Below are 275,751 nucleotides of genomic sequence, written 5' to 3'. Positions count from 1 at the left end.
GGGAATGAGTGTATGTTGGTGGTGGTGGTGTGTGTGTGTGTGTGTGTGTGTTGTGTGTGTGTGTGAGTGTGTGTGGCTTACAGAAGCAGAGAAAAAGGGTGTCCACACACATGCTGTACACACTGAAGAAGCCCTGAGCGATCAAGTAAGCTCCTGCCATCACCGTCTAAAAAAACAGCAGTAGTAGATATATACGCTGGGCCGTCAGTACTATAACAGGCACTGCTCTACAGAATAAATGTGTAAATCCTGGTTATTTATAAAGTGACTTTACAGTTGCTGTCATTAAACCCATTTATACAGTGTACTGAATATGCTGATGTTTTGATCTCACACAGAAGCAAGTGTCAGCACTTGAGTTTGTTCTGAGGTTATCCGACAGTGGAGGCAATACATACGATAACGGGCAACCAGTAGTAATGCAGCAGCTGAATCTGGAAATTGTCATCTGGCAGCCTGATTCTCCCAGAGAAGAAGAAGAAAGCCAGCAGACCTTACAGGGAATGTAGAAAACCCCCAGAGTTACCTTTTAAAGTGTGTTGTACCTTTTAAATGTGATGAAGTGTAGTATGGGTAACATACACATGACTTCACACTGTATTTCTCACCCACTAATCCGACCACCAGCACCTTGCCGGAAAACAGCAGTGTGTCTGTAACACAGTCCAACACCACCACCCTGTGGACAGAGGGACATGGTCAAGGACAGCGTGCTAAACTTGAGCTAGAACAATTGGTACTCATATTAAAAATATGTATACAAATTATTTTCACATGAGTATGTACTGATAAATTCCTCCAGTTAATATTTTTGCCTTCAAAACAAGGAAATGGAAGTAATTTGTTCCACAACAGCAACATTAAATCATTCATATTCACACACAACCCCATACGTTCAATAATATGTACGAAACATCTCCTCTGTCTGAGGACTTACCGGTTAATATTTCTCCTCAAGAGCATATAAGCATTCTTGCCAGACACATGGAAATTGTTTCCATGTATAGCAATCTGTATATTATCAACCACAAACAGCATGTTGAGTCAGATTGTACACTCAGTAAATTTCACTAGTCATATGGACACAATTACATACTTTGATGCTATTACCACAAAGTGAAAAAAAAAACCATATCATACTAATATACACCATACAGTTTTTCATTTAGTTTTTATCTAATACTCATACTAACGCTAGACAACCGATCACTGAAGACACATAAAAACAGTTATTTCAGCATCGATCATTTTTTTGTGTGCAGCTAGATATGAGACACACCATGATATAGGTGTTTCTGTGGAAGAATTTGAGGAATTTATCCAGGAACCAAAAGCAGCATTTGAGGGACATCATCACAAACTGACAACAGAAATTCCGGCAGTCTGTGGAGTAGACAATTGTGTCACATTACAGTTACAGACAGGAGAAAGCAGGACTAAGGTCATGAAGGTTTTATATATATTGTTACCTCTGAACCTATGGTCAAGATACTTTATATGAGTAATAATGTAGGAATGCCGAGACTGCACTGATTTGAAGAAAAATGTTAATGGGTTTCTTGTATCCAAGGTGATTTTCTGTTTATAAACAACAGCAACAACAACAAAAACAAGCAGGACATAGCAGATGGCTGACATTTGTTTAAAGAAATGCTGGCAATGGATATATTTACTACCGCCTATGTGTCTGAAGGCCTAAAAAGCTCTACCTGTTGGACTCTTTGATCAGTGCCAATGCAACAGATATTCTCCTCCCCCGATGTGTCAGGAAGAGTAAAATTACGAATTCCAAAAGACACAGGCTCACCACTGCCACATAAACACAAACACACAAAAATCATTCACATACAGCAACAGTATAAACCAAAGCCATGCATCCATTCTTAGAAAAATTCCTTTCTTTACAACATGTTTGTTTCTACTTTATATACTGTCAATACATGTCTTGTGAGAAAATCTGATAGCCCTTACAGAAGAACAGCCACGTCTCTTTCACTTGAAGGTAGACAGAGAATTCTGAATTATAAGTAATGTCACCGAGGGTGAGTTTGGAGTGTCTGTAGTGGTTATATTCCCGGTAACAGTAGTAGATACCTGAGAAAGACAGAGTAGACAGCTTACATCCTCATTCACTAATCTAACCCCCTGCAATTTGTCTTTAAAATTAAGGGTCCCATGCAGAGTTCATACACTATAGGGCAGCAAATCAGTGCCAGTCATAGAACCATCCACAGTAATTTGGTATTTTCCTTGTTTCAGTGCAGCAGGAGACCATTCATGAAGGGCTTAATTATTACCCAGTGAGCTGGTCGCTAATGGCAGGTATGTTAAAACATGTATCGTAGAGGCTTACCATACGCTCCAGCTACGAGCACTCCCACGATGAGAGCCAACAGTAGCACGAACATCAGATATCTCATAAGCAGGAGGAACATGAGGCTAACAACCATAGCAACCACCAGACCTCTGAGAGAGAGAGAGAGAGAGAGAGAGAGAGAGAGAGAGAGAGAGAGAAATATTTACTTAAAATGCATACAGAAAGTTTCAAATTTGTTGTGTATTACTCATCTTAAAATTGATTTAACTATTTTTCCTCATCAATCTAGATAAAATACTCCTCAACAAGAAAACAAACATTGGTTTTTATAATGTTTTGTACATTTATTTAAAATAAAAGTCTGAAATACTGCATTAACATACATATTGAGGTCTGTTGTTAAGACACTTTTTATTGAGCTCTGTTGAATCCTACTTCTATCAATGGTCCCTGTAATTTTTTTTAAACTTCATTAGGGTTCACCTGTGCTTCACTGAATTGACTGAACATAATCAGGGAAGGCAGAAATCTGTCTGTTTATGGACTCACAGTTCATAGTGTCTGAGTGAAAGCCAAGTCATGAAGTTCAGAGAATTGTGTCAAGAATTGTGTCAAGACACAGATCAGGGGAAGGTTACAAGAAATATTCTGCAGCTTGGAAACTGCCCAAGATCACAGTAGCTTCCATCATTCTCCAATAGAAGAAGTTTGAAACCACAAACAGTCTCCCTAGATCTCGCTGGCCAGTATTATATGTAGTATTGTATTGCATATAGTATTGTATTCTATGCAGATTGATGAAGGAAAATCAACTGAAATCTTTCTGTATATATATATATATACACACACACACACACACACACACACACACACACACACACACACACACACACACACACACAGAGACACACACACACACACACACACACTATACAATGTCTGGGTGTAATACAATCTTGTATAAAACTAACTTACATTAATATCCAATACCATGATGTAGCAAAATCCTCAAAAATCCGTAACCCCACTGACTTAAAGTTGAATCCTGAAACAAGAGAGCTGCAAGCAAAAAATACTGGTCAGCAAAAGCAGCTTATAGATCAACACCAACCATCCATGCATATGTGTGTGTGAGTGTGTGTGAAGGATTACTCCATAGCACTCTTTATGTGCTTGACTGTTTCATCTACGGAAGCGAATCCAGGGAGAGAGAAGTCTGGAGGAACGTCCTGTAGTTCAAAGCTAGGCAGGCATTTCCCTAGTGCTGAGGGGAGAGAGACACAGAGAAACAGAAAAATAATATGACTGTAAAAATGAAACCTACTGACTTATGATGGCGGTAAATGCACAGTCCTGGTGGTTTGGTTATGTTTTAGTGCATAGCATAGTCAAACTGTTACAAAACAGGATGGACAAATAGACAGGTAGTTGTAAAGGTAATCCTGCTGTCTGTACCTGGTTTACTTGGGGTGTAGAAATACGGACAAAGCTCTTGATTGAGGATGTCTTGAACACTCTGTAGTAGAAATGCATGTGAAAATCTCATTAACATACTGAATCCTATGTATGTGTGATTGGCTTAACCAATGAATTAATTCCATCTACTTGGAACAAAGGGTTGCATATTGCAAAGACTTCTGATATGACAGATTCTGTTCTGTCAAGAGGGTGGTGAGGATTTATTTGCCAGCGATAAAGTTGGTTACATTGCTCATTTGCAGTGTGAGGTTTTACCAATTGTGGTTTGGGCAAGGTCAAGTCTAGGATCACAATACTGCTGCTGAAAGAAGTCTTTAGGTAGGGCATCTGGGGCATACGCCTCTGGGGGCAACTTCCAGAACTCCGAAGGGCATTTTTTAACACAGACCTGCAAGCCAATGCACAAACACACAGAGTGAAGGAGATCTTATTTGAGCAGCTAAACACAGTGTTGCTTTTCATATTTATATCTACACTTCATTGTTCATTGCATGATACAGCAAAAGGCTCCTAAGCCAAGCAACAAAAAGATACCCAAGCCCCCAGACTTACAAACTTGCATTCACATACTACATAATAAACTGTTTTGTAATAAATGAGTCTCATGTGCAGATTTCTAATAGGCTACATTCAAACGTGTTCAGCCTCTGTACAATTTCAACAGGAAATCTTTGTGGAAATCTCACTTGAGTGGTTGGACACTGGAGACCCTCTAGAGTGGCATCCATTTCTGTGGTTGCTCTGGCACACTTCAGAACGTCAAAGTAGAGGACATTTGGTTTGTCACTGAAACACAAGAGGATGCTGGAAACAAATGCAGCTTGACACATGAATATTAGCCAATTAAAGAAACTATTTTTATTCAGTTTTTTGAGGCATGTGCATCAGGCTTCAGTGGTGTAGTCACACCATTACTCCCCTAAGTGTTCTTTCTTCTAGGGTGAGTTTGATTGGGGTAAACAATAAACTCCGTAGTGTTGTGACACTCCTAGACCTGAGTTTGGACCCTTTGTTTTAGAGGCAATCATTAAACATGTGTGATTTGATTGGGTCCACTTGTTGCTGTGAATTGCCAATCATGAAAATATTTAACCTAAAATCTAACCCATCTTGCACTGTTGCTCTTTAATGTATCCACATGATTTGAACCTGCACAGCTCCACTGTAATGCTAGTTCTACTCATTTGAGAGAATATTGACAGTGTTCCTTACATACTGAGTGTGCTGTTTTGGTATTCCTGTGAAGACATAAATACTAATCCAGTATGTGAGGGACTTACAAATTGACTCCAGATCCACAGAACATCCCAGTGGAATTCCGGGGCAACAGGACATGACGAGGGTCTCCATACAACAAAGCTGTGTTAGAACCTCTGTTAGAAGGATATCTCACAAGCCATACATGTGTAAAAGACCTTTCTTATAAGCCCAGAATAATCATTTTTCCATGAAAGTGTAGTTGGAAATGTTTCTTACCCAGGATGCCAATAAGCATATAGCTGACAATGGCAGCCACAAAAGTCATACAGCAGATAATGTCTGTACAACTCCTGAAGAAAAACAAGAAGTATTGCTACACACTTGTATCATTTCAATTATGTAATAAAGTTATTTAGCTAAGTCAAATGACTTTCAAATAAGTTTTAGTAGATCTATGGCCTTCATATATTTCTTGTATAGAGCTAATAACAGACATTCTGTGATCCATGATGTGTGTGCTTTAAATAGTTTACTAAAGTCAACTGATATGAAGGAGTAAATGGGAGGAACATTGAGAGATTTAAGGACTCACCTCTTGCTAACTGGTCCCCTGAAAAAAGGCTCATATGGGAAAGGTTCCCCTGAGAACATAGAATATAATGAGTTTAAACCTATGAAAAACATACATTCAGTCAGGTGTGTCTGAACTTTTGACTGGTACTCTATATTTTGTCTAACACATTTTATATACAGTTACATATTTTTATGACACCTTCTGTACACATATGCTTTTGATCTGATACATAGTTACAGATCGTACACTACATGAATGTTTTTAATATGAAATAGACCTAGCAAGTATGTAAGAGCTATTATAATTTTAACATGAAATGTACATGATAGTTTTGTACAATGTTTATTTGTTAACCATTGCATATGGCGTATGGGATTCTCATAAAATCTTTGGCATATGGATGGATATATCTGAAAAAACAAACAAACAAACAAAAAAAAAACACCTCACCATTATAATGCGGTTTCCTGACCATCGTACTCTTCCTCCTTGCACTTTCGATCACACAGAGTCCGCAATGTGTAATGTTACAGTAAAAAATATTCTTACATATGATACTCTGTTCTTATGACGCACACATTCCAGGTTATGGACACATTGTGACGTGTGAAGTCACAGCACGTTCTCATTCTCAGCTCATCAACAAAGGCATCTTGGTCGCGAGCACCTGCCTTCCATGCTGTGCGATGCTCACACTCTGCTTGCTATGTCATGCGTCGGATATTTAGGCCTATACGCTTAAACTGTCCAAGGTTACTGTGCTTTTAACGTACTAAAAAAAGCTAAACAAATAATAAAATAATCTTTACATAATAATGTAACCTTAGGCTTGTCACCAAGATATAACCTGAGGCTAAATGACACGCACCCCGTCCCCTCCCAAAACTACGTCTATGCGACTGACAAATAATTTTTTGACAATTCTGAAAAAAACTTTAAAGTCTGTAATGTATGCCAGAATAAATGAATGCTCCCAACTCCAATTTTTATCAGGAAGGACATGGACCCTGATTGATTGTTTATTTGAGATAAATAAAAGTCTGCAGTCAGTCTGCGCTTAAAAGAAGACTCTCCCGCCCCCAATCGAGTAACACTTTTAGTACATTTTACCGTCATTCATCGTCGAATCACAGGACGATCGCCGTGTGATTCGTCTGTTCGTCTGTCACTCAGAGCTGATCCATTTCTACGTGTGTTATTGATGAATTTGTGTGTCAATCTGTGTGAAACTAAACAATAAACAATCATGAAATCATTACGGCGTTCCCTTCACGTCGGATACATTTCCAAAAATGTTGTAAAACAAGTTTACAGCTGCTGAAGTTGCAGCAGTTTTGGAAAATAGCGGCGAAGGTAACGGAGCTTTAGAGCCTGAGGGTTTGATTCCTTTGATGAAGAAGAATACAAAAATAAAAGATATCGATGGCTAAATTTATATGATTTTACAATGTTGCTAACGAAACAACAGTGGATTAAGATAGCTACTATATATACTGCTTCTGTGAAAAATTAATGAAATTGATTTCTGATACACTTAGCACAGTAAAAATAATACAGTAAAGTACAGTGGGAAAACAAATCACACACACACACACACACACACACACACACACACACACACACACACACACATATATATATAATTATTGTCAAAGGTTTGTTTTTAAGCATGACAACAAAGAAAGTAATGCTTTCTGAAATTAACTTAAATTTCTTCTTTCATTCCAACAGATGAGAGGTTATTTTAGCCTTTGACTGAAGATAAGGCACATGCACTACACAAATTTTACTTCCTCAGCTCTAGTATATTTGTAGAGAAAGACAAAGAGAGAGTGTGTGTTTGTGTGTATGCATGTGTGTATCTGTCTCACATCTGTGGCCCTTTCATGCTCGGCAATCGGGCCTTCTACCAGAGGTCTGGAAGTTTTAGCTTTGCTGCTCCCAGGTTTGCACTCTTGTGGACTGAGATTGACAATGTCATTCTTGAGATCTGTTGAAGCTACTCCTCGAGCTTAGGAGTCACTGCCCCAGGTTCCCCTATCACCACTGGGACAACCTTGATGCTAACCCTCCACATTCTCTCTTCTTTCAGTCCCTGGTATTTTTGCAATTTCTCATATTGCTTCCTTTAGATGTTTCTATCACCACTACTGTTTTCTCTATCTTGTCCACTGTCTCAAGCATGACTACTGCAACAGCATATACCAGTTTCTTGGTTCCAGTTACACTGGTTACTGGTAATGTGCATATTGCAGCTTCATATCTGTTAGCACACTGTCTGATGACAACCAGTGACATCACTCGTCAACTTTCTGGAATTTCCAGAGCGACATTTTTGGGGTTTTTCCTTCAATTTACTTCAGTGAACATGTTATTTTAGTTTTAATTTACATGTGCATTTATTGTAGTATCTAAGATAATGTGAACTCTTTAGGGAGGTCTATTAGGTGGTGCTTGGCCTTTAAACCTATGACAACAAAGGAGACATTCTTATTTTTGTGACATGCTTTAAGATCTCGCCTATGGTAACTTTACCCTGGTAGAAGTATTCTATCGACTTTTTCAGCCATCAGCAGTAAGTCGTAGTCAGTGTCTCATTGACAGTCTTTGTGCTGCCTGTACAGGATGAAGCCCAATGACTTGCTAGAAGAGGTGCAGCTGCCTGTCCAACATTTTTCCTTCCGGAGCCCCGTCCTAAGCTCCGCCCCCACACTTCCAGAGGTGGCTGCAGAGCACAGCCAATCCAAGGACAGTTCCAAGTCCAATGTGTGAACAGCACACGCTTACACAGTGCCACTTTCGTACCCGTCCCGTTTGCTTCCATCTGGGATGACCGCAAATATTTAGCCAAATCACTTGAACCACTCTTCATTAAAAACATCAAATATAAAAGACAAATGCTCAGTACTGTCCAGACCCAACAAGTGCCTGACATATTCATTATCTAAAAATCCAGTGGACAAGCAAAAAAATTAGAATGCCAAATCTGAAGTGCCAAAATGTGCCTCTTACCTGCTGTCACATACTGTCAGTATGTATTAGGACCAGAAATCTTGTATACTGTTTGCTTAATTGAATCTCATGTGAAGTCCCTTGTAGCCAAACTAACATTTGGACACAGCAAATTCAACACTAACTGCCCTGATTCTTTTATACGTTTAGATTTTTTAATTATTATTATTATTTTTTTGACATGTTTCAGTTAAAGACATGTTTCATTGAAAGAAAAAAAAATAATGTAGAAAGCAACTACGTTGGAACTACATCTCAAGAATTCGAAGATGTCTACACAAAGTCCTACTCAAATGCTTTACAGTGTTGCCAAATATACACTGCTTTGATTTTCACTGATATTTTGAACATCAGTGACCAAAGGCAGTTACTGTGGGACCAAAATCATACTGTGTACTGTGGCATTTTATGTATGTTGTCCATAATCAGTATTTAATTTTGTTTTGGTGTCAGTTATGGCCAGAGAAATCCAAAACCCAGTTCCTTTCACTGACCTCTGCAGAATACCTCTGTGTGTAAGTCTGGTGAAGAGATGTTGAAATGAGGTGTGGTGTGATCCAGATAGTAAATGGAGAATCTAGAAAAGCACAATAGTTGGTTAGGTAGCACATTTTAGCACATTTTTTCTTGTAAATATTGATGAAGTATCACTGGAAAGGTCTTCACACTGGAACAGAGCCCTAGCATTCCCCAATTCAGTTTCAGTGGTTCAAGGGAACAACCAAGCGGCTCTTGTTATTTAGTGCTACTCCTTGTTTACATCTGAAATTTACATCAAGGTTCTTAAACGTGGCTCTCTATTTTGGATTCTGTTCATTTTAGGTGAACTGATCAGAGGGGAAACACCTTTATGCTGGGTAAAATTTTAAAATTGTGTTACATGCTGGAAATTAAAGTTCACATCCATATCCAAGTTATAAATACAATTCACAAGCTGAAGCTAACTATATCTTAGTGCACAGTATAACTAGCCACAGTGATATTAACTATTTTAATTCTTTCAAAACAGATGAATATATGGCTTTGTTCTTATAATTCAGTTTCTACCTTATTGTCATTTAAAATAACCATTGATATTGCTGACAATTTGTTTTTTTTTTGCAGCATTGTAATTGTTTTATATATATAATGACTATCCATTACAGACCACAAGGTTCCTTTTTTTTTATAAGAAGATACAATTAACCACTGGTAGAGACTGAGGATCAAACTTGTCCAAACAGGATTGTAATATTAGCATTCACAAGGTGTTTTGTCACAATGTCCTTCACCATAGTATTTTTGCATTTTTCTCATTGCTGTTTTATGTTACATTAATAAATTAAACATATATTTACATTTCTACTATGAATCTTTTAAAGGTGGGCTGGCCATTGTAATGTCTCGTTTGTTTGGCCTAGGCCAAAAACTATTTTTCTGTTGGTTTTACTCTCATTTAACATTTTCAGCATTGGAAACAAAATGGCTCTGTTGCATTTGGTGTTGATATCATTATGGTAGGCTTTAGTGGATGTACTAGTGTATATGTTAACAAATAGATGCACACCACCAGCTGTCCTAAATCTTTGTGTTAAATATTTTACACTGATACAAATGACCTAGATCCCTTCTAAAGTTCCAGTTATTACTGGCAACTATACCTTTGTCTTTAATTGAAAACCTGTCTTAATTGATTGGTATTAATCCTTATGAGAGAAAATCCAACCAGAAATGAAATATATTGGTTTAAAGTGAAAGTAATGAATGATGTACTGTACATTTTTAGTGCTGAGAACCAGTCTGTATAAACCATTTGAACTGGACATTTTTTCAAGGCATTGTCTTCTGTAAAAATTGCATTGTGTGAAAATCAAAATTACTCTAAGCCTGTTCAGAATGGTGCATGTATTGGTCATAACGGGCCATGTGGATGAGCTTATGACTTCATACGTGTGAAAAAAGAAAGGAAAATAGATTTCTGGGATTTTATATTCTTATTGTTTTTTTATCAACTGTTGTATCACATCATAAATGTATTCTATATGTTGTAAACGTTCACATATTTCATATATAAAATAGTATTCAGTTAATAAAGTAAGAACATTTGCATTTAGCTCAGTCATTCTTACTAGTTTGTATACTCTCTATTATACTCAGAAATAAAAAAATAATATCGTAGCATACCATGGAATGTGATCTTTTATGCATAATCAGGAGTTAGCAAAGAACTAAAACTTCTCATATACCCCAAATTTAGGCACAAGCTTACTCCTACTCAGTGTTTGCCAGAACATCCAGTGTGTGTCTGCTGTTTGGTCAAAACCAAATCAGTCCTGATAGAGGCCCCGTCAGCTGTCTTCTGAACATTACAGTAGCGATCAGAATGCTGAGCAGTTTTACAGCAACAAACAAAAAAAGACTAACATAAATGCTTGTTTGGTTTATTTATGAAAAGTATGGAAAAGGATGTGGTCGAAAGCTGTCTTTTTTTTAAGGCTCTTTAGGACTTATTGAGGATTCGCCACAGAGACCCGGACATGTAGTATGGTCTCAGCATGGTGCCCTCATTACGCTCCAGATCCTCCACTAGAGGAGACAAAAACATTACAGTGGAAGTGAAAACAATGTAGTCCTGTTGATTGGAATATATAGTAGCTTAAGACTGAAATGTGAGCTAATAATGTTTTTTATAATTCTACTCTCTCTGAAGTAAAGGGACTGGACCATGCAAGCTTTCAACTGTGTGCCCAGTGTCATGAACTGGTGGAATGAGTGTATGTGTGTGTGTGTGTGTGTGTGTGTGTGTGTGTGTGTGTGTGTGAGTGTGTGTGTGGCTTACAGAAGCAGAGAAAAAGGGTGTCCACACACATGCTGTACACACTGAAGAAGCCCTGAGCGATCAAGTAAGCTCCTGCCATCACCGTCTAAAAAAACAGCAGTAGTAGATATATACGCTGGGCCGTCAGTACTATAACAGGCACTGCTCTACAGAATAAATGTGTAAATCCTGGTTATTTATAAAGTGACTTTACAGTTGCTGTCATTAAACCCTTTGGTATCTAATTATCAGTGTACTGAATATGCTGATGTTTTGATCTCACACAGAAGCAAGTGTCAGCACTTGAGTTTGTTCTGAGGTTATCCGACAGTGGAGGCAATACATACGATAACGGGCAACCAGTAGTAATGCAGCAGCTGAATCTGGAAATTGTCATCTGGCAGCCTGATTCTCCCAGAGAAGAAGAAGAAAGCCAGCAGACCTTACAGGGAATGTAGAAAACCCCCAGAGTTACCTTTTAAAGTGTGTTGTACCTTTTAAATGTGATGAAGTGTAGTATGGGTAACATACACATGACTTCACACTGTATTTCTCACCCACTAATCCGACCACCAGCACCTTGCCGGAAAACAGCAGTGTGTCTGTAACACAGTCCAACACCACCACCCTGTGGACAGAGGGACATGGTCAAGGACAGCGTGCTAAACTTGAGCTAGAACAATGAAACACATAAAAATGACTGATCAAAGTAGCCCTTTCTTGGCACTCATATTAAAAATATGTATACAAATTATTTTCACATAAGTATGTACTATTAAATTCCTCCATTTAATATTTTTTAAATCAAAATATAATTAGTCAAAATATAACTAGTCAAAATATAATTACAGATGTCTTGAATTAGCATTATGTCTACTCAAACTGTAATTAGAGATGTACTGAATTAGCATTGTGTCTACTCAAACTGTATTTAGCCATATCTGGAATTAGCATTATGTCTACTCAAACTGTATTTAGAGATATCTTGAATTAGCATTATGTCAAATCACTTGAACCACTCTTCATGAAAAACATCAAATATAAAAGAAAAATGCTCAGTTCTGTCCAGACCCAACAAGTGCCTCACATATTCATTACTTAAAAATCCAGTGGACAAGCAAAAAAATTAAAATGCCAAATCTGAAGTGCCAAAATGTGCCTCTTACCTGCTGTCACATACTGTCAGTATGTAATAGCACCAGAAATCTTGTATACTGTTTGCTTAAGATGCTTGGTAACTGAGGACATGCTATTCTCTTCTGCACATGCCAAGTAACTTATTGGTGTGGTAGTTAAGTAATTTAAAAATGTTTTAGCTTCAAACATGTAATGGAAAGTCTGCGCAGGCCTTTGACATGTTACACAGAGAAATGACAATGATTAATTTGGGAAAATATCAGGAAATATAATTAATATATTACAAAATATAGTAATTTCTATATCCTGAAGTGTGTGGTATCATCTAATTGAATCTAATGTGAAGTCCCTTGTAGCCAAACTAACATATTTGGACACAGCAAATTCAACACTAAGTGCCCTGATTCTTCAATACGTTTAGTTTTTTTTTATTATTATTATTTTTTTGACATGTTTCAGTTAAAGACATGTTTCAGTGAAAGAAAAAAAAATAATGTAGAGAGCAACTACGTCAGAACTACATCTCAAGAATTCGAAGCTGTCTACACAAAGTCCTACTCAAATGCTTTACAGTGTTGCCAAATATACACTGCTTTGATTTTCAATGATATTTTGAACATCAGTGACCAAAGGCAGTTACTGTGGGACCAAAATCATACTGTGTACTGTGGCATTTTATGTATGTTGTCCATAATCAGTATTTAATTTTGTTTTGGTGTCAGTTATGGCCAGAGAAATCCAAAACCCAGTTCCTTTCACTGACCTCTGCAGAATACCTCTGTGTGTAAGTCTGGTGAAGAGATGTTGAAATGAGGTGTGGTGTGATCCAGATAGTAAATGGAGAATCTAGAAAAGCACAATAGTTGGTTAGGTAGCACATTTTAGCACATTTTTTCTTGTAAATATTGATGAAGTATCACTGGAAAGGTCTTCACACTGGAACAGAGCCCTAGCATTCCCCAATTCAGTTTCAGTGGTTCAAGGGAACAACCAACCGGCTCTTGTTATTTAGTGCTACACCTTGTTTACATCTGAAATTTACATCAAGGTTCTTAAACGTGGCTCTCTATTTTGGATTCTGTTCATTTTAGGTGAACTGATCAGAAGGGAAACACCTTTATGCTGGGTAAAATTTTAAAATTGTGTTACATGCTGGAAATTAAAGTTCACATCCATATCCAAGTTATAAATACAATTCACAAGCTGAAGCTAACTATATCTTAGTGCACAGTATAACTAGCCACAGTGATATTAACTATTTTAATTCTTTCAAAACAGATGAATATATGGCTTTGTTCTTATAATTCAGTTTCTACCTTATTGTCATTTAAAATAACCATTGATATTGCTGACAATTTGTTTTTTTTTTGCAGCATTGTAATTGTTTTATATATATAATGACTATCAATTACAGACCACAAGGTTCCTTTTTTTTTGAATAAGAAGATACAATTAACCACTGGTAGAGACTGAGGATCAAACTTGTCCAAACAGGATTGTAATATTAGCATTCACAAGGTGTTTTGTCACAATGTCCTTCACCATAGTATTTTTGCATTTTTCTCATTGCTGTTTTATGTTACATTAATAAATTATACATATATTTACATTTCTACTGTGAATCTTTTAAAGGGGGGAATGCCCATTGTAATGTCTCGTTTGTTTGGCCTAGGCCAAAAACTATTTTTCTGTTGGTTTTACTCTCATTTAACATTTTCAGCATTGGAAACAAAATGGCTCTGTTGCATTTGGTGTTGATATCATTATGGTAGGCTTTAGTGGATGTACTAGTGTATATGTTAACAATAGATGCACACCACCAGCTGTCCTAAATCTTTGTGTTAAATATTTTACACTGATACAAATGACCTAGATCCCTTCTAAAGTTCCAGTTATTACTGGCAACTATACCTTTGTCTTTAATTGCAAACCTGTCTTAATTGATTGGTATTAATCCTTATGAGAGAAAATCCAACCAGAAATGAAATATATTGGTTTAAAGTGAAAGTAATGAATGATGTACTGTACATTTTTAGTGCTGAGAACCAGTCTGTATAAACCATTTGAACTGGACATTTTTTCAAGGCATTGTCTTCTGTAAAAATTGCATTGTGTGAAAATCAAAATTACTCTAAGCCTGTTCAGAATGGTGCATGTATTGGTCATAACGGGCCATGTGGATGAGCTTATGACTTCATACGTGTGAAAAAAGAAAGGAAAATAGATTTCTGGGATTTTATATTCTTATTGTTTTTTTATCAACTGTTGTATCACATCATAAATGTATTCTATATGTTGTAAACGTTCACATATTTCATATATAAAATAGTATTCAGTTAATAAAGTAAGAAAATTTGCATTTAGCTCAGTCATTCTTACTAGTTTGTATACTCTCTATTATACTCAGAAATAAAAAAATAATATCGTAGCATACCATGGAATGTGATCTTTTATGCATAATCAGGAGTTAGCAAAGAACTAAAACTTCTCATATACCCCACATTTAGGCACAAGCGTACTCCTACTCAGTGTTTGCCAGAACATCCAGTGTGTGTCTGCTGTTTGGTCAAAACCAAATCAGTCCTGAAAGAGGCCCCGTCAGCTGTCTTCTGAACATTACAGTAGCGATCAGAATGCTGAGCAGTTTTACAGTAACAAACAAAAAAAGACTAACATAAATGCTTGTTTGGTTTATTTATGAAAAGTGTGGAAAAGGATGTGGTCGAAAGCTGTCTTTTTTTAAGGCTCTTTAGGACTTATTGAGGATTCGCCACAGAGACCCGGACATGTAGTATGGTCTCAGCATGGTGCCCTCATTACGCTCCAGATCCTCCACTAGAGGAGACAAAAACATTACAGTGGAAGTGAAAACAATGTAGTCCTGTTGATTGGAATATATAGTAGCTTAAGACTGAAATGTGAGCTAATAATGTTTTTTTTAATTCTACTCTCTCTGAAGTAAAGGGACTGGACCATGCAAGCTTTCAACTGTGTGCCCAGTGTCATGAACTGGTGGAATGAGTGTTTGTGTGTGTGTGTGTGTGTGTGTGTGTGTGTGTGTGTGTGTGTGTGTGTGAGTTTGTGTGTGGCTTACAGAAGCAGAGAAAAAGGGTGTCCACACACATGCTGTACACACTGAAGAAGCCCTGAGCGATCAAGTAAGCTCCTGCCATCACCGTCTAAAAAAACAGCAGTAGTAGATATATACGCTGGGCCGTCAGTACTATAACAGGCACTGCTCTACAGAATAAATGTGTAAATCCTGGTTATTTATAAAGTGACTTTACAATTGCTGTCATTAAACCCTTTGGTATCTAAAGAAAGTACCATTTATACAGTGTACTGAATATGCTGATGTTTTGATCTCACACAGAAGCAAGTGTCAGCACTTGAGTTTGTTCTGAGGTTATCCGACAGTGGAGGCAATACATACGATAACGGGCAACCAGTAGTAATGCAGCAGCTGAATCTGGAAATTGTCATCTGGCAGCCTGATTCTCCCAGAGAAGAAGAAGAAAGCCAGCAGACCTTACAGGGAATGTAGAAAACCCCCAGAGTTACCTTTTAAAGTGTGTTGTACCTTTTAAATGTGATGAAGTGTAGTATGGGTAACATACACATGACTTCACACTGTATTTCTCACCCACTAATCCGACCACCAGCACCTTGCCGGAAAACAGCAGTGTGTCTGTAACACAGTCCAACACCACCACCCTGTGGACAGAGGGACATGGTCAAGGACAGCGTGCTAAACTTGAGCTAGAACAATTGGTACTCATATTAAAAATATGTATACAAATTATTTTCACATGAGTATGTACTGATAAATTCCTCCAGTTAATATTTTTGCCTTCAAAACAAGGAAATGGAAGTAATTTGTTCCACAACAGCAACATTAAATCATTCACATTCACACACAACCCCATACGTTCAATAATATGTACGAAACATCTCCTCTGTCTGAGGACTTACCGGTTAATATTTCTCCTCAAGAGCATATAAGCATTCTTGCCAGACACATGGAAATTGTTTCCATGTATAGCAATCTGTATATTATCAACCACAAACAGCATGTTGAGTCAGATTGTACACTCAGTAAATTTCACTAGTCATATGGACACAATTACATACTTTGATGCTATTACCACAAAGTGAAAAAAAAACCATATCATACTAATATACACCATACAGTTTTTCATTTAGTTTTTATCTAATACTCATACTAACGCTAGACAACCGATCACTGAAGACACATAAAAACAGTTATTTCAGCATCGATCATTTTTTTGTGTGCAGCTGGATATGAGACACACCATGATATAGGTGTTTCTGTGGAAGAACTTGAGGAATTTATCCAGGAACCAAAAGCAGCATTTGAGGGACATCATCACAAACTGACAACAGAAATTCCGGCAGTCTGTGGAGTAGACAATTGTGTCACATTACAGTTACAGACAGGAGAAAGCAGGACTAAGGTCATGAAGGTTTTATATATATTGTTACCTCTGAACCTATGGTCAAGATATTCCAGTAACATCCGAGGGACCTGGAATATGGTAAGGATGACAGCACCCAATGCTAAAGAGCCGACATGACACCTTGAAAAAAAGCAGTTTAGTAGACTTTAGAGGTGGGGAGCAGTTAGGACTCTGTACTAGGTTAGTAGTCACCAAACCAAGGGAATGTACTTTCGGGTGTGGCTGATATCAAAGCAATCGGAGCGGAGCAGGGATGAAACACGAGTGCTATGTACCCTAGTGTCCGGATGAAGGCTTGTAAGAGAGGGTACGGGGGAATGTCTGCTGGTTTACTGAAGGCCCAGTAGAAGGATGCGAAGGTACCGGCTAGTGTACACTGGCCCAGGGCGATGATGAAGTTCACGCACCAGAGGAAAGCCAGCAAATTATAGATCTGCAGGTAGGGTGCGATCCTTGAGAACAAGTCCGTGTCATCGTATTTAAAAAACACACAGCGCACAGATGGACAATCAGGATGGAGAGAAGCACTGAATTCCTGAAAAGAAACAAGAAGAAGACAACAACAACAGTATAAATAAAAGGAAAGAGATGTGAAATGAATCATTACCAGGCTATTGGAACATGTCAGTAATCTGAATGCATCTAAAATAAGTCATTGTGAAGTATGAATATCATATGAATATCATATACATTCACCATATTATGTCTGTATGAAGCTGCAAATAGCAAAATGTGAATGTTATACTATATATTTGAAAGGGAACAATATTACAGTTTGGGTTTATAGTGTGTGGGTGTATGTAGGCGACTGACCTTGGGAATGCAAATCTCTGAGCCTGTGATAGAACTACAGTTGGCTATGGAGGAGTTGAGAGCAGCGACATGGTATACAGGAGCACCTGATGTGGCCAAATACCTGAGGGCAGTAATGGTCAAGGACACAGCCTAACACACACACTCTACACACAAAATACTGACACAAGCACATTTTCAACAACAAACTACCAATACAATCCAAGCTACAGCACTAATTCAGTGGCGAGGACAGATATACAGTTACTGCCTTGCTTTGTTAGCAGGAAGTGAAGGTAGGTGAGAAGAGGAAGTGGCAGAGGATACAGGCTAGTGATTCCCCAGTAGGCCATGCTTATCACCACCAGCAGGAACGTCACCAAGGGGTAAGCCAGTGTGGTCGTCACACAACTCACCGCCCTACACACAGCACAGAGCACAAAAGGCCTCATGTAGCCTTAAGAGCACAAGAGAGCCTTTATACAGGCTGCCCCCGCGAAGTGGCTTTATATGAGTAATAATGTAGGAATGCCGAGACTGCACTGATTTGAAGAAAAATGTTAATGGGTTTCTTGTATCCAAGGTGATTTTCTGTTTATAAACAACAGCAACAACAACAAAAACAAGAAGGACATAGCAGATGGCTGACATTTGTTTAAAGAAATGCTGGCAATGGATATATTTACTACCGCCTATGTGTCTGAAGGCCTAAAAAGCTCTACCTGTTGGACTCTTTGATCAGTGCCAATGCAACAGATATTCTCCTCCCCCGATGTGTCAGGAAGAGTAAAATTACGAATTCCAAAAGACACAGGCTCACCACTGCCACATAAACACAAACACACAAAAATCATTCACATACAGCAACAGTATAAACCAAAGCCATGCATCCATTCTTAGAAAAATTCCTTTCTTTACAACATGTTTGTTTCTACTTTATATACTGTCAATACATGTCTTGTGAGAAAATCTGATAGCCCTTACAGAAGAACAGCCACGTCTCTTTCACTTGAAGGTAGACAGAGAATTCTGAATTATAAGTAATGTCACCGAGGGTGAGTTTGGAGTGTCTGTAGTGGTTATATTCCCGGTAACAGTAGTAGATACCTGAGAAAGACAGAGTAGACAGCTTACATCCTCATTCACTAATCTAACCCCCTGCAATTTGTCTTTAAAATTAAGGGTCCCATGCAGAGTTCATACACTATAGGGCAGCAAATCAGTGCCAGTCATAGAACCATCCACAGTAATTTGGTATTTTCCTTGTTTCAGTGCAGCAGGAGACCATTCATGAAGGGCTTAATTATTACCCAGTGAGCTGGTCGCTAATGGCAGGTATGTTAAAACATGTATTGTACAGGCTTACCATACGCTGCAGCTACGAGCACTCCCACGATGAGAGCCAACAGTAGCACGAACATCAGATATCTCATAAGCAGGAGGAACATGAGGCTAACAACCATAGCAACCACCAGACCTCTGAGAGAGAGAGAGAGAGAGAGAGAGAGAGAGAGAGAAAAATATTTACTTAAAATGCATACAGAAAGTTTCAAATTTGTTGTGTATTACTCATCTTAAAATTGATTTAACTATTTTTCCTCATCAATCTAGATAAAATACTCCTCAACAAGAAAACAAACATTGGTTTTTATAATGTTTTGTACATTTATTTAAAATAAAAGTCTGAAATACTGCATTAACATACATATTGAGGTCTTTTGTTAAGACAGTTTTTATTGAGCTCTGTTGAATCCTACTTCTATCAATGGTCCCTGTAATTTTTTTTTAACTTCATTAGGGTTCACCTGTGCTTCACTGAATTGACTGAACATAATCAGGGAAGGCAGAAATCTGTCTGTTTATGGACTCACAGTTCATAGTGTCTGAGTGAAAGCCAAGTCATGAAGTTCAGAGAATTGTGTCAAGAATTGTGTCAAGACACAGATCAGGGGAAGGTTACAAGAAATATTCTGCAGCTTGGAAACTGCCCAAGATCACAGTAGCTTCCATCGTTCTCCAATAGAAGAAGTTTGAAACCACAAACAGTCTCCCTAGATCTCGCTGGCCAGTATTATATGTAGTATTGTATTGCATATAGTATTGTATTCTATGCAGATTGATGAAGGAAAATCAACTGAAATCTTTCTGTATATATATATATATACACACACACACACACACACACACACACACACACACACACACACACAACACACACACACACAGACACACACACACACACACACACACTATACAATGTCTGGGTGTAATACAATCTTGTATAAAACTAACTTACATTAATATCCAATACCATGATGTAGCAAAATCCTCAAAAATCCGTAACCCCACTGACTTAAAGTTGAATCCTGAAACAAGAGAGCTGCAAGCAAAAAATACTGGTCAGCAAAAGCAGCTTATAGATCAACACCAACCATCCATGCATATGTGTGTGTGAGTGTGTGTGAAGGATTACTCCATAGCACTCTTTATGTGCTTGACTGTTTCATCTACGGAAGCGAATCCAGGGAGAGAGAAGTCTGGAGGAACGTCCTGTAGTTCAAAGCTAGGCAGGCATTTCCCTAGTGCTGAGGGGAGAGAGACACAGAGAAACAGAAAAATAATATGACTGTAAAAATGAAACCTACTGACTTATGATGGCGGTAAATGCACAGTCCTGGTGGTTTGGTTATGTTTTAGTGCATAGCATAGTCAAACTGTTACAAAACAGGATGGACAAATAGACAGGTAGTTGTAAAGGTAATCCTGCTGTCTGTACCTGGTTTACTTGGGGTGTAGAAATACGGACAAAGCTCTTGATTGAGGATGTCTTGAACACTCTGTAGTAGAAATGCATGTGAAAATCTCATTAACATACTGAATCCTATGTATGTGTGATTGGCTTAACCAATGAATTAATTCCATCTACTTGGAACAAAGGGTTGCATATTGCAAAGACTTCTGATATGACAGATTCTGTTCTGTCAAGAGGGTGGTGAGGATTTATTTGCCAGCGATAAAGTTGGTTACATTGCTCATTTGCAGTGTGAGGTTTTACCAATGTGGTTTGGGCAAGGTCAAGTCTAGGATCACAATACTGCTGCTGAAAGAAGTCTTTAGGTAGGGCATCTGGGGCATACGCCTCTGGGGGCAACTTCCAGAACTCCGAAGGGCATTTTTTAACACAGACCTGCAAGCCAATGCACAAACACACAGAGTGAAGGAGATCTTATTTGAGCAGCTAAACACAGTGTTGCTTTTCATATTTATATCTACACTTCATTGTTCATTGCATGATACAGCAAAAGGCTCCTAAACCAAGCAACAAAAAGATACCCAAGCCCCCAGACTTACAAACTTGCATTCACATACTACATAATAAACTGTTTTGTAATAAATGAGTCTCATGTGCAGATTTCTAATAGGCTACATTCAAACGTGTTCAGCCTCTGTACAATTTCAACAGGAAATCTTTGTGGAAATCTCACTTGAGTGGTTGGACACTGGAGACCCTCTAGAGTGGCATCCATTTCTGTGGTTGCTCTGGCACACTTCAGAACGTCAAAGTAGAGGACATTTGGTTTGTCACTGAAACACAAGAGGATGCTGGAAACAAATGCAGCTTGACACATGAATATTAGCCAATTAAAGAAACTATTTTTATTCAGTTTTTTGAGGATGTGCATCAGGCTTCAGTGGTGTAGTCACACCATTACTCCCCTAAGTGTTCTTTCTTCTAGGGTGAGTTTGATTGGGGTAAACAATAAACTCCGTAGTGTTGTGACACTCCTAGACCTGAGTTTGGACCCTTTGTTTTAGAGGCAATCATTAAACATGTGTGATTTGATTGGGTCCACTTGTTGCTGTGAATTGCCAATCATGAAAATATTTAACCTAAAATCTAACCCATCTTGCACTGTTGCTCTTTAATGTATCCACATGATTTGAACCTGCACAGCTCCACTGTAATGCTAGTTCTACTCATTTGAGAGAATATTGACAGTGTTCCTTACATACTGAGTGTGCTGTTTTGGTATTCCTGTGAAGACATAAATACTAATCCAGTATGTGAGGGACTTACAAATTGACTCCAGATCCACAGAACATCCCAGTGGAATTCCGGGGCAACAGGACATGACGAGGGTCTCCATACAACAAAGCTGTGTTAGAACCTCTGTTAGAAGGATATCTCACAAGCCATACATGTGTAAAAGACCTTTCTTATAAGCCCAGAATAATCATTTTTCCATGAAAGTGTAGTTGGAAATGTTTCTTACCCAGGATGCCAATAAGCATATAGCTGACAATGGCAGCCACAAAAGTCATACAGCAGATAATGTCTGTACAACTCCTGAAGAAAAACAAGAAGTATTGCTACACACTTGTATCATTTCAATTATGTAATAAAGTTATTTAGCTAAGTCAAATGAGTTTCAAATAAGTCTTAGTAGATCTATGGCCTTCATATATTTCTTGTATAGAGCTAATAACAGACATTCTGTGATCCATGATGTGTGTGCTTTAAATAGTTTACTAAAGTCAACTGATATGAAGGAGTAAATGGGAGGAACATTGAGAGATTTAAGGACTCACCTCTTGCTAACTGGTCCCCTGAAAAAAGGCTCATATGGGAAAGGTTCCCCTGAGAACATAGAATATAATGAGTTTAAACCTATGAAAAACATACATTCAGTCAGGTGTGTCTGAACTTTTGACTGGTACTCTATATTTTGTCTAACACATTTTATATACAGTTACATATTTTTATGACACCTTCTGTACACATATGCTTTTGATCTGATACATAGTTACAGATCGTACACTACATGAATGTTTTTAATATGAAGTAGACCTAGCAAGTATGTAAGAGCTATTATAATTTTAACATGAAATGTACATGATAGTTTTGTACAATGTTTTTTTTGTTAACCATTGCATATGGCGTATGGGATTCTCATAAAATCTTTGGCATATGGATGGATATATCTGAAAAAACAAACAAACAAACAAAAAAAAAACACCTCACCATTATAATCCGGTTTCCTGACCATCGTACTCTTCCTCCTTGCACTTTCGATCACACAGAGTCCTCAATGTGTAATGTTACAGTAAAAAATATTCTTACATATGATACTCTGTTCTTATGACGCACACATTCCAGGTTATGGACACATTGTGACGTGTCACAGCACGTTCTCATTCTCAGCTCATCAACAAAGGCATCTTGGTCGCGAGCACCTGCCTTCCATGCTGTGCGATGCTCACACTCTGCTTGCTATGTCATGCGTCGGATATTTAGGCCTATACGCTTAAACTGTCCAAGGTTACTGTGCTTTTAACGTACTAAAAAAAGCTAAACAAATAATAAAATAATCTTTACATAATAATGTAACCTTAGGCTTGTCACCAAGATATAACCTGAGGCTAAATGACACGTCCCCCGTCCCCTCCCAAAACTACGTCTATGCGACTGACAAATAATTTTTTGACAATTCTGAAAAAAAACTTTAAAGTCTGTAATGTATGCCAGAATAAATGAATGCTCCCAACTCCAATTTTTATCAGGAAGGACATGGACCCTGATTGATTGTTTATTTGAGATAAATAAAAGTCTGCAGTCAGTCTGCGCTTAAAAGAAGACTCTCCCGCCCCCAATCGAGTAACACTTTTAGTACATTTTACCGTCATTCATCGTCGAATCACAGGACGATCGCCGTGTGATTCGTCTGTTCGTCTGTCACTCAGAGCTGATCCATTTCTACGTGTGTTATTGATGAATTTGTGTGTCAATCTGTGTGAAACTAAACAATAAACAATCATGAAATCATTACGGCGTTCCCTTCACGTCGGATACATTTCCAAAAATGTTGTAAAACAAGTTTACAGCTGCTGAAGTTGCAGCAGTTTTGGAAAATAGCGGCGAAGGTAACGGAGCTTTAGAGCCTGAGGGTTTGATTCCTTTGATGAAGAAGAATACAAAAATAAAAGATATCGATGGCTAAATTTATATGATTTTACAATGTTGCTAACGAAACAACAGTGGATTAAGATAGCTACTATATATACTGCTTCTGTGAAAAATTAATGAAATTGATTTCTGATACACTTAGCACAGTGAAAATAATACAGTAAAGTACAGTGGGAAAACAAATCACACACACACACACACACACACACACACACACACACACACACACACACACACATATATATATATATATATATGTATATATATATATATATATATATATATATATATATATATATATAATTATTGTCAAAGGTTTGTTTTTAAGCATGACAACAAAGAAAGTAATGCTTTCTGAAATTAACTTAAATTTCTTCTTTCATTCCAACAGATGAGAGGTTATTTTAGTCTTTGACTGAAGATAAGGCACATGCACTACACAAATTTTACTTCCTCAGCTCTAGTATATTTGTAGAGAAAGACAAAGAGAGAGTGTGTGTTTGTGTGTATGCATGTGTGTATCTGTCTCACATCTGTGGCCCTTTCATGCTCGGCAATCGGGCCTTCTACCAGAGGTCTGGAAGTTTTAGCTTTGCTGCTCCCAGGTTTGCACTCTTGTGGACTGAGATTGACAATGTCATTCTTGAGATCTGTTGAAGCTACTCCTCGAGCTTAGGAGTCACTGCCCCCAGGTTCCCCTATCACCACTGGGACAACCTTGATGCTAACCCTCCACATTCTCTCTTCTTTCAGTCCCTGGTATTTTTGCAATTTCTCATATTGCTTCCTTTAGATGTTTCTATCACCACTACTGTTTTCTCTATCTTGTCCACTGTCTCAAGCATGACTACTGCAACAGCATATACCAGTTTCTTGGTTCCAGTTACACTGGTTACTGGTAATGTGCATATTGCAGCTTCATATCTGTTAGCACACTGTCTGATGACAACCAGTGACATCACTCGTCAACTTTCTGGAATTTCCAGAGCGACATTTTTTGGTTTTTTTCCTTCAATTTACTACATTTTCCTTCAATTTACTACATTCCCCTTACAGGGAATGTAGAAAACCCCCAGAGTTACCTTTTAAAGTGTGTTGTACCTTTTAAATGTGATGAAGTGTAGTATGGGTAACATACACATGACTTCACACTGTATTTCTCACCCACTAATCCGACCACCAGCACCTTGCCGGAAAACAGCAGTGTGTCTGTAACACAGTCCAACACCACCACCCTGTGGACAGAGGGACATGGTCAAGGACAGCGTGCTAAACTTGAGCTAGAACAATGAAACACATAAAAATGACTGATCAAAGTAGCCCTTTCTTGGCACTCATATTAAAAATATGTATACAAATTATTTTCACATAAGTATGTACTATTAAATTCCTCCATTTAATATTTTTTAAATCAAAATATAATTAGTCAAAATATAACTAGTCAAAGTATAATTACAGATGTCTTGAATTAGCATTATGTCTACTCAAACTGTAATTAGAGATGTACTGAATTAGCATTGTGTCTACTCAAACTGTATTTAGCCATATCTGGAATTAGCATTATGTCTACTCAAACTGTATTTAGCCATATCTGGAATTAGCATTATGTCTACTCAATCTAATTAGCGATATCTTGAATTAGCATTATGTCTACTCAATCTAATTAGCGATATCTTGAATTAGCATTATGTCTACTCAATCTAATTAGCGATATCTTGAATTAGCATTATGTCTACTCAATCTAATTAGCGATATCTTGAATTAGCATTATGTCTACTCAAACTGTAATTAGAGATGTATTGAATTTGCATTATGTCTACTCAAACTGTATTTAGCGATATTTTGAATTAGCATTATGTCTACTCAAACTGTAATTAGAGATGTCTTGAATTAGCATTATGTCTACTCAAACTGTATTTAGAGATATCTTGAATTAGCATTATGTCAAATCACTTGAACCACTCTTCATGAAAAACATCAAATATAAAAGAAAAATGCTCAGTTCTGTCCAGACGCAACAAGTGCCTGACATATTCATTACTTAAAAATCCAGTGGACAAGCAAAAAAATTAAAATGCCAAATCTGAAGTGCCAAAAATGTGCCTCTTACCTGCTGTCACATACTGTCAGTATGTATTAGCACAAGAAATCTTGTATACTGTTTGCTTAAGATGCTTGGTAACTGAGCACATGCTATTCTCTTCTGAGCATGCCAAGTAACTTATTGGTGTGGTAGTTAAGTAATTTAAAAATGTTTTAGCTTCAAACATGTAATGGAAAGTCTGCGCAGGCCTTTGACATGTTACACAGAGAAATGACAATGATTAATTTGGGAAAATGTCAGGAAATATAATTAATATATTACAAAATATAGTAATTTCTATATCCTGAAGTGTGTGGTATCATCTAATTGAATCTCATGTGAAGTCCCTTGTAGCCAAACTAACATATTTGGACACAGCAAATTCAACACTAAGTGCCCTGATTCTTCAATACGTTTAGTTTTTTTTTATTATTATTTTTTTTTACATGTTTCAGTTAAAGACATGTTTCAGTGAAAGAAAAAAAAATAATGTAGAGAGCAACTACGTCAGAACTACATCTCAAGAATTCGAAGCTGTCTACACAAAGTCCTACTCAAATGCTTTACAGTGTTGCCAAATATACACTGCTTTGATTTTCACTGATATTTTGAACATCAGTGACCAATGGCATTTACTGTGGGACCAAAATCAGACTGTGTACTGTGGCATTTTATGTATGTTGTCCATAATCAGTATTTAATTTTGTTTTGGTGTCAGTTATGGCCAGAGAAATCCAAAACCCAGTTCCTTTCACTGACATCTGCAGAATACCTCTGTGTGTAAGTCTGGTGAAGAGATGTTGAAATGAGGTGTGGTGTGATCCAGATAGTAAATGGAGAATCTAGAAAAGCACAATAGTTGGTTAGGTAGCACATTTTCGCACATTTGGATTCTGTTCATTTTAGGTGAACTGATCAGAAGGGAAACACCTTTATGCTGGGTAAAATTTTAAAATTGTGTTACATGCTGGAAATTAAAGTTCACATCCATATCCAAGTTGTAAATACAATTCACAAGCTGAAGCTAACTATATCTTAGTGCACAGTATAACTAGCCACAGTGATATTAACTATTTTAATTCTTTCAAAACAGATGAATATATGGCTTTGTTCTTATAATTCAGTTTCTACCTTATTGTCATTTAAAATAACCATTGATATTGCTGACAATTTGTTTTTTTTGCAGCATTGTAATTGTTTTATATATATAATGACTATCCATGACAGACCATAAGGTTCCTTTTTTTTTATAAGAAGATACAATTAACCACTGGTAGAGACTCAGGATCAAACTTGTCCAAACAGGATTGTAATATAAGCATTCACAAGGTGTTTTGTCACAATGTCCTTCACCATAGTATTTTTGCATTTTTCTCATTGCTATTTTATGTTACATTAATAAATTATACATATATTTACATTTCTACTATGAATCTTTTAAAGGTGGGCTGGCCATTGTAATGTCTCGTTTGTTTGGCCTAGGCCAAAAACTATTTTTCTGTTGGTTTTACTCTCATTTAACATTTTCAGCATTGGAAACAAAATGGCTCTGTTGCATTTGGTGTTGATATCATTATGGTAGGCTTTAGTGGATGTACTAGTGTATATGTTAACAATTAGATGCACACCACCAGCTGTCCTAAATCTTTGTGTTAAATATTTTACACTGATACAAATGACCTAGATCCCTTCTAAAGTTCCAGTTATTACTGGCAACTATACCTTTGTCTTTAATTGCAAACCTGTCTTAATTGATTGGTATTAATCCTTATGAGAGAAAATCCAACCAGAAATGAAATATATTGGTTTAAAGTGAAAGTAATGAATGATGTACTGTACATTTTTAGTGCTGAGAACCAGTCTGTATAAACCATTTGAACTGGACATTTTTTCAAGGCATTGTCTACTGTAAAAATTGCATTGTGTGAAAATCAAAATTACTCTAAGCCTGTTCAGAATGGTGCTTGTATTGGTCATAACGGGCCATGTGGATGAGCTTATGACTTCATACGTGTGAAAAAAGAAAGGAAAATAGATTTCTGGGATTTTATATTCTTATTGTTTTTTTATCAACTGTTGTATCACATCATAAATGTATTCTATATGTTGTAAACGTTCACATATTTCATATATAAAATAGTATTCAGTTAATAAAGTAAGAAAATTTGCATTTAGCTCAGTCATTCTTACTAGTTTGTATACTCTCTATTATACTCAGAAATAAAAAAATAATATCGTAGCATACCATGGAATGTGATCTTTTATGCATAATCAGGAGTTGGCAAAGAACTAAAACTTCTCATATACCCCACATTTAGGCACAAGCTTACTCCTACTCAATGTTTGCCAGAACATCCAGTGTGTGTCTGCTGTTTGGTCAAAACCAAATCAGTCCTGATAGAGGCCCCGTCAGCTGTCTTCTGAACATTACAGTAGCGATCAGAATGCTGAGCAGTTTTACAGCAACAAACAAAAAAAGACTAACATAAATGCTTGTTTGGTTTATTTATGAAAAGTATGGAAAAGGATGTGGTCGAAAGCTGTCTTTTTTTTAAGGCTCTTTAGGACTTATTGAGGATTCGCCACAGAGACCCGGACATGTAGTATGGTCTCAGCATGGTGCCCTCATTACGCTCCAGATCCTCCACTAGAGGAGACAAAAACATTACAGTGGAAGTGAAAACAATGTAGTCCTGTTGATTGGAATATATAGTAGCTTAAGACTGAAATGTGAGCTAATAATGTTTTTTAAAATTCTACTCTCTCTGAAGTAAAGGGACTGGACCATGCAAGCTTTCAACTGTGTGCCCAGTGTCATGAACTGGTGGAATGAGTGTATGTGTGTGTGTGTGTGTGTGTGTGTGTGTGTGTGTGTGTGTGTGTGTGTGTGAGTGTGTGTGTGGCTTACAGAAGCAGAGAAAAAGGGTGTCCACACACATGCTGTACACACTGAAGAAGCCCTGAGCGATGAAGTAAGCTCCTGCCATCACCGTCTAAAAAAACAGCAGTAGTAGATATATACTCTTTCACTTGAAGGTAGACAGAGAATTCTGAATTATAAGTAATGTCACCGAGGGTGAGTTTGGAGTGTCTGTAGTGGTTATATTCCCGGTAACAGTAGTAGATACCTGAGAAAGACAGAGTAGACAGCTTACATCCTCATTCACTAATCTAACCCCCTGCAATTTGTCTTTAAAATTAAGGGTCCCATGCAGAGTTCATACACTATAGGGCAGCAAATCAGTGCCAGTCATAGAACCATCCACAGTAATTTGGTATTTTCCTTGTTTCAGTGCAGCAGGAGACCATTCATGAAGGGCTTAATTATTACCCAGTGAGCTGGTCGCTAATGGCAGGTATGTTAAAACATGTATTGTACAGGCTTACCATACGCTGCAGCTACGAGCACTCCCACGATGAGAGCCAACAGTAGCACGAACATCAGATATCTCATAAGCAGGAGGAACATGAGGCTAACAACCATAGCAACCACCAGACCTCTGAGAGAGAGAGAGAGAGAGAGAGAGAGAGAGAGAGAGAGAGAGAGAAATATTTACTTAAAATGCATACAGAAAGTTTCAAATTTGTTGTGTATTACTCATCTTAAAATTGATTTAACTATTTTTCCTCATCAATCTAGATAAAATACTCCTCAACAAGAAAACAAACATTGGTTTTTATAATGTTTTGTACATTTATTTAAAATAAAAGTCTGAAATACTGCATTAACATACATATTGAGGTCTGTTGTTAAGACAGTTTTTATTGAGCTCTGTTGAATCCTACTTCTATCAATGGTCCCTGTAATTTTTTTTTTAACTTCATTAGGGTTCACCTGTGCTTCACTGAATTGACTGAACATAATCAGGGAAGGCAGAAATCTGTCTGTTTATGGACTCACAGTTCATAGTGTCTGAGTGAAAGCCAAGTCATGAAGTTCAGAGAATTGTGTCAAGAATTGTGTCAAGACACAGATCAGGGGAAGGTTACAAGAAATATTCTGCAGCTTGGAAACTGCCCAAGATCACAGTAGCTTCCATCATTCTCCAATAGAAGAAGTTTGAAACCACAAACAGTCTCCCTAGATCTCGCTGGCCAGTATTATATGTAGTATTGTATTGCATATAGTATTGTATTCTATGCAGATTGATGAAGGAAAATCAACTGAAATCTTTCTGTATATATATATATATATATACACACACACACACACACACACACACACACACACACACACACACACACACACACACACAGACACACACACACACACACACACTATACAATGTCTGGGTGTAATACAATCTTGTATAAAACTAACTTACATTAATATCCAATACCATGATGTAGCAAAATCCTCAAAAATCCGTAACCCCACTGACTTAAAGTTGAATCCTGAAACAAGAGAGCTGCAAGCAAAAAATACTGGTCAGCAAAAGCAGCTTATAGATCAACACCAACCATCCATGCATATGTGTGTGTGAGTGTGTGTGAAGGATTACTCCATAGCACTCTTTATGTGCTTGACTGTTTCATCTACGGAAGCGAATCCAGGGAGAGAGAAGTCTGGAGGAACGTCCTGTAGTTCAAAGCTAGGCAGGCATTTCCCTAGTGCTGAGGGGAGAGAGACACAGAGAAACAGAAAAATAATATGACTGTAAAAATGAAACCTACTGACTTATGATGGCGGTAAATGCACAGTCCTGGTGGTTTGGTTATGTTTTAGTGCATAGCATAGTCAAACTGTTACAAAACAGGATGGACAAATAGACAGGTAGTTGTAAAGGTAATCCTGCTGTCTGTACCTGGTTTACTTGGGGTGTAGAAATACGGACAAAGCTCTTGATTGAGGATGTCTTGAACACTCTGTAGTAGAAATGCATGTGAAAATCTCATTAACATACTGAATCCTATGTATGTGTGATTGGCTTAACCAATGAATTAATTCCATCTACTTGGAACAAAGGGTTGCATATTGCAAAGACTTCTGATATGACAGATTCTGTTCTGTCAAGAGGGTGGTGAGGATTTATTTGCCAGCGATAAAGTTGGTTACATTGCTCATTTGCAGTGTGAGGTTTTACCAATGTGGTTTGGGCAAGGTCAAGTCTAGGATCACAATACTGCTGCTGAAAGAAGTCTTTAGGTAGGGCATCTGGGGCATACGCCTCTGGGGGCAACTTCCAGAACTCCGAAGGGCATTTTTTAACACAGACCTGCAAGCCAATGCACAAACACACAGAGTGAAGGAGATCTTATTTGAGCAGCTAAACACAGTGTTGCTTTTCATATTTATATCTACACTTCATTGTTCATTGCATGATACAGCAAAAGGCTCCTAAACCAAGCAACAAAAAGATACCCAAGCCCCCAGACTTACAAACTTGCATTCACATACTACATAATAAACTGTTTTGTAATAAATGAGTCTCATGTGCAGATTTCTAATAGGCTACATTCAAACGTGTTCAGCCTCTGTACAATTTCAACAGGAAATCTTTGTGGAAATCTCACTTGAGTGGTTGGACACTGGAGACCCTCTAGAGTGGCATCCATTTCTGTGGTTGCTCTGGCACACTTCAGAACGTCAAAGTAGAGGACATTTGGTTTGTCACTGAAACACAAGAGGATGCTGGAAACAAATGCAGCTTGACACATGAATATTAGCCAATTAAAGAAACTATTTTTATTCAGTTTTTTGAGGATGTGCATCAGGCTTCAGTGGTGTAGTCACACCATTACTCCCCTAAGTGTTCTTTCTTCTAGGGTGAGTTTGATTGGGGTAAACAATAAACTCCGTAGTGTTGTGACACTCCTAGACCTGAGTTTGGACCCTTTGTTTTAGAGGCAATCATTAAACATGTGTGATTTGATTGGGTCCACTTGTTGCTGTGAATTGCCAATCATGAAAATATTTAACCTAAAATCTAACCCATCTTGCACTGTTGCTCTTTAATGTATCCACATGATTTGAACCTGCACAGCTCCACTGTAATGCTAGTTCTACTCATTTGAGAGAATATTGACAGTGTTCCTTACATACTGAGTGTGCTGTTTTGGTATTCCTGTGAAGACATAAATACTAATCCAGTATGTGAGGGACTTACAAATTGACTCCAGATCCACAGAACATCCCAGTGGAATTCCGGGGCAACAGGACATGACGAGGGTCTCCATACAACAAAGCTGTGTTAGAACCTCTGTTAGAAGGATATCTCACAAGCCATACATGTGTAAAAGACCTTTCTTATAAGCCCAGAATAATCATTTTTCCATGAAAGTGTAGTTGGAAATGTTTCTTACCCAGGATGCCAATAAGCATATAGCTGACAATGGCAGCCACAAAAGTCATACAGCAGATAATGTCTGTACAACTCCTGAAGAAAAACAAGAAGTATTGCTACACACTTGTATCATTTCAATTATGTAATAAAGTTATTTAGCTAAGTCAAATGAGTTTCAAATAAGTCTTAGTAGATCTATGGCCTTCATATATTTCTTGTATAGAGCTAATAACAGACATTCTGTGATCCATGATCTGTGTGCTTTAAATAGTTTACTAAAGTCAACTGATATGAAGGAGTAAATGGGAGGAACATTGAGAGATTTAAGGACTCACCTCTTGCTAACTGGTCCCCTGAAAAAAGGCTCATATGGGAAAGGTTCCCCTGAGAACATAGAATATAATGAGTTTAAACCTATGAAAAACATACATTCAGTCAGGTGTGTCTGAACTTTTGACTGGTACTCTATATTTTGTCTAACACATTTTATATACAGTTACATATTTTTATGACACCTTCTGTACACATATGCTTTTGATCTGATACATAGTTACAGATCGTACACTACATGAATGTTTTTAATATGAAGTAGACCTAGCAAGTATGTAAGAGCTATTATAATTTTAACATGAAATGTACATGATAGTTTTGTACAATGTTTTTTTGTTAACCATTGCATATGGCGTATGGGATTCTCATAAAATCTTTGGCATATGGATGGATATATCTGAAAAAACAAACAAACAAACAAAAAAAAAACACCTCACCATTATAATCCGGTTTCCTGACCATCGTACTCTTCCTCCTTGCACTTTCGATCACACAGAGTCCTCAATGTGTAATGTTACAGTAAAAAATATTCTTACATATGATACTCTGTTCTTATGACGCACACATTCCAGGTTATGGACACATTGTGACGTGTCACAGCACGTTCTCATTCTCAGCTCATCAACAAAGGCATCTTGGTCGCGAGCACCTGCCTTCCATGCTGTGCGATGCTCACACTCTGCTTGCTATGTCATGCGTCGGATATTTAGGCCTATACGCTTAAACTGTCCAAGGTTACTGTGCTTTTAACGTACTAAAAAAAGCTAAACAAATAATAAAATCATCTTTACATAATAATGTAACCTTAGGCTTGTCACCAAGATATAACCTGAGGCTAAATGACACGTCCCCCGTCCCCTCCCAAAACTACGTCTATGCGACTGACAAATAATTTTTTGACAATTCTGAAAAAAAAACTTTAAAGTCTGTAATGTATGCCAGAATAAATGAATGCTCCCAACTCCAATTTTTATCAGGAAGGACATGGACCCTGATTGATTGTTTATTTGAGATAAATAAAAGTCTGCAGTCAGTCTGCGCTTAAAAGAAGACTCTCCCGCCCCCAATCGAGTAACACTTTTAGTACATTTTACCGTCATTCATCGTCGAATCACAGGACGATCGCCGTGTGATTCGTCTGTTCGTCTGTCACTCAGAGCTGATCCATTTCTACGTGTGTTATTGATGAATTTGTGTGTCAATCTGTGTGAAACTAAACAATAAACAATCATGAAATCATTACGGCGTTCCCTTCACGTCGGATACATTTCCAAAAATGTTGTAAAACAAGTTTACAGCTGCTGAAGTTGCAGCAGTTTTGGAAAATAGCGGCGAAGGTAACGGAGCTTTAGAGCCTGAGGGTTTGATTCCTTTGATGAAGAAGAATACAAAAATAAAAGATATCGATGGCTAAATTTATATGATTTTACAATGTTGCTAACGAAACAACAGTGGATTAAGATAGCTACTATATATACTGCTTCTGTGAAAAATTAATGAAATTGATTTCTGATACACTTAGCACAGTAAAAATAATACAGTAAAGTACAGTGGGAAAACAAATCACACACGCACACACACACACACACACACACACACACACACACATATATATATATATATATATATATATATATATATATATATATATATATATATATATATATATAATTATTGTCAAAGGTTTGTTTTTAAGCATGACAACAAAGAAAGTAATGCTTTCTGAAATTAACTTAAATTTCTTCTTTCATTCCAACAGATGAGAGGTTATTTTAGCCTTTGACTGAAGATAAGGCACATGCACTACACAAATTTTACTTCCTCAGCTCTAGTATATTTGTAGAGAAAGACAAAGAGAGAGTGTGTGTTTGTGTGTATGCATGTGTGTATCTGTCTCACATCTGTGGCCCTTTCATGCTCGGCAATCGGGCCTTCTACCAGAGGTCTGGAAGTTTTAGCTTTGCTGCTCCCAGGTTTGCACTCTTGTGGACTGAGATTGACAATGTCATTCTTGAGATCTGTTGAAGCTACTCCTCGAGCTTAGGAGTCACTGCCCCAGGTTCCCCTATCACCACTGGGACAACCTTGATGCTAACCCTCCACATTCTCTCTTCTTTCAGTCCCTGGTATTTTTGCAATTTCTCATATTGCTTCCTTTAGATGTTTCTATCACCACTACTGTTTTCTCTATCTTGTCCACTGTCTCAAGCATGACTACTGCAACAGCATATACCAGTTTCTTGGTTCCAGTTACACTGGTTACTGGTAATGTGCATATTGCAGCTTCATATCTGTTAGCACACTGTCTGATGACAACCAGTGACATCACTCGTCAACTTTCTGGAATTTCCAGAGCGACATTTTTGGGGTTTTTCCTTCAATTTACTTCAGTGAACATGTTATTTTAGTTTTAATTTACATGTGCATTTATTGTAGTATCTAAGATAATGTGAACTCTTTAGGGAGGTCTATTAGGTGGTGCTTGGCCTTTAAACCTATGACAACAAAGGAGACATTCTTATTTTTGTGACATGCTTTAAGATCTCGCCTATGGTAACTTTACCCTGGTAGAAGTATTCTATCGACTTTTTCAGCCATCAGCAGTAAGTCGTAGTCAGTGTCTCATTGACAGTCTTTGTGCTGCCTGTACAGGATGAAGCCCAATGACTTGCTAGAAGAGGTGCAGCTGCCTGTCCAACATTTTTCCTTCCGGAGCCCCGTCCTAAGCTCCGCCCCCACACTTCCAGAGGTGGCTGCAGAGCACAGCCAATCCAAGGACAGTTCCAAGTCCAATGTGTGAACAGCACACGCTTACACAGTGCCACTTTCGTACCCGTCCCGTTTGCTTCCATCTGGGATGACCGCAAATATTTAGCCAAATCACTTGAACCACTCTTCATTAAAAACATCAAATATAAAAGACAAATGCTCAGTACTGTCCAGACCCAACAAGTGCCTGACATATTCATTATCTAAAAATCCAGTGGACAAGCAAAAAAATTAGAATGCCAAATCTGAAGTGCCAAAATGTGCCTCTTACCTGCTGTCACATACTGTCAGTATGTATTAGGACCAGAAATCTTGTATACTGTTTGCTTAATTGAATCTCATGTGAAGTCCCTTGTAGCCAAACTAACATTTGGACACAGCAAATTCAACACTAACTGCCCTGATTCTTTTATACGTTTAGATTTTTTAATTATTATTATTATTTTTTTGACATGTTTCAGTTAAAGACATGTTTCATTGAAAGAAAAAAAAATAATGTAGAAAGCAACTACGTTGGAACTACATCTCAAGAATTCGAAGATGTCTACACAAAGTCCTACTCAAATGCTTTACAGTGTTGCCAAATATACACTGCTTTGATTTTCACTGATATTTTGAACATCAGTGACCAAAGGCAGTTACTGTGGGACCAAAATCATACTGTGTACTGTGGCATTTTATGTATGTTGTCCATAATCTGTATTTAATTTTGTTTTGGTGTCAGTTATGGCCAGAGAAATCCAAAACCCAGTTCCTTTCACTGACCTCTGCAGAATACCTCTGTGTGTAAGTCTGGTGAAGAGATGTTGAAATGAGGTGTGGTGTGATCCAGATAGTAAATGGAGAATCTAGAAAAGCACAATAGTTGGTTAGGTAGCACATTTTAGCACATTTGGATTCTGTTCATTTTAGGTGAACTGATCAGAAGGGAAACACCTTTATGCTGGGTAAAATTTTAAAATTGTGTTACATGCTGGAAATTAAAGTTCACATCCATATCCAAGTTGTAAATACAATTCACAAGCTGAAGCTAACTATATCTTAGTGCACAGTACAACTAGCCACAGTGATATTAACTATTTGAATTCTTTCAAAACAGATGAATATATGGCTTTCTTCTTATAATTCAGTTTCTACCTTATTGTCATTTAAATTAGCCATTGATATTGCTGACAATTTGTTTTTTTTGCAGCATTGTAATTGTTTTATATATATAATGACTATCCATTACAGACCATAAGGTTCCTTTTTTTTTATAAGAAGATACAATTAACCACTGGTAGAGACTGAGGATCAAACTTGTCCAAACAGGATTGTAATATAAGCATTCACATGGGGTTTTGTCACAATGTCCTTCACCATAGTATTTTTGCATTTTTCTTATTGCTGTTTTATGTTACATTAATAAATTATACATATATTTACATTTCTACTGTGAATCTTTTAAAGGTGGGCTGGCCATTGTAATGTCTCGTTTGTTTGGCCTAGGCCAAAAACTATTTTTCTGTTGGTTTTACTCTCATTTAACATTTTCAGCATTGGAAACAAAATGACTTTGTTGCATTTGGTGTTGATATCATTATGGTAGGCTTTAGTGGATGTACTAGTGTATATGTTAACAATTAGATGCACACCACCAGCTGTCCTAAATCTTTGTGTTAAATATTTTACAGTGATACAAATGACCTAGATCCCTTCTAAAGTTCCAGTTATTACTGGCAACTATACCTTTGTCTTTAATTGAAAACCTGTCTTAATTGATTGGTATTAATCCTTATGAGAGAAAATCCAACCAGAAATGAAATATATTGGTTTAAAGTGAAAGTAATGAATGATGTACTGTACATTTTTAGTGCTGAGAACCAGTCTGTATAAATCATTTGAACTGGACATTTTTTCAAGGCATTGTCTTCTGTAAAAATTGCATTGTGTGAAAATCAAAATTACTCTAAGCCTGTTCAGAATGGTGCATGTATTGGTCATAACGGGCCATGTGGATGAGCTTATGACTTCATACGTGTGAAAAAAGAATGGAAAATAGATTTCTGGGATTTTATATTCTTATTGTTTTTTTATCAACTGTTGTATCACATCATAAATGTATTCTATATGTTGTAAACGTTCACATATTTCATATATAAAATAGTATTCAGTTAATAAAGTAAGAACATTTGCATTTAGCTCAGTCATTCTTACTAGTTTGTATACTCTCTATTATACTCAGAAATAAAAAAATAATATCGTAGCATACCATGGAATGTGATCTTTTATGCATAATCAGGAGTTGGCAAAGAACTAAAACTTCTCATATACCCCACATTTAGGCACAAGCGTACTCCTACTCAATGTTTGCCAGAACATCCAGTGTGTGTCTGCTGTTTGGTCAAAACCAAATCAGTCCTGAAAGAGGCCCCGTCAGCTGTCTTCTGAACATTACAGTAGCGATCAGAATGCTGAGCAGTTTTACAGTAACAAACAAAAAAAGACTAACATAAATGCTTGTTTGGTTTATTTATGAAAAGTATGGAAAAGGATGTGGTCGAAAGCTGTCTTTTTTTAAGGCTCTTTAGGACTTATTGAGGATTCGCCACAGAGACCCGGACATGTAGTATGGTCTCAGCATGGTGCCCTCATTACGCTCCAGATCCTCCACTAGAGGAGACAAAAACATTACAGTGGAAGTGAAAACAATGTAGTCCTGTTGATTGGAATATATAGTAGCTTAAGACTGAAATGTGAGCTAATAATGTTTTTTATAATTCTACTCTCTCTGAAGTAAAGGGACTGGACCATGCAAGCTTTCAACTGTGTGTGCCCAGTGTCATGAACTGGTGGAATGAGTAGGTGTGTGTGTGTGTGTGTGTGTGTGTGTGTGTGTGTGTGTGTGTGTGTGTGTGTGTGTAGCTTACAGAAGCAGAGAAAAAGGGTGTCCACACACATGCTGTACACACTGAAGAAGCCCTGAGCGATCAAGTAAGCTCCCGCCATCACCGTCTAAAAAAACAGCAGTAGTAGATTTACACGCTGGGCCGTCAGTACTATAACAGGCACTGCTCTACAGAATAAATGTGTAAATCCTGGTTATTTACAAAGTGACTTTACAATTGCTGTCATTAAACCCTTTGGTATCTAAAGAAAGAACCATTTATACAGTGTACTGAATATGCTGATGTTTTGATCTCACACAGAAGCAAGTGTCAGCACTTGAGTTTGTTCTGAGGTTATCCGACAGTGGAGGCAATACATACGATAACGGGCAACCAGTAGTAATGCAGCAGCTGAATCTGGAAATTGTCATCTGGCAGCCTGATTCTCCCAGAGAAGAAGAAGAAAGCCAGCAGACCTTACAGGGAATGTAGAAAACCCCCAGAGTTACCTTTTAAAGTGTGTTGTACCTTTTAAATGTGATGAAGTGTAGTATGGGTAACATACACATGACTTCACACTGTATTTCTCACCCACTAATCCGACCACCAGCACCTTGCCGGAAAACAGCAGTGTGTCTGTAACACAGTCCAACACCACCACCCTGTGGACAGAGGGACATGGTCAAGGACAGCGTGCTAAACTTGAGCTAGAACAATTGGTACTCATATTAAAAATATGTATACAAATTATTTTCACATGAGTATGTACTGATAAATTCCTCCATTTAATATTTTTGCCTTCAAAACAAGGAAATGGAAGTAATTTGTTCCACAACAGCAACATTAAATCATTCATATTCACACACAACCCCATACGTTCAATAATATGTACGAAACATCTCCTCTGTCTGAGGACTTACCGGTTAATATTTCTCCTCAAGAGCATATAAGCATTCTTGCCAGACACATGGAAATTGTTTCCATGTATAGCAATCTGTATATTATCAACCACAAACAGCATGTTGAGTCAGATTGTACACTCAGTAAATTTCACTAGTCATATGGACACAATTACATACTTTGATGCTATTACCACAAAGTGAAAAAAAAACCATATCATACTAATATACACCATACAGTTTTTCATTTAGTTTTTATCTAATACTCATACTAACGCTAGACAACCGATCACTGAAGACACATAAAAACAGTTATTTCAGCATCGATCATTTTTTTGTGTGCAGCTGGATATGAGACACACCATGATATAGGTGTTTCTGTGGAAGAACTTGAGGAATTTATCCAGGAACCAAAAGCAGCATTTGAGGGACATCATCACAAACTGACAACAGAAATTCCGGCAGTCTGTGGAGTAGACAATTGTGTCACACTTACAGTTACAGACAGGAGAAAGCAGGACTAAGGTCATGAAGGTTTTATATATATTGTTACCTCTGAACCTATGGTCAAGATATTCCAGTAACATCCGAGGGACCTGGAATATGGTAAGGATGACAGCACCCAATGCTAAAGAGCCGACATGACACCTTGAAAAAAAGCAGTTTAGTAGACTTTAGAGGTGGGGAGCAGTTAGGACTCTGTACTAGGTTAGTAGTCACCAAACCAAGGGAATGTACTTTCGGGTGTGGCTGATATCAAAGCAATCGGAGCGGAGCAGGGATGAAACACGAGTGCTATGTACCCTAGTGTCCGGATGAAGGCTTGTAAGAGAGGGTACGGGGGAATGTCTGCTGGTTTACTGAAGGCCCAGTAGAAGGATGCGAAGGTACCGGCTAGTGTACACTGGCCCAGGGCGATGATGAAGTTCACGCACCAGAGGAAAGCCAGCAAATTATAGATCTGCAGGTAGGGTGCGATCCTTGAGAACAAGTCCGTGTCATCGTATTTAAAAAACACACAGCGCACAGATGGACAATCAGGATGGAGAGAAGCACTGAATTCCTGAAAAGAAACAAGAAGAAGACAACAACAACAGTATAAATAAAAGGAAAGAGATGTGAAATGAATCATTACCAGGCTATTGGAACATGTCAGTAATCTGAATGCATCTAAAATAAGTCATTGTGAAGTATGAATATCATATGAATATCATATACATTCACCATATTATGTCTGTATGAAGCTGCAAATAGCGATATGTGAATGTTATACTATATATTTGAAAGGGAACAATATTACAGCTTGGATATATCATGTGTGGGTGTGTGTAGGCGACTGACCTTGGGAATGCAAATCTCTGAGCCTGTGATAGAACTACAGTTGGCTATGGAGGAGTTGAGAGCAGCGACATGGTATACAGGAGCACCTGAAGTGGCCAAATACCTGAGGGCAGTAATGGTCAAGGACACAGCCTAACACACACACTCTACACACAAAATACTGACACAAGCACATTTTCAACAACAAACTACCAATACAATCCAAGCTACAGCACTAATTCAGTGGCGAGGACAGATATACAGTTACTGCCTTGCTTTGTTAGCAGGAAGTGAAGGTAGGTGAGAAGAGGAAGTGGCAGAGGATACAGGCTAGTGATTCCCCAGTAGGCCATGCTTATCACCACCAGCAGGAACGTCACCAAGGGGTAAGCCAGTGTGGTCGTCACACAACTCACCGCCCTACACACAGCACAGAGCACAAAAGGCCTCATGTAGCCTTAAGAGCACAAGAGAGCCTTTATACAGGCTGCCCCCGCGAAGTGGCTTTATATGAGTAATAATGTAGGAATGCCGAGACTGCACTGATTTGAAGAAAAATGTTAATGGGTTTCTTGTATCCAAGGTGATTTTCTGTTTATAAACAACAGCAACAACAACAAAAACAAGAAGGACATAGCAGATGGCTGACATTTGTTTAAAGAAATGCTGGCAATGGATATATTTACTACCGCCTATGTGTCTGAAGGCCTAAAAAGCTCTACCTGTTGGACTCTTTGATCAGTGCCAATGCAACAGATATTCTCCTCCCCCGATGTGTCAGGAAGAGTAAAATTACGAATTCCAAAAGACACAGGCTCACCACTGCCACATAAACACAAACACACAAAAATCATTCACATACAGCAACAGTATAAACCAAAGCCATGCATCCATTCTTAGAAAAATTCCTTTCTTTACAACATGTTTGTTTCTACTTTATATACTGTCAATACATGTCTTGTGAGAAAATCTGATAGCCCTTACAGAAGAACAGCCACGTCTCTTTCACTTGAAGGTAGACAGAGAATTCTGAATTATAAGTAATGTCACCGAGGGTGAGTTTGGAGTGTCTGTAGTGGTTATATTCCCGGTAACAGTAGTAGATACCTGAGAAAGACAGAGTAGACAGCTTACATCCTCATTCACTAATCTAACCCCCTGCAATTTGTCTTTAAAATTAAGGGTCCCATGCAGAGTTCATACACTATAGGGCAGCAAATCAGTGCCAGTCATAGAACCATCCACAGTAATTTGGTATTTTCCTTGTTTCAGTGCAGCAGGAGACCATTCATGAAGGGCTTAATTATTACCCAGTGAGCTGGTCGCTAATGGCAGGTATGTTAAAACATGTATTGTACAGGCTTACCATACGCTGCAGCTACGAGCACTCCCACGATGAGAGCCAACAGTAGCACGAACATCAGATATCTCATAAGCAGGAGGAACATGAGGCTAACAACCATAGCAACCACCAGACCTCTGAGAGAGAGAGAGAGAGAGAGAGAGAGAGAGAGAGAGAGAGAGAGAGAAAAAATATTTACTTAAAATGCATACAGAAAGTTTCAAATTTGTTGTGTATTACTCATCTTAAAATTGATTTAACTATTTTTCCTCATCAATCTAGATAAAATACTCCTCAACAAGAAAACAAACATTGGTTTTTATAATGTTTTGTACATTTATTTAAAATAAAAGTCTGAAATACTGCATTAACATACATATTGAGGTCTGTTGTTAAGACACTTTTTATTGAGCTCTGTTGAATCCTACTTCTATCAATGGTCCCTGTAATTTTTTTTAAACTTCATTAGGGTTCACCTGTGCTTCACTGAATTGACTGAACATAATCAGGGAAGGCAGAAATCTGTCTGTTTATGGACTCACAGTTCATAGTGTCTGAGTGAAAGCCAAGTCATGAAGTTCAGAGAATTGTGTCAAGAATTGTGTCAAGACACAGATCAGGGGAAGGTTACAAGAAATATTCTGCAGCTTGGAAACTGCCCAAGATCACAGTAGCTTCCATCATTCTCCAATAGAAGAAGTTTGAAACCACAAACAGTCTCCCTAGATCTCGCTGGCCAGTATTATATGTAGTATTGTATTGCATATAGTATTGTATTCTATGCAGATTGATGAAGGAAAATCAACTGAAATCTTTCTGTATATATATATATATACACACACACACACACACACACACACACACACACACACACACACACACACACACACACACACACACACACAGAGACACACACACACACACACACACTATACAATGTCTGGGTGTAATACAATCTTGTATAAAACTAACTTACATTAATATCCAATACCATGATGTAGCAAAATCCTCAAAAATCCGTAACCCCACTGACTTAAAGTTGAATCCTGAAACAAGAGAGCTGCAAGCAAAAAATACTGGTCAGCAAAAGCAGCTTATAGATCAACACCAACCATCCATGCATATGTGTGTGTGAGTGTGTGTGAAGGATTACTCCATAGCACTCTTTATGTGCTTGACTGTTTCATCTACGGAAGCGAATCCAGGGAGAGAGAAGTCTGGAGGAACGTCCTGTAGTTCAAAGCTAGGCAGGCATTTCCCTAGTGCTGAGGGGAGAGAGACACAGAGAAACAGAAAAATAATATGACTGTAAAAATGAAACCTACTGACTTATGATGGCGGTAAATGCACAGTCCTGGTGGTTTGGTTATGTTTTAGTGCATAGCATAGTCAAACTGTTACAAAACAGGATGGACAAATAGACAGGTAGTTGTAAAGGTAATCCTGCTGTCTGTACCTGGTTTACTTGGGGTGTAGAAATACGGACAAAGCTCTTGATTGAGGATGTCTTGAACACTCTGTAGTAGAAATGCATGTGAAAATCTCATTAACATACTGAATCCTATGTATGTGTGATTGGCTTAACCAATGAATTAATTCCATCTACTTGGAACAAAGGGTTGCATATTGCAAAGACTTCTGATATGACAGATTCTGTTCTGTCAAGGGGGTGGTGAGGATTTATTTGCCAGCGATAAAGTTGGTTACATTGCTCATTTGCAGTGTGAGGTTTTACCATTGTGGTTTGGGCAAGGTCAAGTCTAGGATCACAATACTGCTGCTGAAAGAAGTCTTTAGGTAGGGCATCTGGGGCATACGCCTCTGGGGGCAACTTCCAGAACTCCGAAGGGCATTTTTTAACACAGACCTGCAAGCCAATGCACAAACACACAGAGTGAAGGAGATCTTATTTGAGCAGCTAAACACAGTGTTGCTTTTCATATTTATATCTACACTTCATTGTTCATTGCATGATACAGAAAAAGGCTCCTAAGCCAAGCAACAAAAAGATACCCAAGCCCCCAGACTTACAAACTTGCATTCACATACTACATAATAAACTGTTTTGTAATAAATGAGTCTCATGTGCAGATTTCTAATAGGCTACATTCAAACGTGTTCAGCCTCTGTACAATTTCAACAGGAAATCTTTGTGGAAATCTCACTTGAGTGGTTGGACACTGGAGACCCTCTAGAGTGGCATCCATTTCTGTGGTTGCTCTGGCACACTTCAGAACGTCAAAGTAGAGGACATTTGGTTTGTCACTGAAACACAAGAGGATGCTGGAAACAAATGCAGCTTGACACATGAATATTAGCCAATTAAAGAAACTATTTTTATTCAGTTTTTTGAGCATGTGTATCAGGCTTCAGTGGTGTAGTCACACCATTACTCCCCTAAATGTTCTTTCTTCTAGGGTGAGTTTGATTGGGGTAAACAATAAACTCCGTAGTGTTGTGACACTCCTAGACCTGAGTTTGGACCCTTTGTTTTAGAGGCAATCATTAAACATGTGTGATTTGATTGGGTCCACTTGTTGCTGTGAATTGCCAATCATGAAAATATTTAACCTAAAATCTAACCCATCTTGCACTGTTGCTCTTTAATGTATCCACATGATTTGAACCTGCACAGCTCCACTGTAATGCTAGTTCTACTCATTTGAGAGAATATTGACAGTGTTCCTTACATACTGAGTGTGCTGTTTTGGTATTCCTGTGAAGACATAAATACTAATCCAGTATGTGAGGGACTTACAAATTGACTCCAGATCCACAGAACATCCCAGTGGAATTCCGGGGCAACAGGACATGACGAGGGTCTCCATACAACAAAGCTGTGTTAGAACCTCTGTTAGAAGGATATCTCACAAGCCATACATGTGTAAAAGACCTTTCTTATAAGCCCAGAATAATCATTTTTCCATGAAAGTGTAGTTGGAAATGTTTCTTACCCAGGATGCCAATAAGCATATAGCTGACAATGGCAGCCACAAAAGTCATACAGCAGATAATGTCTGTACAACTCCTGAAGAAAAACAAGAAGTATTGCTACACACTTGTATCATTTCAATTATGTAATAAAGTTATTTAGCTAAGTCAAATGAGTTTCAAATAAGTCTTAGTAGATCTATGGCCTTCATATATTTCTTGTATAGAGCTAATAACAGACATTCTGTGATCCATGATGTGTGTGCTTTAAATAGTTTACTAAAGTCAACTGATATGAAGGAGTAAATGGGAGGAACATTGAGAGATTTAAGGACTCACCTCTTGCTAACTGGTCCCCTGAAAAAAGGCTCATATGGGAAAGGTTCCCCTGAGAACATAGAATATAATGAGTTTAAACCTATGAAAAACATACATTCAGTCAGGTGTGTCTGAACTTTTGACTGGTACTCTATATTTTGTCTAACACATTTTATATACAGTTACATATTTTTATGACACCTTCTGTACACATATGCTTTTGATCTGATACATAGTTACAGATCGTACACTACATGAATGTTTTTAATATGAAATAGACCTAGCAAGTATGTAAGAGCTATTATAATTTTAACATGAAATGTACATGATAGTTTTGTACAATGTTTATTTGTTAACCATTGCATATGGCGTATGGGATTCTCATAAAATCTTTGGCATATGGATGGATATATCTGAAAAAACAAACAAACAAACAAAAAAAAAACACCTCACCATTATAATCCGGTTTCCTGACCATCGTACTCTTCCTCCTTGCACTTTCGATCACACAGAGTCCGCAATGTGTAATGTTACAGTAAAAAATATTCTTACATATGATACTCTGTTCTTATGACGCACACATTCCAGGTTATGGACACATTGTGACGTGTCACAGCACGTTCTCATTCTCAGCTCATCAACAAAGGCATCTTGGTCGCGAGCACCTGCCTTCCATGCTGTGCGATGCTCACACTCTGCTTGCTATGTCATGCGTCGGATATTTAGGCCTATACGCTTAAACTGTCCAAGGTTACTGTGCTTTTAACGTACTAAAAAAAGCTAAACAAATAATAAAATCATCTTTACATAATAATGTAACCTTAGGCTTGTCACCAAGATATAACCTGAGGCTAAATGACACGTCCCCCGTCCCCTCCCAAAACTACGTCTATGCGACTGACAAATAATTTTTTGACAATTCTGAAAAAAAACTTTAAAGTCTGTAATGTATGCCAGAATAAATGAATGCTCCCAACTCCAATTTTTATCAGGAAGGACATGGACCCTGATTGATTGTTTATTTGAGATAAATAAAAGTCTGCAGTCAGTCTGCGCTTAAAAGAAGACTCTCCCGCCCCCAATCGAGTAACACTTTTAGTACATTTTACCGTCATTCATCGTCGAATCACAGGACGATCGCCGTGTGATTCGTCTGTTCGTCTGTCACTCAGAGCTGATCCATTTCTACGTGTGTTATTGATGAATTTGTGTGTCAATCTGTGTGAAACTAAACAATAAACAATCATGAAATCATTACGGCGTTCCCTTCACGTCGGATACATTTCCAAAAATGTTGTAAAACAAGTTTACAGCTGCTGAAGTTGCAGCAGTTTTGGAAAATAGCGGCGAAGGTAACGGAGCTTTAGAGCCTGAGGGTTTGATTCCTTTGATGAAGAAGAATACAAAAATAAAAGATATCGATGGCTAAATTTATATGATTTTACAATGTTGCTAACGAAACAACAGTGGATTAAGATAGCTACTATATATACTGCTTCTGTGAAAAATTAATGAAATTGATTTCTGATACACTTAGCACAGTAAAAATAATACAGTAAAGTACAGTGGGAAAACAAATCACACACACACACACACACACACACACACACACACACACATATATATATATATATATATATATATATATATATATATATATATATATATATAATTATTGTCAAAGGTTTGTTTTTAAGCATGACAACAAAGAAAGTAATGCTTTCTGAAATTAACTTAAATTTCTTCTTTCATTCCAACAGATGAGAGGTTATTTTAGCCTTTGACTGAAGATAAGGCACATGCACTACACAAATTTTACTTCCTCAGCTCTAGTATATTTGTAGAGAAAGACAAAGAGAGAGTGTGTGTTTGTGTGTATGCATGTGTGTATCTGTCTCACATCTGTGGCCCTTTCATGCTCGGCAATCGGGCCTTCTACCAGAGGTCTGGAAGTTTTAGCTTTGCTGCTCCCAGGTTTGCACTCTTGTGGACTGAGATTGACAATGTCATTCTTGAGATCTGTTGAAGCTACTCCTCGAGCTTAGGAGTCACTGCCCCAGGTTCCCCTATCACCACTGGGACAACCTTGATGCTAACCCTCCACATTCTCTCTTCTTTCAGTCCCTGGTATTTTTGCAATTTCTCATATTGCTTCCTTTAGATGTTTCTATCACCACTACTGTTTTCTCTATCTTGTCCACTGTCTCAAGCATGACTACTGCAACAGCATATACCAGTTTCTTGGTTCCAGTTACACTGGTTACTGGTAATGTGCATATTGCAGCTTCATATCTGTTAGCACACTGTCTGATGACAACCAGTGACATCACTCGTCAACTTTCTGGAATTTCCAGAGCGACATTTTTTGGGTTTTTCCTTCAATTTACTTCAGTGAACATGTTATTTTAGTTTTAATTTACATGTGCATTTTTTGTAGTATCTAAGATAATGTGAACTCTTTAGGGAGGTCTATTAGGTGGTGCTTGGCCTTTAAACCTATGACAACAAAGGAGACATTCTTATTATTGTGACATGCTTTAAGATCTCACCTATGGTAACTTTACCCTGGTAGAAGTATGCCATCGACTTTTTCAACCATCAGCAGTAAGTAGTAGTCAGTGTCTCATTGACAGTCTTTGTGCTGCCTGTACAGGATGAAGCCCAATGACTTGCTAGAAGAGGTGCAGCTGCCTGTCCAACATTTTTCCTTCCGGAGCCCCGTCCTAAGCTCCGCCCCCACACTTCCAGAGGTGGCTGCAGAGCACAGCCAATCCAAGGACAGTTCCAAGTCCAATGTGTGAACAGCACACGCTTACACAGTGCCACTTTCGTACCCGTCCCGTTTGCTTCCATCTGGGATGACCGCAAATATTTAGCCAAATCACTTGAACCACTCTTCATTAAAAACATCAAATATAAAAGACAAATGCTCAGTACTGTCCAGACCCAACAAGTGCCTGACATATTCATTATCTAAAAATCCAGTGGACAAGCAAAAAAATTAGAATGCCAAATCTGAAGTGCCAAAATGTGCCTCTTACCTGCTGTCACATACTGTCAGTATGTATTAGGACCAGAAATCTTGTATACTGTTTGCTTAATTGAATCTCATGTGAAGTCCCTTGTAGCCAAACTAACATTTGGACACAGCAAATTCAACACTAACTGCCCTGATTCTTTTATACGTTTAGATTTTTTAATTATTATTATTATTTTTTTGACATGTTTCAGTTAAAGACATGTTTCATTGAAAGAAAAAAAAATAATGTAGAAAGCAACTACGTTGGAACTACATCTCAAGAATTCGAAGATGTCTACACAAAGTCCTACTCAAATGCTTTACAGTGTTGCCAAATATACACTGCTTTGATTTTCACTGATATTTTGAACATCAGTGACCAAAGGCAGTTACTGTGGGACCAAAATCATACTGTGTACTGTGGCATTTTATGTATGTTGTCCATAATCTGTATTTAATTTTGTTTTGGTGTCAGTTATGGCCAGAGAAATCCAAAACCCAGTTCCTTTCACTGACCTCTGCAGAATACCTCTGTGTGTAAGTCTGGTGAAGAGATATTGAAATGAGGTGTGGTGTGATCCAGATAGTAAATGGAGAATCTAGAAAAGCACAATAGTTGGTTCGGTAGCACATTTTAGCACATTTTTTCTTGTAAATATTGATGAAGTATCACTGGAAAGGTCTTCAAACTGGAACAGAGCCCTAGCATTCCCCAATTCAGTTTCAGTGGTTCAAGGGAACAACCAACCGGCTCTTGTTATTTAGTGCTACACCTTGTTTACATCTGAAATTTACATCAAGGTTCTTAAACGTGGCTCTCTATTTTGGATTCTGTTCATTTTAGGTGAACTGATCAGAAGGGAAACACCTTTATGCTGGGTAAAACTTTAAAATTGTGTTACATGCTGGAAATTAAAGTTCACATCCATATCCAAGTTATAAATACAATTCACAAGCTGAAGCTAACTATATCTTAGTGCACAGTATAACTAGCCACAGTGATATTTACTATTTTAATTCTTTCAAAACAGATGAATATATGGCTTTGTTCTTATAATTCAGTTTGTACCTTATTGTCATTTAAAATAACCATTGATATTGCTGACAATTTGTTTTTTTTTTGCAGCATTGAAATTGTTTTATATATATATAATGACTATCAATTACAGACCACAAGGTTCCTTTTTTTTTTTAATAAGAAGATACAAATAACCACTGGTAGAGACTGAGGATCAAACTTGTCCAAACAGGATTGTAATATTAGCATTCACAAGGTGTTTTGTCACAATGTCCTTCACCATAGTATTTTTGCATTTTTCTCATTGCTGTTTTATGTCACATTAATAAATTAAACATATATTTACATTTCTACTATGAATCTTTTAAAGGTGGGCTGGCCATTGTAATGTCTCGTTTGTTTGGCCTAGGCCAAAAACTATTTTTCTGTTGGTTTTACTCTCATTTAACATTTTCAGCATTGGAAACAAAATGGCTCTGTTGCATTTGGTGTTGATATCATTATGGTAGGCTTTAGTGGATGTACTAGTGTATATGTTAACAAATAGATGCACACCACCAGCTGTCCTAAATATTTGTGTTAAATATTTTACACTGATACAAATGAGCTAGATCCCTTCTAAAGTTCCAGTTATTACTGGCAACTATACCTTTGTCTTTAATTGAAAACCTGTCTTAATTGATTGGTATTAATCCTTATGAGAGAAAATCCAACCAGAAATGAAATATATTGGTTTAAAGTGAAAGTAATGAATGATGTACTGTACATTTTTAGTGCTGAGAACCAGTCTGTATAAATCATTTGAACTGGACATTTTTTCAAGGCATTGTCTTCTGTAAAAATTGCATTGTGAGAAAATCAAAATTACTCTAAGCCTTTTCAGAATAGTGCATGTATTGGTCATAACGGGCCATGTGGATAAGTTTATGCCTTCATACGTGTGAAAAAAGAATGGAAAATAGATTTCTGGGATTTTATATTCTTATTGTTTTTTTATGAACTGTTGTATCACATCATAAATGTATTCTATATGTTGTAAACGTTCACATATTTCATATATAAAATAGTATTCAGTTAATAAAGTAAGAACATTTGCATTTAGCTCAGTCATTCTTACTAGTTCGTATACTCTCTATTATACTCAGAAATAAAAAAATAATATCATAGCATACCATGGAATGTGATCTTTTATGCATAATCAGGAGTTGGCAAAGAACTAAAACTTCTCATATACCCCACATTTAGGCACAAGCTTACTCCTACTCAGTGTTTGCCAGAACATCCAGTGTGTGTCTGCTGTTTGGTCAAAACCAAATCAGTCCTGAAAGAGGCCCCGTCAGCTGTCTTCTGAACATTACAGTAGCGATCAGAATGCTGAGCAGTTTTACAGTAACAAACAAAAAAAGACTAACATAAATGCTTGTTTGGTTTATTTATGAAAAGTGTGGAAAAGGATGTGGTCGAAAGCTATCTTTTTTTAAGGCTCTTTAGGACTTATTGAGGATTCGCCACAGAGACCCGGACATGTAGTATGGTCTCAGCATGGTGCCCTCATTACGCTCCAGATCCTCCACTAGAGGAGACAAAAACATTACAGAGGAAGTGAAAACAATGTAGTCCTGTTGATTGGAATATATAGTAGCTTAAGACTGAAGTGTGAGCTAATAATGTTTTTTTTAATTCTACTCTCTCTGCAGTAAAGGGACTGGACCATGCAAGCTTTCAACTGTGTGTGCCCAGTGTCATGAACTGGTGGAATGAGTGTGTTTGTGTGTGTGTGTGTGTGTGTGTTTGTGTATGTGTGTGTGTGTGTGTGTGTGTGTGTGTGTGTGTGTGTGTGTGTGTGTGTAGCTTACAGAAGCAGAGAAAAAGGCTGTCCACACACATGCTGTACACACTGAAGAAGCCCTGAGCGATCAAGTAAGCTCCCGCCATAACCGTCTAAAAAAACAGCAGTAGTAGATATACACGTTGGGCCGTCAGTACTATAACAGGCACTGCTCTACAGAATAAATGTGTAAATCCTGGTTATTTACAAAGTGACTTTACAATTGCTGTCATTAAACCCTTTGGTATCTAAAGAAAGAACCATTTATACAGTGTACTGAATATGCTGATGTTTTGATCTCACACAGAAGCAAGTGTCAGCACTTGAGTTTGTTCTGAGGTTATCCGACAGTGGAGGCAATACATACGATAACGGGCAACCAGTAGTAATGCAGCAGCTGAATCTGGAAATTGTCATCTGGCAGCCTGATTCTCCCAGAGAAGAAGAAGAAAGCCAGCAGACCTTACAGGGAATGTAGAAAACCCCCAGAGTTACCTTTCAAAGTGTGTTGTACCTTTTAAATGTGATGAAGTGTAGTATGGGTAACATACACATGACTTCACACTGTATTTCTCACCCACTAATCCGACCACCAGCACCATGCTGAAAAACAGCAGTGTGTCTGTAACACATTCCAACACCACCACCCTGTGGACAGAGGGGCATGGTCAAAGACAGCGTGCTAAACTTGAGCTAGAACAATGAAACACATAAAAATGACTGATCAAAGTAGCCCTTTCTTGGCACTCATATTAAAAAATATGTATACAAATTATTTTCACATGAGTATGTACTATTAAATTCCTCCACTTAATATTTTTTAAATCAAAATATAATTGTCAAAATATAACTAGTCAAAATATAATTAGAGATGTCTTGAATTAGCATTATGTCTACTCAAACTAATTAGAGATGTCTTGAATTAGCATTATGTCTACTCAAACTGTAATTAACAATATCTTGAATTAGCATTATGTCTACTCAAACTGTAATTAGAGATGTCTTGAATTAGCATTATGTCTACTCAAACTGTATTTAGAGATATCTTGAATTAGCATTATGTCAAATCACTTGAACCACTCTTCATGAAAAACATCAAATATAAAAGAAAAATGCTCAGTTCTGTCCAGACCCAACAAGTGCCTGACATATTCATTATCTAAAAATCCAGTGGACAAGCAAAAAAATTAGAATGCCAAATCTGAAGTGCCAAAATGTGCCTCTTACCTGCTGTCACATACTGTCAGTATGTATTAGCACCAGAAATCTTGTATACTGTTTGCTTAAGATGCTTGGTAACTGAGCACATGCTATTCTTATCTGAGCATGCCAAGTAACTTATTGGTGTGGTAGTTAAGTAATTTAAAAATGTTTTAGCTTCAAACATGTAATGGAAAGTCTGCGCAGGCCTTTGACATGTTACACAGAGAAATGACAATGATTAATTTGGGAAAATATCAGGAAATATAATTAATATATTACAAAATATAGTAATTTCTATATCCTGAAGTGTGTGGTATCATCTAATTGAATCTCATGTGAAGTCCCTTGTAGCCAAACTAACATTTGGACACAGCAAATTCAACACTAACTGCCCTGATTCTTTCATACGTTTAGTTTTTTTTATTATTATTAATATTTTTTTTGACGTTTCAGTTAAAGACATGTTTCAGTGAAAGAAAAAAAAATAATGTAGAGAGCAACTACGTCGGAAGTACATCTCAAGATTTCGAAGCTGTCTACACAAAGTCCTACTCAAATGCTTTACAGTGTTGCCAGATATACACTGCTTTGATTTTCAATGATATTTTGAACAACAGTGACCAAAGGCAGTTACTGTGGGACCAAAATCATACTGTGTACTGTGGCATTTTATGTATGTTGTCCATAATCAGTATTTAATTTTGTTTTGGTGTCAGTTATGGCCAGAGAAATCCAAAACCCAGTTCCTTTCACTGACCTCTGCAGAATACCTCTGTGTGTAAGTCTGGTGAAGAGATGTTGAAATGAGGTTTGGTGTTATCCAGATAGTAAATTGAGAATCTAGAAAAGCACAATAGTTGGTTAGGTAGCACATTTTAGTACATTTTTTCTTGTAAATATTGATGAAGTATCACTGGAAAGGTCTTCACACTGGAACAGAGCCCTAGCATTCCCCAATTCAGTTTCAGTGGTTCAAGGGAACAACCAAGCGGCTCTTGTTATTTAGTGCTACTCCTTGTTTACATCTGAAATTTACATGAAGGTTCTTAAAAGTGGCTCTCTATTTTGGATTCTGTTCATTTTAGGTGAACTGATCAGTGGGGAAACACCTTTATGCTGGGTAAAATTTTAAAATTGTGTTACATGCTGGAAATTAAAGTTCACATCCATATCCAAGTTATAAATACAATTCACAAGCTGAAGCTAACTATATCTTAGTGCACAGTATAACTAGCCACAGTGATATTAACTATTTTTAATTCTTTCAAAACAGATGAATATATGGCTTTGTTCTTATAATTCAGTTTCTACCTTATTGTCATATAAAATAGCCATTGATATTGCTGACAATTTCTTTTTTTTTTTTTTTGCAGCATTGTAATTGTTTTATATATATAATGACTATCCATTACAGACCACAAGGTTCCTTTTTTTTTATAAGAAGATACAATTAACCACTGGTAGAGACTGAGGATCAAACTTGTCCAAACAGGATTGTAATATTAGCATTCACAAGGTGTTTTGTCACAATGTCCTTCACCATAGTATTTTTGCATTTTTCTCATTGCTGTTTTATGTTACATTAATAAATTAAACATATATTTACATTTCTACTATGAATCTTTTAAAGGGGGGCTGGCCATTGTAATGTCTCGTTTGTTTGGCCTAGGCCAAAAACTATTTTTCTGTTGGTTTTACTCTCATTTAACATTTTCAGCATTGGAAACAAAATGGCTCTGTTGCATTTGGTGTTGATATCATTATGGTAGGCTTTAGTGGATGTACTAGTGTATATGTTAACAAATAGATGCACACCACCAGCTGTCCTAAATATTTGTGTTAAATATTTTACACTGATACAAATGAGCTAGATCCCTTCTAAAGTTCCAGTTATTACTGGCAACTATACCTTTGTCTTTAATTGAAAACCTGTCTTAATTGATTGGTATTAATCCTTATGAGAGAAAATCCAACCAGAAATGAAATATATTGGTTTAAAGTGAAAGTAATGAATGATGTACTGTACATTTTTAGTGCTGAGAACCAGTCTGTATAAACCATTTGAACTGGACATTTTTTCAAGGCATTGTCTTCTGTAAAAATTGCATTGTGTGAAAATCAAAATTACTCTAAGCCTGTTCAGAATGGTGCATGTATTGGTCATAACGGGCCATGTGGATAAGCTTATGACTTCATACGTGTGAAAAAAGAATGGAAAATAGATTTCTGGGATTTTATATTCTTATTGTTTTTTTATCAACTGTTGTATCACATCATAAATGTATTCTATATGTTGTAAACGTTCACATATTTCATATATAAAATAGTATTCAGTTAATAAAGTAAGAACATTTGCATTTAGCTCAGTCATTCTTACTAGTTTCGTATACTCTCTATTATACTCAGAAATAAAAAAATAATATCGTAGCATACCATGGAATGTGATCTTTTATGCATAATCAGGAGTTGGCAAAGAACTAAAACTTCTCATATACCCCACATTTAGGCACAAGCTTACTCCTACTCAATGTTTGCCAGAACATCCAGTGTGTGTCTGCTGTTTGGTCAAAACCAAATCAGTCCTGAAAGAGGCCCCGTCAGCTGTCTTCTGAACATTACAGTAGCGATCAGAATGCTGAGCAGTTTTACAGTAACAAAGAAAAAAAGACTAACATAAATGCTTGTTTGGTTTATTTATGAAAAGTGTGGAAAAGGATGTGGTCGAAAGCTGTCTTTTTTTAAGGCTCTTTAGGACTTATTGAGGATTCGCCACAGAGACCCGGACATGTAGTATGGTCTCAGCATGGTGCCCTCATTACGCTCCAGATCCTCCACTAGAGGAGACAAAAACATTACAGAGGGAAGTGAAAACAATGTAGTCCTGTTGATTGGAATATATAGTAGCTTAAGACTGAAGTGTGAGCTAATAATGTTTTTTTTAATTCTACTCTCTCTGAAGTAAAGGGACTGGACCATGCAAGCTTTCAACTGTGTGTGCCCAGTGTCATGAACTGGTGGAATGAGTGTATGTGTGTGTGTGTGTGTGTGTGTGTGTGTGTGTGTGTGTGTGTGTGTGTGTGTGTGAGTGTGTGTGTGGCTTACAGAAGCAGAGAAAAAGGGTGTCCACACACATGCTGTACACACTGAAGAAGCCCTGAGCGATCAAGTAAGCTCCTGCCATCACCGTCTAAAAAAACAGCAGTAGTAGATATATACGCTGGGCCGTCAGTACTATAACAGGCACTGCTCTACAGAATAAATGTGTAAATCCTGGTTATTTATAAAGTGACTTTACAGTTGCTGTCATTAAACCCATTTATACAGTGTACTGAATATGCTGATGTTTTGATCTCACACAGAAGCAAGTGTCAGCACTTGAGTTTGTTCTGAGGTTATCCGACAGTGGAGGCAATACATACGATAACGGGCAACCAGTAGTAATGCAGCAGCTGAATCTGGAAATTGTCATCTGGCAGCCTGATTCTCCCAGAGAAGAAGAAGAAAGCCAGCAGACCTTACAGGGAATGTAGAAAACCCCCAGAGTCACCTTTCAAAGTGTGTTGTACCTTTTAAATGTGATGAAGTGTAGTATGGGTAACATACACATGACTTCACACTGTATTTCTCACCCACTAATCCGACCACCAGCACCATGCTGAAAAACAGCAGTGTGTCTGTAACACATTCCAACACCACCACCCTGTGGACAGAGGGGCATGGTCAAGGACAGTGTGCTAAACTTGAGCTAGAACAATGAAACACATAAAAATGACTGATCAAAGTAGCCCTTTCTTGGCACTCATATTAAAAATATGTATACAAATTATTTTCACATAAGTATGTACTATTAAATTCCTCCATTTAATATTTTTTATATCAAAATATAATTAGTCAAAATATAACTAGTCAAAATATAATTAGAGATGTCTTGAATTAGCATTATGTCTACTCAAACTGTAATTAGAGATGTCTTGAATTAGCATTATGTCTACTCAAACTGTATTTAGAGATATCTTGAATTAGCATTATGTCAAATCACTTGAACCACTCTTCATGAAAAACATCAAATATAAAAGAAAAATGCTCAGTTCTGTCCAGACCCAACAAGTGCCTCACATATTCATTACTTAAAAATCCAGTGGACAAGCAAAAAAATTAAAATGCCAAATCTGAAGTGCCAAAATGTGCCTCTTACCTGCTGTCACATACTGTCAGTATGTAATAGCACCAGAAATCTTGTATACTGTTTGCTTAAGATGCTTGGTAACTGAGGACATGCTATTCTCTTCTGAGCATGCCAAGTAACTTATTGGTGTGGTAGTTAAGTAATTTAAAAATGTTTTAGCTTCAAACATGTAATGGAAAGTCTGCGCAGGCCTTTGACATGTTACACAGAGAAATGACAATGATTAATTTGGGAAAATATCAGGAAATATAATTAATATATTACAAAATATAGTAATTTCTATATCCTGAAGTGTGTGGTATCATCTAATTGAATCTCATGTGAAGTCCCTTGTAGCCAAACTAACATATTTGGACACAGCAAATTCAACACTAAGTGCCCTGATTCTTCAATACTTTTAGTTTTTTTTATTATTATTATTTTTTTACATGTTTCAGTTAAAGACATGTTTCAGTGAAAGAAAAAAAAATAATGTAGAGAGCAACTACGTCAGAACTACATCTCAAGAATTCGAAGCTGTCTACACAAAGTCCTACTCAAATGCTTTACAGTGTTGCCAAATATACACTGCTTTGATTTTCACTGATATTTTGAACATCAGTGACCAATGACATTTACTGTGGGACCAAAATCAGACTTTGTACTGTGTCATTTTATGTATGTTGTCCATAATCAGTATTTAATTTTGTTTTGGTGTCAGTTATGGCCAGAGAAATCCAAAACCCAGTTCCTTTCACTGACATCTGCAGAATACCTCTGTGTGTAAGTCTGGTGAAGAGATGTTGAAATGAGGTGTGGTGTGATCCAGATAGTAAATGGAGAATCTAGAAAAGCACAATAGTTGGTTAGGTAGCACATTTTAGCACATTTGGATTCTGTTCATTTTAGGTGAACTGATCAGAAGGGAAACACCTTTATGCTGGGTAAAATTTTAAAATTGTGTTACATGCTGGAAATTAAAGTTCACATCCATATCCAAGTTGTAAATACAATTCACAAGCTGAAGCTAACTATATCTTAGTGCACAGTACAACTAGCCACAGTGATATTAACTATTTGAATTCTTTCAAAACAGATGAATATATGGCTTTCTTCTTATAATTCAGTTTCTACCTTATTGTCATTTAAATTAGCCATTGATATTGCTGACAATTTGTTTTTTTTGCAGCATTGTAATTGTTTTATATATATAATGACTATCCATTACAGACCATAAGGTTCCTTTTTTTTGTAAGAAGATACAATTAACCACTGGTAGAGACTGAGGATCAAACTTGTCCAAACAGGATTGTAATATAAGCATTCACATGGGGTTTTGTCACAATGTCCTTCACCATAGTATTTTTGCATTTTTCTTATTGCTGTTTTATGTTACATTAATAAATTATACATATATTTACATTTCTACTGTGAATCTTTTAAAGGGGGGCATGCCCATTGTAATGTCTCGTTTGTTTGGCCTAGGCCAAAAACTATTTTTCTGTTGGTTTTACTCTCATTTAACATTTTCAGCATTGGAAACAAAATGACTTTGTTGCATTTGGTGTTGATATCATTATGGTAGGCTTTAGTGGATGTACTAGTGTATATGTTAACAATTAGATGCACACCACCAGCTGTCCTAAATCTTTGTGTTAAATATTTTACAGTGATACAAATGACCTAGATCCCTTCTAAAGTTCCAGTTATTACTGGCAACTATACCTTTGTCTTTAATTGCAAACCTGTCTTAATTGATTGGTATTAATCCTTATGAGAGAAAATCCAACCAGAAATGAAATATATTGGTTTAAAGTGAAAGTAATGAATGATGTACTGTACATTTTTAGTGCTGAGAACCAGTCTGTATAAACCATTTGAACTGGACATTTTTTCAAGGCATTGTCTTCTGTAAAAATTGCATTGTGTGAAAATCAAAATTACTCTAAGCCTGTTCAGAATGGTGCTTGTATTGGTCATAACGGGCCATGTGGATAAGCTTATGACTTCATACGTGTGAAAAAAGAAAGGAAAATAGATTTCTGGGATTTTATATTCTTATTGTTTTTTTATCAACTGTTGTATCACATCATAAATGTATTCTATATGTTGTAAACGTTCACATATTTCATATATAAAATAGTATTCAGTTAATAAAGTAAGAAAATTTGCATTTAGCTCAGTCATTCTTACTAGTTTGTATACTCTCTATTATACGCAGAAATAAAAAAATAATATCATAGCATACCATGGAATGTGATCTTTTATGCATAATCAGGAGTTGGCAAAGAACTAAAACTTCTCATATACCCCACATTTAGGCACAAGCTTACTCCTACTCAATGTTTGCCAGAACATCCAGTGTGTGTCTGCTGTTTGGTCAAAACCAAATCAGTCCTGAAAGAGGCCCCGTCAGCTGTCTTCTGAACATTACAGTAGCGATCAGAATGCTGAGCAGTTTTACAGTAACAAACAAAAAAAGACTAACATAAATGCTTGTTTGGTTTATTTATGAAAAGTGTGGAAAAGGATGTGGTCGAAAGCTGTCTTTTTTTAAGGCTCTTTAGGACTTATTGAGGATTCGCCACAGAGACCCGGACATGTAGTATGGTCTCAGCATGGTGCCCTCATTACGCTCCAGATCCTCCACTAGAGGAGACAAAAACATTACAGTGGAAGTGAAAACAATGTAGTCCTGTTGATTGGAATATATAGTAGCTTAAGACTGAAATGTGAGCTAATAATGTTTTTTTTAATTCTACTCTCTCTGAAGTAAAGGGACTGGACCATGCAAGCTTTCAACTGTGTGTGCCCAGTGTCATGAACTGGTGGAATGAGTAGGTGTGTGTGTGTGTGTGTGTGTGTGTGTGTGTGTGTGTAGCTTACAGAAGCAGAGAAAAAGGGTGTCCACACACATGCTGTACACACTGAAGAAGCCCTGAGCGACCAAGTAAGCTCCCGCCATCACCGTCTAAAAAAACAGCAGTAGTAGATTTACACGCTGGGCCGTCAGTACTATAACAGGCACTGCTCTACAGAATAAATGTGTAAATCCTGGTTATTTACAAAGTGACTTTACAATTGCTGTCATTAAACCCTTTGGTATCTAAAGAAAGAACCATTTATTCAGTGTACTGAATATGCTGATGTTTTGATCTCACACAGAAGCAAGTGTCAGCACTTGAGTTTGTTCTGAGGTTATCCGACAGTGGAGGCAATACATACGATAACGGGCAACCAGTAGTAATGCAGCAGCTGAATCTGGAAATTGTCATCTGGCAGCCTGATCCTCCCAGAGAAGAAGAAGAAAGCCAGCAGACCTTACAGGGAATGTAGAAAACCCCCAGAGTCACCTTTCAAAGTGTGTTGTACCTTTTAAATGTGATGAAGTGTAGTATGGGTAACATACACATGACTTCACACTGTATTTCTCACCCACGAATCTGACCACCAGCACCATGCTGAAAAACAGCAGTGTGTCTGTAACACATTCCAACACCACCACCCTGTGGACAGAGGGGCATGGTCAAGGACAGTGTGCTAAACTTGAGCTAGAACAATGAAACACATAAAAATGACTGATCAAAGTAGCCCTTTCTTGGCACTCATATTAAAAATATGTATACAAATTATTTTCACATAAGTATGTACTATTAAATTCCTCCATTTAATATTTTTTATATCAAAATATAATTAGTCAAAATATAACTAGTCAAAATATAATTAGAGATGTCTTGAATTAGCATTATGTCTACTCAAACTGTATTTAGAGATATCTTGAATTAGCATTATGTCAAATCACTTGAACCACTCTTCATGAAAAACATCAAATATAAAAGAAAAATGCTCAGTTCTGTCCAGACCCAACAAGTGCCTCACATATTCATTACTTAAAAATCCAGTGGACAAGCAAAAAAATTAAAATGCCAAATCTGAAGTGCCAAAATGTGCCTCTTACCTGCTGTCACATACTGTCAGTATGTAATAGCACCAGAAATCTTGTATACTGTTTGCTTAAGATGCTTGGTAACTGAGGACATGCTATTCTCTTCTGCACATGCCAAGTAACTTATTGGTGTGGTAGTTAAGTAATTTAAAAATGTTTTAGCTTCAAACATGTAATGGAAAGTCTGCGCAGGCCTTTGACATGTTACACAGAGAAATGACAATGATTAATTTGGGAAAATATCAGGAAATATAATTAATATATTACAAAATATAGTAATTTCTATATCCTGAAGTGTGTGGTATCATCTAATTGAATCTAATGTGAAGTCCCTTGTAGCCAAACTAACATATTTGGACACAGCAAATTCAACACTAAGTGCCCTGATTCTTCAATACTTTTAGTTTTTTTATTATTATTATTTTTTTACATGTTTCAGTTAAAGACATGTTTCAGTGAAAGAAAAAAAAATAATGTAGAGAGCAACTACGTCAGAACTACATCTCAAGAATTCGAAGCTGTCTACACAAAGTCCTACTCAAATGCTTTACAGTGTTGCCAAATATACACTGCTTTGATTTTCACTGATATTTTGAACATCAGTGACCAATGACATTTACTGTGGGACCAAAATCAGACTTTGTACTGTGTCATTTTATGTATGTTGTCCATAATCAGTATTTAATTTTGTTTTGGTGTCAGTTATGGCCAGAGAAATCCAAAACCCAGTTCCTTTCACTGACATCTGCAGAATACCTCTGTGTGTAAGTCTGGTGAAGAGATGTTGAAATGAGGTGTGGTGTGATCCAGATAGTAAATGGAGAATCTAGAAAAGCACAATAGTTGGTTAGGTAGCACATTTTAGCACATTTGGATTCTGTTCATTTTAGGTGAACTGATCAGAAGGGAAACACCTTTATGCTGGGTAAAATTTTAAAATTGTGTTACATGCTGGAAATTAAAGTTCACATCCATATCCAAGTTGTAAATACAATTCACAAGCTGAAGCTAACTATATCTTAGTGCACAGTACAACTAGCCACAGTGATATTAACTATTTGAATTCTTTCAAAACAGATGAATATATGGCTTTCTTCTTATAATTCAGTTTCTACCTTATTGTCATTTAAATTAGCCATTGATATTGCTGACAATTTGTTTTTTTTTGCAGCATTGTAATTGTTTTATATATATAATGACTATCCATTACAGACCATAAGGTTCCTTTTTTTTGTAAGAAGATACAATTAACCACTGGTAGAGACTGAGGATCAAACTTGTCCAAACAGGATTGTAATATAAGCATTCACATGGGGTTTTGTCACAATGTCCTTCACCATAGTATTTTTGCATTTTTCTTATTGCTGTTTTATGTTACATTAATAAATTATACATATATTTACATTTCTACTGTGAATCTTTTAAAGGGGGGCATGCCCATTGTAATGTCTCGTTTGTTTGGCCTAGGCCAAAAACTATTTTTCTGTTGGTTTTACTCTCATTTAACATTTTCAGCATTGGAAACAAAATGACTTTGTTGCATTTGGTGTTGATATCATTATGGTAGGCTTTAGTGGATGTACTAGTGTATATGTTAACAAATAGATGCACACCACCAGCTGTCCTAAATCTTTGTGTTAAATATTTTACAGTGATACAAATGAGCTAGATCCCTTCTAAAGTTCCAGTTATTACTGGCAACTATACCTTTGTCTTTAATTGCAAACCTGTCTTAATTGATTGGTATTAATCCTTATGAGAGAAAATCCAACCAGAAATGAAATATATTGGTTTAAAGTGAAAGTAATGAATGATGTACTGTACATTTTTAGTGCTGAGAACCAGTCTGTATAAACCATTTGAACTGGACATTTTTTCAAGGCATTGTCTTCTGTAAAAATTGCATTGTGTGAAAATCAAAATTACTCTAAGCCTGTTCAGAATGGTGCATGTATTGGTCATAACGGGCCATGTGGATAAGCTTATGACTTCATACGTGTGAAAAAAGAAAGGAAAATAGATTTCTGGGATTTTATATTCTTATTGTTTTTTTATCAACTGTTGTATCACATCATAAATGTATTCTATATGTTGTAAACGTTCACATATTTCATATATAAAATAGTATTCAGTTAATAAAGTAAGAAAATTTGCATTTAGCTCAGTCATTCTTACTAGTTTGTATACTCTCTATTATACGCAGAAATAAAAAAATAATATCGTAGCATACCATGGAATGTGATCTTTTATGCATAATCAGGAGTTGGCAAAGAACTAAAACTTCTCATATACCCCACATTTAGGCACAAGCGTACTCCTACTCAATGTTTGCCAGAACATCCAGTGTGTGTCTGCTGTTTGGTCAAAACCAAATCAGTCCTGAAAGAGGCCCCGTCAGCTGTCTTCTGAACATTACAGCAGCGATCAGAATGCTGAGCAGTTTTACAGTAACAAAGAAAAAAATACTAACATAAATGCTTGTTTGGTTTATTTATGAAAAGTTTGGAAAAGGATGTGGTCGAAAGCTGTCTTTTTTAAGGCTCTTTAGGACTTATTGAGGATTCGCCACAGAGACCCGGACATGTAGTATGGTCTCAGCATGGTGCCCTCATTACGCTCCAGATCCTCCACTAGAGGAGACAAAAACATTACAGTGGAAGTGAAAACAATGTAGTCCTGTTGATTGGAATATATAGTAGCTTAAGACTGAAATGTGAGCTAATAATGTTTTTTATAATTCTACTCTCTCTGAAGTAAAGGGACTGGACCATGCAAGCTTTCAACTGTGTGTGCCCAGTGTCATGAACTGGTGGAATGAGTGTGTGTGTGTGTGTGTGTGTGTGTGTGTGTGTGTGTGTGTGTGTGTGTGTAGCTTACAGAAGCAGAGAAAAAGGCTGTCCACACACATGCTGTACACACTGAAGAAGCCCTGAGCGATCAAGTAAGCTCCCGCCATCACCGTCTAAAAAAACAGCAGTAGTAGATATACACGCTGGGCCGTCAGTACTATAACAGGCACTGCTCTACAGAATAAATGTGTAAATCCTGGTTATTTACAAAGTGACTTTACAGTTGCTGTCATTAAACCCATTTATACAGTGTACTGAATATGCTGATGTTTTGATCTCACACAGAAGCAAGTGTCAGCACTTGAGTTTGTTCTGAGGTTATCCGACAGTGGAGGCAATACATACGATAACGGGCAACCAGTAGTAATGCAGCAGCTGAATCTGGAAATTGTCATCTGGCAGCCTGATTCTCCCAGAGAAGAAGAAGAAAGCCAGCAGACCTTACAGGGAATGTAGAAAACCCCCAGAGTTACCTTTTAAAGTGTGTTGTACCTTTTAAATGTGATGAAGTGTAGTATGGGTAACATACACATGACTTCACACTGTATTTCTCACCCACTAATCCGACCACCAGCACCTTGCCGGAAAACAGCAGTGTGTCTGTAACACAGTCCAACACCACCACCCTGTGGACAGAGGGACATGGTCAAGGACAGCGTGCTAAACTTGAGCTAGAACAATTGGTACTCATATTAAAAATATGTATACAAATTATTTTCACATGAGTATGTACTGATAAATTCCTCCATTTAATATTTTTGCCTTCAAAACAAGGAAATGGAAGTAATTTGTTCCACAACAGCAACATTAAATAATTCATATTCACACACAACCCCATACGTTCAATAATATGTACGAAACATCTCCTCTGTCTGAGGACTTACCGGTTAATATTTCTCCTCAAGAGCATATAAGCATTCTTGCCAGACACATGGAAATTGTTTCCATGTATAGCAATCTGTATATTATCAACCACAAACAGCATGTTGAGTCAGATTGTACACTCAGTAAATTTCACTAGTCATATGGACACAATTACATACTTTGATGCTATTACCACAAAGTGAAAAAAAACCCATATCATACTAATATACACCATACAGTTTTTCATTTAGTTTTTATCTAATACTCATACTAACGCTAGACAACCGATCACTGAAGACACATAAAAACAGTTATTTCAGCATCGATCATTTTTTTGTGTGCAGCTGGATATGAGACACACCATGATATAGGTGTTTCTGTGGAAGAACTTGAGGAATTTATCCAGGAACCAAAAGCAGCATTTGAGGGACATCATCACAAACTGACAACAGAAATTCCGGCAGTCTGTGGAGTAGACAATTGTGTCACACTACAGTTACAGACAGGAGAAAGCAGGACTAAGGTCATGAAGGTTTTATATATATTGTTACCTCTGAACCTATAGTCAAGATATTCCAGAAACATCCGAGGGACCTGGAATATGGTAAGGATGACAGCACCCAATGCTAAAGAGCCGACATGACACCTTGAAAAAAAAGCAGTTTAGTAGACTTTAGAGGTGGGGAGCAGTTAGGACTCTGTACTAGGTTAGTAGTCACCAAACCAAGGGAATGTACTTTCGGGTGTGGCTGATATCAAAGCAATCGGAGCGGAGCAGGGATGAAACACGAGTGCTATGTACCCTAGTGTCCGGATGAAGGCTTGTAAGAGAGGGTACGGGGGAATGTCTGCTGGTTTACTGAAGGCCCAGTAGAAGGATGCGAAGGTACCGGCTAGTGTACACTGGCCCAGGGCGATGATGAAGTTCACGCACCAGAGGAAAGCCAGCAACTTATAGATCTGCAGGTAGGGTGCGATCCTTGAGAACAAGTCCGTGTCATCGTATTTAAAAAACACACAGCGCACAGATGGACAATCAGGATGGAGAGAAGCACTGAATTCCTGAAAAGAAACAAGAAGAAGACAACAACAACAGTATAAATAAAAGGAAAGAGATGTGAAATGAATCATTACCACATAAGGCTATTAGAACATGTCAGTAATCTGAATGCGTCTAAAATAAGTCATTGTGACGTATGAATATCATATGAAAATCATATACATTCACCATATTATGTCTGTATGAAGCTGCAAATAGCAATATGTGAATGTTATACTATATATTTGAAAGGGAACAATATTACAGCTTGGATATATAGTGTGTGGGTGTATGTAGGCGACTGACCTTGGGAATGCAAATCTCAGAGCCTGTGATAGAACTACAGTTGGCTATGGAGGAGTTGAGAGCAGCGACATGGTATACAGGAGCACCTGATGTGGCCAAATACCTGAGGGCAGTAATGGTCAAGGACACAGCCTAACACACACACTCTACACACAAAATACTGACACAAGCACATTTTCAACAACAAACTACCAATACAATCCAAGCTACAGCACTAATTCAGTGGCGAGGACAGATATACAGTTACTGCCTTGATTTGTTAGCAGGAAGTGAAGGTAGGTGAGAAGAGGAAGTGGCAGAGGATACAGGCTAGTGATTCCCCAGTAGGCCATGCTTATCACCACCAGCAGGAACGTCACCAAGGGGTAAGCCAGTGTGGTCGTCACACAACTCACCGCCCTACACACAGCACAGAGCACAAAAGGCCTCGTGTAGCCTTAAGAGCACAAGAGAGCCTTTATACAGGCTGCCCCCGCGAAGTGGCTTTATATGAGTAATAATGTAGGAATGCCGAGACTGCACTGATTTGAAGAAAAATGTTAATGGGTTTCTTGTATCCAAGGTGATTTTCTGTTTATAAACAACAGCAACAACAACAAAAACAAGAAGGACATAGCAGATGGTTGACATTTGTTTAAAGAAATGCTGGCAATGGATATATTTACTACCGCCTATGTGTCTCAAGGCCTAAAAAGCTCTACCTGTTGGACTCTTTGATCAGTGCCAATGCAACAGATATTCTCCTCCCCCGATGTGTCAGGAAGAGTAAAATTACGAATTCCAAAAGACACAGGCTCACCACTGCCACATAAACACAAACACACAAAAATCATTCACATACAGCAACAGTATAAACCAAAGCCAGGCGTCCATTCTTAGAAAAATTCCTTTCTTTACAACATGTTTGTTTCTACTTTATATACTGTCAATACATGTCTTGTGAGAAAATCTGATAGCCCTTACAGAAGAACAGCCAAGTCTCTTTCACTTGAAGGTAGACAGAGAATTCTGAATTATAAGTAATGTCACCGAGGGTGAGTTTGGAGTGTCTGTAGTGGTTATATTCCCGGTAACAGTAGTAGATACCTGAGAAAGACAGAGTAGACAGCTTACATCCTCATTCACTAATCTAACCCCCTGCAATTTGTCTTTAAAATTAAGGGTCCCATGCAGAGTTCATACACTATAGGGCAGCAAATCAGTGCCAGTCATAGAACCATCCACAGTAATTTGGTATTTTCCTTGTTTCAGTGCAGCAGGAGACCATTCATGAAGGGCTTAATTATTACCCAGTGAGCTGGTCGCTAATGGCAGGTATGTTAAAACATGTATTGTACAGGCTTACCATACGCTCCAGCTACGAGCACTCCCACGATGAGAGCCAACAGTAGCACGAACATCAGATATCTCATAAGCAGGAGGAACATGAGGCTAACAACCATAGCAACCACCAGACCTCTGAGAGAGAGAGAGAGAGAGAGAGAGAGAGAGAGAGAGAGAGAGAGAGAGAGAGAGAAATATTTACTTAAAATGCATACAGAAAGTTTCAAATTTGTTGTGTATTACTCATCTTAAAATTGATTTAACTATTTTTCCTCATCAATCTAGATAAAATACTCCTCAACAAGAAAACAAACATTGGTTTTTATAATGTTTTGTACATTTATTTAAAATAAAAGTCTGAAATACTGCATTAACATACATATTGAGGTCTGTTGTTAAGACAGTTTTTATTGAGCTCTGTTGAATCCTACTTCTATCAATGGTCCCTGTAATTTTTTTTTAACTTCATTAGGGTTCACCTGTGCTTCACTGAATTGACTGAACATAATCAGGGAAGGCAGAAATCTGTCTGTTTATGGACTCACAGTTCATAGTGTCTGAGTGAAAGCCAAGCCATGAAGTTCAGAGAATTGTGTCAAGAATTGTGTCAAGACACAGATCAGGGGAAGGTTACAAGAAATATTCTGCAGCTTGGAAACTGCCCAAGATCACAGTAGCTTCCATCATTCTCCAATAGAAGAAGTTTGAAACCACAAACAGTCTCCCTAGATCTCGCTGGCCAGTATTATATGTAGTATTGTATTGCATATAGTATTGTATTCTATGCAGATTGATGAAGGAAAAATACTGAAATCTTTCTGTATATATATATATATACACACACACACACACACACACACACACACACACACAGAGACACACACACACACACACACACACACACACACTATACAATGTCTGGGTGTGATACAATCTTGTATAAAACTAACTTACATTAATATCCAATACCATGATGTAGCAAAATCCTCAAAAATCCGTAACCCCACTGACTTAAAGTTGAATCCTGAAACAAGAGAGCTGCAAGCAAAAAATACTGGTCAGCAAAAGCAGCTTATAGATCAACACCAACCATCCATGCATATGTGTGTGTGAGTGTGTGTGAAGGATTACTCCATAGCACTCTTTATGTGCTTGACTGTTTCATCTACGGAAGCGAATCCAGGGAGAGAGAAGTCTGGAGGAACGTCCTGTAGTTCAAAGCTAGGCAGGCATTTCCCTAGTGCTGAGGGGAGAGAGACACAGAGAAACAGAAAAATAATATGACTGTAAAAATGAAACCTACTGACTTATGATGGCGGTAAATGCACAGTCCTGGTGGTTTGGTTATGTTTTAGTGCATAGCATAGTCAAACTGTTACAAAACAGGATGGACAAATAGACAGGTAGTTGTAAAGGTAATCCTGCTGTCTGTACCTGGTTTACTTGGGGTGTAGAAATACGGACAAAGCTCTTGATTGAGGATGTCTTGAACACTCTGTAGTAGAAATGCATGTGAAAATCTCATTAACATACTGAATCCTATGTATGTGTGATTGGCTTAACCAATGAATTAATTCCATCTACTTGGAACAAAGGGTTGCATATTGCAAAGACTTCTGATATGACAGATTCTGTTCTGTCAAGAGGGTGGTGAGGATTTATTTGCCAGCGATAAAGTTGGTTACATTGCTCATTTGCAGTGTGAGGTTTTACCATTGTGGTTTGGGCAAGGTCAAGTCTAGGATCACAATACTGCTGCTGAAAGAAGTCTTTAGGTAGGGCATCTGGGGCATACGCCTCTGCGGGCAACTTCCAGAACTCCGAAGGGCATTTTTTAACACAGACCTGCAAGCCAATGCACAAACACACAGAGTGAAGGAGATCTTATTTGAGCAGCTAAACACAGTGTTGCTTTTCATATTTATATCTACACTTCATTGTTCATTGCATGATACAGAAAAAGGCTCCTAAGCCAAGCAACAAAAAGATACCCAAGCCCCCAGACTTACAAACTTGCATTCACATACTACATAATAAACTGTTTTGTAATAAATGAGTCTCATGTGCAGATTTCTAATAGGCTACATTCAAACGTGTTCAGCCTCTGTACAATTTCAACAGGAAATCTTTGTGGAAATCTCACTTGAGTGGTTGGACACTGGAGACCCTCTAGAGTGGCATCCATTTCTGTGGTTGCTCTGACACACTTCAGAACGTCAAAGTAGAGGACATTTGGTTTGTCACTGAAACACAAGAGGATGCTGGAAACAAATGCAGCTTGACACATGAATATTAGCCAATTAAAGAAACAATTTTTATTCAGTTTTTTGAGCATGTGTATCAGGCTTCAGTGGTGTAGTCACACCATTACTCCCCTAAATGTTCTTTCTTCTAGGGTGAGTATGATTGGGGTAAACAATAAACTCCGTAGTGTTGTGACACTCCTAGACCTGAGTTTGGACCCTTTGTTTTAGAGGCAATCATTAAACATGTGTGATTTGATTGGGTCCACTTGTTGCTGTGAATTGCCAATCATGAAAATATTTAACCTAAAATCTAATCCATCTTGCACTGTTGCTCTTTAATGTATCCACATGATTTGAACCTGCACAGCTCCACTGTAATGCTAGTTCTACTCATTTGAGAGAATATTGACAGTGTTCCTTACATACTGAGTGTGCTGTTTTGGTATTCCTGTGAAGACATAAATACTAATCCAGTATGTGAGGGACTTACAAATTGACTCCAGATCCACAGAACATCCCAGTGGAATTCCGGGGCAACAGGACATGACGAGGGTCTCCATACAACAAAGCTGTGTTAGAACCTCTGTTAGAAGGATATCTCACAAGCCATACATGTGTAAAAGACCTTTCTTATAAGCCCAGAATAATCATTTTTCCATGAAAGTGTAGTTGGAAATGTTTCTTACCCAGGATGCCAATAAGCATATAGCTGACAATGGCAGCCACAAAAGCCATACAGCAGATAATGTCTGTACAACTCCTGAAGAAAAACAAGAAGTATTGCTACACACTTGTATCATTTCAATTATGTAATAAAGTTATTTAGCTAAGTCAAATGACTTTCAAATAAGTTTTAGTAGATCTATGGCCTTCATATATTTCTTGTATAGAGCTAATAACAGACATTCTGTGATCCATGATGTGTGTGCTTTAAATAGTTTACTAAAGTCAACTGATATGAAGGAGTAAATGGGAGGAACATTGAGAGATTTAAGGACTCACCTCTTGCTAACTGGTCCCCTGAAAAAAGGCTCATATGGGAAAGGTTCCCCTGAGAACATAGAATATAATAAGTTTAAACCTATGAAAAACATACATTCAGTCAGGTGTGTCTGAACTTTTGACTGGTACTCTATATTTTGTCTAACACATTTTATATACAGTTACATATTTTTATGACACCTTCTGTACACATATGCTTTTGATCTGATACATAGTTACAGATCGTACACTACATGAATGTTTTTAATATGAAATAGACCTAGCAAGTATGTAAGAGCTATTATAATTTTAACATGAAATGTACATGATAGTTTTGTACAATGTTTATTTGTTAACCATTGCATTTGGCGTATGGGATTCTCATAAAATCTTTGGCATATGGATGGATATATCTGAAAAAACAAACAAACAAACAAAAAAAAAACACCTCACCATTATAATCCGGTTTCCTGACCATCGTACTCTTCCTCCTTGCACTTTCGATCACACAGAGTCCGCAATGTGTAATGTTACAGTAAAAAATATTCTTACATATGATACTCTGTTCTTATGACGCACACATTCCAGGTTATGGACACATTGTGACATGTGAAGTCACAGCACGTTCTCATTCTCAGCTCATCAACAAAGGCATCTTGGTCGCGAGCACCTGCCTTCCATGCTGTGCGATGCTCACACTCTGCTTGCTATGTCATGCGTCGGATATTTAGGCCTATACGCTTAAACTGTCCAAGGTTACTGTGCTTTTAACGTACTAAAAAAAGCTAAACAAATAATAAAATCATCTTTACATAATAATGTAACCTTAGGCTTGTCACCAAGATATAACCTGAGGCTAAATGACACGCACCCCGTCCCCTCCCAAAACTACGTCTATGCGACTGACAAATAATTTTTTGACAATTCTGAAAAAAACTTTAAAGTCTGTAATGTATGCCAGAATAAATGAATGCTCCCAACTCCAATTTTTATCAGGAAGGACATGGACCCTGATTGATTGTTTATTTGAGATAAATAAAAGTCTGCAGTCAGTCTGCGCTTAAAAGAAGACTCTCCCGCCCCCAATCGAGTAACACTTTTAGTACATTTTACCGTCATTCATCGTCGAATCACAGGACGATCGCCGTGTGATTCGTCTGTTCCTCTGTCACTCAGAGCTGATCCATTTCTACGTGTGTTATTGATGAATTTGTGTGTCAATCTGTGTGAAACTAAACAATAAACAATCATGAAATCATTACGGCGTTCCCTTCACGTCGGATACATTTCCAAAAATGTTGTAAAACAAGTTTACAGCTGCTGAAGTTGCAGCAGTTTTGGAAAATAGCGGCGAAGGTAACGGAGCTTTAGAGCCTGAGGGTTTGATTCCTTTGATGAAGAAGAATACAAAAATAAAAGATATCGATGGCTAAATTTATATGATTTTACAATGTTGCTAATGAAACAACAGTGGATTAAGATAGCTACTATATATACTGCTTCTGTGAAAAATTAATGAAATTGATTTCTGATACACTTAGCACAGTAAAAATAATACAGTAAAGTACAGTGGGAAAACAAATCACACACACGCACACACACACACACACACACACACACACACACACATATATATATATATATATATGTATATATATATATATAATTATTGTCAAAGGTTTGTTTTTAAGCATGACAACAAAGAACGTAATGCTTTCTGAAATTAACTTAAATTTCTTCTTTCATTCCAACAGATGAGAGGTTATTTTAGTCTTTGACTGAAGATAAGGCACATGCACTACACAAATTTTACTTCCTCAGCTCTAGTATATTTGTAGAGAAAGACAAAGAGAGAGTGTGTGTTTGTGTGTATGCATGTGTGTATCTGTCTCACATCTGTGGCCCTTTCATGCTCGGCAATCGGGCCTTCTACCAGAGGTCTGGAAGTTTTAGCTTTGCTGCTCCCAGGTTTGCACTCTTGTGGACTGAGATTGACAATGTCATTCTTGAGATCTGTTGAAGCTACTCCTCGAGCTTAGGAGTCACTGCCCCCAGGTTCCCCTATCACCACTGGGACAACCTTGATGCTAACCCTCCACATTCTCTCTTCTTTCAGTCCCTGGTATTTTTGCAATTTCTCATATTGCTTCCTTTAGATGTTTCTATCACCACTACTGTTTTCTCTATCTTGTCCACTGTCTCAAGCATGACTACTGCAACAGCATATACCAGTTTCTTGGTTCCAGTTACACTGGTTACTGGTAATGTGCATATTGCAGCTTCATATCTGTTAGCACACTGTCTGATGACAACCAGTGACATCACTCGTCAACTTTCTGGAATTTCCAGAGCGACATTTTTTGTTTTTTTCCTTCAATTTACTACATTTTCCTTCAATTTACTACATTCCCCTTACAGGGAATGTAGAAAACCCCCAGAGTTACCTTTTAAAGTGTGTTGTACCTTTTAAATGTGATGAAGTGTAGTATGGGTAACATACACATGACTTCACACTGTATTTCTCACCCACTAATCCGACCACCAGCACCTTGCCGGAAAACAGCAGTGTGTCTGTAACACAGTCCAACACCACCACCCTGTGGACAGAGGGACATGGTCAAGGACAGCGTGCTAAACTTGAGCTAGAACAATTGGTACTCATATTAAAAATATGTATACAAATTATTTTCACATGAGTATGTACTGATAAATTCCTCCATTTAATATTTTTGCCTTCAAAACAAGGAAATGGAAGTAATTTGTTCCACAACAGCAACATTAAATCATTCATATTCACACACAACCCCATACGTTCAATAATATGTACGAAACATCTCCTCTGTCTGAGGACTTACCGGTTAATATTTCTCCTCAAGAGCATATAAGCATTCTTGCCAGACACATGGAAATTGTTTCCATGTATAGCAATCTGTATATTATCAACCACAAACAGCATGTTGAGTCAGATTGTACACTCAGTAAATTTCACTAGTCATATGGACACAATTACATACTTTGATGCTATTACCACAAAGTGAAAAAAAAACATATCATACTAATATACACCATACAGTTTTTCATTTAGTTTTTATCTAATACTCATACTAACGCTAGACAACCGATCACTGAAGACACATAAAAACAGTTATTTCAGCATCGATCATTTTTTTGTGTGCAGCTGGATATGAGACACACCATGATATAGGTGTTTCTGTGGAAGAACTTGAGGAATTTATCCAGGAACCAAAAGCAGCATTTGAGGGACATCATCACAAACTGACAACAGAAATTCCGGCAGTCTGTGGAGTAGACAATTGTTTCACACTACAGTTACAGACAGGAGAAAGCAGGACTAAGGTCATGAAGGTTTTATATATATTGTTACCTCTGAACCTATGGTCAAGATATTCCAGAAACATCCGAGGGACCTGGAATATGGTAAGGATGACAGCACCCAATGCTAAAGAGCCGACATGACACCTTGAAAAAAAGCAGTTTAGTAGACTTTAGAGGTGGGGAGCAGTTAGGACTCTGTACTAGGTTAGTAGTCACCAAACCAAGGGAATGTACTTTCGGGTGTGGCTGATATCAAAGCAATCGGAGCGGAGCAGGGATGAAACACGAGTGCTATGTACCCTAGTGTCCGGATGAAGGCTTGTAAGAGAGGGTACGGGGGAATGTCTGCTGGTTTACTGAAGGCCCAGTAGAAGGATGCGAAGGTACCGGCTAGTGTACACTGGCCCAGGGCGATGATGAAGTTCACGCACCAGAGGAAAGCCAGCAAATTGTAGATCTGCAGGTAGGGTGCGATCCTTGAGAACAAGTCCGTGTCATCGTATTTAAAAAACACACAGCGCACAGATGGACAATCAGGATGGAGAGAAGCACTGAATTCCTGAAAAGAAACAAGAAGAAGACAACAACAACAGTATAAATAAAAGGAAAGAGATGTGAAATGAATCATTACCAGGCTATTGGAACATGTCAGTAATCTGAATGCGTCTAAAATAAGTCATTGTGAACTATGAATATCATATGAATATCATATACATTCACCATATTATGTCTGTATGAAGCTGCAAATAGCGATATGTGAATGTTATACTATATATTTGAAAGGGAACAATATTACAGCTTGGATATATCGTGTGTGGGTGTGTGTAGGCGACTGACCTTGGGAATGCAAATCTCTGAGCCTGTGATAGAACTACAGTTGGCTATGGAGGAGTTGAGAGCAGGGACATGGTATACAGGAGCACCTGAAGTGGCCAAATACCTGAGGGCAGTAATGGTCAAGGACACAGCCTAACACACACTCTACACACACAAACACACACACACACACACACACACACACACACACACACACACACACACTCAAGCAAACAATATCCTGTAACAAATTGCATACACATGTACTTTAATAACAATATCAATGACTGCTGATTGACAACAAAATACTGACACAAACACATTTTCAAACACAAACTACCAATACAATCCAAGCTACAGCACTAATTCAGTGGCGAGGACAGATACACAGCTACTGCCTTGTTTTGTTATCAGGAAGTGAAGGTAGGTGAGAAGAGGAAGTGACAGAGGATACAGGCTAGTGATTCCCCAGTAGGACACGCATATCACCACCAGCAGGAACGTCACCAAGGGGTAAGCCAGTGTGGTCGTCACACAACTCACCGCCCTACACACAGCACAGAGCACAAAAGGCCTCATGTAGCCTTAAGAGCACAAGAGAGCCTTTATACAGGCTGCCCCCGCGACGTGGCTTTATATGAGTAATAATGTAGGAATGCCGAGACTGCACTGATTTGAAGAAAAATGTTAATGGGTTTCTTGTATCCAAGGTGATTTTCTGTTTATAAACAACAGCAACAACAACAAAAACAAGAAGGACATAGCAGATGGTTGACATTTGTTTAAAGAAATGCTGGCAATGGATATATTTACTACCGCCTATGTGTCTCAAGGCCTAAAAAGCTCTACCTGTTGGACTCTTCGATCAGTGCCACTGCAACAGATATTCTCCTCCCCCGATGTGTCAGGAAGAGTAAAATTACGAATTCCAAAAGACACAGGCTCACCACTGCCACATAAACACAAACACACAAAAATCATTCACATACAGCAACAGTATAAACCAAAGCCATGCATCCATTCTTAGAAAAATTCCTTTCTTTACAACATGTTTGTTTCTACTTTATATACTGTCAATACATGTCTGAAAGCCCTTACAGAAAATCTGATAGCCCTTACAGAAGAACAGCCAAGTCTCTTTCACTTGAAGGTAGACAGAGAATTCTGAATTATAATAATGTCACCGAGGGTGAGTTTGGAGCATCTGTAGTGGTCATATTCCCGGTAACAGTAGTAGATACCTGAGAAAGACAGAGTAGACAGCTTACATCCTCATTCACTAATCTAACCCCCTGCAATTTTTCTTTAAAATTAAGAGTCCCATGCAAAGTTCATACACTATAGGGCAGCAAATCAGTGCCAGTCATAGAACCATCCACAGTAATTTGGTATTTTCCTTGTTTCAGTGCAGCAGGAGGTAATTCATGAAGGGCTTAATAATTACCCAGTGAGGCAGGTATGTTAAAACATGTATTGTAGAGGGGCGATATACGCGCCGGTAGTTTTATCGATGCTGTAGTCTAGTTGGTATTTATACCCCTTTCACCAAAGTGGCCGGTGTTCACTCCCCACCTTTGGTTGTTTACTTTTTCAACTGTTTCACACACAGGCCCACCATGGTTAGAGCATGATTGCTCAGCCAGTAAGCTGTTGGTGCCATCACCTGTCTGACCAAGGTGTGAGCCCATGTTACAGTTGTGGTGCATAGCATAGTCAAAATGTTACAGAACAGACATGTAGCTGTGGAGGTAATCCTGCTGTCTGTACCTGGTTTACTTGGGGTCTAGAAATATGGACAAAGGTCTTGATTGAGAAAGTCTTGAACACTCTGTAGTAGAAATGCATGTGAAAATCTCATTAACATACTGAATGCTATATATGTGTGATTGGCTTAGCCAATGAATTAATTCCATCTACTTGGAACAAAGGGTTGCATATTGCAAAGACTTCTGATACGACAGATTCTGTTCTGTCAAGAGGGTGGTGAGGATTTATTTGCCAGCGATAAAGTTGGTTACATTGCTCATTTGCAGTGTGAGGTTTTACCAATGTGGTTTGGGCAAGGTCAAGTCTAGGATCACAATACTGCTGCTGAAAGAAGTCTTTAGGTAGGGCATCTGGGGCATACGCCTCTGGGGGCAAGTTCCAAAACTCCGAAGGGCATTTTTTAACACAGACCTGCAAGCCAATGCACAAACACACAGAGTGAAGGAGATCTTATTTGAGCAGCTAAACACAGTGTTGCTTTTCATATTTATATCTACACTTCATTGTTCATTGCATGATACAGCAAAAGGCTCCTAAACCATGCAGGAAAAAGAGACCCAAGTCCCCAGACTTACAAACTTGCATTCACATACTACATAATAAACTGTTTTGTAATAAATGAGTCTCATGTGCAGATTTCTAATAGGCTACAGACAAACGTGTTCAGTCTTTATACAATTTCAATAGGAAATCTTTGTGGAAATCTCACTTGAGTGGTTGGACACTGGAGACCCTCTAGAGTGCCGTCCATTTCAGTGGTTGCTCTGGTGCACTTCAGAACGTCAAAGTAGAGGACATTTGGTTTGTCACTGAAACACAAGAGGATGCTGGAAACAAATGCAGCTTAAAACATGAATATTAGCCAATTATATAAACTATTTTTATTCAGTTTTTTGAGCATGTGTATCAGGCTTCAGTGCTGTAGAGTCACACCACTACCCGGCTAAGTGTTCTTAAGTGAATATTGACAGTGTTCCTTACATACTGGGTGTGCTGTTTTGGTATTCCTATGAAGATATAAACACTAATCCAGTATGTGAGGGACTTACAAATTGACTCCAGATCCACAGAACATCCCAGTGGAATTCCGGGCCAACAGGACATGACGAGGGTCTCCAAGCAACCAAGCTGTGTCAGAAGAATATCTCACAAACCATACATGGGTGAAAGACCTTTCTTATAAGCCCAGAATAATCATTTTTCCATTAAAGTGTAGTTGGAAATGTTTCTTACCCAGGGAGCCAATACGCATATAGCTGACAATGGCAGCCACAAAAGTCATACAGCAGATAATGTCTGTACAACTCCTGAAGAAAAACAAGAAGTATTGCTACACACTTGTATCATTTCAATTATGTAATAAAGTTATTTATCTAAGTCAAATGAGTTTCAAATAAGTCTTAGTAGATCTATGGCCTTCATATATTTCTTGTATAGAGCTAATAACAGACATTCTGTGATCCATGATGTGTGTGCTTTAAATAGTTTACTAAAGTCAACTGATATGAAGGAGTAAATGGGAGGAACATTGAGAGATTTAAGGACTCACCTCTTGCTAACTGGTCCCCTGAAAAAAGGCTCATATGGGAGAGGTTCCCCTGAGAACATAGAATTGAAGAATATATATATATATATATATATATATATATATATATATATATATATATATATATATATATATATATATATATATATATATAATCTTCGGCATATGGGTGGGTATATCTGAAAAAAAAAAAAAAAAAACCTCAGCTACACAGAGTCCACAAAGTATTATGGAAAAATTTTAGATTAAAAATATTCTTACATATGATACTCTATTCTTATGACACACACAATCCAGGTTATTGACACATTGTGACGTGTGAAGTCTGCTGTGTTTACTGATCTGTCAACACGTTTTCATTATCAGCTCATCAGCAAAGGCAGCTTGGTCACAAGCACCTACTTTCCATGCTGTGGGATGCTCACACTCTGCTTGCTATATCCTGTGTCGGATATTTAGGCCTATATGATTAAACTGTCCAAGGTTACTGTGCTTTTATTGTACTAAAAAATGCTAAATATATAATAAAATAATCTTTGCATAATTAATATGTTGCTTTGAAATTAAACATTAAGCTATATTCTATGGGTAGTACACCTAAAATGTAACAAGTAACAAAGACATCATAGATGGTGATTTTATTTGTTAGTCAGTCAGTCTTGGACTAATCATCTCTATTGTGTGTCATTTGGGGACACCTCTTGCAGATCTACTGCAGTCAGAATATTTTTGTGAAAGCGATCATGAAACATCAGTTTTTAAAAAAGAGTAAATAGCCGATTTTTCTATTCCAGTCCTCTATATCTGAGTTGCATTGATATTTATTTGTTTGTATGTTTATTTGGATAAGTTATTTGGTGTCTTGGTTGGTCATCTGTGATATATCCTGTTTCCCCATAATCAGGAAGTGGCCACTTAACAGTCATATAAAGAACAGGTCTGAGCAGCCAGACAATTACAAAATAGTATCATTTCAGTGATTGATAGGCTCTGAGGAAGGAAAATCATCATAGTATCTACAGACCAGGATGGGAACAATGTCACACTTTTGGTCTACATGCTACATGATAGTATTTCTCCTAATGGTTGTCCCAACAGAATGTGCAGGTGAGCTTCTTTTAACATTTCACCGCTATTTTGTAGACTTTTGCCCACATCACTGCTAGCTATTTGACAGCAGGACACCCAACAGGTAAATGTTGCATGGAACGTTTTTGTATTTTAAAATTAAACTACTTTTGTTTTTGTGCATTTACTGCCACAGTGAGATTTCTGGACCTGTGTATTACCGCTTTGCCTTCTTCTTTTTCAGCTCCGTTTCATCTCTTTAGGGAGAAACGTAAATGCAGAACACACCATAATGAGAAATGTTTAAGTCTTATTTTAGCTAGTAAACAATTGACAGAACATTTTCTTTTCTATTCTGAATGCCCATACCAGCTTTAGTAACATTTTAAACCTTAATTAGCTTAACCCCCTGGTGTTTTATGTTTCTTGTCTAAATGCAATGCAACATTGAATAAATATATGAAATATGTTTCACAAAACAGCAACACATTACAGTGGTACTATGGTCCATAGTTTATAAGAATAATGTACATTTTTGTGGTACTATGGTCCATAGTTTATAAGAATAATGTAAATTTTTTGTGTCTACCTTTTAGTGTAGAAGAGGACATATCGATAAGACTAAAAGCAGTATAGGTTTCTCCTACATAAATGAGCGAGAGTGCACTCATGAATAGGAATACAAAATGTTAGAGAAGAGGAAAAGCTGCATAAAATAAAGATGGAAGATTGAACCTACTTTTATGATTTATCTAATGTAAAGTTCAGTTATTTTTTGTAATTGCCCGAACTTCTGTTTTCTAAGGTTTCCATCCTTATAACATGACTTCCTGCTTCTTCTCACATCCTGTTAGCTGTGACCCAGAAGCCATGTGAGGAAGCTTCAACTGAAATTTATGGCGTGAGAGGACAAGAAATATTATTTCCTTGCCTGACTGCAGACCATGAACTGGCCTCTCTCAAATTTACTCTTCTCAAACTTGCAGAGGGCAATGAAACAAAAAAGCTGGTTTATCACACCAACAATCTCATAACAGAGGACCAAAGATGGTCTTTTGATAGTGGCTCAGCCAGACTGACATTTATTTTGCACAATGGGAGCATCTCAGATGGTGGTTGGTATAAATGTGAAGTCCACAGGGGTCAGGAATGCCTTAAAGTCACAAGAATGTTAGTGAAGATAAGAGGTAAGATGCCTCACACTGGGTTATAGATTATTTCCAAATATATCACTGTCTCTCTACCAAAGTAATGACAAGAGACCGATCTGCAGATAATTTGTGGGTTACTAATGTAGATTCATATAATTGTTTGTTTTCAAAAATGAAGATTAATATTTGTATGTGCTTTCTTTGTTGTTTGCATGACTCATCCTCACTTAAATGCACCTGCTGCCTCTATCTCCTCTCTCCTGTACTTAGAGTGTGAAACTTTGGAAAAACTTGAAGCAGTGCTGAATTCAGTAGTTACATTCACATGCCCCAGATCCACTCCACAACTGGGACATACCCAGGTCACCTGGGAGGTTGTTCAGGGAGACAACTCATGGTCTATACAGCGCTGCCCCTCTTCATGCACGTTAGCAGGCGATAACAGAACAAACCCAAGACATCTGTGTGAGAGAGTGAGAACAGTGCAGGATCCTGTAACAGGAAGACAATCACTGATCATTAGGCCTGTGGAGGTGACAGATTCTTCTTGGTATCGGTGTAAAGTGGAGGCCATGCAGTACTGTGCTGAAGTTAGAATTATTGTCAAAGGTTTGTTTTTAAGCACGACCACAAAGAATCTAATGCTTTCTGAAATTAACTTCAATTTCTTTTTTTCTTTCCAACTGAATAAATTCTTTTGTGCTGTTCCATTTCTCTGTTCCTTCAGATGAGAGGTTATTTCAGCCTATGACTGAAGGTAAGGCACATGCACTACACAATTTTTCATCAGAGAGAGAGAGAGGGAGAGAGAGAGCGAGAGAGAGAGAGAGAGAGAGAGAGAGAGAGAGAGAGAGAGAGAGAGAGAGAGAGAGAGAGAGAGAGAGAGAGAGTGAGGTTTGGAAGTTTTAGTTTTGCTGCTCCCAGGGTTGCACTCTTGTGGACTGATATTGACAATGTCATTCTTGAGATCTGTTGAAGCTACTCCTCGAGCTTAGGAGTCACTGCCCCAGGTTCCCCTATCACCACTGGAACAACCTTGATGCTTACCCTCCACATTCTCTCTTCTTTCAGTCCCTGGTATTTTTGCAACTTCTCATATTGCTTCCTTTAGATGTTTCTATCACCACTGCTGTTTTCTCTATCTTGTCCACTGTCTCAAGCATGACTACTGCAACAGCATATACCAGTTTCTTGGTTCCAGTTACACTGGTTGCTGGTATTGTGCATATTGCTGCATTCATATCTGTTAGCACACTGTCTGATGGCAGCTTGCCATGTTGCGGTAGCCTGAAGCAGTGGCTGAGCCGGCCTGATGACTAAACAGTCAGATAGAATTACATTTTTGGGGGGGTTGTCTGAAATTAAGGTAAAAAATGTAATCCTAATATTTGATTAAATGTCCTTTTTGTAGCCATCAGCAAGCGTCTGGCAGAATTCTGGTTGAATATTTGACCAGAGTTCATTTGTTGGTTTCCTAGCATGGACCTGACCTTTAAGCAGAGTCTACACATTTTCGATAGGGTTGCAGTTTGGGTCTTTTTCCAGACCTTGCCAAATTCGCTTCACTTTACAGTTACGTGTACCTATGTACAATTGATTGAACTTGAATGTTGGACTCTGCAGTTGTTCAGGAATGGCTCCAAAATGAATTTCTGAGATGCATCTATGATCATCTTCCTCAGAAATGCACTGAGATCATTGGACTTTCTCTTAGTACTGTGTGTTGGACAATTCAATGAGTGCTCTCTCTCTCTCTCTCTCTCTCTCTCTCTCTCTCTCTCTCTCTCTCTCTCTCTCTCTCTCTCTCTCTCTCTCTATATATATATATATATATATATATATATATATATATATATTTTATTTTATTTTTTTTTTATTTTATTTTTTTTTATATGTGTGTGTGTGTGTGTGTGTGTGTATGTGTGGTATAAAAATTGTTCAGCATTCTTCAGTTCTTCAGCCATAATATGTCAGTTCAGTTTAACAAATATTAAAGAAACAACCATTAGAGCAAGTATGTCAGAAGTTAGGTACCTTTATCAGTCTGCCAGTAGTTTGCTACCGTTAGCAGTCTGCCACAGGAAATGAGAAACTGCCTGAGAAAGCTACTGAGCCAGGACCCTCAGCTTTTCAAAGAATTAATGGTGTGTGATCATCTGACTCTCTTAAAATATGTTCAAAACTTGAGTAAAATCCTTAGCTGCTGTCTCTGTCTTCTCCATCCTCTTTGCAGGGTGTGAAGTCTTTGGCCCTTTCAGTGCAGTGGTGAATTCAGCAGTGACATTTTCTTGCCCTTCCCAGTCCTTACACCCTGGAGCCAAACAGGTCACCTGGAGAACCATTCAAGGACAGGAAACCTTTCCTACAACCCACTGCCCCTCACTGTGCAACTCCAGCTCAGCCCAGAGACCCCTTTGTGAGAGGGCAAGAGTATTGAAGAATGGATCCTTGACCATTAGTCCTGTGGACTTCCAAGACGCTCTGTGGTATTGGTGTGCGGGGAACGCCTCCGCATGTTCTAGATTTAAACTGAATGTCACAGGTTTGTGTCTGAGAAACTTAAGACCCTGAAAAGCTTTGACTTATTTAGCAGAAATGATGTCACAGCTCTGTTACACAGGCTTTATCACCCTTCTTGTTCAGCATAATGTGCAGTTTCGGTGGCTTTTGATTTCTCACTTAGAACAAAAGTTATGTGTGACGTCTTAGTATAACGTGGCATTGTTGAGTGTTGAGTGTTGCTTTATTAGCGTATTATTTAATTTTATTTTCTAAGGACAGCAATATTTGACCTTTTTGACTTTTGCTCTTGCAGAAAAACATTTTACAAGTTTGACCAAGATTATTTCGGTGTCCAATAAAGGTAAGGCTTATTTTGGGACTTTATGTTTTTGATTACATCTTGGGCCAGATTGTGTTTTGACAATGATTTAATGGGGCTGAGCAAAATAGTTAAATGATACATATTTATATTAAACCTGTCCAGAAGACCTTCAGAATGTTTTGTGTTATTTCTTATATTTATTATACCTTTGACTTACCACTGCTACTGTGGGAATGTTGGAGGCATTAATGTGCACTAATTTTAAATATATAGTACCAACTATACTGCGGCACAGTTATGCAATTAAAGCACAGCTTGCTTTTGCCTGAAGTTTCCAAAACATTTGCAGAATTGATCATTCTACAATTTGTCTCTAAACCACAGAACAGTGTCTTGTCTAAAATGTATATGCCTCACTATGAAACCAGGCATGCAATCAGTGCCTGACTAAGTAGCTGACAAAATAGCGGCTTGGTGGTTGGCATGTTTGCCTTTCAGTGCTATAGGGTCTTGGGTTTGTTCCCACAGTCCAAAAACATGGAGGTTAGGTTGATTGGATATTCTAAATTGTCCTGTGTGAATGTGTGCATGCATGTCCAGTGATGGTTGGTGTGCTATCCTGGTCTTAACCTCCTGCAAAGTTCCCCAGGGCGCTGTGGATTTTGATAGGCTGTGTGCAAATAGCAAAGATGCTGCTGCTGCTGCTTCTCATTGGTGTATGAGTGTTTGCAAAAGCTGATATCTGTCTGTAAAGTGTCCTTGAGTCTGAGAAAGGTGTTATATAAAGGATAATTGATTCTGCTTTTGAGTATTGGTTTTAGTCATGGTTTCTTTCTTGTATTCCAGCAGTTTTCTTTTCCATTTTGAGTGAGCGGACCCTGAAACTTAAAATGAATTAGTATCTGTTGTATACTAAATCTGTTGTTCTCATGCTTCTAGTCACAAGCAAGTCACAGACAACGCAATACCTGTCAGAAACAGCAGGGAGCAGCAGAGAGGAGACCGTGGATGTCAGCTCCAATGTAACTGTGGTCGTGACTGCTTCAACAGTCTCTGTGCTCATCATAATGGCCCTACTGTTAGCAGTGGGCTTCAGTTTGAAAAAACACAAGAGGAAAGGTGTAAGCAAAAGTAGGTTCAAGTATGCACATGTTTATTGTTCACTATGGCTATGAATGTATTATCTGGTTCGTACCAGCTTACAATTGGAAATATTTGAAATCAAAGCACAGTGGCCAAATAGCAATGTAAGATAAACTTACCAGCCACTTCAATAGAAACACCTGTAGATGTGTAGTTAGTCTATAGCTGTTCTCTTACCATATTTGTGTCTAGCCCTTCGTTGGTGGTCAGGTTTTGATCACAGGACTGTTGTTGGCTGAATATATTTGGGTGGTAGACCAACCGCACTGCTGTGCCTGCTATGCTTGGACCAGCTCAATAGCAGCAACCTTACCACTACCAAATTGGTGTACTGAGAACGGGCCACAAGTATTCAGAAGGATCCACCATCCAAATAATATAAGGTGGCTCTGTGATCAGAAACTGACCAATAATGAATGAGGTAGTGGTCCAATTTATTAGTGACCAAACATCACAAAACAGAAACCAAAATTAAAAATGCAGATGTGGTCATACTGTATTAACGATTAATAATGCTAATGGCAAAGCAACTCTTTCCCCACAGTTGAACTCGAGAATCAGTTTGCAGCATATGAAGATATTGTTGCGAATGGTGAGTGTATTTGCATGACTTTGCCCTTCATGAATATGCCATGACTATGAATACACTTCTCCATTAATGGTAAAGAAACGTGTTCACAAAACCAGAGTTGCTAAACTCTCTAAACTTATTACATGTATTAAAGTATTTTTCTTTACAGCACTGTTTTGTTACTGCAATGTTAATGGAAAATCAAGCTTTTTCTCTCCTTGTTTGCAGATAATTTCGTATATTCATATATAAACGAACCTGCAAAAATGTGCACCTGTAAGTCTCTGCTGTGCTGAAAAGTTATTTGTGATCTGTAGATAAACTGGATTTGTGAGTAGGGCAATAACCTTTTCCTTCCAAAGCAATTTAATCATTATCTATAATACAATGATATCTATTAATAAGTTAAGTACTGCTAGTGTGTGAACTTAGTAAACACTGTGCTTGACATGCAGATCAAGAGCAATTCTGATTTTCTGGTAACTACATTGGGTATAACATAAATATGTTAAGATGTGGTTTATTTTGCTAAACAATCAAAACCACTTCATTTGACTGAGTTCAGCTCTAACTAATTACATTCTTCTCTTAACAGTTACTTAAGGACCAGTGAGGAATGACACAGGGACAGATGGACATACCAGTCCACTCACCATGGCGTGAGCATGTCTGTGGAGTTTAAGTCCTGGTTTTTTGATGCAATGTGATCATCCTTCTCACTTAGCTTCTTTATATGATCAAAAACCTTGACAGTAATATGACTCTATAAATCGCTTTTAAAATAACAGTACAATTACTTGACAATACTTGTATTATGCATTACTCTTTTAAATATTGAAGATGAATGTTCGGTATGTGTTTTATTTTAAAAGAAAAAAACATTTTGATTTTATTTTTAATTTTATTTTCTGCAGTCTGCATTGTGTACATGTTATATATCTCCAGCAGCAAAATATAAACATAATTTGTACTTTTGCAATAATCACATGCAGAAAAAATATCTCTAAACATTGTTGTATCGACAGCTTGGAAACGGAACAAACAAGTCATTTTTTTAAACTAGTGATTCATGTAAATTCAGGTTTGTCATTATAATTATATATATATATATATATATATATATATATATATATATATATATATATACAAGCATACACTATAATGCAGGGGTTGTCTCAAACACAAAGCAAAAGAAAAACATACAAAATGAAATAAATACAACAAACAGCTAAACAGAACTGCAGGTACATTTGTAACGTTTCTGAGCTTGAGGGCGAACACAATACAATACAATACAGTACAATCGCCTCGCAAAGGAAGTCAGAGTCCGACATGGGAGATAAAGTCATGACTAATGACAGTAGGGGTGGAATGACGAGGAGTGCGTTTAATAACAAACGGAAAACACAAAACAGATGAGAATAACGGTGGGCCGGACAACATAAATTAAACAAACCAAACGGGGGGGGGGGGGGGGAGTGAATCAAACATCACATAAAGACGGGAGAAAAGCAAGGGGTTTAAATAGGAAGACTAATTGGACAAATTAGAAACAGCTGGAAATAACAGAACCCAAACGAGAACGGGAAAACTAGTTTCCATGGAGACAGGGGACGCTCAGGGAGACGTTAGATGAACAACTGGCTACATATAACTGCCGAAGAGGCGGGTAGGGTATCTAGGCATACCTGCAAACAGTGTTGTTTTTAACCAGTAGATTTATGTATGTTAACCAGACACTAGGCCTTATATCCAGATGACATCTTAAACTATTCAGCCTTTTTGCATAAAGACCAATTCCATGGAATCACAGGTTACCTAGTCTCAACTGATTTTTTTTTTACCACAAGTAAAAAAAACCAACCAACCAAACAAACAAACAAAAAACACTTTCACTGAGTCAGCCCCCTTTATCACTTAATAAGCACCCTGAACTTCGTTCCTTAGGTACTTATTAATTACAACTACCTATATGACAACAGGACATATCTTGACACAACCTTGAATGTGCTGTAAATGTAGCACACCCACTTCCCCTCTTCAGAAGGTGCACTTCAGTTCCTCAGTCCTTTGACTGGTGTAGGCTAGAAGCCCAGGTGCTGCAAGATGCTTTGGTGTGTCCATCTGTCCTAAAATAACAATCAGTCTGTACTACTGATCACCTGTAATACTTGTTACAAAGAGAAACAGACGGAACGAGGTGGTGGAGGAATCGATATCTGGTGTTGGGTGGGATAAATATCAGGATCACGTGTTGCATCTGCTTTGAAGGTCAAGGCTGGTTGAAAGAAGAATGGAGGTAGAATGTGGTGGACTGGAGTCTGTGGAGGTGGAGAAGGTGGAGGCCAAAGTCAGTGACCAGGAAGTCGGTCATGCACCGCAGTGGGTTCCGATTGGCCGTAGACTCATCTCTGGGCTCTTGGGGCTGAACGTGGTGCTGCTCGGCGCTGCCCTGGTGGCTGAGGAGGCATTTACCCCTCTGTGGCTCCAGCAGCAGGAGCCTGAGGTGTTCGTAATGGTTCTGATGGGGCTCAGTTTGGTGTGGATGGTCTGGTATCTGCTGTGGGGTCAAAAACAGCCTGGCCCCCCACCTCACACTGACCATCATGCAGGGAGTGCTACTATCAAGGGTAACCAGCAATGTTTCTCTGCATCTTTCTAGAAGAGCCTTTGTTTCTGTTTACTGCAGACTAGCTTCTTTGTAAAATAATTGCAAATTTGATGTAGCTTTGAAAGAGTAACTACATTTTGTCAATCCTCTTCAATCTTAAACCAGTATTCCAGCGGTGAATGTAGATAACATTGTATTCTATTACCTGTGTGCATATGTATATGTGTGTGTGTGTGTGTGTGTGTGTGTGTGTGTGTGTGTGTGTGTGTGTGTGTGTGTGTGTGTGTGTGTGTGTGTGTGTGTGTGTGTGTGTGTGTGTGTGTGTGTGTGCCAGCGGTGTTGATGCTATTTGCAGTACTCAGTCTTTTGCTGTGTGTGTTTTCGATGGGCTACTACCTGTTGCTGCGAGAGTGCCAGCCACTTTCTAAAGTCGTCTCACCCTTTATGCAGGCTCCATTCTTCATCCTGCAGGTAATGCAGTTACCTACAATCTAACCACAATCATAACTTAGTGCAAACAAACAAACAAACAAAAAACCCCACAATCTAACCACAATCATAACTTAGTGCAAACAAACAAACAAACAAACAAACAAAAACACAATCTAACCACAATCATAAACTAGTACAAACAAACAAACAAAGAAACAAAAACCCACAATATAAGCACAATCATAACCTGATGCAAACAAACAAACAATCAAACAAATTAAAAAACCCACAATATAACCACAATCATAACCTAGCGCAAAAAACACGGCACAACCAAATCAGAATCTAATCTCATATCACCTCACACTAGGGCATTTCTCTCATCACTCTCTGAAAGAAGTGAGCTTTCTCAAGAAACTACACCCACTTCCTGTCCTCAAAGGAAGTAGGCTCTAGGATCTACTACAAGGGCCAGTGAGTGTCATTACTGGTATGCTCTTTCCCTGTCCCTCAGACCTATCTACTATGGGCTCACTCCAAAGACTGCATTCACAAACACAAGGTTCTTACCAGGTACGTGTCTCGTTTTGTCCACACTTTCTGTAGTTAAAATAAATGATTTATTTTCAAACAACGCGCATGTGTATGTGTACACATTTGAGTATGCGCGCGTGTGTGTGTGTGTGTGTGTGTGTGTGTGTGTGTGTGTGTGTGTGTGTGTGTGTGTGTGTGTGTGTGTGTGTTTCTCTGGCTAGGTGTGGGTTGATGGTGACTCTGTGTGCAGATGGACTGCTGTGGTTGTGTGCAGTAACAGCTGATTCTATCCACATGGTGATAGAGCTGGAGTGGCAGGGAGAAGACTGCAGCAACATTACTCTCTCCCTGCCTGCACCAGGTTGGGCTCTCCCTGCAGAATGGGGCTGGAACATCCAGATTGGATGACTTTGAACTTTCAGCTAATGGTGGAAGTTGATATTGCCATTATCTGACATCTGGGTTACAGTTTGTCTGTAATAGTAAGGGCACCAGTTCCACAGTGCAGTAAAATGGCTTCTGCTTCGAAAGTAGGTTAATAATGTCACCTGTTGACTGAGGCTTTAAATGATAAGTTATGTAATTATTATGTAATTAACACTGAACCAAGCTGTGATGCTTTCTATACGGATAGGCATGCGAGCGCATCAAGAATGAAATGTACCCAAAACAGTATTGTATTGTAATGCATTTACTTGTTTTTAGGTGGGTGGAATGGCCTTGGTTGCTGTTGCTATGGTGATACTTTGTGTGCAAGTTTCCAGAAAGGCTACGAGATCCTGTACCCCTTTAACATGGAGTTCACTTTACTGGCTGCCTGCATGCTCTATGTCATGTGGAAAAACGTGGGGCGTCACACGAGCAGCGTCCATACCGAACATGTCCAGGAGACCCTGTTACGTTCGGTATGGCGTGAGGGGGTTCAGTACAGCTCACTTGTGGGTCTGCTAGTGTTGCTGAGTGGGGTGACTATGTTCGTGCTCTACCACATGTGGATAGACCAGAAGGCCAAGCGCCTCCAAGCTTTGATGCTGTTCTACAGCTTCCACCTGGGCCTGCTCCCCATCATGGCTCTGAGTTCGCTGATCGGCACACTGGTGCAGAAGCAGAAAGGGAAGGAACGGGGCAGACACCTGGGGGTTTCTGACCAGCGCAAGGGGCAGACAGGGGAGCAGAGGCCGGCATCGAGGTTGGAAGAGCATGGAGGGAGCAAAAACCCCACGCAGAGCCTGGATGTGACACTACTACTGGGCACCGCCATTGGCCAACTTGGACTGTCGTATCTCACCCTCGTAGCCTCCCTGGCACTGGGGCCCAGTGGCATTCTGGGAAGCCTGGACTTGTCGTACTCACTGCTCAGCCTGGTGGAGCTGGTGTTGCAGAATGTTTTCATCGTCAAGGCACTGCACCTCCACACACAGCTACATATAAAGCCCCACAGGCTCGTGCATTCAGATGGATATCTGCGCACACACTCCAGCCTAAAGGCAAAAGAAGACCAAGAGGAAAACTTGGTCAGTTTCTTTTTATAGCGGCTACATTCAAATGTTTTCATACAGCAGGCCTCTTATTGTACAGTGTGGCTAAGGCATCAGTGTCCACCTTCTGTTGTACAGCAGGCTGAGAAGAAAGTGGATGAGGCACAGAAGCACGAGTTAGAGGGCAAAAATGACACATCAATGACCCCTACAGGCAGAGGAAAGTACAGTACCAATCACTTGAAAAGAAGAGTGACTAAAGAGATCTGCGCTTTTCTCATCTTGTCCAATATCACGGTGAGTGGAAGAGGGCCTTGAAAATCATGATGTTTTCTTCTAATAATTTTGGTCTCCACCTCTGCTCCAAGATCTTGCTGAGTTTTGTTCCAGCACACTTGATCAACCTTGAACCTGATCTACACCTATCAGGACAACATGACTCGTGGAGCAGACTAGAGACCTCTGCTCGCTTTGCCTGTAAATGTGCATCAGTATTCTGAGAGTGCATCTAACTCTGAGCAGCGCTGTGTGTGTGTTTCTTGTGAAGCAGCTGTGGGTGATCTCTGCGTTCGGTGCCCACCCCGAGCTCAAGAGCGGCATGGGGAAGCAGTTCTTCGGGTACTCGGTGTGGTTTGTGCTGGTGAACCTGAGCCAGCCCCTCACTGTGTTCTACAGGATGCACTCTGTAGGAGCATTGATGGAGCTGCTCATCTCGGCGTGAGCCACTCACAAACGTTCCCACACACCACAAATCTATTATTCAACACTCATATACCAGATCAGCTATTCAACACACGCCCACACACACGCTCTCACTTAGTTAGCCAACGCTTGTTGTCTACAGACCATCTCAACAATGGTGTGACTTATATTTATTTTTTATAGTGCCTTAAATTTGATATTACAGTAGCAAACTTTACTCTTTTTCCTGAATCTTTAATAACATTTAAATATGAATGGATCGCTAGCTTTTGCTTTCAAGTTGCATACGTATGCTGCAGTGGAGCAGAGGTTCTGTTATGCCCTGGTTCCAGCTTTTACTGCCCACCTGATCCAGCTTAGTCACCAAAACAGAAACCTCTGCAGTACAGTGGGCCCCCAGGCGTATGCAGCGCGCAGGCCACTGTAGCAGCCTGAGCTGTAGTACTGTCTTTTGTCCAGGAGGTGAAGCTGTGCTGATTATATTTCTAGTTGTACAATGAGTTTGCAGGAAGAATGGGCAGTTCATTAGATAAACTATTAAAGAATGTATAAGGTCATTGTTTCCGGATATTTAATGCGTATTTAATTTAAACATTTCAAAATAAAGCATTGTAATGTGTCCAGACTTTGTGCACTAATAGCAAATGTGTATTTAGTTTATAATATACTGATAACATTTCAGCATTCTATCCGTATTCAGCAACAAAGGATGGGTCTTCTGGCTGATTGAGGCTTGATGTATAAAATAAAAATGTTAATCTTATACAGATATGTATATAAGCCTGGGATATACATATAAAAGATAAAACCATTTTTACATCACTAATTTGCAATTACCTCATTTTCAGTTACATTTTCAAGTTTCTATGAGGGAGCGAGGTTAAATCTACAAGCAATTTGGTGATACTTTTCTTAAACAAACGAACAGGGATTTAGTTCAGAATGAATGCAATTTCTGTGTTAAAAGGACATGGAGACAAGCACTGACCTGCACAGGAATCTGAGTGGTGTTTACTGTATGAGTAGTCCCCCTTTTAGGTGCCAGGTTGTGAAATGTGTGGGTATGTGTGTGCACTTAAAACTGTACAGAGGGAATCTTATTTAGTGTACTGAAATATGTATTGAACAATAACTATTTATTCAGACAGATTTGACAGTCGTCAGTGTTGGTAATTTACTCCGGCGTCGCAGAACACAGATGAAGTTTGACTGACATCACTCCAAAAGCATTTTAAATGGAGTAAAGGAAAATCAAAAGACATGGTGGTTGTGCTCTTTATCCCTCACCTTCCTCTCTCTGCTTGAACAGGAAGTTGGACACAAACATGGAGGAAGTGGGATTTTGCTTGTTATGTCTTTGTAGTATGTCCTCCTCTTCAGAAAAATTCCCCAGTGGTATCAAAAGTGGGGACTTCTGTTTACACAAATCAAGTAGCCTCACTAAAATGACAGACAGTTTAGTGGATTTCTCCCAGCAGGTTCTCTTTAATAGTGCATTTCTGCTAATGTGCACAATTCTTTTTTTTTTTTTTTTTAACAAACACCCACAAACAACATTGCTTTGAATTATCCTCTCTTATGGTACATGCATACACCCACCATTCCAACATACAGTATACCATTTTGATCAAGAATACAGGGCACCTCTTTTATTAGGTATTTTGGACCACGGTCAACACTAAACTACAATGAAATGCACAGAATTTTTCCTACTACAATCACAAAGCACACAGCATTAGTGAGCTTGTACAGTTATGTATAACTGCTGAAAATGCACAAATGAACACACATGCACACACCCACATCAAAACTACAACACTGGTATATGGATCTTCTTCTAGCTGTCTGTCAAAGATTTTGAGATGCTGTTTGTTAAACCTGCCACCAGATTATTGAAACACTAGTGATTATGTGGTGTTAATCTGGTGGCATGAGAGGTAGCAGCACACAAGAACTTTAATGGTTTCACAAATCTGGCCATTATCTGGTATGGCAGTTCATGTTACCACTCCCATCAAAGCCATGCTACGTTAATGCAAACTGTGTCGTATTCTCAGAAAGCTTGGACCAGACTTGAAGAAAGCTCAGAATGGTCAGCTCACATCCTTTCCAAAGGAAACATCTGTTTCTGCTTCCTCCCTTCAACAGTCAAACGCCCGCATCACGAGCACTGTGATCAGAGGGACCAGTAACAATGTGACGAGCCTTTTCTACAGTGGCATGGAGATCCTCTATGCTTTCCTGGAACGTCTTTGATCAGTGAGGTTTTCTTATGTCTAAAGAACGCAACAACATCCAATGTTCAGGGAATTATGTGAAGTAGACTTTATGAACTCTTTGACTTAACCCTTGAATACATCAGTTTTCAATACATTATCACCATATATATCTGTTACATTCAGGTTTATCATATTCTTATCTGTGTACTTTGCTGACCAATTCACTTGGCATTATCCACCAAGCTGTCACCTTGTCTTAGTTCTAATTTATGGGTAATCTGAACCCAGTTTTTATCTCGGTGTACAGTTTCTAATAGTAAATCCATGTACTTTCTTTAGGCATAAAAAAAGAATGAAGATATCATTACACATCAGTATCACGATAACAGTAATGGTTAAAGAATAGTACAGTCATACAAAATACATGCATACAGCCAAAAACAAAAACAAAAAAAAACAAAAAAAATACAGCATTTTTGGGGGGGAGGGGGTTGACACCAAACAAACAAAATGGCTTCCTGATGCACATTTTGGAGGTCAAAGATTACAGCTTACAGACACTTCACAAGAGCAGCTCTACCAGCACAGGAAGAAAGGATATGGATGAGCTCCATGCAGAGAGGTGGTGTGGGAAAATCTTAGGATCTGAGAAAACCTGGCTGCTGGGAGAAGTGCCGGGTGATTTTACTCATCCAAGCGGCCGTCCAGGATGCTCTCGAAGGAGAAGGGCACAAACTTGAAGCCCTGGCCTGTGTAGAACTTGTTCTGGAACTCCACCCTGGGTGGCAGACAAAAGACAGAGGCCACTTTGGAACACAGTCATCTGTAGCGGTTATTGCACAGGACTTCCACATTTGTTCTGAAAAGCAGTTAGGTTTGCGCTGAATAATACAAAACTGAGAGACGGATACACGCTAGCTAGGAGTCGTAACTGCATTCTGCCTCCCTCTCTGCATAGTCTGAGCTAAATGCAGTTCTAAAAAGCATTCTCAGATCATTATATACAAATATTCAATAAAGAGCAGTGTGTGGTCGGTTTGTTCTTCTGGTGCAACACTCTGATTTCCTTATTTAGAAATGAAGTTCATGGTACTGTTGTCCAGCTTTTACAAGCAGCATAATGTACACTGAAACGGGATGGTGCGTGCTAATAAAACACTACTTACACACACACCATTACACATACATGAATGCACAAATGCATGCCTCTAACCCTTAGAACAGCTCTGTATGGTATTTTTAAACCCTTTGAAGGGTAGGAGAACAGCACCTACAGATCACCTAAAGACTAGACATTTGGCTTAGTGCTGCAGCAAATCCAAAGCGAAGAAAGATGCAAGAAGTGTAGGAGAGGGGGAGAAAAGGAGGTGCACTCCATATTCCCACTCTTAGTGGAATGATGTTAATGTCCACTGTCCTGTGTGTTCCCCTTTCGCTATGTGAGTTTCACTGTTAGCCTTTCCTGTAACACTGAGGTGGACTCTCTTTTTTCCAGTGTGAATGTTTCTAGTTTTTCCACAGGCATTCTCTTAATTGTTCGGTTCATGGCAAGTTCATGACCTGCGATGTGGGTCATGGAATGTGGTGTGACTGTTCTTCTGCTTGAGATAGAAAACATTCGGTCATACTTTGCGGGAAACCTCCAATCAGCTACTACCGAGAGAGTCTTTATATTCATGGAATGATTTTGGTTGTAGTACATGGATTACAGTATAACAGAAGGGCTAATGAAAGCAACTTCGTTCCTGGCAGGTGCACCCCAGTAAACACTGGGAATGAGATCATCACAAATTCCTCTGAAGTTGATGCACTGTCACCCACCAACTCTCACGTTAATTTCAGAAGCCATAGCAATTTAACATCAAGCCTGTCTTAGAAAGTGAACTGGGTTGTCTTAATTTTGGTGAGTTTGACAACCATTGCACTCTCACACCATTAGAGCACAGCATAACGTATTTTTAAAGGATGTAGGTGTGTGTGAATGTGAGAGAGAGAGAGAGACTTACCAGTGCAATCGCAGAGCATGTAAGAATGCTGAAAGCCCCTCCATGACAAGCAGGATGCACACTGTTAGTGTAGCAAAGATGGGGAAAATGATAGATAGGCCGAAGAATCCGGCACCACTCCGAGATGCCAGACCCAGGTGCATAACCATTCCCCATAGCACCTCAGACAGCTCTGTGTGTGAGAGAGAGAGCAAGCAAGAAAGCAAGCAAGCTTGATTGTTTAAGAAACGAAGCAAAGACAACTTGTAGAGGAAACGCTAATATTTTCAAAAGCACACTTTCAAAAAGTGGTAGGGACAAAATCAGCCATGCCAGGTAGTGGTGGGGAAGTGTCCCCAGCGTAAATCTCGCCTGTGCCCACAAGCAGTTAACAGCGTGACACCACAAGCAGTAAAGAAGTGAAAGCTTAGACATACGCACCACTCAGGGGCTTGTTGTTCTAGACTCTACTCATACATGAGCTGTTATAACAGGACAAGTGAATCTGAAGAAACTACAAGCAGGACTATATTGCTTAAATCTTTCTCCTGTATGCCATTTGTTGAGCTTTTTCAACAAATGCCATCACTCCTTCCTCAGATTAGTTTAGCCACCTTGGATTTGTTTGCTCAACCATTGCTAACATTACAAAAAAAATGTGCCTTAATTTTTAAGGCCCACAGATATAATAAGTAGATTAAAAACAGAAGAACAGCAGTAAGTCGTAACATTAATTCTAGGTACGGGTGGAACATGGTATTGGTTGATACTCGAGAGCAGTATTGGTATTGGATCAGTCACAAAATGAATGGTATGGGTGCAACTCTAGGCTGTGAATGTGGAGTACTCACGTGCATGGGCCAGACTCAGGGCCCAGAGTCGCAGGTAGGAGGCAGTGTTGGAGATGCAGCCCAGACAGTACTCAATTGTGTGGATGGCCTGGTGAACTGCTACGTCTCCAAAGTTAAACTACAGGCACAGAAGGCGCAAGCATCGATCAATCTGTCTACACTTAAATATACACACACACACACGAACACACGCACACTTACACGTACAGAATCCAATTTATGGCTCTAGATTTTGTAATCAGTGGTAGTTCATTGTGTATTCTATGCAGACACATTTAACTTATTTTAGCTGTGTATTGTGTGTATTGTCAGATTTTCGCCATGTTGATGTATGACTCAAGAAGTTGTAGATAACCACAATCATCAATACTGAAGACTGAAAGGATCTTAAAGGTAGAAGAGAGCCATTTTGTTCCTCAGGATAATTTTATATCAGTAAGATTTACTCTGATATTCTGAATAGTTTATGTAAAAGATTAGGCTGATAAAACAACATTTTTGCCTAAAACATTTTTGCTCATGTTTATGGAGTATCACTAATTCTGGAGGATATTGTATGGTCTATTACAATGACTACCAACAATTACAAAATCCAGGACTGTACTTTGGATTTCAAGATCCAGAATGGAAGACCTCTGTTACAGGTTTTCTTTACTGGTGTATTATAGACCATATGCCATCTTTTACCAAGCATATTTTGTCAATCACCCTTTACTCTGTTCAGCAATGGTCCATGTCTGAGAACCAGATGACTCTTGACCCATTCTCAACAGCAGCATTCACATGATGGCATAGCAGTTGGTGTTGTGCAGACAGAAGTTTATAAAGCACCGCACCATTGCTGGCACTTTACGCATGACACCGTCATGACAGGGTTGACATATCCAGTCAGTAGTGGTCCTATACACCAACCAGCTGTTCATGGCAACAGATGGAATATGTAGGTCTTTAACTGGACTTTAGGGACTTGGGCGGGGGAGAAAGCAACACTAGCATATAATAATCAGAGTTTTTGGACACGCAACAACTTATTCCACATTATCAAACCCCCATTTATCCTCCCTGCATTATAAGAATAATAAAAAAAACAGAATAATGATCTTTTCTTTCATGAAGCGATAAACATGCAGTTCCTGAAAGTGCTATTTTCCATCATGATATCCTCTCATTGAGTCTGCTACAGTGAGTCATTTCTGCTGAAAACAATGGTGCGGTGGTGGACAGACTAACCCTTTTTCCCAACCTTCATCTGACCTGTGTAGCCCTCTTTCGAACAAAACAATCTCCCCTTTCTAATTCTGATGACCCATCTGGGTACCTTCTTCTCAAAGGAGATTTGACATCTTACGCACAGAGATAAAGTGCACATTTTTCCTATAATCATCTGTGAACGTACGACTTGTGACGCATCCCCAGGCAGAAAGCCATTTCCCTCTTCCCACCTGACTGTCTTTGTTCAGGACGCCTGTATGACTTCATCAGCCTCAGGAAAAACTGCGCTAACGCGCTCATTGTTTTCAGACCACTGAGGGAACAGTAACGTGTGTGCTAGTGGAATTACTTTATGACCCGAACCTGAACTAAACTCTCACAGTGCAAGGCCTTCTACAATGGGTTCCAAGAGTTATTTTGCTTTATTTCTTTAAAAAAAAAAAAAAAAAAAAAAAAAAAATTATATATATATATATATATATATATATCATGTTTGTTCACTACAAGACAGATTTGTTAAAATGTGGTTATTTATGCACATGGAATCTCAACTGCGTAAGGGTGACAAGCATAGAAATTTGCTTTTACTGTCATATATAAATTGTACACATTTTACTGTCTAATAACTTGTTGGTATTCTAGTTATTCTGATCTTAAGATGAAATCAAGGAAAATATCCATTACACTTATTTCGGGTTGACCTCTGGTACAAGTAGATCAAATGCATGTGTATGAAGGACGCATAAAAGACACGCACACACGCACACTCACATACACACATGCACACATCTCTTACCGGTTCTTCGTCTGAGTGCTTGAACAGAAACAGAAAGTGGAGTTAGTCATGTGGTTTATGTAGAATGTAGAACATGGACTTAGAACATGGATCAAGATGAAACCGTTATGAGGAACAATCACTCATAACTGTGGTAAACAAGGCAAGCCATACATTATACAAAACCAACAGCAAACAACTTCAGAAGATCACACATATACTAACACTCTAATGTACTAACAGCTACTATTTCCTCTTTCACATCTTCCTGAGGCTAGCTTTTGTCAGCAGAACACGAGCAGCATCTGTGGTGCTCAGAGCTAATGGTGAAAATATTTTTCCACACTCCAGTAGCTGGAATGCATGGAGTTGGTGAAGTTCCCCACTAGGGAAGAACAAATCCCTTCGTTTACATTTTTCAAATGGCGGAAAACTCCTCCTTCTAATCTTCTCCTCTCCCATCCCTAATTCTTCTCATCCATCCCTCCTCTCTGCCTTTCTCCAAGCAGCTATATGGCCAGAAGGGAACACAACGCAGCATATTTATATGGCCAAGTTTGATAAGAGTAGTAATATACATCACAGTATGAGATCTTACTCTGGCATATCTCTTGTTATCACTTTAACTCTACAGTACAGGAGGGAGTCTTGGGCTCACATGAGGGTGAAGACTTCCTTTACTTAAACTCTAATCTGTTTGTGCACACATGACAAATGTACAGGACACATTAAAATGTCTGCATGAAAAATCACAGGAAAAAGTCAATTATGATTGTTCCTCACATAACCAGGGTCCATCTAAACCTAAAGTTTGTATGAAATAAATATGGATTAAATGAAATAAAATCCAAAACATTAGGTGTGTGGAGTAAAATAATCCCAAATCTCATTGCACATAATGCATCAACAAATGTCTCCCCCCCCCCCAATCTCTCTCTCTCTTGCACATTATCTGCTTCACAAGAAACGTCATTACCATATTGCCGCCTCCTCAGTAACAGCTGCAGCCACTAGCTCCACCTACCTCGTCTCCATCCTCGGAATGCTGGGATAGCTGGTCATGCTCGATGATCTCAGCTTCATCCTCGGTGGGCCCGTTCCCAACCCGGACGCCCCCGAACTTCTGCGTGCCCTGTTGAGTGAGTCCGGTGGGTGAGCTGGTGCCTGCCTGCTCTAAAGATTCTAGTTTCTCAGCAGGGGTTTCCTCCCTCATCTGGGACTAAATACAAAACCCAACAAAGTCTGAATGGTTCACAGCATGCCACAGGCTCTTCGTGGTGGGTGCGTGGGTGTGCCTGTGTGCGCACAGCATGGCTTCTTGGGGCACCTACCAAACACTTGGTGAATTTATTTTATGTGTTATTTCATTTATCTGTGTAGCATGTTTTATAAGACTCAGTCAGTATTAATAGTTGGATTGTGCTTCTTTTATTTCATTTTCCCCTCTTTTTTATGAGTTATGAGCACCGAACAAAGAATAACCGCTGCAAAGATCCTGACCGGATAAAATGAACCAAGTCGGAGAGTTTTCACGTAAACTGCACATTTTATACACATGATGCTGACATTGGTTCAGCACTGCCAATGTAAGATTATGCCACTTCAGCTTGCTGTTTAATTAGAAAGGTCTTTGAGGATTAGCCACAGATATGACTACAGCTTTTTATCATCCTTGCCACACTTACACCATTGTAGTACTGAGGAAATTAAACCCTCTTTAAAACCACCATGCACTCAATGCACTTATCCATTAAGTCAACCTACTTATTTGCTCTAGCGGATCTCAAGAAACAATACGCACACTCTGTGAAGAGTGGATAGGAAACTGGAATGAAGAAAAATCTACTGTGTGATTTAAAACTAAACAGCTCGGTAGGTGCCCCATTGCCAAAACCAGTACTAGCCCTTTTACTGAGGAACAGTATAAACAGTATAAAGCTTTTCATGTATCTAATCTATTGTACGCGATATGTATGCAATAATGTAGGAGAGTCCAAAACCAGCCCTGGTGTAGGGCCCCACAGCTCTTAACAGTTCAGAGGTTTCTCTTCACCAACATGAGCAGTTCAGCTCTGGACAGCCCAATCATCAGATGAGTTAGAGTGGAGAAAACCGGCACACGCTCCGGCTGGATTTGGACGCCTCAATGACAATGGCACAACCGAGTTCCATAAAAATAGAACACGGTCTTTTCGCTTTGCAAAAACCTGTGGCATACTCTAAGTGGCATGTGAAAGTCAAAATGGCACCAACGCAAAGTTTACAGTTCGCAACAGAACAAATCCGGTTCTCCTAAACCGAACCTAGAGGACCAACTAAACATACTCAAGATATATGTTTAATCAATTTGATTAAAATTCACAGCATCAAAATGATTTCCCCAAGATGAGCAGGAAACAAAATGCTGCAATAATAATAATAACAAAGCCTGGTAAGAAAAAATAAGGTCTCTGGTGCAGGATTGGGAGAAATGGACAGAAGAAGAGAAAGCAAGGGAGAAAGTCAGCTCAGGTAGTATGGGAACATACCAGGTGCTTCTTCCAGAGGTACTGGCGACGAAGCACCATGGTCTTAACCACCAGCATACAGGGCACACAGGCCAATGCGATTACAACCAATAGAGACTGGATCCCCACCTGCAGGGAGAGAGACAAGTCATCTCAGTGTGCTCATTAAAGGTGTAAACATGAGCACATGTCAAAATCAGAATAATGCACAAGTTTTCCAGAGTAAGTTTATAGTTCTAAGGGAGATATCAATATTTTGCCGGTTTGAAATGAATATCCTTTATATAGCGTTGAAAGACTCCAACAACATATTGACCTCTTGCAATCTCTTAAGTGTGTCCAGGTGCTTAGATCAGCTACAAATGTTCTGGCAGCACAACTGTAACTATTGCAGGGTCATGCCTTTAGAGCAGTGGTCACCAACCACTCGATCGCAACGGACAGGCTGATCTCACACATCTCCCGTGTCCCATCTCATCAGCCATATGAGTAATATGACGGTTGTAGTTATCACATTTACCATAGCTCTTTCCCTCTGCAGCATGCTTATTAGCTAGCTGGTTAAGCAAGTTTATTACAACTAGAGGATGTTTTGCCTCTTTCTCCCCTTGGCTTAGAAAAAAAAAAAAAAAAAAAACAGTTGAGGAGAGGCTATCAAAAAAGAGAGAGTAGAAGGTACAACTTTTCACCTGGAGCAGGAGAATGAGGTTTATTTATTGCGGTTAAGGACTATGTGCATGAAAGCCTCTGTCAGCAGTGTAGCTTTGCCCAGAAGACGTAGCTTAACTCAACAAGGCATCTGGCGTTCAAGGACACCTATCTTCCGAGAAGTTAAATTCGATCAAAAAAAAAAAAAAAAAAAGGGTGAGAGATGAAAGCTTCGCTAATGGGCACAAAAATAAGTTTTACCAGATCACTAGAAAATGGAGAAAAATATACTGAATCTTATTTGTGTGTTAGCCACCCAAAGCATGCACACACACTAAAACGTTCACAGATGCAGAAGAGGTGATGGCAACTGTACCAGCTGTATGATTTACATAAATGAAGACTATTGGGACATGGACAGTTTATTTTAATGTAGCCTAAGTCTACCATTTAAGATGGTAAATCTTTAATTTGTTCAGATTTCAAAAGGTAATCTTCTAAAAAAAAGGTTGGTGACCACTGCTTAAGAGATAATATAATGTGTTCTCATATGATACATGTAAAGAAGTTTACACTTGTTGGGGGGGTCAGTATGTTGTTTGGTTGTGTGAATGTATTTTTTACTTGTCCTCTGTATAAAGGTTTGTTGGTCGGATCGCTGTAGTTAAAGAGAAACATGTTGATGAAGGCGATGAGGATGCTGGGAGCATCTTTGGAAGTGGCTGCATCATAGGCTGTCCACTTATAGAAGACCAGCAGGATGAGATAACCAAAGAGGCTGCTCATGAACACGATCTCAGGGATGAACCCCAGGAAGATGTTCAGGGGCTTCTTAAAGTATCTGAGGACACCCAGATTGAGGAACATACTCAGGAGCTGAAGAACTCTAGCACGTTCTTAAAGCAAGAGCTATAGACAATTCCTATAGACAAATAAATCAGAACTTCTGTTTTCTACATTTATATCACTTATATTGTGTACAATTTATTTTTAGGTTTTATATTGTGACTTGAGAGGGAACATTGAATTGAGCTGTGCATCTGTGTGGTGTTCAAGTGGCTTTAGGTCACCAGGAGTCAAGCAGTATCTATCGTTATCGTTATGATGAAATAAGGTAAACACAGTCCAATACCCAAGAGGAAGCCAGAAAGACTTTATAATAGATTTAGCTCATAATAGGCCATACTGAACTTACAGTACTATCTAGTACCAATAGCCATGTGTCTAAATTCTGACAAGGGACGGAAGTGGAGACATCTCCAAAGTTAGTCTATCTGTCATAGCTGCATTCTTTTTGCATTAGTAGGACAACTAGCTGACTCTATACTATATTATTGAGTTCCTTCAAGGGCAAATGGGTTATACAAAGGGATAGGGGGATACCTAGTGGCAAATAAAACAGAATTAAAGTGAGTTAGGAAACTTTGTGGAAGACAGAGAAAAGAAGGATAGCCTCCTGTAGGTTATAAGAATGATGCACCATCAGCAGCTAGTCAGTATTCACTCTCGAGACCAACATCCTTTATTGCTCAGATTGGTTTACAATAAAGTTCATTTTGAATATTTGTTGTTTTGCCTATCCTCCGATCTACGTGGGAGACAGAAGAGTCTTCCATGACAAATCCCAATTACATTTGGATTTCAAGCAGATTTTAAAATGACAATGAATATAACCTCTTAACTGAGAAAACATGGTCACTCAATGATTATCATTTTAAAAAGTAGTGCATTGGCAATTATACGAATGAAGTAACATACACACATACACTTGTACTCACAGATGATTGAAGAGTGAGAGAATGATTCCAAACAGCATGTGAATCACACCCAGAATCACTGACATCTTCATTTTAAAGGAGTTCAGGAAGGTCAGCTTGTTTGTGGCAATGTTCCAGATCTAACCGATAGGACAAAATCTGATAAGTTCAAAGTCCTTTCCTTATGTGGGTTGGATGTGTGTATGTGTGTGTCTTACTGGGTCGATGCCCAGAGGATATGGTCCGCCAAATACTCCAGGAACAACAGGGTCAAGCTGCAGAACTGCATTTTCATTGAGAGTCTCAAACCTATTCACACACAGACATAGACACAGACACAGACATTACTCTTATGGATAGACTGAAGCACCTTCTACCTTTCAGTTTTTTTAATTACTTTAAAGTGAAGGTGGCACACTAATTACTTCATAGAAATTACAAAGCTCGTCTTTTAGCATAATGCCCGCAATCACCATCACACACGTCCACTCTACCATACTCATGCCTGTCATGCCTTGTTTAGCGACAGCCCACAAAATGTAGACCTCAAGCTAAATCAGATCTCATATGACCCTCAAAACAGCCACTCACTGAGGCCTACATTGCCCAGGCCTGACGGACTGATTATCAGGTTAATAGATTATGAACTGCCTTAACATTGGCCAAGATGAAGCAGCCATCCATGAGCCTAAGCTTACCGATATACTCTTTGACTAGCTGAAATACTTACGACCAGTTGCCTCCTTTGGCACCAAACATAGGCTTGACGCTCCAGCCTGAGCCGAACATGTTGAGGGATTTAGAGAAGCAGTCGTTGTAGATCAGGCCAGTGTAGACGGAAAAGATTCCCATAAGTAGGATTATATATCGGCCTGCGAACACCATGTTAAACATCTGCATCAGCAGTCCAAGACAGAGATGGAGACATAGAAAGAGACAAAGAACCAACTGTTAGAGGAAACTTATTTTAGCCTCTCAAAAACTGCTTTTTAGTAGAACCAGAGAAGCACTTTTACAGTCCAAGTGTGGCTTATATTCAGTGACATATTAAGATAGTTACTTTAGCTTAACATGTTATGTGGTTTTACAATATAACTATGCCAATTATCCATGCAAAGACAAATAAATGATAATAATCATAATAATAATGCGTTATGAGCTCAGACCTCATTGTCGCTCTTCTGAGCAAGCAGACGGCTCTCTCTGATGACGAGGTAGAGGGCAGCACAGGTCATCAGCACGCCATGACCCATGTCCCCGAACATCACGGCAAACAGGAAGGGGAACGTAATAATGGTGTAGGGCGCTGCAGGAAGCCGGGACAAAAAGACAACAAAACAGAAGAACTGAGGAAAATGCAGCAAGAGATCATGGAAAAGACAAAAACTTTTCAGGTTTATGTTTTTAGACAGAGTCACCTAGAATATCATTGAAGCTGTACTTCAATGTTACAAAGTCCAACTGGAAAAAAAAGGTAACTAGCTGAGAGTGTCTGACCAACATTTCACTTAGTGTAGTTTTAATGCAAGCGTGACATTAATGTTTCCATGATACCTGGGTTGATCTCTCTGTAGGTACCGATTCCATAAGCATCCACAATGTTCTGGAAGCCAGAGGTAAATTTGTTCGTCTTGTTGTAGGTGGGCGGAGTCTGTTTGGTCTGCATTCTGTTCAAGATAGAGGGAACCGTGGAGCCACTCCTTTCCTGCAATTAAAGCAAACAATTAAAACAGACAATGCCAACAAGGTCTGTACCTAGTGCTTCAATCATTTAGGAATCTTTCATTCTTTTGCTGGGTGTATTTACATTAAAATGGTTACATTTATGTTATAATCATCATCTTTAGCCAAAAACAAAGTTCCCCATTCATGTCCTCATTGTTTACCATAGGCTGACAAATCACATGATTGGCTGAAATAAGTGCAGAAGAACCATAAGCGATTGGTTGAAATCAGCCATAGAACAGCAGTGAAAGTGATTGGCTGCCTCACCGTGCCTCTTCGTAGCGCAAACTGGATGGAGTCCAGGTCAGAGACGGGGCACCACACTTCAGCAATCAAACATTTCTGGGTGACATCAATGTTGCAGAGGTTCAATGTGTGGTAAATTGCCTTCATCTTCCTCACTTTGATGAACCATACGCGCATGGTTTTGGCGGCAGCCTGAAGGACCCTCTGTCGGTGGTCCTCTGTTTGGTTCAGCACCTGCATTATAAAACATGGAAGTGGCAAAAAATCCAATAATGCAACAGCATGAATGCAGTATCTTGAATGGGAGCGCAATCCTGTTACCTAGCTCTCCAATCGAGTAATATAAGCAGAGTTCTAAAACTATTGTACAACTGTTTGCTATTGGATTTTGGATCGGTTTCCTGCCATTTAAAAAATGTCAATTTTAGAGGACAAAATAAAAAAAGTAATGTGCATCTTGTGCTAGCATAAGCCATACTCCACTGCAGTGGATGTGGGACTGCCATTTTTAACATTTAATCATTTAGCATTGAAGACTGTGCCCAATCCTCCCTCCATCTGAAAGAAGGTAATACTCTACCATTCTAGCTTGGTTGAAGTTACACTATATTTTTAAACAAAGGACCTCAGGGGACAGAAATCATATTCATGCATATCATATATATGCATCATATACCAAAACAGAAGACCACACTACATGGACTACATCTGATTTATAGATTACTGCATAACAGGCCATCTGTTAGGTTTCAAAAAGCAAGATGAAATCACATACTGTATGCAAATGTGCAGATGTATGCAAGACTTCGATGATGCGGTTCATTAAAACAGTTAGGACTAGGGCATGACACAGGCATACCATCTGCAGGTCGTCTATGCGCGTGTTGACCCCAGCAGCCATTTCCTTCCGCTCCTGTGGGGTCTCAGGGCAGGGGTAGAGAGACGCACGGAATCTGGGACACAGAGTCGTGGTTAAGACAGGTGAACAATGGTAAGGAACTGAGGAATGTGTTGAAATTGTAATGACTATGGGAGATTCAGTATAAATAAGATCTGGAAAGCTGCTCCTAGTTCTAAGATCTTATATCATAAATATAAAACATTATGGGTGAATTTCAGTGTCTCCTTCAATCCTACAGAATCTGAACCCTATGATCTAAATTTACATTATGATTCTAGGTTGATTAAGAAAAGTTGAGTAAAACCCAGCCAAAACCTTTTCATGTATGATATGGGAAGCCCAAGTCTGATCTCTGGCCATTGTAACAGTGTATCCCTGATATTTTATTTTTATAGCATTTTTTAAATAGTAGCTTAGGGATCCCTGCATACCCTTACATAAAATATATACGGCAAGGCAAAATGAATGTCAACAGAAGCAAAATGTTATTTTGGCTTCCCTGGTTAAAGATCCCCTACCCTTCACAGATCTTCTTCACTCTGTTCTTCAACTGGTCTCCTTGGAAAAAGATGATGAACACTGACTTGTGTACCTGATCACCCTGCAAGGATCAAAAAGCAAGCATAACCTTTACATCAGATTATACAACTATTACATTTCAACACAAGTGATAACCAGGTTTGTCCAAAACAGATAGTGCTATATAAATCTATATATAATCAGTGAATGAAGTAATGTTTTACACGCAACCTTGACATATTAAGATATAGACAGTATAAATGAATGGAAAGGTAGCACTCACTGTTGTGGGGTCCTCGAGGGGGTCCTCAATCTCAGCCTGTCGTAGAAACACATTGCCACGGCAAACTCTCCACAGCATGCGCTCAAAGGTGGGGATCCGCTCGCGGTTTATCACCCCAGCAACAAACCTGCAGAGCCAATCACTGCTGGCTGAACTCTCTCTATCAGTCAAACTACTATTGGTTGACTACGAGAATTGGACAGCTGGGAGGGATGAGACTGCGACAGTGGCCCCTGATCAAACGACTCACCCAAGCCGCAGTGGTGTCCCTCTCCCAGCCTCACTGGGGTCCAGCAGAGAGGAAGACTCCTCCAGCAGGTTGGGATCCTCCATCTGGTAATGATAAACACTAACTTCGCAACTGCATATCACGATCAGTGTCAATAAATCACGTAGCTAGAAACCTACAAAATCATGCCTGCGAAACATGTTGCTGGACACCAGTAGCATCCTACTGTCATGGGTTCTCACACTATTGCACATAGCAAAAATAGAAGACAAAGGACACAAATACTCCTTTGTTCCTTGTTTTAGATGCAAACTTTAGATGCTGAAAGATCTAACTGTACTCTATACAAACACTCCAAGTTTGCCGATCCCCACTGGCAGGAATGTGTCAAGACTAAGCTTGTGTGCTTAGGTTCAACCTCAGGGTGTTGTGAATTGTATAAAGTACTAACTATATTCAGAAAAGGGGAAAAAGTGGTTGTTTTGGGGCCCTTTGATCGGAGAGGAAGATCTGACCTCATCAAAGAACTGCTGGGTACGTCTCAGAATGTGCTTAAGCTCAGTCAGTTCAAGAAAGTTCTTCTTCAGGGCCTCCTGGTTGGTGTTGATCTCCTTGAGCTCATTCTCCAGCTTCTCAAATGTTGCCTAGAAATCCCAAATGAAGTCCCAAATAAAAATGCAGCACGAGTCTAAACCACAGTACGTGTGTAATGATACAGTGAACATACCTCAAGGTCAATCATGTCTCGTGGAAAAGGAACCTCTGGATTCTCACCGGTGTCCACCGTAGGGATGTTTGCTTTTTTAATCTCCTTCTCCACAAACCCTGTGGAATACAGCAGCAGTATGATGTGTGACTTCTTGAAGGACACACGCTACATTTCTTAAAAACATACAAAAACAGGACATAAATGAAGGGGATCAACTTTGTTTCTTTGCCAAAAACCTACAAGTAGCGTTTTACTTAGAGCAAGAGTGAAATTGGCTAATATTTAGGTTTTAGTTTGATATTATGTTAGAAACGTGAAAACTCAAGGAGCCCTTGATCTCAAAATATCTATACACAGTGAGCCTTATGGAACAATTTCTTTTGGATGTATTCAGTAAAATGGTTGGGTTTGTGACTCACTTAGCTTTCTATCCATCTCTTCACATCGCCTCACTTCATTCACAAACTTCCTCTGGAAAACGTTTACATCAGGATTGAGCTGCACATCACACAGACAATGATACATGGTTACATTTCAGCATACTGTTGGAGAACACAGTGTGACAGGACTCCAAATAAACTGATTAAACTGTGTAAAACAAGACTGATATTTTGCTACCACAGTAATACCCAAGAAGGAAGAAGGGTAGAGAAGAAGAGACAGATACACAGATAGATCCCATTTCATAAAGAACATTACCACAGAACAGTAATGAAAATCTTCAGCCACATGATCTACTCACATCTCTAAACTGCACCATACCCAGTTCTCCCAGTTCACTGACACAGCAGTATGCTGCTTCTGACTGCAGGAACAGCTGGGCCAGAGTCATCTCCTCACTACGGAACAGCTCTCCCATGATGCCCGGTTGCGCACGCGTTTATCCAGCACAACGAAAGACTTAAACAGAATATTAAAAATGCATGTTTTAAGCTCAGTGCGGCCAAATTACAGAATGCAACGTCAACATGTGGATTCATTCATTTAATACACTTCAAGTAACCCTCAAGCCCCCACATATATGTTAAAATCATTCCTTGTTAGCGGTTAAATATCAGGCAGATCAGTCATATAACCTGTCCTCGGCACAGCGTCTAAACCCGTTGGGGGGTACATAATTGTTCTACTGACAAAAGTCGAGAACAATCTATCAAGACGGCACTGTTTACTGGGCTCTCACAAGGTTTCCCGTGCTTTCATGAGGAGGAAATAAATTAACCTTGATCTCTAGTGAAACCTTATGCTCCCTTACTATCGGATTTACTTTGCCTCGCTCTCCGAGTATATGAGCAACGGCGCTGGGTTACGGACTTGACCAGTGAAATTGTTACTGCTCTGTCTCCTTACTTTCTCACTGGCAGCAGAAACTTAAGCCTGGTGGAGCCGTAATGTATATCGGATTTCCAAATAAAAACTGACCAAACGGTACACGAACCCTACATCCTAATGACTCAGTGGCGTAGCTAGGAAAAGCCGCTTAATTTAACGAGCCTAGAAAAAATGGACGTGCCCCATGTACACCAATCGCCCCAATAGCCTACAACTCAAACATCAAACCGTCGTTATGCACAAGGGTTTCAATGTTTAGCTACCAGCCTAGCATGTGATCTACTCAAAAGATGTAGCCTGCAGCTACAAAACATTTAGCATCCAAACAATAACAGCAACCGGTATGTCAGCGTTAAATAATCGGGTCAGCACAGCTCCCGTTATCGGATATCACTCAAAGAGAACAACACTGCCACTCGTACAGATAGCTACCTATATAGAGAAGGAGTGGGTTGAATGCTCGCGTATGTAGTGTTACACAGAGAGAGGGTAGCAGTTATAAAAATTATCCTTTAATTTTCTCTTGAAATATTCCTGTAGTTTACTTGGCTGACCACACATCGAACCGTATGCTATCTATTGCAGTATTTAATTTAGTGCCTAGAATAAGTTAGATATCGTAGGCCGGTCTATCATAGTAATGATTTATTTTGCCAAAAATAATAATTAAAACACCCCCTTCCAAAGTAATGCCACTTTATACTGTAGTTTCTATATGCGTGGTACATGAACCTTTCCTCATTCAATTTTCATTGGAAACTCAATCCCCTCTATCAATCATCCACCTCCCCATGATCACTGGTTAAAATCTATTGTTTAATTGGTGAATAAACAGAAATGGAGAGAATATGTAAGATAGGGTCCCTGTGTAAAAGATAGGGATACAATGTAAGAGATAGGGGCACTTGAGGCTGTGATCCAATAAGATGTAGACTCCAACAGATTCCAGGAATAACAATATTGACCTCAGTCTAAACCTAGGAACACACAAACATACTCTACTGCACCCTCAAACTCCCAGACCTCTGGTATGAAATACTATGTATACACACTATATGTAGTATAGTAGGTTATAATGGTGTACAATAGCAAAGGCAAAATTAAATAATTACACGAAATGACGAAAACACGACAAGCAGACCGACAGCTACAAGATCTATCAGTGGTTGCTTTCTGTCCTAATTCAGGGCTGTACAGCAAGCTCGAGCATAGGCTCGGTGCAGCAGCATCCCTCATCTCTGCTGCATCACCCTTTAAGCTTCAAGGACGCCATTACGAAGCTTCCGCATCAAGCCGCAGCTATGGTGACTGCGCACGGGATGAGACTGTGAAAATGAATGATGAGTGAAGGTCAGTACGATATGCGGTATCATTTATGCACATATTTATCTGATAATTCCATTGTTTTATGTCGAGGCATTATTCTTATTTAAGCGAAAAAACAAACAAACAAAAAAAACACTTCACGAAAAATAGCATTTTTAAAAACGACGAACTGGATACCAAACAGATAAGAACGTTATGCAGGTACTGCAAACCGTGACGAGGTTTGTCAAGACCAAAAAGAAAAAAAAGAGACTGACCACCTAGTTACTTTAATCATTTGTTTATGCAGATCCAATTACGGTTCAGGTGTCATGACGTTGCAGTCCTCTCTGACAGGGGTGAATGCTCAAGCGTTTTATCACAACCTCCACGGGCGTATTTGTAGCTAACCTAGGCTACCAACGCACGGCTGACAGCTTACATCATACGCCAAGATAGCTTGACAGGCACTGATCACACGTTTATGCGTATTTCCTGAGTCAAAAGATGTTAAATTTTTAAGTCACAATGCAAAATTTAAATATGCCTACCCTGTCGGACGGCTTGTCTCACGGAGCACTACTGATGCGCTCAGCTGTCCTCCTCTCCTTACCCGGGTGGGTGGCTGTGACGTCATTAAGTCGGCGAGTATTCGGCACGTGATAAGATTATTCCAGGCAGCCTCCGGAACCCCGTGAGGCAAAGTCTGCCATGCATTGCATGCAACGCGCTTGCCTAAAGTTGTTCATATCTCTTTAAATTCTGGGGTTATGTTCGCCTGTTTGCCTAAAAAGATGCGCAGACATCTTACCTGAACATAGCCTGCTGGAACCCTTGATTTATGGATAGTCTAACAAAAAAAGAGACAGACGGAAATTAGTAATTGCAATAAATGGTGCTGAAATTTCTAAAACCTCAGGGTGTAGTTTAAACGTTATCCTGAAATGCTATATACGTTGCGAAAGATATACGTCAACAAATAAAAGTGCCCACTTAGGAAAAATATTAATAGCACTGCTCAACAGGCTGTAAAAGCGTTCTTTGCACTGGCGCAGTATCTATCCTGACCCTACCACGTAAGGTGTACTGAGGTTTGAAACAATTCAGTGGTGACCGCGGAGTTAATGTTAAACTCCAATTCAGGTGCAATTCAGTTTACTTAATGTTAAACTACAAGTGGACGAACTTGAAGTGCAAAAGTGCACAAGAGTCATATTGCAATGCTTAGCTTAGCTACAGAAATCTTAGAAAATGTAGCGGTTTTTAAAAATAGAGTCAATACATGTAGCCACAGGCAACTTCCTGAGGATTACATTGCTCCAGTACAGTAGGTGGTGTGACAGCATAAGTGCACGTCAGTAGCTGTGTAAGTCAGTATGAAGACATAGCACTTGCAGTGAGGCTGATGGTCTGAGTTTGTTATGCTGAGAACCGGGAGCCTTGCGGAAAGATTTGACCCCAGTGAGACATTGTGTCTGTTTTGGACACCGCACAGAATCGATTTCTTCAGAATGTTCTGTGCTATTTCTTTAAGACCATTGGTACTAGTGAAAGTCTTGTACTCCAATTGCCACTTCTTTTACCATTTCATAAGAAACCCATAGAGATCATTCCAGTGTTCGGTAGCCTCATGAGTTGTAGGTGAAATAAGGCATTAATAATTCATATACTGTGGTGATTCGCAGGGTTAAGAAGTATAAAAAAGGACTGCTTTATCTGTGCAAGTATTTGGAAACATGACATTTTCTCAAAGTAACTCCAAACTCATAGGTGATATGCTTGTACTCAGCTGTACTAAGGGCTCCGTTGTACATGTGGAACATGTGAACTGTATTTGTATATAAACTGTATTTTGAATGAGAAAATTAGTATTATCTTAGTTTTCTTGATAATCTGTACTTTTATATTGCTGACTGTAGTAAATCTAGGTACAACCACTGTGATAAAAGGCAAAACTCATTCATAGGCCAGTAAACAGTACAATGTTGAGCTGTAAAGCTTGTAAAGAGAATAAATTATTCTTGTGACTCACATGATGTAACAATAATGGCACAAGGAGGCGTTCTAAAAGATGACCTTTATCACCATGGACATTTGTTTGTACACTAACAATTTTCACATGCTGTTTCAAATCATGGCACACCTCAGAATTGCTAGGATAACTCTCTTGAAGCCTGTCTAGTGGAATGTATTTGACCATGTTATGCCAAGTAGAAAGATCGTGTCCCAAATGTCAGTCTGTTCATAGATTGTGATGTTTTTTGCATTATATCTCTCTCCCCCCGTCTGTCATTGCGACATTAAAAAAAAAGCATACTTTGTGTGTGACTGGCTCAACTGTGCACTGAGCAAATGTCAGAGGCGCAAAGGTCAAAGGAGTAGCACAAATGGAAGTTCCAGTTGGGACTGAGCGGTGAGACCTCGGCTTCTGTGCAGGGGACCAGGGGTAGACTGCAGTGGGTCGGAGCACAGCGGCAAGGTGAGATGCTGGGGAGAAAAATGTGACACAGGCCCTGTAATTAGCTGAGTGTATATTTAGCGTCGGTTATGACTCAGGGTATATATTTCTCTCTTTCTTTCCCTCTTTCTCCCTCTCTCCTACTCTCCTTGCTGAACTGCTTCTCACAGCCTCCCCACGCACACATACAAGCGAAATTAAATGGGCTAGAGGCTGCTGTTTGGAAAGCTGGTGATGATATCTGTTGCGTTCACAGCTCACTCTAGAGGTAAGTGAAATGCCAGCTGCTTGGTAAAAATGGTCACTGAGCAGAAATAAACTGCAAACTTCACCGTTTGTCTGACTATCAGTTCGTTGTGACAAGCAACACATTTTATACTGGAAACACTGGGTAGTACTAATGGAATTGTCTTCATGAACTGTTTTTCAGATTCATATCCACTAATGAAACTAAATAGTTCAAGCACACAAAGACATACTCACACACACTGCTCTCAAACACTCAGCTGTCAGCTTCCGAATCCTCTCTCTGTAGCTGTTCTCTCACTGTGTACTATGGAAAAAGTCATGGGAAGGAAGGACTTCTGGGATTTCATAAACTCTGGCGCTCTGGATCCACATTCCAGCCCCGGTTGTGTCTGCGCCTGCCTAGCACTGCTGCTCCGTCCACATCCTCGTGTTAAGTATTCCAAAAATCCCTATATAAGGCTTCCCCCGTACCACTGGGTGGAGTAGTGCGCGCGCGCGCACACACACACACACGAGGGGGAGAGATAGAAATAGGCAGAGAGCTAGAACAAGAGAGAGAGAGACAGAGAGGAGGGGTGCCAGAGAGCGAAAGTGGGAGGGGGAAAAAGGAAAAGCTGGCCAGTAGCTGATTTGTCAGGAGGGTTTCCCAAAGTGTGCTGCCATTCGTGTCTCAGTGCTCATACTGCACAGAGCTTCCACAGGCGCCTGCCCCCCCTGACCTGGCCCGCATCCAGCCTAGTCCACGCTCCGAGCTGAGAGAGAAAGAGACAGAGCCAGAGAGCAGGCGTGCATGGTGCATTTCTGACTGGGCAGAGAGCGAAAGTGGTTGACCGACAGCAGCGAACGGCAAGGTGAACCACAGGGTTAGGGTCAGCTCCGCCACTCTCCTGGCTTCATCCCCGTACCTGCAGCCTAAAGCTCTGTAGACATGGAGGTGCTGGAAATCGCCAGCCTGCAACCCGATGCTCCTGAGCAGCGCAAGTCCCTCACTGAGATCTCTGACGACGAGGTCAACCTTCCTCCCTCGGACGACGAGGAGGAGGCCGGTGTGGACATCAAAGTCGAGAGGGACATGGAGAAAGACCAGGCAGAGGAGGATGCTAAGGGTGACGGGCAGATGAACGGCGTGATGGTGCTGACACTGCTGGATAAAATCATTGGGGCGGTAGACCAGATCCGCCAGACGCAGGCCGGACTGGAGGCTCGGCAGCAGGAGATGGAGCGCTCGGTGTCGGGCATCCAGGGCGAGCTCACCAAGCTGTCCAAGAGTCACACCACCACGGCCAACTCTGTGAACAAGATGCTGGAGAAGGTGAGGAAGGTGAGCGTGAACGTGAAGACGGTGCGAAGCAACCTGGAGAAGCAGGGCAGTCAGATCAAACGCCTGGAGAGCAACGAGAACGAACTCCTCAAGCGCAAGAACTTCAAAGTCATGATCTACCAGGTAGACTGTGCGTGCTTGCGTGTGTGTGTGTATGAGTGCATGCATGAGTGAGTGCATGCGTGTGTGTGTGGATGCGTGTGCATATTTCATTTTGGGTGTGGCTTTGCATGAAGGTATAAAAGAAGGAATGTGATTTAACTGAATAAAAACTTTAAAGAACCTTTTTATGCAATCACATCAGAACTTCCCTCCTTTGTCTGATTGTGTTTTGTATTAGGCTATTACACGGTGTTGGCAGTGTTTACCGATTAGCTAGTGACCATAACAATGAGATTTTTACAAAAAAATTTCCCCTTGCAAGAATTTCTGGAGAATATAAGAATATTTCTTGAAATATATTGAAATGTTTGTATTGTAAATCCTCAGAGGGAGGGATGTGCTACCGAGATGTGCCTCTGAGTCTCCTGCTGTTGATCAATCCTTGCACCACACCCTGGTTCAGGAAAAACCTCAAATACACCCTTTCAGTGAACAAAGTATTCCTTTACTCACCTCACACGCACAGTGCTCGCATGCAGAGATCAGCTCAGGCAGTTGTGCAGTTGTTAAATAGGAACACTCCAACCCAATGGTCTCCTTAGTAAGAGAAGAGGGTGATGCTACCAAATAGGGTCTAATGCGTTTGAACCGCTTTTCATTTTCACACAAAGTTAGTTTCTTATGGGATTAGAAAATAGCAAGGCTGACATGAAAGGGGGAGAGGTGGTATGGGGGAATAAACAAGAAAGAAATATATAGTTGGGAAAAAGGACAAAAGGAGAAGTATACAGACAGAAAGAAGATAAATATAGATAGAGAGAGAGAGAGAGAGGAGTTTGCATTTGTGTGGTAGCTGGATGTTTTTTGCCTAGGCTGTGCCTCTGTAGTTAAGGCTTTTCTGAGTTCTGAGTCTGGATGCCGTAATGTGTAATAGCTTGCAGCTTTGCAGTGGTGCAAGAATATTCAGAGTTTCCACATACTGAGTCAGATGGGCTAGAGGAGTCCACTTATTACACACACTCACACACACACGCACACACACATTCATGCAAGTATGCAAACGCACATATGCACATGCACACACACACACACACACACACACAAATGCAAGTACGCACATACATACGTACAAACACACACACAGACACACATAAGAGAACTTTTCTACTCAACACACACATACACAAATGCACGTACACAAGCACACACACACACACAAACAAAAATACAAAACATGCTGTGGAATGGAGTGGAGAAAGCAGTTTTCTAGAATTAGAATGAATAGAGCAGATGCTAATTTTTCACGCAACACTGGTGAGGGGATTGGCATAGGACTTCCATTGGCTACCACTTTTAACAACAGCCTGTCTATAGACTGTCTTTAGCTAATATAGACATAGACATAAGCTTTAAATGCATGGCAGATATGATCATTTAGATAAGCAGAGAGGATATTCTGAAGAGAACAGGAACTAAACTGCTGGCAAAATCAAGGGATGCACTCCGATCTTTCCCCATCACAAATGTTTCTAATTTGACAGCAGTATTGCTGTTACTTTTAGACAAGTAAAATGTCTGCTGGCTGTATAAGAGCTGTTACTGTTGCATTTAACAGCAGTGTCCCCTTAACACCGTACTATGTACGTTATGGATACAGACGCAGCTCCCTCACTGATTTCTCGCCCTCGATGGTAAAAATTAACAATTCAATCCTGTCCATCAAATAGCAGCACATCTGTTCATACACTGGATAACTCATTCTGATTCTTATTTACAGTGATAAAACATCATAGAAGCCATGTGTAGGCACAGGAACTGGCAATGAGAGTATGACTACCCAGCAGAGAAAGACAGAGTGCTCCAGTGAGCTATAGATCAATATTAGTCATGACAGTTGAAGGGGGAGGGATAGAATGGAAAAGGTGTAACATCGCTTCATTTAAGGCAGGCAAAACCCAGATTGAGGGACATACATCTGCCAACGCAAAGTTTCTGACACAATTTTGCAAGCATTTTTTTTCCCCTCTGTGTTCTCCAAGGATAATTTCCTGTCTCTCCGACATTTCTCTCTCCTGTCTGTGTGTGTGCGTGTCTGTGCGTGTCTGTGTGTGTCTGTGTGTTTGTGTGCATGCACATATGTGAGAGATGCGTACATATGTGAGAGAGACTCCTACTTTGTGATAAAACCGTCGAGCGGTTAGGATTTTGAAGCTGCTGCAGGCCCATATAGACAAGTTTCTCCTCTCATGTTTTTGCTCTCCTCCCCTCTCCTTCCTGAATCCACACACCAGAAACACATAAACTGAGGTCACTCTCCTCCAGTTATTATCAGTCAACCGTAAAGCTGCCCTCCAGTATACTTCAGGGACAACGTTGCACAATTTTAGTCAAACAGATTGTGGGTAAATGGGTGCGTGTGCACCCTGACTTGTTTTGGGGTTTTTAGGTTATTATTACATGTGGGGAGGAGATGGGGAGAGAGAGAGAGAGAGAGAGAGAGAGAGAGAGAGAGAGAGAGAGAGAGAGAGAATTAGGGTGTGGCCTCTTAATGAAGCGCATATTTACCAGGTTGATTTATCCCACAGGCATCCTATCTCCTCCACTCCCCTCCCTCACTACCATTCTCCCTCTGTTCTTCATTCCACTCCTACAAATCTTTTCCAGTTCCGCCTCCCCCTAAGTTCTCCCTCGTCTCTCTCTTCCACTCTCTCTCCCTCTCATTTTCTCTCTCTTTCTCTGTCTCTCTCTCGTGCCCTATTTCTCTCTCTCTCTATCGCTCTCTCTCCTACTATGCATTATCTAGCCGCTCCAGTATCTCAAATTCATAAATTCAATATTTATTTATACAGCGCTTTCTACAACAGATGTTGTCACAAAGCAGCTTCACAAATGTTCACATCCAAGCCCTCAGTGAGCATGCCAAGGACAGCAAGTATCTGACTTGTTCCCTTTTCACTCATCTATACCCACACATTGCCACAAATCCATTTCCACTTCATAGTCCACCCCTGTCTTTATGCATGATCCTACTACTACTACCGTACTACTACAGTACTTATTTCTCTTCCCAAGTGTGATTATGGACTAATCCTCCCCTCCAAACATAGTCTGACTCAGTACAGTGCAAAACAAATGTTGCTGAAATCTGGTTCAGCTGTTTATATCTGTACTATCCCATGATATTCCACTGCTGGATCAGTTGAGGCCCATTCCTAGTTGTAGATCTATTTGCAAGCAATTCAGACTCATCTTCATTTTTCTAAATCAGTCATGGCAAGCTAACTTTGAGACTCTGCTTCATTTAAAGATTCAAACTTTTCAGTTTATCTGCAGAGAAACGGCTTAAGATCCAGTCAGAGAAATTTGTCACGGGTCTCTGTTGTCAAATACCCAGTCTGTAATATATTCGAGAAATTTCTTATGTAAGCTGTCTGCTGTTAGATGATAATTAGTGGATTTTATCTGTCCTTTTCAAACCAAACAGCCTTATATGGCAAAGTTACAAAAATACCTCAGTTATATACGTCATTTAGACTAGTTTGTCTTGCATCTATTTGGCATGCATTTGAAGGGCAAGAGCCCTCTCTCTGCTGCCAGGAGAGAGACTGCAGGAGAGAAAGACAGACAGAGAGAGAGAGAGAGAGAGAGAGAGAGAGAGACTGAGAGAAAGACAAAAGTCTATCCTCAAACTACATCATGTGATTAGTAGGAAGCGTGCAACGTGAAATAAAATGAGGTGTCGGACATCTGCGGCCAAAAATGCTCAGTTACTACATGTACACGCTTATGAGAGGCAGGAGAGAGGGTGCCTGGAATGGCTATAAATAGATGCCATTGCATACTTGTTTGATTGTTAGGGGAAGAGGGCTAGGCGTCCTGTTTTCCTGTGTGGCTTATTCTCGGCGGTTGATCCAGGGATCTCCCCGATTAGCTGAGCCTGAAAGTCCATGAAACAGCCGAGCTCAGGGAAACCTCTCTGCTGTGTTAAACTTGGCCTATGGGCCTCTCTACAGCTTTATTCGCGCTTGGCACCGGCCTCTCTGGGGTTATTTTTCCATCCCAGGTCATGTATTTCCTCCCAGTTCTTTGCAGTTAATCTTCACTCCTGACCGAAACATGGAGATAGCCCAGAGGTCTCTGGCCTACTCCTGCTACATTCTCGTTCTCTCTCTCTCTCTCTCTCTCTCTCTCTCTCTCTCTCTCTCTCTCTCTCCCTCTCCCTCTCCCTCTCTCTCTCGCTCTTTCTCTCTCTCAGTTGTTGCATGTCTTTGATGATTTATCATAGAAATTTCTCCAATGTTTATAGTTTCCCTTTCATGTTCACGTTTGCTTTCACCAACTTTAACATGGCAAAGACCCTTAAGCTAAAGGTGTGCTCTTTCACAAAGCTGCAAGAGAGCTTCTCAGATAGCATTTTACATTCTTTTTAAATACTACCTTAGTAGCAATTCCCCTTTTCCCTCTAATTCCCTTTCTATTGAGTGGAGGTTACATGACTACATGTACAATTCTATGGTGTTCCATGAACTTTGGACCAATTGGCAAGAAATTGAAATGTAGCTCTAGAATGTCTTACCCAATCAAATATAATTAAAACCCAATTAAAGGTCTCATACCATGTCCATGAGCAAATCTGGAATCTGTGTCATTGCCTCTACCTTTTGATGTCCATAGTGTGAGCTAGATGTCCAGCATAAGCAGGCGAACAAGTAGACAACTGTAAAAAATTAAAATTTCTCTCTCTAGGAAGGATAAATGAGCATGAAATGGATAGTCACTAAATTTTACTCCTTGATCCTCCTTGCACTGACATACTTAACACTTTCTTTATTTCTGTTAAAAAGACACGAGTTCTCCAGTATGACAATATAACCATCGAGAGATACATCTACCTATAGATTTCATAATTCCAGGATTTTTCAATGTAAAGAATTTTTAATGAAACGTTTTCATGTATTGGACTAAAGTCCAGTCGCGTAGACCTATCGACAGTGGGTGTATCCTGAGGGCAAGCTGGCGTTCCACACAGGGATAAATCTCTCCGTAAACACAGCCCTCTCTCCTCTCCCATTGTTATTGGAAAGAGTAACTCAGCTTTGCCATGGCAACAGCGACTGTGGTTGGAGGCCGAGTTCTAGAAATCCTGGGGCAGGACAGGTCGAAGCCACAGCACTTTGGCACCATTATGGGTTCCGGTAGAGTAATTCTTTTGTAACATAATGAGCACAAGACACTGGATAATGACAGCTTTATGTAGGATAGCTGAACAACCTTAGGACAAGTATCGGATCAGCTGATCAGCAGATCTAGTGCTCCCCAGAGAAAGAGAAAGACGTGCTTTATTGTTCTAAAGAACATGATGACATGGATTCATATTGCAATGAAAATATGTAAGTGTCCCTGTTGTGTGCGATTTTGACATAGAAGTATTTGGAAATCCCCCTGTTTAAACAGAGCTAGGGGTGTTTTTCAGACCCAAGGTAAGTGCATACTTTCTTACTATGGCATGCTGAGCCATGCCAGATCAGATACAGAAAGGAAAAGATGAATCGCTTCATTCAGTAGTAGTTAAGGATAGATTCTACAAAATGCTTAGCAGTAGTTATGGTCACTGTGGCTACCTCTGTTGTCCCGTTACTATGGTTTCTGGTATTTGTGGATGGTGACACGATGGTGAGGTTTTGTTGAGGTTGATGAGAACACCTCTAAGCCTCCAAGGCTCTGAATCACAGCAGCAACCATTTGATTAATCAAACTCTCCTGCAGGGAGAGCCTACATACCATACCTTTATACAATAATTACACCCACTCTGACACGCTACCCTGTTTAAGACTGTCTCCCCTATGTGCTATCTCTTGACTTTCTTATTCTGTCTGCTCATGTAGCCAGCCTCTTTTTTTTTTTACCTGTTGTCTATGTCACTCATGTTTAACTGAGCAAAAATCTTTCTGGATGACAGCCCATCTTAAATGATGACTAATAGTCATTTCCCTCCAGAGAAAAATAGCTGTTTTGAAAGAGCTCATTCTTCTGTTTAACACCATGGTGTCACCACTCCCTCTCTTTCTGGCCTTCTGGCATTTTGCTTTTTGTGTTTTACATGCTTTAAAAATCCATTTGGACCCATGCTTTCAATGGGATGTCATTATGCTAAATTATGAATTCATATTAACTAATTAATTTTTATTATTATATGGAATAATTAGAGTAAATAGATTAGGTAGATTCATTCATAATGAATAAATATATCGATAGTGGTCATATTTATACTAAGTGGCATTAGTAGAAAAGAACTGTTTGTGAGTGGGTTTGTTATTCTGCTGTATGTGGACACTGAATATCTGAAGCCCAAACCCAGTTTATGTCTCTCTTTTTCTCATGCTCTTTCCTGCATGACTCATATTTTCTTTTCCCAGCTCAGTTGTGCTGCATAATCAGTGAGAAGGATTCCCTGCCACATCGTATATGAATTGCTATATAGTCGGGAAACCCCACCACTATAACTCACTGTGTTTCCTCTCCTCTGGCTGTGAGGTCATCTCGAGGGTGGGGCCCTGAGGTGGGGCCAGAATACACTATGAAGGGGGAGGGATTCCCCCATTGCCGTGACAGCATGGCTGGTTGCAGTCAAAAAGATGTAAAAGAACTCTTCATATGTGGCTAAAGAGAGGGGCCTCTGTTAGTCAGTGGAAACCTTCCACTGTCCACACACACACACACACACACACACACAGGCACATGTACACACACTCATCTACACTTCCCTACATTCTACGTGCAAAGTAGAGAAATAGGGTCAATTATTTAAAATTAAATTCACATTTTTCATATTTATTTACGAGGCACACTCATGTTTTGAACAAACTGCATGTGTGTAACAAAATGCTCATAGACTTTGAAGTGTTCAGCTTATTTCCCTGTATTGCTGCACGTGGCACAGTTATTCTTACCCTAACAAATAGCCAAGTGACAAAGAAAGGGAGTATAGTGAGGTAAATAAAAGAGAGGATGGTTCTGCTGAGTGTTAGCTGATCTCAGTATATGATTGCACACACTCGTGCACACAGAGAAAGAAGCAGTCACACCTTCTGAAAGTGACAGAACCAAACAAGACCCCCATATCTTACTGGCACAATTACTCACACTACAAACTTATATATAGTATGAACTCAAATTCAGCCAAACGCATATATTCTTCCTGCTCATATAGTCACTAATCATGTCAACTATCTCTCTCTCTCTCTCTCTCTCTCTCTCTCTCTCTCTCTCTCTCTCTCTCTCTCTCTCTCTCTCTCTCTCTCTGTGTGTGTGTGTGTGTGTGTGTGTGTGTGTGTGTGTGTGTGTGTGTGTATGCATTCTGACTCATGGCTCATGGAAAAGTAAAGTTGTCTGCTCTGTTTATATCACAGCTACTCTGGACTCTCCAAGCAATCTGGTGTGTGTGTGTGTGTGTGTGTGTGTGTGTGTGTGTGTGTGTGTGTGTGTGTGTGTGTGTGTGTGTGAATGTGTGTGTGAGGGGTGGGGGTGGGGGTGGGGGTGTGTGTCTAAGTACGTGCGTGCATGCACATATATTTTCACATGTAAGTATGTAAGTTGAGTCAGGTCAAGAAGAGAGCATTTTAAGGCAAGGGTAAGTGTGAATTGCTGATTGCCTTCGCTAGTCTGACTGTGTAAGGGTTTCAGGTACAGCACTGTGGAGCATATCCAGGAGTTCCTGCATGCTGATAAAGCCCTTATCAAAAAGGCCACAAGAGTGTTATATTCAACTAGTTTCAAATATTCCAGTTCATTTTATCATGAAGCACACACCATTAAACATACTCACATTTGACCACTCTCATACTCATTTGATATCTGCGAAACATTCCTAATATATAAATCTTTCATCACCATCCACTATCGACTATGCCAAGATGAACTGTCAAAGGAATGCAGCAATCTGGGCTTTGTGATACATTACAAAACTACATCACAAAACTACATAAAGTATCAATACTTGTTTTGGCGTGTGTATGCACAAATGAAATCTTTTCCATCTGTCAGACTAAGTGTAAAGAGTGGCATGGCCTTCTATGGTAAGACACATGCAGAACTTCGGTCTGTTTTGGGAGAGAAGTGCTATGCTTGAATCAGTCGCATTATAGGCTGAGGAGAACAAGACCTTAAGAGTTTCCTTTCTTTAGGAAACTGAGCCTTCCCCCTACACACAAACACACACATGCACATACATCCACACCAACACAGATTTCTCAGGGCCAAGTGTGTTTCTCTTCCTGTCTGAAGAGCAGAACAATACTTTAATGAGAAGGGCGGGACTTCTAGCTGGGCAAGGTGATTGCCTGGCTTCCTGTTACATGTTTCCATGTTCCTGTCCTTCCATTCCAGATGTTCTGAAAGAATGCTGTTTATGTAGAAACAGTTCTCACTGACCTCACGCTGTTTATTATACCATGAGGTTAGACCTATGGAAATTATTGAAAAACAGGCAGGCAGTTCAGTGCTTTCTAATGACATGCATTTATCTGCAGAACCACATACCAGTACCTTGCATTACAATTATTTGTTTGGTATTTGCCTATTAAATGTTGATTCTTTGTGACCTCACACTGTCTCACAGGAGAGAAAACATTTAGTAGAATTTCATTTTTGAATGCGGGAGTACATGCAGAAGCAAGTGTGCTGAGTGAAGGCTGAGATCATCAGAAATGTTATCATATTTCAAACAGACACATTCCCCCCTCCCTCCAAATACACACACAAGCTTACACAGGCTCCTAAGAACAGTGTCTCTGATGATGAGGTCTGATTTTGAGTCTTTTTTTGGCGATGGGAGGGAAACACATGAATTTCCACTCATGTAAAATCTCCACAAAGGCTGTGCGGTTTAGTCTCATGAGGCCCTCTAAGACACACATCCCTTTCATCTCCTCTTTTCTAACACAGCAGTGGGCCATAATGAAAGACTATATCCACACGCTCTTGCTGCTATGGCGACGCTTTGTTTGCGAAGCGGAGGGGTTTTGGTGCATCACGCCGGTGGAAAAAGACGCCTCCTTCAGCAGCGGGCCGGAACCTTGTCCTATGCACAGGAACCCAGGGCTTCCGTGAATGGAATGCGGAGAATGAGAGAAGGGAGATAGCTTGGGGTGGGTCGGAGGTGCGATGGGAACGGGCTGGGAAAGAATGAAGGAAAGGTCAGCAAAGGAGAGGAGCTGCTCTCTGTGTGTGTGTGTGTGTGGGGGGGTGTATTTGTGTGGTTGGTTGGGTGTGGATAGAGGCTTTTATCTTACATAAGTTCAGAAAACATGGACTTCTTCTCTGATATGAAACCCCTGTATGATGTCAACCTTAGTCTAGCCTTAATCATAGTCCTCAGTGGGCACATCTGTACTTCTCACACCTTGTCTCAAGTAATCAATAAGATTTAATTCAGCAACATACAAATTATAAGTATCAGTCTAGCGGATTAAATTAATTACCCATTAATCGTCCCCAGTCTCTGGCTTTTGTACACTTTGCATAAGTGTGTGCGGTTGCATTTGTTAATGTGTGCCTGAGCATATATGTGTAACTGTGTGTGCGATGTGTAACTGTGTGTGCGTGTCTCAATGTGGCTGTGTGTGTTTGTGTGTGTACATAAGAGTCACATGTAGTGCAGATCTTGAACAATGGGTCCATTAAGTGGAATAACTAAAGACAGGACATGGGTTGGTTTTGGCAGAGCTGGCTCATGGGGAGATCTGTTACATGCTTTTGGCAAAGGACAATAATGAATTTTCCTGATGGAAATCCATCAAAGTGATGGATTGGTGGAAAAGTGGAAAAAAAGAGAAAGAGTGCAGGGCGATAAGGCATAGTTGATATAGAGCATTATGACATCCTAGCAGTTAAAAGAGTTCCTCCTGATAAATTCCCGCTGACATGCACACCCCCGGCCCCCCAACCCAATGCACTGGGTATCCATACCTGACTTCATTTGTTTAGACTTGACTTAGCAGCTCTGCTCTGGGATATTTCAGTGGCAAAAAGCTTCAGTGTTAAAAGCTTCAAGCATCTGCTATGTCCATAAATCCAGTAAACAATTTGGAGCAGTGTTTATGAGTATGAACAAATGGAGTATAAGAAATTGTACACATAGAGCCCATCTGACCTGCCCGTGTCTGTATGTGTGTTCATTTTTTGATGCTATGAGGATTTTATTAGTCTATAATTCTGTTTTTTACATTTCAGAACACAAAAGAGTTAGAAGTACTCCTATTCCTGTTTAACTGAGCTAAGGTCAGATTTAGATGTAAGCATCTCAAAATGTTTTGCAGTAATACATATATTAATGGAAAACTCTTTAAAGATAGTAATAGAAGTATCTGTAGGTGTGTCTGTGTGTGTGTGTGTGAGAGAGAGGGAAAGACAGAGAGAGAGGTGGGTGGTGGGTGCACTGTGACAGGTCTTTCCATCCTCCTCCAGCTCAAAGCGTGGTCTGCATCGACATTCATACAAGAATGTGTGGCCAAGTATGTGTGTGGCAATAGTCTCCGGTTTGTGTACTAGCCATTAAAGGGTCCACAGATTCCACTTATAAATCTCTCTTTGTCTCTATGCAGGATGAAGTAAAACTTCCCTCCAAACTATCAGTGTCCAAGTCCCTGAAAGCGGCCCAACCAGGAGAGGGCGAGAGCGAGCTAGAGCTCAAACAGGCCGCCGACGAGGCAGGAGAGGATGGAGGAGAGAAGGCCCATCTGGACCTGTCCTCGGACGAGGAAGCGGTTGAAATCGAGGAAACCATCGAAGAGACTAGGGCAGAACGCATCAAGCGGAGCAGCCTGCAACGGGTCCAGAACATCAAAACGGTCTTCTCCAAGGAAAAGATGGAAAAGACCAAGCAAAAGACGAAGGAGAACCTAGAGAAAACCAGGCTGAGGACCAAAGAGAACCTGGAGAAGACACGTATGAAGACCAAAGAAAACCTGGAAAAGACCAAGCAAAAGACCAAAGAGAACCTAGAGAAGACCAAGCTGAAGACACGGGAGAACCTGGAGAAGACACGGCAAAACATTGAGAAGAAAATGGGCAAGCTCAGCAGCCGCATGTCTGTCAACCCTGAACGGAAAGAGAAGCTGAAGAGCTCGCAGAAGAAGGTGGTGAAGTCCTTCACGCCCGACCACACCATTTACGCTCGGTCCAAAACGGCTGTGTACAAGGTGCCACCGTTCACCTTCCACGTGAAGAAGATCCGTGAAGGAGAGGTGGAGATCCAGGGCACAGAGATGATTGAAGTAGGTGGGGAGATGGAGGAGGTAGACAATGAAGTGGTGGAGGGAGAAGAGGAGGAGGAGGAGGAGATGGAGATGGGGGGAGGAGATATGGGAGAAGTGGAAGAGACAGGGGAGATGCTGGAGAGAGTGGGGGATGCAGAATTGGTGCTCGTGGAACAGGATGAGGACAGAGACAGTGACTAGTTTGTGTTGTGGGTTTGCATGTTGGTGTGTGGGTGTGTTTGTGAGTTAGGCCCATAAGTCTGGAGGATATTTTACACTGCAGGTGCTGGAGATTGCTGGGGAAGTGTGTGTGTGTGTGTGTGTGTGTGTGTGTGTGTGTGTGTGCGTGTGCGTGTGCGCGTGCATGCGTGTGCATGTGTGCAAGCATGCATGCACATGCGTTTGCATTTCATGATGAAAAACTTTGAAAATAAAGTCTCTTTATAATGTAATGGTCATCAAAAGTTAAAAGTTGACCTACTTTAAGTAAAGTGACCTACTCTAAGTAGAGTAAGTATAAGTCAACTGATTACTCAAAGAATCAGGAGACCTAACCAATGAAATAGCAGCCAGAGGTGATGTGGATCATTACTGTCATTTAGTAAAGATGAGTTAGATGGAAGGATTAAGAGAATTGTGGGAAAGTAACAGATAAAAGAAGGACTGTTGTTTCTGGTGAAGTAGAACATCTTACTTTTTCTTTCTTTTCTTTAATGTACTACTATCACATTTATTTAGAGCTCATCAATAAGATTCAAAACCAGAAACACATACAACACACACACACACACACACACACACGCGTGCACACACACACACACACACACACACACACACACACACACATGCAATGACACTTCTGAGTCATAATTGTTTTATATATATATACTTTAATCTTGCAAAGTGTATGTGTAATATTTCCATTCCGTAGGAGGCTAGTTACTCTATTCTGTTGGGACACTGAAATTTGATCATTTTTGATGAAGGTCTTTGATTCAGTATAGCAAAGCATCATCCACATACACTATTTTTCATTAGTGATTCTAAAGAAATTAAGAGCATTGTGAGCCTCAGTGCACCAATAAGTAACTTCTGCAGCTGGCTAGCATTTCTCCGCTACTGCAAGAAACGGACTTTCCCACACAAGGTCATACCCTTCAATACACAGCTTTAATAATGTTTTCTCTTAGTACTTCTGAGGAGACAGTCATGGTGCTCTTTAACCTATTCTTCCTTGAGGCTGGAACAAGGACTGGCACAAATATGAAAATTCACAATGTTTTAAAGGGAACCTTTCCTAAGGAAAATGGAGCTGATTCATCAAAAGAAATGTAAGCGTCACAACATTGTGACCGAGCGTCATTCATCAGTTGAATTCTTCATTAGTGCAAAACGGCAGAGGATGCCAGCATTTTGTAAAACTATAGTGCCTTCTACTGGTCATATTTTATAGAGGCGCTCCAATTAAACGCCAATTGAAGAATCACACTGAGGAGCTACACCATTATCTATAGATATTAAGAGCACAGATCATGTATTACGAAACACTAAAAATCGATGTAACCGTATACATACCTAAAATTATGTAGCAATGAATGTTGTTTGCAGGCATTGGTTTGTCAAAATAGCGATAAATATGCCACTTCCTGGCCTGCGCCAAATAAAACATAAAATGTGAAGCGCTTCCAATATACCAGAGAATCTCAGTCCTGATCCCGAGGACCTCATGCAGATCAGGCGTCGTTGTTCAGCCCGCTTCTGTAATTAGTTAACCCTTTATGAGCCGAATCCTTCTGTTAAGAGTTCATGGAAGACGCTTTCATCGGAATGCGCCGGATCCGGTCTCAGAAGAACCGCCTTACAAAGATCACATGCTGCCTTTAGCTCGAAAAACTGCCTTTTTTAAAACCGTAATTTCATTGCTCAAATGTAAGTGAATGTATTTTTCTTCACTCCAAATTTGATATTTACCTTTCCAACTTGTTAATTTTAAATATATATTTTGCTTGTGCAACTGATTATGTGTATGTATTCCATATGATATATTGTCACACTGCGTACTAATATGTTAATAAAAGCAGTCTTATACACATTCAGTACTGCGTTGTTTCGTTAGTTAAAAGAGAAAACATTAAAGGGGGTAGACAATTAGCGAAGCTCCTTTGACAACCATGGGGCTATCTCACTTAGAGTTGCTACTCTATACAGCACATCCGCAAAATTATTTATTATGTAAGCTATTTTACGACTTCGCTAGAAATAAGTCTTTGATTTCAACTTATTTATCAACAGAATAAATTATATTTATTTGTAAATACATTCCTGATGATCTGTTATTGAAAATTAAATGAGAGTAAATCTTTTTTAAAAACCCAATAATCATGTAAATTATATGCAGTTAAAATTATTGCTTTGGAAATTAATAGGCAATACTAAACTATGCACAGTATACTAGGAGTGCTAATTTAAAATAGCTGGGAAATTCGGACACAGAGTAGCTTCAAAACCATGGTTACTGACTGGTGGCCGCTTAATGCTCTTAAATGATTTTTAGTGAAAAGAACATTAGCTGTGTTTGTGAAGTAAATAAGTTTAGGTTCCATTTGAACTCCACAGGGAAGATAAACATGACAAACAGTATCATGTTTTAATTTATGCTGTTACAATGAGGCCTACTCATCACCATTCCGCATACACCTTGTGCCATGTGCTCCAGGCATGCCTAACAGCCTGCTGTACTACTCTGTTGAGCTGTACATGAGCTCCTGGCACCCTCGGAATCAGGCCCGCGATGCCTGAGTATGACTCCAGTGTCAATTCCCAGCGTTGGATCCCTGTCGCTGCCTTAAAAACACCTCCGGACCATACCTGCTTTGTCGCTTGTCCTCACCTCCCTGCTGCGATAATTACATCTCCCGTCTACTGGAAACGATCCAAGCTTTTTTAATCGATAGTCTCACAACCGTCATGAAGTCCTGATCCTGATGGTGTCTAATTAGTCTCGTATGCAGATTTTGCCTTCTGTTCACATTAAATGTCATTACGGGCAACATAATCAATATTCCCCCTCAAAACCCTTCAGTCCCACTCAATCAGCGAGACTTTTAACACCAGGCATAGGCCTATTTAATGGATCGTTCTTCTGCATAATCTCACTCATGTAAGATTCTCTGCTTACAACTTCGCAGTGAAAGAGTTTCCCCTTTTGACTCTTTTTATCGTTTCCATTTTTTTTCTACCGTCCGAGGCAATTGTTCCATGCTGGTGATAATCGTGGCTTACTCATTAAGGGTCTGGACCTGGATTTCTCCAAATTGTTGTGACAGTGTCTTTTATAAAAAAAGACTGTACAAATGAATTGAATTGCTTTATTTGTATCTTTCATGCAGCATGCAGACACACACACAAAATAAACTAAAAACTAGAGAATATTAAAAGAGAAACCAAGATGTCACTTTCTAGTTTTTGATCAATAGTGTTTCGAGAGATTATTGTAGGCATTTCACCATGTTAACACTCTAGTTAACAATAAAGGCATTCAAACAGAAGAGCATAAATTTGGGAGCTCTGTGAGATAATTTATGAGCTTTTATAAACCAAATATTTTTTTACAAAATCAAATATAGTCAGTTTTGAATACAGAGCTTTTAGTTGCACTTTCAATCTAAATATTTATTGTTTTAGTATACACTGATTCAGCACATAGCATCCACTTTGAAGAAAACAAATCTAGGATGGTTGGCTATGAACTGTCACTTCTATAGACACTAAACTAAGAAAATTTCCAGCGATCCATCTGTTACATCTTTAAGACATCTACAGCTTCAATTAATCATTTAGAACACCACACAGGGTCAGCGTCTGACGTACACACGGAATGTCATCATGACAAAAAATTAACTGACATCACACTTTACTGTCATATAAAACAACTCAATACAACCAATACATAACAGAAAAACTCACATAAATGTAGAGCTTCAAGAGTGGAAGAAATACCAATGGGTTTTTTTTTTTATTCTAAAAAGGGAGAAATTAGATGACCGAAGTTTAATATCATAGTGTGTCATTAGCCAGTATAATTGAGATTTATAGCTTTATACCTCAGGATATTAACAAATATTCACCACTGGCCACATGCTGGGCTGAATGTTAGGGTTGATAAGCAAGCTATGGGTCAAGACACAATTACTATTTGCTGGTTTACATAGTGATGGTTATTTTTAGTGATGGGGTGCATTGAGGACAGCTTCCACTTCCTCCTCAGGCTGGAGGGTGTGCCACTGGGCCACAGGACGCCTCGGATTGGCCAGCATGTCTGACCAATGACGTAGGCCAACACCAGTTGCTCTGTAGCCAATGAAGGTCTTGCCAATGGGGTCGTTACTCCCCAGTTTGTCATAATCATAAACAGTGATGAGGAGCTGGACTTTCTGGATTGGGAGAGAACAGACAGGTTTTAAATTTGTTAGTAGGAATATAAAAAATATTATAAAATCACCTGTTCCTCAGTTCCTCAGATCTTAATTAATTTTCAGTCTGTACATTTTAATTTTTATCAGAAGTTCATTTAATCAACCAAATATTAAATACAACTGCCAGTATTCATTACCTTATTTGTTCTTGCTCTCCAACTACAATTTAAAGTCACTGATTTAAATCACTGATGCTGAGAAGTGGGTGGTGCTGCACCCCAAAGACCTTTGAACCACAGTGCTACTACACACAGTAAAATACAGAAATATATAAGCCCTGTGCCTGCTGAGCTTCCTTTTATACACTAAGGTGACCAAGGCAATGGCTTGCGATGAATCATGCTGATATCACATCCAAATGCCATTTTAATGTGCTGTATTGCCTAAATGCTTCCAGACCCTTTGTAGACAGAAGCACTGTTCTCTCATGGAGCTTATTGAATACATAATGATTGAACAGTTACTGGACAGTGGCAGATGAACCATTAAAGCTACCTGTATCTGTTCGAATGGGATCTCAAAACTGAAGCTCTCATTGAAATATGGATTCAGCGTATTTTTCTTAACCGTCGTTCTTTTCTTCTTCAGGCGCTTGCCATTATGCAGCAACACAATCTTCACAAAAGGATCTGAAATGCAAAAAATCAGAGGAAGCATTTTAGCCTATAGTTTATAACATCACAATATCTGGTAATATGATATTATAAAAGGACTTTTTTTGAGAATATAAAGAAAGCTCAGATTAATGGAGTTTATGTGAGGAAGGTTACCTGATAAACCACCCACATCCATCTTTTTTAGGTTTTTGGCCTCCATAATGTTGACAGTAAGTTTACCAGCAGTGGGAACATAACGCAGAGAGATACAGATATCACCCAACTTCTCTTGCTGAGAGGCAAAAGGAGGTAATGAAATTGAGAGAGAGAGAGAGAGAGAGAGAGAGAGAGAGAGAGAGAGAGAGAGAGAGAGAGAATTTGAAATGAATTACATTTCAATATGTTATCTTGGTGGGCCTAGAGGGAAAGAGCACAAGATCAAACTAAAGAGTACAACAGACAATTGCAGATGCGTATTTATGTCTGTCAACTTTTAATCCAAAGATGTGTTGACAACCACAATAGTTCACATCTTGAATCACATAGCCATGGTGTGCTGATTAAGAAGTGTTTTACAGTCCAGCAGAGCTGCTGAATGAGATCAAGGGCTCTGTAGTCAAGAACAAAGACACAAACACTCTTAGCTATGTGTAAACGGCTAGTCTGCTGGTTACTTAGCAACGGGACATAGCAAAAGGTTTGCCGGGCCGTCTGCTTTTCTGAATGTCTTGCACAGTTTAATTTTCATAACACTGCTGGAGGGCGATGACTTAAAAATAAGACAAAATTGGAATTTAATACTTTGGCAATTGCCTATGCACTCTCTACTATGTTTCATTATGAAATACACTACAGAGAACTGCAAATGTACCTCTTCCTTCTCTGCATTCTCCAGGTCTCTCCACTGGTGCAGGGGCTGCCCTAGATCCACACTACTCATAGGGATCTTTATCTGGCCAATCACGTCATGTTTACCAAAACGGTCAAAGTCAAAGACTTGAAGAACCAGGGTCTTACCACCCAATTCGGCATAGGGGATCTGAGAGACAGCATACAAAGAGAGAGGGAGAGAGAGGTTTTTTTGTGTGTGTGAGAGAGAGAGAGAATGAGAGAGAGAGAGAGAGAGAGAGAGAGAGAGAGAGAACGAGAGAGAGAGAGAGAGAGAGAGAGAGAGAGAGAGAGAGAGAGAGATCCAACATGTAAGTACAAAATTATTCTTTAAGATGTTGGATGATGTGATGATGAACACCATAATCCAAAGGATTGTTTGCACATTTAGTGATACCTGTCGTGCTGTCAATCACAGAATGAAAGACAAAACTACTGTGGGGGAGCAGAGGGCTTCTGGGAGCTCTGGATGCTATTCATGACACAAGAGTCTGGGACAGCATCACATGCTGTTACAGAGACACACACAAAGAAAGTGAACTACTGAGACCCACATTTATCTACATCCAAGTGTATGACTCGCAACCATACTCAGATATAGTCATCAAAACAAACACATCAAAAGATGACATTAACAGGGAAGCAAACATCTAAACACTCACAATTCAAAACTGGAACCAGATATGGTAATGAATGCCTGCATTGTTACAATGAGTTTCAAAACACTTAAAATGAACGGAGACACCTCCATACACACATTAACACAGTCTGGGGTACATGCCCATTGTTTTGCTTGCGCTAATGTACATGACTAACTCAATGGGAAGAGATCAGAGCCCTTATGAGCTGTCTCAGGTTTTGAGATTTTGAGATTGGGACATCTGGACGGTTAAAGAGAGACCTTAAAGGTGAAGGTCTCGTTGAACACAGGGCAAAGGTTTTTGCGCTGGACTTTGGTCTCGAACTTCTTCTTCTTGTCTGGAAGCAAGTAGACCTTCACATATGGGTCAGAGGTGCCACCGATGTCCATAGCAGCCAGGTCCTGAGCCTTCAGCACGCTTACTATCAGCTAGAACAGGAAAATAAGAAAATAAAAGTGATTTTTTACGTCCTCAGAGTTTTCATTTATTTTTTCATTCAATAAAATAATGCTACACTAAAAAGCTATAATAATATGCTTAGAAGCACATCAGTGTTTAAAGCTTCTGCTCAAACAAATTCCCAACAAAGCCGTAGATTAACAAAGCCTGTTATGCTGCACGTTGACGTTAACTAATGGCGAGACCTGAGCTTCAGTGAAGTCGTAGTCCAGAGCAAACTCCAGTCTTCCCAGGTGTTCGTGTTCTTCTTTCTCCTCCTCTCCTTCCTTGGTCTCACTTTCTTCTTGCTAACAATGATGAGAGGAAACCTATGTTTTATGTTTGGCTCTGGAGCATAAAGAGTACGCTTTAAACTGCATACACAGCATGGACCAGTGTCTTCTTCTCATCATCTGGCTCTTCTTGGTCTTAATAATTATCAAGTTGTATGGGAAACTGCCTCATGTGTGTATGTTTTTAAATCCACAACCATAAGGCAGATGTTTACACTTTACCCTTTTTGGAACAGCTAACCATAATATGAACATGTAATGTTGTGTTATGTTTATCTGTATACAGTGAAGATTGGTAATAAGGAGAAAAACCAGTTGCAAACTCTCTGTACAGCACTTTGGGTAATACTCACATACTCTTTGTACAGCACCTTGGTTAACACTTGTTTTCAACCTGATTTTTAAATGAAAATTTACTCATGTTTTACTTCATTAAAAGTTTACCTTACCTTCGACACTCCCTCCAACTCCCCTTCCTCTCCGTTCTTGCGGTGGCGTGCTAAACCCTTGCGCTCCCTGGCTTTCTTGGACTTCCTCTTTTTGCCGAAACACTTCTTGAAGGCGCAGAACAAGAAGCAGACCACAAGGGCCAGGAGTACCACCACGATGGCCCCCACCGCCCACATAGGGACTGCACAGACAAGGGGAGCAGGTCAGTCACCATGGTAACAGGTAAAGGATGACAGCAGGGCAGGTTTCTGTGATTGGGTCTGGGTGGTGGGCGGGGGCCGGGGGGTGGGGCTAGAGCGGTGCCTTATCATTCATGTGTTTAGAGTGATGTTATCGTTCATGTCATTTAGAGTGGTTATTGTTAAAAGTAATACATTCTGTCTTTCACTCCAAGGCAGCTCTGTCTCCTATAAGGGGAGCCATTTTATCCTATGCAAATGCAAAGACAAGAGTCATTTATTAATATTTGATAACAATGAATAATATTTTTCATCCTATACAAGCCATTTTAACAAGTTTGAAAAGTACTTCCCAGGACCTTGTACTAATGTTAGAACTCTGCTCTAATAACACAGATGAAACTTTTGGTAGTTTCTTCCTGACAAAGTCTCAATTTGTAGTGTTCACCTGATCATATTCACCTGTGCCTTGATTAACCTTTGTTTGTTTCTCCCATTTGAAGTCCACAGACACTCTTCTCCATCGCTGTGCATTACTCACCTGCTGCGATATGAGACTTCCTGTTGCCCTGCAGTGTCTCAGCGCTCTCAGTTACACTGCCAGCGGTTTCTATTGCTATTGTTTTAACGGCCAGCTAGCTGCTGTGCTTTTATTTTTGCTTTCTTTACTACAGTGGAGAAGAAAGAAACTCCTTATTTGCACGTGTGTCTCTGTCCCTCTCTTCTGGTTTCATGCTAGCATGCACTGGTAATTCAACCAACTCTCGTTTCTAGTACAAGTAAATAATTATGCCTGGAAAATTTCAACACGTTTTGTAGTAAATCAATTAAATGTGGCGACATGCCACATGTTCATGACAAAAATGTATCAGACGTCTTTTATTTTATATGTGGAGCAATCAGCCTGGTTTTCAGGATCAGAAAAAGCACTGCCCATCAGCACAGATACTATGATGCAGCATTCTGGGAACATACGGTCCAAAAGGTCATTCCAGTTAGACTCAAGAACTTTCAGTTCTAAGCATGCACATTAGCAATAATGCAACCTCTTTTGGATAGGAAGAAAGGGAGAAGCTGACGAACCTTTTATATATAGATATATGTAGAATTATCAGTCTCCTTAATAATATTGGAGGTGAGTGTAAATTAAACAGTCTTTGTACCATCTGTACCATCTTTGTAATGTTTCTCATTCATTACACACTTACTAACCTTTTTCTCCTTGTTTCTACCATCCTCTACACATTAAAGCAGACACTCCCAAAGACAGTCACACAGTGGGATGTTGTGTGCGTGTCCACATTTTCTAGGGAAAATGCAAAAGTGTTTACCTCCGTTGTGATGTAGTAAAGCGGATTGGATTCCCCAGCACAGATTTAAAGCTTAGCGCACAGATATCCTCTCTGACTCATCACATGAGCAGCATTCATGCTGAGGTTCACATACTCGTACTCACAAGACAGGAGAAATATCAACTAGTCCCGTGGGCATCCCAGTCTGTTACATCCTTCTCAAATGATTTCTTCAGCCTTTTGGTAGTACAGCAATAATTTAACTATTTATTGAAATGTGCTCAGTCCAGGAGTCCATCAAATATATGGGACCATGGGACCAGCAGCCATGAGCTAGGAATTTTAGGTGATGCAAGATACAGTACACAGATCTCCACACTGGACTTCATCTAGTATCCAAATCCATCTAGTGTCAAAGATACTTTAGAATAAATGCCTTTTGCTTCACAGGGAATACTGTCATGCTGATAAATTGTCTGTCGTTCTGGATTACAGCTTCTGCCAAATGCTCACATGTAAAAATGTAAATGCTTCTTTGTCACTGCTAAAGGCTTAGCTGGCTGTAACTAACACTTCTTGCTTGGCTGATGTCAATCAGCTCAAAATATCTGCACACTATTTAGCAAAAAGAGGGCATCAATCTGAGCATGTCGGTCTTTGATGACGATAAGACCATTACAAGCTAGTTATTTTCTGGAGTATGTAAATGACTGCACTCAAGCCGACTTTAATGCATGAATCAATTTTGACTGTGCTCCTGTTCAGTCTCCTTCATGCTTTAGAGAAACATAAATTTCACAGCACAGAATGTGAAAGAATGTGTTTTGTTTCAGCTGTCCTCTTGCAGACATACCTCCCTCCCCCCCTAGGGGGAAAGTAGGATGCGAGTACTCACGTGGCAGGTGCTCCAGTTCATTCATGAACTTGCTCTTCATGTTGTCATAGTTGTGGTGTGTGGGAGGGGTCATGGGAGGAGCCTGGGAAGCTGAATGGAGTTTGGGTTTTGGTTCTGGTTCCGGTTCCGGCTTTGGTTCCGGCTCGGCTTGTTCAGCGGTCCGGCGAATGCGAACTGCCATACTGGCAAATCTCATGAGGGCTGCTAACCATGCACACTAGATTAGAGTCACAATGCATGACACCCAGAAACACAGCATCAGAATGACAACAGACAACACCCACAGAGTCAGAATGAGTCAGAAAATTAGAGCATGCAACCTTCCTACAATAGGCCTATCTAAGGCAAACCATTGTTTTTGAGTAATATTCAAAAATGCAGACTGATATTATAGAATGATTAACAGCCATAATAACATTAACGACCATATGTAAAGACTGCTAAATGAATGCAAAAAGGCCATTTTGGAGAATCACAGTCAGAATCACAAGTAATCAAACTAAAAATAATAAATAGAACCATTCTTGGATAGGTGTGATGAAAACATTCTGTTCATATGAGAGCTAATGAATCAGTTGAGACACACAGGTTTTGTAAACACCTAAATTAACAACATCATGCTACTGACACATATCTCTCTGTGTCTTTAGATTGTGATTTAAAACTGAGCTGGTATTGTGTGGGTATAGTTATATGTGGATAAACATGTTTATACATCCTTATGTATGTTAGACAGATGGCTAATATGGCTGACTCTAATCCTTTATCTTTCCCTCTTTCTCTTTCATTCCAAACAGGGATCCACCATATTTTCTCCACCCCCATTCTAATTCAGAATGAGATTATCAAAATTAATCCAGTAGGCCAGAGCCAATGCTTCACTAAATGAGTCACTCCTCCAAGATTCCGCCTCTTGCCCACGAAACCCAATCTGTCTTATTCTGTTGTCCCATATCAGCAGACAACATCTTGCACAGATAAATACAGATGCTGCTAAACTAGTCATTCTTTACTAGATTGGATGGGTTCTTTTCTTTTATAGTCATCTTCAAACCATTAGCCTGATATTTCACATGGTAAACTCAAGATGATATGCAGACCTGTTGCTTTGTTCAGTGCCTTCTGTCAGTGTAAACAGTATTAGTGAGTTTTATCTTTTGTAGAGTCATGTTTCTCTTGGCGTCTAGTTAGACTGACTACCGCTGCTCTGATTAAAGAAACCCTTCCAGCGTGCATCCCTGATCAACATTCATCACTGACCAGACTTCGCAGAATTGTTTCTTAATGAAGTGCCCTGTTTAGGTGACGCGGGGAAAATATGGTGGTTGCAGAGAAGAGACAACTTGATAAATCTGAAAAGGTTCGAATTACTATTAGACAAAGTAACAGTAATCATTTAATGATCCAATAGCGTAGTCTAAGGGAAAAACGATAAATTGTATCTTACAAACACCTTCACACCAATACTTCAACTTTAGGTTTAAATGTAATTTTCAACTTTTCTCTATTATATATCGCTTGACAGTCACAAACTGTTATTTATGTGCAGAATCCTGAGCGGGTCCATTCACTGCCGCGAGACAATGAAAAACATCATGCAACGGAATGCACGCGAAGCCGACTTTGTAGCTAGCAACAGGTAGAGACGTCCGGATTTTTCAATTACTCAGAGAAAAGGTTTATTTGTTTTCCCCTCCTGTTTCCTCTAGAATTTCACAAAAAATCGTACAGCCTCTAAAATATGTCAGTTATATTACACTGCACAGCGAATCCCATTTAAACTCCCCTACATCATAACATTTCGCACATACTCAAAGTAAGCAGCAGTCTTACCAGAAATAGACTCTTTTTGTTCGGAATCGTGGGATAAATATGCATCAGATACAAGCTGTCCAAAGTTAATTGCTGAGACCTCGATTCCGCCTCAGTCAAAACTATATACTGCTATTTCTCGGCAAGCTCTCACAATCATTTCGCAACCTCCTGAAGACTGTTATCCTACCACCATCACCCCCCCCCCCAACAAACACCACCCCTCCTCCGCCCACCGCTACCCCTCCCGCTCATCTTTTTAAATCAAATCGCTGTCAAATCACTAAATCGCTGCTTGCTGCTCTAATCTTTTTGACCCCCATCACCACATCTGTTCCTGTATAAAACATCAATACATGAATTGAAAGTCTTCTGATTTATTTTGGCCAGTGTGGTAATGTCTGTACTTCCCTTTTTTTATCACAGTAACATTAATTGCGCTTATGTTTCCCCCCAGAACATACGAAATGTTGGGTTTCTACGGCCTTTCGCCTCTCACTAATCCGCAAAATATAAAACGTTGCTGCCGACATTAGTGTTCAAGCTGGAAAGGGTTTATAATGTAGACAACGATAGGATTCCTCTACACTATCTGATCACCCGTTCATAGGTCGCACTTGCGGTTTTTTTACTCCAGTAAATGAGCAACTAACAGTCATTGTAGGCTGCACATGGCAAGACATCCCGGAGTTTCCTGTTCTTTGATACTCGTTATCATCCGTATTTGATTTTCATGAACAGTCCACAGAAAATTTCAACACAGTTAGCATATAGCTGTTTTTCGAAGGTTAAGGCTACACTCTTTTCTATAGTTGTAGGCAGAATTGATAAATTAACCGAGTGTGCTTTGGTCTGCGTCCACGCTTTATCGAGTTCACTTAATGCATAGCTACCATATGGTGAGGGGCTTTACAGCTAAAATCAGACAAGTCCTACACCAAGGATAGATAGTTCAAAACTCACGAAGAGCCGCTTATGAACAAAACAGGCCAAGAGGATTTTCCATCAAAGCTATTGGTGTCCTATTTAGTCTGCCCAAGTTCCTCAGAACACAGATACACGTTATACATTCTTGGTGCCTGGCATTTTTCGCAATTTGCCTCATCCAAAAGCCTTCTTGGATAATGTGAAATAATCATAAAAATACACCATTTTAGTTCATTATACCAGAAAGGACCTCCTTTTTTAAATGCATTAGTGTATTTATTAATTAACACATATTATTAGTTAATACCTGATGTTACTATCTTTAGTGCTTTTTGTTTGTTTGTTTGTTTGTTTGTTTGTTTTTTGCTGTAAAGGGTTAAGGTGGTAGGTTTGGGGTAGGGGTGGGGTGGCTTTGCATAGGAGGCGGAGAGAAGGAAGAACGTTATCTAACAACCAATCAGGTGTGAAGCTTGCTAACCGCGGCTTGCTGTTCCACAGCACCTGCTGATGCCTGCACGCTCCTGAACTAAGGTAAGAACTCCATTATAGTTATCACAGGCTTCTGCAATGTGTAAAAGTATTCTCATGCACAGGGAAAACATATACAGTCTATATACTAAATCTAACTGATCTCTAATGTGTTGGCACGCCACCTTAGTACGTATGTACACGTATGTCTCCTGTTGCACTTCGTCCTCTTGTAAATTTTATTAGTGGGTTTTTTTTTTTTTTGTTGTTTTTTTTTTTACAAGTTGAGATAAGGCAGGCAGTGTGAAACAACCAAAGTTTGCCCGGAGTCCCACACTATCAGTGGGTCCTGAAATTGTCTTGTAGATATTTTGCATTTTGCTCATTAATCATGTTTATAAAGACCATGAATCACAAGGAATATAACGTTAGAACCTCTTTGTGACACTCATTGGAGATATAACTGAGCTGCGAGATTTAGTCATTTTAGTCTTCACATGTTCTAACTACAACTCTTTTTGACTGGAATAAAAATATTTAGCTCGCCAAAGGATCTTTAAAGGCAAATGCATTTGGAAACGGTCATTTTGTCTCCTGCGTGCAAAAGTTTTATTGTGTTTTCTAAAACCCTGGTCAGTGTGTTCACATTCTTCCACATAAAAAAAAACGTTTATCTGTCTGCCCTCAGCCATGTCATCGCCGGTTTCTCTGCTATCTGAGCAGCTGTTCCAGTGTCCGGTATGTCTGGATATTTTCACTCAGCCGGTCTCCCTCCCCTGTGGACACACCTTCTGCCTCTCCTGCATCCAAACCCAGTGGATAACAACCGGTTCCCCTCACTGCCCCAAATGCTCAGCGGTCTTCCGCGCGCCGCCGGAACTTTGTGAGAACTCCTTTGCTGGTGAGATGGTCCGGAAGATTCGGGAGCAGAGGAGGAAAATCCCAGCGTCGGCTTGTGATCTGTGCCCTGCGGTGAAGCCGTCGCCTGCCGTAAAGTCCTGCTTGGTGTGTTTGATGTCGTACTGCGAGGAGCATGTTATTTCTCACGCCGCGCGCTTCAGCAAGCACACGCTGGTGCAGCCTTGGCGCCCTCTGGAGGAGAGGATTTGCAGGACGCACGAAAGGCCGCTGGAGCTCTTCTGTAGATACGATCAGACCTTTGTGTGTGTGTTGTGCATGGATACAGAACATTACTCACATCACGCCATTACAGTGGAGAGAGAGTGGGCAGACAGGAAAGTGAGGGCAATAACCATAATTCTTATGTATATTTATGGCATATATCAAGCGCTTGCATAAGCACTATGCATTTGTACTTAGGAAATCTTTAGTACCGTAAGTTTAAAATATATTTTCCCATCTAGTGCTATGTTTCAGTAATGCTTTCACAATCCTCTGTTGTCCTCTTTTAGACCAAACTGTTGAAAACCCAGTCAGATATCCAGCAGATGATTCAAGAGAGGATGCAGAAGACCAATGAAATTAAACACTCTGTACAGATACGAAGAGTATGAACTGTTCTCCAAATTCACCAGTATTGCTATTTATTATTCATATCAACTACATCAATTGATATAATTTGATGTCAGTTTTGAGCTAAAATGCAATTCCAATATTTTAAAACAATAACTGTGGCTCATTGCAGTTCACCTGCATAGGTGAGGTGTACATAAAAGTTATTCTTCCTACATCCTCCATTAGGAAAACACAGACAGAGAGATTGCAGCCAGTAAGGAGGTCTTCAGTGCTCTGGTGTGCTGCATTGAGAGGAGCCAGACTGAGGTGCTGAAGGTGATGGAAGAGAAGCAGAAAGCAGCAGAGAGGCAGGCCGAGGTGCTCATCAGACAGCTGGAGATGGAGGTCACGAAGCTAAAGGCTAAAGAGTCAGAGCTGAAACAGCTCACTTGCTCAGAGGACTACTTCCATCTCCTACAGGTCACTGTCCCCTTCACTGAATAAATGTAAAAAAAGTATTTTTTAAAGTCATTTGTCGATTGACTTGGATGTAAACTGAGATTGTCAATGCACTGATAAGGTGATGGCTGTCCAAATAGGTAGTGTTGATCTGCATTTGTTTCCTGCAGGTGGTTCCTTCTCTGAGTCTTGCTCCCTGTGTTAATGACTGGAGTCAGACCACGATTAGCACCAGGCAAGGCTTGGACCTGCTGAGAAGAGCTGTATTGCAATTAAAAGAAGTATTGAAGACTCAAATACAAAATATCACTGCCAGAGGTCAGTGCTGCATTATATATTCAGATACATAGTTTTCATAGTGGTATTCAAATGTGTAGTACACAGTTCTGCTTTTTGGGATATTATTCAAAAATATATGCCATTAATCTATGTTTTATTTGTACAATTTCAACAACCACAACAACAAAAAACCTTCTTTAACATTGTCTAAAAAATGGAAGTCTTTTTGGACATTGAAATCTATACTGTCTCTTTCTTTCACAGAGCTTGAGTCAGTCACTCAATATGCAGGTATTGGTACAACGTTTGAATCTTCAGTGAACCCTGAGTCCTTTAAGTAGCCTTATCCTTACCTTAAAATGACTTGCTTCAATTTACTTTCTACATATGTCAGAATATAAACTGTAGATTCAGGCTAAATTGTAACCAGCCTTTTATGCAGAAAACGCAGTACTTTATTTATTCTAAAGTACAGATTAAATTATAGGTTTGCATGCATGGGCTTTTTGCATCTTTTATCCAGCTAAAAATAGTTTATCAAAACTTTGTCCCTTTTAGACTGTTGTTAATGCAACAAGCATTTATCTTTTTATCATATGAAGTCATTTTAAGGTAACTCTAAACAAATTCATTGAAATGAAAAATGTCCTGATAATGTTGGCCTCACTGGTGTTCATTGCTTTCTCAGCCACATTATTGTTTCATTTAGCCCAGTATAATCGATGAGTTCAAGCATCAACTTTCTAAAATTTAAAGGTGATGCAATCTTTGTTCTAATGTCTTTACATCCTACTTTCTGAAAGATGATGTAACCTTTGTTCTAAATTCTTTACATCCTACTTTGATCAGGAATCTTCTCTAAAAATGGAGGTCCTACCTATGTGTCTGTTATTTTGGCTGTGTACAGGCAGCTCAGGGAGGAGCTTTGGACAGATGTTTGAATGTAGGGTTGATGTGGGCTTGAATGTAGCCAGCAGAATCATTTGGTGGCTGGTGACTGGCAGGAGTTACCAAAAACAGTGAACATCCTTTGCCTTGACTTTACATGCCAAATTTCCAACTTTGCAGTGGATTTGACCCTTGACCCCAGCACAGCAAACCCTTGGCTGGTGGTGTCACCAGATGGGAAGCATGTGAAAGATGGGAACGTGGAGCAAGATGTTCCCAACATTCCCCAACGTTTCGACACGGCACCATGTGTCCTCGCGCGAGAACCTCTCTCCGGGGGGTGCAGCTACTGGGAAGTGGAAGTGGCCAATAAGACGGCTTGGGATCTAGGAGTAGCCAAGGAATCAGTCGGCAGAAAGGGCCTGGTCACTCTGAGCCCGCAGGATGGCTATTGGGCTATTTGTCTGAGAAGGGGGCGGGAATACCGAGCATGTGACCGCGAATCAGTGCTGCTCTCACTGTGTCCACAGCCACAGAGGATTAGTGTGTTCGTGAATTACGAGGAAGGCCAAGTGTCATTTTATGACCCATTATCTGGTGTGCATATCTACTCCTTTACAGGGCAGTGCTTCAGTGAAAAACTGCTGGCTTTTTTCAACCCTGACATGAATGAATCAGGAAATAACAAAGCTCCTCTGGTCATACGATCCGTTAGTCGCCAGGCCCCTACTGCTTATGATGGTGTAATGATATGAAGCCTGGCTGTTTATATCTGTTTCAACAAATGAGCTGTGTCGTATTGTTAAGATCACCATTAGTATCACTGCTGATTGCCATATTACAGTCAGAAAACACATTTGGTATTGAAATACAAAAGAAATAAGATAAATAAAATATTCAATCAAGTATTTAATATATTTAGTTTCATGACTGAGTAATTAATCTGCATCTGTTGGAAGGTTGCAAATAAAAATATTAATAGAAATACCTGCTTAAATTAAATGCATACTTTAAACCCACATCCCCTGCAAGTGCACACACTATTTAGTTTTCTCTCTCTCTCTTAAGCGCACACACATTTTAATCCTACCTTTTATCTCTGTAATCTGATTATCTTCATAGACCTTCTGTTCTTTTCTGAATAAGCGCAAAGAACAAAGTTTGTATATTACTAGTAAATTATTTTGCAATAAGTAAAAGAATAGTGACAATTCATTCACTGTATAAGAAGATACTGCATTGCATTCTCATAAATTGCTTTGTGCTTTATCACAAGTCTTATTCTGTATCAAACATGGATAAAATTTCACTGGTTAGAGAAGAATGAAAAATTGTGGCGAGACAGATGGAGGAGGAAGAGAGAGAGAGAGAGAGAGAGAGAGAGAGAGAGAGAGAGAGAGATTATTAAGTAGATTAGAATGGGGTCAATGAAAGCATCTTCCAAGGAGATTTACTACTCTGCTTTAAACTGAGAGAAGACTAGAAGACTCACGTACAATGAACTGAAAATGCAGCAAACAGAGAGGAAGACAAAAAGGAGCAGGTTTGACCAAGGGAGAGACACAGATTGATGGAACTGATGGAAGGGACCAGGCAAGTGACTAAAAAGCAAGCGGACAGATGACACCACCACCCCATTAACATCCATCTTATCATTCTCTTTTTTAAACGACAGGAGCACTTTCTTCAAGGGTAAGAATAAAATAAAAAATTATCCTTTTCCCTCCTTGTCCCTACTCCAGTCTTCCATGTTTGACATCCCTACCTGCTTTGTTCAATAAATTGGAGCAAATAAAGCTTAAATGGATAGAATGGTTTAAATGTGGCAATGGTTCATAAAGAGAAACCAGGTCAATGTTTTACCTCTAGATATAGGAAAAATGGAAATGGAGACCATGCTGAACAAGGTTTAGTGAAACGTTTAGCTGAAAGTGCTTCTGTGAGTTACTGATGCACTATTCACTCTAAGGATTTGTCTTATTCCTAGTCTCCCTGTGAAGACTCTTTTAAAAAGAACCTCTTATCATATGAGATACTAGTTTATCTGCATTCTGACAAACAGTCAAAATGTCGCTGAATGTGGATGAGACAGCTGGGGACCTTCCAGTGAGGGATGTGGGCCCAAGAGGAGGATCCATGCTTGTCACACAAGGTGTGTGTGTGTGTGTGTGTGTGTGTTTCTCCAGACACTCATGCATACATTTGCGCTCTGTATTTACACTGAAGTAAATGCATGTAAGTCTCTGAATATGTGACTTTGTCCCAAATCTCAGAACAAAACATTAGATCCTGGAGAAGACAGCCACAGGTGCTGAAAATTAAAGGTAAATAACTCAGTACAAAATCTGAATGAGAAGGAAAGAAAAAGGGTTTTGTAATTCAGAATTTATTATAAGGTGAATTCCCACTGATATGCTTCCCCATATCTTTCTCCCTCTCTCACTCTCACTCTCTCTCACCCTATCCCTCTCTCTCACCTTCCCTCTCTCTATCCCTCCCTACCTCTCCCTTTCATCCCTTTCTCTCACTTTCTCTCTCCTCTTTCTCAGATCGGCAGCTTGTGTTCAGGATCCCAAGGGAGCAGCTTGAGGAGCAGTGTCTCCGTCTGCAGGAGGAGAACATGCTCCTCAAACAACACACTCGTACACAAGAACAGAAACTGCGCAGGTAAAACACACTCAGGCACTCTAGCATGTTAGGACAGAACACATGTTCAGATACCTCATATCTCAGAGAACAAAGACACACACACATGCATACATACACACAAAATCCTTCAACCAAACACGAAATCGGGAACCCAGAAACCCTTCTCTCCACACTGGTGTGCAAGGCTGTCCACTAGGCTCCTGAAGCTGAGGTATGGGCAGCCTGGCTCAGCACGACGCGGTGCTGACACAGATGAAGCAATTGAGGAGCTGGAGGCTCGTGTAGCTACTCTGGAGTGCCAGAAGGAGATGCTGCACGGCAAGCTCTGTGCAGCCAGACAGCAGATCCTGAGCCTGTGTGGACAAGCCCCCCACAGACCGCGCACTGGTGAGAAAGACCATTCCACTGAATTAACCCTGCTGTACTTTGTCTGAAACTTGCCTCTCTCTGTGTTTCTACAGTACTCTCTGGGTCTGCTGCCAATTATTTATGTTTCTCATGGATGCATCACTGTCAGTCTTTCTTTACTACTGTGGTCTCTTATTTGATTTCTGTTGATTTTGTTGTCATTCCTGTTTTAAAAACACTAATCACTAACTAAACAATGGGTAGTTCCTGATTTAATTCAATCCAATTCAATTTAATTCAATATAATTCAATTCTAGTCAATATACATATAACAGAATGCACTTAGCTAACCTCAGATATAAACATATACTGTGCAAGACTCATTATATTCAAGATAAATAATAAAGTCATCAGTATATATATTACATGGTACAGTATATACAAAACACAGAGGGCATCCAGTACACTGTTTAGAAAACCCAAGCAGGTTCTCAAAATCCCAAACCAGATTCACAGTGATCAGGTATGTGAGAGATGATATAATACAGGTGTCTACATTGTGCTTCTCATGATAAATACCTTGAGAAGAAGCGATTTTGCCAAATGTAAACCTGGTAGACAAGTATTCCTGATTGGGGTCAAGACAAGCTAACCTGGAAGTACAAAAGAATGTGAAAACTCAGAATGGTTTTACCAGGATAGAGCTTGACCTGGTGTCTTCCCCCATTGCCTTTTAGGGCGGGGTCTAGAGGGAGAGGGCGGGGCCAGACGCCTGGCCCAGACTGCACCTGCTTGCTGCACCCACAGCTCCCTGGAAGACAGCCGAGGGATTGAGAAACTGTAAGTGTGTCTAGCTTTCTACATTTGTTAATGGCTAGGTACAGATGACAGGCAGCATTTCAAAATCTGCAACTGTATTGTTTTAACTTATTTTATGTACAAGTTACCTACATATTTACAGTAATATCTTCTCGCCCACCCAACCTCCTTTTGTTTCTCCTCTCTGTTATTCTTTTCTGTGTATACAGGCATACACTCCTCAAGCTTGTAGCAAACAGTACTTTTGGTAGTTTATTTAACCCTTCAATGCTCTTTACTAATGAAACTGATGAAATGTAATTACTATTAAATTAGCAGTATCATTTAATTATTCTTGATTTCCAAACACTATATCCCATGTACCATTTCCACAAGGCCCCATATAGACTCAAGTATAACTCATCACTATTACAGACAGAACAATCAGTATAATATCAGTATATTATATAGAGATGATAAATGATTTAATAAGAAGGGAACATCATTGTGGTCCATGTTATTTGCTAAGTGAAGTAAAATGACCACCAATTTTTAAATTTTTTAAATTGCCATCAACCTGATTTTCACCTTTGATTTGGTTAGAGCAAACATGACTTTAGAATAGGTATATTTCATTCAGGTCTTGGTTTTGATCTCCAGTCTCACTCATGAAAATATTATTAGCATGCATAAAAGGTTTTTCTATCAGTTCATATTGTTATGTTATGATTTCTGGAGCAATGGCACCAAATGGAGTGTAATCAGGTTGAACCTTTGAGAAGCAGTGCTATCCTCTAAAGTCTGGCTTTTGCCTATAACTTTGGTGATATACATTTATGTAATGTGCTAGCATGCCGTAATAAACTGTACTCTCTCACCTTACTCAAAAGACAAAAATGAGTGTAAGATAGTCTGTTTATTTTCACTTTTAACGTTCAAAATGTATTATAATGTTAAATCTTATAGTCCTTACTGGCTGTTCAGTTTCAGGTTGAAATGTAGCTTTTTCTATTGCTTTTATCTCTTGTATATTTACAGTGTCTCTCCACTCCTCTCCTCTCCTCTCCTTTCCAATCCTCTCCTCTCCTCTCCTTTCCACTCCTCTCCTCCCCTCTCCTCTCCTCTCCTTTCCAATCCTCTCCTCTCCTCTCCTTTCCAATCCTCTCCTCTCCTCTCCTTTCCACTCCTCTCCTCTCCTTTCCACTCCTCTCCTCCCCTCTCCTTTCCACTCCTCTCCTCTCCTTTCCAATCCTCTCCTCTCCTCTCCTTTCCACTCCTCTCCTCTCCTTTCCACTCCTCTCCTCCCCTCTCCTCTCCTCTCCTTTCCAATCCTCTCCTCTCCTCTCCTCTCCTCTCCTCTCCTCTCCTCTCCTCCCCTCTCCTCTCCTCTCTGTTAGCAGGTCTAGCATTTCAGAAACACAGCACATGAGGGTCCAAGAGCTTGAGCATGCCAATCAGTCCCTCAGAGAAACCCTTAAAGAGAAAGAGAAAGAGCTAGAACACACCATTAAAGAACTGCATAGACAGCAAGCCAATGGACACAGGTATAGAGAAGGCTGTACATGTTCAGGCGCTTTTAATCTTTGCCACTGAAACAAATTAAAATTAAGGGGAAATAGTGCAGGATCATGACCTAGATCAAGAAAACTAATTATAATTTGCTTTTATACAGCTCTTTTATACAAAGAGTTTTTTTTTAATTCTAGTGCTGTGAATTCAGGCTTAAAAAAAAAAAATGTAAGCAAAAAAAAAGCTAAATGTTTGACACAAATTCATCCAAATGCAGCTATCTAGAGCAGTAATCATATATGATTACATGCACATATGAGTAACTGCTCTCCTGTATATTGTTTACAGGCTTACCATAAAGGACAATATAGATCTGATCAGACTGCAGAAACAGCTATCTGAAAAGAGCACCGCCCTTGTGGTTGTTCAGGAGAAGTTCACCATTCTACAAGAGTTAAGTTGCATGACAATTTAGAAATCACATGGTCAAAAACAAACTTTGGATTTATTTTTAGCTTCTTTATTCACTACTTTATCTCTCTATTATATCATAATTATTATTACATTATATTATACATTAAAAGAATATACTATATATTTGTTATCATCTAAATTCTAAGAAAAAGAACCAGTTCAAAGCTCATAGTAACATGAGTCAGTACAGGACATTTTTAACTCATGTTCCCCTGTTTTTCCCTTGCTGTTCTTTTCCATTAGGCATATGAGACCCAGCTGGAGGAGGTGTGTTTAATAACCTACATTCTTCACGCACTTATGCAGACACAACAGTTGCACATGCACAACCCCTGGCTCTAATTTGTGCCATTAACTCTAGTGATTCATCCACTTTCTAGCAGTATAACACCACACTCTGCTTATGTACTGTAACTCCAAGTGCCCTGAAGAATTAAGCAGAGTTGCTCATATGAACCCTGTTTCAGTCAGCAGTACTCATTTTTAAGGCCTAAAGAGCACTACACTTGCACTGAAACTAGTGAAACTCTGATTTTACTACTGAACTCTTATTTTGTGCCATAGGGTCAGAAGTCTCTTCGAGAGAGCCAAGAGGCTTTGCTGGGAAAGGTGGAGGAGCTGAGCGAGCAGCTGAAACAGGAGAAGTACAGAGTGCTGACACTCGAGGGTCAACTCAGTACTACCACTCTCTCACTTCAAGAACTAGAGGAGGTGCTACAGTTATGTCACTTTTACATTAGAAAGTTCTGGGTTTCTTCTCAAATAAACTATGCGCAGCATTTGAGCCTCTAAATGCATGCTTGTCACATGAAGTTTATTATAATAATGTAATAAAAAAAATTTCAATAATTTATAATATCGTAGCCATTTCTGGCCTTTTCTCTGTCTTAGTTTCAGGAGAGGGTCTCACATCTTGAAGGGGAGAAAAATCTCCTGAAGAAAAGCTATGATGCTCTTCTGCAGAGGTGGGTTATGCTGGAGCATCCCACACTTACCAAATTCCAGCTCTTTCCTGAGCTTTCTGACAGGCTGAGTAAGCCAATTTGACTCCAACAGATCTATGCACTTCCTCCATGTTTTGCAGTAGTAAGCAGCATATTGAAGTAAATCTATGGACTATGTAGTTTGAAATTTATAAACATGTCGTTGTCTTCAGTGGTAGCTTTTCTGGGCAGGTCAAAATGCAACCAGATGATGTACTCATCTGATTTCCACCACAGCACTCTGTCTGCTCGGTGCCATCAGGAAGACCATGAACATGACAGAAATGTGAGTGAGTCACTGAGAGAAGAGAAGCTGAGAGCTGGCATACAAAGGCTCGAGGAGCACTTGCAGGGGGAGAGGCGAGAGAGAGAGAAGTTGGAGCAGGAGAAAGAGAGGTTAAAACAGGAGTATGAAGAAGTTCAAGAGGAGAGAGCAGGGGACAGGGGTAAGACATGAGAATATAGCTTAGGATGTTAGATAATGGATAGACTTTGTTGTAATACTGTTAATGGTTTAACTGTTTTCTCATATAGCCATGACTACTGCTCTCAGAGAAACACATGACCACCTGGAAAAGGAAGTGCTTCATTATAGACAGGAAGTGGCATCTCTGAAAGACAGACTGGACAGTGTGACAAAAGTAAAAGTTGGACTGATGTGATTTATAAATTAGAGTTAAAATGGTGTGCTTTGTTTAATAGCCTAACATTAACCTTTATTTTCACTTCCTCACTCCCATATCTTACAGGAATTTGATATGAGTGCAGAAGACCTCAGTGAAACTCTGATGCAAATTAAGGTTAGTTGTAAGATTAGTATGCCAGAGAATAAAGGTATAAAGAATAAACCTGCCTGCACAGAAACTTTTACATCTCTCTCTCTCTCTCTCTCTCTCTCTCTCTCTCTCTCTCTCTCCCTCCTTCTCTTTATTTCAGGCTTTCAGACTGAGGCAGGAGAGTTGTGAGGTGCTATGTTTTCTGGGGGTTGATGGGAAAGTGGAGGACTCACATCGCGAGCTGGTTGCTCTACAGGCCGCACAGGCAGAAACAGTACTTGAGCTGCAGAAAACTCGAGACTTGCTGCAAATACAATATCATCTCAGTGGTGATCTGCAGGTAACCTCCAAACAATCATAATTAACAGTCACTACTATTCTACCTACTATATAAACAGTAATATTAACACAGAAGGCAATTCCATTATTAACAGGCTGAGCTGAAAACTGTATTGGAGAGAACTGAAAGGGAAAGAGCACAGAACAAAAAGTGGGCCACTGAAAAAGACAAATTGTTAAAAAGCAGGGCTCTTCAAATCAACAACTTACAAGGTAATAGCCACAATAAGCAGATCGGCAGCCATTGAATTATTTCTCAAATCAGTCCGTGCAAATCCTTAGATGATCCAGATTTTTTGCTCCGTCCCAGATCCCAATGCACCTCAATTAAGCAATCAAGAGCTCTAAACACCCAGTATACTTGTGCAGGGAGCTGCCATAGAGTAAAAATGTGGATTGCCTGAGAGTCTGTGAGGACTGGACCGTAGACGAATGTGACATTTATATTAAGAGTCTGTTTTTCTCAGTGGTGTACCTTTCCCTATATTGTATTATATCAGCTCAACTAAAAGACATTGCCTACAAGCCTGGAGGTTATAAGTGGACCATACCACAGCAGTACACATGGACAGGGATGGATGAGGAGTTAGTCCAGAAGACAGAGGAGGAGAACATCTTCAGCAATCTGCAAGAGGGAGAATTCTTGCTTGAAATCCATCTAATAGGAGTCACCTTCACCCCTACTGGACTGAGATTCATGGCTCAGACAGATTCTGGGGATTGCCACGAGCTTGTGACGTTTTGCACCTATGCATGCCTTGACTTTGAGGTGCACTCAACACCTCTGGCTTCAGGGACACAGCCAAATTATGGCTTTACATCTTGTTATGCCCTAACTGGTCATGACCTCACCAAGCTTGGGCACCACGGGGCTTCTGTACATGCTGAACTCCATCAGGCTCTAGGAGGGGTGCGATTTATAACCTGGGGCAGAGCAAGAATCTCCCTGATGGGGGCACTACAGCGGAGAGGAGAACAAGTGAAAGGCACAGCCAACATCACAGGTTAGTGAAACACTGGGGCAATGGGAGTAACCCTTCCAAAACGCTGGTAAGCATTAGAGCAGTCCTTCATGGGGGGTACAGTTCTGTACAGTTCAGTAGGTGTCTAAGCTCCTTGTCTAAGCTCCTTTTGGTAATTAACTGATGGGTTAAGTGATATGCATTATAGAAGGGAAAACACTAAACTGTGCATTGCAGAATTGCTGAAGACCAATGCATAAGAGCACAGTGGAGCATGCTGGAAGTGTTGCTAAATACTTCTGTTGGCTCTTTCTATTAGGAAACCAGCTGTGGTATAGCTCTGCACTGATTTGGTCATTTTTACTGCACAGGATCTGAGGAAGTGATAATAGGGGCCCTGGAGTTCAGGGTTTGTCTGTACCCTCAGGTGGAACCAAGAGACAGAGGCAAAGATGGAATGACTGAAAAATGGCCCATACAAAAAGCTCTGGACTGGAGTCACATACAGTCAAAAGTAAAGACTCACAGCAGTGTAACATTTACTCTATGTGTGTAGACATTGTAGCTGTTATGGAAATCCCAGTATTTTTATCATAGCAAAAAATGCAATGATTCAGTTTGTTCACATGTTTATGAAAAACAGTTTTCATGGAAACCAATGGCTTTGGTAAAAACACACTGTTAAACTAGTTTGTCAAGTAAATATTGAATATGTTGGTCAGTAATCTAACTAAATAAAATACATTTCCATCAGTTCTTGCTTTTTTTTTCAGACTCAGGAGTTATATGACTTTGGTGGAAGGATACCAAATGAGCTGGTGGTGGTATTGGAACGCTGCATAGGCCTCAGTGCACGCTGGCCAGGACTTCTTCCTGATGCTTATTTAACCTATCACCTGTATGATCTACCTCCTCACTCCACTCCTATAGTGCCATGCTGTGCAGACCCTGTGTTTGCAGACTCGGCCACCTACCCGTTAGCAGCTACAGCAGATCTGATGGAATACCTGAAGAGGGGCAGCCTATGGCTGTATGTGTTTGATGACAGTGAAGGCCAGACTCCTCCTACTTACCTGGCCAAGACACCAATCCCACTCCGAGCTCTAGCAGCTGGCAGACCAATCAAAGGTAAGAGGAAGCACAACTAAAGCTGCAATAATACAATTATACACCCACCACACACATTATTAGAAACTCGTAATTGATAAATACACTCTTTGGTGACTTCATTAGGTATTAGGTGCCTTTTTTGGGTCTAAACATATGCATGTAGATTGCAGGATGCTTGTTGCTGTGGTCAGCCATCCTTTCCTTTCTTCCTTACTGGTTAGTTGCTGACATTATTTGTTTGGTTGACAATTCTTGATGCAACAGTGCGACAGATTCTAACATCATAGTAGCATGATTAAGAATGTCGCACTGGCATGACTGTAACAGCAATGTTGCTGGTGTTTTTTACTTCAGTTGCTGTAATGTCACTGCTGGGTTGACAGGGCTCTGCCACTCCAAAATATCCAGCCAACAGTAGATATGCAGTCAAAGGGTGGCTAACACAAAGTGTACATGGCAACTATAATTTCTACACCTACAAAATGTATAATTAAAAACAAATTAGTAATTCCAAATGAACTCAGAGCTTTTCAATATATTTATATATATGCTTGCATTAATTATTGAGCTAAAGGAAACTTTTGTCTAATCAGGTGATTATGTCCTAAGGGACCCTGCAGGGAGCCCTAGAGGCATGGTGAGGGTGCAGCTCCATTGGAGATATCCTTTCCAGTCCCCTGGTTTTAACCAGATGCCTTCCAGACCAGCTGAAATGGAGAGAGCCATCAGGAATAGACAGAGGCTAGACAAGAGAGCTGATGAAACAGAAGAGTCACAGAGGCCGACTGCTAAGCCCAGGGTGGGTTTGTATGTTTGGATGTGTGTCTGCCTATCTGTTTGTTGATTGGCCTACCTGGAAGGTTACAGACAAGCAACACTTGCGAAGCATAACTTGTGCCATAATGCATTAGGGAAGAAGGCTCAATTATTTTGCTCTTGTGATAAAAATGAGATGGAACCCTGTTCAGATTTTTTTCTTTCTTATTCTGTCATTCTTTACTGCATATTGGTTTGGTTTCAGCTGAAGTTGGGTCCTTTCAAAAATGGCAAAGACCAGGTAAAGATAATGTATATTTTGTCATGCAAATATTTAACATTGATCCCATCATACACATCACATAATTTAGCAAAATGTCTTATTTTAGACACAGCCCTCCCCTCCACCAATCAAAATCCATAGACCTGAAAGATCACCAAAACCTCAGGTTTCTACGCCCAAGTCGATCCAGCTGAGAGCACCACGAAATGGTTTGGCAAACGTTTCTAACTTGTTACCAAACCATTTAGATTAAGTTATTTAATCAGGTACTGGCCATGCTTACCAGATCATCTGACTGTGTTTCAGTCTTTCAACTGCCAGTATCAAAAAGCAGACAGCAAAGGAGTACCAGAAACCTTTCAAGAGTACAAGTAAGAGAAAGAGGCAGCAGTGCTTCTGACAAAAACAGTTTGGACTGAATACTATTCCATAAATGAATTCAATTTCCCACAAAATGTCCCATTTGAAGGATGTAAAGCCAGTGGAACATGGGGATGAGGAAGAGGAGGAGGAAGAGGAGGAAAAAAAGCTTCAGTCTAACGGTGAGAGGTGTGCTAAAGGTTGCTTTTATACATGGATTAGTTCACTAATTGCAGAATGTTTAACAATGAGGTATATGTACTGATCCTATTTTTGTGTCTTCATCTAAGGAACTGGAAATGACAGTGATATGTCTGAGTCAGCAGAATCAGGAACTTCAAGTGGGAGTGATATTATAATCCCCCCATCACTAAAACCTGCCAATAAGGTACAGAAAAGCCTTGGAGGGGGATTTAAATGTCACTGTATTAAATGTTCAAGTAAACCTCCCCCAATTCTTTTCAGATAGATCCCCACTTTTCTAGTATTCCTGAACATTTTTGTTTTGCACAATTTGCCAGTAAGAAAATTTCATTTTATTATATTAAAATACTTATGAATCACAATCTGTAATTTGTAATCTATTAGATAAGTGAAAATACCAAATAACAAAATACTTTTGACTTTACTATATTGTTAGTATTAGTAAAATGTTTTAACATTTATGTAAAATACACTTTTCATTAACTAAAGTTAACACAAGCTGGATTCAGTGACTATCATTGTGAGGCTAATAATTTGTATTTTATTGTGTCTTTCAGGAGGACAGACTTAGAGTGGAGATTTTGTCCCTTTTGTTTGACCCATCGTCCAGTGTTGCTTTGGATCCATCAGTGCAGCAAGTCTATGTAGAATACCGACTTTTGGGTGTTCCTATGGAAACCACTGAGACCCCCATGTCTCTACGGAAACCAACCAAGGGGGAGGAAATACATTATAACTTTACTAAAGGTAGCTGTTCTATTACAGTGAAAATGTATTCACTGATTCTCTTCTTCAGGGAACAGCTATTGCATTTCCTGATTCTTTCCCATTTTTCTTTCATGGACTTTCATGGACTACTAGTAACCCATACAACTGGTTGCTTTGTTTAGCATATACTTTGGGGGGACATAACAGATGCTTTCAGTATGGCGCATATATCATTACTCCACCATAGCCACCATCGGGCTAAAGCTGTTATGAAATGGGTCCTGTGCATGAGCCTCAGCACAGACAGCACACTTCTCTACTGACTGCTCTTCTACTGAAGAACCACAAGAAGACTCAAGGCTGAACCCTGTAAATAGTGGTGCAGATATGTGCTCGACAGCTGGTATTCAGGTTCAAGTCTGAGCTGTGCCATTCCAAGCTACTTGTTTTCTGAAGATGCTTCCGACTTTGTTCTCAGTAAAGAGGAAGACATTGAAGGGTCCCTCTCCCTTCCATCACTATCAAACATGAAATTAGTCCGTTAGGTTAACAATCAGTTTGGTGCACATGGCTATGTAACAAATCTCAAAGATATGCTGGCAGACTTCATACACACTCAACGAGCTACCCACTTCATCCTCCCAAACTGGTAAAGTTGTTGTTGAGAGAAACATAAAGAAAGCTAACCGAATTAATTAAAGATGTGATTTCATAAATTTTTACAAAAAACACACCACTCAGTCACATCTTGGTCTGTCCCAGCTCTAAGCCCCTCTGAACTATCTATCAATGTCCCAGGAACCTTGATTACCATAGACACCTTTGTTTGTGAATGTACAAACGTTAGGCAGCCTGATGTGTGCACTATGAGTCTAGAGGAAAAAATCCTGTCCATTTTACAGCAATAATCTGGCGTTCTGGTATGAACACATCTTTTACTTTCTTCATTGACAAAGCACAAACAAAACATTGAATGTAGAAGCAACAGGTACCCCTCTGCAGGTGATGGCTAGTTTAGCCTTCACATACACTAAGTAGAGGCCTGCAGGTCAAGGCCACTGACCGTGCAGTGCAACGCCACTGACCCTGAGATACCTGCTACGGATGCAGAAGCGTTCCCAACAGCAACTCTTCCTCACTAAAAGGAGTACGATCTGCAGCCCAAGCAATCTCTGAATGCGGCAAAGCATTGTCTGATGTTTCTGATATTCTGATGTGTTGTCCCTGTCTTTCAGTTATACATGTGGACACCATGGAGGCAATTCCTTTGAGGCATTACCTCTATACTATGCTGGAAGGGACTGACCCCAATCAGGGCAGGTAGGAAGAGACTGGTTCTACATTGATTCTACTATGTGTGATGGGGTCTGATATACAAAAAAAACAAAAAAGGTTGTAAAGACGTCATTTGTGTGTACAGAAGTAGGCAATAACAAATAATCCAGAATATATCAGTAGAAGAGATTTGTGCTTTCTTGCAAATCACTCAGGTTAAAGTTCACTGTGGTCAGTGAGCCACTGAATGAAGAAGATGAATGTGAGGATGTTGGCCACGCCTACCTGGACTTGCAGGAACTTCTTCTTACGGGAAATGATGTAATCGAACGGCAAATTGACAGTAGGTTTGCAATGACTTTTTAGAGATAACACTTTATTGATCATGAAGGAAACTGCAAATCATAAAGCAACATTAAACCCTCAAAGGTCAACTTTATTAGGAATCCTAATAATAATACCAATACTGGGTAGGACCCCCATTTAAAGTCAGAACAACCTTAGTTCTTCATGGCATAGGTTCCACAAAGTGTTGGAAACATTTTTTGAAATTTTTAGCCATGTTAAAATTATTTCATTATGTAATTTGTCTGATACATGTTCATGTGGTGATTCTCAACTAGTCTATCTGAAAGCACTCTGTTGTATTCACATCTGGTGATTAAGGTTGCCATTGAAGGACACTGAACTTAATGTCATATTCTTGGAACCATCTTGAGATTAATTGTTATTTGTGACATGGCACATTATTATTATTATTATTATTATTATTATTTAAAGAGTGGTTATTTGTGTTATAATCTTACTGTCATTTTGGACCAATCTGGCAATTTTCATTTCCTCCCACAGAACTGAATCACTGGATGTGATTTTGTTTATGTTTTTCAGTCTATTCTGTCTAAACATTAGAGCAGCCTACACACAAACACAACAGTTTTTCAAACACTCAAGCCAGCCCTTTAGGATTAACATCCATGCTACAGTCAAAGCCGTTCAGATCATATCCCCACTCTACGGCATTCCAGTGCTTGTTGTAAACATTCAGCTGTTTGTATGTTTTTATGCCTTGTACTGCTGCCACGTGATTGGCTGACTGCGCAGGTGTACGGGTGTTCCTAATAAAGTTACTGATAAGTGCAGATGATGGTATTTACCACAACAAAATGTCACATTAACCATCATGAACTCTTTCTCTCTTTCTCTCTCGTAGTTATCAGTATGGATGATGATCAGAATGTGGTGGGGAAGCTGAAAATGTCTCTAGAGGCTGCTGAGGCTTTAACAGGAATTTACGGGGAGTACCACAAGAAAGAGAAGAAAGGGATAGTGACAGAGAATAAAGAGGAAGAAGAAGAAGAAGAAGAGAGACATGGAGATACAGAGAAATGAAGAGATGTAAATGATTGATTTTCATGATGTTCACTAATTTTGATGTTGAGGATCACACTGTAAACTTTAAATAGGAATTATTCGACACTGACACAAAGGAGAAAGAGTTTACATTGTTTTACATTGTATGTCTTTATGCTAACATGAACATTTGATAAGTACACTGCAGGGTTTGGAATTCAAATAAATTGATACCCAGACAAGAATCTTACAAGCCTTCACTGGTATGCTTCCATCTGACTCAAGGAGCCTGGTGTTGGCTTAGATGCAGACAGGCATCTTATTGGACAATCTGCTCCCTGATCACTTGTGTGGAACAACCTTTATAAATATTTATTAATCAATATCACATATGTTTTTTTAGTTTGTCTCTCTTCTTTGATAATCCAAATCTAAATTACCAGTTATGCTTTTCAAGAGTTGGCTATTAGGTGTTTCCAGTAAGACATATTTAAGGTTCATGTCAGCTATGCATGTTTGTGTGGGATTATAGGGGTGTGCAAGTTTAAATATAGCATTGGGTGTTTTACAAGGTCTGTAAACATATATTTGAACAAATTATGGGAAATGGACTATATTTAAATGTAGATTACTGATAAGAGCAGGCTCCCACATTGTTTGTTAAAATTCCTCATTAAACCCAATGCAACTACATCCTTTAAAATAAATGGAACAAAATAGAATGGTGATATTGTATCAGATTCCACTGATATGTAGATTTTTGCAACAAAAAAAGTGGTAAAACAATGCCAAAAGAAGTGCTTCCAGATTAAATATTTCAACAATTTGCAGTCCAGCACTGTTTTGTAACCACTGGTTAACTTCACTACAGAGGCCTAAAACGTTGGTGTGTCCTCCTGTTGTTCATTATTCCCAAACGGTCATGGTCTGTCTTCCATGGTCTGTCTGCACCTCTGTTGCACAAGCACAACGCCACTGGAGGTCTACAGTAGAGACCGTGTTTTATTCCAGGATGATTAAAGTCTTGGAGGGCCTTCTCTGACTATCAACTCATGAAGACTAATAATGGAAAAGTCTAATCTAAATAAAGCAATAGAGTGCTTCAACTTTCCAAAGATTTTGTAACTGTTAGCTTCAAATATTGCCAGTAAGGCACATATTTAGGAATATACTGATGTGTAATATCCTCCATGCATTCAATTCTACTGTAGATTCTTGCATGGAAAAAACCTTTTCTGTTATATGGTCTTTGAAGGCTATATATAATTCAAAGATCATACAATGGCTGCCCAATTAGATATTCAGTAATACAACTTACATTTCTACAGTTCAGACAATGACTCAGCATTTGCTGTAGTGGCCCAAAGTTCTAATCTTATCTCCACTGTCTTTAGAGGACACTTAAGGACTGGTGCTATGAGCTCTGATATTATTGGCACAACTTGACAAACATAACATCATGGAAAATACTTTTTAAATCTTTTTTTTCTTTTTTAATTAACCAATGGCCACAAGTAACGACATTCATTATTTTACATAATTACATTTTTTAATAATTCTTTATTAGCCTAGAATAGGCTAGAGTAATAGAAACCTGAAAGGTAGATACATTCCTGATCCTCAATGTCCCATAGCCATAATCACCCAGTGATGTTAATTGGCATTTATTGTAATCCAGTTAAGAATAGAATCTGTAGTACCCTAAATCATAAGATTTTTCTTTTATAGTTTTAGAATAGATTACATTTAATAATATCTTTTAAAACATGGACTAAGACTAATCTTGGACTAAATACCAATGTTGACTCACCATTTGAAATTTGCTTTAATCTCAAACTTAATCTGAGTCTTCAAAACTGAGCCATAAAATGTATATAAATGTGGATTGAGAGTATTAATGCACCAGTCTCCTATATTTTTAAATAACATACATAGGAAATATAGCTAAAACTAATTTGCAGCTCCTGTTTTCCATTAGTTTTCTGACAGTCAGTCAGTCATTTTATAGTCAGGTGCCTCCATGCAGAAATTATCCATTTCACTTGCCCTGCCTTATTTGTTCATTTAGTTATATCACAAACTATTATTTACACTTATAGAGAACCTCTCATCACAGGATGCTTTATAGTGAACATATTGACCAGTGAGAAACAGAAACTAATCGTACAAAGCATACGGTCAACATGAAGTTTTTGATCCACAAACTTAATTAACCTACATTTGGCAGTCGATGGACTTGCGTTTAACTGTAAATCAGCACTTAATGAAAGTAAAAACAGCAATATTTCTGGATCCATTTACCTTCCTTGCATTTCTTCTTCCCAAAACACAAAGCAAATGATTGACAAATACACAAACACACACAATTACACCCCCCCCCCAAAAAATGGACAGGAGCGGTCAAAACATACAAACAGCCAATCATGTGCAAATCTACTGTTTATCTCTGTGACTGCAGTTGAAAGTTTTAGTCTGGTCATAATTTTTACAACAAAATGCAAAGATGACACCGTGAAAATTGGAGTAGAGCCTAAGCAAAGCTCCCTCTCTGCTCCAAGATGACATCCTAGCACAAAATGGAAACAAACAAACAAAAAAGACATTTTCCTTCAGATAAGTGGGAGATGCAACTGTTAAAGAGACGTTTCTCTGGATAAAGTGTTGAGTTAGGTAAGGTCTGGGTAACTTGTGGGGTGAAAAAACAAAAAGGTTGTGCAGGGAAGAAAATTAAGCATTGCAAATCAAGTTTACAAAATGTTCCACATTAAAAACCACCACATACTGTAAATTTGACTATTATTTTATTTTATTTCACATCTTCAACCACAACAAACAATACCAATGTTCAATTTGAAATGAGCAGATACAATTTTTGAAAACAAGTTTTTCAATAAAAATAAAATGGCAGTCAAACAACAAATGACAAGTTGTTCCTGTTCCTGACCTGTCATACTAACTCCTAGCACCACTGTTTGAAACTCCATTGCCATAGGAATTTGAGGTATCTGAGAAACGATTAAGGGATGATCCTGTTCTTATTCTACCCCACATGATTGTATTTCACTTGTAAGGGAGGATAAGGATTTGATGCCTTCATCTTGCCTTTAAGGTGAGTCTCTTAATTCCAGGATTATACTGATGTGCTACTCGAGTTTCAGATTGAGAGAGAGATCTGGAAAACCAAAAGGTCATGTTTTGTTTACCAAGGAATGCTGGTAGCAGATGTCCCATCAACTGAAGTAATTGAATGTTTGCGGAGGAAGGCGGTGACCTGTTCACAGTGTGTGTCTGTCAAACAGGTATTCTCCCATTTGGCCATTGGGTTCGCTGGATCTGAGGCGCATTAAGATGCTAATGTGGTCCCCAAGTTTCTTAATGGTCTCATGGCTGTCCAGCAGGAAGTGGCTCTACAAGAAGTCACACAGCTAGAAGGGGAGGTGATCAAAAGTTCTCATTAGTGTTCTCAAAACCAACAAGGTCCATCTAGAACCCATAACTCCTCGGAATCACTGCAGTATCTAATAACACCTTAACCTATTTTGGAACCTACTTTGTGTTTTAACCTATGAATTTATCCACACGTGAAAAAATAAAAACTCACATGGGGGTCGGTGTGTGTACTTGCTATGTGGTGAACATCCTGCAGAGAGTTGTTGAGAGATTTTTGGTATTCTAAAGAGAAAGAAAACGCGTCCAGACCGCCTTTCCAATCCTCACGGCTTGGTTTCTAAAAGAGAGAAATTAACTGATATTTCTGATCATCACTCTAAAGAATGCAAATTATGTGGCAGCATAATAGAACCACAATGTTGTCAAACTGCATATTTTAGTTATCCATATTAGAGCATGTCGGAGGCATACTGAACATCAGTAATCACCACTGAACACCATGCAAAGGATCCTCAAAACACATCATTCTTGGAGGATGATTGGGGAAAATAAAGCTGTTGTGGTAGCAGTAGAGTTGTGGGGGTTTTTTTTGTTTGTTTTTTTTAATTTATGATAAATTTAGAAGAAACAATTCCAATATCACAAGGATGCTGCAGCAAAGAGTTTCTGCTGAAGGCAGGTCACCAACATTAGCTACCTAGCTGATAGTTCAGCAGAGATCTAGGGCAATCTGTGGCACCTAACTTACAGCCAACAAGGTCCATTTATAAAGCAAACAAAAACAAAAACAAAAACAAACAAAAAAAGGTTTTAGTTTGAAAGTCTGAAACGTTCCTGATTTTACATCTGCACACGAGTCGTAAAGGTTTAGCAATAGTAACCGGGCTGCAGTCAACCACATTATTGCCAAGACAATAATCAATATAGTAGTCAATGTTAATTAATTACTCTTCTGTTGTTAGCTAAACTAAAACATATTTACCAACACATTTACCTCATCCATTTACCTCATCAAAATCCAAGGCAGCCCAGTGCTTGTTTCAAGAAGGAAGCTCAAGGCAACACAAGGAAGGGGAGGGCACTGAGTAAGCGTCAAATCGCATTGGAGAGTTCAAAACCACTAAGCTACTGTCGATCATTTCAGATTAATGCCTCCATTGTCTTATCAGATGTCATATCAGGGGAAAGAAAAGAAGCCTGCTCTTTGGCATATTTTTGAATGCTAAATTGTAGTTGCGTAGTCCAAACTATAGAGTAATCCTTTCTATACTGTCACATGGGTAATGGAGGGGGCCATTTTTTTAGATTAATTGTGCATATAACTGCAGCTGCTGCCTTCCCTAGAGCAAGTAGTAGACGCACTTGTGTGCGTGCACACACACGCACATGCTCGCGCACACGCACGCAAAGTCAAAAGCTGACTGACTGCGATGTTCTGAAGAAGGACTCTTCCACCCCTCAAGTTTTGATACTCCAGCAGACTCTCCGCTTGCTCCCTCTCCTTCTCTGACAGCTCCAGAAAAAAGCGAGAGAAGTTGGGTAAAGCCACGTCATGCCTGTCGGAATACATGCCCTGATAGAGACAGGGAAAGAGAGAATGACAATGACATGTTTACACACCATCTATAAAGAGATTGTTCATGACTTTACACCTTAGCAAAACAGAGCTGCTCCTGATAAGTAGTAGGCAGTAAATAACACTGGTGTCAGTACTGAGAGGCATGAGAGATGGGATACGTGGAACACACACCAGAGAGACGTGGGCGTAGAAGGGGACGCATGGAACACACCAGAGAGACGTGGGTGTAGGATGCAGTTAGCTTGATGTTGATTAGCTTATTGATGGCTGCTTCACTCTCAGAGTGGAGACTGTGTTTGACTGCCGACTGCATTTCTACAAAGAGAAAACAAAAACAAAGATCCTCATTGTTAATAGCTATAGACATATGACTGTTTAGACAAGCCTTCTATTGCTACTGCTGCCACTGATATTAAGATTTTAAAAAGTCTTTAGTGAACTTTGACCTAGTCCCACCACAGTTAGTAGACTGTCCTCTCTTGCACTTCCTGAACTCCTAAGGCTACGATAGCTCATGGCAGTTGCCCTTATCCAAAGTGACTATCCAAATTGCTTTGTAATTTCTACCAAATCATATCCTCATTCCAGCATAAAAGTCAACATCAAGAGTATGTGACACTTACATATGTGATAAGTGTGATATGACTTTTTGGTAAATTGCTATAAGGTGCTCAGAGACCTCATGTGATTATCATGGACAGCATGTGGCTATATTAACTGTATTTGCTAACTATGTGCTAAAACCTCAGCCCTGTTGCTCATGTAAAGAGTAACAGGAATGAGTTGCTTTCTGCCTTATTGATCTACTAGTGTTAATATTACTCAATATAACACTATACACCTAATATTTTTGACATATGAAATGACTGAAGTTGTTGATGTTTAAGATTAGTTTTATAAATGTGAATACATGGAGCCATGCAGAGAAACAGTGGCACTATAGCTCTTTATATGATACTGACCCAGAGAGGAGAGAGAATTGTTTAGAGAAGGAACATAAATACAGGAAGAACCTAGAGTCAGGCAGGAAGAAAAGTACAATCACCCATCATATCCTTTCAATACAGAGATTTCTCTCTCTCTCTCACACACACACACACACACACACACACACACACACACACACACACACACACACACACACACACACACACACACACACACGCATGCGTTAGTGTTCATTCCTGTTACTAAATAGTGTTATGCTAAAAAAAATAAAGGTAAACCACCTTTTTTAAAATTATGTTTGTCCATCATTTAGCCAATTGTTTTAATACATAACATGATAAACATTTTATAAATGTGCAGTTTATGTCTCATTTAAAAGGAAACTGGTTAGAAAAATATTACTTATTTATTGTGTGTTTAAAGTCATTTTTAGTCACAAATGTCATTTATTTAAATATGTAAGCAATAATTTCTTCAAAATACACTTTCTGGAGGAGAAGAAAAAGGAAATAGTTGACATACTTTTAAACAAGATTTTAAATGACAGGTCAGAAACAAGACAGGACTGCCAAAAATTCAACCATCTTCCACTTAAAAAAGCTTGTAAAAACTGAAATAAAAATGCCTGAGATTTACCAAAACACATTTTGAATGTGTAAACATGTGTTATTAGAGTCAGTGTTAGAACAACAACAACAACAACAACAACAACAACAAACCTAAAATAAAATTTAGTTTGGAAGAGTTCAACATGAAAATGTCACCCATTCGGTGGAATGGCCCTTGTAATGTAAACATGAACTATCCTTTACCTACGAACTGATGAAAACGAATTTAGACTGCACAGCCTAACACAATAATAGGTAGCTTTAATGTTAACAACCTAATTTATCGAGTTGGGTAGAATAACGAGCCTATTAGCTTTACAAGCGATGTTATCAATCGAGCAGGGGCTTGTAAACAAAAAAAAAAACAGCTACAATTTCCAAACATAAATGATAACATTATGATATACCGATGGTATAAAAACAGTTCGGAAATAGCAAACTTTAGGAAATGGTAAATTGTAACTTACTTGCCCCACTCTTTCCGTAGGGTATTTCGCGATGCTTCTACTAACCGCTGACCCGCGTTTGTTTGGTTAGCTGAACGGCTTCTTCGTTTGTCTCCGTTTATTATAGCTGAATAGCAGAAGGTGTTCTTCTGCCGCCTACCGGAAAACGCTTGTAGCACCACATGCAAAATCATTTCACAGCGTTTCAGCCAGCAACAATCTGCACAGAAAACATGCAAGTCAAAATTTAAGTCGTTTACGTAAACCAGCAAGTAATGTACCTTTCTGAGAGTGCTGTAATTTAACGAGAGACTTTCACCCTCGTTTCAGCCTTGATATCATGAAACCTAAACCTCCAGCTGATCCTCTCTGTGATTTCAGACTCTTTCAACCTGACTTGGGCCTGTCTCATAGTCATCAGATCTTGCTTTAAAAAAATTAGGTCGCGAGGAAATAACAAGGGCAATGTAAAAATTTTTACATTAAAAAAATGTAAAAAGTTAGCAACAACAACAAAAATTTACTACTACTGAAAAGGTCCTGTGAATTTTGACCTTACCCACACCTCCAGTCCCGGAATCCAACTCTTATTTTGCATTTATCACTTCAGGCAATTGCAAAACTATCATCTTTACTGGTTTATGCTAGTAGACATGATTACCCCTTTAAAACAATAAAGCCAGAAATATGTCTGTTTGATACATGAGGGAACTATGTTGACATTTGCATTGAACATAGCCTGGGAGTAGAATTTAAGTCTACTGACACTGTTTGCTTTGGGGAAAAATGCTCTCATTATTAATTTTTTTCTTTGGTTTAATTTTGCTGTTTTGTTGTGGTAGTGCCTCTGAGCTACAGATGTAATCATTTTAAAAATAATCTGACCACGTGAGCATACGAGTATTGTTTGTAACAGGTTTAACTGAAGCAGCTTAATTTCAAGATGGTTTTAGGATCTCAGAAAACTATAAGAAAATACATATCAGAGCTCATGTCAGGACATATTCAGGAAGGAATTTTGAGTCTATTTGACATTAACTGTTTATAAGGTAAAATCGGTGTATGGGTTATCATTAATTGTATAATTAGGTAATTGTAACATTAAATAGTGAAAAAAGTTGAAGGTCAATAGCAGTGCAAACTCTACAATGTCTTAAAAAACTTGCGAATGGCAAACACAAAAAATGTGTTTTTGAGTGGACTGTAGAAATCATGAACTAGTAGCCTAGTTCACCATGGTTGTCATGGTAGGCTAAGAGAGGTCAAACATTTAGATGTGATATATAACTGTAACTAGGGAGAGGGCTGGTGTTGGCGTGGATCAGGCTCCCTGTGGCGCTTGCATGTGGGGCACAGAAGATGGCCAAAGTCATGGGACACATGCCCCACTAATGGTTCACTGTAATCATGATCATTGTGTTTCCCTGGAAACATGTTTACGTTTTGACCTGGATTGTTGAGTAGAACACAAACAATAGCACCACGTGAATGCGCTACAGGTACTACGATTCCGATGACTCAGCATCTTTCCACACGGTTGAGCGATTAACACTTTGTGAGTTGGTTTCAGTTGCTGTTCAAGGTAGTACAGGTTATGTTAGCAAAAGGGTGTACTGCTAGAGAACAAGCTTCTAAAATGAGAACTATAACCAGTAAACTGTTCATTTTGCAAGCCTGTGTTATCTAGCTTGCGTGCAGTGATGTCAAAACAAAATCACATAATTCACATGTAGTTTAAAGTCTCAAATTATTTCACCTTACATGTAACAATATTCAAATGAAATGCAAGTTATAACACAACAAAAATGAACTTCTTCTTGTGGCAGAAGTGAGAGCACTTGGAAAAGGAGCAGGGAAGGCAATATGAGTGAAAAAGAAGAGAGAAAGTGTGAAAGCAGATGCAGACCAGGCAGAAGCCATGAGCGAGAAACACAGAAGTTGAAGGAGCAACATAGAGTGGACACTTTGAAACGTTACGACCTTGTCTAGGCTGGGAGGCTGTAACATAGGCATTGAGTGTAACAGCAGTAATAATGGAATGCAAACAGGACAAACAGGTTGGCAGCAAATGACAAGTGTATTTACAAGTTTTGGTTTACAAGAAACTAGTGCAATAATGTCAGGAGTGGCCCAGGCCAGCACGACAAACAAAACCACACTACAAACAAAAAGACAACTGACTAAGCTGCAAAAAGAAATGTACAATGACTACACTGACTATACTGGTATAAACAGAAATCAATCCACACCCAAACAAAACAGCAGCCACTCCCCATCACCAGTGTGTAACTACCATATACAGGACAATATATACAAGAGATAAGAGACATATATTACAAACAAGCCAATAAGGGACAACGTGAACCGTAAATCAAAGGGAGAAGCCAAAGTAATACGCACAAATCCAAGCAATAGCAAAATTCAGAAACAAGTCAAAACACTAACAATGGCAATATCTGCTTTAATGAGCCCTAAGATGAGCCCTTCCTCCCCTTTTCTTCATTTTATTTGGTCCTCTGCTCACTGGAACACCTGGTATGGATCAAGATGGGGAAGACTAGAGAGTCAGAAGCAAAACCTGGAACACAGGGAAGACAGACACACACAATTCTGCCCCTATGAATGACTGGCAAACAGTAGTTGGACTGTGCCCACTTAATTCTGTGTGTGCACACCAGTACTACAGCTGGTCTAGAAATGCCCATGTTTGCATGTCTTGTTTGTATTTAGATTTAGAGACTTTTCATTTCACGGTTACTCAAGTGTTCTCAATTGAAAAGATAATTCATGCTTTAGAATTTTTAACTGATATACTAAAAAACAACAGACATAAAAAACAAAAGTAAACATGGATCCCATACCTCTTTAAATCTGTTAAGACTGTTACATTTAGCAGATACAGGCATCTAATATATAATCTTTAAATGGTTAATGCAGCTGACACCAGTAGACCAGTCTGTAGTATTTTCTTAGGATTTGTGTTGCAGAGGAGAACAGCCACCATGTTGTAGTTTCAACTTTTTTAACACAGTTAGCTGGTGCAACACACTGCTGATTAAGTGGTATATCCAACACACTGTATCTGTTTATATTTACATATTCTTTCACAGCTGTGCATTCAACCTTGAATCTGTTTCCCTCTTTTGTTTCACTCATACCTCCTGTTGGATTAATCATTTTATGTTAAAAATTATATTGCTGCACAAAGTCATACTTACTTTTAGCCATGATAAGTGCAATCTGGTCAGCTGGAGGGAAGAGTTTCAAACATTGTTTGCCTAAAAGGACAATAAAAAATTGAGGAAAAGGAATTGGGAAAAAGAACCCTTAGAAAAGAGAAACTAGACTCTGAGCATTAAGACACATGAGAAATCTAACGTGACAATACAAGGGTGGAGTTTCATAAAGGGGAAGTATAATAGAGTCAGGGCAAAGGTTGAAGTGCTTGGATATTCCCAGCAGCAGAAAAAAAGAAGTGTCATTAAAACAGGTTGTAATAAGTTATCAGAGAAGGAACAAAGACAGAGAGCACGGTAAGCACAGCCGTATGGGACTGTGGTAGAGCTTTTAGCAGAGAGCTCCATCAAATCTTCTGCTTTCTGCTTTTTACTGACTGGATCATGGGAGGATTTGCACTCTTGGTGTCTCTGTGTCACTGTGTGGTTCTTGTGTGGGTAAGTCAATCTCAGTCTGTATTAGACTGCATTGCTGTCTAGGAGACACACTAAGAACTGTAAGATTATGGATTCACTGGGATTTTACAGAAAAATCATGTTGCATAATAGTTTTAAGCAGAATAAGAAGGGGAAAACTCCCTAAGCTGTTCTTTAAGGGTGACATAATATCGTAGTAGCAATAAGCAGTTAACCATTAAACTGAATCATTTTTATATTCTTCCTTCACATAATCAGCCATGAAATGGCTCTAATGTAAAGCCCTTGCACTTCAATATTCTACTAACAGATATGCTAGTTATATAGCTTCAAACCTTTAAAGATGAAAGTATAATAAATGGGCCCTGAAAATCTGAGTGCTAGTTGTAATCATTAAAGGTCTTGGTTTGGCAGAAAGCAGACGGTTCAACAGACCAGATTAATCAGGAAATAAGGCAAAGGTTTCCATATAGTTTTATTAGACTAGTTGGCAGATAGTTTTATTAGAAAATACATAGCCCGAACCCTCCATGGAAACAGCATATCTTGCCTTATGACCCTAAATTGTAGGTATTGACTCACAACCCTCAACTTGGGCTATCTACTTTTAGGCTTTTTTGCTTTGATTACATGAATAGTGACAAAACAGCACTGGGATCATTTCCTTACAGATTTAATGATAAGTAAGTTATAGAATATATTGTCATCTCAGTTTGACAGCAGTGGTGTTTATTTATTTATTAAATGAAATGTGCTTGCTTGTAAATAATCAGATTATAATTCTGAATCATACAATAGCATTATGTAGATACTAACAGACACTAGATAAGCACTCATATGCTACAAGTTAAATTAAATATTGCATTTTGAACATCGAGTGAACATTTTTGCTGATTGCCATAACACTTATTAAGTGCATGAAATGTCCTATAAATACTGCTTCAGTTTTTTTTCCATTCAGCAATATGTGCTTACTTATCTTATGTTATGGAGTGGAGTTATACTAATACTAAAAATCAAACTTAAAGCATTTTATTTTTGCGTTTTAGTTCAAGGGACAGTAGTCAGATCATCAGAATTTGTTTTGATTGGGGCATACAGTTCTCTTTGGGTGACCTATGTTGAATGAATGACTTATTTAAAGCGTGCATATTGTAACGCGTGTCGGCCCGAGTGTCGCAGGGCGTGGAGCAGGACGCGCACACTTCCTCGACAGGGACGAACATTTATTACATAAATGACAGCGGCACTCACACGTATTACAAATGATAAACATGAACATGAAACGATTTGACATTTAAACAAACACGATGCACACGGACGAAGGAACATTAACACGTTACATCAACACGTTACATCGACAATGACCAACAACGCAGCACACCCTGACGTGAGTTTAAATACACACAGACGAAACGAAGTACAGGTGTGCAGGCGTGGCCACAAATAAAAGTCCTCCCACTGCACGTGGCTGGCCAAACCATGTGCCTCGCGGGAGGCGAGCGTTCCGTGACGCATATGATGGTGCATATGTAAATGTCTGTTCCCCTTCTACCTTTTGCACAATATTCTTTACATGTTTTTATGTACATGTACATAGTATTTTAGCATATATTTTGTATCGGCACTTCCAGAATGTAATGACTAAGCCCTTTCACATGCGCGACATGACAATATAATTGATATGATTTGATTCTACCGCTTTTATACGTTTAACCTTCTCCCGTTTGTCACATCAACAAATCAGAACCATGATCTTCACCAACATTTCAATACATTTAGGTGAAATATCTTTTTTATTAAACTTTTAGTATTTTTCCAATTAATTTTAACAAATGTTACAGCAACATGCAAATTTTGACAACCTAAAACTATTAGCATATACCAGTAGCAGCCAAAATTGATTTTTTTTTTTGTTATAGGCTATCTACTGCTCTGTATTAAGATACATTTGCAAAAACCATTTTCACGAATATATAGAAGACAAGTAAAATATTTGCATTACTCCCCATAGGACTGAGAGAAGGAGGGATTTAAGTTGATAAAAATACAGGAAAATTGAAAACTCTTCACTGAAGCAACACTATTTGTATTGTCTTAATAATAGTTGTGTAGGTAAACTAGATAACTAACACATAGCAGCTAAATGTGTAGGTAAACTACAAAAAAGGTGTTAAAAAAGCAACTGAACAGGTGAAAGCCATGTATTAAAAACCTAGTATAGGAAAGCCCCAAGCATATCTGGAGAGGAATATGTTCTAGCTTTACATGTTCTAAAATCAAAGACGAAAATCACTGAGATCCCAAAGACCAATAAGGGGGCCAACTTTGTGACTTAAATGAGAAATATTCTATTTTGTTTGATTAATCCTGCTACCTTTACCGATCCTCAGATCAAAGGCATCCTATAACAAGCATATGGTTTGGTACACGTAGTTTTAGTTCAGCAGGAAAACAAAAAAGCCCAGGACAAAGCCTAGCCGCCATGCTTGTAGCAGACATGGTTACAGTGGCTCTATAGGCAAGCATTGAGGCTACAAGCGGAGAAAGATCCAGTGGTGTACCAAAGGCTGCAGCCTGCCTCAGACAACTCATAGAAGCCAAAGCTATCTGTTCACTGAACCAAGTTAACATTCATGCATTTGGATTAAGGCAAAACTCCATGGAATATTTGTATATAGGGCATTTCCTCTTAATTTCTCCATTTGAATGATTTGAGTATATAATCATTGCATTTGAATCTAAAATCAAGGAAAAATATGCATATGAAATATTTTCTTAAATGTAAAAAACAAAGAAAAAGCAAGTATCCATATTGCTCTCAGTCATCAATGAGTTATTTGTTGGTATGTATTAAATAAAGAGGCTGTTTATATAATCAAACACTACCTGCTTTGCTACACGGGTTAGTTTGCCTACCAAATCTTACTGCTAAAGGCAAACAGAAATAAATAACAAGCATCTTACATATTTTCATTGCTAGTGTTCAAACATAGGCAGCAATGGAAATCTTGCGGATGATTCCACAGTAATCATGGCCTGATTGAGGAGCGTTGAACAACGGGCCAGTAAACTGAAAGTGGTAAAAGGGGGCAATCTAAATTTTGATCATTTTAGGACCCATACCTACTGATTGTCAACAAAGCATATTATCCGCGTCTGCAACATATTATCTGATCTTTGTGGTTGATGGTGGTAAATGTAAGCAATGGGTATTTGTCTATGCTGAGGGAAGGATCTGTAATGACGCACTTTCGTGAGACAGAACTTTAACTGACTTACGGAAAGCTAGGCCAAAGCATTCTGTATAAAGTGTACTTAGTCTGGTTTGGTTCCTGTATAAATTACAGAGTACAGAAATTTACAAAGGTACCTTTAGTCAAAATCAAATTCAAATTTATGAGTGCTTTTTACAGCAGCTGTTGTCACAAAGCAGCTTTGCACATGTCCGAGTTCAAAGCCCAAGTAAATAAGCCGAAGGTGACAGTGGCAAGGAAAAACTCCCTAAGAGCACGAGGAAGAAACCTTGAGAGGAACCAAGACTCCTGGCACTTTGAGAGGAACCAAAGGGGCAGCCCAGCCTCTTCTGGTCGATACTGAGCAATACAATGACAACAACATAAACAATAAAGAACAAAATAAAAGAACAGATTACAATGAGTTTATTTTAGGTTTCTATGAGACCTAGGCTGGGTTTGATGAGTGTAGGTATGTCCAAACCCATATGGTGAAGTCAAATTTATTTATACAGAGCTTTCTATAACAGTTGTTGTCACAAAGCAGCTTTACAAATGTTCGAGTCCAAGGCCCCTGTGAGCAAGCCAAGGGTGACATTTTCAAGGAAATACTCCCTAGAACATGAGGAAGAAACCTTGAGAGGAACCAAACTCAAAGGGGGGGGGGTCCCCATCCTCCTCTGGCTGAATGTGGACACTACAATAGTAGCAGCACACGAATGTCTGCCCAAGGCGATGGAGAAGTGTGTGGCGGGTGCAGGGGCAGCAGAGTTGCATCAGGGGGTGGCAGGAGGAGCCATAGCAGCTGAGACTGGTTGAAGCTCAGCAACAGCATTACACCTGGAGTGGATGTACCTCAGAAGAAAGAGAGGACAGTTTATTGGGCATGTCCAAATACTAAAGTGTGTAATTTAGGGATCTATAGTGTGCAAGGATGGATTCCAGCAGATCTAACAATGGCAGCACATCTTAAAATATAGAACCAGAAGAAAACACAGACATGACGGCATCCTGGAACATCAGCACTCCACCGCTCTCAGTTAACAAACTTGAGTTACAAATATGAGGTGAAAACTCTCAAGGCCCCTGAACCCCCAGATCTACACCTTTACCTAAGGTGATATGCAAATAGGTTTTCAGCTAAGCCTTAAATACTGAGGCTGTGTCTGAGTGTTTATAGAAAAGCGTGGGAGCTTTATATGAAAAGACCTCTATAGATTTAGTTATACAAGGTATTAATAAAGAGTTTTGCACATGTCCGAGTCCAAGGCCCAAGTAAATAAGCCGAAGGTGACAGTAGCAAGGAAAAACTCCCTAAGAGCACGAGGAAGAAACCTTGAGAGGAACCAAGACTCCTGGCACTTTGAGAGGAACCAAAGGGGCAGCCCAGCCTCTTCTGGTCGATACTGAGCAATAGAATAACAACAACATAAACAATAAAGAACAAAATAACAGAACAGATTACAATGAGTTTATTTTAGGTTTCTATGAGACCTAGGCTGGGTTTGATGAGTGTAGGTATGTCCAAACCCATATGGTGAAGTCAAATTTATTTATACAGAGCTTTCTATAACAGTTGTTGTCACAAAGCAGCTTTACAAATGTTCGAGTCCAAGGCCCCTGTGAGCAAGCCAAGGGTGACATTGTCAAGGAAATACTCCCTAGAACATGAGGAAGAAACCTTGAGAGGAACCAAACTCAAAGGGGGGGTCCCCATCCTCCTCTGGCTGAATGTGGACACTACAATAGTAGCAGCACACGAATGTCTGCCCAAGGCGATGGAGAAATGTGTGGCGGGTGCAGGGGCAGCAGAGTTGCATCAGGGGGTGGCAGGAGGAGCCATAGCAGCTGAGACTGGTTGAAGCTCAGCAACAGCATTACACCTGGAGTGGATGTACCTCGGAAGAAAGAGAGGACAGTTTATTGGGCATGTCCAAATACTAAAGTGTGTAATTTAGGGATCTATAGTGTGCAAGGATGGATTCCAGCAGATCTAACAATGGCAGCACATTGTAAAATATAGAACCAGAAGAAAACACAGACATGACGGCATCCTGGAACATCAGCACTCCACCGCTCTCAGTTAACAAACTTGAGTTACAAATATGAGGTGAAAACTCTCAAGGCCCCTGAACCCCCAGATCTACACCTTTACCTAAGGTGATATGCAAATAGGTTTTCAGCTAAGCCTTAAATATTGAGTCTGAGTCTTTATAGAAAAGCGTGGGAACTTTATATGAAAAGACCTCCATAGATTTAGTTATACAAGGTAATAAAGAGCCAGTACCTTTTGATCTAAGCAGATATGGCAGGTCGTAGTGTACTAGGAGTTTGCTTAGGAACTATGGGGCAAGACCATTCACTACATTTTATGTCATTAGAAGAATTTTATAACCAATATAAAATTTTACTAGGAGTCAATGTAAGGTAGCTAAGATAGGAGTATGATCAAACTTTCTAGTTCTATTAAGAACTCTGGGGGCTGCATTTTGAACTAACTGGAGCTTGTTTATGCTTACTTTTTGCACTTAGTGGTACAACTTGATAGTAAAATACAACCAGACAGAAAGATACTTTATGGAAACAATAGACTAGGTATTCGTTATTGTGATCATTCATGTTGCTTTGTACCTAAACAGAAAATCATGCAGGCATATCTTATTTTGTTCCACGCTTAATTTTAGTTAATTACTAAAAATTGTTGCTGGGGCATGCGTGACTGTTTACCTGGACATTTAGTACCAGAGACTGTGTCCTTTAGCATTGGCTCCACCCACACGACTGGGCTGGGGTACAGCTGATTCATCTAATCTGTGATGCTCATGCACACACATACACAGTAACAGTGTTTGCTACCAAACCACCTGGTGGACAGAAGGGTCTCACAGCACTCAGACTGAACACAATGCAAACCTGAGCTCCAGTCCTGGACTGTCTGGGAGTTGTTTTTCCCTTAAGCTTGTTATTTCAGCTTTTCTGGCTTAGAAGACAATCTAAAGAATCTAAAAATGTGATTATCTGATTTCACATATGTGCACATGCAGTATGTTCAAATGTGCAATGATTTAGAAATGGGCATGAAGTACTCTCTTATGTTTTGATTCTTTAACCAAACGTCTATTGCGTTTATTAGATTTTAGATTAGATTTTATTATTTTATTTATTAGAAATTAAAGAGTTACAGACATTTTAGCCAGTGGTTAAAGAGTCCAATGATTTCAAATTTTTGATACAATGAAAATTGTTTTCTCTTGAAAACATTCTAATTAAAGAATGTTTTGGGCTGTTTAATTTCCTGGTCAGTTCAATCTGCAATGCAAATGAGTTCACTTTTGCTAACCCACCACCATTAAACCTAAAGTAAATCTGACTGACATGTTGCAATTTTGACAGAGGGTCTTTGATCTATTAACATTTCTGATTTTTCCAGTATTCAGAACAGGTTTCAGCTAACTGAAACTTTGAGTTTTGGGTTATTATTTTTGCCCTGATCCTGAAATTTTCCTGCATGTGTTATGACTGCACCACACACACACACACACATACACACACACACACACAGACACACACACACACACACAAAAGGAAGAGGATCTAATCGCCAGAGGTTTTATTAGGGAAATCAAATAGATCATAGGGGTCAGGCAGGTATTCGTAGTCAGGTTGGTTCAAGGTCGAAAACACGCAGCAGAGTCTGGGGGGTGTCCAGGGGTCAGGCTGGAGACGAGGTCTGAAATACAGGCAGGAGTCGAAAACCAGGAAGACAAAATGTGACATAAGGTTGGCAATACTTCATGACATGAGTGTGAAGGAGGGGAGGATAAATAAGGGAACAGTGATGAAGGAAATAATGATCAGGTGTGTGCTAGTATTCCGGCAAACCAAATCGGCAGCGTTTGTGGGAAGAGGTAGGCATGGCAGCGTCGGGTTGAGTGGGATTCCTGGCATTCGTAACAGCATGGTCCATTTTGGTACCATCACATCACTAACACCCCTTCTGTATACCAGTGGTGGGCTTGTTAACTAACTAAGAAATAAAGTAGTTAAGGTGTTGGATGTGTTGGAAGAGAAGAAAAACACTTGCCTTGTAGTAATCCTTAAACGCACTGGCTATGAAAATCTGTTTTAGGTTTTTCATCTACTTCATTATGATTTAATGTGGGAAGTAAACAGATATGAAACTTCTATTCTATTCTATTCCATTCTATTCTATTCTATTCTATTCTATTTAATGTCCATTCTAATCTTTTCACAGGGACAATCCATTTCAAGTCAAATATCTCAAGTTACATCTACCACAACTATTGTAACAACAGCAACAACTGCTCAAGAAGGTAATCTTTGTTCTTTTAGCTCAACTCATCCAATAGAAATCTAGTCCTTGTGTTGACGTGAATCATTGAACCCTTGTCATATCACCACATGAAACAATGAAATAAGTTCACTTAGAACTGTATGATTTGTACAGTTGTTATACATCAGAGTTGTAATGTAATGTCACACTCAAAAATTTAACCATTCTAAGTCTGTATGGTCTTTAATTTGTAATCAGATTTGTGTGATGGAGGGCCATACTCTAATTTTGATTAAATATTTTTAATTTTGTCATAGAAAAAATTATACCACAGCAACAGTCATGGTCACAGATATGTGTAGAAATAATACTTGTTCATTTTCAGCATTCCTTGTCTGTACTGATGCACAGCATAGCTATAAAAAATGACATTTAATTCACAGAAATTTCATTGTCATTAGAATGGAACAAAGTTCGAACACAGCACAGTATGGAATTCTACATGAATTCTCTATATATTATACATCATTCCATATTTCACGGATACTCCTTTCTAGATCAATTTCTTTGCATAATTAGCTTAATTTTTTAAACTTAAATTTTGTTTTCAATTGTTTTGTTGTTGTTTATTTTTCATTTCTATCTTTAATTTTCTCTCTCTCAGCTCCACCCAATGTTAAAAGGGTGTCTGTGACTAACCGTAATGAGACTACCTTAACATTAGAATGGGACAAAGTAAACAACGACAGCAAATACAGTTACAACCTGTCCTACAATGGAGGAGAAGAACACATTGTTGCCTCCCAGGAGGGTTTGTTAGTGACACACACAGTCTACTCTCTTTCTCCTGGGACTGAATACACATTCATTCTCTACACTTTATCTGGAGGATTAAACAGCAGTGGATTCATCATTACCAATTTCACCAGTAAGAGTGATTTGTTAAAGTAAATGATTTTTTAAAATTCTATATAAGATGAAATAAATTGATTCACTAAACAGAAATATTCACTAAACAGATCAACAAAGTTATTCTCAAGCATTTCTAGACATTTTCATTTTAACATTAATGAACAATAGAGTTCACTTATTTTGTTAATTTTAAGGAATGAACAAATAAAAGTGAATGAATGAATGCATAGCTGCAAGAAAACGTATTATACAATTCAGCACTACACTGGGTTTCACCCTAAACTAGAACTTTTAATCACTTCTGCAGCGTAATCCCTTTGCCTTCTCGTCCCTCTCTTTTCCAGCGCCGTCTAGTGTTACTAATGTCTCTGTAACGGATCGTAATGAGACGGCGTTAACATTGCAATGGAACAAAGTGAACAACAACAATAATTACAGTTACACACTGAGCTACAGTGGAAGCACCACCTACATCAATGGATCAGAAGATGATATAGTGACACACACGGTCTCCTCTCTTTCTCCTGGGACGGAATACACTTTCACTCTCTACACTGTGTTTAAAGGGGTGGAGAGTAGAGGATTCAGCTTTACCAATGTCACAAGTAAGTTTGTCTGCTTTGCTACTGCACATGCACAAAAAAAAAAAGACCATAGATTAAGTAAAGCTGTCCGCTAGAAAAAAACAAAGATATTTTTACAATTTTGAGAGCTGTTCTTTCCAGTTTTATATTGATGACTCTTATTGCTAAATTCAAGAAATGGATGGCTGTGCGGAAAGTTCAGAACTTTGGGTTTCACCTAGAAATCTTTAACAACAATCAGTTAAGTACTATTTACTGTTTGATCCTTACATCTGTCTCTTCATTTTTCTCGTTCTCTTTTCCAGCTCCGTCTAGTGTTACTAATGTCTCTGTAACGGATCGTAATGAGACGGCGTTAACATTACAATGGAACAAAGTGAACAACAACAATAATTACAGTTACACACTGAGCTACAGTGGAAGCACCACCTACATCAATGGATCAGAAGATGATATAGTGACACACACGGTCTCCTCTCTTTCTCCTGGGACGGAATACACTTTCACTCTCTACACTGTGTTTAAAGGGGTGGAGAGTAGAGGATTCACTGTTACCAATGTCACAAGTAAATTGGGCTAAAAACAATGAATTATAATTCAAATTCTTAAAGTCCTAAACCATAAATAAGTAAAACTTTTTTATTTTATTAAAATAACTGAATAAAAGTTTACTCAAAATTTACACACTATTTTTGTTACATTTAAGGAGTAACAAAGAATGAATGAGTAAATAGAAAAATTATAAATAACTGGATGTTACTGTAGACAATTGAGAACTATACTGGGTTTTACCTGTAAATCCGAATATACATCAGTTGGTTTCATTCAATCACTTCCAGCACCTGCTTCTCTTTTTCAGCTCCATCTATTGTTAGCAGTGTCTCTTTAAGGGATCGTAATGAGACGGCGTTAACATTGCAATGGAACAAAGTGAACAACAACAATAATTACAGTTACACACTGACCTACAGTGGAAGCACCACATACATCAATGGATCAGGAGGAGGTGTTATAGTGACACACACGGTCTCCTCCCTTACTCCTGGGACGGAATACACTTTCACTCTCTACACTGTGTTTAAAGGGGTGGAGAGTAGAGGATTCACTGTTACCAATGTCACAAGTAAGTAAGTTTCATTGAACTGGGCATAAATGATTTTGCTTAATACATAAATCCAAAGTCCCTCTCAACAAAGCTAACCATTCTTCTATTCATGAACTTAGATGGTCTGTGTAAACCTATAAAGTCATATAATTTCAAGGTTACCACTAGAAAGTTGGCTGACAAATGGCAGAATCCTCACAGAATCCTGTATGATGACAAAAGCCTTTTTGTTGTTTTACTTAGGGCATCCGTTTTAATTATTTTAATGAATACTGGTGACAATAAAACTGGTATGTTTCACAGAATTTGAAAAATTTCATTGACTTGACAGTTGAAAGGGTTTCAGATGTTAGAAAAGAATAAATTCACTGTTATTAAAATAACTTATTACATTTATGATCAAACCAATTATACTTTCATTACATACACACACAAAACTGAAATAATGAACAGTACCAGCCATACCAATAAAAGTAACACCCACTAACCTTTTGGTGTTTGGCATTTACTATCCCAGATCAGTAGCGTCAACTTCCAAGTTAACTCTAATATGTTGGGAACTAGCAAAAATGTCTAAAAATAAATTGTCTGTATTATTGTAAAAGCTGAACTACCGTATAGTCAGTGTGGCTATTCTCTGTTTCTCCATAGTTCCAGCTAAAGTAACTGGTCTTCATTGTGAATATGCATCGGGAGGCTATGGTCTAACGCTGTTTTGGGATCCTCCAGTTGGAGTAAGGACAGCCGTGTATGTCATTATAAGTGGCAAACACTTTAATCAGTCTGAGGAAAGCTTGTTTATAGGTGAACTACAACCTACACAGTGGTACACCATGACTGTGATTGCAATCTCTGGGTCTGCGCAGTCCCCCCCAGTCTCAGTCACCTGTCAGACTGATCCAAGAGGTGAGACAGGATACATACATACATGTATAAGTAGTAAAAGTACAGATTTTCAAAGCAACAGGACAGTTCAGACAGAAGTCCTTCATCAGCTCTGTAAACAAAATGCTTCTGACAGTATAGGAAGTGAAATCAGTTTATGAAGGACCTCTGTCCAAAGTGTTCTGGTTGTCTGGAAACCTTGTATGTACTACACTAAACATTTTACAACCTCTATATAAATATAAACAAACATGAACTCAATATTTTTTCCAGGCGTTATAGCAGGTGTTGTGGTGTTTCTACTCATCCTCATCCTTTGTATTGGTATATTTATATGGCATCGCAAGTCAAAGCATCCAGGGTAGGTGATGTGAATATTTATAACAGAGAAAGCGTATATTGCAATGTCATATGCATAAATTAGAAATGTTAAATATTGTCTCAAGGAAAGGGGTTTTTCATTTTAATAACACATTATTTATTCTATTGCAAATTTCTGTGGGTCAGCTTGGTCAATCAGCACCTGTGACATTGTTTGTAGCCACTCCTTTACATATAACAAAACAGCAGCAAATTGGAATCCTACTAAATCCATCCTGAAAGTAAATACTTAATTAATTCTGTTACTATTACTTATGACATTAAGTCTGAAGCATTAGTCCTTCTAGCTACAATTTAATAAACAGTATATTTTTAAGCTATCAGAACCATTTGTAACTTCTGTTTTCTAGTGTCTTAAGCAAGCTTAAATCATCTACAGAAGACAAAGCATCCACTAATAAATACAGGTAAGTCTGATACTCTGCAGTGTTCAACACCCACTTCTTTCTTTAATGAATAAGACCGGCTTACTCACTAACTAATTGATATAATTGATGTTTTTTTCCCAGGCCAATTCCCCTGAAGAATTTTCCTGAATACTTCAGTTCCATGGGTCGTGATGAAAACCGTGGTTTTTATGAGGAATATGAGGTACAGAAACACTCTCTGTCTCTGTGTGTGTGTGTGTGTGTGTGTGTGTGTGTGTGTGTGTGTGTGTGTGTGTGTGTGTGTGCGCGCGCGTACGCTATGGTGAAATGTAACTCATACCATGGCCTGGTTAGTTCCAACTGTTGTTAATTTCTACATAGAAAAATTATTTATTGGTACTTGCACCTCTATATAGTTTTCTAAGAAAACTTTCCCTCCCTCACCTACTACTTCTGATTAGGCTTTTTTGTGTGAATGTGGATATGTGAAGAGTGCTATATAAGTCTGACATTATTATTATTATTATTATTATTATTATTATTATTATTATTATTATTATCATCATCATCACCATCATCATCATCTATTCTTGTTTACAGAATTTAAGTGCAGTAGGTACAGATCAGAGTCATACAGCTGCTGACCTCCCTGAAAACAAGAAAAAGAACCGATTTATCAACGTATTACCTTGTGAGTGTTAAACCTATAGACAAACAATATTTAACTATACAAAAAATATCAGGTAACTCTTTGATGTCTTTTTTTTGCTTCTGTTCATTTGTAAATATGTTGTTTCTCTGCCACTGTGTAAGATGATTGAGCAATAAACATGTTAGAATGTGCATGATCTCTCTCTCACCTTCATTCTTAATCTCTCTAGACGATTTATCTCGTGTGAAGCTCACTGTACAGACTGCTGCTGACTCTGACTACATCAATGCAAACTATATACCTGTAAGCCTTTCACCAAACTCAATGCGTCAGATCTGTGGCACTAAGGAAAGTGGATTCCCACTATGCTGGAGGGATAGAGGGAAGAGGGATGTTCCTGAGGTTAAATATAGGCACAAATCATACACTGTACATTTTAGGCGCATGTCTGTACACACTTTAAGTGAAATAACAGCATTATTTATGAATAGATAATATACAATTAAATTTAACTGCCCTGTTACTTAAAAACCATACATAAAAGAAAATGTCTACAAAGAGATTTGAATTCAGCAAAAAAAAGTACTACAAGATCTGCCTGTCTTAGTTTGGGAACCAAAAATTAAGTTCAAATTTTGTTGCAATAATATAAGTGTTTGTTGATAATGGAAAGCCCTGATAAATTCTGTCCATCCTTGACTGCTAAATACAACATTAAGAATGTTATGCTGTGCCGTGCAGTAAATGTTTTATGGTGTGTGTGTGTGTGTGTGTGTGTGTGTGTGTGTGTGTGTGTGTGTGTGTGTAAGGGTTATAACAGTATCTGCAAGCAGTACATAGCTACACAGGGTCCTCTCCCCTCCACCATCAGTGATTTTTGGAGAATGGTGTGGGAACAGAAGTCCCAGGTCATTGTCATGCTGACCAACTGTATCGAGGGTGGAAGGGTACGTTTGAGAGGATGCAGTCCAACTACAGAACACAGTAATACACTGTTCACTGTCCTTATTTTTTAGTTTAACACTTTTTAATGGAGTGATTGTGTTTTGCAATGGATATCAATTGTTTTGGACCATAAACTATTGTTTTGTCTACTATAGTAGTGGAGAAGAGACTTGTTGGCTTTCACTGCTTTTCTCTACAGATTAAGTGTGAACAGTATTGGCCACTGGACTACACGCCCTGTGTCTATGGAAACCTGCAGGTCACCGTCCAATCAGAGCACAAAGAGAAAAGCTGGACTCTCCGAAAATTTGTTGTCAGAAATGTGAGCTCAATGTCAAAACTCATTACACTGCAAAGTCTACAATAATATACACATTGTTTGAAACATCAATAAAATTTTTAAGAAACTCATTAAGACAACCAAGTCATTTTTACTTCAAAACATTTAAATACTGTTTGAAAACGTAACCTTTTTAACTATATGTGTGTGTGTGTGTGTGTGTAGAAGGCTACCTTTGAAGAGCAGAAAGTGACTCACTTCCATTTCACCGCATGGCCTGATCATGGAGTTCCCAGGGCAACAGAGGAGTTGATCCAGTTCCGCAGGATTATCCGCCAGCACATGGAGCAAATGGATTTTCCATTTATGGGTCCTACAGTGGTTCACTGCAGGTAAACATGTTTCAGTCTAGAGGCCATGGTGGGTAATCACCCTTCTCATACAGGATCTGCAGAAGTTCACTGCCAATAAATATATCACCACCACTGTAGCAGCACACCTGTTACAAACTACATAATTGTAATAAAAGTGGCCTGGAGCTGGACGCTGCTGTCAGTGGATAGAGTTCAAATCAGGGAGTTTCTGACATTTAATCACCCAGAGCCACAATACAGGGCAACTATAGTGTGTGACATATGTACTTGTGCATATGTTTGCTTAATAAAGATTGTAAAAGCCATTATACTGCCTGGTAACCTGATCATCTTCACTATGTGTGCAGTGCTGGAGTAGGCAGGACAGGCACTCTGATCGCCCTGGATACCTTACTACAACAGCTGGAAAAAGAGGAAGCAGTCAGCATTGCTGGCTGTGTACACTGCATGAGGCTCAGCCGGCCCCTTATGGTGCAAACCGAGGTACAGACCTGCACGTGGACAGAACAGCTCAGATATGTTTAAAAATTTGTCCCTCTCCAATAACCACCAGTTTTACCCATGCTACATTTAAAGGATTGTATTGTTCCGAGGAACAATGCTACCTTTAGAGGATTGTAATTTGTGTAGTGTTGGTGAAGTTAAGGTTTGCATTAAATAACACAGGCATAATGACCAACAATGACTGCAGTAGAATTAGCCCAGGTCATGAGCCTCTGACACTTCTGTCCATATCACTTTTCCTATCCCAGGCTCAGTACGTGTTCCTGTACCAGTGCATGATGAATTCTCTTCAACCCAATAAGGACTCCCAGCACATCGAAGAGTCTATCTATGAAAATTCAGATATGATTTACACTAATGCTATGGCTCTAAATCAGTTTAATCAAGGTAACACAGGAGTTTAAACAGGCATATGCATTCTATGGAGTGCCATCTGCAGCCATTTGAAAAACTCATAACAGTTTGCTACATAACGGCAAAAAAGAGAAAAAAAATAGTGCACATGATGTAAATAATTAATATTAGTAATTAGGATATTCCTTTAAGGAATACCTTGTAAGGTATACTTTACTTCTGAGTGTACTGCACATTGTACAGTGTACATTTTGTACTAAAAAATGAACACCTCCCCTCCCTTTTGTACACTGACCACAGACCACACATTTCTGGAACATATATATTATTTAAGGTCCAAGAGCTAAACTAGTTTTTTAGCCAGAGAAATTTTCCATTTTATTTAATGAACACATCCAAATTGCAGAATTATTACAAAAGATTGGCTTAATCTAAACTTGTAACATAAATTAGATTTGACTTTTGCAGCTTGTTTCCATGGACAACAAGCTGCAAAGTCCATGCAAGTAGTGAGTGCTTCAGACATCAGAAACCAAAGTTCATCATGGCAGGACTTGGCCATCTTGGCCCTTCTATAATTAAGAGGACATTATAACATTATGATGCTTTTGGCCAACTAAGCACAGAACTGAATGCAAAAAAAAACATTTTGGTTTTGACTGCTGTTTGACGTTTAAAGAATACACACTGTGTAAGGGGTTCAGTTCTTCATAGGAAAAAGATGGACAACACATTTAATTTTGGTGTCAATACCCAAGCCATTATAGGCTGAGAACACACACATGAAGCACCCTTTTTTGCTCTCAATCAGCTCAATCCATTAATTTATACACTTATAAAAATATTCTGCTCTGTTTCAAGGCTTTTTGTGAACAAAGTTTTTTATGAAAATTTTAATTTATTCAGTTATTTAATTTCTAATTAATGTCATTAATTTATTTTGAATTAATCCTAAAACAATAAAACCATACTTTTTTCTTTACTGACTGTCATGTTACAGAAACAGAAAGAGTTCTGACTCAAAAACATCAGTTATCAAAAAGGTACAAAGGAGAATAGTGGGGAAAGGAAGTAGTTCTGTGTCCTAGAACAGAGTGAAGCTTGTACATTAACTGTACAAGAGATGAATGTTGGTCATTGACTACAGGCCTGAGAGTTTAATAATTATTACTCTGCTTTCTAACTGTTTGACAAGTAAATTATGACAGGTAACAGTGAAAATAAGATGGAAAAAATTCCTCGCTGCCTAGATCATTTTTGGATGTTTCTGCACTGCATCTTCTTCAGTGCACCTGTTAGAGGGGCTGCACTTCCAATGTATAGTCCTCCTTCAGCTGTACAAGGATGAACAAACTTTTTGTGTCAGTTGTGAATCCCATTGTGTTTATGTCTATCCATGCCTACCCTTATGTCCATCCTTCTCGCCTTGCCCATCTTCCTCCCCAGCATTACCAAAGCACATTTCTATCATGTCTTCCCTTGTCTCCTCCATGTAGTAAAGTGGGTTTTTGACTCCTTCATCCCCCAACTCTGGAATGGGGTGTACGGGCTCCAGAACCAGCTCTCCAGGTAATGGCACAGAAAACTTCTTAGAGATGTTGTGCAGGACACAGCAAGCTGTGATGATTCGAGCGAGGGGCTCAAGGGCGCAGGCCTGCACAGCTCCGAGGTCACGCAGGCACCGAAAGCGAGTTTTCAGACAGCCGAAGACGCGCTGTGTGGAGTTGAGGACCTGAGATTGAGCTGTGTTAAAACGTCTGATGGCACTGGTTTTGATTTGAGAGCGTTCAACGGGAGTTAACACATACCTACTTTTAGACAGACCACTATTACCTGTCAATGTGTGTTGGGGACAAAAGAGAGAGAGAGAGAGAGAGAGAGAGAGAGAGAGAGAGAGAGAGAGAGAGAGACAGACAGACAGACTCATTTATTTATTTATTTGAGATATTTCATACATTTGGACATCCAATTTTTATTCATTCTGTTTTGGCGTTCTGACTACCTTGAAAATTGAGTGCATGGCTAAATGTAAATGTAGTTTACTCACCAACAACCCAGGTCTGACCATGCTGAAGTCTGCTAAACTCCTGGCAAATGTTGGAGCTTTCCCAAACAGCCTGTTCCATAGTTCCCCCAGGACAACACTGCTCAACACTCAGTAGATTTCCATCTACATCATTTATTATCTGCACCATAACTGAATGGTAACCGAGAGTGTTCAGAAACAGTCTCTCTTCGGCGGGTGGGGGAAACACTTGGACATGTAAACAACCCAACACCCCAACGACGTTTGGAATTCCACTTAAGTTTTTAAAACCATATGCAACACCCATGCGATCATTATAACTACCGGGAAACGTGATAAAATCCGGAGCCATGTCCGCCAAGACTTTAGAAACGACATTTACCGCATAGTTCGCGGATGTGTGGTCCAATCCCAACATGTCTGTGATTTTCCTTGGAAGAAAGCCCTGCGCATAAAAACAAAGTGTGGCTAATATCATCGCTTCGACCGAGGCAGCATCGTTACTGGGCCTAAAAATGTCCTTCATCATACGAGCTTTAACATAGTCGACAAGAAAGATCAGGCATTGCCGATTATAATGAAAACACTGCGACAAAAAGTTATCATCGAAACTGTCCAGGGGGTGTCTTGCTTGGTCACTATGACCGTTTGAGCTGCAGGAGTAGGTGCCGCTCTTGCGTCTTTGACGAGCTGGTCCGAGGAAGATACTTCTGTAAAGGTCCTCTTGAACAGCTAGCCATACTGCTCCGGCATAAGACATGCTGACAAAGAGAAAAGTTTTGCTTGCTAGCCTGCCTATAGCGAAACGCTGTCAAATTCCGAAGTTGCCAAAACGTCCAAAACACCAGCTCGTCGACAGATTTAAACTCCAGCTAGAAAGCTATTTAGTTAGCTAAGCTGTTTTTGTTAACTAGCTATGTTGGATACTAAGCTTTTAATTCATTTTTGTTATCAAGCAGTATCAGCTAGTTCTAGCATGAAATTTCTATTAAACGTCGGCGCACTAGCTAGCAAACCTAGCTAAACAAAAAACAAACAAAGCTGTGACCGAGCATTAACTGTTTAATTTCCGGGTAAAATGTACGCAAGCACCGCATTTAAATTAAAGGTCCGTGATCGCATCCGATTGATGTAGCTAGCTAGTCTAGGCACATCTATTACCATTGCTGTTTTCTGTATCTTGTATACTATCACGATGTGTGGTTGTATAGTTTCTACTTATTTAGTTGTCTGGAAAGTCCCACAGAAGCTTAGTCTTGGTGTTCATCACTCTCTGTGGTTCTTCCCATTTGTAATTTGGTACTTTATTACAGTGTGGGGGAATATTTCATTTAAAAGCACTTTTAAGAACAAACGTCTCACAGCACATTAATATAAACTCAGGTCTATACCCATAAATAGCAAGCAAGAAAAATCACAAAGGCGGAGGAAGAGGGACTTTTATTTTGACGTAAATGTAGGGGCCTCGTTTTCGTGGCTTCGTTTTTTCCCCTTTGCACAGTGGAACTTGTCTATTTACTGCAATTTGGAACCTTTTGAATTACTACTATAATTAGGAATCTTCAACAATTTTCATGCAATCATATGGGCTAGTGAAATTTCTGGCAGACACCTCTCATTCAACTCTTACAGCCTACAGCGTATTACGCATTTGACCTTTTTGAGTTTACAACATGGCTCTCGTGGCTTGCAGAAATGTTGGGAAAAGCAATCCCACTGTTACCGTCAGGAACCAAATTGCTTGTTATCAACGTTCGAGTTTTAATGTTGCAGGAAAAATGCACTACAGCTCTGGATCTGCGTCTGATCAAAGACCGAGAGGTAATGTGTGGCGAAATCTGTCAGCAGGGGGCAGCACGGCTGTTTAAAATAGGTTCAGCGTCTTTGCGTTAACGCGTATAAATTAAAATATCGATCACGGGTGTTGTATAGGCTACAAACTTTTATTAATCTCTAGTTTATTTAGGTATCCTCTGTGAATATGCTGACGTTACTGAAAATATAACTATTATAATATAATAATATTAATAATATAGCTATTATTCTGTAATAAAGTAATACAACAGTATTGGTGGATATTCAGGGCTAAATCAAGAGGGTTAAATCTTCCCTCAGAGATCAGGCTACTCTAGTCTATTTCGGAAAACGACTAACGCAGCGCAACACAATTGTCATGTGCTCAGCCGCAGAACTAAATCATGTGATGGTATAAGTATAAAAAATCTAAACCACATTTTGATATGTTTGGGAAATTTCAAGTTATCGAGTTTTAATTTTTTCCTTAGTATAATGAAACATTGTGCGAGCATCGACCAACTAATCTAATATTTAGTTAGCTTACTTATTATGATTAACTATCGGTCTCTCTGGGTCAGATTTCTAACTGATGTGGTTTATTCTTTTTCATCTCTGTCATTGCAGGTCAGACAGTGGTTACTGAGAAGATAGGTCCAGTGATTACTGTGGGGATAAACCGGCCAGAGGTACGCAATGCCATGAACCAAGAGACCGCTCAGAGGTTAACCGAGGAGCTTTCAGCCTTCGACCAGGATGACACCCTCAGTGTAGCAGTGCTCCACGGAATAGGTAACTGATGCAGCACCCTATCGTTTACCTTGTATGTGTTGATTACACACAGGAGTAGAACTATTTATAAAAGCAAGTGCACTCTTTAAATTTTGTTGGCTCGGACAATGTTGTTTCTTTTTTCGGTTCTTTCTCGTTTTTTTTTTTTCCTGTCCACGTAAATTGCAATTTTAGGCCATGCTAACCATAAGAGGAAATAACTCATTTAAGTATTACTATATTTCAATTATGACACACTTTGCTTAATGTTGCTTGTGAATGGTTGGAAAGCAAGAAAAAAAAATCCTCTTTAGGCATTCATCACTACAATTTATATGTTTTAGTGCTGATTCCTCCTATATGCCTTAGTCCAGATGCAGTCTGTCTGCCTAAGTCCTCATACTTCTCTTTAAAATAATTATCCCTCCCCTTCAAATCAATGAATTTGAAGGGTCAATATAAGTCAAGGTTTGAAGAGTCAGCTCTACAGACTCCCTGTCTATGAATAAGTCACAAAAGAAATATGTGCAAAAAGCAAAAGTGCTATTCTTTTTATACATTAGTGACTGACTGAATGAATAAATAAATAACCACAGCTGTTCCAAAAGATCCCTGGAGAGCTAAGTGTTTACTGTTAAAGAAGGGACTAGAGTAAAGGACTAATGAAGATCACAAGCTTGTCAATGCACATTAAAGATAAAATCCACCACCTAAGACTCCACTCTAGTTAAAGTCATCACACAAATGTCAAGCACAGTAGGTGACCTATCTGCTCAGACATACCTGATTCAGCTCACCAGTCAATAGCTGGGTTTAGCAGGTGTAACGTGCATAAATCACCAAAGTACATGCTTCCTTTACAATGCATATAGCTCATCGTCATGACCTATTAAGCTGCTATGGAAACATCAAAGGATAGTTCATTGCACTTCGACAGAAGATCGCTAACTGATCATGTCTGTATATATGATGTAAGAGATGCCCAAGATGAGCTATTAGACAGAGAAATTAAGCTATCCTTCCCACTCAGTGAAAAGTGACAGTTGTGTTGTTTTGATAATTATAGCAAGTGTGCAATAATAATAATAATAATAATAATAATAATAATAATAATGTTTCCTAATGTTGTGCATGATTCATATATGTTTGCTTTTTCTAAATTTGTTGGTAATTTACTAACATCACACTGTTTGTCCTATTATGGCGTAATGGTTTAGATCTTCTCCCTTGCGTCTTTATTGTATATTTTGGGCATCATTTTCTATTCTGTGTGTTTTTGTGGTCTTGTTTAAGGAGGCAATTTCTGTGCTGGTTATGATCTTAAGGAACTTTCCCAGGGCTCCGCCTCCCTCATGCTGGAGTGGCATTACCCAAGGTCCTGCTCCGATGGTAAGAGGAGGTGCTTAACCTTGGACTGCTTACAGGTGAACCCAGTATCCACCAATGCAGCAACTTTCCAGTCTAGTAGCTGGGCTTATTAGAACATTATATGCACTCCTCATTAGTGCATATTTTGTTGTTATTCCAACAAGACATTAAGTGTGGATTGATCTTTTATTTATTAGTGAATAAATCATTTATCTTGCTCCAGTGGTTGTCTCAGTAGTAGCCAAGCTCAGAAGTGATGGAAAGCTCAAACGATATAATTGGAAGTGGCTATTGACACCAACAAGATGGCAAAGTTTGCTTAAAAGAGAACTGGGTATTCATGGTTTATTGAATTCACTTGCTCAGCATGACAGTGTAATCAGGTGAAAAGGCATGTTTTCAGATCTTTCACCTTTTGCTGATACAAACACGGAGTGCCTTCCATTTTAACTTCTAATTTTGTGATCCATGTGGTTAAGGATTGTTTTAAAAGCTTGTCTGATGGCCATCTCTGCCTTGTCTGCTCACAGGGTCCCTCTCGTATGATTGCAGCAGTGAGTGGCTATGCTGTGGCAGGGGGACTAGAGTTGGCTCTGCTGGCTGATCTCAGGGTACTGGAAGAGAGTGCTATTATGGGGGTATTCTGCCACAGATTTGGTAAATTTTGCAACCTTTAAATCTACTGTATTATGTAAAGGAGTGTTTGGTTTTCACAATACAAAGTATATCAAGATTTTGCAAGCACCTTATAGCATACAGGAAGGGATGTTTTCCCAGTAACATTTTATTAGTAATAGCAATTCATGGTCCATCAAAGTATGTTTGAAAAATCAAAAAATATCCTGTTCTGGGTGTAGGCACTACTTGAGTGGGTGCAATGTACTGACTTCTCATACAGGATAGATTTTGGTGTGTGAGTGTGTGTGTGGGTGTGTGTGTGTGTGTGGGGGGGGATTTTCTCAATGAGACCCTGACAAATGTGTAGAAAAAATTCACTGAAATCTTTTCAGCTCATCCTCATTCCAATTTCTTCCAGGACACAATTGCTGTAATCATAGAAACTGTATATCCAGTAAATCATTGCTACTCAGTTTTGAAAACTGTCATCGACTAGCTTAACTATTCCATACAGGATGTTGGTGGAGGTCGTTCAAGCATCCACATTCTCTTCTTCCCTTATTACCACCCCTACCCAGCATTGTAAAGGAAACTCACCACCACTGCCACTCTGGCTCCTCTTTTCCCAAACACTTGTATGGTGACATGCGTAGGTACCATCGTGCTGTTGCGTATTGTATTCATTCTACAGTGTTGTTGGGGAAAAATCTTTGAAATCACAAGAAGTGCCCGCTTTTTTCGAGTTTAGCTCCATTCTCAGGCACCAGGCACAGTTTCCTGTGTCTCCAGCACCAGTGAGCTATGTCCCATTCTGCCAGGTGTGCCTCTGATCGATGGGGGTACTGTGCGACTGCCGCAGCTGATTGGATTGTCTCGAGCCCTGGACCTCATTTTGACTGGCAGGCCTATAGGTGCTCAGGAAGCACTGGCATTTGGAGTGGCAAACAGAGTAGTGCCTACTGGGCAAGGTACACAGAAACACAGTTAACCTCTAACACTGGTAATACAGTTAACCTCTAACACTGGTAATACAATTCACCTCTGACACTGGTAATACAGTTAACCTCTAACACTGGTAATACAGTTAACCTCTAACACTGGTAATACAGTTAACCTCTGACACTGGTAATACAGTTAACCTCTGACACTGGTAATGCAGTTAACCTCTAACACTGGTAATACAGTTAACCTCTGACACTGGTAATACAGTTAACCTCTGACACTGGTAATGCAGTTAACCTCTAACACTGGTAATACAGTTAACCTCTGACACTGGTAATACAGTTAACCTCTGACACTGGTAATACAGTTAACCTCTAACACTGGTAATACAGTTAACCTCTAACACTGGTAACACAGTTAACCTCTAACACTGGTAACACAGTTAACCTCTGACACTGGTAATACAGTTAACCTCTGACACTGGTAATACAGTTAACCTCTAATACTGGTAATACAGTTAACCTCTGACACTGGTTTAGCACTGGTGGTCTACTGGGAATTAACTAAACCTTTATAGTTCTGCTAGTACTGGATGTATGTTCAGGAAAATGGGTTCAGTGAAGGTATAAAAAATGTTCTTTGATGCTTTAAATGCCATTTAAAAGTAGTCTGGCTTACTGATAAAACCCAATTTAGGATTGTATTTATGTCTTTTACATAGAGCACCTTTATGGAATTTGCACTTAAAAAATCACAGTATAAATTCAAGTGAAAATGTAATGTTTTGACAAGAAAAATGTTATGCGTTCACATTTAATTAATAAGATGAGGTGTATTTCTAACTCTGTGTGTTTGTTAGCCTTACAGAGAGCTATTGAACTTGCTGAGCAGATCAGCTCCTTTCCTCAGCTCTGTCTCCGTGCTGACCGCAACTCCGCCTACAATGCTACCTTTGACTCCACCTCCTTTAACCAGGCCATGCAATATGAGACAGACCATGGCCTGCCAATCATCCCGACTGAATCTGTTACTCAGCGAACAAGTTTAGCTGTGGTGCTGGTAGAGGCGGGAAGTTTTTTTAAATAACATCGAAAAAAAAACGTTCATATCAAATTAAACTTTTTTTTTTTTTTTACTATATGCATGTTAAAAGTGGAACACTGTCTGCCTTTTTGCTATTTTATTTAAAAAAAAACAATTTTAGATTTAGATTTGTTAAAGTGAACAGCACCTTAGCAAAAATTGAGACTTGATAATAAATTTTTGCTTCCTTTATAAGATTGTTGGTGATTATATGTGTTGTTAATAAACTGCTTCCTTTAAGCTCTTTTCTTGATTAATATAGAGCTAATTTTAAAAAGACAGTTGTGCAAGCATACCTTCACTGAACCGCCGTCCTTTGCTCAGTATTATTCAGTGAAGGGTCAACAATGCAACGACTGAAACACAATGAAATTTCAAAAGGAATCCTAGAACAGAGTTTTTTGAAAGAAGCTGAGATATACAAAAATAGCATTTAATTGTACTGTAAACAAATATATGCATACATGACAAAAGCATTCAATCTGGCCATGATCTGTTAAAGAATGTGAGTGACAAACTGCTGAGAAATACACCTTAGTTCCTGACATGCTACCTTGTACACTCTTCCTGACCTGTCACCTGGCAAAATATGACCGATCATTTATGATACTTACTACTTCCATGTCCTGGCATTCAGCGTGGCTATGTGCATCTTCGTGTATTCTGCATTGCTCCAGCTGCACTTGGAGTATAGTCACAACCTGATGAAACATTTTCTCATCAGAGGTTGGGAGCTTTATAAAATTGAGTTTCTGGTACACAGTGTACAATCTACGCTCCAGATTACTGAAACTCTTATTTATTTTTCTTTTGTGATCTGGACAACTGGAGTGCATTCAGATTTAAAACTACATTCTGTGAAGAAGATGGGATGAAGCAGAACTTGCCACCTTGCTCAAAGGATAAAATCAGAACCTGTTCATAACAATGCAGAAGGAAAAACCAGCAGGAGAGATGCCACATTCTTATTGGAAGATGAGGAATGTTGTGAAGTTGTTATGTGATGGGTTGAGAGAAATAGAAAAGTTCTTTGCCAAATGTATAACAATCACAAGCCACTCTCCATGAAGCAATACAGATCCTTCTGGTTTGGGCTATTTAATTATATGAAAAGCATCACTACAATGAAATGGATCATTTGTAAGAAATTGAGAAGCGAGCCTTCAGACTGATTAAATCATGACATTATAAGAAAAAAGTTCAGGGATGACAGAGTATATATATTAAACTATATGAAACATTTTTATGTCTAAAGTGTATATTTATCAGCAACGCATGGGTTCACTTCTGAGTTGCAGAGTTACATTTTATTTAACCCTTTAAAATGTATGATATTTTTCCAGAGACAATTAATATTCCAACACCTCACAGGATAATGTAAATAATTCCAAATCAGTAAATCATCACATAACAGAAAGACGAACAACGCCATGGAAGTCTTTACCCTCTCCTGATTTCCACAATTGTCACAATTTTCCATCACATGGTACAAATTTAATCTAGAGTTCCTCCATCACTGGTACCAATCATAGTATGGATTTGCAAGTACAAATAATGAGTGTCTTATTTTCCATTATTTAAAGGCAACAAATAAGCACAGCATTGAGCTGACAAAAAAATAAAAGTTGAGCAATTACAATAGGGCCCAAAACACTACATGTTTGAGCCCTAAAAAACCAAATACACTGGCAGTAATGACTCAAAACACGGAGACACCGAAGAGCAGGTTATTAACTCAGCGCCTCCTGTTTGGTGCTGTACGGGTGAATAATCCGCAGCGTGCAGCAGAGTGCCTGTGGCCTTAAACAGAGTTGTATCACACATATAAATAAATTTCATAAGTCTGGTTTGTGAGTGCTGGACATTTTGTTGCCTATTTGTCCCTGTCACACCTGATTCTATTCATCAGCTAATTACCAAGCTGTTTATACACTGGATGATTGGAAATGGACAAATAGGCAAAACACTCTAAAGCTCTGAACTGAGAAATTAAGGTTCAACTGATGGCAGGCCTCTTAATATGTTTCATTATATGCATCATATTTCATCAACTGCTGTTGCTAGTTTAGTTATATGTTGATTAAAGAATCTACACTTAAAGACAATGTAGAAAAATGTGCATTCAGGTCATGCATTACACAATCATGAATGTAAAGCCTGAAATAAATAATGGTATTTTCTTTCATATTAGTAATATTTGTATTACACTTATATACGCTCATATACTGACCTATAGGTGGAAATTCTGGAGGGGGGGGGAGTTTTCTCCTCAGTATATTATTATAAACCTAACTATATCATTTAAACAATATAATAATACATTGAAAGAACCTGTGCAAAATGATTCAAAATATTACTTCACCACCCCTCACAGTGATTTGGTCTGCCGCCTAGCATCCCTGCACCCCCACACACATTAGCCAACACTACGAGTGTCTGTGTGGCAAAATAGGAAGTGTCAGTGGTGGCTGACCATAGTAATTAGTTATGTTCCAGTGGTAAACTTACAGCAATGTATTTTTCTTTACTTCTACAACTCAGTAGAATAAAATATATTTACAACTTTATCTACACTGCTTTTTCTTTGCTCCATAACCTCACGTTTGAATCTTGTGCCTCAGCACGACTGTCATATTTGTACAGGGCGGTCGTGTCTGCATGTATGTATAGTGAGGCAGGATATCCACAAGTAAAATCATCATAACTCACTGAATTTTCAACCAATGTTCATGAGGTTTAGTTTATTACAAATGCCAGATGGGTAGTTACATTACAGGATACTTGGTTCTCATAACAAAATACTTCATAACAAGATATTTCAATAGAGTAATATTTCAACAATATTTGAATAGTTAACATTAAATTACCCTATGCATATTTAGTAAAAAAAAAATTTAATTAAATTAATTTTTTTTAAAAAGAAGAAAAAAAAAGAAAGAAAAGCCCTTTTGGCAGCACCTTTTTGGTGTTCCCTTTAGGAATTCCTCTTGAGTTTTTTTTCTGTTAATTGTCCCCCCAGATAGTGAAATGAAATACCTACCCATCTACTCACCTGACTAAAACCAAAAGGCCTCTTTGACAAGGCAGTGCAGCCAAGGTCTACATTTGAGCTAGCAGTGAGGGGGCATCTGTGACAGACTATTATAAAAATGTGTAATGAACTGCACCCTCCTGGGGAATAGAAATGATCACCATATTTGCAACTCAGATTACATCTGTAGATTAAAGTATGTATAAAAAATGGAAGCTTTGACTGTAGGTTCTCCTGAAGGTTCAGCTTTTAAAATAGTCACTATTTTTATTTTACATGACTCTAGAGATGGAGACTTATCTTATTTTGCATTAGCATAGCTTACCATAACTTATCTGACATTAAATGTCAGACAGAGCTATTAATATTTTGTTTTATTACATTGCAGAGAATAATTTTAATTTATCTTAGCATGAGTATACCTTTATGATTTACAGACTACAGAGGTAAAATTTAAATTCATTTGTTTTTATTTCTTAATTCTGCATCAGCCCACAGGATCCCATTTATTCTTGAGCTTTCCTGGGGGAAACCCCAAACTTCATATACCTTCAGACTGAATGTTTGAAGGATAAAATGATTAAACCTACTGATCTAAGGTATTTTGCAGATAATATCACTAGTAACAAGCTAGTTAACAAATTATCACAAAAAGGCCTTGGCAGTAATGCTAAACTGCTGGGGAAGGGACATGTTTATATTGAGAACTTATACACATCTCTGGAATTGTTAATGAGTCTGCACAGAAAAAAAAGAACTCACGGGAGCTTCTTGGTGGCCATGCTGGCTGGCACTGTACAGGACCGCTGTTCTGAAAGGATAACCTAAAAGCAATGGAAAGTAATCAGATTATGTTACTTTAATATAGTATCCCTCTAGATTAGGTTACAGATCCATTTTAATGGATAATCAGTAATCTGTAATGGAATGCATTTTTAGTAACCTTCCCAACCGTGTTTAGTTAAAAGTCATAAACTACAAGACTATCCATTATATTGATTTTATCCAGGTTAAAAAGGTTATAACATCCTCTTATGGTGGGTATTCCAAAAAAATAACCAGCAACATAACACACTGCGTAAAAATAAAGGTCAAGGAAAAAGAAGCTGAAATTCCAGTTTAATTTAGAAGGCTTTAGAATGGAGATAGGTCAAAGAAATGTGAAATTAACATGAGTGCCAACTCTTCCAAGGAAAACCTGGTTTAGAACAGTCTAAAACAATTGTATACCTCAAACAGTATATTAAAAATAGTGCACAAAGGTGCTAATGGACTTATTCGTATATGACTAGACATCAGCTTGAAAGATGAACTAGAGTCATGCTTCAAAACAATCTGAAAAATTCTATTTTAAAAGTATCTGGCAACATAGCACATTGCAAAAACTACATAGCTATAAATGAATATGAAAATGAAATTCCAAATGTCTGAATTGCTCAAGTCTGGTCAGACAAAAGAAAGCAAGAAAGCAGTGGTGTGCCCAGAATTTTAGACCTGGGGTGGCAATGGGGTGGAATCACCTAATTATTTATTTAAGGCAAATCTGGATTTGCAGAATATATGATTTTTACCTGTACAATTAATGGGCATATAGTGACATTACTGTATTGGCTTCATATTTGCTCTATAGATCTTAATACTCAAAGTATTAAAATACCTACAGTGTTGCTATAAGTACTTATTTCTTCTAAATGTGAAGAGCTAACTGTGATACAGCTCTAGTGCACTAAAATAGCCTATATTGGATTTTGAATATCTGAGATATATGGGAATAAGAACAACATATTACTCACCTACATCTAAGCTTAACATTCTCCAATAACACTGCGAAGTCGTATTGTTAGTTTGAAAGGGACACGCATATTTTTTGTTGATTATGTTTCGAGAAAATGTCTAATCCAAAATATAACCACAAAATTACTACAACTGTTGGTTTATTTAATTGTACTTCATTTATCTATTTATATCATTTAATTTATGTGGCCACGTCCCTCCTTCCAGTCTAACAAAAACTTGGTTGTAGTCCGGCTTATAGTGATTTAATATTTTAAAACTGTCTGGCAACCAGGCAGCTGTAGCAGTACCCTATAGTAGCCCACTGATACATGATGGAGATGCTGAAATTCCAAATTATTATTATTATTACTATTATTATTATGCTTTACAGACAGATATCAGCTTTTATACACTCACACGCCTGATGAGATCATAAAGATTTTGAAGGATGTTATGGCAATGGTCCACGGAACTCAAGCCCTCAAAGTAAATCATGTGTCCTGCAAGGAACACCTGGTTTTAAGTCTGGCCCTAAGTACTCTGATACCTCAAAACAAGCTATAACCTGGAAAACAAGCAGTAACACATAGAGATAAGCAAATAAGTTGAAATTCTAGAGAGATTGTGAAGGCCTTGTTCATGTCAGATTTGAAAAATGAGAGATCTGCAAGAGAGAACTATCCTTCCCATTTAAGCAAAATCTTATTTTAGTCTGGTCTATGGTGGGATAATACAGTAAAAGTATCTAGCAGAATAGCATATTGAGTAACACTGCACAATGGTAAATGAATAAGAGCTGAAATTCCAATAAAATTTTGAAGGCCTATTTCCAAAATCAGGACAGAGAATTGAAAGTTCCCCAAGAGCAAGCAGCTCTACTCCTCTAAACAAAATCTGACTTGAGTCAATATTTTAAGAAATTCAAAAATTGTACATTGAACAAGCTGAAATTTCAGAGGACTTTTTAAGACTAGTAGGTCAGATAAATGAGATAAATCTTTGTCTCAAGAAAGGACAGATCTTGCCCTATCAGGAAAATCTGAATGTAGTCTGACTAATACTTTAAAACTGCCTGGCAACAGTGAACAGTGAGCTAAAGTGTCCTGAGATAATTGGACTTTTGAAGATTTTATTTAAGTCAGAACGAACCAGTTAGAGGATCCCAAGAGAGAACAGGTCTCCCCCTGTATGGAATACCTGTTTTTAGTCTGAATCATGGTCATTTAATATTTTTACATTTCCTGACAGCATAGCAACTAAGCAATAGGCTGATTTTGAAACCCTTATTTCAAGTTAGGCCAGATAAGTGAGGGATCTCCAAGAGAAAACAAATCTTAGTCCCTCAGAAGAATCTGATTTTATTCTGACCCTTTTTGAGTGAATTCCATAAAATGATGACATATAAATTAATCATTTAATGAGAAGCGGAATTTCCATAGAGGTTATGAAGGCCCAATCCAAGTTGTTCCAGACAAATCAGAGAACCCGTACAGGGGACACAGAATCCTGATTCCTAAAGCACAAGGTTTTAGTATGCCATAAAGTGATGTATTCACTCAGAGCAAACTAAAAACATTATATAATAACAATTGTGCATTGATGTACATGAATAAAATTCAAGAGAAATCAAGTCTTCCACTACATGAAAACCTGCTTTTATTCTGGCCAAATGTGATTTAATACAAAATAATTTGCTATCACCTAAGTAGTTGTTCACAGTGCCAAAGTTTGTGACATGTCAGAAATCAATTCCACTGTCCATCTCCCGAAGCGGAGCTCGCTTGGGCAACACCACACTCAAGGTTGTAACTTTGTTTTGAAAAGTACTGGGGACAAGAAGGCGGACAACGCTCCGTACAGCTGCTCTTCAAATTCGCGTTCCCTTTAAGAGTGCGCGTTGACTGAAAAGAGGTTCATGGAAGATTTTATGGCCTTGATTGTCAAGTGTATCTGCATTGAACAAGACAAGTATCAGCACTATGGCTTAAATATATTTGTAGTACATTTTTTAATAATAAATCAAAAAACGTCAATTGTGCCGCGTTTATCTCGGCTTTGTGACAAATTATAGACTATACGAACGAACGTTTTCTGATTCTGTCAGTAGGGACAAAATACATTCAGATTTTTGACAAAAACAAGCATATTATTAATCTAATTATTTTTAATAAATGAAGCAAAGACAGCTTGTAGAGGGAACACTAATATTTTCAGAATACACTTTCAAAAAGTGTAAATCAGTCATTTCCGAAAGCGGTGGGGACTTGTTTCTATTAAACTGGCTTTAATCGATAAAATGCGTTACGCGATAACGTAATTTGCTGCAAAAATCGAGCATACGTCGGTTTGCCGAAAATTGTTTGACATGTTTTGATATTTCGTGTATGTTGCAAACTGTGTACGTTTGGCTTTCTTAACCTTCGCCAGCGCATAATAATTATGTGCCAACTCACGGCTGAAAACGGATAGGGCCTAAAGCCGTAGCCTAACTAAGCTGAACGTTACATACGTTAACGTGTCAGAACCAGTATACAGTTATGTGCAAAATAATAGCAGTCTAACATGACTAATGTATTTAATTATTGATTTTGGCAGAAAATACAACATGGGAAAAAATTCATGACTAGGTGTAGCCAATGGGCGACTAATAGAATCAACAGTCATGGAATGCATGCTGCTAATTGGGTGTAATTGACTCATTTAATAAAAGGGGCGTGTTCAAATTAATAGCAGTGAGGAGTTCAATAAGTGAGGTCGTTCATTCTATGAAGAAACAGGTGCCAATTATATCCCTTATTTAAAGAAGGAGGGCAGCAACTGTTGTAGCTGCTGGTTTTAGCCCTTGCTCAGTGAGTAAAATAGGTTGTTCCAGATATTGTACCAAAGGAGAAAGAACTTTGATCAAGAAGTTGATTGGAGAGGGCAAAACACATAAAGAAGTGCAGAGAATAATTGGCTGCTCAGCTTAAATGATCTCAAATGCTTTAAAATGGCAAACAAAACCCGAAACACGTGGTTGGAAAAGAAATACTACCATCTGCGTAGATCATAGAATAACAAGAATGGCAAAGAAGCATCCAATGATCAGCTCCAGGGAAACCAAAGAAGATCTTCAGTTACCTGTGAGCACTGCACCAATCAGAAGACGCCTACGGGAAGCCAAACTGTTTGCAAGAAACCCTCATAAAGTACCATTGCTGAAAAAAAGACGTGTTGAAAAGGTTACAGTTTGCCAAAGAACACATTGACTGGCCTAAATAGAAGTGGTGCAACATTCTATGGATAGATGAGTGCAAGGTTATTCTTACTGGTTCTTAAGGCCACAGACAGTTTGTGAGACAACCCATAAACACTGAATTCAAGCCACAGTACACTGTAAAGCCTGTAAAGCATGGAAGTGCAAGCATAATGGTTTGGGGATGTTTCTCATACTTTGGAGTCGGACCCCTTTATTGCATAGCAGGCACCATGGACCAATTTGAATATATCAAAATACTGGAAGAGGTCATGTTGCCTTATGCTGAAGAAGAAATGCCCTTGAAATGGGTGTTTCAGCAGGACAACAACCCCAAACACACCAGCAAGCAGGCAACATCCTGATTCCAGACTAACAAAATTGATGAAGTGGCCAGCCCAATCCCCAGACCTCAATCCAATTTAGAATTTGAGGAGTGACATCAAAAATGCTGTTTTTAATGCAAAACCCAAGAATGTAGAAGAACTGTGGAATGTAGTCCCATCATCTTGGGCTGGAATAACTGTTTGCAGGTGTCAGATGTTAGTTGACTCCATGCCAAACAGATATAAAGAAGTTATCAGAAATAAAGGTTATACATAAAAATTAGTTCAGTGATCAACAGAAAAGCTAAATCTGTAAACAACTTTCAGTTTATACTGTGAATATTCGAGTTTGCTATTTTTTTTATCAACCTATTATTCTTTTTTCTTCATTTTCAGTTTAAAATTGATATTTCGTTCATGTTTTCATTTGGAATTGAATGTGCAGTGCTCTCAGTGCCTTTGCGTATATGAAAATAAATGCTATTATGAGGACTGAACTTTTTCTCAGTTGTTATAAACACACTGGTATTATTTTGCACATAACTGTATGTTGATACAAACGTTATATGAGTAGCTAACTCCTGGGAAACTATACAAAATCTTTCTTTAACAGAGCATTGTTCTGGTTTTAGTAAGAGTTCGTGTGAGGGAAACCTATAGACGTTTGAGGAATTTTACCGACAATTTGCGTTTCCATTGGCAATATCGACAAGCATTTTTACACGCTAAAGCAATTTTCATAAAACAAAATCACTCGAATGGGAACGTAACTAATGACACATTTTCAAGAAAACTTAAAGTTTGTTTCTTATGTCTCATCTAATCACCACAGTTAGTAACATCATGATAGGCCAGAAATAATTATTCTCATAGACCTGCAAGAAACATTACTTTCAATGTAGGTAAGTGTTACTATTTTATTGCTACACATAACGACATATTTAGGGCATATTTAGGCTATTCATATGCCTATTCATAGTTTTTACATTTATTTATTCATTGTTTATTTTATTTTATATGAGATTTATGCTCGTACCTCTTTCTACAAAACCTGAAATGTGTTTTCAATTACATTTCCCATCAAGAGCAGATGTCAAGTTACATTTTAGAATTAAACTAAGAAAGTTTCTTGTCTCCTCGTCATCCTTTTCCCGCTGTGGCTTGTTTCGTTAATTGTGGAAGAGGCACGTGATAAGAATCCTATCCTGTCACTAAGATGTATGCTTAAGCACGCTATGTTCTGTCAGCACGCTTCAGTAACATTTCAATATTTACGGAAAACTATTTGCCCGTTAACGTGAAACATAAAAATGCTTTGTCAGTCTCTGTAAATAGGCCCTATATACCGTTTCCATCACCCACAGCCTACTGGCTAAAATAAATAAAAAAACACCTTTTTTTTTAATTAAATAACAAAGAGGTCAGTAACGTAGGTCCTGTTCTGTATCGAATATCTGTAGTTCCTGTAGCCTACAGGTTCCATATTTTGAATAATTAGGTTTTTACACCACTTTAGACCAATACTTGTAAGTACCACCTTACAGTGCAATAATCAGATAACACATTGGTCAGCACCGTCCGTCTTTGTTCCGGAAACCGTCGTCTACGATTTAGTCCAAGCAGTCTTGGCAGAAGAAATGTCCACGGGAGAGCCACACTTTCAAGCGCAGTGTTGTTCTGCAGCGCTGGCAGTCACGCTGAGCAGAGTTGATGGGGTGTTGCGGTACCAGCAGAAGGGCCCTTCCGATATGTAAGTGGCAGTAACTACACGCGAAAGCAGCTTGTACGAAGTGACAATAAAATGAATGTGAAACAAAATCTAAATCTAGTTGTACGTGTGGGGTTAATATAACATGTAACTGGTCTATGCCATGAACCTGCTCAACAACGTCAGTTTTCCCAGTGTTCCATTAAAACTGCAGTATTTTAAGTCTAAGAACATTTTAAGGACGTTTGAAAAGTTCATTTCACATTGTATACGCTAGTTCAGCACTTGCTGTGTATTTATTATAACTGATAGATAGCCTGATAGATAGTGTGACAGACTCTCTCTCTCTCTCTCTCTCTCTCTCTCTCTCTCTCTCTCTCTCTCTCTCTCTCTCTCTCCCTGTGTGTGTGTGTGTGTGTGTGTGTGTATGTGTGTGTATAATTTTGTGGAAGTGGTCAGTATCCTACAATTACCCTAACCAAAAAAAAAATGTTGTGGGTGTGTGAAATTAATGTAGTTATAGATAAAACAATACTTGATTTTAGATGGTCTCTTTGGGTTTGTATAGATTGTACGTTCCATGCATTTTTGTCCTAAGCCTGCGGAAGTCATCTCATGCTGTTTCTTCGCCTCCGATTGGAAGGGATGACGGTGCAATCCAACCTTCATGAGGACTAGCCTTCACATCATGTGACTAGGTGCAAAGGGTGCACGCGGTGGAGTGAACAATGGTTACAACGAAACTATGACGTGAAAAGGATACGAAACGTCTCACCTTACTCACCTGTAGCAATCAACAGCAATACAAGTTTATCTATGGAGTGTATCAGAAAGAATTCTAAAAAAAAAGGTCAAATTAACAATTACATTACAATGGGATACTAACACCTGACCACTATAAACCTGCTCACATATACACTGCAAAGAGTAGGTTTAAAAAACAAACAAAAAGGACTATCCAAGTTCATTAGATTGCATATTATCCCACATTCCTTGTTAACCCTCATCTTAGAAACAAAAATCTGGCTAAATAAAGCAAATTTAAAATTAAACAGAGTTCTTATCTGATAAATTCTACAGTTGATAACTCTGCCAATAGGAAGCAGCATCTATAAAGTTAGTGACCTCTTCTTAATTAATTTCAGAACATCCATTGGAGAAAACTGTCCCAGGGCCGTAAGGGAGACTATGATTTGTTGTATACTTAAATAAGAACAACAAAATCACTAGTCTTCCACACTGCAATGGACTCAGCAATAAACATCCCAAAACACTTGACATGCAGTTTATTACACCCAAGTCTTAAAATGGATACCAAAAATATTGTGTTCTAGAAAATGACATTAGCAATCTTGTGATGTAACACTTACTTATAGCTGTGCTACAAAAATGTATAAACCAACTGTATAAACCTGTTTTGTAATTAGCTATTAGTTTTGCATTCAAACTTAATTTTGTAAAGTGGTAAGCTAATATTCCTATAAGTGAAATGGTCAGTGAAACGAAATGTAATAATGATCTATGTTTTCCTGTTTGGACATCAGAAAGTCTCACTGACTTGTTGCTTTCAGTGTTACCTTTCAGATTAGCCAAGTCTTTGGCTCTGTCTCCAAATAAGCCTTATCTCATTACATTATAGCAGCCTTCTAATCTTACACTTGAAGGTTGGACAGACATGAGCAAAGTACTGTCAGTCCTCACTGACCTTCTCCTTGACCAGATGTACCCAGAAAAGTAGCTGTTCTTAACCTCTCACTAGAAATAACCATTTCTTAAGAGTTATATGGGCATGACTGACTATTATCAGTTTTCAAATTTAGCTGGGAATTCTTAGGTTCAGATATTTAGGAAAGGAATTATCTGGAAATATCCTCCTGAGACTCAGTGGGTGCTGAAGCCAAATACCAGAACATTCCTGTATGAGGATGATGTGTCCAACAAGACATGAGTAGCACAAGCAGAAAACAGAAGAGGATAGTTGTATTATATCTTATGAATCACAATATGATCACATTAATGATATGCAATGATGCAGTGGCATCACTTCTAGCCTAACTAGCACTGCAGTGGACAAACAGCAGGAAGATAGTTTTACGCTCTAAGGACCTCAGCACCATTACTTCATATGCATCCATAATGATGGGCTATTTATGCAACAGGCGACCAGAAAATCAGACAGAAATATGTTTTGGTTTTTTTTTATCATGGACTATAAGACAATGTTGTAAACACCCAGCGTGCTTTTTTTTATTACCATGTTGGAAATTGCATGTGTGCATACGCAGGCATATGCAAGCATAAGGAGCACATGTCTCTTAGTCATTAATTAGTCTACCCCTGTTAACAGGAGCACAATAATAACCTCACTAACATAGAAAACGTGGTACTCACCATGTCCGCCCATTCTGTTGCTCAAAAGAATCTGTTTGCAGATGAAAAGGGCTCGTTTTTAACCGAAAACAAAGAAAGCACCCATGGTTAATAGAAGTGGTTCAAAAGGAAAAGAAAGAAAGAAAAGGTAGCAAGGGGAGAGCACGCTTAACACAAAAGCTTGAGGTGCCTTGGAAGAATGCTGTGAGCAAGACTTCAGGTTCTGATTGGAAGGAATGGAGGACCAGGGGTCCAGTGTCTACGCTTGCTAAGCACAGATTCAAAGTGAGTTCTTCAAAAAACAGATTTGGTGTGGTCTCACTGGTGAAAAAAGAGTTCTCTATCTGGCCAGTGGAGCATACTGATGGCTATTTTGTAGGCACAGGTTATAGTTTTTACTCAAAGCTGACAGACAGACAACCCCCTGCACACAGGTGCTATTCAAGGATATTGTGTAAAAAAAAAAAAAATGACGTCACAGAAATTTTTTCCCTGAAAACCTTTTCAGTGTAAGAGTCCCACCCTCCACCTCCACTCAGACCTTTCTACGGACAAACTCCTCCACCTCAACTATCTACACTTTAATATCATTTAATGTGAACAATGTCTCATGAGTCTTATACACTCTTTTTGTTGAGAAAAAGGTTTCCTTGGGCTCTGTGCCTTGCTGTAAGTCCCATACATTATTCTACAAGTCAGCCTCTTATAACAGATTAATGCGAAGACATGAATAAAGTTGGAGACATGAAGCAGCAATGCAGGTGCTTCACCACAGCAACAATAGAGTGCTGGCCTTGGTGATAGTTGCTAGGCAATGAAGGAAATACAATGGCCACCTTAGAAACCAAAGACCCTTAAGAGGGCAGCAGCAGTATCAAACAAAATAAACTATATGCCAAAATGCAGGTGGATTGGTTTATTATAAATATCCTGTAGTTGTTGAAGACACTCATCAAATATGACAATATTAGCTGAGAATATAGACCAACCTCATTATCACCAACAGTGAGGTTCCTGCTTTTTCTGCTTTTACTAGTTATAACCATATAGTAGTCATGAAGGGAGTTCATTAATGGAAACCATATATTCTAAGGCCATTTATTGAGTAAAATCTGCATTATATGGTATAGTTTTGCATGTAAAATATGTATAAAATAGTAGGCCTATCAGACTTGTGTGGATTAGGTTTTTCCCATTCTTTATTCATTTCTTCTTTTACTTTCCTTTCTTGTTTCAATTTTAACCAAAGTAATTTAACTTAACTTCTGTGGTGAATATACCTAATTTGCTCGGGTAGCCGTTTGGCAATTAGAAAGCTATTCTTTCATTAAGATGGGGTCAGCCTATTAACAATCGTTAAAGAAAAAGAAAGGCATAACGCAAGTTTGACGCACCCCACTGAGATTTAGACAGGTCTCGACAATGGGACCTGCAGCAAAATGTAAATTACACTAAATTGCACCTAATACAGGTGTGTGCTAGGTCTGAGTGGCACTGTGAGCCTTTTATGCGTATGAGTGATGGGTTCAGCTCCAAATTGGAGGTGAATTAGAGAACGGACTGGAAAACAGCGGAGCGTCCGCTGCTGAACAAGAGGACTGGGCGGTAAAAGATTGTTCTTTTGTGCTGCAAGAGGAGGCAGGTGCACTTTGCAAGTCGCGGAGGGAGCGAGTGGCAGGCTCAGCGGGAAACAATATTTTTCAAGATAAAAAGGACATTAATTGAATGCATTCTCGGGGAATGACTTTTCACTGCTTCTGTTCCCTGTATACATTTCTGTTGCGCTCATTTAATTAAAACCGATGCGAATACAGTACTCTAGGCCTCAGGATTCTGATATGCGCTCAGAGTTCATTAAAATATGCATCTAGCTGCGCTGGCTTCACCCCCGCGTCCGCTTGAAAAAGTACCGACCTAAGCAGAAAGACCGACGCCTCGTGTGCCAACAAACTGCGCTGTATATGCTAATGACACACTGTCAGAATAATTATAGCCGATATGACTATTACATAAATAATAGTCAACCGACAGAATGACATGACATGTGTTATTTAAATAACCCGGGAACCCGTAACATGAGTTTCTATTCGATTTTCTTTAGAAATGCACAGCATTAGGCAACAGCTCACACGCGCTTAAAATGCGCTTTAAATTACTTTTTAAACTTGCAGAATCTTTTGCGATCAAACAGTTTCTTGAGGGCAACGGATTAAAAAGTTAAAATCATGGCGTTAGTGTCTGTGAAAATACGCATAATGCAAGGTTTTAGAATGCAAGCAAAATTCGAACATCATTATATATAACTTGAAACACAAACAAATTATTAAAGTACAAATTATTAAAGAAGTAAATTCAGTAGTATACTTAAAGATTTTCTCAAGTATTGTCAGTATACTGATGATTCGTTCAAATGAGCACTGAAAGAGATAAGGCGCTAAACGGTTGGAAGTTTATTTTTCCAGAGTTTTGTACAATGCTCTAACCTGCAATGTGTGCTGAATAATCTAGAAATAACGTTTTCCCATTTTTGCCCCAGCCGTAGTGGACCTACGAAGACGTCTTAAAGAACTAGCACAGGCTCTAACTGACACCAACAAAAATAGCTCAAGAACCCCAAAAAGTTCCATCTTATCTTTCACACAGTGTAGGCCTATTACCATCCATTGTTGTGTTTGAGGACAAATCCCACAACAGAAGGGCAATCTGGAAAATGTGCACCAAAATGTCTTCGTAAACACTTCAAAAACATTAGAGAGATGGTGTTTACCGTAAGTAGTGCACTCCTTTACCTGCTACTCCTGTGCTTCAATTTAATTTTCATTTTTTTCCCAGCTGGGCAGTTGTAGGGTGAAAAACACTCGACATCACTATCCAAACTCTTTCTCTCTCTCTCTCTCTCTCTCTCTCTCTCTCTCTCTCTCTCTCTCTCTCTCTCACACACACACACACACACACACACACACACACACACACACACACACACACACACCACCACCACCACCACCACCACCACCACCACCACAGAGGGCCTAAGGCAGAAGTGGTCCACTCAGTTAGGGCTCTTAATGTAAATTCCATTTCAGAAGCTATTATCCTTGCTTATTTTCCAGACCTTTCTGTTAGCAATACAGGCAGCTGCCCCATGACACCCCCCAAACCGAACCTCTTACAGACCCCACCCTGGGGATCCTGGGAAATGCTTATTCAACAATCACTTGCCATAGAGATACGTAATGACATTTTGGAGGCAAAGAGGCCTGTGTGGTTTTTAATTCATATTTAATGGTTGTCAGGCTAAATAGGTCTACTACCCTAAATGAGAACAGCTACTCTGCTCTCTCTCTCACAGACACACTCTCTCTCTCTCTTTCACAGGGCTGATGGATATTGGTTTTATTAGCTGTACCTTGTTTGTTTCCTGTTTCTGTAAGCCCTGTATTTACTCATCATCTATGACGTGTGTTCTCCTGATGTGCAGTAGTAGCCTGAATCATGTATGCCAGTAAACTCCTCATGCTGGTGGCTTGTTTTATTGGCTTTCATTTGTAAACATATGCAGTGATAGTTTCTTACACAGGCCTTTCAACAGCAGGTCACAGGTTCAGTGCTGAAGAGGACATAATGAGTGAACTCAGCAGCCTTTTTTGGTGTAATATTTGGCCTCTAGTTGCTCATAGTAATAATGATCAAATAAACTGAGTGTGGACACAAACCAAAAAAAAAATGTTAATATGGATTTTAAAACATCAATAGAACTAGAGCAAATATTTCACAGTGTTATTCAGTTTAGGAGCTCTTTAAATTCGGAAAGGTAAGCATCAACTCTAAAGCTCAACCACTTATGCAGACTTACTTCTTAGTGTATTGGGTTTGGAGAGTTGCTGTGACCCTCTACATTGTCAGATGACTACTCTCAGACCCTATGCAGCATTACAGCTCCTCTATGGCATGGGGTTTATTTTTCAACAACGGGGCTTCGATGAGCATGATAGGATGTCTGCATAGGTCTTCAATACATAAAAATATCATTACTTTCATTATGTCAGCATTGATTATACAGCCAACACAGAGGAGAGTAACAAAGCTTGATCAACAAATATGGATGCCCTACTCACATTATTTTTCTTGCTTTCTTTGCAGACTAGGTTGAGGCACTGAAATGTAAATAAATCTATCAGGGCAAGGAGCTCCAATATCATGTTACCACTCCATACAATCAAGCAGCTTTTCACTCCACCCAGGAGACTCGTTCTGGTAATGCTAGCACACAGGAGAGCCCCACGAATCATGCCCCCCCTCTCTCTCCCTCTCTCTTCTCCTCCCTCTACCTCACTTTCTTTCTCTTTGTTTTACTCTCTCTCTCTCTCTTCATTTTTTCTCTCCCTGTCTTCTTTTCTCCACCTGTACCACTATCTCTTGCCTTTCTCTCTTTCTCTCTTTCTCTCACTCCGTGAGCTTGTGAATATGAAATGAAGTGACATTGACATTAGCCTGAGGGTGGGGAATGGTGGGGGCGGGGCGGGGCGAGGCGAGGCGGCGGGGGGGGGGGACAGCATGTGACTGGGCTCATGTCGAGTGTCGAGTGTACATCTGAGCGGCAGAGCTATCTCTGGTGATATGATCAATGTTGAACTTGCTCCCTATTGATCTGTGGATGCTGGCATAGCCAGGTTCTGACCCAGAGAAGTGAAGTTGGTCAGATGGGTCAGCGCTGTGTTTGGACAGACATTTTAAATGGGTTACATAAATCCATGGCTACACAAACACACAAAGAATGGCAAGGAGGTGTCGGGGCACTGGTCAATCGTTGTACTGACATCTAAACAATGTATGAAGCAAACTGAGTATGAAAGTGCTGTAAAACAATGCAGAAAACTTCACTCAAAGGAACTGCTTAATGAACACTTCCACACAATGATTTAACAGGGTCTTTTCAGTCAAAACCACATAGCTTTGACCCTTTGCTTCTTTTTGCTTGCAATTTAAGGTAAATACATAATAGTTTGCCATCGTAGCGCTTATACTTCTAAGACATGATATTTATTAGAATGTATCTGATTATCATAACTGTATGACACCAGAAAAGAAAAAATTCTCAAATCTCAATCTTCATGATTTCAGTCTTATACTTCTTAATATATATTTATCTAGTCAAAGCTGTAATACACCCCTGATCTGTTTTCATTGGACAAGTACTTCTTCCTGTGTTACTGTCCAAGGCTAGAGTGGCCAGTGGCTTATAAGGTAAAACATCATTAATCTGCAGTAATTAGTTGTGTTTTTTTCTCTCCTCCAAATGGTTCTTTGTTCACAGGACTGTCCATCAAAATAGGGAAAGAAGACCTGTCAGGGAACTGCTCTGGGTGTTTCAGTGATCCATGGCCCCATTTACAAAAAGCACAACAGGGTTAAGATCCTAATAACTATTAGAGTGAGTGTTTAAAGTGATGCTTTTGCACTTTTAACACCCCATTATGGTCCAATATAAACTCGTCCAAAACTGAACAGTCAGCCTTTTGTGGTAACCAGAGACTGACACAAATTATTCTTTTGCATATTAATGAGTATGTTTTTATGACTCCCCCTACACATATGTACAAGTACCCCCCCCCACACACACACACACAGACACACACACACAGACGCACACACACACGCGCACACACACAAAGGAAGGCAGTAAATTGAATCCTTGATGCACACAAACACACAACTGTGCTTTTAGAGGGAGTGTGAGTGCAGGACGCCTTGCTCCCCTTTGTAGCTTGCTCCCCAAGGGCCAGCCCTGCTATCAGGTCAGCCAGAGCAGCACTGGCTCTCGTGCCAGTGAGCTAGCTGAACACGCTTCTCCTCTGCTCCTGTAATGAAACATCTCCCATTCTCCTCACATCATCCTCACACGGGCCACCCTCGCCTGCTTATGATGACCTCGATTCATTCCAGAGAGCGCATGTCCGTGCCAAGCAGTGCTTCCTGTGTGTGCCCTGCAAGAAAGAGACAAGCTTAGAGGGATGTTGAGAAGGTAAAAGTATCCTGTCCTATGGCTACGCATTTGGTCAGCAACACAAGGCCAATGAAGCGATTCCCCAAGGGTCGGCCCTACCATCATGCTAGCCCCAGTCTGCTCCTCAAAAAGCCTATGGGGGAACTCTGGATTAGTCCGTAATATTCCTCCCATGACCATTGCGCACACTTTTCCCTTTGGGGGGTTGTAGGATGCATCCTGCAAAATTTTTAAAATTAGGATGCATGGTGAGGTTGGGACAGATGGTATTAGGAACAAGACCTTTTACTGAATTGTGACATGGCCTCATGAAAAAAACATTTATAAGATTTACAGAATATTGAACAGGAATGTTTAACCATTAATTGACTCACTGGCTATATCATCAGTTAATAAAAATGTGCTCACTTAGTCTACACTTTCTAAACCATCTGTGCAAACAATGTATAATCAGATCCAAAGATGTTATACAATGGCTTAGTATATAATTTCTTCGGTCTAAAGTGCTTTTCTAATCCAAGGGCACTTATGAAAACTTACCTCCCTGCCTGTATACCAGGAGGTGAGTTTGAGTCACAGTGATGCCATATATGATCTGGGGTTGTGCATACAAGAGACTAACTGGCCATATTCTCCAAGCTTCTTGTAGGGCATATTAACAGAAGTATAGGATTAACAGACCTTACCAGACATGATCATCTGATGTGTGTACTTTAGAAAAAGGCTTTTGCAAACCTCCACCATCCCTGTCTGATGATGCTCTAATGCTAATAGTAGCGCTGGTAGAAACATGATAAAATGAACACACATCAGTGCCCAAAATATGCATACAAACGCAACAGCTTTAGGGGTTCGTGAAGAATATTTAAAATGTATGGACAGACTGAAGCTCAGCCATGTGGCAGAATGTAATATTTGATTCACTGACAGTCTGGAATCATAGTAGATTAATATGATGAAAACAGCACTTTAAAACACAGTTGTCCAGTGTGATCCCACTTACATTCCCAGGTGCTTCCATGTGTAAGACTAGGCAGAGGTTGTCAACCATCATTGTTTGAAGAATATGCCCTAATATCCCCCCTACTTCATCCTTTATTTGCCAAAATAATGATGGGTAGTGCACCTGGACCCCTTACGTTTCAATGTTTTGTACAGCAAAAAACAATGGCACTCATAATCATTCATACTATAGATGAACAAAGACATGAATTCATAGAGTGGTTTGCTCTTGGCAAGCTCTTCAAGGATCATAGATGGATTGCATTTTATTTTTTGCCACTGAATAGGAACTGACCCTGGATGTCGTGAGGGTTTAAATCCAAGTCCTCATATGTTCAATTTGCCTGAGAGCCTTGGGTCTCCTTTAAAAAGTTCCTTTTTATTCCAACTGTTGCAGGTTTGTGCAGCTTGTTTCAGCCTATAAGAAATGACCCTTCTATTAAGGGCATGGAGTTGGAACTTGAAACATTCAAAAGTTATGGCACCTCTGATAGGCTTCTTATTAATGTCACGTCTGTAGCCTGCTATGTACTACATCCCCATAATCCTCCTGCCTATTCCCAATCCCCCATTTATTTAAATCACCTGTGTGTAGTTTTTCCAAATGTCCCTTACTGACAATCAGTATGTTTGTGATATGACTAACATTTTTTTTTTTTTTAGTTTAAATCTCTTTTAAAACACAGGAACAACCTTGAAATACAACCTTCATGTGCAGAGATTATCTCTATTTCAGAGGTTGAGTTTTTTGTGCCCTTAATGGTTTGGGGCATAAATTTTCTAGGAAAAATCGGGTTGTTTTAAAAAATATTCTGCTTGACTAGAACTCTTCATGTATTGTTGAATTAGATTTACTATTAGTTGTTGTGAAAACTTTATATAAACATACATAAAATAAACATCATCTTATATTAACAGAATTATAATATATTTTAAATCTGTCTCTTTCTTTCTTTACTTCTTGTTCCCCTTAGCCATTGGTGGCCCAAGGGTAGTGACCCATATGGTAGACCTAGCCATGTGTTCTTACATAAAGGAAGAGTTTTAATGCATACTGAGTAAATACATAGTATTAATACTTTGTAGCATTGTTACTTAGTATGTTACAAGTATATTACACTGTAATGGTTTAGTTATGTTGTAAAGTAAAATAAAAATGATATGCCAAGCCATCTGTGAAAAAAAATACTATTTAAATATAGATGACTGCCATCCTATTTTGTGAGAGTGCATCTTATAGCAACAATGCTATACCAATGCCTGAGGAACCACGATGATGCAGCCATTTCTCTTTTATCCTACTCTGACCTCTGTAGTATTCCATGCATTCTCTCCTAGAAAGGCACCAGCTCAACAACAATGAATGATTTTGACTGAAGGAACACACACGAAGACAACCAAGACCAAGAGGTTCATGACTCATAAATGCTGATGATTTATGATCAAAGGCAACAGGGATGTTTCAGATTATCTGAGGAGCTGTTGACATAAATGAATATAAGAAAATCTGTACTGTATCTGTGGCAGAGAGAGAGAGAGAGAAAGAGAGAGAGAGAAAGACAAGCGAGAGAGAGAGAGCATAAAATAGAGAAAGTGAGAGGTGGAGAGAGAGGGTTTACAAGAGGGTGAGAAAGAGAGATTTTCAGGTAAGGAAGAGTGGTAAACATGATTGGGAGAGACAAAGAGATGAGGAGAAGAAAACATGAAAACAAGAGATTCAGGGAGGGAGAGCAAGAGAGAGGGAGAAGGAGAGACCAGTTGTTCATTAGTCTTGCTCTAACTATTCCTCTCACAAGCTCCTCGGGTTTCGGCTCATCTGCATGGAGGAGGGCCGCTCGAATCCTCATCCCGACCAGAGAGCGCTCCTAATGAGAGCGCCTGGATTCAGTTACATTACTGAAACCCCCCAGCAGCAGGGGTATATCGATCAGGTTTACCCCAGCGAGTTTCACTAACACTGCCTGTTAGCTCCTCTGAATCTTACTATTTGGGTGTTGATGAGGGGGTTTTTTTTCCAGGTACAGAGGAGATGAGAATGGAAAATATGGCTTTGGAGGGGGTGATGCTTTGAAATGAAACGAAGATGTCTGCACTCTATACCCTGCTTACGTAGTTTATCAGTCTGAGGAAGGGTTTTGGCACTGATGTGCAAAAAGAGTTTAGGTGCAGAATTACTGGTTTAAGTGTTATATCTCTTTCAGCCTTTTTCTGTTCCTTCTGTCCCAGTCTGTCTAATGTTCACCCTCATGCTCGTCGATATGTCATCGTTTCCCTTTGCAGGTGTATTGTATTGATTGTTCTCGCTTGTTGCACTTACAGCACGCGAGCGTGAACGAGGTACTGAAGTGGAGAGCATGTGATTGTACCAGACCAACTTGGGCAGTACCGTGTGTTAAGTGCTGCAGGTGTAAAAGCCTTTGCTTGTACTCGATCCAGAAGAGCTTTTACTTGGGTCCACTCTGCCCTCCGAGCATTTTGTGGCAGGGCATTAATATGATAGGCGGTGTACTTGGGATTGCTTTAACGTCTGGCATACACCCCTCAGGGCTGGGGCACTCCGCCCTGTCCGCCAGAGCACAACGCTGATCAGACTACAAGAGATGAGATGATTTAAGCACATAGCTTTCATATGTATTGACACTAAGATGAAAAAAATCTAACAAAACAAAAAGCGACTAAAATGTGCAAAATAGCTGAATCAGCACATCATACTGATTTGTCAAGCAACTTCATGGTGCAGATGTGCAGCTGTAGTACTAGTAATCCAATTGCAGGTATCAAAATATCAGATATCTGATGTCAGCTATAAAGTAAAAGTAATACAATTGCATCAGGCCCTGGCTCAACAGTTTGTAGGCCTACATTTAAAAAGATGGTTAGACAGACAAGTAAATGGCCCTGTAAGAGTTTGGTACCTTCAGTACTCGATGTAAGTGATGCAGTCTGGATCAAGTGTTTGTTGTAGAAAGAGCAGGGCTACTAAGTCACTTTGTTCCTAATGAAAGAGCGTCCTTGAAACAGAGGGAATGTGATTAACCATCTCAAAGACCATCATTCAGGATTCTAGCATGGGGTCAGTCTATGTGTCAATGCATTTTTGTATATTTGTTTTTGAATGCCACTTTGATTGAGACAAATCATTACAAAATAAAATTTAAAAAGTAAAAAATGTAAATTATCTGGCATGTTTTTATCATATATGTGTTTAGTATCATTTTGGTGTGATATTACGTATCATATTATATTTATTGTCATAATGTGCAATTATTGCACCTAAATCCTGAGAGACTAATGACTGTTATCTAGCCATGTTGAGTGTAATCTCAACAAAACATCATAAGAATTACAATGAGTGAGAGAGATGTGATAGGAATTTATTTTATTAAATACAAAAGGTACAAACATGAGTCTGACACCAGCCCTGCTAACCCCAACTTTAATCATTAATGAGTCTGGCAATATCCTTACAAACCCCAAACTTAACCATCTATAATGGGTCTGACACTAGCCCTACTAACCCCAAACTTAACCATCTATAATGGGTCTGACACTAGCCCTACTAACCCCAAACTTAACCATTCATAATGGGTCGGACCCTAGCCCTACTAACTCCAACCTTAACCATTCACAACCTTTTTTACAGTTAGGTTGCACCAATTCTTGTGTATTTGTGAATGAGTTCAGCCTTCAGAAGTTATACATCAATAAGAAAATTCAGTATTATTCAGCACAGTGATACTATTTAGTGAACAATAGCAAACTGCACAGCAATGAGTGCATGGGTCATTTCTAGAATAATGACTCAGGGAAAGGGAAACAATATTGTGCTGCACCACAGTGCTTTATACTGTTACAGTTCTGATACTGAATAAATCTGGAGGTATAATGGACATTTTTAGCTAAAGAGTGTTCTAAAGTATTCTAAAGGATGGGCGTGCCATCACTGTGGGCACTGTGCACTGACTGGACAAGAAGTGGTGTGAAATGGCACCATAAAAACAAAATCGTTCATTATAAAAAAATGCAAAGGTGAAATGAGTTTTATATATATATATACATATATATATATATATATATATATATATATATATATATATATATATATATATATATATATATATATATATATAGTATTTGAAATGATGTAGAACTTTAAGAAATGCAATTTATTTCACTTCAGCTTCAAGGTTAATATGTCGATATGTGGAACATATATCGCTTGAACTTCAAGGTTCTCAGACTTAGTGATCAATTATAGCATTGTAGTACCAAATTACTGCGACCCTCTTTTACTTAATTTGTACTTTGCAAGCGAATAACACACGACAGGTTAATTAAAAAGCTATGATAAAAAAATAAGTTATGGTAACAGTGTGAGATAGCTTGCAGTAGGTGTGGAAAATGTTCTGCTGTTAGACCTTAATCAAGTTACCCACTGCTCTGATTGGTTTTGGTGTCTTGTTTGGCACATCCTGTTCCTACTTTTATCAAAACTTCTATCTATGCAATGCATACTATGAAATGGTGTGAACAGTTTCAGAGCTGCTTGAAATGTGACACCATATATCACAGTATTTTTACTATGAATCTCTTTCATTTACTGTTCGAATCTATCATAGTATAGTGACAAATCTTGAAAAAGATCAATATTATATGCTTTGCTGTGTTGCATCAAAAGAAAAAAAATAATTAAATGAGAACAGGCTTTATCATCTGAACAACAACCAGTCCGTATGTATCTCAGAAATATCACAGCTGCTATTCTGAAGGATGAATGAGGGAGCTTTAACAAGGACAGTCTTTACCACGCTCCAGGTTTAAGCTATTTCTAAATGAACCAGGGCAACTCCAATAGGAATCGATGGACTGCAGAAGTACATGAGCACTAGGGAGATGCAAAGAGGTAAATAACAATGGCAATAATAAAGCAAGCAGCAGAATCTGCGAAATGGGCTTAAAAGCTTCTCCGTGGGCTCCTGCTTTTAAGGAGCTGGAGAGGTCCATCGAACCACCAAAGATGGCATTCTAAGCCCACTGCACTACACCACCACAGATGGATTTCTCTTTCCTCCCTTCATAGCACTCTCTCTCTCTCTCTCTCTCTCTCTCTCTCTCTCTCTCTCTCTCTCTCTCTCTCTCTCTCTCTCTCTCTCTCTCTGTCTCTCACACTCACACTCTGGGTGGGTATCTGAGCTTTCTGCCTCTGATGAATTCAGAGAGAGCAAAGGAGAGAGGAAATCCTGAACTAACACTCTCCTGAATTCAGCTCCAGCCAGGAATTATGGTCAGGGCACTATGACCTCACACCCATGTGTATGGTCACTCAGAGAGGTGGGGGTGGGGCTCGGCATTTATCTCTACAGAAGGCCGAGGTTCCATGATCTCTTGACATGGCGACATTCAGACTACCCTGAAGCTTTTTTATGAGAACAATGGCCGGAATATCTCTTACTGCCTGTTTTTATTGAGAAGCCAGGAAGAAACATTTTTCAGCATGATTTTTATCGCCCACTCATTATTGTGGCTTAGGAGCCAAATATCTACACTAAGTTACCAAATATCTACACTAAGTTAAAATATGGAGATGGTACCTAATGCAAATTAAAGGCAGCAGTTAAACTGACATAGACATTTCTGATAAAAAGTGTTTTTTTTTTGTTTGTTTTTTTAATTTAAGGTCTTTGACAGCTATGTGCATAATTTTTGGGACATCTTCATGTTTGGCCTTGGTTTGGTTCATCAAGTTCTCCTAGTGATAAAGCCAAGCAGCTTTTATCTCTATATGTCTGTTTGTCTCTCTCTCCCTGTCTCTCTCTCCCTCTCCCTCTGTCTCCCTCTTCTGATCCTTCACTTCCTCCCTGTTTGTTCACTCCAGCAGGTGGTGGCCTTGTTCTCAATCCCATCCACCTGCAGCTAGCCTGCTGCCGGTATGTTCTCCCTTCCCTTCACTATGGCCCCACATCACATCTGCCCGCTCTGTTCGCGTCCTGGAGGTGTCTGATGACCACCGCGCCCTCTCTCCCTCCCCACCCCTGCCTCTCCCACCCCCACTAGCTAATGGATTCCCTTGCCCCGCTCCTCCCTCTCTCCACCTCTGAATAGGAGGCAGTGAGGGGAGGAGAAGAGAGGAGAGGGGAAGAGAGGAGAGGAGAGGAGGCAGCAATCCACTGCTCCCCTGGGCCCCTACCTCACTACTGCTCCAGCAGCTCAATATCTCAGCCCCAGCCCAGAGCACACAACCCAGAGAGCCTTGGCCAAGAACGAAACGTGCTGCCGTGGCTCCAGCTATCCAGATCGCCAGCATCACTGCCTGGAGGAGGTTCTGGACAGAGCTGACCTCAGGTTAAGCTCACCATGGCGGAGAGTGCCACACGGTCAGCGGCCCTGGCCCTGGCCCTGGCTCTGGCGCTCACCCTGGTTGGGCCAGTTCTGAGCGGCTGCCCGGCTGCGTGTCGCTGCTTCTTTGCCATGCTACAATGCCTGGAGACAGACGGCATCACCAGCATCCCGGCGCTGGCACCGCAGGAAAGCGAAAACGTCACGGATATGTGAGTCTGGCTCAGTCTCTGTGCATGGAGGGGGAAATTGTCCATGGACCTTTCAGTGACTTATAGGGTTTGCCAGAGGGGTGCTGCTTATGAGGTTAGTAGGGTCAGAGGCTCAGATCAAGTTCTTTACTTCAGAGCTCTTGGCTGCTGTGAAACATGGAATGTATGGTTTGCTGATTTACTTGGTACATGGCAAGCATCTCTTGCTTGAAAATTCTGCATGGAGCAAATACAAATGATGAGTAAAAGTCCAGGTGACTGGACTATTGGTTATTTAGGGGGGTCAGACCCAAACTCACAAATGGAATCCATACATTACAGAGAGCTGTACATTTAAACATGTTTGTATGGTGCTGGTGCAAATGCCATGAACATTCTGCAGTCAGTGACTCCAGTCAGTGGATGGATACAATGAATACATTACCTTATTTCATGGAGTCAACTGAAACACTTAAAGACTGAAAGAATAGTGGTGTGGCATAACAGTTATATTCTGAATGTGTGCATCATCAGTGAATGAAAGTTATGGAACACATAAACTTTGCCAAGATATAGCAGTAAACTGCTCATTCAGCTTTGGTTAGATCATCAATTATGATTGGTTTTGATTCTAACCAATTAAATAGAAATATTAATTAGAGAAGAGAAAGTGGGAAGATTGGACCAGTAATTGCTTTAATTTAAGGGGCTTGAAAAGAAACACCAACCAGTAACCAAGGCATCCCAGATATTAGCTGAGTTTGCTAACATTGAGTAATGCTAAACAGTCATGAGAGCTGGACTTATCTAGCCTTATCTAGGACTTATCACACGAGTTGTGTGACAGCCCGTGCTGTCTTACTGACTTGTATACAGTATTCTTCAGTATTCAGCATCTGTAAAATGTCACAGGAGTTATATTCAAAGATCATCTTCATCAGTTTTGAAGGGCATGCCAGGTTAAACAGGTGTAAGGCTATGGATACAGTGTTTTAGAAACACTGGGAATTTGAAAATAATTTTAATCACAGAAAATACTTGAACATCATTGGCTTAGAACAACTCAAAGGTTTGAGGAAATTTCTGAACAATGTGAGTTTAAAGAGTTACTTCCTGTCCAACCTTGATAGTGTTTTCCTGTTCATCCTAGGCTCTCAAGCATAGGACTGAACATCTCAGATGACAAACATACTCTTCAAACAGGGTCTAAAAGCCCTCCTCCTATGAGTAATACAGTTATATACATATCTACTGTGTGCCCCTCCCATACTGATGTATGCCACATTTGCTCAGAACAGGAGCAATTAAGTCTCCCTTACTTCAAATATCCAATGTGGTAAAAAACTCAGATAACAAGCCATCTCTTCTACTCTCTCTCTCTCTCTCTCTCTCTCTCTCTCTCTCTCTCTCTCTCTCTCTCTCTCTGTTTTTTTCTCTCTATCCCTCTCTTCTTCTCTCTCTATGAGAGACCTCAGGCAAAAGCTCTCCACATAACGTTTTCTCAGTACACCTCCCGGGTTCACCGAACTCTAAAAGAGAAGCGATATTTGCTCTGACTACTCCAATCAATAACCCTGAATTCTCTTTCATGTTATATTTATGCAGAACATTTGTACCCTTGAAATGACAACGATTCATGGTTTTTAGAAAGTTAAAAATGGCACAGTACAAAAAAAGGCACATAGCTTCTACTGGGAAGAAAAGCAAAGGGCCATTACCTCCATAGCAGCAGCAGAAATTCATCATGCATCATGTTATCAATTCAATTCTGTGAATTGGCAACAAATGCCCAGCTGAGAACAATAGATGAAATATTACCCACTTGGCTCAATCAAATAAGCAAGGGCGTTTCAAGATCCTCATCCCACCTCCCTTGTAATTACATTACTGCCCTATGGCTCAATCACACACAAATAAATATCTGTTTTTGTATTCTGGACTGCATGGCTTAGTAGAGCTACCTTACCATGAAACACCAGTTAGGCTTAACGGAATGCAGTCGTGCTCTGTGAGTTTTTTCATGTCGCATTTATTGGACAAGATTACTTTTGAAGGATATGAATAATTGAATGATCAGTGTGATCATTTGAAGGGATTTGACTGGACTACAAAAGAGAGAATCGTGATCGTGATGTTGCACCCAGGCAAAGTGCTGCACTGGCCTTCACAGTGTGAATAAATATGGCTAAATCTTTTTCACAAGCACATTGATTTTGAATGTATATTTAAAAATGAACATATGACAAAGAACTCCAACTGTATGGAGCAAAATAGAAAATAAGTTACAAAGCAGCTTAGAAAAGAAATGGATTTATCCTCGCAATGCTTTGGAAAATGCTTTGTAGATTTAGTTTTGTGTCTGTATGTCTAGGTTATGTGCTTTATCAGTTTGGAGTGCTCTCTAAAATGCACTGATTAGCTTGCTAATGTGTAATATGTAAAAATACCCATTTGATTTTCCAGTACGAGCTATAGGAGCTACTATTTTCATAAGACTATTTAATTCATTGAAAAGTATCATATTAAGGCCTGAGGGAATGTAATACCTACCTGAACTATGTATACTGCAGTTATTGATGCACTGTTTTGCAATAGCTTCATTCATTCATTGATTGATCAACACCTCCCTTGAATCCTAAACTCTTCTTTTAATGGTGGGTTAAGTTGATGAAAATACTGAGGGAAATGCTCTTTGTCTTTGGTTAACCAGTTACATCGAGAACCAGCCAAACCTAGAGAATATCACAGACATAGACCTTGCCAACTACAGGGAACTGAAGAACCTGTGAGTACCTGAACGCTTCTTCACACTGCTATTACTGGTTTATGCACCTTAGTGAGAGAACATTTGTGTATCTAACACTACACTGGAATTGAAGTTCAGGAAAACAGCTAAATGCCCTTGAATATACAGTGTTGGAAGCAGTAAAAACACTAAATTTTGTTTGGATAAAATGTTAGTTAAAGGAATACTTCAGCAATCACTGAAACTGGAAAAGTAGGGCATGAAAGCCAGCTAGCATCATTTCAAACTTTCCCTTTAAAGTTTCTTGTGACTGGTTGAGTCATGGGTCTATTTGACTTGTGCAATTATGCCTAAACAGACTAATCCAATGTATGTCTATGTATAAAGATATGATCAGTTGACTGGCCACCACACCATGTATGATTTCCTTGTTTGTTTGTGTGTGTGTGTGTGTGTGTGTGTGTGTGTGTTTGTGTGTGTGTGTGTGTGTGTGTGTGTGTGTGTGTGTGTGTGTGTGTGTGTGTGTGTGTGCGTACGTGCATGCATGCATGTGTGTGTGTTTTTCTTTCTAGCACAGTCACAGAATGTGGCTTGGTGTTCATCTCTGATAATGCCTTCCAGCATAACTATAAGCTCCAATATGTGTAAGTGGTTTCTTATTTTCCCAAAGGAAGACCTATCTTCTAGAACCTGTTATGTTTCCACTGTTTGCAACTGTCATTTGCTGCTTTTGAACAGAAATGCTGACTTCTTGTTAGCCCCTTGGATCAGGTGACAAAACTACACTTGACTATATATATATATACATAGAATATAATACCAAGAATGTCATTTTGCCCAACATTAAAGTTTTGTAATTGTGTGGATTATCCAATCTCAATAAGACCTCCTAGCCTAAGGAATGAAAATAATTAAATTGGATTCCAAACAGATAATATTTTTTAAAAGCTATTATTTCTAAGACCAATGCTAATTACTAACACAAATGTACAATCATAAGACCATGTTGCAGCAAATATAAAATATGCAGCCATTTACTCTTGGATAGTACACCAAAAACTATTCAATTTCACTAGAAAACCAGGGCTAGAAATTTGAACCATATTTCTTTATAGAGCATGGGTCAACCTGCTATTGACACACATGTAAACAAAGGCAGATCCATTTTGGCTGTAAAGCATCCACAGGTAGTTGACTCTTATCACCCATATCTTGTAGTCTCTAGCCCCCTGCCCTGTATGACATGCTCGGGGCTACTGATCAGGGTGATAGCGGTGAGGGTGGGTAGTGACTCGGGATATGGTCTCCCCCTGACGAAACCAGAGACGGCATCCAGAAGTCACCTTTTACTTGCTCGCTTTGGCTTCTTATTGACAGCTGATGCATAATAAATACACTCCACTAAGGGTCCATTATGACTTAATCAATATTTCACTGAGCAATGTGTAGGGGGAGCAGATGTGTCTCTAAAATCAGGAGCATCGCTCTGGCAGGGTTGGGGGGTGGGGCGTGACTTGCTGGCTCTGGTTGGGTGGTTGGGTACTGGGGGGTATATGAAAATGCAGAATTCTGTTAAGAGTCTGAGAGACTGAGATTGTAAGGAGATGTGTATGGTATTATTTCCCTGATCTCCTTTAATTTTTGCAGTGTTAATGGTCTCTTCTTAAGACCTCACTAGTCCCCCCTACATCCAGTATTTGGTGGCAGCTGCTGTCCCCAACCACGGCACTGAAGAGGAACTAACCCTGTAATAGATAGGCCCTGATGGCTAAACCATCTGACATGAACTTTTCAGAAGTAGCAAAACAAATATTTGAAACCCCACTGGCCCCCATTAGCCCTGCCACAGTAAATCGGTATCCATGGCATGTGGTCCCCCCCCCTCCAGCCCTGCACCACCATCCCCATCAGCTCCATCCTCTTCTCAGCGCCAAAGTCTTAATTTTCATCTGCCAAGCCCCTGCCATTTGATGACCACATAGAGAATGAGTAACAAATCAAAGAAGACCAAGCAATCAAAAATCAGAACAATTTAGTGTAACACTATAAGGTTCTTGGGCAGCTATGTACAAAACTAGCAATGAGTGAATCCCCTCTAGTAATAAAAGTGATTTTGTGTGGCAGTATGTTTACTTTTTAAGAGTAAACCATTCTGGACGCTTGGTTGCTGTCATAGGTTTGACTTCAGGGCTGTAGGACACAAACTGTTCCATGCAGCTGATTAAAAGCAGCCACTGTCCAAGTCACAGTGGCTAATTCACTAATGTGCCATATACCAAAATGCATGCCAAATGAAGGATATGAATCACTTGCCTTCATCTTAAATTGAACGTGTATTGCAGCTCTGTCTTTAGTCCAGTTTGAACAATATGTGGTCATACCATGAATTTTTACAGCATTAATCTCTGTATCACAGTATTAATTGTAACTGGGACCTTTATTAAATAATTTCCCAGAAATAAGACCTTAGATTTTGGTGGCTGCTTTAATATCACAAATGTTTCTCTTGTCTCACTCTTTCCCCATGGTATGACAACGCACAGGAACCTGGCCACAAACTCACTGCTGCACATTGGCTGGAGAGTGTTTCACTCCTTGTCCATACTCAGCCTGTGAGTGAGACCACACCACATCACTGCCACACTGCCACTACCAGGATCTGAAGACACTCTGAAAATTTGCCTTCTGCATGGTACAAGGAAAGGTTCACCAAATGTTCAAAATGTCATCATTACTGGCCTAGTTTCAACAAATTTATCTTGGAATAATTAAAATGGATAGTGCCAAGGAATTTGTTAGCAATGTGATAGTCAAATGTTAAAACTGTTAAAGCTGTGTTAAGTAGGGTGGTAACCATGCATCATTTTGAGAAATTGGTGAAACTTTCCTTTGAGAACGTTCCAGTTACTCAGCCATTCAAAATTTCATTGGGTAAACAAATATGGTTTTACCTTTGGCTGCTACATTGGGAAACTGGGGTTTCAGCCACCAACTCATCAGTGAACTGACAACTTGAAATCCCATTATAAGTAAATTAATTAAGGTTAATTAATTTTAAATAGACTTTCATAACTTTCATTCAAAAATGAAAACATTTAAGAAACATTTTAGTTCACCTACTGTTTACCTTTTTGACCTCTTGAACACAAAATAAAGTCACAAATGGTTCTCTTTCCCAGAGTTCTGCGGGAAAACCCCCTCGCTTGCTCGTGCGATATCTATTGGCTGCAGCAGTGGCAAAGATTAAGGCGGGGGGACATTGACAGCCAGCAGAGCTGCATATATGATGGCAGCAGCATTCAGCTCGACAGCTTTGCAATGGAGAACTGCAGTAAGTGCACACATTAGGCGGAAAACCTGCCATACAATGACCAGCAATCTCGGAAAAGTGCCGTATACATTGGCAATTCCAGTGTACCTGCACAGGCTTGCTGTTTGTAGGGTGATTTACAGATGTTCTCCACTAAGTGCCTCCCTGTTGCTCAGGTGCTCCTGAAGTCAGCATCAATGCACCCAGACTAACCATTAGGGAGGGGGGAAACCTGACGTTTGAGTGCCAGGTGACTGGTGTACCTGTGCCCAGTATCAGATGGAGAACAGAGCAGCTTCAGTCCAACTGGACCCTGCAGGTACTGTGCAGCATTACTTACATAGCCAGGCAGAGGGAGAGAGAATATGAGAGGGAGTGGGGGAGAGTAATAAACTCCTCAACAAGGATCTTTAATTCTTAAAAGATAGTACATCTGATGTTACTTGCAATGGAGAATGTTGCAGTGATTCATTAACTCTAGAAATTCCAATTGAGGCCTGCCCTTGCAATGAACAATCATATATCAGCCATTTCCCCTTTTTGTGAAATCAGTTATTTTAGTTTTGATTTTGAACTTTTACATTACAATTACATGAAAATGCTAAATATGCTTTATATAGACTTACCTTACTTCATTCATGTGGGCATTTAAAAATAAAATTTGCAATAATGCTTTATATTATTGTTTTTATTTTGTAGAATGCATAAGAACAGTATATGGATATGTATGGTTGCAAGGGATAGCATTATTCTGCAATAGCAGAATGCAATAATGCAACAGCATTATTCTGCAAATGGTTCAGTGCTGCTACATGTCTAAAGTGTGTGTGTACATGTACATATGTAGAGGGGGATCTGGGGCTCCACCCTCGAGCTGGTGCTACACCTCTGGAACGTATCATCAGGGGACAATCTGCACAACCTCACCTGTGAGGCAGAGAACCGTGCTGGCCCAGGAGAGGCCATGGTTCAGCTCAACATTGAGTGTGAGTCTGTATTACCATACATGTCACTGTGCTCAGTTTATAACACTGAATAGAAAGTTAGCCAGACTCAGCATCATCACATTTGAGGAAGTGATAACTGATATTTAAACTGCACCATTTAAATAAGACATGATATACAGCACTATAAGCGCAATGGGCACAGCTTAGGTTTTGTTTTTGCCTTCTTTTGCAGTATGAACAATATTTACAACTGAAATGATCATTGTTTACATTGTTTATCACCTCCACTTTTGAAAAGAGAAAGACAGTGCTTGACATCAGACAAATATATGACCAACAGGGGAATGATAATGACTGTCAGGAAAATGGGATGATAACTGTCATCAGATCTTATTTGCTCTCTGCTAATGGACTTCTCTCCCCCGTAGTCCGGAAACACAATTGTAAGGATTGATTAGCAGACGGTAAGTGTGTTAGCTGCAAATCCATCAGAATAGCCTCAGTGGTGGACAGAGTCTCATTAATGACCTCTGCTTAATTACTCCCCAAAACCAAAATGGTGCTTACAGTGGTCTATACACAGCACTGAAGACTATGGCTTGATGGCACAGTGCCAGGATAACATAAACAGTGAAATACATATTTTTAAATTTCGTTTTTCACTTGGACTGAACATCATATTACTAATATAAGTATTTTAGTAGTCTGAACTATGGTAGCTGCAGCTACCCCGATGATTTAGGCGTCAAAGTCCAATTACACAACCCCCTTTTAACAACAACTGGTTTAATTGGCAACGAAGGTGCCTGGCAGTTTAATTCCATCTCTCATCCTAACCAGTGACGAAAGCATGCAATTATTTAATTATTTTGACTCCTGTACTTACTGGAGTTCGTGGGCAATTGAAGAACCTGATGAACTACTAACATAACGACTGGGAACATCATCAGGAGCTATCTCTGGAGTACAACACACAAAGCACTTTCTGGAGGCAGGGTCATGGGTTAAGAGCGGCAAAATGGCTATAGACGATTGGCCAGGCTGTGCACATCAGCATGTTCCTCGCAGCTAAAGAAACTGTTTCCTGTGCTCTACGTCTGCCAGGCATCCAGGTGCTTCTTGTGGTTGGGTCCCCTAAACAGGATGGGATTTATTATTCATGCCAGGTCAACAAGTTTATTGTGAAGATGGAACCCATTGATTCACTGGAAAATTATGACACGACCCCTGAGCAAGCTTCTGGCTGTTTACTTTCCTGATTTAGCTTCAAATGCTTATGGGGCAAAGAGACACATCTAAAATCTACATTTTGCTTCCTGGCTTTGTTTAGAGGTCCAGGATACAGCATGCCATGAGTGAAAAGATGCAGTACAACTTTAGAGATTCAGTACAGGTCCTCCAACAGCACTTCCACATAATGGAACAGAATACTACAGAACAAAAAGTGTTTTAAACTTTTAATACATGAGCCTGACAAACTAGGTGGATAGTTTGGGTTCAGAAAATATAACTCTGCCCTAACAATTTGTTCCAACTTTTTGAACTTGTTCATCTCTCTGCAGAAGTAAAGTCAGGGTAAAACTTTGCAACCATTGTGAGCCCACTCAGAGCTAAAATAAGCTCCTGTGCAATTTGGAGGTATTAATCGTAATTCCTCTGCTTGCAAAGCCAATCTTTTTGCATTCAGCACAGTCTTGCTTCTGTTCTAATTGCATGAGTTAAGAGGAAATGATGATGTCTGTTTCACTCTGTGTCCAGTCCCCGTGAGGATCCTGTTCTTGAGGGAGGCAGAGCCGCAGCACCACTGGTGCTTCCCGTTTGCAGTGGATGGCAACCCAGCACCAACCATCCGTTGGCTGTACAATGACACACCGCTCAAAGAGACCATGTACACATACACACAGCTGATCCCAGACTCAGACGACGGCTCCGTGCAGCACGGCTGCCTGTTCCTCAACAAGCCGACGCACATGAACAATGGCCGCTATACACTCATTGTGGAGAACAAGCTAGGCTGGGACAGGGCAACAGCCAATGGCAAGTTCATGGACAACCCTTTTGACCCCCTTGACCCAGAAGGGGTCATCCCTGGTGAGTTACGTACATTGGAGACCAGTGGATAAATGCCATAAAGTCTTTTTCTTCAAGTAGATACTCCAGATACTGTCACCTTTCAAACTGAAAGTCCAAACTTTCTGTTTGGACAGCATTTTCAAGTAAATTTCGAATATATATATATATATATATATATATATATATATATATATATATATATATATATATATATATATATATATTTCAGAAAAACTACAAGTAAAAAAGTGTAAATCCATTTTTTTACTTTCTTAATGTAGTTGCCAAAAACAAATCAACTACTTAGAAAACACTGATTCTTGAATAGTGCCACAGTGCCTGTGCTTTTATAACTTTTCAACCACGTTAGATCTTAACTATTTTTGAAGCCACAGAATGCATTAAACTTCCAGCACCTTAATTGTCTATAAGTGAGGATACTGATTACTTAATGATTTTTTTTTCTCTCCCAAACACTGGCTAGTCTTAACCAACCTCCCAAGTAAGTCATTTATATTCATCCCCAATTAAATTATTCACTACTTCATAATATTGCACGTTATATTTAAAGCTCTCATATCAGAAGTGTATGTTAAGAGTCTCTTCATCTTTAATGCAATTTGGACACCTCGAATAATAAAGTGTGCCTATAGTCACTTTTATCTTGATGACTAACAAAAAACTTTTATATTCTAGCACCTGCTACCAACCAGTCAATAGGTGATGTCACAGAAAAGCTGGAAAGCAGGTTGTTTGGGGTAAGAGAATGATGGGAACTGACTCTGGCAGATCGATAATGGTCCCTCCATGATTGGGCGTCGGCACTGGCTTATGTTTCTGTTTGCAGGTGTCGGTTGCCGTAGGCCTCGCCGTTTTTGCTTGCACATTCCTCCTCATCATGGTGCTGGTCATCAATAAATGCGGGCAGCACTCCAAGTTTGGCATCCATCGTAAGTCTCAAAAGCACTCTAACGCTGAACTTCAATATGTACCGGGAGAGGGGTTTGACATTGAGTACAATCCCTAGCTAAGGTCCAGATTTATTGGAGGCTTTGATACAGGTATAGATGCTTGAGGTTTCAGTAATGCAATCATCTGTCATATAGGACTATCAAATAGGCCTAAAAACTTGCAATTGCAGGGTCAAGAAGTGGATAGAGACAGCTGCACACCCAATCTCACATTCACATTAAAAAAAAAGCTCGGAAACAGGGAAGCCCGATAAAAGGCTCCTGCCAGAGTACTCTGGAGGGTGAGCTCTGTGGCTGGCCATCGTTCTACTTTCAAGAAACATCCACGGGAGGTGGTGATATATGGTTTCCACTGGGGCTGCAGCTCTGCCCACTGTCAGCCTAACAGCCCGGCGAGCTGCTGCCAGGTCTTAATTACAGTTTGCAAAAAGTGAGAAGTGCAAGGGGCCGCGCCTGAGGCCATTAGAGAGGAGTGACGGAGCCAAGGCTTTTCAGAGCTCACCCTGCTACCAGAGTGGCTGAATTGGCCTGATTAGCCCCCTCCTTTCCCTCCAAAACCTCCCTACTCCCCCTGTGTTCCTGCTCCACCTACACAGCATCCTAGGAGCCCTACTGCCCTTGTGGCTAGAGCTGTTTCCTTGGTTTGGGGAGGAACCGTGGGCAGCTCTAATGACGTTTTGTTATCATCTTGCTGATAAGATTTTAAGAAGCATATTGAGCAGTAGTATATACTTGGAATAGTTATTATTATTATTAATAATAACAGTAATAATAATAATAATTTTATATATCTTTTAATGGATATATAAATCATTTAAGGAATTTAACGGCTTTGTAGAATATAGTTGTAAAACCAGATAAAATTAACAATATCTTTAAATTCATAGTTATAGTAATTACTGCTTATGTTGGTAGAATTTAAATTAACAATGCACAGGTGCCATGCAGACATTGCATAGGTGTAAATTGCATTTTAGTACCAGACAAACCAAAGCTTTCCTGCTCCTCTCTATATCAACAACAGGGTCATCAGTTCTAGGTACAGAAGACGACCTTGCCGTCTCGCTCCGCTTCATGAACTTTGGTGCAAGTCCTCCCTCCTCTGATGAAGGCACATTAGATTCTGGGATCTCCAGCTTTGTTGAGAACCCTCAGTACTTCTGCGGCATCATCAAAGACAAGGACATGTGTGAGTGGGATGGACAGCAACACAAAAAAGAATTTTAACTCTAATCAGGACACCCTTTCCCAATGACATTGCTGCACCATGATCATCACATGATGTGTAGAGCAAATTTGACCCACTCCGATTGCTAAAATACAGTGCTTCTGGGAAATAAGTATAAGAAATGCTATGTATAGAAATGTGATTGAAATGTGTAAATTTAAGTGCACACATTTGAGACATTCATTATTAAATCACCTTTTGTGATGGTGTAACATTGTTATAATGATTTGCTATGGCCATTTTAGGTGTGCAGCACATTAAGAGACAAGACATCATGCTGAAGTGGGAATTGGGAGAAGGAGCTTTCGGCAAGGTGTACCTGGCAGAGTGTGCCAACCTCTGTCCTGACACTGACAAGATGCTTGTGGCCATTAAGGTAGAGTCCAAGTACAATCCATTCTACCAATGAAAGAACATTTCACTACCAACCAACCCAATCCCCAAGCACTCCACATATTTATTTGTTTCCACTAATTCACCTTCCAACACATCAACACACCAAGAGCCCTTGATTACCTGGCTCATATGCAGCTGGAGCAGAACAAAATCCTAGTTTGGAGTGGTTGCCCCAAAGGACTAGATTGAGAACCTCTGTGACATAATCCCTATGCTGAAATAAGAGAGTTTACACTGTACTTCATGTCTAGACACTGAAGGACGCCAATGAGTCAACACGCCAGGACTTCCAACGGGAGGCCGAGCTCCTCACCGTGCTCCAGCATGAGCACATTGTTCGATTCTATGGTGTGTGCACGGATGGAGAGCCTCTTGCCATGGTGTTCGAATACATGAGGCATGGTGACCTCAACCGCTTCCTCAGGTCAGCACGGTGGATTTTGGTCATGTGGAAAAATTGCCACAAGGGTCTTGGGTGGCCGCAAAATAACATGAAGCTTCATTTGAATGCAAAAGCCATACAGACATTACAAGATGTCCAAGTCAACTGGACATAAATTGCTTCTTCAGTTCAATGCAGTGGTTTAATGGTCACTTCACCTTAACAAGCACACAGGACAGCAATGTGGGAAAGTGGTTAGGCAAGGGCAAGAAGCTTAATGTTGCAAAGTGTACCCATGAAATGATGTGAGGGTTTTTTTTTTTAATGCTCTTGCTATTTTAAGGGATTAAAGCAGAGGGCTCAGTCCTTTTACTTTTGTCTGTGGCTGATCCTGACAGACAGTGCACAATATTCTTTCGCCAATTTCACTGGCCTTCTGCGCCGAACAAAATTGGCACTAAGCCTATAGAATATAAAGCCATTAGTGAGTGCTCTAATGGACTTGAAGTACTGTAGATGATTAGTTAAAGCAGACAATACCTCCATCAAGAAGCATGTCAAAAGAAGTTCTTAGGATAGTGTATTAAAATATATCTGTATTGTGTCGGCCCCACTCACAGATTTTCACCAGAGCAAAGAATTTAGGATGGGGTACAATTTAGAGATGATAAGAAATGACCATTAATCTGCACCATTAGAAATGACCATTAATCCATAATTTCTTAGATTTAACTGTACATTACATTTCATACCAGCTAGTTTCCACAAATCTCTAAAGAACTGCAAAGCTGTTGCTCCAAAGGTTCCTAGTCCAAAGCTGGAACCCTGTAGTAAGGCTATGCATGGAAAAGTCCTGACCCAGCTAAGCAGCGTTTATCTCTTCGACATGATGAAAAGTTCCCTGAACTATGAGCCTGTTGGAAGGCCATATGTCCAGCACAGAGGAGTCTCAGTGACTTACCCCGTGCACCAGGAGCCGTTTTGCCAGGTGGCAGTGGGGCCAGACTGGGAGTGGGGGACAGTGCGCGCCGCTGGGGAGGTGGAAATCACATTTCGAGGAGACAGTCCATGGATATAGTCTCCAGTCTGAGCAGCAGCTGCTGTTCTCCTGCCACCTGCTTGATAAACTAATAGTAATAACACAGGGAACCTCTGAGCAGCATGGAAAAGGCCAGTCAGTGACACAGTGGAAAGGCGCAAATATTAGGATGAATGGAAACCAGGGGCCTTACTCACTGGAGTCTGAGACGCATGACAAGGGCGACTTTATATAATATTAGAGGAGCAAGTCCAAGATGGAATTTGTTTGAAAGAGCTGTTTTACTTTGCATACTTGATGGATTGATGTATGTAAATAGGCTACCAGAAGTTGCATGCATGGTCATGGTGGTGATGGATCTGTGGAGTGCTTCCAGGCTTAACTGACACGTTTTAAGTATCCTCTTCTCAGTGGCATGTTGTGATTAAGGCTTGATACATGAACCAATCCCCAAATATATAGCACAATCCCTAAAACAGGATAATGGAAATTTATGTACAGCACATCATACTGTAATGTAAGGGTACTTACAGTTAACATTCCTTGAAAGAGGAACTACTTCAGATGTCCCACCCTCTCTCTACCTAGGAGTCATGTGTGAAAATAGTGGCCACTCATTGGTCAATTGCATGCAATTAGAAGACAAGGATGAACTTGGAACTTGGAATTTCAAAGCCTTTTGGGCCAGCTAAACTCTGTGTTCCTTGTGTAGGGCTCATGGTCCTGATGCCCGGATCCTGGACGAGGTGAAGTTGCCATCCGCAGGGCAGCTGACACTGCAACAAATGCTCCAAATAGCTGCACAGATCGCCTCAGGCATGGTGTACCTGGCCTCGCTGCATTTTGTGCACAGGGACCTGGCCACCAGAAACTGCTTGGTCGGGGAGGGTCTCGTTGTGAAGATAGGAGACTTCGGCATGTCAAGAGATATATATAGCACTGATTACTACAGGGTGCGCTTCAGTTCAGAAGTCTTTGCTGTCTATGTGAGAGAATGTAGGTGAATGTGGGTGAATCTGGTACGTCTTGTGAGTATATGGCTTCAAATTTCCTTGTGGATGGTGTTTAATGCTGTCTCTTTTGCTCTGCCTCATGTCTATCTCCTGCTCTCCCTAACTCCATCCTAGGTTGGAGGCAGAACCATGTTACCTATTCGTTGGATGCCACCTGAAAGCATCATGTACAGAAAGTTCACCACAGAGAGTGATATATGGAGCTTTGGTGTTGTGCTCTGGGAGATTTTCACTTATGGCAAACAGCCGTGGTACCAGCTCTCTAACAGTGAGGTATACCTTCACCTTCTTTCCCTGTACACCCTTCACCATGTCTTGTAATAACCAGAATCATCCTTTCCTTGCTTGTCCAATTTCACAATAATATTATCACAATTAAGGCTTCAACCAATGTCTAGATTTACTGTTACTGACATTGTTGGCCATGCTTTTAGAAAGCCTGCCTCTAGTCTATTTCTTGTCAATTTCATTCATTCCAGATTAATTCAAATCATTCAAATTATTCCAGATTTGCCAACTTGACTCATCTTCACTCTCCTAAATCATAATTTCATGTCAGTATTGTTTAACATTTCTGGAGCGTTTCTCTAGGACTACTAGTACCTCATTGTAAACAAGGGTTTCTTCACAAGGGACAGATAAAAGTTATAGTAGTGAGAACAGTGCAGGACATCTTAGAACCATTTGGAAAAAAGAAACATTTTCAATGCCATTGTTAAAAATATTAGTCTGAGAACAGTAATGATCAAAAAAGATATGCATGTTGTTGCATATTGTGCACAATAGTACAAGAATTTGGATTAGTATGAATATTGATAAAGAGAAGACCATGAAGGTTTGGAATTGCTGAATTTAAAATAGAAAATACACTTTTCTGCTGTTCCTTTTTCTTCTGCGATGTGCATTAGTCTTAAGTGCTTTGCCTGCCTTTGCACAGTATTTCCAAATCCAGTGAATGCAGAATGATTTCTAACACATAACATCACTCTAACAGTGATGTAAGCTATAAACATTACCTTGGAAAGGAATCAGTCTGTGCTCTTACACTTGTGATACAAAGGGATCGATAGATTTGTAGGTACTATGAAAGAGCCAGACCTCTCAGATTAAGGACTGAGAAGTGGACTCTGCTTGTAACCACAACTGCGTCATTATGGAAGAGAAGCCTCTCTTCTTTCAAGCGTAGGGTGGATCACTTTTCCCATCTACTCAATTTTAATCCGATTAGTCCTCATCTTCGCCCTGGGCCGACGTTGCCTAACCTCGTTAACCTAATCCTTGCTGTCTTGTAATGGACAGAGCTAATTATAAGGAGCCTAATTGTAAGGGTCATAGATAGATTACCCATGAGTTTCCATCGGGCCTGGGAAAGGCGCAGAGAATTTCGGCAGGGTCAATGTGAATCTTTGTTAATTCATTGAAGTGATTGATAGCCCACTTCAGCATGATGTAGTGGAGCGCTGACAGTAGCTTACCCTGCCATTCAATTAGGTAGGCAAATGCCTTCAGGGCACTGTCAGGAGCCACTGGCTTTTTAATGGTTGACCAGTGGCCATGGAAACGGAGAGCAGTTATTATCAATCCATGACAAAGATCCATGCTGAAGAAATACTCTGCAATGTTGAATGATAGTAGTTCATTTGAAAGAAAAAACCCATTCATACAAACACTTGCATATTGTTGCAGCATAAGGTGACAAAAGTATTATTTACCTTTACTGCCAGAATAAATTATGATTTAGTGAAGATGAGTTGAGCTTGAAAAAGTGAAATGTTGAACACACAAAAGTGAATTAAATTAAATCATAGGCACTTAAATCTAAGAAAATACCATTATCTTTTCTTCTTTCAACCTTTTAATATTACTACTACATTGCAATCTCTGTACTGCCTTTTATGTAATATGGTCAGTATTTTAGTTATGCATTACTCCATTACTGCTGACTTGCAGTGAGCTGTTTATCTGTTAATGTTCTTAATTAGCTTCACTTTTGGAAGGCATGATTTTATTCAGTATCAACAAAGGAAAAGTTATTTGTGATGACACTGAATTTAAAACACATTCAAAAACCAAATTTGAAAACTGGAGTCACATATAATTTACAGCTTAATCATTAGCCACTCTTCTGTATTTCTCATTCAGCAATCAAAGAATGCTACACCAATGATCACTAACAATGAATTAATGTTAATGAAGATCCAGTTTACATGCTCACTATGCTAGCATACTTTCCTAGTTATCATTGTCTTTTGGGGAGGCAAGGCATTCCTTCAGAAAGTAAACCTGTGGTTCCTCTGCAGGCCATCGAGTGCATCACCCAGGGCCGGGAACTGGAACGCCCACGCACCTGCCCCAAAGAGGTGCACCTGCTTATGCAAGGATGCTGGCACAGGGAGCCTCAGCAGCGGCTCATCATCAAGGACATCTACAGCCGCCTGGTGGCCTTGGTCAAAAACCCTCCGGTCTACCTGGACATCCTGGAGTGAAGCAAGAGCAGAGGTGGAGGAGATATACACCAGAGATGGAGAGGAGTGCAGATGGACTGCAAAAACTGCAGATAAGGACATGCAGGTGTTTGTACAGCTGCCTACAATGACTTCCCTTTGCTAGGAAACACTTGGCTGCATTGCAAAGGGGCATCTGTAAAGTTTTTCTTTTGTTTACTTTAATTTTTTTCCGAAGCAAAGCTTTTGGTGGCACATTTGGACTTCAGCAAAAATGCAGTTTCTTCGAGTATTCAGCAGTTCGGAGAAGTGCAAATTAATTGAGAAATCAAGTCAGCAAAGAGCAAATCCATTGAATCAGGAAACAAAAATCTATTCAGTTGTAGGGACAACCCTTACCTTTACAAGCTGAGAGGATATTCATATTCAGATATTGTGCTTAAATGTAGAAACACAATCATTCTTTTATGTGATGTTTTTTTCCTCTCTAAGGTGTCTTTTCATAGAAAATGGCATAGAAAAATTTACAGTGTTTTACATATTGTGCCAAGTTGATTGCACTATTTGAAACATCACACCTCCTTTGTCTTGCAATTACAAATAATCAGTGCATTGTATACCAATATATTACGAGTGCACTAAACCTGCATGTATTGGACATTCCTTGTTCTTAAACTCCACGATCCCAGCTTTGTGTGTCTATGTAATTACTTCTTTGCAATACATGTCCATGAAGCCCTTCTTTATTTCAACTATAGCATCACTGAAGTTCAGAAAACCAGACAAAGAATCTGTCTTTTTCTGGTTTTCTGAACTTCAGTGATGCTATAGTTGAAATCTGTCTTTGTCTGGAGCAGACAAACAGCTTCTCAACAGGACACTGCATGTGAGTTACGGTGTCAGCTAGATGTTTTTGTACAGAATTGTATTCAGACATATGATTTTTTCTTACCATTTATTTTATATACTCTAATTCAACATTATTGTCTAATTGCTTTATTAAGAGGTTGTGCATTTAAGGATAGTGTACATGTAATGCTAACCATTGCAACAAGATGGTTTTTCAGCAAAATTTTATTTGACAGAAATGTTTTACATTTACAATTAAGACTACCTTTTGCATTATACTCAAATGTAAGTGCTACTGGCAATTTTGCAAATGTTACGTTTCAAATCTGTGTCTAACAGTCACTGATACATAACAGGGCAAAGAATTTACAGTTGAATAGAATACTTTACCCACTACAAGCTAATGTCATTAATAAAGACATAGGGAATGTTAGCACTATACAGAGGATATCATGCTAACCTGTTCCCCCATCTTTTATTAAATTGTTAGCAACATTAGTGTGTTTGAGGCCATTCAGCTCTATTAATTGCAGTGTATCAATAGCAGCAGAGTGATACATTTATGTTGGTTAAAAAGAGTCAAATTGCTTTTAGACCAAAAGAAATTACACAACTTCAATTTCAGTTTGCTCTATCATTTGTAATTATCATCCAGATAAATATTACTGTTTGAATAAAGCTTTCATCATTGGTTCTGTCTTAATGAAATGTTTCATTCAGGGCTGTTTTGGCATCCTTCAAACTAAAGCTTTTGCCTCTGACACATACATAAAAACTATTAATGAATAGATTCACTGAATACTAATTAAACCCTGCTGGTGAATACTGTTCATTGGCAGTTACATGTTCAGTTCTCGTCCCTTTTTTACTAGTACACTGGCAACAGCGCCCCATATTACAGTTTATAAATATTCATAACATAGTTTCAAGAAACAAATATGCCAGGATATATATATATATATATATATATATATATATATATATATATATATATATATATATATATATATATATAAAATCTCATTTTTAAACCTCCCATGTATGCGTATAGTACAAAACATGTTGGCATGTCATGTGAAATATGTCTTTGCATATGGATAAATGAGGAGAATTTATTAGGGACTGGAATTGCAGGTTTTTAATTCCAGTGTCTTCAAAACATTGCTTTCAGCTTGACTGCAGTATAGGCCAACATTCTGTATACACTTTGTAATACAACTAGAGAAAAAAAAGGTTCTCTAAACACTAGCACTTTCAGGTAATAAATGAAGCAAGTCTTACCTATACCACTCCAAATGTGACTTTGACTTTAAAGAAAGAACCTTGGAACAGTTGAGTTGTGCTTATTAATACTTATTAATTCCACCTCTTTACTGCTGAACAGTTTAACATAGATTTTCTTTTTCGCAGTTAGTCATCCATGAATCCATAATTTTACTACTATATGTCTAGCAACCTAAAAATGGATGACTAAGTGTTGAGTGTGAAACAGGTGTAAAACTCAGGAAAGCTATTTTACCAAATGTGCAGATACAGTTAAGACATTCTTGACAGATAGGGAAAGACCAGCAGAGAGTGCATTACAGTTGTGCATTACAATACTGGAGACTTATAAAAGTGTAAAAGTGTATTGTTTGACATAAACAATACACATCAGAACACAATTTAAACGTAAAATAATTTTTGGATAACAAGTAACTTTACATTATCATCACTTCAACTGACTTAGTTCTATAGAATTCTATATCAATACCCCCCCCCCCCCCCCCAAAAAAAAAAAATCCCCACAGGAATATTACCACATCAAATCTTTCCTTAAGGAAAAAACTTGATGCTGGCTATGTCCTGATGGTCACTTTTCACACTTTCTACATTTCTGTTCTTCTGTTTTCTCTCTTGAACATCTGCCCATCATATAGTCCTATTTGTCTGATTACAGTGGAAACACACTGGAATTTAACATAATCTTCCTATTCCTCTCCCAGAAACACAAACAGCTTTCCCATGGAATGAACACATTCTCCCATCTTCATGCTAATTTTGGCCTGGCTGAAGGTGTCAGGAGGGGCCCTAGGAAACAGTAATGGATGTGGGTGTTGCTATTGCTGGCTCCTCTCTGAGGTGTTTAAATGCATCTCTCCAGGGCTGCCTGGACTGGACCTGCTACTCCACAACCTTTTTTTTTTTTTGGAGAACCCTTCTATGTGTTTTCACCTTATTGCTTTCAGTTGCTGTACTCCTCAACAGTATGCTATCAGGTAGGCTGCCTCATTTGTTCTGCTCATGTAAAGGTCTGGATTTTAGTCTTTTGTTTGAAGACAAAACATTAGGATGTTATACATTAGGATTCAGTATTTATTGGGTCATTCAACCTGATCAACAATAAATATTTAGCACTTTCACAAATACTATTGCTAATGTACGAACAATTTTGTAAAATGCCAGTGTTACAGAAGCAATGTATTTTACATTTTCCCCAGGTCATGCCACAGTATACAATAGTGTCCCCAAATCCTACAAACCCAATTAGATTCACAAGCTCTCTGATCAAAACATAATTAAACTCTACACCCAAATAAGAGATATGAAAATGGATTTTAGATAAACAATTTTATGACAACACTATAACAGGTTTAGCACAGACATTTTTGTAATTAGCACACAAATGTAAGCTTCTTAATCATATTACCACAATGAAAATATCCTTTTTTTTTTTTTACTTAATGTAATTTTTACCCTTCGTCCACAAATGGAACATGGTACGACTTGACTTAAACGCAAACCCCAACTGACAGGCTTCCCTCTGTATTTCTGAGCAATACATTTATGTGGTGCACCCTTGGGAGAAAGTCACAGCAAGTTTAACAATTATGCAATTGATCTTTGTGCAAAATTCATTCTGAAAGCGAGCTGAGTCATAATATACATTTGTAATGTAATAAAGATAAGGAAGGTGGTGTGGGTGGTGTTTTGGGTGGGTGGTGTTTTGCTAAAAGTTTAGAGTTTCGATGGGAAATGGAAAATAGGCCAACAGGTCTGCAGGTAAGCCATAAGGCTTTCTGGTTTTAAATGACATTTAAGATGCTCAATTAAGGAATGTGTAATCATTAAAGAAACCCTGCCACTGCGTACAGAATTTAGAACCCAGCCCTCTAACAGCAATAGGTTATTGTGCAAATCAACAAGGATAAATTGTCAGAGAACAAATGTATTTTCATTTCTGTCGCCGCCGTAAAAATGCATTTGGTACACTGGTGCATTTATGCCCCCTTCTGACCACAATTAGTTTACAACTAAGATGGCTAAAAAAAATGCTTCCAGTTTATTCCTTCCTCCTCAGGGGGTAAATTTGGCATAACTGAAAAATTAAAACTAGAGTTAGAGGGAAATTTCATGTAACAGTAGTTCATGGTGCTTATACACACTGAATAATTTATGTAGCGATTTAAAATCATATATTTCATGTTTTTTCTCCTCTCAGCAATTTTCAGACTAAGCAGCAAGACTATAATACAATGTGTTTAGCAAAATATACTTTCCTTTCAAATTTAGCATATTCATTTCTGTAAATAGCATGAACGTGTGCGTGCAAAGTACAAATAAGCAATCAACCCGTAATTAGTCATTTTTATTTTAAAAGCTATCCCACTGACAGACAAATTTTCATAAGTGGTAGCAAAAATTATAAAAATACTTTATTGACAGCTGTTAAATTGGCCATCAATGTTATTGCCTAGTATTTTTCATAAAGACTACATTTTTTATCCTGAAAAACAATAGACTTTAATGTGGTTAACACTGGAAAAAAAGTACATGTTTTATGTGGCTTACAACAGAAAATGGTGCATTTTGATTTTAATATGATTAACAATGTACAAAGTGACAATTTTGAATATTCTAGATACAAATAAATCTCTCTTTAATTATTTCCCACTCACAATCCTTAATGTCCTAAAATGTAGTATAACATGAATAACTATCCTTTATCATACATTTTCCCAGCTGGTAAAGACTTATTTATTATTTATTTAAGCTTTTATGGAAGACTTTTACAATGGAATGATAATCGCCAAACCTTTAAAAAAACCAAACAAACAAACAAAAAAACAAACAAACAAACACAAATCCCTGACTTAAAATTCAGCCAGGAACGGCACGTTTCCACATACACCTATGCAGTAACAAGGGAAAAGGACATAAATGCCTATTTTTCATAGTGTCGCTGCTACATCAGACTACAGCTGCGCCACACTAAGCCTGTCACATCCATGCTTTTAAACAGCCTCGTTCTGCAGCCTTCCCTCGCCTGGAGCTATATTTAAGGCCAACAGTGCATACCCTGCTTCAGGATTGCTGTCAGTATGTTTGATAGAGCGTCTAAGTAACACACAACCTTTCCCTTCACAGGCCATCACAGCACTTACTGTTCCTTCATGGCCCCAAACCCCTTTCAGTACCCTAAAACAGCATGTCTCCATTAATCTGTAGCTTGCTAGAGAAGGTTCTACTGATTTGCCCAATCTTTTAATAAAATCACAATAGTGTAAATGACCCACACAGATCCTTCAGATTATATAACTGTTATATTACATTTATTGGACCTTCAGTTTCAGTGTGATCTATTGTACTCTGCAAAGGTACGAGAGGCTGTAAGATCTTGTTTTGTTAGTGCTACAGACCAGCCGACAGAACGTGGTGGGGGACACTGAATTCAACACTTTCCCAGATAACCGCTGAGACACACAAAACAACAAAGTGCGTATCATGTGCAAATAATCCAAAGCCTTGTAATTCTGAGGAGTGGAGACACACCGCTCATGCTGCGGCTGCGGAGACGAGAGCACCCTTCCTTACATTGTGACGTGTCAAAACGGCAGTGCCACTATAACATTACAGTGACTTGACCTGCTCACTAGATGTTTTCAGGTATTGTTGTGGACATAAACAACATGCCAACACCAACGCTCGTAAAATACAAGGACACACGGGATCTGTCACATACTTTACAGAATATTCTATGAATAAACCGAAAAGATTTAGCATATGTAGGCTACCAGGAGCACAATGATTATGTCATCATTTTTCTCTAAATAACTCTTGCATTACACAGTGAAAGGTGAAAATTATAATGAAAATGTTTGTGTACATGAAAATAATAGCCCTTTCTCTTAATTAATGGTATTATACCTGTAGATATATTCAAGGTTGTCATCAGATGTGTAACATTGGTCCAGTCATTCCAAAACCGTGCTGTTTTACTGTGTGACCTAAGCAGAATTAGACAGATGTATCTGCATCGATTACAAATACGCTACCACTGCTCTGTAATCAATCACAAACTGTATGCATTCAATGTCATTAACACTGTTAGTTAGTATTACCTCTGAAAACTTTCAGTTCTAATGTACATTTTATGTACGAGTAAGATCGCTGACCCGTGGCACTTTCATGTTTTCCAGTCTGTTATGAATAACATTTATATAAAGAAGGCATTTGTGTTAAAATGCAGTATAGAATGAAGGTGGGCTGGATAAAAACACTGATTTATATATATATATATATATATATATATATATATATATATATATATATATATATATATATATATATATATATATATATAAATTCTGGTGCTGTATCAGTGATGATTTAGCATTTGTTACTGATTTCAGCTCAGTCAACAAAGTTTAACATCAACTTTTCAATAGTCCATCAATATCTATAATTTCCATGTTCAGCATTAATTCTTATCAAATCTCTAGCATAAATCAATCATTTGATTGTAATTATCATTAAATAAACCTGAACTGAAAATGAAAGTCTATGGAATCGAATGTGACTATCAGTGCTGATATCCAGTCCTAGCACCCAGGATTCTCTTCATTCAACCCCAGACCTTGCTTAAGCTATTTGAAAAACACTCACTGTTTTTGTTTAGTACCACAGAACAATTCTATGACCAACTGAAAGATCTTAAATATCAGGGTCTTCAGCTGAAACAAGCCTACAAGCAAAGTTATGTGGAGTAAGTATGAGTTTTAGTTTTAAAAAAGAAATAACACAGACATCCACATCAAAAGCTTATCCATTGGCAAAAAAAAGACTGCATTTTAAGTGCTAAGCTGTTTGTAAAGTGTACATATAAACCACTTGGCCAAAACTGTGCAGTGTTGTGGGAGTCTCCATGAACTGGGAGCGTCATCATTCCTCTTTGTTACCGGGCGACACCTGTAGTGTATGGGGGGTGGCGGGGCCCACCTGGCTCTGCTCAGACTCACGCAGGAGGCTGGCGCTGAACAGGCCGATGAGGCCCAGGTTGATGAGGACGGCCAGGGCGAAGGCCCCCAATGTGCCCAGAAAGGTAGAGCTGGGAGAGTGTGCGGCCAGCCATGCCCGGCGCGAGGACATGTCAGCCAGCACAGCCTCCATCTGGAAGTGGGTGCCCACCACGGCACAGACATGGAATAGCTGGTGGCTGTGGCCTGGAGGAGGGGTCACATAGAACATGCACCTGTGGCATAACTGTACATTTTGATGGGAAAAAAATGGACAGATTTTCATATGCAAGAAATCCCATCTAGTGGGAGCAACCAGTGAGGGGAAGAGGATTCATTAGATGAACTTAATGACTGTGCATTACAGTCAAGGGCAATTAAATAAGTCAATAGAAATAAAATAAGGCTAAAAGATTATCTAGCGTATCTAGGTCTTGGTGCTCGAGAAACACACAAAGTGCATGTACCGATGTAGTCGAAGCGGCCTGGCGCCAGCCTCTCGGGCAGGTGAGACGAAAACAGGAAACAGGTCAGGAAGGCGAAGAGCAGGTGGTAGCTGTGGCTGGACAGAGCTTCAGGGTGGTTACAACTGCCACCGAAACACAGCAGCAGCTACACATGAGCACAGGGCACACACAAATGCACAATGTCCATGTACACAGCACCCAGGCGCACACACACACATACACACACAGAGCAGAAAGACACATTTACTAGTAGGAATCACTGATAAAGTGCAAGATAGTCCCAGCTATAGGACTAGGCTTAAGCACGGTCTGCTCAACCAGCCCTATATAACAAAACAGTAGCTACAACATAACCTTTAACTGAATATTCAGTTCATGTCTAGATGGTCTTTCCCACTTACTCTGTAAAAAAGGGGGATGGTATCAAACATGAATGGCAAAACAAAGGCGCCTGTCCGTAATATTTTACTCCTGTGTGGGAACTGCAGTTCCAGGAACCTGGCCAAAAAAAAAAGAGTCATATCAGAGGTCACCATTCCCCTGCTGACTGTTAAAATTATGCAAATGTTTCTTTAAACAAGTTTGTATTTCTAGCACCCCACAGGAAACCATTTTTTTTTCAGCTTTGAATGACATTCACATGATTTGCGCTGAGAGGTACTGAATATCAAACCTTTGAGAAGGAAAGGTATGCGCAGGTCCTGATGTTCAGTGCTGAACCATGTCATTTTAAAATCTTGTAATTTTTAAGCAGCTCCTGGTTGCTTTCAGCTTTGATGTCTCATGAGCTGTCATGTGATTAGGCAACCTATAACTTCTCTACTGTACATTGCTTTTGTCTTCAGATCTGCAATAATTTCCTGTTACTCAAGTTCCTAGGGCTGCACTTATGCCACAAGTGTAATTTGTACATGGCTTCTGCAATTTCATTAGGATGCTCCCATATATAAAGCACAGATCTGAGATGTAATGAGTCCAAACAAATGCAAGTCCGTGATCAAAACAGTAACAAACTAGACACTGAATGTGACTGGAATGAGACTTTAATGAGAAATGCCAAAGCAACCCATTCTGTTCTCTGTGTGGAAAAACCAAAAGGGACCCTGTGAGTGCTCGATGAGTGAATCTGCAGTCCCTACCTGGAGTAGCAGGACACGCTGGTACAGAACACTGTGTTGGCAATGGCGATAAGCACAAAATGTTGGTGGAGCCAACTGTTGACCCAACATTCAGGCATCACATAGAAACAATAGGCAATGGCACATCCTGGAGAAACATAAAGAACTGAATGTCAAAAGCACAAAAATGATATAAAACAGCTACTAGCATACTAACATATGCTAACTCAAGGTTACTGATGCACGTGTTCACACTTGTTTTATGAGGATTTCATCATTGGCCAAGTCAGGTCGATCCTCTGAAGCGATCACATATGTAGACTTCAGACTAGTGACTTGGTTTTCATTCAGAAATGAGATTTAGAAGCAGATTCTGAGGCAGTCAAGAGAATGTGGGGTAAATAAAATCAATGAAAACAAAGCATGCATCCCAGTTTTCCCTCTAAGACCCAAAATCAACCCTGAAGTTATCTGTACCTTGTACCTGTACGCTTGTCAGTGTGCTTGTCAAATAAGTTCACTGGTTTATTTATTCAAGCCTCCAGTTATGTAATAAGTAGAGCAATTCCTGGTATATTTAAAGAGGTGGTACCTTACTATACAGCCATGTAAGCTGAATAACAAGTCATCAAAGTGTTAATATAGCTGTGAAATGTATTTGCATGAAGTATTGGTGCTTTAATAAAACAACGTTTTGTACTGCATCTACTGAGGAGCATGCAAATGAGTCTAATCCTGTAAATAGGGTTTATTCTTGTGAAAAGGAAAGGAAACATAAGTTCCTTAGCAATTATAATTCCGGGTTTGAGGGTGGTGTTCAAGCCATATGGTCAGAGCATTCTACAGTAATGTTGAGGATACAGGGCTACTTTAAAGTTGTAGAAGGAAGATAAAGGAGTTTTTGCAGTAGCATTAGTAAATAAACAAAATTCTTTTGCATAGCACTCCACTGATATATTTGAGATATTTATGAAGAGAAGCTTTTTATTTTTAATTTGGGAATCTTTAGAAGATTGAATCATGCGTTTCATGGCACAGCAGAAAAACAAACAAAAAACAAACAAAAACCAAAGATAAAAAACTACCCAGCAAGCAAATTCAGTTGGTAATTTGGAACTTGTCCTTTTTTAGTGCTTATAGTCACCCTAACTTAAACACATACTACACCTTTTCACCATTAACATATCCTGAGTGAATCCATTAACTCAGTCAGCCACTAAAAGCTTTATCTTCCAACCAACACCTTTAACTATCAGCTCCAAACCATATGCAATTTGAGATAATCAACTCCCTCAGAGAGGCAATGCCACATTGGAACACGAGGCATGAGCAAAGCACACACAAAATGCGAGCAAAGTGTGAGCCAAATGTGAGCAAAGTGTAAGACAGGGCATGAGCATATAAGACAGGGCGTGGTCAGTGGGACGGACGGCAAGGGAGTGCACTTGGGTATACCCAGGCTATAGAGGCTGAGGGCTCCGTAGTCAAAGAAGTAGCAGATGTGTCTCGTGGCAGGAGACATGGTGCTGAAGGTATGAGCGCAGCTGGACGTGAAGGGGTACAGGCACACCGGCAGCATGTAGACGAGCAGCGGCCACGTGTAGCTCTCAGCCAGGAAGTTCACCGTCGAGCACAGGCCACAGAACCGCCAAAGGAAGTACCTGCCCGACGCAATGCACAGGGGCTATTTACAGCAGCCAAAGAAACACATATAAAATTTTAAAGAGAGAGAGGGAGAGAGAGAGGAAAAGAGCGTCGGCCACCAGCCTTGGTAAATCAGATAACGTTTACGTTCGTGAAGCTTTTGAAAACTGACTACTATACACCGCATTTAACATAATCTGCTTTTCTCCAAAACACCTTAGCTGATCAGCCAGGGCGTTTGGCAGTGAATAAAAATCACATGCTAGACTAGATCTCTCACCAGGTTGGCAGGAAGTGGGTCCAGATATTGACTGTCTCATTGGTCATCTGGAAGCTACTGCGGATGCAGTCCATGGCGGAGCTTTGAGGATGCCGGTAGCCAGATATGATGCTGTCCTCTTGAAATACCTAGGTGCCATCACGTACGGCCATACTGTACATTTATTTGTCAAAGAAATCTCTTGATCGCTTTTTTAACTAAAATTTGCCTGCTAATGAATGCATGTATACATATATAAATACCACACACATACATACATACATACATACATACATTTATTGGAAGTGCTGATCAGTGCTCTACTGCAGTCAGGGAAGTATTTTGGCATATATTTCTATATAAAAATATACATATAGTTTCAGTTTATATATAATTTTGGTATGTCATTGGCCTGTTTCAGATGAGAGAATATCACTCCAGTGAAATTGAGGTCAGAACTTCAGAACTTCTGTTTGAGCCACTGCTGTCAACTGACTTCTTCTTCTTGGCTCATTGTCATGCTGTGTTGCAGAGAACAGGTAATCGAATTGGTGTTTTTTGATGTGACAGGGCAGGTCAAGCCATGCCTGAACTGTCTGGAAGACCTGACTTCAATTAGCCTCTTTGACAGAAGTCATTTTCATAGATGTTCACATATTTTTCCCTCAGTGACATGGATTATTTAAAACCCCTTTATGCAGCAAAGCTAGGGCAATGTAGCAAAGTTACATGTGCTATTCTGCAAATCACATTTTAGAATCCATTCATGCAAAAATGAAAGTAATTTGAAGGGTTAAAAGGTTGCATCTCGCCACTCACACACACACACTCACACACACACACAAACAAAGATGTGAGGTCCAGCTGATGTGAGGCCCAGCGCATGTGTGCGGTGACTAAACCCACCTTAGGCACTTGGTGGATATCAAAGAGGTGAGGAAGCTTGATGCGGAGCATGTCTGTGGGCAGTCTGAGGACACTCGTTGCTCTCCGACAGACCTGCTCGAGTCTCTCCCTCCCTCCTCGACACAGCACGCACCAGACGGGCCAGTCAAAGCCCTGCAGCGCAGCCCCCTCTCTGGCCTCCCATGCTATACAGCGAGGCCAGCTCCAGCCCTGCCCCTCCTCAGTCCCTCTCCACAAAGGAAATACTTGAGATTGAGAGAGAGAGAGAGAGAGAGAGAGAGAGAGAGAGAGAGAGAGAGAAAGAGACAGATAGAGGAAAGGTGGAGAGGGGGTGGGAGGGAGAAGAAAAATATGTTTACATTTTTTCCTTGACCTATATACAGTGTATATAAAAGCTTCCCAGCTGTATAGAAAAGGCAGGGATAATGAGGTTAAGATCTGGCTTGAAATGTCAATCGCCAGAATGGAGAAAAGAAGCCAAGTAACACATTTTGAACGTGCAAAGTTTTGAATCAAACTTTTCAATCAAGAATGAGAAAGCAGAAATATAACCCAGCTCCGTTGACACCCACATTTGGTATGAATTCTATTGTCGGCTTCCCTAGGAACAATCATGCTAAACCAATATATTGAGACATTGTTATCTTTGTCCTCAAATATGGTGCAGTTCTTTCACTGCAGTCCTTACCCATGACCCTCTGTGCATGGGACACATAAGAATACAACAGCAGTGTAATGGGGCCAAACAATGACGCAGGGCCAGACAGAGATTAGCACTGTTGTTTCATTTGAAACAATGCTAGAATACCAAAAATTCTGTACATGCCATGTATCTACTGAGGTTATTCTTTATTATGATTTGCTAGTAACAAACCAAACATTCACAACACTGTGCTACATTTATATGAAGTGTCAAGGTTAAACATTAATCACACCATGCAAGAGTTTCAGACCAGCAATACATGATATAAATCAGTATTTTGAGCTGAGGGCCTATTAACAATTGTATCATCTTCCAGTCCACTTTTATATTAAAGCAAGTGTCTGCCGTAGGTCACTGGGCCAAAGCAGAGAGCATATATGAAAACACAATGCTACTCAGTTATTCAGTCTCCAACACACACACCACCCACACGTTACATTTCAAACATGCTTCAACATATGTAATGGCAATAAATTTAAGTTAACTGTGCAATGGTAGCTCAGTGGTTAAGGTACTTGACTAGTAATCTGAAGGTTGCCAGTTCAAGCCCCAACACTGCCAAGCTGTCACAGTCAGGACCCTGAGCAAGGACATTAACCCTCAATTGCTCAAGTTGGATTGAATCATAGTTGTAAGTCACTTTGGATAAATGTTTCAGCTAAATGCCATTAAATGTAACTCTGGAGCCACTGTAATTGATACAACATAAGAAACCTGAACTGTGAGTTTCTCAAACATGTGGAGACATGCAAAACCAAGCTCTTAACAACACACACTGAAATGTCTCCATGAGAGAGGCCTGCCATGCAAAACCAGTAATTCATTCAAAGTATTAAACTTCTGGAATATGACATTTTATAATATTTTAGTCAACATTCTGTTAATGTTAGGTGCTACGATTATATTTTTAAAAAGGCCGGCAATCAGATTTCTGGTTTGTTTCGTAGGTTTGACCTCAAGAGTTTCCTGAAGGTTAAACACTTTTTGTTAGGGAAGCCTAGCAATTCTGCTACCAAGACCAAATTTTTCAATTTTCTACTATAAACTGAAATATGAAATCAAATATGCAAAGTGTATTCAAAAACCGCATAAGAATCAAAAATGCCTTCGTGCATGGAAAATATGTTTGTAGATGCAAGGAGCCACATCTAGATGCAAGGAGCCATAATCAGGTAAAAATAATATTTTTACAGACTTTCTGCATATGGGGTACAGCACCTGAATACAATAACAAGGCTTCCACATTTATTTCAATCATTTTGAGACTCTTACATAAGCAGCAATTTATGTTCAGTAATGGATTTAAAAAAAGATGCATGCCAAAAAAATCTTTACAGGCAAAGCTTATACTGTTAAGGGCTAAAACAACCCAGCCAATTGGCTGTTCTAAACTACATTTTCAGCTGGGGAGCAACAGCAAAATTTATGTGATAGAAAAATTAAGTTGGCTTCTGCACAGGTCCCTTTCACAAACAAAACATATGGAAATGCTAGACAGGAGTTGTTATCAGTCATTTCTTCACTCTGTTGGCAAAGACATAGCCTTCTCTGTAAGCCTTCACTTCGTTGCCTTTACAGTTTTCACTGGACTGCATGAGCTAGCAGGACATTCACTGCCCTCAACTGATCCTCCAGACCTAGACTGATTTGATCTATACTGATTCAACTTCATTTGGCAGTGCATTTTAATGTGAAACCAAAACCTGAGCCAGAGTGACTTTTTAACGCAACGGCTGGACCATACAGTCAAACTCCATGACAATTAGAAGCTAGGCCAATAGCACTGATTATCTCGTTACAGTGGCACCTGTGGTGAGTTAGATTAGGCTGCAAGTGAAGAGTCAATTCTTTAAATTAATGTGCTAGAAGCAAGAAAAATGGGTAAGTGTAAGGATCTGAGCAACTATGACAAGGGCCAAATTGTTATGGCTAGATGGCTGGGTCATAGCATCTCCTCAGCAGCGGGTCCTGTGAGGTGTTCCCTGTAGGTAGTGGTTAGTACCTAACAAAATTGGTCCAAAGAATAACTCTTGAACTAGTGATAGGGTTATTAATGCTCATGAATACATGTGGGGAGCGAAGGCTAATCTGTCTTGGCTGATGCCAAAGCAAAGCTACTTAAGCACAAATTGCTGAAACGTTGAAATGTTGGCTATGATAGAAAGGTGTCAGAACACAGTGCCATGTAGCTTTCTGCATATGGAGCTGCATTACCCTAGACCGGTCAGAATGCCCATGCTGACATATATGCAGAACATAACAGAACCATGGAAAAATGGAAGGAGGTGGTCTTGTCTGATGAATCACATCTTTGTGTCAGATACTACAAGACACCTTGAGAGGTCTTATAAAGTCCACACCTCAATGGGTCAGAGCTGCTTTGGTGGCACAAAAGGGACGTGCACAATATTAGGCAGGTGGTTTTAATATTATGGCTGATCAGTGTAAGCCTATCACATACCTACTCACTGATGTTAGTGGAGATCATGTCCACCTCATGAGAACCATGTCCACCTCTCCAGTCACTAATTCCATCTGAACTATGCTAAGTTCATTTTACAGTGAAGCCTACTGCCACTGAGATTAAATTTTGCTCATTATGAGTAAGAACTTCTCTACAAAGCTCACCGATAAACACCACTTTTCCACTCAAGCTTCCTTCATTGTTGTCCGCTCCAAAAAAAATTTAAATTTGCATCATGGTGTGAACTGACAAGGGATTTGGTGTGGAATGTTGTCTGAATGACTAAGGAGCTACAATATTCAATTAAAATATAAAAAAAAACCCCTCTAATTTGGCACACCTTATCTTCATACGACTTCAAGTTTGTGGATTTTGTTCTCTCTCTCCATATCTCCATATCTCTCTCTTAATCAGTCAGCCTATAAGGTCGCAGAATTGGGAATTTAGTGCTCTCCTCCAAGCATGTTCACCTGCCTTGAAGCAAGGAATATAGGCTATTCTTGTGCATCAGTCAAAACCTCTGAACACTACAACCACCTTGCTGATTACACCAGGGAGACTATGACCCAAACTAGAGGTTCTGCTCTGTTCCAACATTCTTTCGCTGGCTTGGGATTCTGCCACGTGATTATTCTCAATAGGCGTCTTTATTATTGCTTGAATTGACAACAACAAGCCTGTGGTCACAGTACGGCGACCTTTGCGTGGTCTGCTACACATTCCCACTGTATTAGGTGGCCAAGGAACCGACTGTCATGTCAATATATGATTCCATACGGCATTCTCAGTTCACCAACTCTGAGCACCACAAATTTCACAGGGATTGTGAGAGGTAAAAAAACATGTTCATTTTATAGAAGTGTTTAAAATGAATAATGAGAAGTGACTAATTTTAACACCACATAAAGGGTACAAAATGTACCTAAATCTTTATTATTATTAGTAGTAGTAGTATTATTTACAAAATTGGCTGCAAAATATAAATTATGGTCTAGCAAACCATTTGGGTGTGTGCATACGTGTATGTATGTCTGAGTTTGTGTGTGTGTGTGTGTGTGTTTGCTTTTAAGAATCTTGGCCAACCTCAGATATTCCATGTAAATACACTATTCCATGTATTTCATGTAAATACACTAAATAAACTGTGTACACTATTCACAAGATCCAACAAACAATCATAAATTTGGTCAAAATAACAAAGGCCTATCTATTCCCATACTATATCAAGGGTTTACCAGTGTGTTTTAACAGGCTATACTGCACAGCATATCACAATTGCAGGATGTAACAATTAAACTGCAATGTAATATTTTTGTCCATATCAAGAAACCCTAGACAATGGAACTGAGGCTACAGTTCTCCAGTGCAATTACAATACTTTGTGATTAAATTATCTGGCTTTTCTTACTCATCACAATAATTATGTGGATAAGATCAAAACTACTGAGTGTGAACAAAATAATAGGGCATGTGCAACATTCAAAAGCACTACATTGTGGTGAGCATGTGACAGTGACAATGCCTCACAGCTGGGCAATGGTTGCAGCACCAAAAGACAAATTCATAAACTTCCCCAGATTGCAGGGGGGGATGTCTCACTGCCAATTTCATGGAGCTAAAATAAGAAGTGGTTTACATAATGTTTCAGTTTAGGAAGTGTAATGGAAAGGCAAAAAGGTAAAGGCAAAACTAACATGCAAAGGGCATGTTTGTTCCCATAGGGTTGCAAAACCACTTATGGTGAGGCAACCGTACATGAGTAATTCAGCATGCGATGTGAAGGCTGCATGCAAATCAAATGGGTTCTGAGAAAACAAAACCATACCCTGCCATTGTTCCTGAAACAAGCAGGCCTTGGAACCAGTCCAGTCAACTAAGAGTAACACTTATTGTGTGTGTGTGTGTGTGTGTGTGTGTGTGTGTGTGTAAATATATATTTACACACACACACACACACACACACATGCATGCGTCTAGTGCATTTTGCTTAACAGTGCATGTTTAACAAATTAAACAAAAAAACCTGCAGATTCGACTAAATATACCTTCTGAATATTTGCATTAAAAACAGCTTCCTCGCTTGAAAGCAAGCGTGATTTTCCGTTTGCTCTTAAACATGTGCAACGTGTTTGTAACAAAAGTTTAACAGAAAATTTAAAGGAGTTATTAGCACAGCGTGTACAAGTTTCAACTTGTTGAAAGTAGCTTTCTGGCACCTACCCGAATATCTGTGAATAAAGTAATTAGAGAATAAATCTAAAATTATTAATTGTAATGAATGTTAAAAACCTGTAAGTGAATTAATGAAACGTGTAAGTCTTTTCTGTAAACATTTTTTTGATTAAATAAATCCATAAATACAATTATATTTCATGTATACAGCGACTGAACTGTTCATGTCTTAAAGAGTACAGTAACAACAGATGTTCTCTCTTGGCCTGTAAAATAAACTAAACTTAGGCAAAATACAGATACCTGTATTATTTTGTATCGAGGGTTACATTAAAAAAAATGAGCATGAATTACAATACATACAGTGCTGTGGAACTTTCTTCATTTCGTCTGGTGAAAACTTAGGGTTCGAGGCCAGGGTGCAAAGAGAATTACGGGGGAAAAAAACAGCGACTCGGAATGAGGATAAAGGCTAGTTTTTCTTCTTACTGTAAGAACGAGGGCTATGGGCGGCCCTCAACCCCACCCCTCTGCTTACAGTGTAGCCTACTCTGCAGGGACGGGAACTGCGGCAGTAGTCTATAGCCCTCCATAGGGTAATTCGGAAAGCTGTTCACGTGGACTGTCGCAACAATAATAACTGGAGCATGTGTACAGGGCGTGAAAGAACAGTTCTGCGAACGATAAACTTCCAAATGTACAGGCCTATGTTTGCACTGCAACTAGAAGAGAGTCCTGCCATTTCAAAACGTTTCTGCCGCGAGCCCAGCCTCAATATCCCAAGCCTAATTTATTGCTCAATTTACAAATTTGATTTGGCCAATGAAACTGAATCTAAAGCAAGCGTATGCACAATAAATATCTTATACGGACAGCGTAGGTTATTTTATGTCTCAAGTTTGAGTTTGTTCAATCACTCAGACGTGGTTAACCACCAGTTAAGTCTCGCGATCAGCTAAATTCTTGGACTCCGTATGCACTGCCCCTAAAATTCCGTGCGCAGAATAACCTACGAACCCGCCAACCCAACCGAGTCGGTTACAGATAGGAGCGATTTTCGTACTAGGCTCATGTCAACGTCCTGTAGAACTGACAGCAGACTTTTAAGGACAACTACATGCAAAACAGTAACTTAAAAAAAGATAATTTAAAGCCCAAACCTTTTAACTTTATACTGTCTATGAGATCATTTGTGCTTCTCGGTCGGAGTAAAGGCGCCTCCAGCTTGAAATCCGTGATTTTACTTTAGCGGAATTTATTGTAACTAAAGCTCCATGGCGAACTACAAACTAGATGTAAGCAAGCAGAGGCTCATTTGGAAGCAGCGTGTTTCCCTCGCATTCCACTGGAAACGATTAAAAACATTGTGGTTCAGCAGTTGAAATCCCACCCTCTCAGGGAAACATGGCCAGTTTCCCCATTGGTTACGAACAAGAAAGAGCCTTTGTGTTCAGTATCAGGAGACAGTAAAGGAACAAAGCTACGACAACCTCGGGTTTCAGACGTTAGGGTTGCTAAACGTACAAGATACAAAATGCCTACGTTTCAGAAGTTCGGGGTCAAATGGTTACAGCCATAAATTTGATTTTTATTTGATCTCAATTCCCGAACCTTATTTCGAAACCAGCAACAGATTAGGGTGACCGAAACTGATGACAAATAAATGGAAAATTAACACAATAATTTGTCCAGGAAAAAATGATTAAATAAAGATGTTAAGACACTTTGCTTTACCATTTCATACTCTTTAGTAGTTATAATCCCAAAACAAATGCGAATGAATATATAGTGAACTTTTAAAACCGTCAGCTGTAGCCTATTCAGAGCTAACGCGCTACATTTTACTCCGAAACTAAATGTACGACCTTTCTGAACAAATTGTACTTTGGGGAGTTTTTTAAGGGTGCTTTATGGCAATAGAGTAGTTTTGCGAGGTCAAAAATGTAGGCTATTTTTACGCCGTTGTATTCAAATCCTCCCATTCTGAGATCCCTAGAGATGACCACCGAGTGTCACCGCGCTGCTTCAGTCAATTAGCCAGCTGGATAACAAGAAGGAGCAACACAACGAACAGAGATCGGCCAAGATTTCTCTTGACGAAAGAGGAGCGCATAATGCATGATAAAATGTATTTAATGTACGATAGAATTTATTCGTTTCATTAAGGCACATCACATGAAATCTGCATCATTAATTTCGAAAGTAATCTGTAATCTGACATGAATATTCTAAGTAAAGCAATGGCTAATCTATTCATGGGCTAACGGAAACAGAAAAAGTAACAAATGCATCCTGCAGTGCATGCTCCCTGCTGAGGTATTCTTTCAAGAGAAAATTTTGATGTATTGACGTTTACGTCGATCATCTACTTGTTCAGTTGTTTAGCTAAAAGATGTATCCAGCCGGCCTGGCAAATCGGTCGCCTTTACCTTGGACAAAAGATCCAGAATATTCCCACAAATTATGCTAATCACAAAGTGATCACCAAATCCACTGTGATGCTTGTTACACTTAGTTGTTACAATAACTGGCCGATTTCAAAGCTTCATTTAGGTAGCTGCAAGTCTGGCTGCGATGTCCCATCTTGTTATTGGCGAAATAGTAAATCCACCAAAGCAGCTTTTATGGTTCCATCCAATTCAGAAAAATTACTTCCCATTGCCACTTTTACTTGAACTAAAGTCCAGAGCTATGAGCAAATCGGTTTTAAAGAATGCTGTGTTATAACCACATTCAGTACCTTCAAACTTTATGTGCTGCTAAATTAAATTAAATGTACCTTAAATGAGGAGACGGTAACAATAGGTTTTATTACAATTACTTCGAAAATTATGGTTTGGACATGAATTTGGTGTCGCTATTTGCTGCCTAAATCAGGCTGTGATTTACAGTTTTATTTTGATGGCACTGGTTAACACATTTTGTCCCATGCAAGTACCTGTTTATTTTTGCAATCATAATATAATTATGTTTTCAGAATTTCTGTCACCCAGTTTTGTTGTTGTTTTTGTGGTGTATTTACACACTGTTGGCCACTGAAGAGGGATTTGTCTGAGGTCAAACATACGTGAATATCACACATGTTGGAATATGTAATAACTGCCTTATTTATGAATAAGTAATATATACTTATTGTAAAATGTATATGCTCTGTCACTTAAAAACCATGACAAGTAGAACAAATCTATAAACAGATTCACATTCAGTGTAAAAACTACTATAGGGCCTACCTTTTTGTTTGTTGTGCTAAAAAATTAAAAGTTTGTTATTAAATGAGTTCAGATTAAATAACTCACTACTTGAGTAGTCGTTTTACTAGATACCTTCCTAAAGTAATAATTAAATTACTATTTCTATTTCAGTAATTATTATTTTAAAGTAACTTTTTTTTCCTAAAGTTTTTGTTTACTCTAACCAACATCTGGCTTTACTACACAAAGATGTTCATAAATTACATTGTGCAAGTCAGAGTCCAGTCTTAAATCTCTGGATAGGAGTCTGAGTTGAGTCAGACTTAGCTTAATGTCCCTTTTTGTCTTGGCATTATTAATTGATGCATAAGCACAAGTAACAAATATTTCATACAAGTATAACTGAAACCAGTATATTTTGTCCCATTAAAAAAAGTTTAGCATTCTAACGCGCATTCTTATTTGTACAGACCCAATCCCATTTCTTCTTTTTACCCCTACTGCTTGGAACTGAGTTACAAGGGGTAGAGGCTGAAACTTTCCCCTATAAATGGGACAACACTTCAGTTGTTAGCTTTAGGCAATCGCTAGTGCAAATAAGTAGGTTTTCACTCTCGAGTTAAAGACTGAGTGTGTCTGAATCACATACTGAGAAAGACAGCTTATTCCAAAGTTGTGTACGCCCAACCTCCTGCTTTGATTCTTCTAAATAAAGGAACTGATAGCAGGCCAGCGCCCCGTGAACAGAGAGTATGCACAGTGTTAAAGGGTTCAATAATATCACTAGAGTGGGGCCAAACTGCTTAGGGATTTATATGTCCGAAGGCGTATTTTATAGTCAATACAGAATTTAACTGGTGGACAGTGCATGATGCGCATGTTCGAATTGGCTAGATGCTTGCGTTAGAATAGATGGAAATGTTTTATTCAAACGATCGGTTAGATTCTTAAGTGACGAGCAGAATTAAGCAAAAGTCAAAGTTAAGTCACGAGTGTTTCAAAAGACGTCAGAAGTGTGACGAGCTCGAATCACTGACTTGAGTTGACATCTCTCCTACTACAAAATAAATAAATAAATAAAAAGATTAAGGACAGTGAACTACCCAAGTAAGTTTTCAAAGATAAGTAATGTCCATGTGTATGAATTGGCTTTAAATAAATAAGTAGAACTGAAAAATACAAATATCCCTGAAAATCAGATGTAGACCACTCACCCATAATCTGTCTAAAACATCCAGAGAAGTCTCTAAAAGAAGTCTCTTTAAAGAATATCTCTGGCAATAAATGTCATTATGCGTGAGTCATCTGTCGGAAATAGGACACTTATTCTGCATTGGGTCTGGAAGGAAGATGCTTCTGTTCTCAAAAGAAGAACATAATAATTGGGTATATTTTGCTTTTTGAAAACAAATACTGCATTCATCAGAGTTAATCAAAAGTTCATAGGATTATATGTGATATTAAAATGTCAATACGGATAATTACAGACTGAATTTTACATGTTTAAAAATGGGTTATTGATTTTGATATCTGCCATTACTTGGTCTATTAGTAATGTAATGTTTTCAATCTGCAGTAATTACACCTGTTTTTTTAAAATCCAGATCCTGCAGGGCTCCAATTATCAACCCATTAGCATTCCTCCTGTAGTGTCCAAGACAGTAGAAAAATGGGTTCCTTGAAAAGCTCATCCTACGATTTATATTCCAGTCCATAAAGATGGTCTACATAAAGCACCACTCTACTGAGGCTGCTAAGTGCCTTATCTTGAAAAATGTCAAATATAAATTGAATAGGTGGGAGGTGTTATCAGTGGAGTCTTCCTTCATTTGAGAAAGGTTACATCTAGTTGGGCATAAAATTCTTATTGTGAAGTTGTTCAGTTAATTTCTTTCCTTGTAGTGCACTCAAATGGCTCACACATTACCTAGAGAGTAGTAAACGGTGTGCATGAGTAGACAGTTGAGTACCAGTAAATACAGGTTATAAACTTGGCACACCAAATGAACCATTGGTTTGTTTGGCCTGTCTATAAATGAAGTGATGGAGGAGGACACTCTCAGATGTATGCAATGCACATGCTAAAAATAAGCACCTTACTGCCCAAGATAATCCAGACAGCATGGTATGTGTTCCAAACTGGACACACTGGACTCACTCATACCTGTGTGTCAATGTATGTAAAACCATTCAATCAGTTTTTCACAATGGTCAATCTTCCATCACACCTTGATCATTTCTATATGGAAGAGAAACCTAAACTAGCAGAAATATCTTGGAATTTTGCTGGGTGACATTAGATTTTGTTTTTCTTAGCCATGTTTGTAACATGAACATAAGTGAGTGAACATATGTTTTCCGCATTGGTTACTTTTTTTGGAATTTGAGGACTGACAGTATTTAGAGCAACTTGCCCCCAGAAGCAATGGCTGGCCATCTTTTGACTGGATGCCACCAGAGTGCTTGTCAAAATGCTAGTTACAGTGTCATGAAATCTGGGCAGGGGGCCCAGAGCAGATGGAGGCATGTGACTGGAACAGGGCTCAAGGACACAGACACAAAGACCTACTTAAACTGACTGGACAGTACCAGTGGTGATCGGTAAGCCTGAGAATAGGACAATTTGTGTATTATTATGATCTAACAGTAGATACCAAAGTACTTGGCACTGATGACATTCCATCTTAAAGGGGCAAAACAATGTTAAAGTGTCAATTTAAAATGCGACCACTAGCTGGACATTCATCTACTGTGGTTAAAAAAAAAAAAAAAAAAAAAAAAGATTGGTTATGTAGCTTGGTACAGCCAGTTGCCCAAAGGAAATGGTGTATTGCTACACAGCAACAACAAAAATATAGATGCTCCAAGAAACTGTATAAAAATAAAAGAACTCAAATCTGTTTTTGTTTTTTTACTGTTTAATGCATGGCCTCACACACAAATTGGTTTCCTTTGCACTGTGCAGTATGGGACAACTACGATGGGGAACTGATGATAAATGGGGAAACAAGTTTGTTTTGACTTTAATAGAACTACTTTCACACATTAGCATTAAAGGTTGGAGTTGAGAAGGTCCAGCCGTCTGGTCCAACTCTGCCTCCGCACTGTAACCCAACGTTAACAGCTAATAAAGTATGAGATGGAAGTTGATCTGAATCTCTTCTGGACTTCCACGAGGCATGGCAGCCCATCCAAATATTCCCCCGGGAGAACAGCACAGCATACAAAAGCAATACTACAAGTACAGCATACAAAAATAAAATCAAATAAAACTGACCATCTGGTTTTACATAATCCATCCTCTTCATAAACAAACACAATACAGCAAATCACCAAACACAGCAGGACAAAAAAAAAAAAAACAACAAAACAAACCCACCCCCCCAAGAAAATACCCAAACAGAACAAAAAAGCCACATAGAAAACTAGCCAAAATGTGTACATCCAATGATCCAAAGCTTTCCTGAACCTAGAAGTTACCAGCCCTGTGGATTTCCACAGGATTGTATGCTCGACGGACTTGCCTTTCTTGCCAGGGGTGAATTTCCTTGCTGTGGTTCCTTATTGTACCACCTTTACTGCCACCCTACCAATTAGACACAGACACAGTTCCCCCTGAACAAGAACACAGGAAAAGGAGGAAAAGAAAAGGTCAAAACCCTGTTTAATATACTTATTGGTTTGTCTTCGTGTGTATGAATGCACATGGTATATGCGTGTATTTCTCTCTCTCAACACATATATGCTCAAGTTCATCATTATATAGCTGGTTGTAATAAAACCAGACACACTTAGACAGTGTTTCATCTCCCTATGTTACTCCAACCCTCGTGGGAGTTCCTTTCCCATGCTGGGGCCAAGGTGCTGCTGCTTTCCGGGTTAAGCCCCTAAAGCTTCAGACTTCTTACTCCAAATGCCAGCGCACCCGCCATCTTTTCATCTCTCCAACCTGGAACATTTTGATTTGGTTTTTTTCTTTATAACCCCAGAGACGCTGATACAGACAGAGCAGTAGAATGGGGGAGAGAGAGAGAGAGAGAGAGAGAGAAAAAGAAAGAAAGAAAAAGAAAGAGGGAGTGAATGTGTGTTCAGCTGAACGCCGGGCCGGTCCCCGCTCCCTTGGGCTCTCTCAGCCCATCTCCTTCCACTGCCGGTAGAACTCTACGATGTTCTGTAGTTCCATGCCCGCCGCTGCTACAGCCTGGACGGCCGACTGTCATAGAGGAAGGAGAGGATGGTGTTACCCCACGCGCTCAAAGCCGGCCGCAACAAACATCAATGCAATGATGTGAAAATGGCGACTCCCAATTATTGAGGTAACATTGTAAGTTTAGAACTGGAGACCAATACTGGTCTCAAAATATTTATTATGACAGGGCCAGAACACTCTTTGTTACTTCTGTACTTCACATAGTGTATTAATGAAATATACAGGCATTTCCTGAGGAAAAAAAAAATATATATATCAATGTTAATATCCCAGAGACAGCACTGCAGAAATCTGGTCTGTAGTGTTTCAAAAACAATCAGTATCCATCTTCACACACAAAAAAAGCCCAGGCACCCCAAATCAGAGTATTGTGGTTTTACATCATCCATGACTCATTTACTTTATCCTTCAAATCAGAATGTGCTGGAAGTGCTTAAAAATGCGTTTGACGTATTTCTGAAAATAAAATCTAAGACATCACTGATGTACTTGAATGTATTATTACATTTTATTCAATAGGCTACAAAAGGATGTTTAAAAAAAAAAACAAAACAAAAAAAAAAAAAACAAAAAAAAAAAACCTCGCAAAAAGCAAATAATAAAAACAGATCTCAGATCTGAAGTTGGATGAAATTCACTTTTCACCAGACCTCCACAAAGTGATGGATTAATCAGAACAGAATAATTATAAGATTGTGTCATACTAAAATCATTCTGCAGTGTGTCAAGGATGTATCTTTGGCCCTTAAACACAAACATAAATCATGTTGGAACAGTACCGACACTTCACTTTTTAGAACCGAATTTCCTTTTGTGTAACAATGAAGCGTTATTGATTTCATCCATCAGTGGATGCATTAGTGCTCCAGTGTTTCCAGTCTGCAGTATTAAGCACCAAATGGTACCATGTACCACAGTCATTACAACAGCATAATCTCACAAACCATAATCTTGGATTTATACAACTTTTGTCTAGGTTCAGACCTCTTATAATCCTTCCCTAGTGTGAGGCCTGAAGGTAATCGCTACGTTAATTATGAGTCCTCAAGAGCTTCTAAAAATAGGTAGGTAGGTGGTCAGCAGCTAGTGTTTTTTCAGACAGCTGCACATACCGCCCAAATTAGCAAGCGCGAAACAAGAGCATGCTTTAGCCTGGGGACGTATAACCATGTTGGGCACCGGTAACCTCCCCCGCTCAAACGAACCTTCATTGGGACAGAACGTTCAGCCAGCTCCTCTACCGTGTGGCCTGTCAGGACGGTCACCATTCCGGCTGTGTCCTCGTCACCGCTGGCCTGAGAGCCTGTCAGCTGGCGGCAGCTGTCCACCATCTTGTAGAGGTGCCTTTAACCACATGGAAACAGCAGCTAGTGTAAATACATAAAAGACACTGCCATGCTAAGCTGCATGCACATTGTTTGGAAAATTGAAAGGAAAAAAAAAAAAAAGGAAAACACGAGCATAGGGCTCGACATTTATGGCTAATAGAAAAATAGGAAATTAAAAACAAACACTGAAAGAAGTGTAATGAGGTGAAGGGATCACACCTTGATGCAGACTTACCAGGCTTCGATGTCCTGTCTTTTCAGCTTGTCCCTCTCAAAGCTCCGGCCGGACTCTTTCTGGCAGCGGATATATCTGGTGGTGGGAAAGGAAGGGGAGGGGAGGGGAGGACAGATTGCTGAAATTTTATGTGGAGGACAAGAGAGAGATTTGCACAGTAAATTCAGGTAAAAGAACACGCCGTCCGCTGTCATCTGCAAGAGTGGAAGGTTGCACAAGGAAATAATTTTAAAAAGCGGGAAGTGTTGTTAAAAGAACAAACGCTAGTATCGAGCTATTGACACAAACCCAGCCATCTTTCATTCACTATTAGACAAATCAGTATTTTGAGGGCAGGATCTCTTTAATAAGTTTTCATTTAATGATTTGACATTTTCTTAATGCAAGAGACTCTACAAATACAACTACTGAACATGGAAAAAGAAAGTACAGTCTGTGCTCCTACCGATTCCCCTTCCGAAACTCCGATTCAAGGAAACGAATGCTGTCTCGTGCGCCTGGATTTTCTTTCTTCAGACAATCAAGTCCGTCAATGACTGAGAAGAAAACACAGAAAATTTCAAACAAGCATCCACACCTGACACGCAAAACATGGCAATTCCTTGAATAGACCCTAGCCATCAAAAACTATGACAAGGCATAGGTGGGTAGTTGTGCAGTCCTCCAGTACCTCGAAAACCACAGCAGAGGAACCCTTGAACAGGTAATACCACTGCCTAGCAACTGGTGACTGAAGCTGAACTTTAATTTGCACCACATGACTGAGAACCTGCTGCTGGGGCTTTCATTAGACGTGTAAGTATTAAGAGGAGGCCAGGAGCTCTGACCTGTGCGGGGGATGATGATGATGAAGCAGCCACAGGCAGCCAGCTGCCGGAGCAGGCTCAGGTGCTGACACAGAGCGGCCGCGTCAGGGACCAGGTACGGTGACATGGACGACTGTGCTTTGGGCTGCTGCAGACTGCCCTCCAGCTGGGATACCTCCAACTGCAGGGGGCACCGGAGGAACACACGATATAATGAGCATGCCACTGTGTGTTACAATGAACTACAGGCTGCATACGGATAGCCAGCACTACATTCTTGCCTATAGTTCCGGATATTTTTTGTCTATAACCAAGCCTAGGGTTCAGCCATTATTTTCTACAGACAAGTCTAAAAATACTATACAAGGCACTATACAAATTCACATAAAAGACACAGATGCTGCACTACTACTTTATAGAGTGTAATAACTAAAAAGGGTCTTTCTCTTGTCCTCTTTTATGTAACAGACAACCAATCAAAGGACTGGCTTTTTTAGAAAGTTGAATCAATGAAATAAAGTAAAGGAGTAAGGAGTCCTCAGGAATATTAAAGTATGGGATCCAAACCTGCAGGCGCAGCTGTGCCATGTCCCTCATGAGTCTGTTCCTGCGTGCCTCCTCCTCAGCCTGCAGAACACACGACAGGGACACCAAAGCAAGCATTAGCTCCTCTGGCAGGAGATCTTCTTAATCATTTATTTTGAGGTGCAGGGTGGGAGAGGCTATATTAAAAAACACAAAACATTAGAAATCTAATATGACTTTAGGTTGAGTTTGGGCAGCATCTTTGGTGCAGTTTGCTCAAGTTCCTTAGTAACAATTTTGGGCTTCTGAAGCCTTGTCAACTTTATTGATGGTGTTCCGGAACAGCAAGGCGGCACTTTAATCAGCGTTTGTTCTACACTTTAAGGGTAGCACGGTTGCTTAGCAACATCGGACTCTCAAGAAAACCTCAGAAATGTGGCAAGACTATATGAAAAAGAAAAGAACTCGATCTGTTCTCCACAGGCCCATGTACCCTATTATTTATTGGTACTCTAAGTAAGTGGCAGTGCTACAACTATAAATTGTGGTCTTATGGCTAAGAAGGATTTATTTATTTATTCACTATAAGCTGCTGTTGCCAACATGTTGAGGCACAATTAAGACACATTTATTACAGAATTGGTGTCACAAAGCAACGAATTCACCATTTCTACATGACCTCAGAACATGAACTATTGGCATTAAGATAATTGTTCAAAAACAACTCAAGCGTATGCCGATTCATGAAGCTCAGTATGTTTAATGACAACTATTTGCACAGAATCAATTTATGATGTTAAGAATTTATGATGTTAAGAGTAGTTAACAGTAGTTAGTGTCAAAAGAAACAGGGGTGTTGGGAGTTTTAGAATGTCAAAATAATGGAAGTAGTTTTGTTTGACATTTTGAATTAATTCCTTTGCATTGGATTTAATAAATGAAGTTGTTCAAACTATTAAATAAATGCCTAAGAACTGTATCTTTACCCATCACATGTAGGTAAAATTCTGAAAAAAGGTGATGGTTTACATGTCCACAATTGCAATGCAGTCATCAAGTGCTGCTGCTCAACAGCCAGAGACAATACCAGTACAGCTCTACTGGAATCATTTTGTGAGTAATAGCATTAAATGATTAGTGTTTAAAGAAAGTGTGTGTGTGTGTGTGTGTGTGTGTGTGTGTGTGTGTGTGTGTGTGTGTGTAGAGACACACTGAATGGTGAGAATGCACACTGTGATCTGTATGGAGGAGTCTTGAATTGTTACTAACAGCAGCGATCAGATGGGATGAACCTGTCTCTTACCATGCGGAACTGGGCCTTCGCCTGTTGAACCAGGTTTTCTTGTTCGGATTGGCTTATGCTGGTGAAGATGCCCGCCTCAGGATTGAAGTGCAACACGTTGCCTTGGAGACCAGTGAGGAAGTGGCCAAAGCTGCGGATGCAGCACAAGCGCACCACACACTGGTGCCATGGAGACCAGAAATGTTGATTTAGGCCAAAGGTATATAGCAAAGAGCCAAAGATGTTCAAAAAAAAAGGTACTGCCCGGACAGTACTCCATAATCAAAATGTTTTCGTCCTAGCTAGCTAGCTACTTGTGCTCGTCCACCTCATGTCAGCAGGTCAACAATCCAAAAACAATCTTGGGTTAACAGGTCAATGATCAAAAAACAAAAACATCAAAGGACAAAGCACAGAGAAAACACACGCAAGGGCTTACACTGCTACAACAAGCATTAGTGCTGATAATACTACAGTTTATGAGTCTAGATGCTTGATAAAGAATATATGCTTGTGGCTACAAGAAATGGAGTTGCATCACATCGCCCTGAATATTTTCCCCCTTTATTAAAATGGCAGTTAATTGTTTTAATTGCTTAGTTTGCCTCTCCGTAACTCTTTCATTGCAGTAGAAATATCATTATGAGCAATCCACAGCAGAACCTTATCAAGTGTGTGTGCTCACATCAAGAATAATCAAATTGTTCACATTACTACTACTGGGTGCTAGTACTACTGGATCTTTTTCATTTGTGATCTGTCTGAGTGCCATATACTCACCTTTACACACACAAAAAAAGAAAAATTATAGGAATTAATGTTTCGTAGGGTACTTGTTCGTACACTTGTCAAACGCTTGTTGTCACACCATATCGCGTCACTACATTATTAATCAAGTACACCATATGACGATACCTTAAAATGTAGTATCTAGTTGATGCTGCCTACATTTTACTGTGTGAATGGTCTCCCATAAAAAGGAGCTGAATGCCTGGGCCGGAGGTTGTGCAGCTGCGGGCGAGGGGCCTACCTCCTGCAGGGGGCTCAGGCTGGGCCGTGGGCTAGTGAAGTCCAAGCGGCGGTGGGCCAGGCTTAGGGCAGGAAGATGGCGCAGGGCCTGGTCCTCGGGCAGTAGTACCGTCTGCACCAGGTCAGGCAGCTCACTGGTGCTCAGCAGCTCATGTACCTCCTTACGGAGCCCGAGCTCTGCAGCACCGGCACAGAGGAGAGAGGACGTGTGAATAAGGCTATAAGCCACGGGGCTGACACCATATTTTAACTAGTCTTCAAGGACTGCATAAATACATGACAGGGAGATTTTCAAATGTTGGTTGTTGAAGGCATTAAGGCAAAATAAAAATATGCATTTAATTATAATAAAACATTTCATAATCCCTTCTAAGTAAGGGTAAGGGTACTGAGCCAGTTCGGCATAGTGTTTGGGAAACTGTTTAATCCATCTTTTTAGAGTGGGGACACGTTGAACCAACCTGCTTCCAACATCTTGCTTCCATCAGGCAGTAAGTTTAGCAGCACGGAAAGACGATTCCACAAGCTCTGGGAACTCTGGGACGGAATACAACGTAGCAAGTGTCAATAACCTGCAGAGCTAATTGCACCCTTCTGGGATATTACCTCAGCAAAGGTTAATATTGTGTTGTCAAATTATATACTGTACAGCCTAAGCCATACACACACACAAGTATTTGCATTGCAGTTTGTTTGTAATATATTTCATGCACATATACCTGTGCACACATAAGGATGATGTCTGTATTTGTCCTCAACCAGTCGACGAATACCTTCACAACCTGAATGAGACCCTGGTTGGTCAAAATCTCGAGTCTCTCTGACAGTGTTTTCTCACTGTGAAATGACTGGTTGCTGTGCTCACTGCCCTCCGTATCAGACTCAACATCTGAAATGTGAATTTTTAAAAAAGGGTCAAAGAAATGCAACACAGAGAAGCATTGTAAAGATACATTTGTAAACAAACAGAACTATACCATTTTCACTGGTTCCATTAGCAATTTCTGGGGCTGCATTGTTGGGCGTATCCCCAGGTGGAGGCGTGGCTTCTTTTGAGGGTGCGGGATCCAAATCAGGGGTGGGGTTAGAGGCATTTGGGGGTCTAAGCAGGACATTGCTGAAGGTGGGGGCAAGACGAAAGCAGCGCTTGGCCTGGAAGAGCTGTGAAGACATAGCCTGCAGGTTACTGCTGATGCTCGCATCACTAGGCAACAGAGGGCCATTGATGGCTAGCGGCGTGGAGTCTTCATCACCGGCCGGCCGGGGTTGCTGCTCCTCCTCTTCCTCGTCATGCTGTGGCTCCTGGCCCGGGCTGCCTGCATCCTCCATGTCCTCCAGGTCCGAGCGCGACTCCTGGCTGTTCATGTCTGAGTCGGTCTCAACGTCGAAGGCCGTGCCACCCTCCTCCTCCTCCTCCTCCTCCTCCTCCTCCTCCTCGGATCCGCTCTCCCACACACCCTCTCCAACCAGGCCTCCGACCTCTGTCTGGCCCTCCTTCGACGGGTTGTTTGCTGGAGCCCGGGTGATCCCTGTGCCATCGGCAGGCCTGCCGCGCTCTTCGTCCTCCTCCTCGTCGCTTTCGAAGCCCTCACTCAGGTCGCTTTCATCCTCCTCACGGGCGCAACGTCGGCGGCGAAGCATGGACAGGCGTGAATATTTCCTCTTCTGCTTGGCCTTCTCCTCTCCGCTCTGCTTCTGTGAGCCGCTCTTCACCGTCAGACCCCTGCCCTCGCCCTTTGCCTCCTCTTCCTCCTCTTCCTCCTCTAATGAGCCATTCTGGAGTGGCCTCTCCTCTGTGGGCACCATGCCAGCCTGCTCCCTGGCATCAGCATCATCTATGGACAGGACATTGGCACCAACAGCATAAAAACACTAGAGGGCCCAGAAGGCCCCAGAGTGAATCCATGTTCGGTTTCTTACCGACGTTGTCAGGTCGTAATGGTGGGACCTCGCTTTCTCCTTCCTCCAGTTCGGCCTGCAGCCGGATATTGACGTGGTTCACCAGGTGAGAGAAAAGTGCTAGTGTGAAGGCAATAGAGGCACTGTACTGCTTTGAACCTAAGAGGCAAAGAACAACAAAACAGTGCATCAACTGCAAAAAATAAACAGGTAAAGAAAGAAAGAAAAAGAAATGTGGCACACCTTAGAATACAACTCTGCCGGTCATTATGTGAATGATGGAACAGCATGAGCAGAATAATGAGGGCCAGTCAAACATTCTATCCACCAACCATCAACACATACATTCAACTGGAACATGTTTGTCATTTCCCTTCTTCCCTTTTCTCTACCTTGCTGTATAGTAACATCAAGACCAGGGTTGCATTTTTTGGTGACTGGTCCGAGAGCAATACTGCCGTTTTCAGTATTGGCCAATAAATACCAAACAATTTGAGGTGCACTTTTCATTTAACTACTGTAAGTCTGTACAAACTCATGCTCAAGTGTTGCTTTTGCACTATAAATTAGCACTGGTTGAGCAAACAAATCCCAAGCTGGCTAAACAAATCTTTTAGAAAGGACTGTTGCAAAATCAAATTTTAAAGTTTTCTTGATTCTTTTTTAACAAGATAAATATGCAACCATCATACAGGTCCCAAGTGGCATAGCCATGTAAGGTTGCACCCTTTGAGAAATTACAATTCACCAGTTCCCACTAGTTGCTACACAGCTAGCCGATAATGGTATCGGTATCAGCATACTATGGCTAATACCAGATTGCTTAAGTGCTTAAGGTGCAATATCGGTCTGATAGACTACAACACATAATACTAGTATAACCCTAAGAGAACAGGCAAGAATCACCTCTCACTCTGGCCAGCTGACCTTCCTCCCTGTGGACTCACCTCCCCTCTTTAGGCTGTGCACTCCCATAAGGCAGATGACCACCATCTTGAAGACGAGGCTGTCGGGAAGCACGGAGCACACCAGGTCATGTTCATCGTCCTCCTCGCTGATCGAATGGCTGCCGTGGCTCAGCGTAGCCTGGTAGAACAGTACCAGGTTGAAGTCCTCCAGGACGGATTGGCAAAGTGAGGTCAGCTCCGTCTCCACCACGCTAAGAGCAGCAGGGCAACAGCGACAGCTTTAACCACATCAGTTGGCGCAAAAGACCTAGCTCCTCAAAGCAACCCAGACAGATCCCTGTTGATCGCTGGGAGAGAGGTTCTAGCATTAGAAATCATTAGCAAGAGCAATTTACCCAGTTTTTTATTTCTTTTGTATTTTGCATTTCTAAACCTAAATATCATAAGTCGCTTGTAAAGTTGATTAGTTCCTTGAGAGTGGCCAGATTGTGTCATCTGTGCAGTGTGTGAACAATAATAGCTGACCACGGTTTATGATGAAACTGTATTATGTTGGATTATCTGTATCCAGGCGTGCATCATGTATAATTGTGGGAAGAGTGGATTTTTAGGTATTTTGCCCCAAGATGGGCATGGAGTATAAACAGGGCTACCGGTGCAGCACCGGTGTGATGGACAGAATGGCCTGGGCCGGGCAGTATGCCCCCGTACCTGTTCTTGGGCTGCAGCAAACTCTGCAGATACATGAAGCTTACGAGGAGTCGCTTAATGTCCTTTGACCTGAAGAGAAAATCACCACAATGTTTTATGAAGATTCTCCTATTTCAGTATGGAGAACCCCACACTACCTAAAAGGCTTCAATAATCCAAATGAAACATCTTCATAACTCTGACCTCAACAGAGACGTTTAGCTGGTTAGCTGTCAGGCAACTTACATAGGGGTGACAATTTCTCAGAGACATGTGTGTATTTTGGGTTTGTATGGATGAAACGCTTTAGTGTGGGAGAAAGTACAGATGCTGGCCCCTGTGTGGAGTCTGACCTCTGGCGTGACGGCGAAAGCCTCTTCATCTCTTGCTTCTTCACTTGATGGTACATCTTGGCTGCTTTGTCAAACAGCCTCTTCAGGTTTCCATAGGCGCCCTCAAAGGGAGCTTCCGACTGAATACTGCTTGACAGGATAAGCGGGTTGGTCAGCTCATGGTATGCTTTTGGGTTTGATAAGCTCGAGTGGAATATTAAAGACAAACATGAGCCTAAATTACATAATTTCAACAGCCTCATTTTAATTAAAGGGGTGTGGGGTAGAATCACTGTATTTTGTATTATAGACTGGTTATTCTCCACATTTGCGTCACTGAGGCATACTGTGTGCTTACACTGCCCTCCAAAGGCTCAGCAAAGTATTGTAACTACAGTGGAAGAGCACAGAAAGCCAGCAAACTCACCAGCGCAGATAGTAGTAGGTGGCTTCCACGTTATAAAATTTACTTCCGGCTAGCGTACCCAGCTGATTAAACGGCATTCCTGTGAAGCAGACAACAAAGACAAAAGCCCCATGATTCAGAGAAATTCAGCCCTACAATTTAGAGGGCTCACATTCACTTATGCCAACTCCATTTACAATTATGCATTCAAGGGGCAACGCAAAGAAGGATAAGGGGGCCCTCTGCGCCAGGGTCACAGGAGAGCCAGAAAGGAGACTCACCGACGTGGGGTGAGACGGACAGGGCCTGGTGGTAAAAGCGCTCAGACAACTGTTCTGCCTCCACGCCCGCCAGCTCATTCTGGTAGCGCGCTGTGCATGACATTTAGACACTTTCTTTCAGTTTCATTTCTTAATTGTCTACCATAATTACAACTAACATATGGGCAAATAAATTGCTGATCACAGCACAACGCTCTAATTCAGAGTTGTTTTGTGTAAAAAAGGTTGTTTTAAACGTTTTAAAGTTGATCAGTGAAAGTTAATTCTCTCAAGTTTTTTAAATTTTTTTATCCAAAACCACAGGATTTACCAAGGTCACCCAGATATACAAGACAACGATGACAAGCCATCTGGGCCCACTCCATCTCCTTAGGTGTGGCAGACACAGGCTTCTTACGACCTACAGATAGGATTATCATACACAGGTCGTTTCATCCACCATACACTATAAACCTTATACAACACTGTCTTGTCCGAAAATGAGCAGCGTGAAGCGTCCGTAGGGATCTCACCGATGAGGGGGTCGGTGACATGCGTCCAGTCAATACAGTCTTGTAGCTCCAGCTGGTAGTGGGACTGAATATAGAGCAGGAGGTGTTGGTAGAAGCCCACCCCTGCGATGAGGTGAGTTCTGTAGGCACATTCCAGAGTGCTGCGGCTGTGGATATGCTGCCAAGCAGGTTAACAAGCAGAGAAAGGAGGATTAAAAGGGGGGAAAAAAGCTTCTGAACCTAAGCTAAGCTTTTTATATGTGGTTTAACAATCAACAATCGTAGAAACACTAGGGGCAACCATACCTTCTTATTTGTTTTGATGACCTGGATGACTTCATAGTAGACCTTCCTCCAGAGCAGCTCCTCCGCCTTGCGGCCGTAGTCGACAGGATGCAGGAACATGAGCTTCACGCATAGCTCGCGCAGCCTGCAGGGAATCAGTTGGGAGAGAGCTTCCTCGTTAGTTCTTAGGCCCGCTAAAGAGGAGCTGCTTAACGAGGTACTGAGAGAGTGCTTACTTGTTCCGCAGACTGATGTTCTCTGGCTTGAAAACCTCCCTGTAGGATAACTTGCTACTAATGATAATATCCAGCTTGTGTACTGATTCCACCACAGCCCTAACAGAGATCAGAGCAGTCAAGGACTACACAATGCACTTTACATGACAACACTGAGCATATCAATAGCATTCACGGTAATAATAAAAAAATCCATAATATTAATAGCAACACTGACCATGACTTGCAATGCGTGTGTAATTTAAGATAAACATATTGATAAATGTAGCAACTAAGAACACCCTTGTCAAAGAAACCATGATCTCAGTTGAGACATGTCATTATTTCAAACATTTTTGCAATTTATTATTTATCCGACAGATTAAAGAATGGTGGCCATAAACCCCCCTCAAATCTGCCAAAGGCTATTTAATTAACTTGGGGGTGGAGGGGTCTGTTATCTCCCTTAACACTCTTCCTTGTCCTAATTTTACTGTAAGTAAATGATACCAGTCCAGGAGACGAAATCATTTGGGAACCAAAGTTAATAAAGCTAAGCTTCTCTGGCATCTGTATGTCCCATCAAACCACTTATTCCTGTGATAGATACCACTGCAGAAATAGCCTTCATGACACAGTTTTCTCAGCTGATATATACCATGCTCAGAGATAATTTTACTGTGCACAGCAGACTTGCTTTTCTCTATGGACAGCATTAGCACCTTCTTGATGCACAAACCAGTGACCAAGCCTGTGACCAGGCTGAGCTAAGCTGATTCTGATTGCAATAGGTGCTGTGTGCATTTACATGCATTAAGGCGTGATTTCCCGATCCAGACAAGATATCATATGCACATCATAATCACATTTTAATGGAAAGTGTTAACATAGGGGACCTGACTCCTTTACTGTTCTGATTAACTGATTGAGTCGAAACCTGGCATGGACAGGTGAGGTGCTTTGGCATGTGGGAAAGCATACATGCATTCCAGCACTGCACTTTCTGAATTCTCAGAACCTTCAATATTTCTGTGGTTTACGTTTGAAAAATGGGGAAGAATATGTCAAGTCTGTGCATATAGCAGCACCTGCTACCGTTCTTCACGCAGTTATTCCAAAGAAATACGCTTATCTAGGAATAAATTCCATAGACACACGCATATAGCTATATTAACCGCACAGACAGAATGCTGGCTGTCTAGCTAAAACTAGCAATCTTCTTTTAGCATGTTAGTTGTTGAATAAATAGTCACATTTGAACCATAAAAGAGGCCTTATAATATGCTTCTAGATTAGGTGGAGAGGCCAAAGTAAGGGTAGATAACTGTGGAACAGTCAACATAAAAAGCCTGCCCGCAACGTTGTTTGTCAAAACATCGCCTCATAACATTGGTTTATGGTCATATCAACTAGCTAGCTAATCTGCACAGCATGATTCACCAGTTTGCAATATAGCTAGCTAGCTAATTCAAGTTAGCAGCCACATACACAAGCTAATTAGCTAGCTAGCTGGGTTACTACTAGTTCAACTTAATTGTGTCGGCCTATGCTTTGTACTCACCTGTACAGGCGTTTGATGTGAAGGACTTTCGCTTCTGGCTCGCTATCTTGTCCGGGTCCACTCATACTAGCAGAAATATAAATCAAGCGATTTCGGCTAGTTTAAATTCCAAGTACTGTACACCTACCCACCAACACCAACGCGTTAGGTGCTGATTTAGGCTTGCTTGTCTTGTCTAGGTTAGGCAGCTAGCTAGCTAGCAAGCTAACGTTAACTAACGTTAGCTTTCTAGCTAGCTGACCGCTTCCTTCGATTTCTTAAACGGACTCTCTGTGGTTTCTTATGGCCCTTTGCACAAGCCTCTTTACCCATCCGTTAAAAATGTGGGTAGAGGATGGTATGTGCTCTAAATGGGCTCGCCGTAGGTCAGCTGTCACTCCTCCTAGTGTGTTTTATGTTGTTCTCTGTTCCAGGAATCATTCCGTGAGCGGCCATTTTTTTTCCACAGCGCTCAGTATCGCGATACTTGTGTAGTTTTTCCTGCGCTGGATCTCGAAGTTGCCAGATTGCTTATTTTCAGTTCTTTTCAAAGCTATCGTAAGTTGAAACATTTATTAACTTATATTGATGTGTGTTTAGAGACGCCCCTAGAGGCCAACTTCAAGCCAATAGCAGGAGTCACCATAAGTGCGGGATTTACCAAGGAGGTACCCTCTCCCCGCTGCTGTTCTGCATAGGCATGACCTCCCTCGTTGAGATCATCACCAAGAGTGGCTTCGGATACCGGCTATGGAATGCAGCAACCATTAGCCACCTCCTGTGCATGGATGGCATCAATCTGTATGCCAGAAGTGAAGGAGACATTGACTCACTAATCCATCTCACCAGGATATAACAACATTGCAATGTCATTCATACTGGATAAGTGTGGTCAGATGGTTACGAGGAGAGGGAGGATAACTAGAACAGAGGCAAGAAGAACTGTACTGCAAGAAAGTAGCATAACATCACCTGATAGGATTGGTTTATGGTCATATGTTGAGGGCTGCTACAAGTACCTTGGAATCCCACAGGCAGCTACAGCCAAATACCTACACAAAGTGAAGCAAATCTTGAGCAAATCTCGTCAGATACCCTGCTGGCATAAAATACTGGCCTAAGGAAGAGACAGAAGTGGAGGAGCAGGGACCACCATGAGAGGATAAACAACATCTGAGATCTTCATCCAGAAGAGTGCAATCCTAGGAACAACTAAGATCCTATGCAGGACCCTCAAGTTCCAAGGCCTCTGGCCAACAAAAGTATATCCCAGTTCTTTTCCAAGTTTCCAGTTTATTTCTGGGTGATATTTTTCAAGCAATTATTCAGTCCTTACATACATATGTTAAAGACTTTTCATGCTTTCTACAAATCCTTGAATGCCTAAACAAACCCTATCTGCTTTTCAATTGACATTAAAAGTTTGTATATGATTATCCCTAATTGTAATGGCTGCCCGAGTGCCGCAGGGCGCGGAACAGGACGCACAAACTCCTTTGATTTAGTGACAAGACATTGATGACACTTGTGGCACTCACGCATAACGATGAACAGTTTTGACAGGAACAATGACATTGAATGCTAACAATGGCTATACACACAATAACACTAACGACACCAGTAACAGAAACAATAACCAATGATGAGACACATACAGGCGGGGGTTTAAATAGACAGACAAACATCAAAACCCCATGCAGGTGTGTGCCATCATGGAGGGTGTGGATACAAACAAACGTAAATCCCCCCTGCATGCGGCAGGCCGTACCACGTGACTCGGGGGGGGGGGGGGGGGGGGGGTGTCCATGACAGAATCCCCTCCCAAGGGGCACGGCTCCCGAAGTGTCCAAATCCGGGACAGCGAATCACAGGCTGCCATACACACATGCACACAGACACAGTACAGTTATGCCAGATGCCCACCCAGCACAGGGCAGGCCAGGTGCCGCTAACAAGGAAGACCTCTCAGCAGTAGGAAGAAAGGCAGCTTCCCTGCCTCTCTCAGGACAATCCCGTACACTCCACGTGACGTGTGAGGGGAAAGCATTCCCCGACGATGACCCCTGCGCAGGGGCGTGGCTCCCGACGCCTCCCATTCTGGGACAGCGAACCCCAGGCTGCCGTGCACACACACAGACACCACACAGCATTGCCCAGTGCCCACCAAACACACAGCGGGCCAGGAGCCGCCTACACCCCAAATTCCTAGGGGTGTTCCCCTCCACCTCCGGAGTGGACGCAGACGCCGGTTGCGGTCCTCTCCCCAATAACCTGGGATCCAGGCGGCAGCATGGGACATGCCTATGCACTTCCCGCTAGGACGCCTGTCCTTCGCCATGGGAGCTGGCATCCTGTGGTGGTTGGTCATTCTGTAACGGCTGCCCGAGTGCCGCAGGGTGCAGAACAGGACGCACAAACTCCCTGGATTTAGTGAAACGTTTAATGACACAAAACATTGATGACACTTGTGGCACTCACACATAGCGATGAACAGTGTTGACAGGAACAACGACATTGAACGCTAAGAATGGCTATACACACAATAACATTAACACTAACGATACCAGTAACAGACACAATGACTGGGGAGTCCTCTTCACACAAGGAAGAAAGGCAGAGTGCCTGCCTCTCTCGGGTCCGTCCGGTACGCTCCCTGCAACGTGAAGCTCCTAAAAACACACAGAGGGAATAGACATACACAATAGCGCCAATCCATGAACACATTAGGCGCTGTGCTGCAGCACAGTGAAACATTTAGTGAAACGTTTAATGGCACAAAACATTGATGACACTTGTGGCACTCACACATAACGATAACAGTGTTGACAGGAACAACGACATCTGTAACATTGCCTGAGTGCCGCAGGGCATGAAACAGGATGTACAGGGTTTAAATAGACAAACAAACACTCAACAATAAACCCTGTGCAAGTACGTGCCATCACGGGGGTGTGGCTACAGACAAGGGTGAACACTTCTGCATGCGGCAGGCCGTACCACATGACTCGTGGGGGGGGGGGGGGGGGGGGAAAGCATTCCGTGACACTAATGAACATGGTTTGAGAGCTTAAAACCATTTTCTTGGTGCAATACCTCAGAAGAATCCACACACAGATACTCTGTTAAGACTGTCAGAACTTGTGTTAACTGCTTCACCTTTGACTCCTAGTACTACTAACAAATAAGAAAAATTTGTATGAATACTAAAATGGAACCATCCTATGCTAACTTCTTTGTTGGATTCATTAAAAAACATGTTTATTAGCAATATTCTGGACCCTTACAATTTCTGAGATATTTTGATGACATTTTTTTGGTATTGCTACATGTACATTAAAGAGCTCCAACTGTTCATTTCTTCATTCTCCGATTTCACCCAACTCTTGAATATACATGGAATATAGCATATCCTGGCATGAGGATAACCTTTTTGGGATGTTTCAGTGAAGTTTGCAAATTCTTGTTTAAATACCACAATCTATTATAAACCTATAGATTCTCTTTCCTACTTGCAGTACAATTCTTCACATTCCAATGCCTACTCCATCCCTTACTCACAACTACTTAGAGTTAAGTGCATTTGCTGTGAGAATGTAGACTTCCTGAAGAAAAGTATGGAAATGCATCAATATTTTCAAATCTGTGGGTTTCTTAAGAAAGTCATAGATGATGCCTTTGCCTGTTCACAGAGTGGATGCACTAAACAATCCGTTGTTAAGTCAAAAAGAATTGCTTTGGTGCTGACTTATCCTACAAAAGAAACAGTTGGTAATATTTTACTTAAACACTTTGGAATCCTGCAGGAGGATGCAGATGCCGCATTCCTTTTAAACGATCCTCCATTAATCTCATACAGACAAAACAACAAAAAAAAAAAATCAAAGATATGCTTGTCAAGACTGAGATAAATGACCATTCAAATAATGGCTGTGGTACTGTAGCCTGCAACTGCTCTAGATGTGCTACATGTAAATGTATTAACACAGCCACTAAAATAGCTGGCATCAAAGGATCAATTATCATCACCGATTCCTCCTCATGCACCACTCTGGGAGTTGTCTACCGTATTACTTGTAAGAGAGTTAATCAGCTTTATATTGGAGAAACCAGGAGAAGGCTTGCTGATTGGTCATCTTTGACTTCTTCAGGAATCCAGTTTTGAAGATATTTACACATTTCTATGTTTTTCTGGTGGACGTCTTCATTCTCACTGCAAATGTGTTTAGGTCTAAGTAGCTGTGAGTAACTGATGGAGTTTTTACAGGACTATGGATATGAGGAATTGTAAATATGACTGAGTCTGTAGGTTTATAACACAGTGGTACTTAAATAAGAATTAGCAAACTTCACTGAAACATCCACATCCTTATGCCAGGATGTGCTATATTCCATGTATATCCAAGACCGGGGTAGAACTTGAGAATGAAGAATTGAACAGTTGGAGGTTTTCAAATGCACATGTAGCAATACCAAAAATGTCATCAGTGTGTCTCAGAAATTGTAATTGTACAGGTTCAGTGGATTGCTCAAAATATATCTCCTCAAATTAAACAAAGATGTTTGCATAGGATGGTCCCATTTTAGTATTTGTACTAACTTCTGTAGTACTAGGAGTCAAAGGTGAATCAGTTCAGAGTCAACACAAGTTCCAACAGTTTTAAGAGAATAGCCATGGGAGGATTTTTCTCAGGTCTTGCATCAAGAAAATGTTTTAAATCCCTCAAAAGCCCTCAATCTTCATTAAGGATCACTGTGTACAAACTTTTAATGTCCATTGAAAAAAGCAAGAAGTTGGCAGGTAGCATTCAAAGATTTATATTAAGTGAGAAGAGTCTTTAACGTATGTAGGTAAGGACTGAACAATTGGTTAAAAATGTCATCCAGAAACTGGGATATTATTTCTGTTGGGCAGGAATAAACAGATACAATAGGACATCCGGGATTATTTTGCAGAATAATGCAGAAACATGTAGAATAATGGAGGGGTCCTGCAGCAATGGTGGACTGGATGGTGCAGCAGTGTCAGAGTTGTTCTGCCTATAAAAACTAGTATCAGAAAGCTGCTTGATTGCTTCCTGATATATAGGACCCATATGGTGAAACCTTCTATATAGGGAACTGGATTTAAACGACAGAATTCTGAATTTATGCTTAAATAAAGATCACATAACTTTGTGAAGTTGTGGGTGGATTTTGTGTGTGTTTTTGTGTGTCGTTCTATGCAGAGATAGATAGATAGATAGATAGATAGATAGATAGATAGATAGATAGATAGATAGATAGATAGATAGATAGATAGATAGATAGATAGATAGATAGATAGATAGATAGATAATATGCAGTATAAAGAACAGTATAATAAACATGTTCTTGCCATGTTATGATAAGAATATTTATTTTTTAAATTCATCTTATTAATTTCATCTCTATGATTTACCCACCCAAAAATATAAATTCCTGCTTATTCAAAAAAGAGAAATGAACACATTATTGTCAACAGCAATGAATAAACTAAGGTATGAAATGAGAGTAGCAGTTAGAATTAGTACATTAATAATAATTCAATAACCAGAATATCAACATTCATAACAAATCCATAAACATTAGCAACACACTCCAAAGTATCACTCTTTCAATTAATATATATACAAAAAAAATTTTAATTAAATAATTTAAGGAAAAACAAACAAACAAATGTCTGCCCTTTTTAAAACATAATTTTAGAGATGGGGCTTATGGCTTGTCAAGGAGCATGATTATGGTTTGATTATGGCTGGCAAAGATCAAATGAATATTTATTAGAAGGAGGCACATTATGGGAACTCCATACATTTCCAGGGTAAATAAATGGTTACTTGCATCAAAGAGTTGCTTGGCAACAGGGAAGGGAAAAGTGTCTGATATACAAAAAGGTCAATAGAATAAAATGGGACAGAGTTTGGTACATTTTTTGAAGGGTCGACCTTATAAATCTGAAGCTCAACCCCAGCCAACACGCCACTGCAAGGAAAATATAGGAGCACTCAAACAGAAAGCAACAAGAGTAATAATATCTGTAAGGATCAACAGCCATGAAGATGAAAGATAACCAGAAATATTGTTATATTCCATATATAGGTAATATAGATATATACAAACATTGCTTCGTCACCTATAAACTATTACAAAATGCCTCAGTCAATGAAAAAATGAGTGCAAGCTGGAGGTTGGTGGACGGTGTGGCAGCTTAAATGTAATGCATCATAGGTATCAGACTCCTTAGGTTAAGTCTGTGCAAAAAGTGCTTCCAAATACACCTGCCTCAAAGTTGCCTGTATGAGTCTGTGCATTTCCAAAAAAAAGTTCTGTTGTGTGTTTTTCACTCTCACGCATATTCTCAAGGAAACAAACCCCTAAAAAAAAACAGGGAAGGAAAAACAGAGGCAGAGAAAAATACATTCTATACAATGCATATACAAACAAATTATGTACACATCCATGTAATATATACCCATACATCCAGTATATACACAAAGACTGTACACAAACTGTATATACACACATTCACCCACTACACAACATTATTCAATCTGTAATACATATCTCCTTTTGTCTAGGTTTTTGTCTCACGGTGAAAAAGGAAGCAGAATGTGTCCAGGCTGCTTGACAGTGGAGTCTAAACAAGGAAATCAGGATAAATATTAGAACAGCAACTCAGGTATCAGTTCAACTACCGTCCTTCCAATATACTTGCAATTGCCAAGCTGTTAAAGAAGAGACAGGATTTCATCATTCGGGGAATCATATCGTCCATAATTCCACATCTCCATGGTGACTGTCCACAAAGAAAGCATCAGAGAAAAAGAAATCCCATGTACTTCCCACTGACAGAGACCGAGAGCTGTGGCATATCCAAGTCACAGCGACGTGCAAAGAGTTGTGGGGGGAGCAGGTAAAATGACTAGATGCCTTTGTCAGAATTCAAAGCAAATTCTTCTCAAACGAATGTTTCAAATGGCTGTCACATAAATGAAATGACCAAAAGTAACTGCATTCAGACATTTAGTCC

General features: G+C 39.5%; 22 protein-coding genes and 4 long non-coding RNA genes across 34 annotated transcripts in view; 8 read left to right on the top strand and 18 right to left on the bottom strand.

The window, feature by feature from the left end:
• LOC118241452 (choline transporter-like protein 4) overlaps positions 1–6,690 on the bottom strand; it is a 63,471-nt gene extending 56,781 nt beyond the window's left edge. The window contains exons 1-16 of the mRNA XM_035526471.1: positions 6,681–6,690; positions 5,589–5,637; positions 5,273–5,346; positions 5,077–5,155; positions 4,483–4,582; positions 4,052–4,184; positions 3,470–3,581; positions 2,354–2,415; positions 1,941–2,094; positions 1,710–1,809; positions 1,470–1,578; positions 1,280–1,383; positions 938–1,011; positions 609–679; positions 399–493; positions 88–166 (exon numbers count right to left, since the gene is read on the bottom strand). Coding sequence (XP_035382364.1) covers positions 88–166; positions 399–493; positions 609–679; positions 938–1,011; positions 1,280–1,383; positions 1,470–1,578; positions 1,710–1,809; positions 1,941–2,094; positions 2,354–2,415; positions 3,470–3,581; positions 4,052–4,184; positions 4,483–4,582; positions 5,077–5,155; positions 5,273–5,346; positions 5,589–5,637; positions 6,681–6,690 — 1,405 coding nt within the window. The remainder of the gene's footprint in view (positions 1–87; positions 167–398; positions 494–608; positions 680–937; positions 1,012–1,279; positions 1,384–1,469; positions 1,579–1,709; positions 1,810–1,940; positions 2,095–2,353; positions 2,416–3,469; positions 3,582–4,051; positions 4,185–4,482; positions 4,583–5,076; positions 5,156–5,272; positions 5,347–5,588; positions 5,638–6,680) is intronic.
• On the bottom strand, positions 2,378–3,576 carry LOC118241480. Its single transcript, XR_004776115.1, has 3 exons — positions 3,470–3,576; positions 3,293–3,376; positions 2,378–2,466 (listed from the first exon to the last, which is right to left on the bottom strand). It is a non-coding gene; the product is annotated as an uncharacterized LOC118241480 (long non-coding RNA).
• A 4,045-nt stretch (positions 6,691–10,735) lies between the features above and the next one.
• LOC118241284 (choline transporter-like protein 4) lies at positions 10,736–12,047 on the bottom strand. Of its 2 annotated transcripts, none has more exons than XR_004775967.1 (4): positions 11,937–12,047; positions 11,727–11,821; positions 11,401–11,485; positions 10,736–11,147 (listed from the first exon to the last, which is right to left on the bottom strand). XR_004775967.1 is itself a non-coding variant. In XM_035525894.1 (4 exons), the coding sequence occupies exons 1-4, from the start codon at positions 11,912–11,914 to the stop codon at positions 11,062–11,064; spliced, it is 270 nt and encodes an 89-aa protein (XP_035381787.1). In that variant the 5' UTR covers positions 11,915–11,958; the 3' UTR covers positions 10,736–11,061. The 2 variants fall into 2 exon arrangements, 1 of the variants encoding a protein (XP_035381787.1); XM_035525894.1 differs by having other exon boundaries at positions 11,911–11,958.
• Positions 12,048–15,191: 3,144 nt separating this feature from the next.
• LOC118241451 (choline transporter-like protein 4) lies at positions 15,192–22,834 on the bottom strand. Its single transcript, XM_035526470.1, has 20 exons — positions 22,810–22,834; positions 22,377–22,425; positions 21,272–21,371; positions 20,842–20,973; positions 20,563–20,623; positions 20,260–20,371; positions 20,083–20,166; positions 19,153–19,265; positions 18,771–18,893; positions 18,509–18,608; positions 18,114–18,206; positions 17,808–17,910; positions 17,270–17,529; positions 17,020–17,114; positions 16,830–16,933; positions 16,489–16,562; positions 16,160–16,230; positions 15,950–16,044; positions 15,611–15,695; positions 15,192–15,351 (listed from the first exon to the last, which is right to left on the bottom strand). The coding sequence occupies exons 1-20, from the start codon at positions 22,832–22,834 to the stop codon at positions 15,266–15,268; spliced, it is 1,965 nt and encodes a 654-aa protein (XP_035382363.1). The 3' UTR covers positions 15,192–15,265.
• Positions 22,835–37,761: 14,927 nt separating this feature from the next.
• LOC118241450 (choline transporter-like protein 4) lies at positions 37,762–45,372 on the bottom strand. Its single transcript, XM_035526469.1, has 20 exons — positions 45,348–45,372; positions 44,916–44,964; positions 43,811–43,910; positions 43,381–43,512; positions 43,102–43,162; positions 42,799–42,910; positions 42,622–42,705; positions 41,670–41,782; positions 41,288–41,410; positions 41,026–41,125; positions 40,631–40,723; positions 40,325–40,427; positions 39,787–40,046; positions 39,537–39,631; positions 39,346–39,449; positions 39,005–39,078; positions 38,676–38,746; positions 38,466–38,560; positions 38,127–38,211; positions 37,762–37,869 (listed from the first exon to the last, which is right to left on the bottom strand). The coding sequence occupies exons 1-20, from the start codon at positions 45,370–45,372 to the stop codon at positions 37,784–37,786; spliced, it is 1,965 nt and encodes a 654-aa protein (XP_035382362.1). The 3' UTR covers positions 37,762–37,783.
• A 5,001-nt stretch (positions 45,373–50,373) lies between these two features.
• Positions 50,374–51,358, bottom strand: LOC118241484 (choline transporter-like protein 4). 2 transcript variants are annotated; one of them, XR_004776119.1, is made up of 4 exons: positions 51,337–51,354; positions 51,127–51,221; positions 50,788–50,872; positions 50,374–50,504 (listed from the first exon to the last, which is right to left on the bottom strand). XR_004776119.1 is itself a non-coding variant. In XM_035526660.1 (4 exons), exons 1-4 carry the CDS (start codon positions 51,312–51,314, stop codon positions 50,419–50,421), a joined length of 270 nt encoding a protein of 89 aa, XP_035382553.1. In that variant the 5' UTR covers positions 51,315–51,358; the 3' UTR covers positions 50,374–50,418. The 2 variants fall into 2 exon arrangements, 1 of the variants encoding a protein (XP_035382553.1); XM_035526660.1 differs by having other exon boundaries at positions 51,311–51,358.
• A 3,278-nt stretch (positions 51,359–54,636) lies between these two features.
• Positions 54,637–55,613, bottom strand: LOC118241485 (choline transporter-like protein 4). 2 transcript variants are annotated; one of them, XR_004776120.1, is made up of 4 exons: positions 55,592–55,609; positions 55,382–55,476; positions 55,065–55,149; positions 54,637–54,796 (listed from the first exon to the last, which is right to left on the bottom strand). XR_004776120.1 is itself a non-coding variant. In XM_035526661.1 (4 exons), the coding sequence occupies exons 1-4, from the start codon at positions 55,567–55,569 to the stop codon at positions 54,711–54,713; spliced, it is 270 nt and encodes an 89-aa protein (XP_035382554.1). In that variant the 5' UTR covers positions 55,570–55,613; the 3' UTR covers positions 54,637–54,710. The 2 variants fall into 2 exon arrangements, 1 of the variants encoding a protein (XP_035382554.1); XM_035526661.1 differs by having other exon boundaries at positions 55,566–55,613.
• A 3,003-nt stretch (positions 55,614–58,616) lies between these two features.
• On the bottom strand, positions 58,617–59,430 carry LOC118241486. Its single transcript, XR_004776121.1, has 3 exons — positions 59,353–59,430; positions 59,014–59,098; positions 58,617–58,776 (listed from the first exon to the last, which is right to left on the bottom strand). It is a non-coding gene; the product is annotated as an uncharacterized LOC118241486 (long non-coding RNA).
• Positions 59,431–62,451: 3,021 nt separating this feature from the next.
• LOC113576064 (choline transporter-like protein 4) lies at positions 62,452–70,159 on the bottom strand. The gene is made up of 21 exons (XM_035526468.1): positions 70,135–70,159; positions 69,703–69,751; positions 69,387–69,460; positions 69,191–69,269; positions 68,598–68,697; positions 68,168–68,299; positions 67,889–67,949; positions 67,586–67,697; positions 66,477–66,538; positions 66,095–66,217; positions 65,833–65,932; positions 65,438–65,530; positions 65,132–65,234; positions 64,589–64,848; positions 64,338–64,432; positions 64,148–64,251; positions 63,807–63,880; positions 63,478–63,548; positions 63,268–63,362; positions 62,951–63,035; positions 62,452–62,703 (listed from the first exon to the last, which is right to left on the bottom strand). The coding sequence occupies exons 1-21, from the start codon at positions 70,157–70,159 to the stop codon at positions 62,618–62,620; spliced, it is 1,983 nt and encodes a 660-aa protein (XP_035382361.1). The 3' UTR covers positions 62,452–62,617.
• LOC118241487 lies at positions 66,501–67,692 on the bottom strand. Its single transcript, XR_004776122.1, has 3 exons — positions 67,586–67,692; positions 67,409–67,492; positions 66,501–66,589 (listed from the first exon to the last, which is right to left on the bottom strand). It is a non-coding gene; the product is annotated as an uncharacterized LOC118241487 (long non-coding RNA).
• Positions 70,160–70,800: 641 nt separating the features above from the next.
• LOC113569313 (choline transporter-like protein 4) lies at positions 70,801–77,208 on the bottom strand. Its single transcript, XM_035526467.1, is given in 16 exon segments — positions 70,801–70,913; positions 72,208–72,278; positions 72,537–72,610; positions 72,877–72,980; positions 73,067–73,161; positions 73,317–73,576; positions 73,855–73,957; positions 74,288–74,380; positions 74,683–74,782; positions 74,953–75,009; positions 75,012–75,074; positions 75,852–76,011; positions 76,310–76,409; positions 76,650–76,728; positions 76,834–76,907; positions 77,150–77,208. Coding segments are annotated over 16 exon segments (1,605 nt in total).
• Positions 77,209–79,741: 2,533 nt separating this feature from the next.
• On the top strand, positions 79,742–84,841 carry LOC113571905. Its single transcript, XM_035526594.1, has 8 exons — positions 79,742–79,974; positions 80,093–80,122; positions 81,599–81,907; positions 82,181–82,228; positions 83,129–83,320; positions 83,877–83,924; positions 84,132–84,179; positions 84,499–84,841. Exons 1-8 carry the CDS (start codon positions 79,938–79,940, stop codon positions 84,504–84,506), a joined length of 720 nt encoding a protein of 239 aa, XP_035382487.1. The 5' UTR covers positions 79,742–79,937; the 3' UTR covers positions 84,507–84,841.
• Positions 84,842–86,196: 1,355 nt separating this feature from the next.
• On the top strand, positions 86,197–89,679 carry LOC113571904 (proton channel OTOP3-like). Its single transcript, XM_027001114.2, has 8 exons — positions 86,197–86,533; positions 86,849–86,985; positions 87,461–87,519; positions 87,702–87,841; positions 88,186–88,605; positions 88,678–88,994; positions 89,097–89,255; positions 89,509–89,679. Exons 1-8 carry the CDS (start codon positions 86,197–86,199, stop codon positions 89,677–89,679), a joined length of 1,740 nt encoding a protein of 579 aa, XP_026856915.2.
• A 1,442-nt stretch (positions 89,680–91,121) lies between these two features.
• atp6v0a1b (ATPase H+ transporting V0 subunit a1b) lies at positions 91,122–109,517 on the bottom strand. 3 transcript variants are annotated; one of them, XM_027001135.2, is made up of 23 exons: positions 109,412–109,485; positions 108,668–108,880; positions 106,969–107,126; positions 106,646–106,724; positions 106,245–106,342; positions 106,033–106,161; positions 105,539–105,621; positions 105,289–105,415; positions 105,005–105,087; positions 104,445–104,538; positions 103,607–103,819; positions 103,169–103,319; positions 102,781–102,920; positions 102,345–102,508; positions 101,833–101,923; positions 101,636–101,754; positions 100,482–100,698; positions 99,231–99,338; positions 97,727–97,921; positions 96,724–96,741; positions 94,716–94,833; positions 93,886–94,057; positions 91,122–92,657 (listed from the first exon to the last, which is right to left on the bottom strand). In XM_027001135.2, the coding sequence occupies exons 3-23, from the start codon at positions 107,083–107,085 to the stop codon at positions 92,564–92,566; spliced, it is 2,610 nt and encodes an 869-aa protein (XP_026856936.2). In that variant the 5' UTR covers positions 107,086–107,126; positions 108,668–108,880; positions 109,412–109,485; the 3' UTR covers positions 91,122–92,563. The 3 variants fall into 3 exon arrangements, with proteins under 3 accessions (XP_026856936.2, XP_026856935.2, XP_026856937.2); XM_027001134.2 differs by lacking the exon at positions 108,668–108,880 and having other exon boundaries at positions 109,412–109,517; XM_027001136.2 differs by lacking the exon at positions 108,668–108,880 and having other exon boundaries at positions 97,727–97,834; positions 109,412–109,517.
• A 1,405-nt stretch (positions 109,518–110,922) lies between these two features.
• On the bottom strand, positions 110,923–112,103 carry LOC113571933. The gene is made up of 2 exons (XR_003410043.2): positions 111,802–112,103; positions 110,923–111,347 (listed from the first exon to the last, which is right to left on the bottom strand). It is a non-coding gene; the product is annotated as an uncharacterized LOC113571933 (long non-coding RNA).
• A 144-nt stretch (positions 112,104–112,247) lies between these two features.
• Positions 112,248–125,071, top strand: cavin1b (caveolae associated protein 1b). The gene is made up of 2 exons (XM_027001158.2): positions 112,248–113,011; positions 123,593–125,071. Exons 1-2 carry the CDS (start codon positions 112,496–112,498, stop codon positions 124,445–124,447), a joined length of 1,371 nt encoding a protein of 456 aa, XP_026856959.1. The 5' UTR covers positions 112,248–112,495; the 3' UTR covers positions 124,448–125,071.
• A 2,529-nt stretch (positions 125,072–127,600) lies between these two features.
• On the bottom strand, positions 127,601–136,383 carry syt5b (synaptotagmin Vb). Of its 3 annotated transcripts, none has more exons than XM_027001178.2 (9): positions 136,227–136,383; positions 134,394–134,610; positions 132,027–132,208; positions 131,491–131,592; positions 131,107–131,274; positions 130,189–130,356; positions 129,492–129,609; positions 129,217–129,350; positions 127,601–128,679 (listed from the first exon to the last, which is right to left on the bottom strand). In XM_027001178.2, exons 1-9 carry the CDS (start codon positions 136,269–136,271, stop codon positions 128,470–128,472), a joined length of 1,344 nt encoding a protein of 447 aa, XP_026856979.2. In that variant the 5' UTR covers positions 136,272–136,383; the 3' UTR covers positions 127,601–128,469. The 3 variants fall into 3 exon arrangements, with proteins under 3 accessions (XP_026856979.2, XP_026856981.2, XP_026856980.2); XM_027001180.2 differs by having other exon boundaries at positions 134,394–134,594; positions 136,227–136,382; XM_027001179.2 differs by having other exon boundaries at positions 134,394–134,597; positions 136,227–136,301.
• Positions 136,384–137,627: 1,244 nt separating this feature from the next.
• Positions 137,628–141,480, top strand: btr33 (bloodthirsty-related gene family, member 33). Its single transcript, XM_027001177.2, has 7 exons — positions 137,628–137,663; positions 138,289–138,839; positions 139,013–139,108; positions 139,302–139,535; positions 139,685–139,832; positions 140,058–140,084; positions 140,862–141,480. Exons 2-7 carry the CDS (start codon positions 138,291–138,293, stop codon positions 141,434–141,436), a joined length of 1,629 nt encoding a protein of 542 aa, XP_026856978.2. The 5' UTR covers positions 137,628–137,663; positions 138,289–138,290; the 3' UTR covers positions 141,437–141,480.
• Positions 141,481–142,748: 1,268 nt separating this feature from the next.
• rpgrip1 (RPGR interacting protein 1) lies at positions 142,749–155,604 on the top strand. The gene is made up of 29 exons (XM_035526466.1): positions 142,749–142,833; positions 142,955–143,005; positions 143,231–143,348; positions 143,515–143,717; positions 144,416–144,518; positions 144,707–144,721; positions 145,874–146,020; positions 146,334–146,437; positions 146,701–146,726; positions 147,024–147,170; positions 147,351–147,424; positions 147,680–147,888; positions 147,977–148,083; positions 148,192–148,242; positions 148,379–148,558; positions 148,653–148,770; positions 149,058–149,561; positions 149,891–150,033; positions 150,293–150,647; positions 151,223–151,428; positions 151,651–151,686; positions 151,775–151,877; positions 151,975–152,039; positions 152,138–152,210; positions 152,319–152,416; positions 152,790–152,979; positions 154,176–154,260; positions 154,431–154,558; positions 155,426–155,604. The coding sequence occupies exons 1-29, from the start codon at positions 142,749–142,751 to the stop codon at positions 155,602–155,604; spliced, it is 3,903 nt and encodes a 1,300-aa protein (XP_035382359.1).
• A 3,327-nt stretch (positions 155,605–158,931) lies between these two features.
• Positions 158,932–162,642, bottom strand: zgc:56095 (uncharacterized protein LOC406286 homolog). 2 transcript variants are annotated; one of them, XM_035526662.1, is made up of 6 exons: positions 162,558–162,642; positions 161,497–161,547; positions 160,746–160,849; positions 160,382–160,528; positions 159,167–159,292; positions 158,932–158,990 (listed from the first exon to the last, which is right to left on the bottom strand). In XM_035526662.1, the coding sequence occupies exons 3-6, from the start codon at positions 160,845–160,847 to the stop codon at positions 158,973–158,975; spliced, it is 393 nt and encodes a 130-aa protein (XP_035382555.1). In that variant the 5' UTR covers positions 160,848–160,849; positions 161,497–161,547; positions 162,558–162,642; the 3' UTR covers positions 158,932–158,972. The 2 variants fall into 2 exon arrangements, 1 of the variants encoding a protein (XP_035382555.1); XR_004776123.1 differs by lacking the exons at positions 158,932–158,990; positions 159,167–159,292; positions 161,497–161,547 and having other exon boundaries at positions 160,444–160,528; positions 160,706–160,849.
• A 3,330-nt stretch (positions 162,643–165,972) lies between these two features.
• Positions 165,973–181,131, top strand: LOC113571900 (protein tyrosine phosphatase receptor type H). Its single transcript, XM_027001111.2, has 17 exons — positions 165,973–166,210; positions 173,681–173,759; positions 174,384–174,647; positions 174,976–175,236; positions 175,521–175,781; positions 176,021–176,338; positions 176,972–177,226; positions 177,479–177,566; positions 177,937–177,993; positions 178,096–178,177; positions 178,555–178,645; positions 178,836–178,909; positions 179,416–179,553; positions 179,751–179,873; positions 180,057–180,223; positions 180,553–180,688; positions 180,958–181,131. Exons 1-17 carry the CDS (start codon positions 166,157–166,159, stop codon positions 181,111–181,113), a joined length of 2,604 nt encoding a protein of 867 aa, XP_026856912.2. The 5' UTR covers positions 165,973–166,156; the 3' UTR covers positions 181,114–181,131.
• A 5-nt stretch (positions 181,132–181,136) lies between these two features.
• Positions 181,137–184,168, bottom strand: si:dkey-197c15.6 (putative nuclease HARBI1). Its single transcript, XM_027001087.2, has 2 exons — positions 183,111–184,168; positions 181,137–182,896 (listed from the first exon to the last, which is right to left on the bottom strand). The coding sequence occupies exons 1-2, from the start codon at positions 183,847–183,849 to the stop codon at positions 182,454–182,456; spliced, it is 1,182 nt and encodes a 393-aa protein (XP_026856888.2). The 5' UTR covers positions 183,850–184,168; the 3' UTR covers positions 181,137–182,453.
• Positions 184,169–184,356: 188 nt separating this feature from the next.
• zgc:101569 (uncharacterized protein LOC449822 homolog) lies at positions 184,357–189,905 on the top strand. Its single transcript, XM_027001096.2, is given in 8 exon segments — positions 184,357–184,910; positions 185,511–185,675; positions 186,948–187,014; positions 187,016–187,043; positions 187,553–187,679; positions 188,459–188,608; positions 189,442–189,609; positions 189,612–189,905. Coding segments are annotated over 8 exon segments (906 nt in total). The 5' UTR covers positions 184,357–184,762; the 3' UTR covers positions 189,665–189,905.
• Positions 189,906–215,255: 25,350 nt separating this feature from the next.
• On the top strand, positions 215,256–232,235 carry ntrk1 (neurotrophic tyrosine kinase, receptor, type 1). The gene is made up of 17 exons (XM_027001107.2): positions 215,256–215,665; positions 218,355–218,429; positions 218,963–219,034; positions 220,934–221,002; positions 221,570–221,721; positions 221,877–222,019; positions 222,548–222,686; positions 224,406–224,738; positions 225,205–225,222; positions 225,417–225,478; positions 225,568–225,670; positions 226,716–226,880; positions 227,165–227,295; positions 227,567–227,739; positions 229,449–229,689; positions 229,864–230,022; positions 232,050–232,235. The coding sequence occupies exons 1-17, from the start codon at positions 215,472–215,474 to the stop codon at positions 232,233–232,235; spliced, it is 2,415 nt and encodes an 804-aa protein (XP_026856908.1). The 5' UTR covers positions 215,256–215,471.
• A 6,420-nt stretch (positions 232,236–238,655) lies between these two features.
• paqr6 (progestin and adipoQ receptor family member VI) lies at positions 238,656–250,179 on the bottom strand. The gene is made up of 8 exons (XM_027001108.2): positions 249,414–250,179; positions 243,712–243,956; positions 242,827–242,954; positions 242,358–242,563; positions 240,924–241,050; positions 240,186–240,282; positions 239,785–239,929; positions 238,656–239,524 (listed from the first exon to the last, which is right to left on the bottom strand). Exons 1-8 carry the CDS (start codon positions 249,433–249,435, stop codon positions 239,244–239,246), a joined length of 1,251 nt encoding a protein of 416 aa, XP_026856909.2. The 5' UTR covers positions 249,436–250,179; the 3' UTR covers positions 238,656–239,243.
• Positions 250,180–255,139: 4,960 nt separating this feature from the next.
• smg5 (SMG5 nonsense mediated mRNA decay factor) lies at positions 255,140–269,179 on the bottom strand. Its single transcript, XM_027001139.2, has 22 exons — positions 268,725–269,179; positions 267,185–267,283; positions 266,970–267,093; positions 266,685–266,841; positions 266,483–266,572; positions 266,173–266,262; positions 265,913–265,991; positions 265,507–265,632; positions 265,175–265,243; positions 264,503–264,714; positions 263,577–263,714; positions 262,634–263,491; positions 262,376–262,545; positions 262,118–262,193; positions 261,658–261,833; positions 260,649–260,807; positions 259,388–259,447; positions 258,842–259,001; positions 258,460–258,550; positions 258,015–258,089; positions 257,657–257,795; positions 255,140–256,454 (listed from the first exon to the last, which is right to left on the bottom strand). The coding sequence occupies exons 1-22, from the start codon at positions 268,787–268,789 to the stop codon at positions 256,371–256,373; spliced, it is 3,297 nt and encodes a 1,098-aa protein (XP_026856940.2). The 5' UTR covers positions 268,790–269,179; the 3' UTR covers positions 255,140–256,370.
• Positions 269,180–275,751: the final 6,572 nt, after the last annotated feature.

This window comes from Electrophorus electricus, chromosome 5 (assembly GCF_013358815.1).
Source record: "Electrophorus electricus isolate fEleEle1 chromosome 5, fEleEle1.pri, whole genome shotgun sequence".
In the NCBI taxonomy this organism is placed as follows: Eukaryota; Metazoa; Chordata; class Actinopteri; order Gymnotiformes; family Gymnotidae; genus Electrophorus; species Electrophorus electricus.
This window is presented reverse-complemented; position numbering and strand designations above follow the sequence as displayed.

Excerpts from the sequence above, each read along its gene's own strand:
- syt5b (XM_027001178.2), bottom strand. The coding sequence starts at position 136,271 with ATGCATATTTATCCCACGATTCCGAACAAAAAGAGTCTATTTCTG. Across the intron at positions 134,611-136,226 it reads ACAAAAAGAGTCTATTTCTG|TGTGCATGGTTAGCAGCCCT; the intron begins GTAAGACTGCTG and ends ACTCTAATCTAG. Across the intron at positions 130,357-131,106 it reads ACGAGACCTTCACCTTTAAG|ATCCCCTATGCCGAATTGGG; the intron begins GTCTCTCTTTAA and ends GCTGTCTCTCAG.
- si:dkey-197c15.6 (XM_027001087.2), bottom strand. The coding sequence starts at position 183,849 with ATGTCTTATGCCGGAGCAGTATGGCTAGCTGTTCAAGAGGACCTTTAC. Across the intron at positions 182,897-183,110 it reads TGGTCAGACCTGGGTTGTTG|GTAATAGTGGTCTGTCTAAA; the intron begins GTGAGTAAACTA and ends ACACATTGACAG.
- LOC113571900 (XM_027001111.2), top strand. The coding sequence starts at position 166,157 with ATGGGAGGATTTGCACTCTTGGTGTCTCTGTGTCACTGTGTGGTTCTT. Across the intron at positions 173,760-174,383 it reads AGCAACAACTGCTCAAGAAG|CTCCACCCAATGTTAAAAGG; the intron begins GTAATCTTTGTT and ends TCTCTCTCTCAG. Across the intron at positions 180,224-180,552 it reads CCTACAGTGGTTCACTGCAG|TGCTGGAGTAGGCAGGACAG; the intron begins GTAAACATGTTT and ends CTATGTGTGCAG.
- LOC113576064 (XM_035526468.1), bottom strand. The coding sequence starts at position 70,159 with ATGGTCAGGAAACCGGATTATAATG. Across the intron at positions 65,531-65,832 it reads CTGATCAAAGAGTCCAACAG|GGCGGTGAGTTGTGTGACGA; the intron begins GTAGAGCTTTTT and ends TGCTGTGTGTAG. Across the intron at positions 65,235-65,437 it reads TACTGGGGAATCACTAGCCT|GTATTTGGCCACATCAGGTG; the intron begins GTATCCTCTGCC and ends TACTGCCCTCAG.
- LOC118241451 (XM_035526470.1), bottom strand. The coding sequence starts at position 22,834 with ATGGTCAGGAAACCGGATTATAATG. Across the intron at positions 20,974-21,271 it reads TCCAGTGTCCAACCACTCAA|GTCTGTGTTAAAAAATGCCC; the intron begins GTGAGATTTCCA and ends ATTGGCTTGCAG. Across the intron at positions 20,167-20,259 it reads CACATAAAGAGTGCTATGGA|CTCTCTTGTTTCAGGATTCA; the intron begins GTAATCCTTCAC and ends TTTTGCTTGCAG.
- smg5 (XM_027001139.2), bottom strand. The coding sequence starts at position 268,789 with ATGAGTGGACCCGGACAAGATAGCGAGCCAGAAGCGAAAGTCCTTCAC. Across the intron at positions 266,263-266,482 it reads TGTATATCTGGGTGACCTTG|CGCGCTACCAGAATGAGCTG; the intron begins GTAAATCCTGTG and ends TGTCATGCACAG. Across the intron at positions 265,992-266,172 it reads GTCCGTCTCACCCCACGTCG|GAATGCCGTTTAATCAGCTG; the intron begins GTGAGTCTCCTT and ends TCTGCTTCACAG.
- paqr6 (XM_027001108.2), bottom strand. The coding sequence starts at position 249,435 with ATGAAGAAAGTTCCACAGCACT. Across the intron at positions 239,930-240,185 it reads CCATCCCCCTTTTTTACAGA|CTGCTGCTGTGTTTCGGTGG; the intron begins GTAAGTGGGAAA and ends GCTCATGTGTAG. Across the intron at positions 239,525-239,784 it reads AGGCCGCTTCGACTACATCG|GCCACAGCCACCAGCTATTC; the intron begins GTACATGCACTT and ends CCCCTCCTCCAG.
- cavin1b (XM_027001158.2), top strand. The coding sequence starts at position 112,496 with ATGGAGGTGCTGGAAATCGCCAGCCTGCAACCCGATGCTCCTGAGCAG. Across the intron at positions 113,012-123,592 it reads TCAAAGTCATGATCTACCAG|GATGAAGTAAAACTTCCCTC; the intron begins GTAGACTGTGCG and ends GTCTCTATGCAG.
- LOC118241484 (XM_035526660.1), bottom strand. Across the intron at positions 50,873-51,126 it reads ACTACTGGTTGCCCGTTATC|ACGGTTATGGCGGGAGCTTA; the intron begins GTATGTATTGCC and ends CTGTTTTTTTAG. Across the intron at positions 50,505-50,787 it reads CAGCCTTTTTCTCTGCTTCT|TGGAGGATCTGGAGCGTAAT; the intron begins GTAAGCTACACA and ends TGTCTCCTCTAG.
- ntrk1 (XM_027001107.2), top strand. The coding sequence starts at position 215,472 with ATGGCGGAGAGTGCCACACGGTCAGCGGCCCTGGCCCTGGCCCTGGCT. Across the intron at positions 215,666-218,354 it reads AGCGAAAACGTCACGGATAT|TTACATCGAGAACCAGCCAA; the intron begins GTGAGTCTGGCT and ends TTGGTTAACCAG. Across the intron at positions 219,035-220,933 it reads AACTATAAGCTCCAATATGT|GAACCTGGCCACAAACTCAC; the intron begins GTAAGTGGTTTC and ends GACAACGCACAG.
- LOC113571904 (XM_027001114.2), top strand. The coding sequence starts at position 86,197 with ATGGAGGTAGAATGTGGTGGACTGGAGTCTGTGGAGGTGGAGAAGGTG. Across the intron at positions 87,842-88,185 it reads TCTCTCCCTGCCTGCACCAG|GTGGGTGGAATGGCCTTGGT; the intron begins GTTGGGCTCTCC and ends ACTTGTTTTTAG. Across the intron at positions 88,606-88,677 it reads GCAGAAAGGGAAGGAACGGG|AGCATGGAGGGAGCAAAAAC; the intron begins GCAGACACCTGG and ends CGAGGTTGGAAG.
- rpgrip1 (XM_035526466.1), top strand. The coding sequence starts at position 142,749 with ATGTCGCTGAATGTGGATGAGACAGCTGGGGACCTTCCAGTGAGGGAT. Across the intron at positions 143,718-144,415 it reads CCCCCACAGACCGCGCACTG|GGCGGGGTCTAGAGGGAGAG; the intron begins GTGAGAAAGACC and ends ATTGCCTTTTAG. Across the intron at positions 147,171-147,350 it reads CACTTCAAGAACTAGAGGAG|TTTCAGGAGAGGGTCTCACA; the intron begins GTGCTACAGTTA and ends TCTCTGTCTTAG.
- atp6v0a1b (XM_027001134.2), bottom strand. The coding sequence starts at position 107,085 with ATGGGAGAGCTGTTCCGTAGTGAGGAGATGACTCTGGCCCAGCTGTTC. Across the intron at positions 106,725-106,968 it reads GTATGGTGCAGTTTAGAGAT|CTCAATCCTGATGTAAACGT; the intron begins GTGAGTAGATCA and ends TGTGATGTGCAG. Across the intron at positions 105,622-106,032 it reads CCCAGCAGTTCTTTGATGAG|ATGGAGGATCCCAACCTGCT; the intron begins GTCAGATCTTCC and ends TATCATTACCAG.
- LOC118241284 (XM_035525894.1), bottom strand. Across the intron at positions 11,486-11,726 it reads ACTACTGGTTGCCCGTTATC|ACGGTGATGGCAGGAGCTTA; the intron begins GTATGTATTGCC and ends CTGTTTTTTTAG. Across the intron at positions 11,148-11,400 it reads CACCCTTTTTCTCTGCTTCT|TGGAGGATCTGGAGCGTAAT; the intron begins GTAAGCCACACA and ends TGTCTCCTCTAG.
- LOC113571905 (XM_035526594.1), top strand. The coding sequence starts at position 79,938 with ATGCAGTACTGTGCTGAAGTTAGAATTATTGTCAAAG. Across the intron at positions 79,975-80,092 it reads AGTTAGAATTATTGTCAAAG|ATGAGAGGTTATTTCAGCCT; the intron begins GTTTGTTTTTAA and ends CTGTTCCTTCAG. Across the intron at positions 80,123-81,598 it reads ATTTCAGCCTATGACTGAAG|GGTGTGAAGTCTTTGGCCCT; the intron begins GTAAGGCACATG and ends TCCTCTTTGCAG.
- LOC118241450 (XM_035526469.1), bottom strand. The coding sequence starts at position 45,372 with ATGGTCAGGAAACCGGATTATAATG. Across the intron at positions 41,126-41,287 it reads AGAGACGTGGCTGTTCTTCT|TGGTGAGCCTGTGTCTTTTG; the intron begins GTAAGGGCTATC and ends TTTATGTGGCAG. Across the intron at positions 39,632-39,786 it reads GCCTTCATCCGGACACTAGG|GTGTCATGTCGGCTCTTTAG; the intron begins GTACATAGCACT and ends CTTTTTTTCAAG.
- btr33 (XM_027001177.2), top strand. The coding sequence starts at position 138,291 with ATGTCATCGCCGGTTTCTCTGCTATCTGAGCAGCTGTTCCAGTGTCCG. Across the intron at positions 139,536-139,684 it reads ACTACTTCCATCTCCTACAG|GTGGTTCCTTCTCTGAGTCT; the intron begins GTCACTGTCCCC and ends TGTTTCCTGCAG. Across the intron at positions 139,833-140,057 it reads ACAAAATATCACTGCCAGAG|AGCTTGAGTCAGTCACTCAA; the intron begins GTCAGTGCTGCA and ends TTTCTTTCACAG.
- LOC118241485 (XM_035526661.1), bottom strand. Across the intron at positions 55,150-55,381 it reads ACTACTGGTTGCCCGTTATC|ACGGTGATGGCAGGAGCTTA; the intron begins GTATGTATTGCC and ends CTGTTTTTTTAG. Across the intron at positions 54,797-55,064 it reads CACCCTTTTTCTCTGCTTCT|TGGAGGATCTGGAGCGTAAT; the intron begins GTAAGCCACACA and ends TGTCTCCTCTAG.
- zgc:56095 (XM_035526662.1), bottom strand. The coding sequence starts at position 160,847 with ATGCAGTCGGCAGTCAAACACAGTCTCCACTCTGAGAGTGAAGCAGCC. Across the intron at positions 160,529-160,745 it reads CCTACACCCACGTCTCTCTG|GGCATGTATTCCGACAGGCA; the intron begins GTGTGTTCCATG and ends TGTCTCTATCAG. Across the intron at positions 159,293-160,381 it reads TCCTTCTTCAGAACATCGCA|AAACCAAGCCGTGAGGATTG; the intron begins GTCAGTCAGCTT and ends TCTCTCTTTTAG.